The 253771-nt window shown below is 34.2% G+C and overlaps 13 protein-coding genes and 1 long non-coding RNA gene across 23 annotated transcripts; 9 read left to right on the top strand and 5 right to left on the bottom strand.

Annotated features, from left to right (window-relative positions):
- Window positions 1-415: 415 nt before the first annotated feature.
- Window positions 416-34980, bottom strand: LOC106079508 (serine/threonine-protein phosphatase 6 regulatory ankyrin repeat subunit A-like). Of its 2 annotated transcripts, none has more exons than XM_056008693.1 (27): window positions 34720-34980; window positions 28168-28251; window positions 27891-28055; window positions 27222-27422; window positions 26815-26967; window positions 26402-26605; window positions 26227-26313; window positions 23806-23884; window positions 22118-22232; window positions 21782-21934; window positions 21579-21647; window positions 20762-20902; window positions 20538-20649; window positions 20325-20390; window positions 19208-19283; window positions 18518-18643; window positions 18305-18392; window positions 17061-17178; window positions 16790-16930; window positions 16562-16628; window positions 15619-15706; window positions 14174-14403; window positions 12155-12234; window positions 11862-11944; window positions 10636-10727; window positions 10247-10390; window positions 416-7643 (listed from the first exon to the last, which is right to left on the bottom strand). In XM_056008693.1, exons 1-27 carry the CDS (start codon window positions 34762-34764, stop codon window positions 7531-7533), a joined length of 3120 nt encoding a protein of 1039 aa, XP_055864668.1. In that variant the 5' UTR covers window positions 34765-34980; the 3' UTR covers window positions 416-7530. The 2 variants fall into 2 exon arrangements, with proteins under 2 accessions (XP_055864668.1, XP_055864737.1); XM_056008762.1 differs by having other exon boundaries at window positions 27906-28055; window positions 34720-34979.
- A 13198-nt stretch (window positions 34981-48178) lies between these two features.
- LOC106079540 (serine/threonine-protein kinase OSR1-like) lies at window positions 48179-60320 on the top strand. The gene is made up of 18 exons (XM_056008877.1): window positions 48179-48289; window positions 49043-49258; window positions 50980-51092; window positions 51258-51363; window positions 51504-51645; window positions 52099-52154; window positions 52327-52436; window positions 52549-52650; window positions 53091-53224; window positions 53938-53986; window positions 54206-54265; window positions 54434-54556; window positions 54861-54890; window positions 55601-55791; window positions 56047-56099; window positions 56965-57033; window positions 57443-57504; window positions 57616-60320. Exons 2-18 carry the CDS (start codon window positions 49183-49185, stop codon window positions 57694-57696), a joined length of 1557 nt encoding a protein of 518 aa, XP_055864852.1. The 5' UTR covers window positions 48179-48289; window positions 49043-49182; the 3' UTR covers window positions 57697-60320.
- Window positions 60321-64685: 4365 nt separating this feature from the next.
- On the top strand, window positions 64686-79265 carry LOC106079629 (uncharacterized). 3 transcript variants are annotated; one of them, XM_056009042.1, is made up of 7 exons: window positions 64686-65191; window positions 68989-69164; window positions 71345-71452; window positions 72018-72329; window positions 72899-72984; window positions 74354-74519; window positions 75823-79265. In XM_056009042.1, exons 2-7 carry the CDS (start codon window positions 69022-69024, stop codon window positions 75890-75892), a joined length of 885 nt encoding a protein of 294 aa, XP_055865017.1. In that variant the 5' UTR covers window positions 64686-65191; window positions 68989-69021; the 3' UTR covers window positions 75893-79265. The 3 variants fall into 3 exon arrangements, with proteins under 3 accessions (XP_055865017.1, XP_055865084.1, XP_055864953.1); XM_056008978.1 differs by having other exon boundaries at window positions 64687-65191; window positions 68963-69164; XM_056009109.1 differs by lacking the exon at window positions 72018-72329 and having other exon boundaries at window positions 68963-69164.
- A 12930-nt stretch (window positions 79266-92195) lies between these two features.
- Window positions 92196-109591, bottom strand: LOC106062555 (uncharacterized). Its single transcript, XM_056009199.1, has 12 exons — window positions 109468-109591; window positions 104743-104828; window positions 104281-104339; window positions 103929-104098; window positions 103740-103786; window positions 103555-103625; window positions 103296-103450; window positions 102300-102370; window positions 101752-101880; window positions 96059-96135; window positions 95586-95679; window positions 92196-94211 (listed from the first exon to the last, which is right to left on the bottom strand). The coding sequence occupies exons 1-12, from the start codon at window positions 109505-109507 to the stop codon at window positions 94122-94124; spliced, it is 1089 nt and encodes a 362-aa protein (XP_055865174.1). The 5' UTR covers window positions 109508-109591; the 3' UTR covers window positions 92196-94121.
- A 3535-nt stretch (window positions 109592-113126) lies between these two features.
- On the top strand, window positions 113127-154306 carry LOC106079489 (serine/threonine-protein kinase ATR-like). Of its 2 annotated transcripts, none has more exons than XM_056009290.1 (71): window positions 113127-113174; window positions 114773-114889; window positions 115023-115120; window positions 116279-116440; window positions 116635-116805; window positions 116884-117002; window positions 117262-117347; window positions 117440-117554; window positions 117715-117848; window positions 117960-118260; window positions 118510-118613; window positions 119794-119887; window positions 120770-120864; window positions 122668-122831; window positions 122983-123050; window positions 123615-123696; window positions 124709-124803; window positions 125011-125114; window positions 126065-126163; window positions 126316-126383; window positions 126468-126569; window positions 126803-126929; window positions 127447-127608; window positions 128207-128303; window positions 128858-128932; window positions 129032-129148; window positions 129739-129837; window positions 130670-130771; window positions 131585-131680; window positions 131770-131850; window positions 131959-132051; window positions 132166-132251; window positions 132749-132820; window positions 133228-133347; window positions 133860-133964; window positions 134438-134552; window positions 134735-134803; window positions 134897-134985; window positions 136028-136163; window positions 136503-136651; window positions 137185-137302; window positions 137695-137832; window positions 138327-138486; window positions 140143-140309; window positions 140767-140872; window positions 140955-141105; window positions 141643-141733; window positions 141849-141914; window positions 142292-142407; window positions 142518-142659; window positions 142753-142886; window positions 143051-143150; window positions 143651-143770; window positions 144241-144428; window positions 144896-145097; window positions 145221-145331; window positions 146012-146080; window positions 146389-146441; window positions 146567-146600; window positions 146831-146946; window positions 147643-147772; window positions 148155-148244; window positions 148392-148499; window positions 148818-148975; window positions 149661-149756; window positions 150209-150362; window positions 150951-151016; window positions 151474-151559; window positions 151826-151928; window positions 152070-152183; window positions 153455-154306. In XM_056009290.1, the coding sequence occupies exons 2-71, from the start codon at window positions 114825-114827 to the stop codon at window positions 153512-153514; spliced, it is 7863 nt and encodes a 2620-aa protein (XP_055865265.1). In that variant the 5' UTR covers window positions 113127-113174; window positions 114773-114824; the 3' UTR covers window positions 153515-154306. The 2 variants fall into 2 exon arrangements, with proteins under 2 accessions (XP_055865265.1, XP_055865310.1); XM_056009335.1 differs by having other exon boundaries at window positions 126322-126383.
- Window positions 154307-154450: 144 nt separating this feature from the next.
- Window positions 154451-163878, bottom strand: LOC106079580 (tubulin polyglutamylase complex subunit 2-like). Of its 4 annotated transcripts, none has more exons than XM_013240771.2 (10): window positions 163717-163878; window positions 161808-161887; window positions 160846-160933; window positions 158076-158207; window positions 156790-156891; window positions 156539-156589; window positions 155836-155990; window positions 155586-155728; window positions 155020-155094; window positions 154451-154871 (listed from the first exon to the last, which is right to left on the bottom strand). In XM_013240771.2, the coding sequence occupies exons 1-10, from the start codon at window positions 163769-163771 to the stop codon at window positions 154805-154807; spliced, it is 948 nt and encodes a 315-aa protein (XP_013096225.2). In that variant the 5' UTR covers window positions 163772-163878; the 3' UTR covers window positions 154451-154804. The 4 variants fall into 4 exon arrangements, with proteins under 4 accessions (XP_013096225.2, XP_013096215.2, XP_013096233.2 ...); XM_013240761.2 differs by having other exon boundaries at window positions 163708-163878; XM_013240779.2 differs by lacking the exon at window positions 156539-156589 and having other exon boundaries at window positions 163708-163877.
- Window positions 163879-164157: 279 nt separating this feature from the next.
- Window positions 164158-174153, top strand: LOC106079497 (zinc finger protein 267-like). Of its 2 annotated transcripts, none has more exons than XM_056009841.1 (9): window positions 164158-164306; window positions 165813-167077; window positions 167255-168023; window positions 168177-168260; window positions 168877-169156; window positions 169656-169826; window positions 170303-170543; window positions 170908-171111; window positions 172464-174153. In XM_056009841.1, the coding sequence occupies exons 2-9, from the start codon at window positions 165830-165832 to the stop codon at window positions 172770-172772; spliced, it is 3306 nt and encodes a 1101-aa protein (XP_055865816.1). In that variant the 5' UTR covers window positions 164158-164306; window positions 165813-165829; the 3' UTR covers window positions 172773-174153. The 2 variants fall into 2 exon arrangements, with proteins under 2 accessions (XP_055865816.1, XP_013096125.2); XM_013240671.2 differs by having other exon boundaries at window positions 164158-164294.
- Window positions 174154-174644: 491 nt separating this feature from the next.
- Window positions 174645-178330, bottom strand: LOC106079604 (NADH dehydrogenase [ubiquinone] iron-sulfur protein 4, mitochondrial-like). The gene is made up of 5 exons (XM_013240798.2): window positions 178140-178330; window positions 176379-176484; window positions 176101-176276; window positions 175848-175921; window positions 174645-175038 (listed from the first exon to the last, which is right to left on the bottom strand). Exons 1-5 carry the CDS (start codon window positions 178205-178207, stop codon window positions 174935-174937), a joined length of 528 nt encoding a protein of 175 aa, XP_013096252.1. The 5' UTR covers window positions 178208-178330; the 3' UTR covers window positions 174645-174934.
- A 72-nt stretch (window positions 178331-178402) lies between these two features.
- LOC106079556 (dual specificity mitogen-activated protein kinase kinase 5-like) lies at window positions 178403-191650 on the top strand. The gene is made up of 20 exons (XM_013240745.2): window positions 178403-178540; window positions 178897-179055; window positions 180000-180048; window positions 180789-180856; window positions 180944-181013; window positions 181788-181828; window positions 182507-182580; window positions 182749-182856; window positions 183039-183078; window positions 183309-183377; window positions 183518-183599; window positions 183766-183876; window positions 184818-184891; window positions 186604-186654; window positions 187103-187174; window positions 187356-187385; window positions 188169-188234; window positions 188687-188748; window positions 188854-188899; window positions 190210-191650. The coding sequence occupies exons 2-20, from the start codon at window positions 178957-178959 to the stop codon at window positions 190300-190302; spliced, it is 1305 nt and encodes a 434-aa protein (XP_013096199.1). The 5' UTR covers window positions 178403-178540; window positions 178897-178956; the 3' UTR covers window positions 190303-191650.
- A 4905-nt stretch (window positions 191651-196555) lies between these two features.
- Window positions 196556-199464, top strand: LOC106060942 (uncharacterized). The gene is made up of 2 exons (XM_056010186.1): window positions 196556-196782; window positions 196962-199464. Exon 2 carries the CDS (start codon window positions 197898-197900, stop codon window positions 199452-199454), a length of 1557 nt encoding a protein of 518 aa, XP_055866161.1. The 5' UTR covers window positions 196556-196782; window positions 196962-197897; the 3' UTR covers window positions 199455-199464.
- A 7-nt stretch (window positions 199465-199471) lies between these two features.
- LOC129922810 (uncharacterized) lies at window positions 199472-200727 on the top strand. The gene is made up of 2 exons (XR_008774720.1): window positions 199472-200047; window positions 200227-200727. It is a non-coding gene; the product is annotated as an uncharacterized LOC129922810 (long non-coding RNA).
- A 7066-nt stretch (window positions 200728-207793) lies between these two features.
- LOC106079550 (mitochondrial import inner membrane translocase subunit TIM44-like) lies at window positions 207794-216008 on the top strand. The gene is made up of 15 exons (XM_056010370.1): window positions 207794-207872; window positions 208832-208966; window positions 210364-210447; window positions 210561-210638; window positions 210789-210869; window positions 211071-211220; window positions 211364-211433; window positions 212404-212470; window positions 213147-213232; window positions 213517-213609; window positions 213816-213940; window positions 214038-214088; window positions 214172-214261; window positions 214981-215091; window positions 215503-216008. Exons 1-15 carry the CDS (start codon window positions 207816-207818, stop codon window positions 215620-215622), a joined length of 1398 nt encoding a protein of 465 aa, XP_055866345.1. The 5' UTR covers window positions 207794-207815; the 3' UTR covers window positions 215623-216008.
- Window positions 216009-216062: 54 nt separating this feature from the next.
- LOC106079614 (uncharacterized) lies at window positions 216063-218020 on the bottom strand. The gene is made up of 2 exons (XM_013240810.2): window positions 217850-218020; window positions 216063-216689 (listed from the first exon to the last, which is right to left on the bottom strand). Exons 1-2 carry the CDS (start codon window positions 217862-217864, stop codon window positions 216210-216212), a joined length of 495 nt encoding a protein of 164 aa, XP_013096264.2. The 5' UTR covers window positions 217865-218020; the 3' UTR covers window positions 216063-216209.
- A 108-nt stretch (window positions 218021-218128) lies between these two features.
- Window positions 218129-242112, top strand: LOC106079439 (kinesin-like protein KIF28). Of its 2 annotated transcripts, none has more exons than XM_056010596.1 (26): window positions 218129-218283; window positions 219479-219579; window positions 219690-219881; window positions 221794-222009; window positions 222687-222801; window positions 223549-223660; window positions 224335-224442; window positions 225311-225444; window positions 226371-226441; window positions 226871-226931; window positions 227032-227187; window positions 227649-227761; window positions 228688-228802; window positions 229367-229430; window positions 230370-230498; window positions 231392-231555; window positions 232504-232652; window positions 233899-234036; window positions 234971-235106; window positions 236806-236891; window positions 237028-237096; window positions 238142-238264; window positions 239188-239349; window positions 239858-239908; window positions 240413-240469; window positions 241843-242112. In XM_056010596.1, the coding sequence occupies exons 2-26, from the start codon at window positions 219535-219537 to the stop codon at window positions 241942-241944; spliced, it is 2868 nt and encodes a 955-aa protein (XP_055866571.1). In that variant the 5' UTR covers window positions 218129-218283; window positions 219479-219534; the 3' UTR covers window positions 241945-242112. The 2 variants fall into 2 exon arrangements, with proteins under 2 accessions (XP_055866571.1, XP_055866642.1); XM_056010667.1 differs by lacking the exon at window positions 218129-218283 and adding an exon at window positions 219163-219271.
- The last annotated feature ends 11659 nt before the right edge of the window (window positions 242113-253771 follow it).

A 253771-nucleotide genomic window follows, 5' to 3' on the forward strand; every position in this document is an offset into this window, starting at 1 on the left:
GGTTCTAAAACACAAGGTTCCACTGAGCTAGCATTGACTGATAGAAGAAATGTCTGGTTCTAAAATACAAGGTTCTACTGAGCTAGCATTGACTGATAGAAGAAATTTCTGGTTCTAAAATAATCCTCAAGATATTATAAAGAGCTATACAATTTGAATTGTTAGCTTCAACACTTGTCTCATCAATATTTTATAAGCAGTAAATCATGAACACCAGTCAAGGATCAGAAGTGGTCTAACTCTGTAGTCATAAAATATACAAATAGTGAATAAATGCAAATTTGTAAAAAAAAAGAATTATATCAAATAGCAGATAAAACTTGAGCATGACAACACTTGAAAGAAGATATTAGGTTGAAGTTCCTTTAGTAGACTAGAAATGGAATTGAAAACAATTCAAGTCAAGACTAAAGGAAACACTTATATGCTATATTTTTTTTTATTCATTTCAAAAATCACTTTGTAGATAATTTATGGACATTATAAGATACAATTGATATAAATAATTACTATTCCATTAAAGTGGCTAATGAAGACTTTCCTTTCTGGCAAATACATGCATATATCACACACATTGACAAAGGTATCCTGACTCTTCAAAACTGAACTGGTGTAGAACAATTTAAATCTATAGAAAACATGATTATTGGCATTTGCACTTAGTGACAAAAAAAAAAAGGTAAACACAGGAGGAAGTTAAAATGAAAGATAAAATGTTGGCATTGCATAATAAAAAGCCTGATTAAAGTAGTAGTTATTTCTTGTCCATAAAATGCGTTATATTTGAACATATACCATGTCAATGTCTCATGAGACAATTTTATAGATTTATTATTTATAAATTAAAAAAAACAAAAATTTAAACTAATGTAGAGACTTGTTTTTGGATTAGACAAAGATAATGAAGATTAAACCCAGCTAGCAGAGAATCCATCACTTTAAATGGCTGTCCCTTGGAGAAAGTAAAATCCTTCACCTACTTGGGTAGCATCATACATGAGACAGATGTTGATGTCAAGGCAAGAATCGGAAAAGCAAGGGTCGCCTTCATATGGACAGCAAGAGAAATTTCCCTGACAACAAAGATTTGTCTCTTCAACTCAAATGTTAAGGCCATTTTGCTTTATGGAGCTAAGACCTGGAGAACAACTAAAATTGCCATTAGGAAAGTGAAAACTTTCAACAACAGTTGCCTACGAAGAAACCTTCATATTCGTTGGCCAGACACCATCAGCAACAGTGACCTCTTGCAAAGAACCAACCAACCTCCTGTAGAAGAAGAAATCAGAAAGAGAAAATGGGGGGCTGCATTGGGCACACACTTGCACAAATCGCCAACTAGCATCACAAGGATATGGTTGCCACGAAGTCAGAGAGACAGAAAGCACTCGAGACAGACAGTTTGGATACACCTGGAACTAGATGGCCCAGGACTATGTTGGTGGCACGTACTCCCATAGGGCTAACAGGCTGTAAGTAATAGACTTGTTCAGGACTATGTTTGTGGCCCATACTCCAATAGGGCTGACAGGCTGTAAGTAATAGACTTGTTCAGGACTATGTTTGTGGCCCATACTCCAATAGGGCTAACAGGCTGTTAGTAATAGACTTGTTCAGGACTATGTTTGTAACCCATACTCCAATAGGGCTGACAGGCTGTAAGTAATAGACTTGTTTACACTGTATCAGGTTTTGATTTTTGAATTAGAAAGTGAAAAAAAAAAAAAAAAACAAGTTCTAGTTTTATCTTACTGCTGAGAGAGAGGCTTAGTTTCAATTCATGAGCTATGTCCCTTTGCAATAAGTATTTCTTGTGCCTCTGACAATATTAAGCGAATATATTTGCTGTAGTTTAGAATGCAAGAGACAGGTCAATACAAGTTTTCTAATATGCATACACTAATACTTTTGACTAATTTCAATCTCATTCTATTGAACCACGCAGGACCAATGTCCAGATCGTTTCATTCATTTTGTTTCCTAATAACTGAATCTGAACATCTTAAAAAAAAAAAAGGTAGGGATAAGTTCTTATGTCTAAACAAATTTTTTTTTGCTGTTTTTTTTTTTTTTAAATCGTATAAGAATAACTAACATTCTAAAGGTCAGTGCAGAAAGCTGAGACAGCAATCTTCTTATCAGACTACCGAAGAGCTAGGCAGCCACAAGCTACATCATTTTAGGAGAAAGAGAAGTAAAGAAATAGACAAGCCTAAAAGAAAATTACTTTCAGATGGAAGACAGGAACATAACTTCTCTACCAAGATATCTGAAATAAGAGACCCATAAATGAAGAAGTCAAAACATTAAGATTACATTCTAGGTTAGATTTAAAGAACTCAGTCTAAATGCTGACAGATAAATAATAATTTGAAATTATAGATAAATGAAGACTACATTTTACCATTTACATTTTTTCACTTTTCATATTGAATAATCTTTGAAAAATTTAAATTAAGAAACAGAATTAACCAAATGAAAATTCTCAAAAAGTTTATATCAAATGGTGCAGTTAGTTTAAAAAATAAAAGTCGAAAGTATTGAGAATAGAATCATCTGATTGTTGAAAAAATCTTAAAATTAATTTCAACTTGTAAAAATTTTTTAGCTCCTTTCTCAAAAGAAGTTATCATAACATATTTTTTGCAATTGATTCAAGAATATGTTTTTATCTTAGTTTTGTTCATTCAAATATCCTCATAAAAATAGTTTTGAGAGATATGTAATCTGTCAGTTGCTTTCTCATCTAATCAGTTATAAACAATAGATTTTCAGCATCAAATCAACTGACAGCCATCAACTCTACAAATAAAATGCCAGACACACAAGTTAAAAACATACATTTTAAAGCTAAACTAGGACAAATGTGATCAAACGTAAACTTTTCTTTTAGGTCTATAGATGTACAGTAGAACAGTGATAGAACAAAGTCACCAGGAGCCATACTTCGTTGTAACCAATTAGTACAAATATAAGAGGGTAAGTTTATTGTCCTTGTGGTGAAAGATAGATGACCCAGGCATGGTTAAATATTATGTCTGCACAGATTAGTTCCTGCAAGGTTCCATTGTCGCTGTATGCCATGAATCACAGCTGCTCCGATCTCTGTTTGCACCAAAGAAGTGCAATGTTAAGTGATCTATTTTTTGTGGTCGGAAGGTTTACCAGGGGCTGAAATGAAATAAAATACATTCAGAACAGTGTGTTGGCTTGACAGACTTCACTTGTTTGGTCCACTCTGAGAGGCATTAAGGGGCCCTAACTGAAGCAGGGAACGATGCCTTGCATTCCTGGCTCGCAGCTCAACCCAAAACCTTCTTTTATGAGGGCTTTAGAAAGCTTGTGCTATGATCAATAAAGCACATTGGAAAGCAAAGGGACTACCGGTATGTTGAAAAAAAAATGTATGTGTACTATTTTTACTAATACATTTTTAACCACATTGTCGATAATAGATGACTGACATATATATAGATATACAAACTATTATCATTTAAAATAATTGGCTTTTGTATAATATCCAGGTATGGCAAAATGATAAGATAATGACTAGAGTACCAGTATGTTACATTGGAAGCCTGTTAAACTTGCATTTCTGTCTCTTCTAGAATGAGGAGACTGCAAATGAAGATAATGTGATAGGCTCAATCCCAAGAACTAGGTACAAGTTATAAGCTGCTTGATGTTCTAACAGTTTGAACAAATGCCCCCCCCCCAAAAAAAAGGACAAATAATGGCTTCTCAATGACTCAACGTCTAACTGTAAAAGTCAACGCTGTTGATATCACTGTTCTACTGTAAGTAAGATGATAATGCACATGTACTTAAAGGCACAGGGAGTTCTGATACACACACACAAGATCTCAAACAGTCTATGTAAACTCTAGATCAACGTGAGCAAATCATGAGACACGCTTGCATATATATGATTAGTGAGTGCGGCCACTCAAGTGAGCAATGTGGTTGTAGCGTTAGGCAGAAATTGATCAAATAAAAAGATGTACAAGTCAACTTGAGGTCAATACACTCACTACCTGGCACCATAGACGCACATGCAGTTACTAACTTATCAGACCTTTTGCCACATGTCCATATAGTCTACTAAGACTCATTGGGCTTTAAAGCTAGTGGAATTACACGTGACTAAAGCAGTATTCCTTTATCAGTATTAAACATTAATTCTACATCGTAAGAGATGGCACATTGTTATGAAATACTACAAGTAGAAAGGAGACTTAGAGATTAAAAATTGTGCTATATTCAGTTCGAAGGAATATTTATTGTTTTTAATTCAACATAAACTAACTAGCTTGAAGACACTTCCATTTTCTCTTTAAATTTCTTTTGGTGAAAGTAATCATCATCTCTTGGGGAATACACCATCCCATCATCTCTTGGGGAATGCCCCATCTTCTACTAAGTGCATCCCTTGGTGGTAGAGAGGGAATGGCTCCTAGACGAAAGGGCTGTGCGTGTTAAATAAAAACCTGCTGACCAACTGGTTTGTGGTCATCCAGGTTGAGGTATCTAGAAAGTTAAACTAAACAGCTGTCACAAAATAAGAGTGCTTTAACACTATATCTGGCCTGATAAAACGTATAGCAATTCCAAAATGAAGCAACTGCTGCCTAGCAGACAATTTCAGATGATTAAAAGCTACATGCGTAAAGAAAGGCTCAAAGTATTAAATTATCAAAATGCCATTTGATGATGGTAAGTAACATTCTTTGTTTTAGAAAAAAAAAACTCTAACAAATGTTTTATTAATATCAAAGTCGTTGTCTGAGTCATGCCACTGGTTGATTCAAATACAATCGGACAGTGGCAAGTAGAAACCAGAATAAGATCTTTCTATTAACATGACAAGAAAAGCCAGGTGTCGAGACTGGCTAGGTGAATCCCAAGACTAATTATGAACTGAATGTCTATTGTGTATTATGTAACTCCCAGTATTATGGTCATATTAAACAAGTCCTTCGTCAACAAAACTCTAAACCTAATGTTTTTTTATATTGTCGTTCACCTTTCAGATGGCTGAATAACTTCAGTCACACACTCAATGAGAAAAATCAATAAGCAAACAAATTGAAGACCTGATTAAGTAGAGTTCAGGAAGACAAGAAAAGAGCTAGATTAATACAAGCTACAAGTGTAGAAGAAATCTCTAATACATCTAACATTCAAGTGTTTATGTTTGGACTCATTGAAATATGAATATAACAGACTTTAACAATAGGACTAAAAGAATGGTAACAAAAAAAAATATTCTAATAATATAACAACTAAAAAAACAAAATTTTAAATGTGTGAAAAGAACATGAAAGCAAAATGAATTTTGATCTTGTATTCTACTGAATGGGTTTAAAATGTTTTTTTGATTTATTTACATCATACATACATATGAATCGTGTGTGCATCAAATAGATATAAATATATTTTAAAATTGACTTTTGAGGCTGAATCTGGTGTACTTTATTATTCTACACGTTTTGCATTGTAGACAATATCATTGGACAGGCAAACAGTTTGTGCAGGACTAACATGGGAACAAAGGCAGATACTTGTAAAACAAGTCAGGCCAAAACATTTGGTGCCAGTTTGTCAGTTTAAAGAACAGGAATGTGTTAAAAGCTCTCCAAGCTACAATTTTGTACAACTTTCAAGACATAAAAACAAAAATATGCACGAAACACAAACCAAAATTACATAAAACAAAGCCAAAGAAATGAACATTCTTGACGTAGGCTTAATACTGTGTGTCAATAAGTTGGAACTCCCAGTGAAATATTTCACTGACTAAATTGCAAGAATGAAAGACAGTCAAACCATGATATAAAATACCCAGATTTTTTGGTGTTTTTTTTCTTTTATTAGATTTTCTGAAATCTTAGATGATCCTTCAATAGCCTTTTTATCTCTTTTTATCAAACTTATCCTCCTGTGGTGGCTGAGTAGTAAAGCACTTGGCTTCCAAACTGGGGCGTCCAAGGTTCAAACCCTGGGATTTTTAATTTTGGGATCTTTAGAGCGCATCTAGTCCATCTAGCTCTAATGGGTACCTGATGTTAGTTGGGAAAAATAAAGGTGGTTTGTCATTGTGCTGGCCAGGTGACACCCTCGTTAACCGTGGGCCACAGAAACAGATGACCTTTACATCATCTGCCCTATAGATCATAAGGTCGGAAAGGGGGACTATCCTAGCAAATACATATTTTTTTCTTGCCCAATCCCTAAAATTCTTCTCACAATTGGAATCAATTCTTGTGTCAATTTGAAAAATATAAGTTTCTGTTATCTTTATAGTATTTTAAATTAATGACAAGGTTATGCTAAAGATGCATTTGAGTAAACAGCAGTGGGACCTTCTTGTCACTATATTGTATGTGTCTTGAGAATTTGTCTATTGAAGAAAAATTATCTTGATAAGAATAATAAAAAAGAAATTACATACAATTATTAATAAGCCCTATAGCCTAAGCTTAACTGACAAATACCATCTAAATGGGGAAAAACCTCTTTTAGAAGCTGACAATGTGAAAAGCGAGACTATTTGAATGTCATTTCATTTGGTCCATTTTATTTATCTGAAATTACACATTGAATGCCAAGTAACATTATGCATAAGTATTTTTAAAAAATTATTGTTGCTGGGTTTTTTTCCCCGCTGTGTTTTTGTATTGCTTAGATCTAGAAAGAAATATGTGACGCAACCAGGTTTGACTGAACTTTCACACTAACAATAAAAAGTATATTATGAATAGGTTTAGAAGATCCTCTATGGAACTTGGTACAAATTCTATTAATGAACAAAAAAAAAAAAACATGTAACAAAATTGCTTATGATAAACAGGTCTGGCAGAAAACAGGAAACAGAATCATACACACAAGACATAGGGGGAAAAAAATTAGATGACCCCCCTCCAATTCCTAAAACAAGTCGCTGGTCAACACAAACTATTTTGTTCCTCACCTCTACCTCCTGACTATAGCCATTCGGTTTTTCTTTATTAATACATTTTTGTATCATTAATAAGTGACTGTATAAATATTATATATAAATATTTATAAACAATATATAAATAATTTCAGGCTAAAAAAAACAAAAAAAAGTGATAGAAATAGTTAAAAATTTGTTAGACTACTGGCTAGAATGAGAAGCTCTTTAATACAAACAAAAAAACACCAATGTACACTTGTACATTCTTTTTTTTTTTGACCGCTCTTTACCTTCATTGCAAGTCTACTTTATCTCATAGAAAATCTATGTTAATGTTTCTAAAACAGTATTTTACCATCGTTGATCTAACACAAGTTCAACCTATTTTTCTGCAAATACTATCAACTCATCTGGGGCTTTCATCCTCTGCAGACTGCTAAGCCCAGCTCATAAATTCAACTCTTTGACTCGTAGAACCAAGCACATTGAATGGACTCGTCAGTTCAGCGTCTTTCACTGAAGACCATTCAAAGATCTGTTGAATTATGGTCCGCCGGGCATGGTTAGCTGTGATGCTGGAGTCACTAAGAGAGTCAATAGAACTCAGAATCTGAGCTGGGAAGTGATCCTGAATGGTCTTTCATATCCTGGGCTCCCATGATGCTGACTGTCAGAGAATCTGGTCCATCCATCAGTTTGGTGACACCTAGGAATGTATCACAATAAAAGCAATGTCAGAAAAAAAAAAGAATTTTTTACATAATAAAGACTTGTCTTTTATTTTATTAAAGGTGTTCAGTACTTCTCATTTCTACCCAAACTAGTTAATAACAGAAGAGTCCTATGGCATGTACTCAGTTACTACACATGTGAGTTTTTGTAAGTCAAAATAATCTCTTAATAAGTATATATGTTGTGGCCTTATTCGTTTGTAACTAGTCTGGTTTTATCACATAGAAATAAGATGAAAGCCTGGGCAATAGCTACGGTTGAAACAATGTCGTCACACAGCAATTTTCCCCTCTCCATGCAGCTGATAAAAATGTATGTAGTGAGGGAACTAGGGACATTCAACACTTGGAGCAAACTACTACCTTATTTTATGCCTTAGTAACAACCCAGAAAATCTTTATCATATTCTGCCACATAATCTTCTACTCTAATTTCTACTTTGGCCCTATTTCTATTCTGCTTGCCTCAGGCAGATCCCTCTAATTGATTCTCAGATTCTAAGACATCAATTGTGACAGTTGAACATACTTTATGACCATGTTATCACAAAGTGCATCTTTCATGTCAGCTGGCATGAACGTTTGATCAACTGGTGTTTTGAGTTTACAACCTCTTTTGTTTTTCCTTCAAATCAATCATCCCCCGAGGACTTTCAATACTGGAACGTGTAATTTTTCTGAATATTTGTACATGTACAAACTACAGCATAGGATATACAATCACTTATCTTATCTTATATAATACAGACGTTACTTCAAAAAAAGAAGATGATTACGTCCTATGCGTCATGCATTTAGGCATGCATATTAACCAATGACTTAAATTCTGCCAAGTCACTGGTTTTCCTGGCTAGCTCAGGCAACCCATTCCATGCTCTAATAGCACTAGGGAAGAAGGAGTATTTGTACAAATTTGTCCTAGCATATGGGACGAGGAATGTGTAGTTTCATCAATATGTGAATTCCATGACAGTTTTTCATTTATTATAACACCTAGGTATTTTGCGTTTTTAGTCTGTGTTACTGGTTTGCCATGAATAAAATAAGTGGAATTAATTTGTTTTAGTTTTTTTGTTACTCTTAACAACTGACATTTTTCTGGGTGGAAAGACATGCTCCAATTTGATTCCCATTTCTGTAATTCATCTAATTCTCTTTGTAAAATATCTGTGTCTTGTGTTGTTTTTATTGTTCTATATATTATGCAATCGTCTGCAAATAATCTGACTTTTGTTCCTGAACTAATGCAATTTGGTAAATCATTTATGTAAATTAAAAATAGTAGTGGACCCAAGACTGTTCCTTGAGGTACACCTGAGTTTACTGTTATCGGTGTTGATTTAGAGCCATTTATTATTACAGTTTGTTCTCTCCCTATCAGAAAGTCTTTAATCCACTGATGCAGTGGACCATTAATGCCGAAATATTTTAATTTTTTAAGCAAACTATGGTGGTGAACTTTGTCAAAAGCCTTAGAAAAATCTAGTAAGATAGCATCTATTTGTTCACTATTATCTAAACCTTTTGAAAAATCATCAATTAGTCCTATTAGTTGTGTTTCACATGATCTATATTTCCTAAAGCAATGTTGGTATGGTGTGAGGACATTATGTTTGTCTAAGTGGTTTATGATGTTGCTACATATTATGTGTTCTAGGATTTTACATGTGATGCTGGTAAGTGATACTGGTCTGTAGTTTCCTGGGTCAGATTTTTCTCCTTTTTTAAATAGGGGGGTGACATTAGCTTCTTTCCAGTCCTTTGGTACTCTGTCCTGGTTAAGTGAAGCCTGAAAGAGTATTTTGAACACTGGGGCTAGCTCATTACTTAGTTCTTTGAGTAATCTAGCTGGAATACCATCAGGTCCAGAAGCTTTATTTGGTTTGGTGTTGGCTAATAGTTTTTGAATTCCATTTTCTTGTACTACTATATCTTCTATGTTGTCTACTTGGTTCAAATTCAGTAATATGTCTTTGTCTCCTGGGGCTGAGAATGCTGATGCAAAGTATTTGTTTAGAATGTTTGCTTTAGTTTCATTATCATTATGTATTATGTTATGTTCATCTTTTAATGGCGCTACGCCTGTTGTTTCCATTTTCTTAGACTTAATGTATGACCATAGGTTTTTGTTGTTATCTTTAGATATTACATTGTTTATGTATTCACTCTGCAACTGTCTGCTTACTTTTTGGGTTAAGTGTTTAATTTTTATATACTTTTTGTAAACTCTTTCTGCATTAGTTTCTTTAAATTTTCTATATAGGTTTTCCTTCTGTTTACAAAGCTTTTTTAGTCTATTATTAAACCAGCATTTATTTATTTTGTTTGATGTGTATTTAGTTGGTATATGATTTTCTATAATGCTTTTAAGATGGTTTTTAATGAAGTTCCAGAGGTCATCGACTGGTTGGTTAATGTCTTTTTCTAATAAGAATGTTTGTTGAAAGTTTAATGCAGCTTGGTGTAGTTGTGTTAGGTTACATTTATTCCAGAGTAAGATTTTTCTTTTGGGTTTTGTATTGGCTACTGCCTTTATCTGACTGTGTATTTTTATGATCTCATGGTCTGATAGACTTACCAAAAGCGGGAGTTGAAGCCATGAACCTTGTAGATTTAGGCATCACATGGTTAGATGTGGTAGCAAACGGCATATGGGCCAAAATAATAGATAGACAATCAGCAATTTTAGCCGTTGGAGCACATGCTAAGGCAGGAGTGTAGCCTGTTGATTTGAACACAACCATAAATTAATAAAGGATGTCAAATCATTTTTCTTTTAAAACTGCTCAATGAAACTATTTAATTTCATGCCAATTGTGTAAAATATAGAGCTGTTTCTATTTTAACTGCTGCCCATAAAAAAACACTAAATGCCCATAAAAAAACACTAAATGCCCATAAAAAAACACTAAATGCCCATAAAAAACACTTAAGTCAATGAGCAGTCAAAGTGTAAAGTGTTGTTACCATTCTCATCCAGAGCTAAGACACTTCCTCCTTTAGCAATCAAGTCTTGTACCACTGGCACTAACCCATTTCTAGCAGCTATGTGCAGGGGTCTGAAAGTTAACATTCATGAAAACACATATTAGTGGTATAGTACATTTCAATGGTTGAGTGAACAATATCAGAACAATTAGTAACAATATAGATTGGTCTCTCAAACACAGCTTCCTCTCTTAACTGTATGTCAAGAGTAGTTCGGAAATGGTTTTTTTTTTCTACTCGTAATCCTTGTATGAAGGAGAGCGCCTTGTACTTTTTGTTTTGATTTGTTCGCTATGTCATAAAGTCCGGAGGTGTTTATTGGTCATTCTTTGGTAATGTGGCAGTTAACCCTCTATGTTTGGTCTGTAAAAGATTCTTTGTTTAAACTAAGGAACAGCTTTAATTTTATTTTCTTGGACATATTTCTGTAATACTATTTCTAGTATACAAGAGTAGACAGTGAGTTTCGTGTTTATTTTATAGGGCGCCAGTGTTGTGTTACTGGGAGCCAAAGTTGTGGATGACGGCGGATACTGAATAGTCTTACAGTTATAGTGGGTTTGGATTGTTAAACCGCAAGGTGTGAATTGGATGTTACCAACAGTATTTTTTTTATTACTATCATTATCCTCCTCTACAGAAACAGTAAATACCCATTGTATTCAATACTTCATCTGTACATCAAATGAGTTATTCAGTCAATAAATTGATAGTCATATTTATCATGTTTTTTTAGATAATGTCAGGGGTCCGGGCAAACGAGCCATGGCTTGAAAACATACCCTGACACTGTAAAGAAACAGATGACCTTAACATCATCTGCCCCATAGATCGAAACGTCTGAAAGGGGAACTTTGCTAGGGGGTGCAGTGGCTGAGTGGTAGAGGTCCTGTGTTTGAATCTTGGTGAAGACTGGGATTTTGAATTTCAGGATTTTTTAGGGCGCCCCTGAGACCACCCAACTCTAAATGGGTACCTGACTTTAGCTGGGGAAAGTAAAGGCAGTTGGTCGTTGCGCTGGCCACATCACACCCTGCTCATTAACTGTTTGCCAAAGAAACAGACGACTTTAACATCATCTGCCCCATAGATTGAAAGTTCTGAAATCGGAACTTTTACACTGTAATGAAAAGTGAGTAGTAAAGTCTAAAAATATATTTACTTGGAAATGACCAATACACAACTTATGTATAGACTATACTTACGTCTTCAATTCTGTATTAGCCATATTGATGGTGACAGAATCCTCAATCTTATCCAAAAGAAGTAAAGCAATATCTTCGCGACTCTACAGAAAATTAATAGCAAGTATAATTTTTCATTGACTCTATGACATTCCAAAAAGTTCAGTCAGAATAAGCCATAACATAAAGGCACATTTCTTTACGCCATTTTAGTTAAACATTTCTACTCAATAAATGTGCAAAGAATTAATGACTTCTGTATATATGTCTACAGATTTGAACACTTCTTTCTGGACTAGTCTAATAAAACTTACATGAAAGCAAGCATGGTGCAAGGCAGTGTTTCCATCATTATCTGACTTGGTCAAGTCTGCCCCATACTCCAGCAGTAACTCTGCCAGATCAAGAAACATTCTTCTTAATACACAGAAGGGTAAAAAAGTAAAAACATAGCAACATATTGAAACACTAAAAAACCATGTCTGTACAATAAGGCTTAAATACACTGAATGAGTTGGAGGCGTAGTGGTTGAGTGGTAAAGCACTTGGCTTCCAAACCCAGGGTTTCGGATTTGAATCCTGGTGAAGACTGGAATTTTGAATTTTTGGGATTTTGAGTCCATCCAGCTCTAATGGGTACCTGACATTAATTGGGGAAAAGTAAAGGAAGTTGGTCATTGTGCTGGCCACATGACACCCTTGTTAACCATGGGCCACAGAAACAGATGACCTTACATCATCTGCCCCATAGATCGCAAGGTCTGAAAAGGGAACTTTACTTTTTTTTTACACTGAATGAGTTAATATGACACACAAGCAACTGACATAAATCAGATTCATCACATCACAACACAGTGAAAGAACAAAAGAAACAATATCCTATTGGAATGGCTAACTTTAAGTATTTCTACACAAGATCTGCATAGCTCAACAACAACATAAGCAATATCCTATTGGAATAGCTAACTTTAAGTATTTTAATAATAGCTGATACAACATCTCCAGTGATAGGAAATTTTGTAAACCCCCCTAAATCCTTATGTGACTCTTTTTCATGCTAATAGGCCTACATGTTGTTTATAAGAAGTGGATCTCTACCACACTGGGCTTTTAAAGCATCAGTAATGATTAGTGGTGGCTGGAGGCGCGGTGGCTGAGCTGTAAAGCGCTTGGCTTCCGAACCGGAGACCGGGGTTCGAATCCTGGTGAAGACTGGGATTTTTAATTTCGGATCTTCAGGCGCCTCTGAGTCCACCCAGCTCTAATGGGTACCTGACATTAGTTGGGGAAAAGTAAAGGTGGTTGGTCATTGTGCTGGCCACATGACACCCTCGTTAACCGTAGGCCACAGAAACAGATAACCTTTACATCTTCTGCCCTATAGACCACAAGGTCTGAAAGGGGAACTTTACTTTTTAATGATTAGTTATTAGTTAGATATAGATTAATATAGAAAAAAAATATATTTCTCACTGTAGATCTAGATCTATCTATAATCTAGATCTACTTTACTAACTTAGATCTACATCTCTAGATCCAATATATTATTATTAGATTATAATTAGATCTATATTCTATCAGACTTATACTCAGTAACTCACTATAGTTATGTAAAACAGGCCTACATCTATAAAATCTATAATCTAGATGGCCGGTATGTCTACTAGATCTAGATCGTATAATTCTTATAATAGATCTAGATGTCTAAATCTAATCCCATTAGGAAGTCGGCAGGCAGGGTTCAAATAAAAAAATCTAGGGTCCATCGTATTAGCAGAGTAAAAATTAATTATTATTAGGTTAAATAGCGCATAGCGGCCGGGCATCATGATACTTTTCTGAACTTTTCAAAAGCTGGCAAACAAGCATTGAAGTCTAGACGCTCTAGATCTAGAAAATCTAGATCAAAAGTATATAAATTAAAGAAACTAGATATCTTATCTAGAATATATCTAGATATCTATCTCGACTGATTCAAATCAATTTAGTCTAGACCGAGATCTAGACTTAAGTCAAGAGAACAATACGATAACATGAGATTTAAAAAAAAAATAGAACTTATAACTGTGTCAAAAGACCGGATGTGCGCATGTTCAAAACAAATCAAAAATTTTATTTTGCATTCTTCCGAAAATGGAAAAATAATAAAAACATTTTTTTTTTTTAATAAAAAAATTTGAAAAAAAAATCTGATTTTTGTTTTTTAAATGTCAGGAAAATTTATGATTTTTTTTACCAGAAAATTGGATCAGAAGAAATTTTTGGAATTCCAAAAATTTTCGGAAATTCACATCACTGCATCTCTTAAAAAATTAACACTTTATTTGACTCACCCACAGCAGAAACATGACCATTAGCAGCAGCATACATAATTGGCGTTTTCCCTGAGTTGTCGCGAATATTGACATCCGCCTTACGATTTAACAGCAAGTGCATAGAGTCTCCTTGGTCGGAATAGGCAGCGGCATGGAGTGGGGTGCGACCTTTACGATCTTGTAAATTAATGATCCCATCTCCTAGAGTATCCAGCAACAATTCTGTACAAGCGTCATTCCCATTTATCCTGGAAGCAAGGTACATAAGTATTAAGAGTCAAAGCTAACTGTAACAACAAAAAACAAGGAGAAAATAATATTACAAGGGAAATTCTGATGGTTTTGACAATATTTCACATATGTTTTCATTTACTGATAGTTATAGGCAAAAGTTAAAATAGCCATGGGCAAAGGTTAACTAAAAGGTTGCAAACTTTTAAGTTTAACTAAAAACAAATAATAGTTAAGGCCAAAGTTTAATTATAAAATATAAAAGTTCAGCTTAAATCTAGGTTTAATTTTTTTTATTTACGCACTAAAAGGTTCCATTCAAAATTTGCTAACTTTTGAAGATGTGGTTTTCGGATATCAAAAACTTTAATTATCAAATAAATGATGCAATTATCAATTATTTTGTCACATTTTGCATTTGAAGAGGGACTAGCAAAGATGGTGGTGGAAGCTATGGAGCTATATCTGCACTTCAATGTAGCGATTATAGGGATCTAGATCTATTACTTTTATCATATTATTATCACACTTGAAACTATAAAGTTTTCTGTTATACAATACTGGCAATAAAACTAATTATTATAATAATACTAGATAGAGAAATAGATAATAATATATTCATCATAAATAGTAAATAGTGATGGGAACTAAGCTAAATTTAAAAAGCTAAACTTAAACTAAGTTTCAACTTAAATAAAAAAGTTAAAATACAATGGTATCACCAATTTGAAAAGATAGTTAAACCAAAGTAAAAAAAAAAAATTCCAGTAACTAAACTTTGAAAACTTTTCATATTTGTTTTGTTTTTTTATTTTGATTTGTCTGGTCTAGAGCTAATCTATGTAACTGAAGATTTGCAGTTCTATCTAAAAATCTATTTCTTTTATCATTGTAGAAGATGTTTTTTCCCTCTTTAAAGACCAATATTTTACTAAATCATATTATGACCCAATATCTTTCACTCTACCACTAATACCAAGATTTGTGCTCAATATTCTTGATTAAGCAGCAAAGTGTTTTACCCTAAGCCACCAAAGTCCCATGATATATCAATATTCCGATCTGATGAAGACTTTTTCTAATGACCAGGTATTCAAGAAAAATAAAATTGAAAGAAACACAACTGGCTGTACCTTTCTCTTCCTACAAGCTAGCAATGGTACGAATCAAACCTTAAATGTTCTGATAAATAAAGTCTACTCTAGAACTGAAGTATTCACATCAAAACTTACACAGCACAGTGGAGGGGGGAGAAGGGGTTCCCAGTGAACTTTTTCATAGAATCGTAATCTAACAAAATTTCAACACAACTGTCATGGCCTGAGGAGAAACCAAAAAAACTATTGTAAATATAAGGAATGTTTGAAAAGTGATGTATAAATACCAGAGAAAATTTTCTGTTTGGATTTTTTAAAAAATAAGTATGGAGCATATTAAAAAGAAAGAACAAAATAGCGGAACCAAACTATGCAGATAAAACATATCAAACCCTGACTATATTAATAATAAGGCTTGTCTTCGAGTCCGAAGATTAATAAGGAATGCAGTATTTCCCTTGGAAATGCCGCCCCAGCTGTGACCTACATATTTTGCCACATCCAGCACAGCCATAACCTTTTTCCGTTGGAGGTCAATTTAGATTTTCTCTTCGCCATCTACGTCTGTCCTCGGCAGATTTTCTTTTGGTCTCAAATGTGTATCCTGCGGCCTTTGTAAGTGACCTCCAGCTGTCTCATTCTGAAGCCACATGCAACCAGGTGCTCTCTTACATGTCAGTTAAAGCAAGTTGGCGCCTAAGCTGGTCTTTAAAGCCTTTCCGTTGTGCACCTGTTACAGTGACCACCTTTCATCTCACCAAAAAAAGGTGCTTTTGGCATACGTTTGTCCCCCATACAATATATGTGCCCTGCCCAGGGTTAACTGTTGGACTATAAAAGGTTCCTCTTAACTGTCCATACCAGCGTTCGCAAGGACATCACTGTTTGTAGTGTTTCCTTGCACCCTGACAATTACACACACACAAAAAAGCTATAACACAGCATGAAAAGGACACATTATAAAACATGAAGTCAGCCATGAAGGAAACAAAGACTGTTCATTTGTTTACCCTCTCTTCTGTTTGTTTCTAGTACAAAGATTGTAGTTTTAAATATGAAGACTAAACCAACAGCTTACCATTATAACAACTATAGTGAAGAGGTGTATAGCCTCTACGATCATCTAACCTATCTATGGGACCAGCCTGGAAAAAAAAAATGTAACTAATTGAAGTCTTGAAAAGCAGGCATAGGAATAAAATAATTAAGTTAAAATATCTACATATTGCATGAGACTATGAAATATACATTCAAATAGATTTATTTTGGGACTGAATGCAAGAAAAAAAAACAACAGTATACTTACAGCTAAAAGATTTGTTAGCAAGGTCATGTGACCACACAAGGCTGCCATGTGAACTGCAGTGCGACCTTGATTGTCTCGTAAGGTCAAATCAGCTCCAGCTCTAATCAATTCTTCCACACAGTCATCATGACCATTAGCAGCCTAAAAATATAATATTTTTGGTATGAAATTTAGACACTGTTTGTGTCACTGATTGCAGAGAAGGAGTAACCGAAATTGTTGAGTAAGTATCAGAAAACTAACAAGAAAATGCTGGGTAGATAGTACTTACACCTCTGTGGAGAGCTGTCCTACCATCAGAATCTTGAACATTAGCTATTGCATTGTTACGTAAGAGAAAACCTGTAGTCTCCACATGACCAAACTCAACAGCTAACATCAAAGGAGTTCTGAGAAACAGCAACAAACAAAAAATATTAAAAAGAAATCTGCGTAATATTAATAATAACTTGTAGTTATAGACTAGTTGAAGTTCAAGCAATCTGGCGTTCTAAGGTATAATCTCTACATAACAAGATACGAATCTATAATACTAACGTTAAGTCAGTCTTTCTATACCAGGGGTTCTCAACCTGTGGCTCGCGACCCCCTTGGGGGGTCGATTGACTATTTGCCAGAGGTCGCCTAAGACCATCGAAAATAAGAATTGTTTTTGTCTATTCTTCTATTGCTGTATGGAAGGGGGGGGGGTCGCAACAGAGTGGGGGATTCTAAAATGGGGTCACCGAGCTTAAAAGGTTGAGAACCGCTGTTCTATACAGTTCAGAGACATGGAGAGTCACTAAAACAAATATGGAAGAGCTTAAGACCTTTGTCTACGTTGGATATTAGGAATTAGATGGCCAGAAAAGATAACTACTGTCAATTTGTAGGAGAGAACTAGACAAAAGCCCATAGCCCAAGATGTCACAAAGCGAAAGTAGAGATGGATAGGACACACCCTGAGAAAACCAGCTACCAATGTTGCAAGGCAGGCACTTGATTGGAACCCACAAGGAAAGAGGAAAGTGGGCAGACCCAAGCAAACCTGGAAGAGGTCAATCATCAGTGAAGCTGAGGATACTGGAATCACATGGGAGCAGATGAAGAAAGCTGCTCTGAACCAAGTTTGGTGGAGAGGTGTGGTTGCAGTCCCCTGGGAGTGCTCATGATTGTCAAGTAAGTCATAGACTAGTTTTAGCATTCCTTTTTAATTGTTTATCATTGCAGCCTCATGTCATTTCAAAGAACTTTCTAATAATGTTTTTGAGATGAAGTCTACCAGTGGTGCATTTATTTAACAGTCATACACCTTATGTTATCAGCTTGTATCTCTAGATGTGAAGTCAACCAATTTATTTATGTTATCAACCATAGAGTGTACATGATCTCTGAGCTCACAACTGAACTATTTCTCATAAAGCTTTCATTATAACTATACAAAAAATAACCCAATAACATACTACACTGAGAGCCTATATCATTATTATTTTTATTATGACCAAATCATATCTAAAAGATGAGCACATCACTGACCTATCATACATGTCTGTACAATCCACAATATTCCCATCATCAGCAGCATCCAGTAATAAATTCAAACATCTGGCGTGACCTCCGATCGCTGGTAAACAATGGAAAGTCAAGATGAGTTGTACTGTCACACAGAACGCAAGTGAACTAAGTCTTAGAAGAATGCTAATCTTTTAAAATGATTCAATACATTTTTGTTCAGGAAAAATGTCTTACCAGCAGCATGTAAGGGTGTCCTTCGAGTCACATTATCATTGACTAAAATATTTACATTTTGAGCGAGAAGCAATGCCACACAATCAGATTGACCTCTAGCGCATGCCAGATCCAACATTGTACGACCTTTAGAGGTACATCAAGTTCAAGGCATTTATCAAATTTTTGTAAAACGGTAAATAATAAAATCACTCTCAGCTTAACATTAATATCTAATCAATAGTCACACAGCAAAACAAAGTGAATCGCTCTCAACTAACATTAATATCAAATCAATAGTCACACAAGAAATAGTGAATCACTCTCAACTTAACATTCATATCAAATCAATAGTCACACAGCAAAACAAAGTGAATCGCTCTCAACTAACATTAATATCAAATCAATAGTCACACAAGACATAGTGAATCACTCTCAACTTAACATTAATATCAAATCAATAGACACACAAGACATAGTGAATCATTCTCAACTTAACATTAATATCAAATCAATAGTCACACAACAAGACATAGTGAATCACTCTCAACATTCATATCAAATCAATAGTCACACAACAAGACATAGTGAATCACTTTCAACTTACATATCCAATCAATAGTCACACAACAAGACATAGTGAATCACTCTCAACATTCATATCCAATCAATAGTCACACAACAAGACATAGTGAATCACTCTCCACTCACCATTAACATCCTTAATGTCCAAGTTCATCATATATGTCAATAAAACTTTTAAAGCCTCATGATGACCACTGTAAGCCTGAAAGGAAATAAGAACTAAGAAATACTTTCTTTCTTTGTTTCAAATGTTTGATTTTGTTTACTTTTAAAACTATTAGTAACAATGTTTCAAGATTTATTTTATTGGAGTTGTCTAGACACATTTAATGGCATCATCATCATCTTTCCTTTGCGCTCCTCGTGGAACATAGGGCCTCAGTAAAAACATGCCACTCTACCCAGTCTCTATCTTGTTTTTTAATGGCTTTCCAGCATGTTCCAGTCCCTTTGGCTTCATCTAGTACAATGCGTCGTGATGTTCTTTTTGGTCTTCCATCAAGTCTTGTGCCCTGGAGGTTCCGCCCTATCTAGCTCTGTTGTTGTGTTATCTTTTCTAAGGGTGTGACCAATCCTCTCCACTTTCTCTCTAAGATCTGCACCTCTATATTTCTCTGTCCACCCTCCTCCCACAGTTTGGTGTTTTCTACTTTGTCATACCAGTGTATTTTCAAGATATCAGTTGATGAAGGTCTGTACTTTTTTTTGTTGTTGATTCATTAGAGTTAAAGATTCTTATTTTAGTCTTTTCAGAGATGTCGAGAGATTTCCAGGTTGGTTTTAGGTGTGTAAATGTCTGATGCGCTAGATTTAGATGAGGTTTAATGTCTTCATCTATTCCACATGATACACTGACTACACTTCCAAGGTATATAGCTATCTACTTGGTCTATGGTCTGAGAATCCAGTTCTATGTCTCCAATTTGTTTGTTGTTTACTTTTAGTACTTTTGTTTTTTGGTGGTTTATTTTGAGGTCTACTCTTTTTCCTACATTACTTAAAGCTGTGACATTTTCTTGCATATCCTGTAGTCTGTGTGATAATTAGGCTCTATGTCATCAGCGAATTCCATATCTTCCAGCTTTTGTGTGAAAATCTATTGGATTCCTTTCCCTGAATTAGAGTAAGCTTCTTTTTATTGTTATACTATTGGCCAATTAAGCCAATTCTACAAGAGATCTATATTTTGGACATTTTTTTGGGGTAACAGAAGATGTGAATGTGTGAGCAGTGATTAACTTACCGCTAGGTGACCAGGAGAGTATGGAGCTCCACTTCTCAACAAATCTGTGGCTGCCACATCCAGCAACTGAAACGGAACATAACCAATATCAAATGGACATTGTGAACTTCAAGGGAACAGAAAGAAGCTATCCACACAAATAGACAAACAAATAAAACTTGCAGAGATGAAATTAAAAAAGAAATTTTGGACGTATCTCTTGATAGCCCTTACCATTTCAAGTGATAACTTATGTCCCTTTAAAGCTGCATAATGAACAGCATTATAGCCCTCATCATCTCGAAGTCCTGGTCTGGCATCATGCTGCAGCAAAATCTCTACCACCCTGGAGAATGCATCATTCAAGGAACAGTTAATTCTGACAGTACAAAATAAATCAAAATTATATAGCACTACAAAAGCAGCAGTTAACAGGGACACACAAAATAGTTGCTTACTTTGCATCAACGTCATTGGCCGCAGCATAATGTAATGGAGTACATCCTCGGCTGTCGGCAGTGTTGACGTCACTGCCAGCATTCAGCAAAGTCAAGACATTCTGGCTGTGACAATGAGCTGAAGCATAATGCAGAGGAGTCCTGTCAGTTATAAAGAGTGAAAAACATTCATCCTCACAATGAATTGGCAAGGGTTAAAGTTGTAATCTTTTTTTTTTGTTGCATTTAAAAAAAAAAAAAGTTCCCATATTAAACTGTCCTCTGGTTGGCCTGATCTCTCACATTATATTGATTCTAGATCATTATAGTTCATCTATCATGGTTTGATTATGACCACTTTTGGCATCCAGGGGACTGAGAGCTTTGTACTCGGGTTTTGTGCCTTCTCATGTGGCTGGTGAGACCTATGTGAGCCCGGAATGTTCAGCTGCACACTTGGCAGGTTATTCCAGCTGAATCTGGTGCCATTGGCCATGCTTTTTTTCTCTGACGCTTTTCTTCTGCCAGCGCTGTTCTCTTGTCCTCTGCAATTTTTGTCCCAGTTTTCACAGCATGATTCCATGATACTCTATCGTGCGCTTCCCTCTCCTAGGTGGAGAGGTCAAAGCTTTGAGGATGTCCCTGAAGCATTTTCTTTGTCCACTTTGTGAGTGCTTTCCTTTCTTTAATTGACCATAAAGGAGTCGTTTAGATCTAGTGACTTACATATGCATGTGATGCAGGTCAATAAGAGATCATGATTCAAAACAGTAACTTGAATAAACTTGATCAACAATATTAACAAGATAAAATGAGATTCAGAATAAACGTAGCTCACCTGCCGTCAGCATCCTGAAGTGCTAGATTACTTCCTTCATTCAAAAGATATTCAACACACTCCACTTTTCTAAGGAAAATATTTCAGTTTAGGTAACATCAGTACAGAATTTATTTTCAGAAATATGTATCTAACACTTTTAACAGTTAAAGTCAATATTTGTAGGTGAATGACAGTCAATGCTAAAGGCAGATCAAACTAACCCACTGCAAGCAGCACCATGGAGACATGTTCTTCCAGCATCGTCTGGTATGTTGATGTCAAATGCTGGCATGGCCGAGCGTAATTTTTTAACACAGTCAACATATCCATTCAGAGCAGCTATATGTATTGGTAACATCCCCATATGACCTCTTCTGTAAGAGAAAAATGACAAAAAAAATTGGCCAACTAAGAAAAAAAAAAGAAAAAAACATTTTCAGTAGTGCTCATCAAAAATTTGTGTTTTAAAAACTTAATTTATATGCCTTCTGATTATATACATTACAAATTCTAAATGAAATGACATATAAAAAAAACAGTCATGGGAAATGACTTACTGAATTAAATCAGCTGAATCCTCTAGTAAAGTACTGATCAGCAGTTCATGACCATAACGAGCAGCTACATGGAGAGCTGTATTACCAAGTTTATCACAAGCATTCACCAAACATCCTGAAGTACACCAGAGTAGTTTTACACAAACAGTACACAAGACAATCTACTTAGGTAATGTTTTTCATTTTTTCTGACAATATGGTTATTTAGTACACAATGAAATTATTTTTTTTTGTACATAATTCAGACCCTTATAAGTATGAAGAATAATAATGCTGCCTTATAAATAAAGTCTTTTTAACTTAGGTCTTACCATTCTGAAACAATTGTACCAGTTTATGGCACAAAGAGTTAGACTAAATAGACTAATTAAAAAAAGCATTGTAAAACACTCAAACACAGCTACCATCTCTTGAAGAGCTTTTCCATGAAAGATGCCTTTCCAAAACACTCACTATTCTTAAAGATAACCTGCACCCATTAAACCACTGTTACATTAGATCTGAACGAAGTGGTCGTCACCTTTCCATTAAGACTAAAACAGAAAGATTTAAAAACTCCTTCATCCCACTTTCGGTCAGAGTGTTACAAGATCATCTGTCGTCATCGAGAAGTACATAAAAGTTTAATTCATAAAGCGCTGGTTGTGAATGTGTATGTGTTTCGTGTGTGAATTTTGTTTGTGTTTGCATCTAGAATGTTATTGTACAGTAGTTAAGCTGAGGTTGTCAATTGTAGTCAAACTGAATTTCCATTTGATTGGATCAATAAAAATCATCTTACCTTATATTACAATCAAGACTTAAAAGCAATATAGATATGTAATCATATAATTGTAAGCTATCAACTACATAGGTTATACGGGCCTTTACTTAATTAGTATTAACATTTTATTATCAATAGTAGTCAATAATTACTGGCATAAATTTTGAATCAACATAAAAAAAAAAAGATTATCTATGGGAAAGAAAATAGACCATGCATGCTTTTATTTATGTCAGTGACACAAAAGGGTGAAATAGATTAATAGTGTGCATTACCATAGACAACAAGCACAGAGTTCAATAGTTAGAATATCAATAGTTATAACTCAAAATGATACTTTGTGGATAATTTTTTAATTAAAAGAAAACACGATAATATGTTAACTGACTTTGTGGTACACACTAACTTGTAGGCAACCCCCAGGGGTCAACAGTCCTAAAACACTTGGTTACAAACAAAAAAACTACAGCCAGAAAACATGAACTTAGCATCTTAAAATGAAGAGCCTATTCAATATAGTTTTAAACATTGCTTAGATGTGAAAAGAATATGCATGGTTAGTTGGATTTTTTTAAAAGTGCAAGCTTTCAAAGATTATCTAACTTTGATCCCTACATGAAAGTTAATAAGACTTTGTATTCTTTTCTTTTTTTAACATGAAAAAATGTCACAGCTTGAATAGTTAAATAATTTTTTTTTAAAGGTTTCACTTTCAAAAGTCCAAAAGTAGCAGTTGCGCCTATTTTGAGCTGGATAAAGGGTATGGTAAACCATATTTTCAATGGTGCATTGAGTTTTTGAGATCTAAACATGTCAGACAGATAGCACAAAACCAACAACAGCGTTTCCCTGCTAAAAAAAAATCTTTCTAAGTGTTGATTTTAATTTTTAAACAGTAAAAAAAAAAACTGAAGAGTTGTCTCACCATGATCTATTAAACTCTGCGCCCGAGTAAATCTGCCATGCAGTGCAGTCATGTGTAGCGCTGTTCTTCCATCTACACTCTGAAATAGCAGTAGGTTAAACACAGTGCTGAAAAACAAGCTAGCTACTAACACAATATTCTTTCACACATTATCAGTGTCATCAACTTACTTCAACATATACAGAAAAAAAAATTATTGATCAATTTGACTAGAAGATGAGAGATCAAAGCATTTGAACAAGGTTCAAAATGACAGATCATTTGTGTACACCATGTTTGAAGCTGATCCTAAATTCTTTCTGGAATAGATCCACAATTCATTTGTTTCCTACACCTGAAATAGGTCCAGAATTCATTTTTTCCCTACACCTGAAATAGATCCAGAATTCATTTGTTCCCTACACCTGAAATAGGTCCAGAATTCATTTTTTCCCTACACCTGAAATAGGTCCAGAATTCATTTGTTCCCTACACCTAAAATAGGTCCAGAATTCATTTGTTCCCTACACCTGAAATAGGTCCAGAATTCATTTGTTCCCTACACCTGGAATAGATCCACAATTCATTTGTTCCCTACACCTGAAATAGGTCCAGAATTCATTTGTTCCCTACACCTGGAATAGGTCTGAGAATATGGGATGAAGAAATTAAGATACTAAAAAAGGTTTGTCGGAAAACTGTTGTTGCCCTAAGCTCTTGTAAGAGTGCACTCGGGACTTGCCCTAAGCTCATCTAAAAGTGCACACAGGACTAAGTCAACTAAGTCTACAAAGAAATTGTGGGTATTTAATAAGCTCTTTCTTTAGCTGAGTAACATTCCAGGACTTCTTATTTACATCCACCTTAAGGGTGCTCATTTCATCAACTGACAGAACAGGACATCGCACATTACTTTACTGTCCTTTGAGGAGCTTAAAGAAAATTTCAATTTCAGGAGACCCTGGTCACTATAGCAACAGCAAACTGCAAATCCTTTTGCCAAGAAGTGTGTCAAGTAGAAAAGTGGTAATAATGATAGGACCTGGTCAACACATTGTATCAAATAAAACAGCAGTTTTTTTGTGTGAAAAGCTATCAAGAGGAGGGTTTGTAGTATCGACAAACTTTAGATGACACGTTTTACTGAAAACCATTATTGAAATGTTTCAGAATATTAGAATTTCATGACTTGCCTAGTAAAGAAGATTGTTTGTTGTTTTTTTTTTTATCTGAAAATAGTTATATGTATGTGTGTACTTAGGAATACTAAAAAAAAGTTACATGCTATTGTTCACATGTTTACAGATCCATGAAGATGTAATGGTGAAATCAGATTCTCAATGGCTCATTTTGAAGATAGACAATGCAGACACAATAAGGGATAGGGTGTGATAACTTGAAAATAACTATATTTTTAAGACTTCATTCTAGCCAGAGTATTAGTTCAGAAAGTAGTAACGTACCAGCACAAAGGGGTATAATCAGACATTCATCAGGACATTCTAAAAGATATGGAGAATCCATGTCATGAACAAAATTTATAGGAAACATGATTTCAACACGAGCGCGCAGGGAATGGTCATGCCATGTTTTGATTCACTCTGATTTAACACAATGCAAAGAAAGACACTCGACATGCAGAAATAGATGAACAAGATACAGTCAGCCCAAACATTGAATACAGTGAAATTATATATAAAGAGATATAAGTTTGTTAGGTGAAAAAGTTTAGTAACATTTGTTTTCACTGGTTTTGCCTTGGTATGATAATATGGAACTATCTTTTCAATGTCAGGCTTTATGGCATGATCACCTCATGCACAAATCTAAACTCCAAGCAAAAACCTACTCATGGCGACAGGACCAAGCACACCTGATTTGCCAGCACTTGTCACTTCTGTTTCCGCCTCAGTAGCCTGATGTTGATCAGAAGTACATTGTAACCAATGTGAGATCCAATCATTAGACATGACATTGTGACTACAAAGTGAGGACACACACAGACTGGGGTTGGCAAAATAAGGGAACAATGAGCAGCTGGCATAAAGAGCTGCCACGGAGGATGCCACACAAAGTCAAAGCCCCTATTATTGATCCTCTTAACAGTGAGTGTAGAAACGTTTAGAAATAAGACTTAAAACTCGACACTGTCTCTGTTATAAGATGGAGAAGTGACTTTGAGAAATGTTTTTTTTTTAATGTTGGTTTTAGGCTCTTTCACATTCTCTTACAACAAAACAAATTTTGTATAACTTGATTTATTAGCCAAGCAAAAGATTTTTCTAACCTACTGTGACCAAAAACAAAAGAAAAAAAGCAAACTAAGATATCATCTTAATTTAAAACCGGTTTACAGCATATCAAATCACTATGATTTCTTTGCCTAATTTAACCCCGAATGTTTGTTCCAAAGTAAAAATATGAATTTCAACTAATACTTACTTGTGCTTTCGTGTTAGCACCTTCAGAAACTAAAATTTCTAGACAAATACTTCCATGTGTTGAGGCAGCAGCAAAGTGTAGAGGTGTCTGGTAAAAGAAGGAGAAATTGTCACTGACTTCACAAGGCAAGATTCAAATAGATCCCCACCTGTTTTACAATCTAAATCTTACTTACCATCCCCATATTGTTGACAGCATTCACTGAGGCTGAAAATTCAATCAGCTTGCTAACCACAACATCCTGTCCATTCAGGCAAGCAATGTGGAGGGGGGAGTTCCCATGGATATTCACAGAGTCCACTTCCACCCCTAGCTCCAGGAGCAATCTAACCACTGAAATCTGACCACTGGCTGAAGCTGCGTGTAATGGTGTGTACATCTGGCAATAACAAAATTCACAGTTAAAAGAAACAAAACAAAAAAATATCAGCAAGTCACTGTAAGCTACAGTTCAAGGAAAACAGTTTTGAGATATGAAAGTATATTTCTTAAGTTATAAACAACTGTAGTATTACTAGACCATTAATTCCTTTCTATTGGCAATTCTCATCCTCAACAATAATTAATGTATCCATAATGTCTAATTACCATTTTGTCCCTGCAATTGAGCTCTGCTCCGTGGTCCACTAACAACTTGACCACCTCAACATGGCCCATGTAGGCTGCCCAGTGAACAGCTCGGCGGTCTTTTTTGTCATAAGCATTTATTGTTGCCCCTTTCTCCAATAACAAACTGACCATCTGGGACATAAAGAAAAATTCTGTTATAGCTTTGTAATAGTTATAAATATAATAAAACAATAAGTGTTGAAAACCATGTCCATATAGTATAGCTACCCAACACACATTTCTAACAAGTGAACACATTAAGTTACAAACATGTAAACACAAGAAAGGCAACTGACAGGATAAATCACATTCATCACAGGCTTATAGAATTTCGACACAGCCGATACAGAAAAGATTATATTTATATAATTCAACTTTAGTCTGACCTCTTTGTGACCATTGAAAGCTGCGTGGTGTAAACTTGTTCGGCCCGCTCTGTCTGACACATTCACATTGGTCAGTAAAGGGATGATGTACTCAGCACAGCGGACAGCGTTGTTGGCAGCAGCAACATGAAGGGGAGTCTGCCAGTTTTTATCCCTGGCGTTTACATCTGCATCCTGACATAACAGTTTCTCAACAGTCTCCTGTAGGAACATCAATACCATTAAAGCATTCAATACAGTCTATATATCACACCATATTAGATGGGCGGTAGCACAAGTTAAGCGATACTATCAGATTTGTTAAATGTCTTTACACCATTTTTTTTCTCAGTTAACTAAGGTGAGGTGGCTGTGTGGTAAAGCACTTGGCTTTTGAAAGAGAAGTCCTGGGTTCAAATCCTGGTGAAAACTGGGATTTTTATTTCGGGATCTTTGGAGCGCCTTTGAATCAACCAAGTTGGGAAAATAAGTGGGGGTTGTTCTGGGCTCATGATACACTCGTTAACCATGGGCCACAGAAACAGATGATCTATACATCATCTACCATATAGATCGCAAGGTCAGAAAGGGCTACGTTGGTTAATTATTTATTCAACAGACATTATAGTATTTTTCAATCTTTCACTTTTCTTCTTAAAGATATTTTTTTAATTGATAATGTTGATTTACTATATCCAGGCTTACAGCACTTTTGGCACAGCACGCTCTATGTAGTGGTGTCAGCCATTTGTTGTCCTTGGTGTTGACTCTTGCTCCACTCATAATCAAAAGCTCTGCTATCTCCGCTTCACCGCAGTAAGCAGCAGCATGAAGAGGACTTCGCTTTTCAGCATCCTGGCAAATAGAAAAGCAAAGAAATTGTTAGTTGAAACTGAACTTGAAAGGATCGTCTACTAAATCAATGTAAAAAAAAATAATATAAATTAGTTGATAAAACTTCCCTCACCTGGTAATTAACATCTTCCCGTTTGTACAAAAGAGCTCGCACTTCATCGGGATCTCCATGGAAACAAGCTTGAACTAAGGGAGGCTGTTAAGATATATTATATTGTGTATTTTAATGGTTAAATGTTGGATATAAATACAATAATTTTCAGAACTTAAATAAGTGAATCCTGTCTTCATGCCATTCCTAATTTTAATTTAAGGATAGATATTCCTGCCTCTTTCAGTTCTGCCATTAAATACAAAAATAAAATTGATTTAATTTAGTAAAGAAAAAAAAAAAAAAATAATAACCATCTTTACAATGATTGATTATTGATCAAGAAATAACAACCACAGTATATAAAGGAAAAGTGAAAACCCACATAGTCATAATATAACAAACATTTTGATAAATGAAACACACTGCACTATTATAGCTCATATTAAGTAACAATAGACACTATAACAGCTTTACTACTAGAGGATCTTAGTTGACTGCCATTTCTAGTTAATGAGTTTCAAAACGTATGATCTATCAGTAAGAACACAAAAACAGTCTATCTGTATATATATATAATTCTCTACGTCGCCCAACCATGCGGGATATCACACACGCACGCCGCCGACTATCTAACCTTCCTATAAACAGTATAAACACACTATGATTGGACAGGCTGCATGAGGCTCTATATGGGGGATAATAAATATACTAACATACAATAATGAATAAGCTTCTTGAGCCCTTGAATTCACTCTTATAATAGTAGGTCTACATCTATTATAATAGTATCTAGACTCTAGATCTAGATATATGTAGGCCTACAAGCAAATGTATTTATTAAAAAAAATGGACTTAGGTCGGTTAGCTATTTTGATAGCTCCATTCATACTATTTTTACATTTACGCATTCACTTTCTTATAACATTATTATTTCGTTAATTGTTTCCAAAACACTCCCAGTGTCTATATCGACAGTGATACTCAAATTAAGACCAGCGGGTTGCAGGTAAAATATGGCTAGTATATATTTATTCTAGGCACTTAGACCTCTTGGTGTATAGTTCATAACAAGCAAAATATTTTTAAATCTTTTTTTTTTTAAAACAAAGCTTATCTAAAGGGAACAACCAAAAATATTAACTGCCTTGTGTGTCAATGCTGCAGAAATAAGCTCCCTTTTTCTATATGAAACAAAATTAATTAATATACATATACAGCCACATCTCTCAACAAGTAACATTCATTTTCTCTTTTTTTTGGACATCAAAGAAAATAATTAACTACCAATAATTAATTAGCTAATTGGTTAATTTTTTGATTGATTCAGACAGACAGAGTGAGTTGATAAAAGTTTAGTAAAAAAAACAATAAAACTGTTATGGTGGCAATAAGCAGTATAGAAATTCAAGTCTTTAAAAGATTTTTGGTGTCCATAGTCAACACACCAAAACTTGAGCTGTTAAATTCCTTTCTAAGTTTTAAAAAAATCATTTTTAGAGAAAACACAGAATTATGTGAGGAAAAGTCATTAATCATAAAAAGAGTCAGAAGTGACAAGATTCTAAGTCACATTTTCTCCCATAAATTAATAAAGAATTATTCAAGAATAGTTCCTTGGTTTTAAAAAGTTTACTGTATAGCCTTCCAATAAAAATGTGTAATGAAACTGAACACATATAGAAATTATTTGATGTTTTTCTAGAATTAAAAAAAAAAAACAAATTTTTAATTAAAAACTACTTTTTAATTACTTTTTTTTTTTTACAAATATATAAAACAATTATGGCTAAGTATTAAAACTGAACTGAAATGTGTAGAGCAGTCTAAAAGTTACATGCAAGAAACTGATGCATAGGAAAAGTTTGTTTAGTACATGGTTGAGGTAATATAAATTAGCACCGGGGAGCTGCTTCACTGTAGGAATGTTATTCATAACATGTCTCTGAAGGAAAGGGAAACTAAAACAAACATACCTGATAAGCATATCTACAATAACATAAGGAAAGATTTGCTTTAAGCTTTCAAACGTTTTATGAGGATGATAACCGGTCTCAGAAAAAAGAATTGTCTATAACGTGTCGTCACGAGCATAGCATACATACTTGAAGCTATATGTTTTATATATCAAAATTTAATTTAAACCATTTCATGGAGAATGTAGTTTAGTAAAGAAAAATAAAAAATCATTAAAAAAAACTATAAAAAAAAAAAAAAAAAAAAAAAAGCTTATATTAGGTGTAATTATATTAATTAGTTTGGATCAGTCATGTAATTATATGTTTGATTGACATAGACAAATAAATCTAGGCGATAGAAAATACTTTTACCAATTGTTTTTGTTTAGCTTTTAGCTTTCTCAAAGCACTATGATCCTATCACTTGTCAGGACCAGTTTTAAAAGGGAGTATTTTGGTGAATGCTTACATGATCATTTTTAAATGCATACAAAAAAAAATCTTCACTCTGGTCTCAAAATTCTTTAAGGGGACTAATTCAACTTATAACACCACACCAGTCAACTACCCTTTCTTTCCCTTGTTCAAGATACCAAAGAAAATAATTAATTACAAATAGTTATCTGTGTTGTCAGGTAAAAGAAATAATTGTACAAAATTTTAACTTCATCCGAGATTGGGTGTGGGAGAAAGTTGTACATGTACAAAGTTTTTACCAGACAGACAGAGTGAGTTGATATAAGTTTTATAAAAAAGCTAAGATGAGTTTGTTTGCGCTCTCAGCACATAAATAAAAGACATTAAAAATTTTTGTTTACTGTTACATTTTTTATTGCACCCCCCCCCCAACAAAAAAAAAATTATTTTTGGAGACCAAACCAATTAAGTGTTTAACACCTTGGCTCTGAAATTGTTATCCTTTTTGTTCATATCATTTTTAACTGTAACCTATTTTCAAGTAATAATAATAATAATTTATAAAGCAGTGCTGACAAAAGCTAGGCTCAAGGAAGGAAGAAAGCATAGATCTAACAGACATTTTTGTTATAAAGCGTTTAAAGAGCAAACTAATCTAAATGAGTTTTAACCAGAAACTAATCTTTTCACTGGCTAAGTCTTGATGTTCTCCTTGAATAGAGAATAATAGATAAGCATAGCTTGGTGGTTAAATCTATCAATCGTAAAATGATACTTTAGGTAACCATAAAGACATTAAAGATATTTGTTTAATTTTCTATGGTCACTTAGAAAAATAATGATTCATAATAAATAAACCATTATGAACTGCAGTGGAAAAACATTTAAGCTCAATATGAAACTACCCACCAATAGAGATATAAATTGAAAAAGACCTAGAAAAAACTGAAAGTATCTTATCTTATCTTATATAATACAGATGTTACTTCAAAAAAGAAGATGATTACGTCCTACGCATCATGCATTCAGTCATGCATATTAACCAATGACTTAAATTCTGCCAAGTCACTGGTTTTCCTGGCTAGCTCAGGCAACCCATTCCATGCTCTAATAGCACTAGGGAAGAAGGAGTATTTATACAAATTTGTCCTAGCATATGGGACGAGGAATGTGCCTTTATCTCTCTGTGTCTTTCAGAGTATTTTATTAAATTTTGTTTTTGTATTTGAAGATTATGGTTCAGTGTTTTATGTATGATTGCTACTTTACTTTTGAGTCTTCTGTCCTGAAGGCTTTCTAAATTTAGTGATTTTACTAAAGGTGTTACTCTAGTCAAATGTGAATATTCTTTTGTTATGAATCTCACTGCTCTATTTTGTGTCTGTTCCAGTTTCTTAATGTTTTCTTGAGTTGAGGGGTCCCAAATGGAGGATGCATATTCTATTATTGGCCTAACCAAGGTTAAATAACATTTTAGTTTTATGTTCTTATTTGATTTATAGAAATTTCTTTTAATAAATCCTAATGCTTTGTTTGATTTTTTTGTAGTTTCATCAATATGTGGATTCCATGACAATTTTTCATTTATTATAACACCTAGGTATTTTGCGTTTTTAGTCTGTGTTACTGGTTTGCCATGAATAAGATAAGTGGAATTAATTTGTTTTAGTTTTTTTGTTACTCTTAACAACTGACATTTTTCTGGTGGAAAGACATGCTCCAATTTGATTCCCATTTCTGTAATTCATCTAATTCTCTTTGTAAAATATCTGTGTCTTGTGTTGTTTTTATTGTTCTATATATTATGCAATCGTCTGCAAATAATCTGACTTTTGTTCCTGAAGTAATGCAATTTGGTAAATCATTTATGTAAATTAAAAATAGTAGTTGACCCAAGACTGTTCCTTGAGGTACACCTGAGTTTACTGTTATCGGTGTTGATTTAGAGCCATTTATTATTACAGTTTGTTCTCTCCCTATCAGAAAATCTTTAATCCACTGATGCAGTGGACGATTAATGCCGAAATATTTTAATTTTTTAAGCAAACTATGGTGGTGAACTTTGTCAAAAGCCTTAGAAAAATCTAGTAAGATAGCATCTATTTGTTCACTATTATCTAAACCTTTTGAAAAATCATCAATTAGTCCTATTAGTTGTGTTTCACATGATCTATATTTCCTAAAGCCATGTTGGTATGGTGTGAGGACATTATGTTTGTCTAAGTGGTTTATGATGTTGCTACATATTATGTGTTCTAGGATTTTACATGTGATGCTGGTAAGTGATACTGGTCTGTAGTTTCCTGGGTCAGATTTTTCTCCTTTTTTAAATAGGGGGGTGACATTAGCTTCTTTCCAGTCCTTTGGTACTCTGCCCTGGTTAAGTGAAGCCTGAAAGAGTATTTTGAACACTGGGGCTAGCTCATTGCTTAGTTCTTTGAGTAATCTAGCTGGAATATCATCAGGTCCAGACGCTTTATTTGGTTTGGTGTTGGCTAATAGTTTTTGAATCCCATTTTCTTGTACTACTATATCTTAGAAATCCTCATTCATTCATCTATAAAAATAGATTATATATGATATTATAATGTATTCTTGTGTATTGTTAAAAATAAACTTGATGTTAAAGATGGTAGGGTCATTATAGGCAAATACAACTTTGACCATGCAGATATTTTTCCCAGACCATTGGACCACCCAGCATGAAACACTAACCACTCATATCAATAAAAATCATTGTTATTTTGTTTTAATTCATGTCATCTTCTGTTAAATCTTTATATAAACAATAATTTGGACAAGGGTCAGTGATTCATTGCCACAATAACTATCATAGTCATAGTATATATATGATACATGATCATTTGATGGACAGCTGTTCAGTTGGCTGATTGATTTTTTTCGTTTCAGCTAGATCAAGATTTTAGATCGCTTAAATCTCGTAAAGGTTTTAAAAAAAAAAACACAAATAACACTGACACCCTCTTTAAGTCCAAATATGCTACTGGCGGCTAACGATTATTGATCGATGATGTCAGTTGCATGCGCACTGAGCATGCAGGCAGGTGAGAGAGAAGATGGTTAACAATTATTCAATTATTTATCCAAGTCACAATGTATTATCCTGTCAATAATTAATTTTAAGATTTTTTTATGGGTGGCTAGTGTTATAATTTTGCAATCGTAATTTTAATCGCTCACCCCCCACATTAGTGAAATGGGTGTTTCCTATCCATTTTAGAACCCTAATAAGTAGGTTTCTATTGGATGATGCATCTTGGGTCTAGAAAATCCCTTTAATTGGCTTAACCAGAGCCTACTTAAGTTTTTTGAGCTGTGATAAAACTCTTATTAAATCTTGCAGAAGAAAACAACATCAATGTGTTAGAAGTGCAGAAATATGGAACATGCACAATAATCAACACCTATAGGAAGTTTTGCCATTACTATAAAAATAAACAAGCAAGGAGACAAAAATGATGGGTTGTGACAGTGCATGGAAACAGCTGGTCAGTGGAGCATAGAAATGGTTCTTTACTATATTTTATAGGGGCAGATCTATATATATTATATTATATATATTTATAATATAATATATATATATTTCAAAGAGATTATAAAATCTTGATCTAGAATATACTTCTATATAGATTTCAATTCAATTGGACATTTACTTTACATTGCGATGATTGTCATTAATTGATTAATTGTCTTGGTCCCTTGGTAAAGTTGGTCTTCTAAACTTGATAATGATATCTCCTAACTCCTAGGGAGGCTAGGGACCTAGATTTGTCCTAGATCTAGAATATTCTAGAATTCTAGACTACTCTACAGTACTCTTAGTTACTCTACCTTAGTTCTAGAAGTAGAATACTTAAAACTTATAAAATAAATATATAAAAAATAAGTCTAATTAAATAAGTTTAATAACTAAATAAGTAATAAAAGTTATAGATCCAAACTAATCCAAGAAAAAGCAAACACGTGAAATTTTTAATTCTGTTAGTGTTGTCATTAGAATGATTAGATGATTAGAACCATTGAACAAACTTTACCAAGTTTATAAACTAAGTGATAGTAAGTCGTCTAAGTCCTAGCCTAAGTGAAGGCGGCTAAGCAGTAAGTTAAGTAAGTAAAACTAATAACTAAGAAAGTAAGTTTAGTAAGTTACTAAGTAAGTTACGGTACAGTTACCAACCTCATCTTCCAGTTCCAGAACAGAAGGAAAGGAGCCGATAAGCATTGTATAAGTTATTTATTCAAACTAAAATCATTCAATGAAAAAAAAAATCTGCACCGATTATGATAGTTCACAGATCCATGTTTCTTTAGGAACATAGTGTACTATTTTTTAAAAAAGGTTAGATCTCGATCTCTACGATAAAATAGAAAGTTATAACTTTTCCTTAAGACGCCATATTGAAACTTAACTCCGTATTTTGGTTGGGCTGAAGAGTCATGTGATCAAAAGAAGAAGTAAAGTTTAGAAATTGTCTTTAGTTTAAACATCTAGACCTATATATCTATATCTAATATATTCTAATCTAGATCTCTTTTTTACAATAATGCTAATAATAAAAATGTAGATGTAGATCTACTAGAAAAAAATCTCCATAATTTAAATCTTTTTTTTGTGTGTGTACTTTTGATAATGAAGAAAAAACAAACAGATCTAGGCCCCACTCAATATTGATTATAATTATAGTCTGCTATTACTTTTGGCTTACGTAGGGTACAAACCAGTTACTTGTCTGGGCTCGCGATTGCCTAGCGGCCTAACGCAGTAGTCTCTAAATCATTTGGACTTGCATTCAGAAAAACAAAACAAAGGTCTGTTTACACTTACATTGATCTGTGACGTAGCAACATTCGAAAAAAGTCCATTCAGGAATCGGAACACAGCGCATCTCTTGATAAATTATCCTTTTGTGCGAGAAATTTTAGATTTCTCTCAGCAGAAAATTTATGAGGAGATTACTTGGGTAAATGCCCGGCGGGTCGTTAGGGCCATCGAAATGGCCGCATAGACATCTCTTTGACAAGTATTAAATTGTTAAAGGTTTTATAATATTCACTTATAAAAGTGACCATTTGAGCGATGTTTTAAAAAAAATCTCTTACAAATTCTACAGTGTAATACTAATTTAATCTGACACATTTTCCGAACTAATGTAAGCCTAATAATTTACACATGTAGACAAGAGGCGCTTTGGCTGAGTGGAAAAGCTTGGCTTAAGAACCGAGGATACATGGGTTTAAATCCTGGTGAAAACTGCTATTTTAATTTCTGGATCCACCCAGCTCTAATCTGAACCTGAGGAAAAGTGAAGGTGGTTCGTCGTTGTGCTGGCCCCATGACACCCGCGTAAACCGTGGGCCACAAAAACAGGTGACCTGTAAATCGCAGGGTCTGAAAGGGGTTCTTTGTCAAAATTAGCATAATGATTTTGAGGACAGGTAGAATTGTATGCTCATCATACGATATACAAATAATGGGCCGAATGATATAGAAATGCCCGGCCGATTTTGACTCCATTGTCCGCCGGTGGTCGATTAAGATTTCTTTTCGACGTTCGATTAAAATTTCTTTTCGCCGTCTGCGTCTGTCCTCGGAAGCATATTTTCTTTTGGTGGGCCCGCTATAATAACGCGACCATTAAAGTACGGCGTTTTGTTACTAAGGTCGGTCCCGTTTCCGGGGTCGGCCTGTTTCCGTTAGAAGGCCAGAATAATATGAGGGATCTTAATTTTATCATTTGCTGTCTACCGTGCAGGTCCGCCCTGGTCCGCTAGGCTGGGATAGTTCGAGTATGAAACTTTCTTATATGTTTTATTATAGTCACTAGTATGTCTCCGTCAGAGGTTAGTTTTTATATGCCTCTTTGTCCTCATTTTTTTACTTACACATTATCTCTTTAACGTCTTTAAGACTACAACTACCAAACTTTGACGAAGTTTATTTAACTGTGTTTATTAATATAAGTTTACATAATTCGTATTACGGAAATAGTGCAAATACTAAAGCATCTAATGCAGACACAAAGATAAAGTCACATTCCTCGTTCCATATGCTAGAACAAATTTGTATAAATGCTCCTTCTTTCCTAGTGCTATTAGAGCAGAATTTATGTTATGACTAAGTGCATGATGTTTAGGATATATAAGACAAGGTTACAAGGGCAGTTTGTGTGGAAACACAAACTCAAAATCGGCTCCCGAAGTGGCCCACCCAGGCAGGTAAAAAGGCAGGTTTCAATATTATCAGAATGAAATATTCTATCAAAGACAAATGACAGTGAAGGATGAAGAAAAAAGTTTAACAGATCTTGTGTGGTGCCCCAGCGGTCCAGCAGACCAAAGGATAGGTGAAAGTGAATGTGAAGTTAGATGTCAACCTGGCCTAACTGATGTCTTATAATAAATATCTAATTGTTTTGTAAAAGGCCAATCTCTTGTTCCTCAAGAAAAAAAAAACATTTCCGTAACTGTCCAGCACTGCAGTACACGGATCGCAAACAAATGTAAAAAAAAAAAATATTTGGACAAAAAAGCTACAACCGTTTGTATAAATATGCTAAAAATATGGTAAATTCAAATATTCCATAATAAAGTGCCTCCCGTGTTTGTTACTATTAATAGTGAATAGTTAGTTGTAAAAGTGGTGTATTTTTATGAAAAAAAAATGCTTGCATATGTGATTTAAAAAATTAGATTTTTCGCTTTCAGAAAAGAAAAAAGTAGCCTTTGCATCAGAACCTTGAATGGTCTAAAATATTATGATGTCGGATTTTCACTATCTTTTCTAGTTTACGAGATCTAAACGGGACGGACAGACATTCCACACAAAACTAATAGCGTCTTTTCCCCTTTCGGGGGCCACTAATAAGAATCGTGTATTGAATTTTGGCTTCATTTAGTCAATAGGTATAAAATTCTGTAAAGTCTATTTCTGTTTGGCTTTCTATGTCTGCAGGCTTGCGATAGAGACTATTGTGACGATCACACTTGCCGGAGATTATATTATAAAACTTGATAATTCAATGAAGTGAAGAAAGAAACATCTCTCTGTATTTTCTTAAAACTTCTTTAATAATACTTCTTCAACTTTCACATTAAATTAACCTCTCAATTTAACAATAACTTGACTTCATACTTCATAAATAAAACTTAAGATACATGAAACTTCACTTAGTATAACATTCAGCTTCAACTAATAAAACTTTAATTAATGGATCCGCTAATATCACAAAACTTATAACCATATCTAATCGAGGACTAAGCGATAACTATCGCTCTACAAGAACTACTACTAAGCGAGGACCCCGTCAAACTGACTTTCCCCTAATTTATACTTTCTTTGATCGTACGTTCCAGAATCATGGAACCTTCTCAGATAATTATTTTAGTAACTTTGACCTTCTAGAAGCTGACGTGTGCTATTTTTTCCCTTAACCTCTTTCTTTGATTGGATACCTAAAATTAACTTGTTTACGCTGGACACTTGCACTGGTTTGACCTCGAGCTTCTAGAAACTGGTCGAAATAGGTCACAGACTAGACTCGTGACAACTATAGTCATAGACAAGGTTCCTATTTGGGTCTTTAAAAAAAAAGGTTATGATATGTATTAAATTTCTATTCGATCTGTCTCTTGGTTCTGATTTTTATAGCATTCTAGCATCAAAAAAATATTTTAAAAAGAGAAATATTGTTTCTTCACCTTTTGTGACTTTTTTTTTAGGAGCCTGTGACCTTTTGACATTTGGCATCACACATTGCTCCATTCTGTCAGAAACTTTGACCCTGCAAAAGCCAAAATGTATCAGTTGTTTGTCTGTTCTTTGGATCCGACAACTGATTTGAATGAAAGTGCTGTGTGGATAACATTTCGACCATAGTTAATGCCCAGGCGTTTATCTCATCACTAAGAGATGAACCATATATAGTTTTCCTGCAGAAGGCGACCAATATGTGACTTTTTAGTTTAAGAAAGTTTCCAACATTCCAGTACCGGCACATCAAGTCCATTTTCGGGTCAGACATCGTCCTAAATTTTAGACCAATCATATACAAGAGAGCGTAGAAGAGACTTTACATAGAGAAATATTAAGTCCTAACTGTTCTATTGTTTTATTCTTATGTGACCTTTAGGTTCAAGTTCAACCACATTACTGCCTCGTCGGTGCGAGATTGTGGATTTTCTAATAGTTGTAGATACTTTAACCATACTAACCACACTCTTCTTCTTATGAAATACAAACGTTTTTTTTTTTTTAAGATGATTGCTCGTGTTTCTATGTCAACCTAGTTAAGCAAGTTAATCAATAACTAAAATTGGGAATATTTAGACCTAAATAGATGGACATTTGTCAAAACGACTTTCACACAGATAAACTCATATCAAACATATTTACACTTACATATCATCATCTATCCAAGGCAAAAGACAGAGAGGAATGGAGAAAGACGGTTGACAAATCTTGTGTGGTGCCCCAACAGACTAAGGGATAGAGGTGAACGTGATCTTCATCTAAAATAATCTCCGAAGAAAGCGAGACAACTCTCCATGTATTCGTTAAATTAAAACAATTATTTCTCTTTGCAAGTAAAAAAAAAAAAAGCAAACAAAAAAAAAAAACTAGAAGGTTCAGGCAAGCATGTATCTTATTAAATTACAGACGTTTCTTTAAGATAAAATAAATACGTCCTATAATAATTGTAGGACGTAATCATCTTTTTTTTTTGAAGTAACGTCTGTGTCATATAAGATAAGATAAGATATTCGTATCTAGTTATTCCAGACCTAAACTCTGCGAAGTCCTTGGTTTTCCTGGCTGATACATGCAACACTCTTCATGTTATGATGGCACTAGCGAAGAAGGACTCAGGAGCACTTGTAGTAGTCTAGTTGCTTAGCGGGCAGAACTGCCCTGTTGGTGAGGTAAGGCCCATATTTAATGTGGGCGAGGTATATTTTGCCAGACTCTTGTGGCACAGAATGGTGGATATCAAATAATGAAATGGAGGATTGTGGCTGAGTGGCAAAGCGCTTGGCGTCCAAACCGAGAGATTCCGGGTTCAAATCTCGGCGAGATCTGGGATTTGGAATTTCAGTATTTTTAAGACTTCCCTGACGCTAACGGGTATCTGACACTAGCTGGTCGTTGTGATGGCCACAAGACACCCTCGTTAGGTCTCGTTAACCGTCGACCAACAAAACAGATGAGTTTTACATCATGTGTCCTATAGGTCACATTTTTTTAGAAATAATATGTGGAATGCGTTCTCGACTTAATGGTTCCGGCCCTCGTTCGTACCCTGCCGCCGCCATGCCCCCATTGTCCTGAGGGGATTTTGGGCTAGGATGTATTAGTCTTCAATTCTGATGGAGCATTCGAAACATGTAAACAATAAAATATTTTAAAATCCTATTAAAAAAAAAAAAAAACTTATCTAAAGGGGAAGAACTCCCCCTTAAAACTATTTCAATGATTACAAGTTATCTCCCTTAGCCGATATCAAACAAAACAATGAACTACGAATAATTAATTGGCTGCAATTGGGTATTTTTGTTCGATTTGATTCATGTTTTGTTAGATACAATAAATAATTGTTGAAAGTATCAACTTGATCGGAGAATGCGTGAGGGAGAAATAGAATTAACTATTATTTTAGCCATATCTGTGAATACTGAAGGATTAATTACCAGTAATTAATGGACTAATTTGTTACTTTTTCTTTCATTGTGATTCATATCTTGTCTATACCAATGAATGACTGTGCACAGCTTCAACTTGATCCGAGAATGGTTGTGGTGTACACACTTTTTACCAGACAGACAGACAGAGTGAGTTGATATAAGCTTTGTTGCAAATCCAATGCTACAAACTGTAATAAAATGTCATTTGGGTAAATAAGAAAGAAACGAAATTATGTTGGCCTGTGGGATCTTGAATAATAGTGTCGTAGTTTATCTTAGAAGCTATAGTCTATCTGCTTGCACAGATAACCTACCCAAAAGAAAGGCGCGTGCCGAAGACAGGCGCAAACAATGAACACATAACAGACATACGCTTAGTCTGCATTAGATGTGGAAAATAATAATAATAAGGCTTGTCTTCGAGTCCGAAGATTAATAAGGAAATGCAGTATTTCCCGTGGCTACGCAGCCCCAGTTGCGACCTACATATTTTGACGTATCCGACGCAGGCATAACCATTGTGGCAAATATGCAGGTCACAGCTGGGTTTGCGTAGTCGTGTGAAATACTGCACTAATCGTTAACAATCGGAATCGACGACATCGCTTCGAGAGGCTAAGTGCGCTTGAACTTAGCTAGGCTTGGCTACCTATGATGGGGGCTCGACACCCGACTCGGGCAGAGTTATGTTTACTGAGCGCCTAAAGGCAACACGGAAAAAAAACTGCTAGATACCCCCCCCACACACACACACACACTGGTCCACAAATGAGATTGGACCAAAGCGCTCTGAGCATGCTATAAGCATGAAAGTAGCGCTATATAAAAGCCATAATTTATTTATTTATTTAAAAAAAAACTCTAATACTCAGATGACAATTATCTTTAACAACCTTCCGAATTCAGATAGAATACATTAAGACAATGTTAAACTGTTAATTGGTCGGGGGGTGGAAGTTACAGGAGCTCTGTAATCTGCTAATACATCACTCCGCTTTAGTAATAGAGCCTAATGAGTTAAAATCGTGCTTTTATGCAGGAGCCACTGTGACATTGTCATATGAATGACTGCATCGTTTAGCGTTAACGTATGAAATGATACGTTTTCTTTTGTTACCCACCTGCCTACTTAAGTCAAGTCATTGTTTACCTGTCATCGCATCAAGACAGTTTCAGACGGGGGGAGGGGGTATTGTAGCTGAAGGTGTCTTATTATATATCCTTGTCTTATGTCGCTCCTTCTCTCTCTCTCTCTCTCTCTCTCTCTCTCTCTCTCTCTCCACTTTCCCACAACACACACTTTGTTTTCCCTTTCGCTATAAGCATATAATGTTAAGCAATAGCATGTATTTTATGTGACCTAGTGACCTTTTTTTTATTTCTCGGCTTTTTTTTATGCTTACATCACGTGACGCTTAGCATGTACATGACAATAATAATGAATAAGTAATAGCGAACAAATACGTTTTTTCTAGAAATATAAAAGTAAGTGGGAGCCTAAGTGGGAGAAACTGTGCTAGGCGAGTGAGGGCTTTTGGGCTTACAATACAGGTTACAGCAGAGCGTAGGTAAGCCCATCTCTCCTCTCTCTCTTTCTCCCTTTCATGGTATTAAGTAGGCTACATTAACACAGTCTTAACTTGTATTTATGTATCTATAGATCTCACAGGCCAACATAATTTGAACATATAAAATGAGATAATATGGCTGTACCTATTAGTTCTTGTATATCTCTTATAAATGTGTCTTTATGTTATATTCATAGTTCCCCTTTCAGACATTGCGATATGTAGGGCAGATGATGTAAAGGTCATCTGTTTCTGTGGCACACAGCTAAGGAAGGTGTGGTGTGGCCAGCACAACGACCAACCGCCTTTACTTTTCCCCAACTAATGTCAGGTTCCCATTAGAGCTGGGTGGACTCAGGGGCGCCCAAGGATCCCGAAGTTAAAAATCCCAGTCTTCGAACCGAGACCCCCGGTTCGAAAGTCACGCACTTTAGCACCCAGCCATCGCGCCTCCGTAATAACATTTAAAATTTCAATTTTTAAAAGATCACCATTTTTAAGTTATTAAGCCCCCTAAATTTCATTCTGATATTATTTCTGAAACTATTGAAACCTGCCTTTTTATCTGCCTGGGTAGATCACTTTGGGGGCCGATTTTGAGCTTGTTTCCACACAAACTGTCTTTGTAACCTTGTTGTTTTTTTTTTTTTGTGTCATCGCGGGAAGTTGGTGCTATTTCATGACAGTGTGATCAAGTATGTTACATAGACAATATATTATTATAATAGCTAATTCTACCGCAATGGATTCCTGCGCTTTGGAATGTCGTTCGATGGTCACGGTGGTCGGGTTCGAACCCTGCCCGCAGTCATCTTCAAATCTGGAGAAACATCCGAAACATCTAAAACAAACAAACATCGAAATAAATCAAATAACTACGTATTTCAAACGATATTTTACAAAGAGAATTAGATGAATTACAGAAATGGGAATCAAATTGGAGCATGTCTTTCCACCCAGAAAAATGTCAGTTGTTAAGAGTAACAAAAAAACTAAAACAAATTAATTCCACTTATCTTATTCATGGCAAACCAGTAACACAGACTAAAAACGCAAAATACCTAGGTGTTATAATAAATGAAAAACTGTCATGGAATCCACATATTGAACATTAAGAAACTAGAACAGACACAAAATAGAGCAGTGCGATTCATAACAAACGAATATTCACATTTGACTAGAGTAACACCTTTAGTAAAATCACTAAATTTAGAAAGCCTCCAGGACAGAAGGCTCAAAAGTAAAGTAGCAATCATACATAAAACACTGAACCATAATCTTCAAATACAAAAACAAAATTTAATAAAATACTCTGAAAGACACAAAGATAAAGGCACATTCCTCGTCCCATATGCTAGGACAAATTTGTACAAATACTCCTTCTTCCCTAGTGCTATTAGAGCATGGAATGGGTTGCCTGAGCTAGCCAGGAAAACCAGTGACTTGGCAGAATTTAAGTCATTGGTTAATATGCATGACTAAATGCATGACGCGTAGGACGTAATCATCTTCTTTTTTGAAGTAACGTCTGTATTATATAAGATAAGATAAGATATTATGAATGCCTTCTTAGAACTTCTAAATCCACACACACACACACAAATAATGGCCACTGGCATCCAAGCGACATTCTCTCGGATGTCAACTTTCCATACACCATAGTTCAATGAAGGCGTTCTAAATGTATTAAGTGTGCATAGAATGGTGCAAATTATTCAATGTGAAATACGTAGCCTACATAACGTCATAAACTCGATCGACATTTACAACAACTTCCAAAATCTATAAAACCATGACGTTGCTAAATTCCCCACGTCTAACACTACATCAGGGTCTGTTAGACATCGAATGTGTCTGGAGTAGGCCTACTGTAGAGTAGCGTTAAATTTCCCACGTCTAACACTACATCAGGGTCTGTTAGACATCGAATGTGTCTGGAGTAGGCCTACTGTAGAGTAGCGTTAAATTCCCACATCTAACACTACATCAGGGTCTGTTAGACATCGAATGTGTCTGGAGTAGGCCTACTGTAGGGTAGCGTTAAATTCCCCACATCTAACACTACATCAGGGTCTGTTAGACATCGAATGTGTCTGGAGTAGGCCTACTGTAGAGTAGCGTTAAATTCCCCACATCTAACACTACATCAGGGTCTGTTAGACATCGAATGTGTCTGGAGTAGGCCTACTGTAGGGTAGCGTTAAATTCCCCACATCTAACACTACATCAGGGTCTGTTAGACATCGAATGTGTCTGGAGTAGGCCTACTGTAGAGTAGCGTTAAATTCCCCACATCTAACACTACATCAGGGTCTGTTAGACATCGAATGTGTCTGGAGTAGGCCTACTGTAGGGTAGCGTTAAATTCCCCACATCTAACACTACATCAGGGTCTGTTAGACATCGAATGTGTCTGGAGTAGGCCTACTGTAGAGTAGCGTTAAATTCCCCACATCTAACACTACATCGAAGTCTGTTAGACGACGAATGTGCCTGGGGTAGGCCAACTGTACGGTAGCGTTAAATTTCCCACATCTAACACTACATCGAAGTCTGTTAGACGACGAATGTGTCTGGAGTAGGCCTACTGTACGGTAGCGTTACATGGGCTACAGACGCGAAACACGAGCGTGAATTAAATTCATCCAACGTGAGCTGTCTCCGCCTTTACTTGAAGGTTACATGGCAAGACAGTGACCAACACCGAGATACTGGCTGCTCCTACGCGTCTCCTCAATATGCTTACCATCTTGAGACAACGCCCACTGCGAACGAAACTCATGAGTTATCTTTTATGAGCTACTTTTATATAGGAGTGACAGACCCAACCGCCGTTATGTGGATCTTATTAAAAGATATCTAGATCTAGAAGTGGTGGATGATTGTTGAGAATACTTACAGCCCCAGACCGCACTTATATTATAAAATACAGACGTTACTTCAAAAATAAAGATATGTGATATGTGGAAGGGAGTGGTGATAAAGAGACACGCAATACACAGATAGCATTGATCTCATCCAAATAACAAAAACAAGCCCAGCGAAAATGCTGATTCCTCTAGCACCCAGGCAGGCGCTACGTTTACCTGTGATGTAAGTCGCCTAAAATGCTTCACCGGAACAGAATTGTATCGCTGCAAGAAGAAGTGCCCCTCGAGATTTACAATCAACAGCAACGTCAGTGTTAGTGAGAAAGCGTCCATTTGTTTCAAAGTTTCAGCTAAATGGCCACCATTCAGAGAAAAGACACGCTGATGGATGAACCACAAAAGTTTGACCATTAATTAGGACCACAAATTAAGCTTTCAAATTCGTTTTTCTTAATTAGAAAAAAATAATAATTGTAAAATGCGCTAATTGCCGACACAGTTTACTTATTTATTTCAAAAGCATAATGGCTGGCCCAGAGCAACAAAGATAATTCACTGGGAAAAAAAACAAACAAAAAAAGCAGGCGCCCCAAAGACAGACCACGAGTAGGCCTAACGGTAGCTTGATCACGTAGAGACAGATCTACAACAGCTAAAAGTCCTGGCATGGAGACGTAAAGCTCATGATAGATCAGAATGGAGAGATGTGCTAAAGCAGGGCAGGTCCCACCCCCCTTTCATGGACTGTAACGCCACTGTGATGGATGGATAAAGGCTGGTGGGTAGTGTGAGTTGTAGACGTAACTATAATCTTTACGCGTTGGGATGTCTGCCTCTGTCTGGTCGTCATGGGCGTAGCCAGGGGGGGGGGGGTCCCCCCCCCCCGAAATGAAAATTCCCCCCCCCCCCGCAGGAATTAAGTGACTGATTTTTGCTTTCATTTTGTTTATTTTAGGTGAGATTTTAATACTAAATCATCACTTACCACAGCGCAGCCGATGCAGTTTTGAGTTAAAAACCCTCTACCAGGGGGCTTTGAGTTTAAAACCCCCTGCAGGGGGTTGTGTATTTTAAACCCCCTACCAGAGGTTTTTGCAGTTAAATCCCCCTCTTCTATAAAACAAAACAAAAAAAATGCAAACAACAATCCCCAAATTCCAACAGCACAGTTGAGGAAGATTTTGATTTTAAAACCCCCTCCAAAATTTACGATAAACCCCATCTTCAATATCAAAAAAAGAAAATTACACACTCAAAATTCTATGAGTGTAGCCAGTTGGGGTTTGAAGCTAAAAAGTACCTCTTCAATATAAAAGAAAAAGCAAATTACACACTATAAAATCTATGAGCGTAGCCAAAGGGGTTTTTAGTTTAAATCCCCCTCCTCCAGATGGCTTTTTCTTTAAAGTTTAAAACCCCTCCAGATGGATTTGAGTTTAAAATTCCCCTACAGAGCGTTTAGAGTTGAAAACCTCTCTCTTCAATATTATTTTAAAGCAAACTACAGTCACCACATTCTATGATCGTAAATAAATGGGGTTTTGAATAAAAAAAAAAAAAAAAACTCCAGAGATTTCTTAGTTTAAAACCCCTCAACAGATGATTTGACGAAAAAAACTTTCCTTTTCGATATAAAATCTAAAGCGAAATACAGGCATGTAATTCCAAGAGCGTAGTCAAGAACGGTTACAAATTTCTACCAGTGGCTTGGGCTCCATTAATAAAGTGTGAATAGTCTTCTGCCGAAATTGAAAATCATTAAATGTGTCTCAACAAAGATGGCTAAGACAGATTTTAGGAGTCAGTCATAGAGATCGGGTCTAAATCAAAGAAATCATATGCCGAACTGGGAGTCGAATCCTTAGTAAGGTTGTGACAGAGCGTCGCATGAGGTTTTGCGGGACATGTTCTCACACAAAATGAATTACGCAAAATAAGAGTTGCGGAAACAGCTTGCCGGAAAATGCGCCGAACGGCGCGAGAGGGTCTAAGTCAGTAAGAATAGCACATTAGGTTTTTGAAATAAAACTTTTTAATAGCAAGATAATGCACTGTAGATACCTCAGAATATGCATTTTGTTGGCTTTCAATACCAGAAATAGTGCTCGGCGGCGGGGCTTCGCCCCGCGCTGAGGGAGCGCTGCGAACTCCCCCAGACCCCCTTGCAAGCAAGGGTGGGGAGTCTACAATAAACAATAAACGTCTTCCGAAAGGGTCAGAATGTAATAAAGATTAATTATGTACACACACACACATATATATATATATATATATATATATATAATTTTTTTCCGAGGGGGGTGGGGTAAAACCCTCCCCGAAAAAAAATCCTGGCTACGCCCATGCTGGTCGTATATGGTATGTTCTTCCAACTGTCATCATGAATGTCACAAGTGCGAACCCTAGACGTTTTGGGTTAGAACGTAATAATCTTCATTTCTGAATCAGCCAGGAAAACCAATGACATTTCTTATTCCATACGCTAGAACAAATTCATACAAATGCTCCTTCTTCCCTAGTGCCACTAGAGAATGGAAAGGGATGCCTGAATCAACCAGGAAAACCAACGACATTTCTTATTCCATATGCTAGAACAAATTCGTACAAGTGCTCCTTCTTCCCTAGTGCCACTAGAGAATGGAAAGGGATGCCTGAATCAACCAGGAAAACCAACATTTCTTATTCCATATGCTAGAACAAATTCGTACAAGTGCTCCTTCTTCCCTAGTGCCATTAGAGAATGGAATGGGTTGCCTGAATCAGCCAGGAAAACCAACGACTTAGCAGAGTTTAAGTCATTGATTAGCATGTATAACTAGATTGACACATGAAATGGGCAATAGGTAAGACGTAATTATCTTCTTTTTTTAAAGTAACGTCTGTAATATATAAGATAAGATAAGAACGCCCAAAAAAATAATTGTCGACACAATGGTAGGAAGTTCAAAGGTCAGCAACAGGTACGGGCATTGAAAAAAAAAAACTTTCTTGAATGATTCGGTAGGAACGACGTAACTATGGTAACCACTGCTACGTCTGCTATCCTTTCCAGTAGCGTTACAGCCCACTGATGATGATGGAGGGCTCTGGCCTGCTTCATCCCTCCATTCAGATGTATCCTGGGTCTTTCGTCTCCACGCCCTAACTCAAGTAGTTGTAGATCTGCAGACCTTTTGGTTTTTCCCTTTACGTCTGCTACAATGTCTTTATTTTCTACTGCATCTTTATCATTCACTCATACGGATATCGCCTAGGTGGGCATCAATTATTATTGATCGTGATAGGTGGTTATAAGATTTTTATAGTATAATATTTTGGTGCGGGCTTGCAGCATAAATAACATATGTAGGAAAGGATCGGGGTTTTTAACTGAATGGATAAGCCAGCGTTCCAGGAAGGGGGTGTTAGGTATGAGCTAGCTGAAGTTTTTTTTTGTTTTTTTAAATAGGCCTACATTAAAAAAAATTGTTTCGTTTAGCAGGTTAAGTAAAACTTTTTTTTTCTCATAAAAAATACCTACGTTTTACATCTTAACAGTAACAAGATTTACAGACGTTAATTTATTTAAAAAATATAGAGTCTGGACTAGATCTATATGTAGATCTATATATTATGTCTAGAGACTAGACCCGTACGTAAGTCCTACGCGTAGCCTATATTCATCATGTTAACATACATTTTAAATCTTCTAAGTCATTGGTTTTCCTGGCTGATTCAGACAATCCGTTTCCCTCTTTTGGAGAATACTACACATATATATTCTAGATCTATATTCGAGTTGTTAAAATAATGGAATAAAATACTAAACAGATATAGATCTACATATATGATACTCATGGCTGTCAAAAACTAACCCCCCCCCCCCTATTATTTCCGAAGTTGTGACGTCTCTGGTGACCTTTTATGCCAGGAAAGAGACTTTATAAGCTTTTAAAATATAGAATCTGTCTACAACTAATTAACTCGATGTGCAGCCTTATTTCAGCCTATAACAAGATCTAATAAATTTGTCTATTTTAAAAAGATGTAGACTCCAGAACTAGATTATATTTATATTTCTGCCATGTTACATTTCTTTATATAAAAATAGAAGTAAAAGAACAATAAATAGATCTAGATCCAGGGTAGATCTAAAGCTAGATCTGTAGCTTTATAAATAAGACAAGACTTATGTACAGGTTGGCGTGTTTGTTTTCTACAAGTGTAATTGAGCTACGAATGTTTTGTTTTAAACTTCAAATTTACTAATTAGAAGTTTATAAATAAAAAAAAAGATGGACAAGAATTTGAAATTAATGTAGATCTAGATATTTGCGAAATCTAAAACAAGCAGTAATGTGTGCCCAGTTTTCACGAATGCGTCTATTTATCTTTATTTGTCCAGGTTTTCCTGGCCAATCACAAAACAGTGGTATCTAAATCTCCCTACTTTTAGACCTATCTAGAGACCATATCATAAGGCATATGAGAATCTAGATCTATGTCGTATATTCTGGGAAGCTTCTGATAAAATTGTGGTGAATTATGGCAGCAGCATCTAATGAAGTACCAGTGGGGTGGCCTAATCATAAGGATGATTATGAACTATTGGGAGTAATAGGTATGTTAATATTGTTAACTATGTGAGTATGTCGTCTATGTAATGTTTTTGTTACAAATGTAGATCTAGTATGTTACGTTACAGTTACAGTACTGACAGTAGTTTTTACAGTATCAAAAACTATCATAGTGATAGTATCATGAAATCATGATGATTATGACTTATGAGTATGTAAACTATACTACTAGAATCTAGTAGTAGTAGTGACTTAAGTATGTAGAATGTAGTCATAGACATATCTGTAGTCATAGACATCTATATTATATTTATATATAATCAATTATATATGGTCGGGATGGCAGCCTGGTCGTGAGGTTTGCACGCTGGACTGTCGTTCAGATTTATCGATGGTCGAGGGTTCAAATCCTGCCCGCTCCCATCCCCCGTCGTCCTGCGGGAGGTTTGGACTAGGAAGTAAACTATCTATAACTCTGAAGGAACATCCGAAACATGTAAAACATTTAACATTTTTATATGATATAGGTAGTAGTATTAGATCTAGAATCTAGATTGATTCTAGATCTAACATCTATAATACTATATATTGAATTATATTGGCTTTTACTATTTAAATATTAGATATGATCAGTATTAGTAAAATTACTAAATAGTATTAAATTATTAATAGTATTATTTTATACATTTTAGTATTAATTATAGTAAAGTATATAATATATACTGTACATTGTAACATTAGTAGACTTTTTATGTTGTATATTTACTAAGTATGTTATCTCGGTCTAATATAAATATCATGTAAATCTACATACTACATGTAATAGTAATACTCCAGTAATCAGTAATTAATGTAGTTCTAGATTATTGTCTTGATGACTTGAGAAGTTGATCTAATTCTAAATCTAACCTAGCCTATTATTCTATATATATATACTCCTATACTATAGTTATAGTACTATGTTTGTTAAATTGTTTGGTTACTAGATTTAAATTTAACTACTAGTAGTACAGTAGTAAGTAGAGATACTCAGATAAGTAGAGTCTAGAATAAAACATAATCATAGATTATTGATACTTTGATTTTGATAGATCTATAAATAAAGTATAATACTAACAGTATAGCAGTATACTATAGCAAGTCTAGATCTATGTTTAAAAAAAATCCCAACAACTAATACTACTGTAGTACTGTATAGTATTATTAATTATGGTAATAGTAGTAATCTAACAATCAAGTAATTCTTTAAAAAAACTACTTGAGTAGATTTCAGTAGATCTGCTAGAGTAGTTGATATAGATATAGATTATAGATATAGCTACTACCTAGATCTATATAGAAGACTATACTTACTATTCTCATTACAGTATGATTGGTAATTATACTCAGTGCTTTTTTTTTTTTGTGATGGTATGCACCGTTCAATGTGATGGAAATATTATTAATTAATTAGTAGTTAAAAGTTAGGCAATCTATCACTGAGTACTGGCACCAATTTTTTTAAATAAAAAAAAGCACTGATTATACTTGTCACTTTTACATTAGAACTATGTGGACTCAGGTCTTCATTAAAAAAAACAACAACAACTTGTTTGATAACTCAATCTAGATATCTTTTAGTAACTTGACTCTTACTTTAGAAGCCAAGCACTTACCATGGGTGGCATGTTGCTTATAATTTAGTTTTCATAGTATCCATTGCAAATATAAAAATTGTGATGAAAAAATGCATTTATATGTTTTTTTTTTTGTGAATTTTCTATAGGTGCTGGTGCTACAGCAGTTGTCCAGGCTGCCTTGTGTAAACCTCGAAATGAAAAATGTGCCATTAAACGCATTAATTTAGAGAAATGTAATACAACTGTTGAAGAGTTGTTGGTTAGTTCTAATATATAATTAAAATGTAGACCTATTTGTTAGTAAAATTAATAGATCTAATTGATATTTGTTTAGGGTGTTATAAATGTTTATAAAAAAAAAAGGCATTAACTTATTTAAAAAAATAGTGAACTTGTAATTGTACTTAAACATCTTTGTTCTCAGAAAGAAATTAGAGCAATGAGCCAATGTAAGCATGAAAATGTTGTCTGCTACTATACTTCCTTTGTTGTGAAAGAGGAATTGTGGGTAGTTATGAAATTATGTGGAGGTATGTATTTATCACTAATGGCAAAAAAAAAATTAAATAATTTATCACTTAATACATTTTGAAAGTAATTTTAGCACTCATATTGCTTATTGTGAAAATATCTAATGTTTCATTCAATTCTCTGTTTTCACTCTTGACAGGATCAATGCTGGACATTATTAAGTCAAGGCTACGGTCAGGGTATGGAAAAAATGGTGTGCTGGATGAATCTTGCATAGCTACTGTGTTGAAAGAAGTCTTAAAAGGTTTAGAGTACTTTCACGCAAATGGTCAAATTCATAGGTACAACAAAATGCTATAATTATAACATTCAAATTAGTTCTTGAACAAGTTTATCTCTTTTTGAATAAGTTTAACTAAAGATTGTTAGGCCTCCCAAAAATATATGAAAGTAATTTTTCAAGTTGATAGCTGAGTGGTAAAGTGCTTGGCTTTCAAACCGAGGTGTCATAGGTTTGAATCTTTTAAGTTAAAACTGGGATTTGAATTTCTGAATTTTTAGCCAACCCAACTTAAATGGGTACCTGACATTGGTTGGGTAAAGTTAAGGCAGTTGGTCATTGTGTTGGCCATACAGCACCTTTATTAACTGTTGGCTGTAGAAATAGATTACCTTTACATCATCTGCCCTATAGATCCCAAAGTCTTTACTTTATTTTACTTTTTAAAAAAGTTATAATTTGTTGGTACCAAAATTTCTGGTTTTTCTTTTTACTCTAACCTTTTACTTGACAGAGATATCAAAGCTGGTAATATCCTGATTGGGGATGATGGCTCTGTCTTTGTGGCCGGTGAGACTTTGTTTACATTGATTCACTTATAAACTTGTTTATTTGTTTACAAACACGATTTAGTCATTATATTAATGAAACCTTTCTAATATCCTACAGTTGGGTTGTTAAATACTATTACATGTTTTAATTGGTACAAGTAACTAAAGATAGGATCTTATATTTTGTTTAGATTTTGGTGTGAGTGCTTGGCTTGCCACTGGCAAAGATTTGACTAGAGATTCTGTAAGACATACCTTTGTTGGCACACCTTGTTGGATGGCTCCAGAGGTCATGGAACAGGTTTGGAGTTTAATAGTTAGCTGAATATAAACTAGTATTTTCTCAGTTTTTTTGCTTCAGTCAATTCATTCTGTCAATGTTTTACTTAAAAGTCTGTTTTGCATTGTCTTAGGTCACAGGGTATGATTTCAAAGCAGATATATGGAGCTTTGGTATTACTGCTATAGAACTGGCCACAGGGACAGCACCTTATCACAAATATCCTCCTATGAAGGTAAAACTGGATTAATGACTGGTTATATTCTCTGAAAATCAACAAAACAAAGTAGCATACCCGTTTTGAACCGAAAATTTGTGCATTGGCTTTTTGAATCTGCATTGTACATTTTATGGTCATGTATTCCATTCAGAATAATCATGTTTGAATGATGTGTTTAATGTTCACAGTAAAACTCCTTTGAAGTTATGAGTGCTGTCTCTTTAATATGAGCCCTGTTGTGAATGTGATTTTGTTACGAGCTTGTGTCATAATGTTTAAGTTACACCAATTTATTTACTTCCCTGTTGTTAAATCAGTCTGTAAAAAAAACTATGGGAAATCTGTACTTATTCACACTTTAAAAATTGTAATTCTTTAAAAGAAACCTAGATATGCTTTAAACTAAACTCTTTAAAAAGGAAACCTAGATATGCTTTAAATTAAACTCTTCACAGGTTTTAATGTTAACACTCCAAAATGAACCCCCGACACTTGACACAAATGCAGAAGACAAAGATCAATATAAGGGATACAGTAAAATATTCCGAAAGATGATCAGCGATTGTTTGAAAAAAGATCCAGAAAAAAGGTATGCTTGATATTTAATGGTCATTCATCATAAAGGAAATATTAGCTGTCACATTAATAAAAACACTTCATTTTTCTTGAGAAAAAAAAATGTAATAAAATTTGGGCTAACATAGACCTGTGTCACATTGGGTTGAATTAACCCAGTAACTCCTAGGGCATGATTTTTTACTATAATTTTAAAAGGTCTTTTTCCATCTCCTGAAATACCAGTTTCAGAATGGTGGGGAATCTTGAAATCTAAATAACTCTTTTAAATGTGAAAATAACATGGAAGCCAAAACGAGGAAAGCGCAAACAGGGACGTCCTCGTATTACCTGGCGACACACCTTCATGGAGGACCTCAGAACAGTGGACACCAGGTGGGAGGAGGCTTCAGACATTGCCAGTGACAGATCATTATGGAGACAGCTTGCCGCCCAATGCGCCGAACGGCGCGGGAGGACCTAAGTCTAAGTCTAAAGTCTAAGTAAATGTGAAAATCATTGGACCATGTTTTCTAAATGTATTAAACTTAAACATTTTATTTATTATTTTTTAAATGGATAATTTTATTTAAAAAAAAAAAGTTAAAGTGTGTTTAAAAATTGTAGAATTATTTGAGATTAGGATTTCAAGAAACTGGTTTACTCAGCCCTATACACCTATACAGTGAGCTTAATTTGAAATGAAGGGTGAATAGCATTGTAGTTCCAGTTTTCTTTTATTTGCAGGCCAACAGCTAAACAACTGTTGAAGCATGAATTTTTCAAAAAAGCCAAGGTATTATGACTGACTTTAATGCATGATTTAATGTTCATTTATTGAGAGACTAATTTCTCCCATTGACATATCTTATAAAATATAGAAATTACTGAAAGCTTAAACTGTTTAAAAACACTTAGCTTTTACAATGTAATAGCTTCTAGTCTTGTGACTCATTCTTTTACGAGTTAAAAAAAAAATTAAAAATGTTGCATACAATATTTTTTTTAATTTTAGGATAAAGCTTATTTACAGAAAAGTCTGTTGGCTGAAGGTCCTGCCCTTAAAGGTCAAAAGGTACATGAAGAAGCTGCTTATTTTAATACCAGTCTTTACAAATGAAATAAGAAATTGCATTACTTTGTTGTTGTTTTTCTATATGAATGCGTATGAAATGAAAAACTATCTTTATAATCAGGTGATAGGCAATTAGAATTGTAATAATATATGTTTAATTTCTCTCAGGTGAAACGAGTTCCTGGATCTAGTGGTCGCTTGCACAAAACAGAAGATGGTGGCTGGGAATGGTCTGATGATGAAATGGATATGACTTCGGAGGAAGGAAAGGCTGCAATGGCTGAAGGAAGGGTAATGTTTCTTGATGTGTTTTCATGAATGTGGTGCTTCATTAAATTCATTGAAATATCACAGCTTTTACATCATAATGTTTGAATTTTTTTAATGATTAAAGCTTGATTCATGAAGGAAGGGTAACGTTTCTTGATTTGTTTTCATGAACATAGTGCTTCATTAAATTCATTGATATATCACAATTTTTACATTTCATAATGTTTGAATTTTTTTTAATGATTAAATCATGATATTAAAGGGTTGTCAATAGTGCTATTTTATGAATGTATTGTGATGAGAAAATTTTTTTTTTCTTCCACAGTCTCCACGTGTTAAAGTTTCACCTGACCAGGTAGTTTACTTTTTACTTCTTATAAACGAATAAAATTTCAACCTAAGTATGTATTCTATTCTTGCAGACTTCCTGCCAACTGTTTCACGAATGCGTATTAATCTCCAAAATTGCTAGAAGTGGAATCCCCAAGTACACTTATTCTGTTAAGGATTTTTCTAAATTTTTCATGGTTAATTGATGCAGCTTTATGTCTTACTGATGAACTATGAGGGTGTGAAAGACAAAACACAAGACTTGAGTGAGAGTACAGTCCGGTTTGTGTTTGTAACTCACAATTGTGTGACTTGACTCCTAGAGTGATATACTACTTCCATAGTGATATTATTTTGTGCTGCAAATTGAAGAATTTAGAAATTTGATTCTGCAGTGCTGAAAAGTAAAATTATAAAGATTTTGAAATACACGCTTCCTATTTTCTGCACACCAAAAAAGCTAGATACTGGTATTTATTGTTCACAGGATTTGGTAGGAATTTTCAATATAAAATGTTTTACATCCAGTGTTATTATTGTTTATTGTTATTATCCAGTTTTGTACTGTACTAAAATACACTTTTGGTCCAACAGTATTACACATTTGGACTTTCTTAGGCAGGTTAGGAGATGTTAAATGCTGCTGTTATTTGTGTGCTTAATTGGAATAATGATTTGTTTATTTTCCACAAGTTTTTATTATTTACCTATCATGCCATTTTCTAAATTGGCCAGATTCCTGATTTAAACATTCCAATCTCGTCCGACTCTGCTGGGGATGGCAGGGGAGGAGACTCTGAGGAAGAGAGTAATGGAGACTCAAAACCTGATCCTGAAGGGGAGGATGTAGCAGCCAATGGTAAAGTTGAGCTGAAAATTGATGAAAATGCTGAGAAACCACCCAGGAACATGGTTTTGAGATTAAGGTGACTCTCTTATTAAAGTGAAATTTATAATTTAAAACATCTCTTTAGTTTGCAAACTAAGTAGAGTAACTTATAAGGCTAATTTTTGTTTAATTGCTACTGTATTATATACTATAGTCTATAATGCCTAATAATACAGTTCAATAATGTCTTAATCTCTGTGATTGCCAACTTTCCAATCTATTTTTACTATACAGTTTACAAGATATATATATCATTTAATTAATGAATTGACATTTTTTTTTTTTTTTCCAGAAATGATAAGCGAGAGCTTAATGATATTAGATTTGATTTCAAAGTAGGTCAAGGTGAGTATATACATATTAGGCTCTGAATCATTCTGGGCAATTCATCTATTACAAATGAGTTCTGTTCAAAAGGTCTTGTATAAATGTTGAATTTCTTCTTAGAGAAAGAAATGCAAAAGAAAAAGTCATCTGAGCAAATGAAATAATATTTGTGTAGCTGTGTTGTGAGATAAATAATTAGTCAAATCACTCTTTTGTTTAATTAACATGTTTCTGATGTTCCTTCAGATTTGAAGATTATTTCAACCTACCCCATATCCACACAGCCATGCAGCCATCTATTGATAATTTTCCCCCTTTCAGGCCTTAGGATCTTTAGGGCAGAGGATGTAAAGGTCATCTATTTCTGTGGCCCTTGGTTAACAAAGGTGTCATGTGGCCAACCACATTTACTTTTACCCAACTAATGTCAGGTACCCATTAAAGTTGGTTGGACTCAAGGCGCCTTGAAGATCCTGAAAATAAAAATCCCAGTCTTCATTAGGATTTGAACCCAGGTTATCCTTGATCTGTGATATAATTCAATCGCTTGCATAGGCAAGTTAGATGATGCACTTCATTTCTAGCTGTTATTTGTTTAATAGCTTATATTATGAAGTGATGCATTCAGTATAAAGAAGTAATCTTTGAAAGTATAAAGATTATGGAGGTTTCATTCTAACTGTGGAATTTACACTAATTTTTAGTGTTGATCACCTTAAATGTTATATTAGGGTGGGGGTAAAAAATGTGTTTCATTTTCTAACGAAACAATATTTAAGTTAATGCTAGGCTTTGTTTGGACCAGCAACACAGTTAAAGTTTAAATTTTGTGCTATTTTAGTCAAAGATATTTTAAAATAAATTTTTATTTCTGATGTTTCAGACACAGCTGATAGTGTATCTAGAGAACTGGTTGAAGCTGGTCTTGTAGATGGCAGAGACATGATAGTTGGTAAGTGCAACATTAATTTTCTTACTTATGTCTTGAAATAAACTTGTGCTTGGATGTACATATTTTATTTTCGGATCAATGTTTCACAGTTAGTCAGTGTATATTTCAGTTTGTGTAATCCTGTCTTTTAGTGTTTGGCTATCAAATGAGAAGGACTTCATGATAAATATTAATTTGATTTGTCTAAAATATCAAATAAACCGTCTGTGTGTGTGTTTTAAGTAGAAAACAAGACCATCTTTCTAATACAAGAGGCATCTTATAAGACGTTGAAAACCTTTGACTTGTAATATATATATATATATATATATATATTTACCGTGCTGAGTCTGTTCAGTCAAATATCAGTAATCCAAACATAAACACTTAAAAAAAAAAAGTTTAAAATTTCTTCCTTACCCCCCAACAGTGGCTGCTAACCTTCAGAAAATGGTGGACAAGCCAGAACTGACTAGTCTTACATTTGCTTTGGTAAGTATCCAGCTCACTTAGTGTTGTTATTGTTTTAGACAGGGTTCTCTATCCCCATATAGTTTATGTAATCATGATTATCTAGTCATTTATGTGTTGTTTTTTTCACAGAATTCAGGTTGTGGTCCTAATGAAGCACCAGATGACAAGGCTCTAATAGGATTTGCCCAGCTGACAATCAATGACTCCTAGTTCGTTATTGGCCTCCCGTACCAAAGGCACCTACGCTGGTCAGAAGTAAGTAGAAGAAAAAAGAGTGATTCTGGGGGACTAAATGAATCGGAGGATCAGTGAGCTCCATCATCTCTGAACCTGATCACAACCCTCGTGTACCCTAGGAATGTTAGATTTGTTATTGCGATCAAAACAAGGGAAGCAGTTTAAATCCTTTTTTAAAAAAAAAAGTCTTTCTGCGCTTAGCAATTTTAACAAATGTTTCTATTGAATATAATTTTTGACTTTCCATTATGCATTGTAAACAGAATATTGTGAAATCTACAGGTAAAATAACTTGTTTCACTACTTTGGTTTTTAAGATGTATATTTTATGCCTTAGATTTTTTCGTTTATATGTATACAAAATCGTCCACCAATCTCCACCTAAATTATATCCATTGTTGATGTCTTTGTTATTCCTTTAACTGGCTGTCGGTGCTTCCAGGCACTGCCAAAGACATTGTTATTGATATTTCATTTTAAATATGACATTTATTTCTATTGTATTTACATACAAACTATAGTAGTATAAAACTTGACCCTCACATTTTGAGTTCTGCCCCAAATTTTGCCAAAATAAAACATTCTGTGTATACCGGTACATTCAAAAGTCAGATTTTGTTTTTTTTTTATTTCTTCAAAGGTGTGGTTAGCTTTTTCCTACGTTACTTAAGTTATATTTCTGTTAACAATGTAATAACTTATAATCAATTATATTGTGCATTAATTTTGTTTTCTGTTAGTTTTCTTCTAATCTTTTGCAACTTATTTGTAATTAAAAATACATAAAAGTGTATAATGGTCTTGTGTCCTGACGCAAATAGAAAAGTAGCTAAATCAGTTGAAGTACTTTACCATGTGTTCCTATAAAAAAATTTCTTCTAATCCAAACTGGACTTAGTTTTAGACTTGTATAAAATGTCTTGAGATCAACCAGATAAAGTTTAATAACGAGAAACTTTGTTGCTTGTTATTTCTAATTATCTTTTGTTTTTTAATTAGTGAATGTGAATATTTTTTTCCTTGAGAAAGTGACGACGCTTATTTTCAAAAAATATTTTGATTGTTGTATTGAATAACAGTTTCTTTTTATTCAAAGGTTCTTTCTCTAGAAAGCTTTTAAAGAATTTTCTCCCATTAATTATGAAAGATAAATATACCACAATATATGTAGGCTTTTATCTGTATTTGTATATCACTGCTACTCATTATTCAGAGCTAAACAGTTTATATTTGTATAATTATACTTTCTTTTACACGTTAGACATTGTCCATTCTGTCCATAATACTGTGGTCTTGTAAATGTCATCTTTCAAAGCTGATTACCTAAAGCTATCTAATACAGCTGTTCCAAGCTTTTGTCTCATGTCACAACGAACTTGCTAAATCATGATCAATTCATTGACAAATACCTTCCTTTTCTTTCTTTTCATTGGACCCTGTACTGCATATTTTTGTTCTTTGTTTCATTATGAAGCAAACTCCTGGGTACAAACTAACCTAACATTTAGATTCTGAGTATTGCTTCTTTTCTAGAAATATATTATCTTCTATTATATGCACTGGATTTAATGACTATTTCTTAAAATATGTTCACCTTTATTTGAAACCTTTCCTTTTCAAAAATTGTGTCTGCCTCTGAAAGCAATTATTATGGTGTTACTATGATTTGGTAATGTTTTTATGCCACCACGTCACTTTTGGAGGAATTTGGTCTTTTAAAGGTATATGGGGGATCAAGGCTAGTTCTGATAATCAAAATGATATGCTGAAAGGTTGTCAGAGTTCAAGTAGGATGGCTGCCTGGTCATGCGGTTTGCTCGCTGGACTGTCGTTGGGACTTATTGATGGTCCTGGGTTTAATCACTGCCACCCCCATTGTCCTGCAGGAGGTTCAGACCAGGAAGTAAATTATCTACAACTCTGAAGGAACATCCGAAACGTGTCAAACATTTTTTTTTTAAAAGTATTCTTATTGATCTGTACTTCTGGAAGTTATGCAAAGTTTTTTCAGCATCGTTAGTGTAATGTACTTCCTTTTTACCAACAGAAATAAATTTTTTTAAAAGTAAATTTTGCCCTCTACGTTTTTTTCACATTTTCTGCAGCTGACGTAGAGGAATTCAGTTATTTTTGTTTAAAAGTAGGTTAGTATAGCTGTTTAAATGTTGGGTGAACATATGTCAGCAGGGTCTAGCTAATAGCTCAAAGTTGGTCAGTGTAGTTCTTCATTGTCTTGTAGGTGATGTCAACAGGGTCTTGTGTGACATACATTTTGTCTAACCTCTTTGTTTTATCCATGACATTGACATGAGCAAGTTCCAGTTTAAAAAAAAATAAATTATGTTTTCTCTTTTCAAAGTTCTTTAACTCCCCTTTTCTCTTGACGCACTTCTACTGCTATGCGACATTTAATGACCTGATGTATGTTTGTCTAGCACACACACACACACTATGAGCAATACAATGTATTGTGTTTATGTACAGTGTAGCTCTGTATAAGTTTAAAACTTTGAGAATACCTGAAGAATATGTATTCAAATTTCACCAAAATTGTATGATGTTCAGATAGTATCATAATTGGGCTATGGTTCACTTTGTTGTTGTTTTTTTCAAAGTTAAAATTTATTATTTTTATTAAAAAAAAAAAGGTTAGATTTAAATAATGATTTAATGAAAAAGATTTTATAGAATATAAATCAGTATTCTTAGACATATTTTTCGTGTAACAAATTTGTTGTTACAGAATTTTGTTTTGGCTTCAGTATTTTGACCATGTCAGTACTGTCAATTATTGTGCATATTATATTATAGGACTGAACCATTCAAACTCCTCTAATCCAACTGATTTGATTTCAAATCACACTTAGCTGTTTATTCTAAAATACTTGCTTGCTTTCACATTATGACCTTTTTTTTTTTTTTTTGTTGTTGTTGTTGATAGTGATATTGTCATTTTTTTAAATTTAGAGCTTTTGGTTTCTCTACCAACAATTGTAGAATGTAAGTTTGGGTTTGTTACAATTGCCTGTTGTGTTGCTTTTTTTTTTTTTTACTTTACAGTCAACTTTGAATATTTGCTTCTAGTTGTTTTTTTTCACCTCCTCCCCACTGATTTTTTTTTTCCCATAACACCCTGCTCAGGATGTGGCCAGACTTTTGAGTTATCTCCATCCCAAGAGTGTCACAAATAATTTTACTATTTTGATCTAGTACAAGCATATCATTGGACTCTTGTTTTCTATATTCGTGAAGATCGAACACTGTTAATAATGCTGATCTCCCTTGCCTTTCCACTTGAGACATGTTTTTTCTTGACACATTAGCAATTATCAGTTTTGAGTTAATATCTTTTTGTTATTGTCTCCCTTGGTTCGTAATATATATATATATATATATATATATATATATATATATATATATATATATATATATATATATATATATATATATATATATATACTCACCAAACATTTGATACAACAAAAAGTAGTTATAAAACTACTTAAGTGCTGCTGGGAGAGACTAGTTCTCAGTAAATTATCTGAAAGTTTTTCCTTATAAGAAATGGCTAATGTTAATTTTATTTTTTTGAATTGTCTTTTTTTGGCTTGTCACTATCTCTCACCCCCCCCCCCCCCTTGATTTGCCACCTGGAGTCTCCTCCTCAACTATATTGAGCTTCATGTTTTAAGGAAATCTGTATGTTTCAAATATAAAATGAAAGGGGGACAAAGACAGTTGCCAAAGAGTAAAGGAAAGGTCTTGGAATAAAAAAAGATAGCTTCTCAACCAATCTAATATTGCACATACTATCAGATTTATTGATAATGTGTTTCATTGTACAAGATTAATTGGCAATGTATTTTAAATTAAGGGGTTTAAAATTCCTGATTTGGCCAAGTGAACATGTGTATGTATTTTTTTTTGTTTTTCTCACAAGTATGTAGGCTCAAAGCCATAGTCCATGCTAGGTAGTTTACTTTGATGATTGTATACTAATTATTTTTTGCCTACCCAGAGCCTTATATGACTTGTACACAATCATTCCTATTCCTAGTGACACCTGGCTTCCCCCCACTCCCCATGCTTCCCCACCACCTTCTCCCCATAACATTGTCTCTAGAAACAATTTTGCTGTAGCCTTTGGTTTGAGCATGTTGTGACACAATCTATAGACATGTACCTGTGTGTTAAGAGTATCTAGATATAGCCTACTAGAGTGAAAGTGCCAAGCATGAAGTTCAGATATAAACAAAAAAAATCTATAGACATATACTTATGTTTAAGAGTATCTAGATGTAGCCTACTAGAGTGTAAGTACCCAGCATGAAGTTCAGATATAAACAGAGTTGTTTTCTTTTTTTATTATTTAAGTGAACAATAAAAGCGAAAGTTTTCTTGTTACTATGGAAACCCAGGTTGCTATGCTACGAGTACTATTTATGTCCTGATGTATAACACGAACAGAGAACTCAATAAAAAAAATGTGATGACGCTGATATGAGACTACCACATCCTCGTGTTTGTTGTTCTTGATAAACTGTTTTTGTTGTTTTTTTTTGGCAGCGTTTTCTAAACGTTGTGTGATCAAATCTGACAAGAAGCTACCGGTATGGACAATTTTTTTTTAAATTTCAATTCTACTTTTAAATTGAAACTGTCCAAGCATGTCATGTAAAGTATCAAGATACTGGTTCATATAACTCCTAATAAAGAAGACAAGCTGTATGGAGAACTGCCTGATCTGGACACCTTTGTGTACTCATCTCAGATATAGGACTGAACGAACAAGACTGTGAACCCCAGTTTTTATGCCTATAATTATGATAAGCTTATACTAGATAAAATAATGAAATTATACTTGATTCCGTAAGGTTGTAATTTGGTGAAAGCGGTAATGTAAATAAGCACTGACAGAAGAGGCAAAGGCCAGTAATTGGCGCCTAAACTAGTAAGCTTCGGGCCTCGGCTGGCTACCCACCTAGTAGAAGGAAAACTGAATTCAAACCTCTGCTGCCTTGCAGATATACCCAAAATTGGGAAAGACTTTGGGAGTCTACTTTGACGAACAATAAATCAGGCGCCGGTGACCCTTAGCTTGCATCACACCAGCACAGCCTACGATGCTGATGAACCCAAACTGGATCGGCACTTGCCGTTTCTTTGGTCACATCAGCTGCATAGAGAGGGGGAACTGCTGTGTGGGCGACATGGTTCCGGTCATAGCTAATGCCCTGGCACTCGTGTCCATGTGATGATCCATAGTTGCTTTGCGACTGAATGAGGACATAGAATTTGAGAAAAGGTTTGTGCTCTAGGATGTTTGTACAATCACAAAATAAATTCAAAGAAAATACTTCACAATAAAAAGATTATTGTAAACACACAAACACAACAAACACCAATGAATGTATATTTCAACTGCTTTCTTAAACATTTATTTACACAAAGAACGAATCATCACTAAAAACTAAATGAGCTTCAGAATCACTCTTGAAGGTCTGATATGACTTAGGCCTAGTCTCCCACTTGCATGGGAAGATGTCCCATGGTTCTTAGGAACTTGGTGAAGTATCTGTTTTTTTATTTTGGTTTTCACGAAAGCTCTAGTTAATTTTATCATAAGAAAGTAATTAATATTTTAGCTTCTAAATGACAAAAAAATATTGCCTTATCCAGGTACGCAGATCTAGTCGTATTTGTACATTAGAGACTACTCAGTCATATTATTTCCTGTCTGAGAAGAAATACTTTATTAATTTGTCCTAGCACAGGGAAAAAGAAATATGCCTTTATCTTTATGTCTTGAGTATTTCAATGAATTTTTTTTTATACAATATCTACATAGGTAATAATAGATCTACTAAATATTATACCGCCCACGCCCGATGCGGTTATTTCTGTGGTATTACGTAGCCAATGAAAGAACCGGATCTGGCGAGAGCGTTAAAATATCTACTATTGGCTTTTTTTTTTAATTTGCAAGTTATTACTGTTTTATGAATTATTGTTACTTTACTATTTTTTAATCTCCTCTGTAGTGTCTAAATTGAGAGATTTTTAAAATGTAGTTTGATTTGAGTAGGCCTATTTATTTGTAAAAAGTCAACAGTTTGTGACCTTTAACCCAACCAAGTTTTCCTGCATGTAAACTTCATTTCAATGCTTATAATCGTTGACCTGTATATCATCTCTAGGCCTACTCATCCACAAGTCCTATGAGATCTGAAGGAAAATGTCAGCGTCACGAGTATTGTCAGCTCTGGAACTACAGATTTGAACTCTCTTTTATTTCACAATCAGTCACCTCATTCACCAATCGTAAACAAACAACATTTAGCCACGTGGTACTCTATCTCTTCTATATAATTTACGACCTCATTTTTAATTCATGATGGTTGTCACGTGACAGTTTTTTTTTTGTTTTATCAATAAGATCACGTGACTAAATGTTGTATGTTTGTCTACCTAGGAGCTTGATCATGTCTCTGTCCCAGCATCTTTACAGCCCTCCGACAACGCCGCCTGCGCTGGCTCGGACAAGTTCGCCGGATGGAGGACAATCGCATCCCGAAAGTCAGTCTTAACGGGCAACTCGCGTCTGGCTCAAGAAAAACTGGCCGCCCCCACCTCCGTTATGTGGGTGTAAAAAAAACGGGACCTCAAATCGGTGAACATTGATACTGACCGTTGGGAAGACATAGACCTAGACCGCACTAGATGAAGAGAGACAGTGACCAAGAAAGCTATAGACAGCGAAAAAAACAGGGCCTCAGCTCTGGAAGAAAAGCGTTCCATGCGAAAAATGGCCAGCTCCTCTACCACCAATGCGAAAACCACCTTAACCTGCGATATTTGTGGACGGGAGTGTCTCTCCAAAATAGGGCTCCACAGTCACGTGAAAAAGTGTTTGAGATATATCGATAAACAATAGTCACTCTACGACTGAAGGAGGCCAACAACCTGTCTCTGTATACTGTTTTGGTGTTATAATAAATAATAATGATGCGCCAAAAGCACATTATAATCTAATCAAAATGTTAAGACCATTAATTTGGATCAATGAACTATCATTAGCAATACACAATCAGAACATTACAAAGTGGTAAGCCTATTGCAATACAAAGCTAAATCTTGATTAACTCAACGAATTCTTTGTCAACTTTCTATCTGATAGACCTCTTCTTGTCTTCACAACATTTGGTTTTCCTTTTTTTTTTCCCTCCTAAATTCTCCATCTGACCAATCGCGAACGTGCCCTGGAGTAACTAACAGCAGACGTGAAATAGCCTCACTTGCGGGCGACAGATCGTTGGAACCGAATTTCCTTTACTCCTTTACTCACCCCTTCTTCTCCTAGGGCTCGTCTCAAATATTATAAATAGAATTATATCATCAATATTTGGGCCAAATTGAAACGAAATGGATACCTTTTGTATGGTTTTTCATCCTGAAATGGTTTATAAAGGTAAGTGCAATTAAATCGTAGACGCTATAATGTAATGCAATGAAAATGTAATGCAATAATAGGCCTATGCATAGCAAAAATATTATTTTAATCTAGCTGAATAATGATCTCACGATGACGTGATCGTAGTTTGATCATCTATCTAATAGAAATGATCATAGGCCTATTCATGAAATACGAAACATAATTCTCTTTATATGGGCCTAACACTTTTCTATTTCAAATAGATTTTACTCTAATCCAGGGGTTCTCAACCTGGGGGTCGATTGACGATTTGCCAGGGGTCGCCTAAGACCATCGAAACTATGGATTGTTATTGTCTATTCTTCTATTGCTGTATCTGTGTGTGGGATGGGGTCGCGTCAGAGTGGGGGGATTGTAAAAAAGGGGTCGATGAGCTTAAAAGGTTGAGAACCGCTGTAATAATAATGACAGAGTCTAATCCATTCAAGATCTAGCCTACTCTGTCTTTACAATCGAGACTTTTCGAATATTAAAGAAAATATAGATTAGATGTTTGGGAGTTCATTTTTTTTTAAATTCTGTATCACCGTCTAAACAAAAAAATCTAAAGTGAGTCTTTTAAAATAGATTTTTAAAAAGGATACAGCGAGGTAATTCCTTGGGCATCTAAATTGGTCGATATACCAGTGCATTAGTCTAACGAATGGCAACTGAGAATATTAATGTAATAAACCACCAAACATAGAATTGAAAATCATCACACAACCAAACACAATGAAACAAAACAATATGGAGCAGTCAACGTTCAAACAATCTAACAGTAAACCATCACACAGTCAAGCAGTAAACCATCACACAGTCAAGCAGTAAACCACCAGACAGTCAAGCAGTAAACCATCACACAGTCAAGCAGTAAATCATCACTCAGTCAAGCAGTAATAAACCATCACACAGGCAAGCAGTAAACCATCACACAGTCAAGTAGTAAACCATCACTCAGTCAAGTAGTAAACCATCACACAGTCAAGTAGTAAACCATCACACCGTCAAGCAGTAAACCATCACACCGTCAAGCAGTAAACCATCACACAGTCAAGCAGTAAACCATCACACGGTCAAGCATTAAACCGTCACACGGTCAAGCAGTAAACCATCACACAGTCAAGCAGTAAACCATCACACAGTCAAGCAGTAAATCATCACTCAGTCAAGCAGTAATAAACCATCACACAGGCAAGCAGTAAACCATCACACAGTCAAGTAGTAAACCACCACACAGTCTATCAGTAAATCATCACTCAGTCAAGTAGTAAACCATCACTCAGTCAAGTAGTAAACCATCACACAGTCAAGTAGTAAACCATCACACCGTCAAGCAGTAAACCATCACACCGTCAAGCAGTAAACCATCACACAGTCAAGCAGTAAACCATCACACGGTCAAGCATTAAACCGTCACACGGTCAAGCAGTAAACCATCACACAGTCAAGCAGTAAACCATCACACAGTCAAGCAGTAAATCATCACTCAGTCAAGCAGTAATAAACCATCACACAGGCAAGCAGTAAACCATCACACAGTCAAGTAGTAAACCATCACTCAGTCAAGTAGTAAACCATCACACAGTCAAGTAGTAAACCATCACACCGTCAAGCAGTAAACCATCACACCGTCAAGCAGTAAACCATCACACAGTCAAGCAGTAAACCATCACACGGTCAAGCATTAAACCGTCACACGGTCAAGCAGTAAACCATCACACAGTCAAGCAGTAAACCATCACACAGTCAAGCAGTAAACCATCACACGGTCAAGCATTAAACCATCACACCGTCAAGCAGTAAACCATCACACAGTCAAGTAGTAAACCGTCACACAGTCAAGCAGTAAACCATCACACAGTCAAGTAGTAAACCGTCACACAGTCAAGCAGTAAACCATCACACCATCAAGCAGTAAACCACCACACAGTCTATCAGTAAATCATCACTCAGTCAAGTAGTAAACCATCACACAGTCAAGTAGTAAACCGTCACACAGTCAAGCAGTAAACCATCACACAGTCAAGTAGTAAACCGTCACACAGTCAAGCAGTAAACCACCACACAGTCTATCAGTAAATCATCACTCAGTCAAGTAGTAAACCATCACTCAGTCAAGTAGTAAACCATCACACAGTCAAGCAGTAAACCATCACACAGTCAAGCAGTAAACCATCACACGGTCAAGCATTAAACCATCACACCGTCAAGCAGTAAACCATCACACAGTCAAGTAGTAAACCGTCACACAGTCAAGCAGTAAACCATCACACAGTCAAGTAGTAAACCGTCACACAGTCAAGCAGTAAACCATCACACCGTCAAGCAGTAAACCACCACACAGTCTATCAGTAAATCATCACTCAGTCAAGTAGTAAACCATCACTCAGTCAAGTAGTAAACCATCACTCAGTCAAGTAGTAAACCATCACACAGTCAAGCAGTAAACCATCACACCGTCAAGCAGTAAACCGTCACACAGTCAAGCAGTAAACCATCACACGGTCAAGCATTAAACCATCACACCGTCAAGCAGTAAACCATCACACGGTCAAGCAGTAAACCATCACACGTTCAAGCAGTAAACCACCACACAGTTTATCAGTAAATCATCACTCAGTCAAGCAGTAATAAACCATCACACAGTCAAGCAGTATGAAATTATAATCGACAATAATCAAGTTTTCATCATGCCCAATTCGGTAAAAAAAAAAAAATTAAAAAAACAAACCTGACGTTTGCTAAGCTGCCGGGTCTTAGTATTGTCCCCCAGTCCGCCCGCTTATAAAAATAAATGAAATGATGCCACAGAAATAAATCAGAGACAGAGGCGGTTGAAGAATTCACATTAAAATATTTTGTCCTTAAAGTAAGTATATTTATTTATTGGTTCATTTAAAACGTATACGTTATTAGAAATAAGTATAATAGGAATGTAAGATAAACACAGGGGCGTAGCTAGGAATTTTCCATCATTTGCGGGCCCGGGGGGGATTAACTTCTTTGGGGGCCCCTGCATTTTGCATAATCTTTAATATTAAATGTAAAAAACACTCATTTGGGGGGCCCAATTCATGTGGAGGCCGGGGATATTTTCAAATTCTCCCCCCGCCCTAGCTACGCCACTGGATAAACAGGTATCCGTGTGCTATGGTTTCTTTTGATGGTGAATCTCTTTGCTAAGTGGCAACATCAAAGATCATGGATGACAGGATCTGGAGAGCCTTCGCGCAGCCTTGGCGACTTGACTTATTCGGTTGTTCAACTTGAGACTGTTGCTCGCTTCAGCGCCTCCCACGGAGTTGGTGGTAACGCATACGAATAGGAATGCTTGACCTCGATTTTTCACTTGCACTTTTACATTTGGTGTGTTTTGAATATCCGTTTTTCATCAAATCAGACGATTATTCTGATCTGAGATAGGCCTTCTAAGATAAGAGATTCAGAGGCGGGGACCTGGGCGTGTGTCATATCAGGGCCACGGAATATTTTGTACGAAAGCTGAAGTTAATAAAAGATTCTCTTTATCGCGTGACCATCCCTTATGTGCGGTGCATGGGAAGGTCGCCCCACTCGCCATCCCCTAAGGCCGCCCCTGAGAGATTCAGCTGTTTCTTCGAAGAATATAACTCAGTATTTGTGTACGACAAAGAATGCAACAGAAGGAAAGAAAGAGAGGGGGGAGAAAAATCGAAGAATATAAAAAGAGTTATTGGTTAGCATGAATTTCTGTTGTTTTTTTTTTCTTCTCTAAATGTACGACAGGATTACAATGATTCCAAACATCTCAGGATCCTAGACGGAGCCACTTGGCCTGCCTAAACATGTATGAATTTGGGAGATCGATGGACAGCAATAAAATGGAAAGCAGGGATCTGCTAGACGCTGTCCCTGAAAAAAAGTACGACTGCGAACCCAGACAGGGATCTTTATTGCTTAATTCGGGACAACTAAAGCGACCAACAAGGTACATAACCCTGTAAATCGTTCTCCTAAGATTTCTCTTTACTGTTTTTAATAGCTTAACTGAAAGAAAAATGTACTGACTTATATAACAAGATAAAAGTATAACGTAATTATTTATAACAGCAAATGTTTAAATTTGCAGACGTTTAATTACATCATTATTAATGAAATGTACATAATACTATGCAGGGTTGTTGCCATCATACCTACAATAAGAAACATGGGTGATGCCCCTTGAATATGCTTCTCGTCCATATGTGAGACGAATAGCTTTATCAATTCAAATCAATATCAAACGAAATACATTCACCAACATATTCTTTTGATGTAGATCTAGGACATAGGCATGTGTTGTTAAAGGCCTACACTATTTCCTTTAATAGAATCTACCCGGACCTGTAGGGCAATGAAGGCCATACATTTTAAAAAGAAATTCAAATTTTTTATTTCCGTATTAGGGAAGTAATCCCCAATTATAGATTTCTTCCCTTCGTTCTTCTAACCCACAGAGTGACTGCCCCTACTTTACAGCCCTCTTGCAATTGCATGATCAGGGCATCGCATAAGAATTTCGTCCATTACAAGCGCTTCTCTCCCCTTGCCTCTGTCTTTGTACACTCCTAAACAAACCAATCGATACAAAAGTTAAAATCTATAGATCTAGGTCAGATACACTTTAGTTCTCTCTCAATTTCATGATTCCTGTGTAGGATATGGGTAAATTCAGAACATTTTTTTTTCTGAAAGAAAACATCAGGAATTACAAATCTAGACGAAAAGATTTAACATATCTAAATTACATTTCAACACAAATTAAGGGCCATCTTACATATCTATATATATCTATATTCATTTCTTTATCTGGAGGTGTTTTGTTTAAGTGATAAAGCGCTTATTGGCTTCCGAACCGAGGATCCCGGGTTCGAATCCTGGTGAAAACTGGGATTTTTACTTTCGGAATCTTTATGGCGCCTCTGAGTCCACATACCTATTATGGGTATCTGGCATTAGTAAAGGAAAAGATAATGGCGGTTGGTCGTTGTGCTGGCCACATGACACACTCGTTAATCGTGGGACATACAAACGGATGACTTTTATCATCTGACCCATAGATCTCATATGTTTTATATGTTTCGAATGTTCAATCACTAGATAACAATTCTTACTATACCATTATCATTCAACATTTACGTGGAGAAAATAACTAGATTTACATTTAGATATATATAGTATTGGCGGTTTGTTAATTTCTACTCATAGTGTTTACAGTAAGATAGGTTTAAGTTTTCTGTCTATTGCTATATTTAGATCAACGTCTTAAATTTGGTAATGCACGCAAGGAATAGAAAGTGCATCCCGTGATGACATTCATTGTGAAGAAAATAAAATATTACGATGACCTACTTCTTTTGGAATTGAATCGCGAGAGCGTGCTACGATGATACAAACAACGAGAGGTTCTCCACTCCAGGCCAGGGTGTCAAAGACCAACAAGTAATTTCTCTGCCTTTTCACTCTTAACTACCTTGAAGCAAAAGCTAGGTTGAGAACGCTTATAGAACAGTCTGTCCGCCCTACGTTCACTTTTGTCTAATGACAGTAAATGAAAGGTTATCTCAGACTGGGGTTCAAACTACTCGATTCACTGTAGTCGTAAGACAAAGTAAGTACTAAGTTTGCTTTTCTTTGATTCCTACTGACAGTTTATGTAGACCTATTCCGACAGGTACCTACGCTGGCAGGGCACGTATCCCGTATGGGGGGCGAACGTATCCCAAAAGCATGTTTTTTTTTTGTGAGCTAAAAGGTGGTCAACGTAACAGAGGTGCCCCACGGAAACGATTTGAAGACCAGCTTAGGCGCCAACTTGCCTTAGCTAACATAGAAGAGAGCACCTGGTGGCATGCGGCCTCAGAACGAGACAGCTGGAGACCACGCACAAAGGTCGCGGATACACATTTGAGACCAAAAGAAAATCCTCAGCCGAAGACAGACGCAGACGGCGAAAAGAAAATCTTAATCGATTACCGGCGGACAATGGTTATGCTTGCGCTGGATGTGTCAAAATATGTAGGTCACAGCTGGGGCTGCGAAGCCACGGGAAACACTGCATTCCTAATTAATCTAATTTATGTAATAGACCTATACCTGAGTTACATTTGGTTTGATTTCTACTGACAGTTTATGCAGACCTAGTCCTGATTTTGGGATCTCGAGGTACAGCCTAGCGAGTGACATCCCTGAAACTAACTGTATTAAACAACATAATCTCAGCAGTTTCATTCAAAGGTAACTGTAGCATCACATCAATTACATCTACGACTGACCATCTCATAATTTCATCAGTATCTTCAGCCTACACAACCATACCATGCACCTTTCAGGGCCGGCCTTAGGCCGATTTATATTAGGCCCCTCTATTTTCATTTAGCATATCGTTATCAGACATGGTTCTTGTCTCAGGCTTTCAAAGATGTAGGACTTCAAGGGTTAACATATTTAGTGTATCGCACGATTGTCTAACTTTAACTAACCCACTGGCGCATATTGCCTTTGAGTTGCTTCCTATGCATATTGTATAATAAATGTTGATATAGGCCCAATGATCTATTTAATAGCATTAGTTGTTATTGTAAAAAAAATAGCAGAAGGGCGAGCCTCAATCAAATTGGGCCCAGCGATTCGTAAGGCCGGCCCTGGTTACATCAGAAACTCGTGCACACAATCCATAACAAGAATCTTGAGCTTATGTTGATTGTAACACGATTTGAAGTCTTCCCACTTTAAACAAAATAAATAATACATTGTAACAAAAAGTTCATACACTACTTGATGGTTAATTTTTTTTTTGCAGTCTAGGTCTCATTTCGGTGACATCTCTAGTTGTCGCCCTTCTCTCGTTATTCATCTTAAATACCCTCATTGGTGTCAGTCGCCCCTGCTCAGAACTTCAGGTCAACTCTTATTACCTACATGCCACGCAAGTAGCAGGGTTGTCAAACCATAGCAGCCAAACACATCCCGCGGTACAGAATGAAACCCTTTGGATGGCCAGCTTTGCTATCACTTCACTGATCATTGCAGCTTGCTTGTGTTGCCTGTTAGTCTGCTCGATGCAATGCTTTTTGGCTTCCAAAATACTAAAGACATGTGCTGGTGAAGAGAGGCAAGTTATCTTTTAAATGTGTCCAGTGGCGTAGCTAGGGATTTGGGGTTTGGGGGCGGGCTTGAACTTTTTAGGGGCCCCTGCATTTTTAACATTCGAAATCATGACATGAGATAATGGCTTAATGGCGCATCCATAGTCTTCCGAGACAGAAGGAGCCATATATTTAATATAAAAACAAATTTTGGACACTCATTTGCCCCCCCCCTCAAGTGGGGACCCAGGGGGATTTTCCAATTTGGACTCCACCTCCCCCACCCTAGATACGCCACTGAATGTGTGTGAGTGTTTTATAATCATAATGCAATGCAATTAAAAAAAAATAAAAAATAAACACATATCTTGTACCAGAGGCATAGTAACCTTTTGCTTTAGGAGCCGGGAAACTAATTCTAAGAATTTCTCCAATAAACAGAAATTCCTTTTCAAGCAAAAATTTCAGTCTTTAGAAAGCAACAAAAACTAATTAATTGACAAATATTTAATTGTATTAGTTCTATCAACGATAAGAACATGTAAATTAGTACGTTATACTTTGAAAATAAGGCTTTTTCTTTTTTTTTCTTCAGAGCTCACAAGTTTCTTCGCGAATGTTCCAGTAGTCGAATATTGGCAGTTACAGGACTATTCATAAGCATACCAATCTTTATAATAGGTACAATCTTCTTTTTTTTTTTAGAAAGTAAAAATGTACGTTAAATTAAGTTAAAGAAAAGAAATAATTATTAGAATGTCGTCCTGTCTTCTTTTTATATAATCAAAAAGCCTGGGCATGCTACCCTGCCTCATAGTGGCGCCCGGGTAGTAACGATCGTAGGAGGAAACGATTAGGCTAAAGGGTAGCAAAACAAGACTCCTGTGGGGGTGCCTAAGGGGGTGCGAGAGCATCCTCATTGCACGGAGTTGTAAAAAAGCTCCCACAACCTTTTCACAATCCAGGCGCTGTTCCTCAAGGGGCCGTTACATAAATGGCGTGTCCCGCACGGTTAGCCTGGTATAGAAAAGGAAAATGGCGGGGGTCTTAGTGTACGCGGTCTCTTGCCGCGAGTCTGATCCACCCGTCAGACATAGCAGTGTACACTGTTCTCATTCAGGCTGATGAGAGAGCTCTTGTTCACTTTTGCTGGCCTAGAGTTCCAAGAGACGAAGACTCAACTCTACTTGACAGTTTCAAGAAGAAGAAGAAAGAATCAAAAAGAGGCTCGTTTTGTGCCCTCGGTGTATCTGATGTACAGAATACTGAGGTATTCCATTGATAAGCTATGCATTTTAAAAAGCATATCATATATCTACATCACAGTTTTTATACAAATCTTTAGCACCGAAGATTGAAATTTCTAAGCTATTTTTTTTTTGTTGTTGCCTAAAGTAGATATAATTTCGATTATTAAGTTGACATAAGTGATCGTTCAATATGGCGTCGTTGACATAAAAAAAAAATTATTATTTATTCCTCGTAAAATCTTTACCATTCTTTTTTTTTCATTTTTGTTAAATATTTTTCTTTAGGTTCCATATTATTAGGCTATATCGACCCCCTACTCGTCTCCATATCACTTTCTCTTCTTTTTCTATGTTACTATATTTAATTTTCTATTATAAATAATGTTAACCATATCTAAAAATCCAACATATAGCATACAAATAAAGAGTAAATGGTATGAAAATCCCCATTATCAGATCTGCTTTGAAGATGATGTGGGTCGTAGCGTGTTTTTTTTTATTAATACAATATTTTAAATTAAAGGAAACATTTTTTTTAATGACAAATATAGCATTTTCTGTAGGCATAAATCTTAAGAACATTTATAGTCTCTTTCATTTCCATTTATATTGTTTCCGAATTTAGAGGCATAGAGAGAGAGAGAGAGATTATCGCAGCGCCCTGTCTAGATCTTTATAAGATTAATGGAAGATAGATCAGTTCCGTGAAGGCATTTTGTTTATTTTTCTTTGCTGGCGATAATATTTTACGTCAATATGCTTAGAACGCAATTCACATCGTCTAAAAATACCCATTTCAGACGTGGCTCTGTTGCTAGTGCTGCTGATCCCACATAGGCAGGCCATTGTGTCCGGTCTTATCCTAGGAGTCGGGGTTCTTTTCTGCCTTCTAATTTTAATACAGAACTGCTACCACTGGAGGCTGGAGAAGAGCAGGGCTGAGAGTGGTCTCCCCGTCTATGACAGGTAAATAACATTTAACACACAAAAAAAAAATCTTCCATAAGATCATCGAAGGGAATTCCTTAAATTACATTACCGGTACATCGATATTAAGCATTGAAGAAAGAAACTTATACAACTTTCCTATGTTGAACACTTTCATAAAAATGTATGCTAATTCATAAATAGCAAGCTTTTGGTATTTGGTATATATATATATATATATATATATATATATATATATATATATATATATATATATATATGGCTCCTTTTGTCTCGAAAGGCAATGGATGCGCCCAAGTGAGTCACTGGTTTTGGCTTAATCTTGAGACGGGGCAGAATCTGGTGTGGCTAATCAAGCCAATTCTAGAACGGCAGACTTTGCCACAATTCGTACATGTGTATGCCTCTGATTTAGGGCTAGCAGACAGGGCAGCTTTCTTTTTTTCCCTCTTGATTAAAGCCGCTTCAATTCTTTTGTTCTCAGCAAGGGTTGTCCCAGCACGCACAGTCTGTCTCCATGCACTCCGGTCTTTGACTATGTTTTCCCACATACTTTCACTGATGCCTGAGGCTCTCATGTCTCGCTTGCAGACATCTCTATGTTAGTCTTGGGCGGCCCTTGGGTCTGACTCCTATATATATATATATATATATACAGGGATATCCGGTGTATAGCATACAGAAGTATTGATTAACTATAGATCTTTTAAACCATGTAGGTCTATGACAATTTTTGTGCACAATTTTAGCTGGGCAGGGCAAGTATCACTTTCGGGGACGGACGTATGGTCTTTTTGGTCAGCTAAAAGGTTGACGTATCAGAGTTGCCTCCGCGGAAACGCTTTAAAAACCAACTTAGGCGCCAACTTGCCTTAGCTGACACCGAAGAGACCAAAAGAAAATGCTCTGCCGAGGACCCTGTCAAAAAAAAACAACAACCCGCAAGCTAACACTCTACGGCCTTATCATGATATTCTCAGGGCTTACAAAGACTTTACAGGGAACAGTAACATGGAAAAGTGTGTGGGGGGGGGGGGGGGGGAGGAGAGGAAGACATAAGAAGACAACATCAAGAAACGGACGGGCCTGTCAATGAAAGAGACTTAACTCCTGTCAGACTCTTGACTTGTTCATAGTGCTGTGTCTTGCCCCTTCGCCGATGCTCAATCCTCTGCAAGATTCCCCTACGTTAATTATTAACTATATTTAAGTTTTGCTCGGTATTAACATTATACACACTTTTCTTTTTCTAAAACTATTTGCACCAGCCAATCCTTCGACATACTTGATATCAATGTCATCTACTTATTGTCTATTACAGCTACTTTAGTTTTCCGAAAGGGCTGCACAACAGTCCAAGAAAACAACCCGAGCTATGTACCTTGGTGTAGAGTACCAGTGTGCTTAACGTTATAGCCATGTTGGTCAACGGACAGAGTGCTATCGCCGTAGACAAAACAAGAGATGCAGAGAGTCACGAGAATCTAATGTTACACCCAAGGGACTTGCCCACGAGCACTGAATGCGCTGTGGTGATCACAAGGGACATCACTCTCAGCGTTAGAAAGTGTTGAGGAGTAACATTGATTCCTTCCAAGTCCCACGCTCCAACAGGACTCAAACCTGCGACGTCCAGCTGGTCAGAGAACCGTTATCCACAAAGAGGACATTGCTATACATGTCAAATAAATAGCATAGTGTAATGTTCCTTTGTACTTATTAGCTAGCCCGTGGACTATGTAGATAGATATTGAACATGAAAGATAATTAGGATTAGACTGATTAGTACATTATGACCCAGTGTAACAATTGATGTGAAAGCTAATATTCTTTGTTTATGATAGAAACATGGACAATGACTCGTTGAATGCATGACTCTTGGTGGATGTACTCATTAATAGTAAAATAAGTGTCCACAAGATAACATTATAAATACTGAAAGGAATAATAGATCTAGTTACTGTTGATATTAAAAAAACAACACTTTCTTAGGTCTGGTTATGCTGTTGAACTGAAGGAATGCTCAATAAATAAATTGCAAATCCCAGAATTTTTTTTTTTTTCAGAATAAAAAGTTTCGTACCCGTCAGATATTTTTCTCTTTTTTTTTTTTAGGGAGGCCCCAGGGTATAGCCTTGTCTGTCTTCCCTTAAATCCAGCCCTGGTGCCCCAAAACAAAGGTCCAGAATGGGCTAGTAAATGTGATTTTCTTTGTGAAGTACTGATAAAGTACTGGTAAAGTACTAAGTTGCTGACATGTCCAAATGAGTGGTCTGATGATTGGTTAGTTAGTAGACAAAAGGGTGATTATTGAAGTCAACATTTACACAGACATGAAATACAGTGTTTCTTAGTGAATACTTTGCCAACTATTACACAGAGTTGAGAAACTATGAGACATTCTACGAGATTTTGATTTAGCAGAGAATTCTCTTAATTTACACTACAGCCAAGTAGTCATCACGACATATTCTTACTGGACTCTGTGATAATGTTCTGCATATTTAATGGATGCTTTATTTATTAATAGAGTACAATTCTAGCTTATCATTTATCATCCTGCAAGTTCAATTATTGGGTTGCATTGCCATACAATGAGGCTGAGTGGTAAAGCGCTTGGCTACTGTAAATAGGAATCACAAGTTCGAATTTAAAAAAAAAACGACAATAAAAGATTTTAGGACCTCCTTGAGTCCACCCAACTCTAATGGGTACCTGACATATGTTGGAAAAGCAGTAGTTGGTCATTGAGCTAACCTTTTGCCAAACAGATATCACAAGATCTGAAACAGGTAACTTCAGTGTAGTACAATTACTATAGCATAGCTGTAGATCACTTGTACAATTACTAGCAGGAACTAAGAATGCCATAGAGCCTTATAGTTACTTGTACAAAGTACTAACATAAAACCAAACATAAATTTAAAAGTATGTATTTCCCATGAAGCAAAGCAAATTAAATACAGGTGACTGTATACAAAGCCATTGGTTAAATACACATTGAGATTTCATCAATAAAAAGCAAAGTAAAAAGAGAAGAAAAAAAAAACACAAGTTTTGATGGCTCAGTGTTTCCCAAACTGTGTTCCACGAGGCCAGAATAAGTGTTCCATCAACTACTAGAATAATTCACTAGTAGGCCACCATGTGAATTAATCTCTAAACAATAAGGAAAGTGTTCTCCTCAGAATGTGCGAAGATTCCTTTAAGGAAACAGTTTGGGAAACCCTATGTTAGGGAATATCAATTATCTGGAGTCAGTAACGAGACATATTGTACAGAGAATATAGTAATAAACAGAAATAATAAAACATTTTGTAGTTACTTTTTTCTAACAGTTCAAAACTATTCACAAGGCTAATATTTCAAAACGTAAGCAAAAAAAAACAACAAAAAACACAACATTAATTATATATTTCAAACAAAAATCTGTATACATAATTGGTTACATCATATATATAGACATCCAGAAAGTAAATGCCCCAAGTGATATTTACTTCATCAAAAGATCATTAATCTTAAGAAATGATTATTGTTATGAATACTGCTAAGGTAAGAAACAAGTTTCTTTATTCTATAAACAAACAGAAGTAAACTTGAGAGGTTTTAAAAAAATAGAAATGTGTTCTTTTAATCTCTTATATTGTTTAGTTAATATTCTAAATGTCTGCGGTATAGCAGTTTTACAAACAGTACCAATGGCTACAAAAAAAAAAATTTGCTAATCTTAACTTCTAAAGAAGTTAAAAATAAAATGAATGTTTTCAAGAAACATCTAGGATGTACATAACACATTGGATGTTTTCAAGCAACATATAGAATGTACATAACACATTGGATGTTTCTTAATAATAAGAAATAAAGCCAGAAAATATTCCTCTCCACAAGTTTTGTTAAAAATTAGTTTTTACAAAATAAAAAATTAATTAAAAAAAATAAAAAGTAACTTTACTTTTTTTTTAGACCAATACATTTGCACTTGCACCTAGGAAACTTGTTATTGGTAAGTTCAAGGCTATGCTTAGTCAAGGCCATTATAGTCACATATGTACACATTTGACTGTAAATGTAAACACCCCAGTTTCATGTTTTAATATCAGGGTTCAATAAGAATGTAGGAACAAAAGCACCGGAAAAGGTCACTGCATGTGGAAACACAACCACCGGTACTTCAAAAAGACACTGCATGTGGAAACATCACTATTGGATGTTTCAAATACCAAAAACAATATTTAAACTTGTTTCTCAATTTAGCAACAATTTAAAGGACATTCAGAGTTCAGAAAAAATTAGCCCTTGCATTTATATTATATGCCTATAAGAATGGTTCATTTTAAATACTATTTATCTTTAACATACAAATAGATTTAAGCTTCAATTGTACAGTTTGAGAATAAGTTGCAAGAAAAGGAAAAGTTCATTGTAGAACTACCAAAGTTCGGAATTCTAGTTCATTTAATGGACACCAACACAAAGTTAGATTAAACCCCTTTTATTACTAAAGGTAATGAAAAACTTCATAATTAAAACTACAGGAAGTGACATAAACATTAAAAAGGGCATTTGAGGTTTTTATGGCTGGCAGTTATTCAGGCAGTGTATTCATTTTAGGGCTTATACCACAAGTTTACTGTGGAGAATAGTACACTGTTAAGTCTGAAAAGTGGTTGACTTAGGATTTTATTTGATTTGGTTGTAACTAATGTCTTCAGGTTCATGAAATAAAGAAATTAAAGTGTAGACCACAAGATGCCAAATAAACTATTTAAAAAAATCCAGCTATTTTTTCATAATTACCAGCTTGATGAAATTGCTTCAATGATATTGAATGCAGCAACTTAATACAAACGTTTGTATTCAACATTTTCGTCTACAGATACCTAATGTCATTTATTATGTTAACATTTGTACAAATGGAATATTCAATTTAATTTTGTGAACTGAACATTTTAAAGTTAACTTTTATCATTAGTATTTAATTCTGTGCTGCTATGTTGCTGCTATGTTTATATGCATGTGTAATGTTGTGAGAATGTGTTCACAATGAAGTGTGTTGTCACAATAAAGTGTGTTGTCACAATAAAGTGTGTTGTCACAATAAAGTGGGTTATTGGTATTTCTGACTTTTGAGTTTGTCTTAACTTACTATTTTTTATTACAAAATATAATGTAAAAGTCTGTTATTAGTATTTCTATATTTGTGTTAGTCTTATCTTATTTTTATTTTGGAGTCAGTAAACGTCTGGCCTTCTTGTAATTATATTTTTGTTTTTAGATTTTTAAATGTACATTGATATAGTGTTTCAAATTCAACAAACCGAGGATCAACAGTGTAATGACATTCCCAAAGCTTAGAGTGAGCATTTAACTCAGATCTAATAGCTGAGAGACAGAGACCTGTTGCCTACGGAACTGATGCTTTGCACAAGGTCAATGTGTTGACTTGGCCTATGTCAAAAGGACTAATAAAGAGATAGGTGAACACAATGAATGAATGATGTATGGCTTTTGTTTAAATACACAGTTGTTGTTTAAAATGAGACAGACCTAACAAATCTACTTGTATTCATTAGCCTGCAGGAAGTATTGGAAGGAAAAGGAGATGTAATCATTTTAAATGCCCAAAGAATTTGAGGAAAAAGTTGAACTCTCCATCCTTAGTAAAAAAAAAAAAAAAAAAATAACAGTGGTCATGTGGCTAACTTAATTTTTTTCTGACTTGAATAGCACCAGTGCACTGGATACCACAACAACTACGACAGACTTAGGAAATCAAATTTAAACAAAAATTTTCTGCTTGACAACATATTTAGTACAACTACGCCAGCTCACCAATCATTGAAAACATTCCAAACTACAGATCACATGTCCTCTAGTATTGATATAGTAGCAATAAAATGTTTTAGAAAATCTCACGAGGAACAATGGCAAACTTAGGTGATCCTTCCAACATTTCTGAAGAAGCGTCTTAAAATAAAATTTCCTTCCAACATTTCTGAAGAAGCGTCTAAAAATAAAATCTATAGTAAAAAAAAGAATCCAGCATGGAAGAAATGAATATTTGACAAACTAATCATTCCATCTCTTAATGTCCACGAGTTTTTGAAAGATTTGTTCACAACCTAAATCACAGACAGACAATACTTTTGATTTCTAGATTTACATTATTGTTATAAATTTCTCAGAACTATTCAGCCAATCTCGAAATGCCCGCTGGTATAAAAGAGAACATTTCGTTCTGTCTCAGTCTTGAAACATTCAGTTACCTCCCTGTCACAGCATTGTTTGAGAATCGTGACATGCAGTAATCAGTGTTCTCATTCTTCATTGATCCTTTTGTTTGACTTTCTTACAACTTTAAGACAAGTCTTTCAAAAGAGAAGATATTTGTGTCCTTTCCATCTTCCTTCTTTCTGTCTCCTTCTTAGATTAGTCTTGATCTGCCCTCATTCTGAGTGCATGAAACAACCATCTCCATCTCTGGTGCTAAATTACCTCAGTAACTAACAGGATTGACATCCTTTTTCCTTAGGTAGTAGAAATCATGGTGCTGCCCAGCTACTCAATACATGTTGCAGAGAAAGCAGTGCAAGTTCAACCTTTTTACATTGATGGCCCTGTGCTTATGAAAAAGGAGCATGAATGCTGGCTTAACTTGCTAAGACGCATTTCATTTTCAAATATTTGTACATACAAATTCTTTGAGCATATTTGACCTCTCTATAGAAGAGGATTTTATTCAAAAACTGAATAGACAACTCTATAAGGCAAGGTATTACAGGAACATTAAAAGAGGCCTAGCAGAGTGCTATAAAGCAGCTTAGGATACAGCCACTTTCTGCCATTGGCCAGAGTGACTATGTGTGAATATTTCCATAGACACTTGTCTATTATTATCAATTAACAATCCATTTAAATCTATTTCAATTTTGCCTATAATAGGGTTTATAATTTGGGCAAAAGCAAAACCATTCTAAACGAAGAGGTAGACATGCAACCATGATGTAGACATGTAACCTGAACCAACAAAACTGAAAGGAAAAGGACTCACTACTTTTAATTTCCTAGATATAGTTATACTCTTCTTTATAGATGTAACTCCCCAAAACTTACAATTGTTTACAGCACAAGGTCTAAATCTAAGTCTATTTCATTTATTTTTTTGGTCATTTACAAATGAATGAGTTGTTATTACAGTATTTTTGTATTTAGTCCTATTTCAACTTCTGGATGTAGTAACAGCAACGATGTTAGATCAAATGCCATAGTGTCAGAGGCAGGTGCATTAGCACCTGAGGGTAAAATAAGTCTTATGTTTTCTCATTCTACTAACAACTCAAGCCAGTACAATGGTTTTACATGTAATATTATTAAGTGGACTCTCTGTGCACCCCATATTGCTTAAGCAACAATTTTTCATTTTAGTCACAAACAAAAAGTAGTAAAAGTTAAGCTCTGTCCAGTGCCTGACTTGTAGCGCAATTAGTGTGGTCAGACCAGACAACAAAAAGTAGATAAAAGATTTGATATGAAAAAAATTACAGCTATTGCAGCAGTAAAGAAAGTGGATTTGTATTTGCAAATATGAGAAATAGGGATTATAAAACGTTTACACATCAGGGTAACTGAAGAATTTTTTCCCCAGTTTATTGATTTATAAAAAGTATGTAAAGTTATTTCACCTTTGACTTAAAAAATGAAAAAAAAAAAAATTTCATTGAGCAACCTCCTTATAAGTGATTGGTTTCAACTGAAGCTTATCCTTGCATTAAAAACTTTCTGCAGGGAGTCAAGCAATCTCTAGAGTCTTAAAGAGAAAGTTTAGGTTCAAAACAAAAAAATTAACAAGTAAAGAGAAAAAAACACCTTAGGCTGTTTGGACAAAAAAAAGAACCAAGAGGAAACATTTGAAGACAGCGCCTGTTACTTCTAGCAACAAAGTATTGCTCTAGATAAGACAAATCTTGTTCACAACAAGCTCAGACAAATGTTTCAACCCCCAGCACATCAAAGAACTTGTGTGGTCAGCACATTTTAAGGCCAATTTATTCTATGTTTTCCCAATTTTTTGTTAACCCATACAGTTCTGAAACCAGTTTAAACTTCAACAAATACACTAGAGTAGATGATTTTTCTATTTATGTGAAATTGTATTTAGTCAATTAATGAAAATCAATTGCTTGTATCATTTATATCCTTAGATATCCATACATCGGTATACAGAGCCAGTTAACCACAGAAAGCAAGCCAGTTATCCATTGATTGGTCAACAAAGCAAGTTCTCCATTGATTTTTATATAAAGCCAGCTATCCATAGATTGGCATACAAAGCCAGTTATCCATAGTTTGGTATACAAAGTCCGTTATCTATATATAGGTACAAAAAGTCAGTTATCCATAAATTGGTAAGCAAAGCCGGCTATCCATTGATTATAATAATTGGTATACAAAGTCAATACTATAACTGAACTTTGTACAAGCTTCTTGACACATTGCAGCAATACTAGATCTACTTCTTCCAGAATAAAACCTGTCAAGATCAACTATACAACAAATTGCAGCAATACTAGATCTACTTCTTCCAGAATAAAACCTGTCAAGATCAACTATACAACAAATTGCAGCAATACTAGATCTACTTCTTCCAGAATAAAACCTGTCAAGATCAACTATACAACAAATTCTTTTGCTCCATGTTTATTACCAGAAATCAGACATTTATTCAGAGCTAAAAAAAAAGGGCATAAAACCCAGGTAAAAAAAACAAAACCTTCAAATACACAATCATGATCATCAAGATTATTTTTGGAAAGTATTTGGAAATGGCAGTGTATAAAAAGAGAGAAAAAACTGAGAATCTAGGGACAATTAGTAATTATTAATAGTTCTATCTATGAATTTATAGATTAAATTGATTTATATTGTGTTTTTGTGATATTAAAGTATGCAGTTTTCTGAGGTGGATTTGTGTTTTGTGATGAATCCCTGACTAAGCTAGGCTATTATATCACTAGACTTATGTCTACAAATGTTGATTTGTATAAACCAGCATCACACCAACCACTAATAAAACAATGTTTTGCTCTAGAGACAACTGAAATGAAATAATTATATAACACAAAATATTAAAACCCTACAGGATCATGTTCTATAAAATTTCCATGCCAGACACATCTTAGAGCGCTGCAGCAGTCAATGCTGGATCAGCTCTAAACTGTCAAAGGTTAAAGGAATGAACTTAAGACACTAAGAAAAAAAAAGTAATAGATCACTATTCACAATGTCGTCTTGAAAGTTTGAGCCTATAGATGAAACCAATGTCACTATGGAATCAAGAAATGATGAGATCATTTTAGTCGTCTCTTTGGACTGTATTTACTTTCTGTTCATTACAAAAAGTTCTCAATTGTTTTGATGAGCATGCCAATAAAGCAAACTGCTTACAATGAGATATTTGTAAAAGAAGAGATCTTTCAGCCAATAGTTTAGTGCTTCATGAATATTATTGTAACATATTTTTAAAAACACTAAACACAATATATTTTGTACAACACACTTAAAAGGTCGCTAAGGTGAGTGTGTTTAAGGGGAAGAGATACAGAGAGATTGTAGGTATAGAATTAAAGAGCTTTATTTGAAATATAACGCTAGAAAATAACAATTATTAAACAGCCTTTTTTTAAATTGACTTCATTAAGCAATCAAAACTGGTGTGTGACATTCATCATGGCATTGAACATTTGGACACTAATTAAAGAAAAAATATTTTTTTTTTAAATAACCGTTTCTTCAGGCTATCTTTGTTGTTTTTTAAATTTAATTTTATACAGGAAAAAAAACTCTTAAGCAATGTTATTTAATATACTTAATACATATTCATTAGATACATCGTGTTTTGACTGCACCTTCCTCATGAGTTGGATGCCTAAATGATTATTTCGACTTGACTGTCAGTAAACATAAACCAAGGTTACAGGTAAACTTTCAGCTACTAGTGTGGGGTAGCTATGTATTGGACAGAAGCACTCCTGGGTGTCATTTAGACAAAAGAAATGAGAGATAACCCATGTTTGTAAAAGCAGTAAGAGTTAGTAAGAAGTGACTAGTATCATTAAACTCACAAGATATCATCAAATGAATCCATTACATTCAAACAAAAAAGTAAGTCATTAGCCCTTTGGGACTATGTAGCTTCTACAGATGCTTCCTAGCCAACCAGACATCACTTAACTCACAAGTTACAAATAAAACCATATTCTACAGAACCGAATGAGTATCCATAACTCAAGTCTAAAACTACAAGATATAAGAAAAATTACCAAAGAAAATCAAGCAGACAACGCTGAACCTACTCAATGCCTTTAAGTTATTTGAGACACAGACAGAAGCCTCAACGATGAATTAGATAGCAATATAAATGTATGTACTTTGAAAATAGTGTCTGAGAATAAAAAAAAAAAAAAAAAAAAAAAAAAGAGTCAAAAGAATTGAATGCTCTTTTGTTCCCTACACCATACTGGAAGCCATAGATGTTGAATGTCTTCATTTTCAAATACCAGTACTTTGACTGTTTTGGTATAAGAAGCAAGGCGTGACAAGCAAATACAAAAATAAAAAAACAGCTACAGTCTACAGCAACAGCTGAAAGTGAACAATATGCAAACGTTTTATTTAAGTTAGTGGCTTTGGGAAAACAATTAAGGTAATAAAGAAAGTTGACAGTAATAAGAAAGTCGACATAAGTGACCATAACAACTACAGAGGAATTTCCCTTCTTAGTGTTTAGACAAAATCTTCTCGTGGTACTACCTTGGCTACAGAAACTTACAGATTGTGTCTACCCCCAACACCACTGGGTGTAAGGCTTCTCAACAATTACAAAGGTCACCAGCCAAGGCAGAGAAGTCTCAAGAAAGGATTACAAAGGTCACCCAGCGAAGGCAGAGAAGTCTCAAGAAAGGATTACAAAGGTCACCAGCCAAGGCAGAGAAGTCTCAAGAAAGGATTACAAAGGTCACCCAGCCAAGGCAGAGAAGTCTCAAGAAAGGATTACAAAGGTCACCAGCCAAGGCAGAGAAGTCTCAAGAAAGGATTACAACAGCCCATAAATGTGTTCATGACCAAGGCTAAACCCTTAATTGGAGGCATTCAGCTGTGTGAGGCATGGAGAGGGATGGGCGACGCCATGCAGTACCTAGATCTCATTACAGGAGATGATGATCAAATATCAACCGATACTGGCTCGGCCGTCCAACCTGCTCTGACCGGGGCAGAGGTGAAAAGTATGAAACTAATACTGGAGAATTGAAATAGAGAAAAGACAGATAGATCAACAGACTAAGAGACAGGTGAAGAGTCCCAAATGTGGCTCAAGGAGATCCTCAAATGACATGATTTTTTCTCTTTTTCAGCAACAAGAAAAGTACAGAGAACAAATTCATTTACACATTGTTTTCATCGATCTGCATTAAGCCTTTGATCTTATAAACAGGGTTGACCTCTTTAAAATATTGCACAAAATGCTCATCCAGGCTATAAAAAATATTCCATGAAAATTTAATGGGAACAGTGCAATTTTACAGTTTCCTAACCATGGCCACCGTTTCACTTTAATTTTATGGAGTCAACAAGTCTTTAAATGTAGTTGAAATTCCTGCATCAGGTAACTTTATTTCTATCAGTCGCATATTTCTGGGAAAATAACATAGACGAAACTGTTGTTCTTGAACTTTGCAAGATGGCTGTAAGCTTTGTTTGCCAACATTGGGATAACTATGGCAATGTCCTGTTAGTTGTTCTTACTCACAGAAGTTCAGTCATACACTTTGCTCGACAATACGCAGCCTACATGAATACTTCCGGCGTTTGTGGTGGCAAGGCTGAAATTGTGACAATGTCTCAAATACTTCTCGCTACTATGACTGCTCCTTAGAAACCTCATGCCAGCAAGAGGTCTCTGTAACGGCACTAAACTGAATGTTACCAGCATCCACTGCAACGTACTGAAGTGTAAAACTATCGCAGCTGCTACCTCACAAACTGTCCTTATTCCCCAGATATCCCTGACTCCATCACATTCAAATTTGCTATACAACTTTACGTGAAGACAATTCCCTGTTAGATTAGCCTTTGTCATGACAATTAATAAAGCACAAGGGCAAACATTTAAAAAGATATGCCTGTATCTTCCTAAACCTGTTTTCAGTCCTGGACAATTGTATGTTTTTCTCTCCAGAGTTCCTTCTTTTCATTCACTCACAGTCATTTGCCCAAACCCACCCCATTTGGACAACTGTGTCTTTCAGGTAGTGTTTATCCGTCACTAAATAGTGGCATATGCTATGCAGCGGGTCGGCTATATATATTTAAAAATAAAACTGAAATTCGACAAAGACCTAAAAAAAAACAAGGAATGCAAGGGCTAACAGTAATAGTTTAAACAGTTGACATTTAAGACCCAACTTGACACAGTCCTATGTGATCTTAAGAGGCTGAGTTAAGTGCTCAGTGTCACGATATGTTTATTGTCCTTATAGGACAAAGTCATCATAGGAGGCTTTTTTGTTGATTCAGTGTCATCATAGGAGGCTTTTTTGTTGATTCAGTGTCATCATAGGAGGCTTTTTTGTTGATTCAGTGTCACCATAGGAGGCTTTTTTGTTGATTCAGTGTCATCTTGGAGGCTTTTTTGTTGATTCAGTGTCATCATAGGAGGCTTTTTTGTTGATTCAGTGTCATCTTGGAGGCTTTTTTGTTGATTCAGTGTCATCATAGGAGGCTTTTTTGTTGATTAAGTGTCATCTTGGAGGCTTTTTTGTTGATTCAGTGCCATCATAGGAGGCTTTTTTGTTGATTCAGTGTCATCATAGGAGGCTTTTTTGTTGATTCAGTGCCATCATAGGAGGCTTTTTTGTTGATTCAGTGTCATCATAGGAGGCTTTTTGTTGATTTAGTGTCATCATAGGAGGCTTTTTTGTTGATTCAGTCAGTGTCATCATTGGACACGGTTTGGTAAGGGTCAGTGAGATCATAAGAATCTGGTTTGGTTATTCACAAGATGCTGCTTGGGTTAATCAGTGTTAATCGGTAAGATGGGAGAACTATTAACAGTTGACATCAAGAATAGTAGAGACTTTTGAGAACCTGAAGCAATTAAGTCATTGTGGATGGAACAAATCTTATAAGCATTGGATAACCAAGGAATGTGGATGCTGTTATAAGCCTGTCAAGTGGCAGCACTTCCAGGTGAAACTATGTAAAAGGATTACACATTAAGCCAGTCATTAAATCTCACTAGCTGCTGCAACAGTCTCTTGCTTATACTGGGGCTTTTACGTGTGAACTGTTTTTTCTACTTGGTTATGCACATCAATATAGCAAAAAGAGTGTAGAGTTAAAGAATTTGAATGTCACACAAATGAGTATCCAATTGTAATGGTAAAGATAAACTCTCCCAACTTTAACAGAACAGTGAAAGTGACAGTTGTAGAGGAGGGACCTTTAAAACCAACTCATAGGTGTCACAGTTGTATGATTATCTTGTTTGGGTTTTGTTGTTGATCCAAATACTATAGTCCAATCTCTCACGGATCTTTTGCTGGATCTGAAGCAGACTATGACAGTGATGTATAGACAGACACCCAGACAGAGACATTAGTTGACACCAACACTATGAAAACTCGGAAGGAACAATAGAGCTAGAAATACCACGGTCAGTGATACCGGCAGGACATATCGAGGATCTTTAGATTTATGTAGGGAAAATGTAGTACTAGCAGAGTCCGGGTGACAAGACAATAATTAGAGAATAAATTAGACATAGCTTAAGGACTATAAAGTCAGAAACAGTTTGAGATAAGGGGGAGACAACTCAAACAAGGCTAAGTGCTTGACCAGACCGATGTTGTAAGAGTCGATGTCGTATTGTGGAATACGCCATGTGTTGTATGTTGTAGAAGTCGATGTCGTATTGTGATATACGACTTGTGTTGTGGTTGTAAGATTCAAGAACAGTATCAGTGCATTTCTCAAGGACACACGGTAAGACGAAACTTTTAATCTTTTCTTTACTGCACGTTAGAAGTTACGAGTTGATTGGTTGAGTAAGTACTCTGCTATTTGTAAGTGTCTGTCAACTTATATCTAGGCGACGGTCAGAGACAGTAGATTTATACCAGTACATATCACATCAAGACTATACAGACTGAGACATGGGCTCCAGGATCCGTGCTAAGACAAGAAAGAGAGAGAGAGAGAGAGACTGTCCAGTGTGACTTGCTATTTGTACCAAACATCAATCTATATGTAACTATGTTATTTTAGGCTCTATGATTATATAACTCCGAACTGTTCGTAACATTATTCATTTCTTATATGTTTGTATTAATTACATTGTTTTATCTACTTAATTAGCCAACCAAATTAATCACATTATTATTTCAATTATATCCAATGCTGGTGGTTAATATATGAACTATATATATCATCAATAATTAAATACCTATTTTAATGACAGTATTGTGTTCGGAGATCCTAATTTGCTACATTAGTCATTGTTGTGCTCTTTACTTCATCGTCACCTGTTGTATTAATTTCAATCAGTATTACTAGTTGACTAGCAACAGCGAGAATAATCCTAGACATCTTGCCATCAAGAGCTGATATTCAGTTTTGTGACAAGAGGGACAATAAGGGTGGCTACTGTTGTGATTGTTGTGAACTCCTAGCCTATGACTTTGACATGGATACATTACGTATGCAATACTTCAAGAAACACCAGGGATGCATCAGAAATAAGAAATATTTAATAAAGAAATAGGAATAAATTATAACTGTAGATAACGCCAACAAAAGCTGAACTCCTAAATATACATTAGCTATCAGAACTGCCATATAATGGCTCCTACTATGCTATCACAAAAACTCCGGTCCCCTGTCAACAATAACACAACTTCAAGCGCTGTCACTCTGTCCCAACCAATGGACCAATGAAATAATAGTAAAATAATAAATAAACATAGAATTCTTTAAGTCTTACAACCAAGGTTCTATGACGTACCGTTTACAATATTATATACAAAACATAATCACCACACTACCTTTATTTTTTTATTAGAGTTAGTCCCCTTTATTACTTGATTTAAGTCCCTGTTAACTATGTACAATTGCCACTTCCTCTTGAGACTTTGAGCTGACCACTGTACATTATTGTGAACTAAATCTCCATAATGTTTATATAATAGTTTTGTTGTTCTGCTCTGACCGTGTTAATCAAGAGGAGTGTGCCACTTTATGGGAATGTATCTTTCAATAGCGAGCTAAGTAGACTTTATTTATTTGTTGTTAATAAGTTGGTTTATGTGAATATCATGTCTACTTAGTCTCTTATCCCTTCCTGTATGTGTTTTTTTTATAAAGACCAGATTTGGGTCGTATAGTATGTAAAAGACAGTTGTGTGTCTCATGGATGACAGTCATTTGACTGTTAGGACCTGTATTATATTATTGTAATCCATTGTTTGTTTTGAACTGAGACACTACTGTGCCTCTTTGATGGCCATTCTATGATTATGTTGAACTGAACCGGCACTACTATTTTGATTCCTGTATTATATTATTGTAATCCATTGTTTGTTTTGAGCTGAGACACTATTGTGCCTCTGTGATGGCAGTTCTTTGATTATGTTGAACTGAACCGGCACTACTATTTTGATTCCTGTATTATATTATTGTAATCCATTGTTTGTTTTGAGCTGAGACACTATTGTGCCTCTGTGATGGCAGTTCTTTGATTATGTTGAACTGAACCGGCCCTACTATTTTGATTTTTTTTTTCATTATTTGACTTGCCTTTGTTGGCCCTTATGCCCATTTTCTTGTAATGATCTTTTTCTTTTGTTCCTTAATAAACTCTTTATTAGTTGTACTGAAATCTCAAAGTCATTACTTGTATGTCTTAGTAAGTTGTATATCTAGAGGTTATAATTAATAGCCTGGGTAGTATAATTTAGGTCCACAAAATATCACTAAACTAACTTGCCAGTACAGCAGAAGTCACTGATCTTATGACCTATCCTAATTTTAGGTCACAAGTTTCTTGAAAATAGGAAATATTCCAAACAATGATTTCTTTAGGAAAGCTCAAATCAACATTGCAAAAAATTCTACAAATTGCTAGCAGAGACAAGCAGGGGTGCCACTTATTTTCCAGTAAACCCTGAAACTCAACCTTTTCCTTTTTTATAATTTTTATAAACCCTGAAACTGAAATACTCAAACTTCACAAACCCTGAAATAAAGTATATGCCAGCTGAAATCTTTTTAATTTAAATTTTGGCAAGAAAAGAGTGAACAATAACACTAGCATAGTTTAATTTGTAGATGTTAATCCAAATTCTTCTTTGTAGTTCTAATCAAAGGACGATATGCACAAAATTTTTAAAATCCTCATAAATTAAAAAAAAAAAATGAAAAAATAGGGGAAGGGGAGAGAATGTATAATGTTCACTTTTGGTTCAAAATGACATCACTTCACAAAATTAGATTGTATAAAATTTGTATAGATCTATAAACTAATTAATCTAGCAAAGATCTAGGTCTCCAGGTGAAAGCAAACTTATTCAGTTAACTAATTCTTTATTTTAATCATTGATTCTAGTTCTGATATTATAAAAGGTTCTGTCATCTGGCATCTCCACTAAAACAATGTAAATCCGGCTATCTATTGTAGATTTAGATGAGGAACTAATCCATCTTAAATCTAGATCTGGCTCCTACCTCTAGAATACTCTTGATCAATATGGATATAATCTAGATCTAGAATCTATAAAAATATATATTATAAAACACGGAAAGAAAAGAATTGTCTCAGTTTGCAATCGTGAAATTATTTATTTTCCTAGGTACGCGAGTAGACTCAACCGAGTAGACTCAACCTTTGATCTAGATTCTAGACTGTAATATTATTATTATTATTTGTATAAATAGATCTAAGATCTATCTAGATCTAGACCTAAAATTGTAAATCACTTTCCAAATAGAATGTTTACATTCTTAAAAAATAATTAAATAAAGCTTAGTGCGCATGTAAAGTGAAAGTCTTGCGAATCGGGAGATATGAAACCTGTCGATTTTGTCTTAAAATGGCGGTGCGGGCGATCAGAACTAATAAAAAAAAGATTAACGGAAAATGCGAAGAAATTTTGACCTAATTCAAAGTCGACAAAAAACAAGGATTTTAACAAAATTGTAGAGGACAAACCAGGAGGGGGAAAATCGGACTCCTCAAAACCTGGAATTCTGGGTTACCTCTGGAGACAAGAATATAAAAAAACAACAACATATAATTCCTACTATCTTACTTTAAAGTAACTATATATATCACATTAATCACCCCAGTTGTCTCAGCTTTGACTTCTTGTTCTATCTTTTTATTTCATGGTATGTTTCCTTGGCAATACATATACAACTAAGGTTAAAAAAAAGCTACTCAGTGCTGATTAGATGCTCACTAGTAGAGGGAGCATTCCCCAAAGATGAAACTGTTCCAAATAAGAAAAAGTGCTGAGCTTAGGAAAACGTACCTATTTTTTCTTATTCAAAACAATGATGACACACATTTTTTGTGTGAATAGGGCAACAAAAGAGAGAGGAGGAGAGCTTAAAGCCAAGAAAGGAAAAAAAAAATGCAGGCCATTTGTTCGGAGAAAAGTCTTTTCTTTGACTTCAAAACTGTCAAGCAATACACTATTAACTATTTTAGATAAAAATAGTTCCATGTCCAGTCAGTATACTTTTCAAAATTGTTCTAATGTCAAGTCAGTATACTTTTCAAAATTGTTCATCTTGAGTCAGTATACTTTAGTCTTATTCAAAGCCATGCTAATCAATGTTCAAACAGTATTGTTTTATATAACAGTGTCTCTCATTCAGAAAGTGCATTTGGAATAACAAATACTGTTTGTCTGATTTGAAAATAAGAAATGTGATGTTGTAGTTTTCAAACATATTTAAAGGGCAGTTAAACATGGGTTTTAGTCATTGAAGTGTGAAATAACATTAACATTTGATCAAGTACTTCATAAATTGAGGTTTATAAAAACAAAAAAGTAAAGAAAAGTACCCCATTCAGACTTTGCGGTCTATAGGTCAGAAACAAATGACATTTGTAAGAAAAATTTGTCAGAAATCTGTTTTAAAAACTTTCAGACCATGGTACTAATCTCCAGAAAAGACAAATAATCAAGATATACAAAAGAAAAAGGTAGCAACCCAGACAGTTAAGATTTCAATTGAAACATAAACATTGTTCTATGAAATATTAAACTTGAATCATTGTTATTTGGGAGCATCTACTACTACTATTTGAATTGTACATTGTGCTCAAGAGAATTAAAGAAACAAAAAAGATGAGTCATCATCTTACTGTGTTCCAGCATTTTCTTTTTTAGTGGCATTCAAATGGGAGACAATTATTTAATACATCATCCCCTCATCTTTGAGACATGTTACATATTATGTAATAGCTGTGTACTAAATGACCAGTAAAATGTCATATTTAGTGGACAATTTCACCTCCCTTTTCTTGGCAACACCAGTTGACCTTTTAATAAGGTCAATGGGGACACCAGTAACATGAGGGAAGCTTTTATTTATTTGTTTTTTTCTGGATAATGTCTACATTTAGACCATACTTGACTGGGAGATGTAAACAAAGAGGAGAATGTTGAGTAGATGAATTCAAAGGTGATTGTGATTATTTAGGTATGAACAAATTTTGTATCTATGTATTTTTGCAGTTATCATCTGTGTCATTGTTTATTTAGGTATAAACCAATTTTGCATCTATGTATTTTTTTTGCAGTTATCTGTGTCTAATTTGTTTATTGCGTTTATTAAGTTATGAGCAAATTGTGTATCTATGTATTTTTGCAGTTATCATCTGTGTCTTAGTTGTTTATTGCGTTGTAATAATAATACAGTGTACTCAATTTTAATGTCTATAGGATTCCATTGCATAATTTTGGTGTCTAGTCAAGTTTGTTCACGAATAGTTAGCAAATACTATTTAGAATAATTGTCTTTCATTAACTCTTTGTGTAACTACTTCATTTCTTGAAGGTTTTTTCAAATGTTTTAATTTTTTTTTTAGTTTCAGAAAATGAGTCAAAGATACCGGGGTTAAAATGAAAATGGCAACATTTCCTCTAAGGGAATACAGGACCATAAAATGTGTTTTCAAAGAAGATAGACTATAAACTGAAACTTGGAGAAGAATATTGGATGGAGGAATTCTGACAATGGCACTGACTAAAAGCAGTTTATAACAATATCATTGTTGTATGTTCAATCCATCACAAAATGAACAAAAAGAGAGTAGATTATTTTGTTGTCAAGCTCTATGCTCTTAAATACAATGACTTTGACATAAAATAGTTCAACTCTTTAAAACATTAAGGTGCAAATAAAAAAATGTTTCTCAACAACAGAACATTAGAATTTCAATTTGACTTTTTTAAAAAATATACTTTTCACGGTCTATATTACACCTATATTATATAGGTAATGATAAAAACTTAAGTGTTCTGTTATCATGATAACCAAAAATCACCTCTCAGCATCCTAGAATGTTTCTTCTGATGCCTCTTTGCTTTTTTTAAGGATGTCTAGTACCACCTTGCGCTCTCTTGAATAACAGAAGGGCACATCCACCTGAAAAGTATACATGTGCATAAATGTCTGAAAAGTAGACATGTGCATAAATGTCTGAAAAGTATACATGTACATAAATGTTCAAACCATATCAACCCTTGTAGCAGAATTTATTTTCATTTCATTCATGCATTGTCTATTGGGACCTTGTATTATTTTCTTTTTTTTTTTTTTTGCTAGTACCCTGCTTTCATTTTATAACTTTATTCTGTATAAACAATTTAACAAATTTTGGCAATAAGCTTATTATGACATTCTGAACTTTTCTCCCCTTCTTTATTGAGTTTGCAGTTGCAGTTTTTTGTTTCAATGCAATTAGATGATATTAACATGGGTGCTTAATGATACTGACATTTCTTTTCATCTACATAATTGCAATGTTTACTGTTTTCCATGCTATTGTTCTTTTTCTGCATTCTCATTATGTTGGAAAGTTCAGATAATTAGGCCCATAAATGCGTCATCATTTTCAGATAAAGCAGATCTCCATGTAGCTTTTCTTCAAGGGCAGTGTCTTGTTTGGGCTCTAGAAAGAGAAGGACATTGTGGCCATTCTCTGATGACACCCCACAGGTGCGAATTTTCCTAGTCCCACTTTTCAACTTCAAAAGATATGTCTCATTCTTTTATGCCCTGATCTGAGGAAAACAAAGATATGTTGGTCTTGTTGGGATGGCTTATACAGGTGTCATCTTTCTTGAAATCTGGATGAGAGATTTTCCATTGTCAGTTTTATTCTACTCACTATTTCATTTCTTCTGAATAAAGTGGAATTTTCTATTGCTTATTCATTCTCTCACACTAGGCAACTGTGTCAGTCTTCTCATTTCCTTCTATTCTAATGTTGGTTGGTATCCATTGGAGAACAACTTTATTTCTATGTTCTTCAGCTTTACAATGGCTGTCCTGTTTCACATAACAGACATCAGAAGTTTTTCGCGCTTTGAAGGACTGTTCTTGGAATCAGTCAGATGTACTTGATTGGTTTAATAGCTTGATAGATCTATTCTTTTTTTTCTGCTCTGTAGCTGTCAGAGAGAACACCAGTTACAATGGACTTTTCCATGTCTAACTAATCAATAATTACTTTTGCCATTTTTTAATGCACATTGAGCAGTTTTCAGCAGTTTTAGAATCAATACAAATATACAAGTACTTCTATTGAGACAAAAAAAACATGTTTGATACAAATATTAAAACAAAATTAGAGATGCTATGTAACTTTGTTGTGAATCTTTAACCAAGTGGACATTTTGCAGAGTATCTACCAAGATTTTTCCCCCTGATTATTTAAAAATGTATACCAAGCTCTTTAGAGAGGAAAGTAAAGGCTGTAGACATTTGGATCAGAGAAACATTATTTCAAGCACCTACCTTTAAAGGAAATCCATCTAAGTGGGAGCCATCCATCTCTTTGATAGCATCAAGGACATTGTACAGAGTGGCCAAGTAAAGAGTTGCTTTTGTGCTAAAAAAGTACAAAGTTGATAAAGATCAATAGTTGGTAGCTCTAAATTTGTATCTAGTTATATCTCTACCCGAACATCTAACAAATGATACCAATGTATAATGTGATTTTACCATCACAAAAGAGATACAAGACACCGATAGCAAAGACAAACAGACACAAACACTCTTTTGTTCCCCTGGCAATCAAATCATTAAATAAGAACAATCTGGTATAAACTTTGTCACATGTAAATTATGAGTGAGTCTGGTGTGAATGTACACTTTGGTTTCTTATAGTTATAATGTTTTTTGTTTGGTGTAATGCACAAATTGTAAGACAAATTTCCTTACGGATAATAAAGATTATTATTATTATTATTATTCATGTGAATACTTACAGCCCATGATTATGGTTGTTATTCTCAATACAGATGTCTAAAATGTTGTATTTAGAAAAGGCATTTCTCAAGGTGCTCTGTGAATGGTGAGAACATCTTTAAGTCAACAAAAGAGAGAGAGAGAGGCGGGGAAAACAAAAAGGGATCAGTGAATAATGCTCATTTCTTTTTTTGTGATGAGTAGAGGGGCGGGGAGCACCAAGAAATGGTCACCCAAAGAAAAGCTGGATGAACAACATAAAAAGGATGGACCAGCCTCTCTCTGGATATCTCTCTGGATATCCTGCTAAGAACAGTTGCTGACATGTGAACATGGTTTATTAATATCTTTCCAATGTCAACCTGCAGTTTCACATTCCAATAAGAAGTCTATTATGATATAACAAAGCCGTCTATTATGGTGTAACAATTGATTTTGATTTTGATTTGAGGAACATTGGCACAATTTAGGCCATTTCGTGCCTGCAGTCCCTCAAGGACCACTCTCTCTCTAAACAACAAGGGCCAGATTCTATACAGTCATATAATTAAAATCAGGGTCTATTCACAGTTAAAATAGTAAAGGTAGTAAAAATTTAAATATTTGGTAAAAATCTAATGTAAATAGTGCATGTTCACAAATTCAGAAATCAGATCTTCGTAGATAGCCCCACTTCCCGAATAAAGCCCAGTACCTTCCCAGGGTCGACATTATTAAATAGTGTTTTTAGATTAGTGGGTCTAAAATATTTCGCCCTAACATCCTGGCAATCAACGAGGATATGTTCCACGATGAGGCGAGAGTCACAGTACTTGCAAAGTGGGGGCTCCTCTCTCTTCAGTACAAAAGAGTGCGTGATGTAGGTGTGGCCAATCCTAAGTCTGGACATGGTTGTGCTACCACGCCTTGTCAGACCCTTAGATGTGGGCCGCCACCTGACATCCGCCACAATCTGCCTGAGTTTACTGTGAGTCTCAGCCTCCCATCGGTTCTGCCACTCTCGATAGGTGGCAGAGGCAATACTTTGTCTCCGGTCCGAGTAGGGAATTTGGGTTCCTGACACCGCATGATTTAGGGCTCTCTTTGCTTCTCTGTCTGCGGCTTCTTTTCCCTCAATGCCAACATGGGAGGGGACCCAGATGAAGGTGACATCCCTACGGTCGGCTGTTATTTGGTCCAACAGCTTCAGGCTCTTATGTACCAATGGGATGTCAGTCTTCATCCGCCCCAAAGCTTGCAATGCAGATTTGGAGTCGGAGCAGATTATAAATTTACTCCTTTCTGATGCTTTTACGGCCATAAGTGCAAGCAACATTGCGTGCAATTGGCCGTAAAGATGGAGCAGCCATCGGGGAGTCTACGGGAGATTGTTTTGTTCCGAAAGGAGCAGGCACACGCGACCTTTCCCTCCATTTTGGATCCGTCTGTGTAGATGGTGCCACAATCTCCGTAGCTCTCCTGCAGTTCCCTAAAGTGGACTTGTAGTATGCTTGGGTCTGTATTTTCTTTTTTGAAATTAAGGAGGGATAAATTTAATTTGGGTTTATTCATTAGCCAAGGAGGATTCTGAAAGGTTTCTATTTTAGAGATTTGGTCAATGGGTGGGGTTAAATTTTGGATGGGTTCTCTCATTCGAAGGCCTAACGGCTGTATGACGTTAGGCCTTCGATTGTATAATTCTACCTCTGAGGGGTTAAATATGGAGTCAAAAGCAGGGTTCGTGGGGATGGATTTTAGCTTGACTATATACTACATTGCAAGCTTTTTCATTCTTATATCCATGGGGAGTTCTCCAGCCTCCACATGAAGACTTGGGATAGGTGATGTACGAAACGCGCCGAGACAGAGACGCAGGGCAGCATTTTGTATTGGTTCCAGTATTTTTAGGTACGACTTCCTTGCTGCTCCATATATTATGGATCCGTAGTCTAGCTTGGATCGAATTAGACTCCGATAGAGCAGCAGCAAGGTATCTCTGTCAGCTCCCCAGTCCGTATGGCTGAGTACTCTTAGTATGTTTAATGACTTTTGGCATTTCTTCTTAAGTTCCTTAATGTGGGGGGAAATTAAATTTGGAATCTAAGGTGAGGCCTAAAAATTTTGTAGTTTTCACGACAGGGATCTTCTTTTTGTGTATAAATAGTTCAGGGTCTGGGTGGAGTCCCCTTAGATTACAAAAATGCATACTAACTGTTTTGGAGTCTGAGAATTTGAAACCATTATAGTTTGCCCAACCCTGAATTTTGTTTAAACATAACTGTAATTTCCTTTCTAAGGTGTTCATGTTTTTCCCATAAGTAAGAATGACAAAGTCATCAACATACAAAGAGCACTCTATGCCAGGGGACAGCGCATTTATGATGCTATTTATTTTAATGTTGAACAGGGTGACTGACAGAATGCTGCCCTGGGGTACACCCATTTCCTGGTCATGAGTGTCAGAAGCGGAGTTGCCCACTCGGACCTGAAATTTTCGATCTTTCAGGAATTCCTCCACAAAACGGGGGAGGTGTCCCTTAAGCCCCATAAGCGCCAGGTCACGTAGAATGCCATGTTTCCAGGTTGTGTCATAGGCTTTTTCTATATCGAAGAATACAGCTACTAGATGTTCTCTTCTGAGTAATGCATTTCTAATATAAGCTTCCAGCCTTACCAGGTGGTCAGTTGTTGTCCGCCCCTGCCGGAATCCGCACTGGTAGTTTGAGATCACTTTATTCCTTTCCAGGTACCAGACCAGCCTACTGTTAATCATTCTTTCCATGGTTTTGCAGATGCAGCTTGTTAGTGCTATTGGTCGATAGTTAGCTGGGTCAGAGCCGTCTCTTCCCGGTTTAGGTATCGGTATAACTGTGGCTTTCCTCCAGCTGTTTGGGAAAGCGCCTGTTTGCCACACACAGTTATAGACCCCTAGTAGGACTGCCAATGAGGGTTCGGGAAGGTGCTTGAGGAACTGGTAATGGATTTCGTCTTCTCCAGGCGCTGTGTCATGTGACTTGTCCAGCGATTCCCTCAGTTCCTCAAGCGAGAACGGTTTGTTGTAGTCTTCATTGTTCTCTGACCTGAAATCAATGGGGTGTCTTTCCTCCCTGGTTTTGACTTTTTGGAACTCTGGCGTGTAGTGTGCAGTGGATGATTTTTCTGCTATTGAGGATGCAAGGCAGTCAGCTATTTCTCTGGGGGACGTGACAGTTCGTCCTTGGTTTTTCAAATGCCCTATTGCATTTGATTCTTTCCCTTTGATTCGCCTTACTGCCTTCCAAACCGCTCTAGCAGAAGTTTTGGCATCCAGACTGCCGACAAAACTTCTCCAGGAATTCCTTTTGGCTGACCGTATGGTTTGTCTAGCCTTTGCTCTAGCTATCCTGAATAGCTTTAGGTTTTCCTGGGAAGGATTCTTTATAAATGCAGCCAGTCGTTTTTTCCTATCACCAATAGCACTTTTGCAAGCTGTATCAAACCATGGTTTGCTAGGCCGTTTTGGATTTGCAGAGGTTAGGGGTACAACTTTCCTGGCTATACTTAGTAGCTTGCTAGCAAAGGTATCAGCTGGGTTCTGTTCATGGAGGATATTTTCTGTGATATCCTCAGAGCATCTTTTTTGGAATTGTTCCCAATCGGCCTTATTCAGTTTCCACCGCTGAGGTCGTCCCAATGAAGGGAGATTGTTAGTAATGATGATTGGGAAGTGATCACTTCCCCGTAGATCATTGCTAACTGACCATTTAAAATCGTCCAGAAGTCCGGGGACGCATACGGTGAGGTCAATGCATGTGAATGATCCAGTTCCTGGGTGCAAGTAGGTCGGTGATGCATCATTAAGTATGCATAAATCATGTTGGAGGAAGATATCCTCCAGCATACGACCTCTTGTGTCGGTATTGTTGGATCCCCACATGGTGTTATGGGCATTGAAATCCCCAAGGATTAAATAAGGCCGGGGGAGTTGTTTCAATAGGTCCTCCATGTCTGTTCGGTTTAATGGAGCGCCTGGTGGTAGATACAGGCTGCAGCAAGTGATAACCTTGTGAAGGGTTATCCTAGCTGCTACGGCCTCTAGTGTGGTCTGTAGTTCTACCCTCTCATGGGGGATGCTATCCTTCACAAGGATACAGACTCCACCTGATGTTCTCTCTGCATCCTCAACATTCTTGGTGTAAGCACGGTAGCTTCGGAAGCTGATGCAATCTTTCAGAAATGTTTCCTGTAAGCAGACAGCTACAGGAGTTGGTGTAACAAAGAAGTCTATTATGATATAACAAAGAAGTCTATAATGATATAACAAAAAAGTCTATTATGATGTAACAAAGAAGTCTATTATGATGTAACAAAGAAGTCTATTATGATATATTATCTATTATGATTGCTTAACTTTCTTGCTTAGAAATGGGTGGTAGAGGAACATACAGGTTAAATGTCAGTGTGCCTCACTAGTGGAAGGCTTGAAATTCATTCATCTCAATAACAATGAATGATACACAGCCTGAAAGTACTGTACTACTTTTGTTAGACTGTCTATATGCAATATAACTAAACCACTTCTACACTCCAAAAATCCAAATGAAAAGGCAAAAAAATTTTTGATCTTTTCGCAATGATGCCATGGCTTGAATCAGGTTAGCAAAGAGCAAATACAATATTTAACAAGGTTACAAAGACAGTTTGTGTGGAAACACAAACTTAAAATCGGCCCCCTAAGTGGTCCTCCCAGGCAGGCTTCAATATTTTCAGAAAGAACATCCGAATGAAATTAGATCAAAGACAAATGAGAGATAAGAATGGAGAAAGAAGGTTGACAGATCTTGTGTAGTGCCCCAACGGAGCAGCAGATCAAAGGATAGGTGCAAGTGAATGCAAAGTTAGATGTGAACCTGGCCTAACTAGTTCCCCTTTCAGACCTTGGGGTCTATAGGGCAGATGATGTAAAGTTCATCTGTTTTTGTGGCCTACGGTTAACGAGGGTGTCATGTAGCCAGCACAACGACCAACCGCCTTTGCTTTTCCCCAACTAATGTCAGGTACCCATTAGAGCTGGGTAGACTCAGAGGCGCCCAAGGATTCCGAAGTTGAATATCCCAGTCTTCACCAGGATTTGAACCCGCGACCCTCGGTTCTGAAGACAAGTGCTTTACCACTCAGCTGCCGCGCCTCTCCAGGCCTAACTGAAGTCTTATAAATAAATTAATTGTTTTGAAAAGGCTAAATCTCTTATTCGAATCCTCAAAAAAAAAAAAAAAAAAAAAAAAAAAATTACGCAAAAAAAAAAAATGTTCAAGAAAATAAAGTTTATAAGATTACTATTCATTTTAAGTTAGGTCTAACTTATAATGCATACTAATTAGCTTTTTCTCTTTAAAAAACTGCTTGCATAACTGATTTTAAAAATTAGATTTTTCGCTTTCAGGAAAAAAAAAAGTAGCCGTTGCATCAGAACCTTGAATGGTCTAAAATATTGTGATGTCGGATTTTCAATATCTTTTCTAGTTTATGAGATCTAAACGGGACGGACAGACATTTCACACAAAACTAATAGCGTCTTTTCTTAGGGGGCCGCTAAAAACCAAGCCATTATAGTAGCCCAAGTATGGAATCTGGCATCAGAAATTTAAGTGCAATACCTATTTTGTTAAATTCCATTTTATAATATTGATTTACAAAATGTTCTACAGGCTTTTCACAGTTTTTCAGAGCAAATTAATTTGGCTGTAAAATTTACCTCTAAGGAACGTGACTTGAAACCTGATATATATATACACCATTCCATCCTGTTGTTCTCTAAGTCAGCCACTTTTGATTCATGAATGAGTTCCGGCATGTCCTCCAATCTACTAAGACATGGAGGTGTCTTAGAAAAAAAAAGTGTAACCATTGTTTAACTGAGTACTGAACACAACACGACTTTATCTCGCGTGTAATGCTCTCACTAAGCTGTGCATTAAAAGTTAAACACATGCATATATTTTCTTTTTCAATACTTAAAACATATACCATAATGTAAATAAAGTACAGTTCCTTGTCAGACACTGTGTGCAATGGGGCAGATGATGTTAAGTTCATCTATGGCTAATCATTAACAAAGTGATATGTGGCTAACACAACCCCTAACAATCTTTATTTTCCCCAACTAATGTTTGGTACTGGTACCAATTGGTGGACTAACCCTAGCCTTGACACACCAAGTTCAAAGGCAAAGCGCTTTACCAATCTGGTAACAATTCTTATAAACACAAAGCACTTTCTTATCTATTTTAAAATAAAACTCACAGAAGGAAGACCATTTTTAGTCTTTGAAGTTATTGATTTAGAATTGGTTCTTGTGCATGAGTTTTCTGAAGCTGTAGAAGACAAAATTGGTGATGTAGTTTTACATCTCAAAAACTTGTGTGGATTTTATTCAACACAAAGAAATACCTCCATTTAAAACAAACACATTACAAAATTTATTGTTATTTAACTAATATTGTGTTTCCTAGGCAGACTTCAATTTCCACCTGGTGATCAGACTAGAAGTGTTCATATAGTCTCATGTTTTCAATATCCATATCCATATAGTCTAAATCAAGTAACAACTTTCTTAACACTACTATTAGGATGGCATGTTAGTTGTGCTAACTCTTATATACCCATTAAATTTCAAAACATAAAGAGTGTGTCTTCTTTAGCAGCAATTTTATATTTAAATTTATATATGAGTTTCAACATCACTGTGTTTGAAATTGTGCAAATTCTGCATCTAGAGCATCAGCTTCAAATTTGTATATGTTAAATGCTGGATGCATTGGTAGTTATAGCACTCAGGCGAAGAAAAAAAGAAAATGTCCACTTCTATGAGGCTAAACTGCAAAATGCAAAGATAAAAACAAGAATTCAGGGGTCCCTGCTGAAGAAAAGTCAGGAGCTGGTGACCCCTCGGGCAGCTTTTCATACTAGCAGAACCAGCATTGCTGCTGATTCCAAACTGTTATTTTTGTATCTTTTTTTCCTTACGAAGGAGAGAGGGGTGAACTGCTGTGTATGCTACAAACTTCCAACCCTAGCTAACACCAAGGCTTTCATCTAATGCCAAACATAAACTATGGTCATTTTTATGACTGAAGACATCCAACTCAATAAAACATTTACCCCTAAGTTCTTCAAAGTTTAAATGTCATATTACCAAAGAACAAATCTTATGGACATCAATGCTGTCCCACCTATTTTGTGGTAATTTAGCCTATGTTGTAAGTTAAATGACAATGGCTGCAATTGGTTAAAACCCACCAATCGAGTGCACATCATCATCTCCAGTTGTTTCTTGTTTGTGTACCCTTGTGTTGTAAGTTACAAATAACTTCCTGGACGTCTGCACTTTGTTGTTCAGTTCTTCTATCATTTTGGTAGCGTCCTCTTCACTGTTCATTGTGAGGAAAGCAAATCTGAAGATGGAAAAAGATGCTTCACATTAACACCAACCTTCCTTCACACATTAGTTTGCAAAGTTCACAAAAAAAATAACTTGATCTATGATGCCCAGGCTTACGTTTTGATTTCCTTTTGAATGACTGTCACAGATACAGGATTATAGGGCTTAATAAGTTCTTGAAAACTTTCCTAAAAAATAAAAAAAAAATAAAAATTAAAACAAACTTGTACGTAAAATCCTTTTTTTTTCAAACTGAATATACAAAAAAAAAATTAATTTTGTAGAAATTTTGAATCATTTACCTCACACTCAATATTGGCAACAAACAATTTCTTGCTTTTAGTTATACCTGTAAATTAAATACGAAACTCTTGGGTGAAAACAAGTACATTTTTTGGTTATCAAAAAAAGTAAATAAATAGTAAAATGACTTTGATTCTTTCAGATAACATTTTTTTAAAACTAACCATGTACAAAACCATTCTCATTACCATTTACAGGAGAATCAGTTGGGGACATTTCCATGTCCTTTGTGTTGTCACGCTCATTTTGTGTGCAGTTCCTTTTTTTGGACATTGCTGGTTTCACTTTGTATTCTGCTGCAAACAATTTTATAGCTTTCATGGCTTCTGCAGCAGTAAGAAATCTCAGAAAAGTGCAGCTAGTAAAAAAAACAAAAAAAAAACTATATCAAGCATGATAGATTTCAAACACTTTCTTTTTCATTGAGTAACCTTTAAATACGTTTCCTGATTGTTTGCTGTTCAACGGCTTATTTAATATTGTTTGTTGTAAAAATCTCCCAATAAATAGTAAAGCAAACCATACTAAATGCTAACTTACTTATCTCCGAAATTTATATCTCTTACTACGCCAGCCTGACCGAAAAGACACTCCAGTTCCTGGGGAAAGAAAGAACACAGATTAAAAAAAAAAAAATACAAGAAATCATAGTTTTAATTTTTTTTTTTCAAATCTATCACAATATATATATTTTAAAATAACAGTGCAAGTTTAATTAGGGAAAAAAATGTCCATTAATGTTCATGACTAAAACATTCAATTAAAAAAAAAAAATTCAGACAAATAACACATTTTGTTTTCAGCTAGGGTTACATGACATTGTTAAGAATATAAGAGTACAAACATTGTTTTACAACAGCATTATGTCACTCAGAACTAACAAAATTGTCCTTATCACCCTTAGATCACAATGACATGGCATTGATAATGATGTGAAATTAAAAGCTTGTGTCAGACAATACATAGTCTATGTAGATCTAGATCTTCTTAATTTCTACTTACAACAGGATCTGTTGAAGGACAATTTTTATTAGGCATCATGATTGTATAATAACCTCTTCTGTCTGGCTCCACAGTCTGAAGCAGACCTGCATAGAAAAATTCATGCATCATTGTAAATGGTAAAATATGTATAAATTATTTTAAAAGAACTATCTTTTAAGTAATGAAACAAGTTTTGAATGAAATTCTGTAATGTATAAGATAAGATAAGGTATCGAAAAGTCCCATTCAACCCAAAAGCTTTTTTAAACCCCCAGATTGTTAGCAAAGTAGGAAACAACATCAAGAGAATGTTAACTGTACTATGAAGTCTATAGGAATGTAGGTATTTTGCTAATTCTTTTTTCTTCTTCTAGCCAGCTTTATTCCTTTCAAACCGTTTCAAGCGCCACCATTCAAGCTCTACTTTTAGTTCCTTGAACTCCAGCTGGTCTATCTGTTTCATAGATGACATTATGACATAAAATCCTACCTACATTGAGTCGCCCAATCCCACTTCCTGACACCAATTGTTGTAAATCTAAGGCAGGCAACTCAACGAAGTTCTACGGTAAATAAATGAGTGTGTTTATTTACCAAGACAAACACATAACAGCCTTCTGCACTCAAAGAGTCTAGTTACTAATTATACCAGTCCTTTCACCAGCAACCTGAATACGGACCAACGACAGCCTTCCTGGTTTGCTCCAGGTCCCCACTAGTCTTCAGGAAGCACCAAAGACGGCTCCTTAATTTCCAACAATTCAGACTCTTCACAATCACTTGATACACTGTTCTTTTCAATATCCTAGAGAATAGACCTTCCTGTTTTGGTTCAATAGTGCGCTCGCATGCACCACAAGCACTGGTGCAAGGCAGGGTTACAACATTATTATTATTGGATAGAATCCAAAGAGTCTCTCAGGTGGAGTTTTGTTCGTCATGTGCACAGAAGTGACCAAATTGAGTGCAACGCGTCTTGTAATATTAGTTCCCATTGAGATGTACTCAAGTCCTGGGAGTGTAAAGCTAAGGTTATAGCTTTTCAGAGACTACTAAAAGAAGAAGTAATAGAACCTTCAAAGTCCCCCTGGCGGGCACAGGTTCTAATAACAGCCAATGAGAGGCACAAAAGACGAACAAAACCCCACACGAGAGACTCTTTGGATTCTATCACAGAAGTAGTTCTGGAGCATCCCTACCAATGTGGTTAACATCTCATGGTCCCGTGTTGTTAACAAGAAATAATAGATCCTCTAAGTATGACCCATTAACAGAAGAAGTAGAGCTTGTGAACAGCAACCCTCAATACGCTGCTATCAGAACACCTACAGGCCGAGAAGAAATAGTTTCTTTAAGATTGTTGGCGCCCTAAGAAAAAGACTTTCACAGAAAATGTGAGACCCCTTGTGCTGAGAGACGGTTCTTATGGGAATGCGACATCCTCACTTCAAAGCCGAAGAGAAAATAACACAGAGAACTCTACTCTGAATCCTCCTGCTAACCAAACAACCAAGTCATTCTTATCGGGGGAAGTGGACCGACCATTGAATCACCAAGTAACGTTGTAGGTACTGATAGTACCAATCCAACCTGCCGATACAACTCAAGAGAAAGAAAATCAAAACCCAACTACAGGGCATAACAGATTAATAATATATGTTTGATAAACAGTTTGCTGTATAACAGACTAATGTGTTTGATAAACAGTTTGCTATTAACCAGTATTGCAGATTCTATGTGTTTAGATGTTTATGTTTTATTCATCTTTGTATTTTGTTTTGACTACCTGTGGTTGTGTTATATGTATAAAATTTAAACGTTGGGTGAATGTCGTGAATTTGTTTATTTGATTGTCGCCCCTAGTGTTTGTTTACATTTGTTAGACTGTGTACTGACCTTATTTCATGATGTGATCTCTACTATGTGTGTAGTTGTTTGTCATTCAGTGTAATAAAGCTTTGAATGTAACATGGTTTTGTTATTGTTGAAGTATGACACACAGGATGTTGCGGATGTTACAATGGTCACCAATTTGAAATATATATAGCTTTTTTTAAATAAATGCTGAAATACAACTTAAGTCAGTAAATACATTATATCAATTATTCTTTTATAGTTCATTACTTATTCTAGATCTATTCTACGACTACATCATAAGTCATACTAGTAGACTAGATCTAGATGATACTTTTGATACTAATCATAAACTAATCTCATATCAGATAGATGATTAGAATAGAAGATCATTTCTACTAGATCTAGATGATACTTTTGATACTAATCATAAACTAATCTCATATCAGATAGATGATTAGAATAGAAGATCATTTCTACTAGAGTACTAGAGTCTAGACTATAGTTCTATGTATATATTATAATAATTATATAGATCTAGAACTGTTCTCACTAACAGGAGAAGGGGCAAAGGCCAGTAAATGGTGCCTTAACCAGTAAACTTCGGGCAGGATTGCTGTTAGCCATGGCTGGCTACCCATCTAGGACAGGAAAACTCTGAATTCAAATCTCTGTTGCCTTGCAGCTATACCCAATCATCTAATCATGAGAAAGGCATTGGGAGTCAATCCTGAGGAAAAATCAGGAGCTGGCGGACCCTAAGGCAGTTTGCAGCACCCAGTGCTACACCCTGGCAGAACCTGTGATGCCGCTGACCCCAAACTGTATCGGCACTGCCGTTCCTTAGGATACATCTCTGCGTGGAGAGGGGGAACTGATGTGTGGGCGACATCGTTACGACCACAGCTAATGCCCAGGCATTCAATGTCATTCATCTCATTTCCATGAGATTGTCCATAGATCTAAAGTAGTTTATGCTATTCGAACACCTATACCTATAGACCAAAATTTCAAAGTTTGACTTTGACAGCGCATTATTGAACAATGGTTTGACATAGAAAAGAAAATGAAGTATCAAAATGTTCTTTAGTTTAAGGAGAATATTATTTTATACTTTTATTTGTACCCCTAACCTATATTTGTTATTATATTTAAGGTCTTTGAGGCCATGTGTTTTCATTTAATTCAAACAAATTTGACACATATATTATTTGATTCCAGACACCATAATTTATTTCAATGAATACAGTCTCTATATTTTGGCATCAATAAACTCAGATTTTAATTCTATATTAATATTAACTAAATTTTAAGATCCTCAGGCCCAGGCATAGCCCCTCACATGAAATCATAAAGATGCTTTCAAATTATGCATAAATATGAACATAAAAAATATAAATACGAACTCACTTATTCTACCAAAATTAGGTCACTGGGATAGTGACTTCTACACAAACTTATAGACTTATTTTATGATTGCATGATTTGTGTTGAATGTTTGTGTTTTTTGTTTATTCATTTAATAAATGTCTCATACAGATGATCTTTTGTAGTATAGTACAGGCCAGGATGGCCATTCTTGCCTAAATAGCTGAATCCTCTGATATTCTTGCTATATAAATCTAGATTCTAGTTACAATCTAGTAGGTCTAGATCTAGCATTTAATTTCATTAAAAAAAAAAACAATGTATCATCAAGCTCACTCCAAACATTTATCTTATCTTATATAATACAGACGTTACTTCAAAAAAGAAGATGACATGATTACGTCCTATGCGTCATGCATTTAGTCATGCATATTAACCAATGACTTAAATTGGTCCATTTATTCTCTATAAGAAAACAACAAACAAACAAATATAATATAATGATTATAAGATCATTAACATTGATGACTGATGTCCATAACTGGCTGTTTGAAATAAATTTTGGTAAGAAAATCATAATTTAATACAAACACCCTATTTAGATTAATTTTCTTTGTATGGAATCAACTTGGCTTATGAATCAAACAAATCAGCTCCAAAAACAGAATAAATATTGCAGGGCTCATTAGCATAGACTTAGCCAACCAAAAAATATAGACTTTATAGTCTTAACCCTAGGAAGAGGTAAAGTCATCTAGGTAACTTAGGAAAAAACAACAACCTGACTTACACACTTACACTTTTGAAATTCTTTTCTTACCTAAATGATAAAATGACACTAGAGTCTCTAGACAGCTAAAAATGGAAGGAAATTGGGTCAGAATCATTGGAAAATGGACAAGCACATGATTATACAGCACGCTAGTTTCATATTAAATATCAAAATAAAGATTTAATGACCACAAAAAGAGCGAGTGTTCGAATTCATCGTCATGATGTAATGTTAATTTTTTGTTATGTTCGGATTAAATAAACTAGGAGGCCATGGCCATAGGCTAGGGCAGGGGCATAATCAACAGTGATAATGCATATGATTTATGATATCAGCAGTGAGTTATAGATCTAGAAGTAGTACTATATTAGTATATATAGATCTATACTATATTATATACATATACTATACACTATAACTATACTAGATCTAGTTAATATACTTATATTAGTTATTATTATACTTATAATTATACTATAATACTACTAAAGTACTATTCTACTTCTAGTAAGTTCTACATCAACAAATCTTAATCTACACTAACTTGACTAAGAATAGTAAGATTAAAGATAGTTAAGATACTAACTAGATCTATCATCTAGTCAATCTAGTCTAGATTCTAATTCTAGATCTAGATCTATTCTAGATTAGAATAGATAGTAAGATAGTAAGATTTAGATAGGTCTAAGTCTAGTAGTTTATTTATATACTAGTCTATCTAAATTTAAGGTTTACAAAATTTAAAATACCATTGGATTTATTTGTTTTTTCATGCCCCAAAGAGTACATGCTAGAATATCAAGACTTAAAAAGTAATCAAGGTAGAAAAAGATTCTATCCGACACGCTCGCTTGATTTTCGTTTAGGAGTCGCACTTAACAGTTGGAAAAAAGAAATTAGATTTGGTCCCGCAATTCTGGGGCACCGAGCGATTTAAAAATTAGGATTTTGGCTATGCCTAGACGATCTATAATAGAATCTGTGTATTTTTCACTCTATCTAGATTCTATAGATCTACTAATAAAAATGTCTTGTGTAAGTGTAAGGGTTAGAAAATAAATAATAAAGGCATACAGATTAGTCAGATCTTTACAGAAACATAAATAATGTTAACACACCATACATTACACAACAACGTAGGTATATTTACAGGCTACTGTAAAGGGCATGAATCAGAAGGCAAAGTCAATATAGCACAACCATGGCACAACCATATGACTATATATATACCTCTCTTATAGTCTATAGCACAACTTTCTAAATCCCTAGATCTATATAGATCTATAAACAGCTAGGCGTTAAATAGAGCCGCGACAAACGAATAATCACAGTTGGATAAAGCGACATCATTAAGCTAGTAAAATTACTAAACTTAGAGGCATGCAGTAGGCATGCCTACTTAATTATTTTAGGACAGAAAATTAAAAAGTAAAGCAGCAATTATTTTAATGCATAAAACCACTGCACCATAACTTACAAATAAAATAATAATAATACTGAGATAGGATTAATTAATAGTTGCACACACATATCTCTCGCCATTAAAACATGGAATGGGTTAGTCAGCCACGAAATCAAATGACTATAGTTTATATATTACATCAGTGCTTTTTTTTGTAAAAAAAAAATTGGTGCCAGTACTCGTGAGAATATGGATTGCCTAACTTTAAACTACTAATAAATTAATGATAAACGTTAAAATACAAGAAAAGGTATAATTTCCCCACATTGAAAAAGGTGCAGGTACACCTTCCAACAAAAAAAGCACTGCTTAACATAGACGATTAATACATAGATCTATATGGATACGCGCATATCTTTTCTCTTGAAGGAACGTTTGCTATAAGATAAGAAGAGCATGGCAACATCTCTGTTGGTATCTCTTCTGTGCCATTTCTGTCTTCAAAGCGTATTCGGGGGGAGGCGGGGTATAGTATAACTTAGTATAATACCTGGTTACGTATTCCATTTTTTAGCTAAAAAAATTGCTTTCGGCATGCAGTATCAGCGTAGCTGACGAACAATAAGCAGTCCATCTAGAGCGGCGGTTCTCAAGCTATTTAGCTCGACGACCCCTTTTACCATTCTATGCGGCGACCCCCAACAGTAAAATTATTTTCGTTCATAAGCCTAATATATATAGTAACTGTGCTTTTGCTAATGGTATAAAAAACGTAATACAAATATGAATGTATTGTCAAGATTGTATGATTAATAATAAAACAATATGTAATTGCTGTATATTCTTGAAATATATTTCTCCATAAAATTAAATTCCAAATATGTGACATTTTATTGCGTGCATTTATTAACAATTTCTATTCGTATCCACTGTATTCATGTTCCATACGTATGTGACAATTTGAAAAGTATGGAGGAGAACGGATAGTAGGTCTAATCTGGTACGTAATAGTAAACCCGGAGGATTCCAGCTACCCGTCGCCTCAGAGTGGCTCCTCCGGTGGAAACGTCTAGTTATGGAACTAGATAGGCGAAGTGCGAGTAGCGAACCAGGCCCTTGCGGGACTCCCTGGGTGAACTTTTTTTTTTTAATCTTACTCGGGGTAGGGATGGAACAAGCAGCCTCCACCCCAGTCCAAAAAGTCCGCCACGCCGTTCCACAAAGGGGGCCGTCATCAGTGACCGGATTAGCTGGAATGGCGGTTCCAGCACGGAACAGTGGCGGTTACAGTATAGGAATATGAGGCAATCTCCCCATAGTTAGCGCTGTTCTCGGCCATTTATAGCGAGTGGGGCCCAGGAACGCGGACGGTGCGCTGTGTACGTGGTACGGCCCCTCATGGCCAGTCATTATGGCCGTCACTGCTGGGAGCCCTCAGACAGGCCTAGTTGTTGGATAAAAGCCTTTCTAACAATCAACGGGATATGGCGCCAATTCCCTACTTTGCATATGGAACGAGGAATGTGCCTTTTTCTTTAAATTGTGTCTCTCTGAGTATTTTATTAAATTTTGTATTTGAAGATTATGGTTCAGTGTTTTATGTATAATTGCTACTTTACTTTTGAGTCAGCCCCAAGGATCACCGTAAACGGACAGCCCCTTAATGTGGTAGACCACTTCACGTATCTAGGTAGTATAGTGTCAAATGACGCCTTACTTTCAAGGGAAGTTGATAACCGTCTGGCCAGGGCCAGAATAGCGCTTTGGACGCCTTCAGGCGAAAGTTTGACGGAACAGATCGCTCCGCCTGCCTACAAAAATCAGTGTCTACCAGGCGGTGGTTCTCTCAACCCTTCTGTATGGCTCTGAGACATGGACACTATACAGGAGACATCTAAGACTTCCTGAGCGCTTCCAGCAAAGATGCTTGCGCTCCATCATGGACATACGGTGGCAAGACCGCACTACAAACAGCGATGTCCTTGCGAACGCCGGTATGGACAGTATAAAGGGACTTCTTTTGGTCCGATAGGCAGGGCACGTATCCCGTATGGGAGACGAGCGTATGCCAAAGGCAGTCTTTTTTGGTGAGCTAAAAGGTGGTCGACGTAACAGAGGCGCCCCACGGAAACTCTTCAAAGACCAGCTTAGGCGCCAACTTGCCTTAGCTGACATAGAAGAGAGCATCTGGTTGCATGCGGCCTCAGAACGAGACAGCTGGAGGTCACTCACGAAGGCCGCGGATACACATTGAGACCAAAAGAAAATCTGCTGCCGAGGACAAACGCAGACGGCGAAAAGAAAATCTAAATCGACCGCCTGCGGACGATGGTTATGCTTGCCCTGGGTGTGGCAAAATATATAAGTCACAGCTGGGACTGCGCAGCCACGGAAATACTGCATTCCTCACTAATTTTCGGACTCGAAGACTAGCCTTATTATTATTATTTGAGTCTTCTATCCTGAAGGCTTTCTAAATTTAGTGATTTTACTAAAGGTGTTCCGTGTTACTCTATTATAGTCAAATGTGAATTTGAGCGAAATATAGTAAAAAAAAATAGTGATTTAAATCTCTGATGCATATGAGGTTCATTGATAGATCAGAGCGTTCCCCAGATAGGAATCCATTATTCCTTAGATTCAAGGTGAGACAGAAAACACCCTTATCGCGACAGACTTCATAAAATACGGCCACCTAAATTTACTACGTACAACTTGAAGCTCAACTTTTATAGTAGATGAACACTTGAGCTAATCAAAGTCCGTTACTTTATGATACAGCATCCGCCACTGAAACATTAGGCCTACAACCTGGAGTAGAAATTATTGGACGCCTACATGATCTATTATATAGCTATATGGCGTAGTTTGGGTTTTTGGGTTTTATAAACAGTTCATTCTGGGTAGATTTAGAGATAAAAACTTTGGTTGCAGTACTTAAAAAAATAAAGATCTAGTCTAGTGAGTCTGCTAGATAAACTTCTATAGTGATAGACCAATAGTCAGTACTATTAGTATTAGTAGACTGTATCTGAGTTAGCTCTACCTCTAGAGGCTAGAGGGTATATAAATATAGATTTTATGTATAGATCTATAGTTGTAGTCTATAACTTACTGACTAGGCTTATTAGATCTAGATATATACATGATAGTTACAATAACATTGAATAACATAGACATAGAGTGATAGACCTTCATTTCATCCCTACTCAGAGTCAATACTGTGAATACTCACTCATACAATACTATTAGTACTATTACAATACAATAGTAACAATACTCATAGGTCATAGTCATAGTCACACTCATAATATCTAATGTCTAATATGATACACTGATAGTGATACACTACAATACAGTACAGTACACTGATAATTCTATTAATTGATAACACATACACTTACACTGATTTAGACATGTCACATTCGTAGAATCTATACTACTATAGTCATAGGCTACTCTACTCATACTTAATCATACAGTTACAGTGACACTAGTCAGGGCCTAGTCAGCTTAGTGCCATTCCGATGATATCAGCAAAAAAAACAAATAAAAAATCCGAAAACCAATGACTTGGCAGAGTGTTTAACATCATCATCATAGACATGCGTGACTAGATTGATACATGATGATGAACAATTTAAATTTAAACACTGTACTTGTTACAATTATTATTAAATATTATAATCAATTAATTTATAATCATTATTTTCACAACTTTTAAAATATTAATATAGAATAATATTAAAAACACAAATCAACCTAGTACTCAGACAAATAGTTGAATTTGAATAGTTCATCATTCATGCTATTATATAATTTATAGATCTAGTCTATTTATACTTTATAGATAATTCCATAAAAGTACATTTTTATCCCATTATCATTTATGATGTATAATAATCTTGGATGAATTCATATATAATAATATATAGATCTACATATATAGGATCTATATACAACAAGATCTAAATAATGTAATACTCATTATAAATATGTTGGTGGTTACCAGACGTAGGGCAAAAGTAGAACATTATGTCCTCCTCCAGCGGCACTAGCCTACTAAAGTATGAAAATGTCTGGCTTTCACTCTACTATTTACTACAATTGCATATTATATTATCATGCATATTATCAATTGATCTATTTTAGCCTAATTATCAAGTGGTTAAAATACATATATATACGACAAAAAGTTGACTTTTTTTTTTATTAACTCCTTCATGAACATTTGTTCAAAACACAATTTTTTACTTAAAGTTCATGAAGATCTGTGGCCTAATTCTGTAGTCTGGAGCGCTGTTTGGTTTTTGTCATAAGACTGATGAGGCACTGTGGCTGAGTGGTAAAGTGATTGGCTTCCGAACTGGGGTTGCAGGTTCAATTCCTGGTAAAGACTGGGATTTTTTAATTTTAGGATCTTTAGGGCACTTCTTATTCCACCCAACTCTAATGGGTACTTGACATTAATTGTGTAAATGTGGTTGGAGGTTAACCACGGGCCACAGAAACAGATAATGTTTACATCATCTGCCATATAGATCGCAAGATCTTAAAGGGGAATTCTTAAATCTGTCATAATACTGACCCCAAGTGTGACCACTGTTACCCTCTTAGATTTGTTTCTTTTTATTATCAATTTTTCTAATTAGAACACAAGCTGACACATATTTCTGATACAGCTGAATTAAAGTAATTGAAAACATGTCTCATGAAACTAAAAGTAAAGTCAGTAAAGTGGAGCAGCCAACAATAGAGTTTATAGAAAGGTATTTGTTTATTGATTGTACAAATAGCATTGACTTGACTTGTAGTTTCAGAATTGAAGATTATTACATTTGATTTATTTCTTTTGTTTTCAAATATGGTTAGTAGTAATAAGTGTTTTAATGCTACATTAAGGTGGAAAACGGCTGACGGGGTGAAAGATTACAGCACACAGAGCTACAGACGTACCATTGCAGATTTAGTAGATAATTATCTCACAGATTTAGATGAAGGTAATTAACAAATTTTTTCACAAGTTTACTTTTTGTTGTTTAGCTGTTTGGTAAATAAGTAAAGTGCTTAGCAATTCTATTTATCTATGGTATATAATTTAAGATACTTTGCTTTACAGGTTGGAGAGATTTAAATAAAAGAGGTCTGAAAAAAGCAGCTGATTAAGTTATCAGGGTGAAATATCACCTTCATCTTCACTTATCCCTTAGTCTGGTGAACCGTTGGGTCGCCACAAATGATCAATCAACTTTCTTTATTCCTCTCTTGAATCTCTTTCAATGACAGTTCTGTCCATTCTTTTGTGTTGTCTTCCCATCACTTTCTCTGCCTCTTCTTCTTTTTCTTGGTATTGTTCTTGATAAAAGGTCCTTGCCATCCTTGAGAACCTTGTGATATGGCCATTACATTTTAGTTAGTGTTTTTTGACAGTGGTTATCAGGTCATCATGGGCCCAGCACACTCTTTTCTTTCTTCAGCTTAATGTTTACTTTCTCCAGAACATTCTTTTCTTCCATCAGCTCAATGTTTACTTCTACCACATTTTTTTTCCTCCATTGCTACACCATAACTTTTAATAAATACATTTTGTTTACTATTAGACTATTGGCCTTTCACTTTAAATGTGCATTGTATTAATTATGATAATCTATCTCACTGAGAGAAACCTTTTTGTCTGTTGACTCCTAAATGGTGAAGGGACTATGATTCATCTCATTGAAATGAGATGAATATCTGGGCATTAACTAAGGTTGGAATGATGTTGCCCACATAGCAGTTCTTCCCTTCACACAGCTGATCTATCGAAACGCATGGCAGTGCAGACACAGTTTGGGGTCAACAATGTTCTGCCATGGTTTAGCACTTTTTGCTGCAAACTACTAAAGGGTCACTGGCTCCTGATTTTTGCTCAGAGTTGACTTCCTAAAGCCTTTCCCAAGAATGAGTATAGCTGCATGGCAGCAGAGGTTTGAATTAGAGTTTTCCTTCTCCTATGTGGGAAGCCAGTTATGGCTTACGAGCTCCTCTGTCTGAAGCTTATCAGACCTTTTTTGTAAGCAAATACCATTAATATAAAATTGGTTAAAACAAAATTAAATCATTCTGAAATTTTTACTGTTGTTAAAACCCTGTTGTTAACAAAAATATTTTGTATTTAGTGGCAGAAACACTTTTAGCCAGTGATGAAGCTAGTGGCAGTTTGAGGTTTCTCACAATGTGCTGTGAGTTTTTGTCCGAAAATGTAAATATATTCATACAGACCAGCCCAGAATCTACTCACAAGTCAAATCAACCTTTAGAGGAGGAAATTCAGTCTTATGGTAAAATATTTATAGGACAATTCTATTTCCAATATAGCCATATGTTTTCTGTGTATTCACATATTATATTACTTTAAAAAATGCTAATTATAGCACACATTTTACTGTAATAGTGAGAAAGTGAACCTTATCTTATATTTGTACAAATTTTGGTTTTAAAACTGATCCTCATTAAATGAATTTTATTTCAACAGCTTTTTGCTTTTGGTTCTTTCGCTGTTTGCTACGTCTGCTCAGCCGGCCTGATTGCAGAAAGGCTCATTCGGTCCTGATCAAGCTTATTATTCTGATTCTCCATCACACTCGACTGAGAAGCAAGCACTTATTCAAGCAGCATCTGTTAGAATTCATAAGGATGCCAGCAGGTAGATCTAAATAGTCGTCAGTTTTGTCATGAACTAAAAAGAAAAAAATAAATTCCTAACATTTTGTAATTATTACAGTATTGATTGATGTCAGTGATCAGTTAAACTCTGGAGTAAATCAAGTTCCTGTTTCATGTTTTGAATATGATCTTTTGCTGGCTAGAAAAAGCTTGAAGGACACTGATTGTGAATTTCAGGTACTTGTGAGTCAAAGCAGCTCTTTGCATGAATTATTTCCCTTTAGACACAAATTTTGAAAATAAACAATAAATAGAACTTGTTTTTTTTTTAGTCAGTTGTAATAAAATTTAATTGATCAGTCATTTTAACTTAAAAGTATGTTAAATGAAATACTTATTCACTTTTCATTTTGTTCTTTATAATTCCATTAGTTAACATATCATTTAATAGTGTTTATGAAATATATGTGAACATTTGACTTCAAATTCAATCAAGGATGAAAATTTGTGTGAGAAAGTAGGCCAAATAGATCTGCTGCTGTGTCAAGCTGACCACTGTGAAATGCTTCAAACTAATCTTGTGTAAGTACTAATATGAACAAATAACGATAGAATAGCCTGTATTGTAGATTTTGTTCAATGGTAAATGTATTGACAGCTCAATGCCTTTTCAGATTAATTCATCAGCAACTGCTGCATGACTTGTGTTTACTGGAAATGCCTTACTGTGATCTGTTGTGGAAGTGTTTATGTTGGAACTTGCATAATGGAGATGTTGAGCTGAAGATTGTAAATGGAATATGCTGCTTTTTAAAAAAAGAAATATTACATTATGATAAACATTTTGTTTATTTTTAAGAGTATTTTATTAACCATGAAATCATTAAGATAAAGTTTTGTTTGAAGTGTAACTCCTTAGGCTATAATAATTTATTTTTCTTTATTTCAGGTGTCACTAAATCTTGTGTCTGCTTTGATAGGTCACAGGAGTTTCCCCCCTTTGTTGCACACTGATTACTTGGTGGCATGCCTAGTTCACATGTGGGAGTTACTGGCTCTAAAAGATGTGCCACTTAACCAAAGGTTTTATTATGTTCTTGTTTAAGCATACATTTTTATTTTGCTAACATTTATATAAAATAGGTACCCCATTGTTTTACATTGGTTGCCAATTTTTTTTTTTTTTAAAAACAGCATGAAACAAGAACTTGAAACATCTAGTATTCATCTGACATTGACATTAATAGCTCAAGAAAGGGCTTGCGATTATCCAATACTGCCACCAACACTCTACCGCCAACTGTGTAATATAACCCCTGTCAAAAGCTTACCTAATTTAATCCTGCTGGAATCCAAGAAGACCCTTATTAGCCTGTATATCTACGCCCTTAGGGATCTGTCCAGTTCTGACTTGACTTCACTGCTGGTAAAACCAGTGCTGGAACAATTGGTAATGGACACAGTGAACTTGGTTGGATGTGATGGCAGTGTTGATGTAAGGAAGTTTTCATTTGAATAGTTGAATACACTATGGAACTTAACCTCTGACTATCTACTTAGGAAGATTCTACTTTACTTAGAAAAGCAATATCAGCACAGTATCCATGTCTTTTTTTTTTTCATTTTCCATGTAATTTAATTAGAGCATCTTATAAAATGTTTGAAAACAATTATTGTTTTTCACAAGACATTAATCTGACTAGTTATGTCATTTTTCTCTTATGATTTCATGTTATGTTTTCAGTATGTTGTACCACTGCTGGTGCACATCACTATTGTAGACTGTCAGGCCACTTTTAGTTTTCTTTCTGCTGTTGACACAGTTTCAGAATACAACCCCAAGAAAAGGTAATTGTGTAGCAACTTCCTAAAATTTACTTTTGAATTTTAATCTTATATTGCTGAAGATTTATTGAAACTTTTAACTGTACTTATAATTATACTTTATGGACATTAATTATCAGTTTTTCTTTGGTACTTACAATGATTGATTATATCCTTTTAAAGATCCATATTTTTGAGAAACAGCTTTTTTTTTTTAACTTACAAAGAAAGACAATTTTTTACTGATATTACTAGGTATTTGTTTTCTATAATATTAACTATATAGGTTTATAAGAGCAAAATACACAATAAAATGTCTAGCTTTGGGTCTGCTTTTACAATTTCTCCATTTACTATTTTATTTTCATGTTGTTGACCATCAACTTCTTATCTTATCTTATATAATACAGACGTTACTTCAAAAAAGAATGCATATTAACCAATGACTTAAATTCTGCCAAGTCACTGGTTTTCCTGGCTAGCTCAGGCAACCCATTCCATGCTCTAATAGCACTAGGGAAGAAGGAGTATTTGTACAAATTTGTCCTAGCATATGGGACGAGGAATGTGCCTTTATCTTTGTGTCTTTCAGAGTATTTTATTAAACTAGTCCTATGGAAGTAACCCAATATACAAATTTAAGTTTGTAAATGTTCTTTATTATAAGAACCACCCACATATATGAAGATTCCAGAGATTTGTAGTAATGGGTTTGAATATCAAGTGTTCCTAGCCATTTACAATGAGTTTTGTTTTCTTCAAACTTCACTGTGTCTATTTCTCTTCATCAGGTTTTAAGTTTTTTTCTTTTTTTTTTTTTAATTTGTTGTTGAAGAAGTAGATAAACCATAGACTATATTAAAATCTGTACTTTGTTTATTGTTTATTGCAGTTCTTTAAAGTAATTTGAAGCGTTTCTAAAATCATTCATTTGGTTTCATCTTATCTTGTTTAACATAGAGCTGAAGTCTTCATGTTATTTGAGTCTTGAATACATGAATGCTATCTTTTTAAATTAGTTTGTGAATGTGATATATTGATAATTGTTATAATTTGATATGGTAGTTCTGTGACATAATTAAAAGTAACAACAGAATGTTAGTTAATCAGTCAGTCTGTTTTGCACTATACTTTGATTCTCCTAATTTTTCAGTCTCATCCTATCCTGCTAAATAATTATTTTGTTGCCATTTGAACATTCTAGAAGATATTCTCATCAAATTCTCTCAAAATCACCATCATTAAGACCTTTAAGTTTTCTACTGAGTAGACAGAAGGATGTTTCTACTTGTCAAGAGGTATTGCTTAGTTTCTTCATCTCTGTAGTTTCAATATTAGAAGTGACATCATACAAATCTATAATTAACTTTTTAAGATTCTCAAAATAAAAGCTTATATTTTATTGCTTTGAGAGTCAACCCTGAGAAAAAATCAGGAGTTAGTGACCCTTAGGCAGCCCGTAGTACAAAGTGCGACGCTCAAACAAACTCTGCAATGCTCCTTATCCGAAACTATTGAGGTGAGCAGCCAATCATTTCAAGCTCCTATAGGCCTCGCAATTCAGATGAGGAGGCACAAAAAAATACTGAACAAAGCCCTCATCTCCTTTAAATGATGGAAGTGGTTGTTAATTGAATTATGGTGGATGAACCCAGAGCATCATAGATAGGATTTGAATGTGCTAGAGTTGTGGGGCATTTTGTGCACTCTTTGTTTACTGACATTTACTTAAAGCAGAGACATGTGGTAAGTATTGGGGGTTTAGTTTACCATTTAAAAAATCTTAAGGTTTTCAGGTATCCAAAGTTCTCATTGCCTACCCGTTTCATTATTATTGAAAAAAAGTACAGCAACTTGAATTTGTATATTCACAAGTTTATCTAGTTCCTGGAGCTAATAAAATGAATACACCACAGTAAACCTACTATACAAATTGTGAAGTGATTGATAGATTTTAAGATAGGAGTACAAGCTCTAACTAAACTCCACTTTAACATACATGAACAATGACCTAAGTGATAACAATCTGTTCTGAAAATGTTTTGGTTAAGAAAACTTTTAGTAAAAGTATAAAAGAAGTCAGCATATACTTTTGAGAATCTTTTAAAGTTTATTTCAGTTGTTGCTCATCTTGAAAATGTCAGTGCCCCAGTTGATAGAATTTGTTGTTTTTGTCACAGTCACCGTCATGTGAAGAGCTGGAGTGTCTCCATGTCATTATTGAAGTGGCGGCCACAAGTTTAGCTCATTACAAAAGAAAGAAGATCAAGGACAGGTCAGAGGAGCTGCTTGCTTTTAACAAAATAAATCTCATTTAATAATTAACCCAATAGCTCCTATTTCTGGTTCAAAAAACCCCCTTCAAAGTCCTAAGCAAGGAGGGATAACTCCGTATTTTAAAAATCCTAAAAAATATGTATTTTGAAAAAATAATCAAATTGAAGATCTAATACATATAAACAAACAAATAACTTTAAAAAATAGAACTATATGTCTAGTTTAAAAAAATATATAAGTTTAATACCTCTAGAATATAAAAAACTTCAAAAATATACTCATTTTCCCACGTGGGGGCTTATACACTGGGCCTGTTCGTTTGAAAAATTATTTAAAAAATAAAAACCTTCCTGATTTTATTAAAAATAGAATCGGTAATCTCCAAAATTATTTGTTATCACGCTTGCAACGAGACTAGAAGAAATCTTCTTTTTAAAAAGTTTAAAGCAAGTATATTGAATAGGGGGTTTTAGAAACGTTCTACAACGGTTTAGGACAAAAACGGGAAAACATTTCCAACCGCAGAAGGAGCTAATGGGTTAATTCTGACATTTAATTACTAGATCATAGTTCCTTAGTGTAAAAATAATAAATAGAATAGACATTTGTGTTTGAACATTAAAGATGAGCTGTGCTGTATTATACACAAATAAGTGAACCATTCAGTGACCACATACTTCGACACATCAGACAGTACCAATTACTCAGGGGAATTTTCATTTCCTTTTTTTATGGTAGTTTTTTTTGGTCTCAAATGTATGCATCTTTGTGATAGTTGTCTGTCTCTTGTGCAAACCATTTGCTGCCAGTTCTTCACTATGCCAGTAAGAGTAAACTAACACTTGAGCTGGTCTTTAAAGTGGAGCCCAGAAAGAACTTGGAGCACTGTGTACATTTAAACTCATGAAAAAAGATTGCCTATGTCAGACAGTCATCTCCCTTAAGTGATTACATGAACAATAAGCTTAGCTTCTAGACTTTCCACATTGGTTTTTGACAGAACATCACTATTTATTGTTTAATCTTGGCATCCTATGTTCATACTAGAGACACGTCATGTTTGTTGGAATAATTGTAGTAGTTTTAAATGCTAGACATATAAAATCAAAGCGTCTGAGCTAAATGATCATAAAGATAACCGTCTGGTAGACATCATTATGTTGTAACCCCGCTCCCGCGTTACACTAATGGTGCGCATCTGAGCACTACTGAACATGACTAGTGAAAGACAGATTGAGACAGGAAGAAGGAATGTTGTGAGCCGGCTAAAAGTCATGGGAGTCTAAACAGTCTGGTGCTGAGTGCTGTCCTGTGTGATACTAGGAAACTGTGTGGGAGACCTGGAGCGACACTGGGAAGTGTGTCGGTGGTCTGTTCTGTGTTCTGGTATGAAGTAGGACTCTTAGAACTTAGACATATTACTCCCTGTGACTTTATAGCAGAAGTCCAAGTCTAACTAGTAACTATTACTATTTGATGATTCTTATACTAGTTATACTAAATAAATACATCATTTACTCTTGTCAACCTGTCTTTTGTTGAGTGCCTGCCTTAGAGAGTTACAACAATTATATACAATCTGCATGTAAATAAGATGATGTTGAAGAATCGAACTGTCTAAAAAAAAAACACATTTCTGGACAAATATTTTACACATACTACTCACACCTATGTTAATCCTTGTGTCTAAATCATTAAATTTCTTTCTATGGTGTATCTATCTACACATATATAGTGTTAGGAACATTTTGATTACTCTGTAAGGAAATTTAACCATCTACTCAAAATGTTTTTCTGACAGATTTCTTAGTCAGTATATATTCCCTGAAAATGTTCTCACTATTTCTCTGGACACTTGGTCTCGTTTTTTGCATTCTGTTGGCATGCTACAAAGTGATCTGACGTCATTCTCCAAGACTTACATAAGAATACTGGAATCCATAGGATCTATACTTCTGATTCATGGTAAGTTAAAACATCTTAACTAATTAATATTTGAACAAATTCATTAGACAAGCAACTAAAAAAAAATTGATTGTTGCAATATTGTCATGCTGCATGTATGTCATAGATTTATTTATTTCTCCTCTTGCTTACCATAATTTTCTAATTTCAGATACCATCCAGATCTCTGTTCAGCAGCTTCATCATCTTGCTTGGATTGTCTCCCTTCCATGGATGGCTGTAAAACTTTTTTACTCCAATACCAATTGTCATTATTTAGTACTAACAGAATAACTTTCACTTTAATTTTCAGTGTTATTTTCTTTTTTTTTTCTCTCGTTTTTTTTTTTGTTTTTTTTTTTAATGAAAAGAAAAAAAAAATAAAGTAAATTTAACTTGGGGTTTGGTGGCTGAAAGGTAAAGCCCTTATCTTCTAAACTGAGGCGGTCAGAAGTTTTAATCCTGGTGAAGACTGGGATTATAAACTTTGAATTTTTTAGGGTGGCCCTGACTCCACCAAATTGTAATGGGTACCTGACGTAAGTTGGAAAAAGTAAAGGCAGTTGGTCATTGTGATGGCCATATAATACCCTCATTAACTATTGACTTAAAAACAGCTGAACTGACATCACCCTAAGGACTGCAAGTGGAAACTTTTTTCTTAGTTCTTTTTTTTTTTTAAATGCTTCTTTTATTAAGTGCTTATAATTATTTGAAAGTTTCAATTTTTAGTTTAATTATTAATTGCATTTTTGTATCTTATTTTGTTCTCTTTATGGATGTTTTTGTTTGCTTTTACTCAAGAATGAAGTTTCCTGGAAAGACTTGAAACCAAACAATCCGAAAGATGTGGCCAAAATTGCAGGAACTTTGGTGGATGCATTAGGTTTGTTCTAGTTTATCATAATTTTTTGTGTGAATAGGTTGTGAAAATTGCTATTTAGGTTTATGTACTACAGATCAACCTGACTTTTTTTTAGTAAAGCAGATATAGTATATAAATACTTGAAAAATGCATTAAAAAAATGTTATGGAGTGTCTGTGTGTGTTTTTGTAGTGAGTTAGATTTTGTTTAAAATATTATAAATTATTATTATTAGGTTTTTATCTTATGTTGAATCTGTGAATATTGTAAAAAAAAAGTTATATTGAGTTTTCGGTTCACAAGAGAAGTTTGTTCAAGTTATTTAAAGTTTATTTATTTGAAAATATGTCTTCATTGGTTTAGTTGTACTATGTTAAAGCTTCTGCACGGTGTTGATTCTTGACAATATGTCTAGTGTAGATCTGACTGGAAGTAACGCTGAACTCAACTACTTCAGTAACACCGGCGAAAGGCCGAAACAATCAAATATGTAGTCGACGCTGATGTTGTTCTATAACGATATTTAATAATCATGAAGGGAATCGTCCGATGTCAGCTATGTCCGTAAATCTGTATCTATTCTATTGTACTCAAGTCTACTACTCTACAAGAAGCGTCTTCCTTTTAGCGTCGCTTAGAGCGTTCTTGTTTTTTAACCAACTTTACGTCATCGTCGCTAAGTAAAACTTTACCCTATTCCCCAAAACAAATAACTAATTCCTAATCATGTCATAACAACTAGCAGTTAGGAGCTATAAACCTACGACCGTCATACAACAGCCAAAATTATTTAAAAAATAGTAATTAAACTTTTAAAAAAAATACCTATTAGAATTATAATAAACAGTATATACAAATTTTTGAGATTTTTATAGTCAGGTTTATCCAGTTCTTTATCCTAATTACATAGAATTATATTTTGATCTAACAAGTTGAGTTTAGAGTTATTTCATAAAACAATAAAACCATTTAAAAGTTTGAATGTTAGTTTAAAAATTGTTAATTATTGTTATTTATTTGTTTTTACTTTCAGATCTTGAATGTGTATGTCAGTGTTTGAAAACATTGTCTCTGCTGCCTAAAGATATTTGTGTAGCTTGGAGAGCCCATGTCCTGACTCAAGCAATGGTAAGTTACACATTTATGGTAGGAGACTTAAACACGCCTTGATCTGTTTACTTTTATCTACTAGCTTTTCATCATCTCAAAGTCTGTAAGGGGAACTATAAGATGCTTAGTCTAATTTTTTTGTCTATTTCTATTAAATTTCTATTTTTCTTATTAAGGCTTTTTCCTTCGAAAGCTTTGTTTTCAATAGCATTTTATGATTTACAGACAGATCAAAGGGAAGAAGTTACAAGAAGTGTTATCCACTTTTTTCCTCATATCTTGCATAACATGGGACAAAAGAGTAACCATTTAGTTAGAGATCTGCTCATGTAAGTATTCTCTAAAACTGATTTCAATAAAAACTTGCTTCTTAAAAAAAATCCTTTATATATAATCTTAGCTTTCAAAGGAAAGTCTTTCTCTTCAGTTAGTGTTGTTTGGACTTAATATTCATCTTGGTTCTTTGATGCTGAATGTAACACATTCTCAAACTACTTTGGATTTTATTGGAAAGATATAGGACTAAAACTAATGTCATCTGTTTTAGAGACAAACGTTTTTACCTTCTTATTTAATCAACACTTGTCCGTTAAGAGTATTACCATAAAAGGGAATACATAAATATTTTTCATAATAATTACAATAATCGTTTTTATGCATGTGGAAATTGGTCTTACAGTTGTACATTACATTTAACAAAACATTATAAGAGCAAACAAATTCTATGATAGAACACAAAATACATTTTCCCTACTACAGTTTATCTTAAACATTAATATGTACATTACATATAACAAAACATTATAAGAGCCAACAAATTCTATGATAGAACACAGAATACATTTTCATACTACAGTTTATCTTAAACATTACATGAGATATTTTATTAGAAAGTTGGGTTTTATTCACTGATTTCATTGCCAAGGAAACAAAAGAGTTCCTATGTCTGTTTTTTGTGATCTGTGTCTTGCATCTCCTTGTGATGGTAAAATGTTCAAATTCTGACCCAGATTGTGTTTTTTTAAGGTTAAAAATCTGATCCAGATTGGGTTTTTTTAAGGTTAAAAATCTTTTCAGCTTTCTTAACAATGTTTTTCTGAAAAATGGGTGTCTAAGTGTGGTTTATTTGTTAACAATGATCAATCATAATCAGTCATAACCATTATGACCTCATAATCAAAGTGTGTTTTGTACTTATCAACATTTACTTATTAAAAACGTATTTTGGTTTTAGGTTTTATTTATTCACTTTAATAAATGTTGCTTTTTCTTTTCTTAGCCCAATACTAGAGCAGCCCAAGCCAAAACTTCATCTGGAAATTTCACAAATATTTGGTTCTTTAATTTTAACAATGTTGGAGGCTTCAAAATTAATTCAGTTAGTATTTCTAATAAAATAAAACCAAAAAAAACAAGCCATTAAATGTTAACTATGCTGATTAATTACTTTAACATTTCAATTTGTAGTTGATAATGTCATAGAATGTCATTCTTTTATTGTACCTGTGATAAACTCTTTGTAAATTTCAGTGCTAGGCAGGACTCACTTAACTATTCACTACAGTTGGACGACCTTAAGATTACAGCTAATGATGAATGTAAGGATCATTTCTTTCACTATAACACTTACCTATAAAGCGTCTGTCTTGGTTGATGATGGTTCATTTTGTTCTGTTTTCTAGTGACTAGGAGTCAGCTGAGAGACAAAGGGCAATATCTGGACCCCAGTCTTATAACACCTTTCATGGTGCTTTTGAAATCTCCCGTGCCAGACACCAGAAGATGTATGTAATCCACAAATAGCTTTTTAATTTCAACATTTTAATTTGAATTTATCATATCATAAAATATAATGTATTATAGTACAGTAGTCCTAACATCATTTTGCTATGATTATAGTTATATGTGTCTGGATGTACACTTGCAGTATAATGTATTATAGTCCAGTTTGCTTTTATCTAATTATTTAGTGGGGAAACTAATGAGCTGGATCTTATGTTTTTCTTTGATTTTTCAGATGCTGTCCGCAACATTAGTCATGTTCTAGATGTTCTTGACTTACAAAGCTCCAATGCCTTGGCTATTATAAACTCCTGCCTAGACCTGCTTACTGATGAAATAGAGGCAGTTAGAAAAGAATGCTGGTAAAAACATTCTAGTTTTTTTTCCATTTCTCTATTAATCTTTTAGATTCTTTGAGTTGTAATTGATTCATTAAATTTGGATAACATTTTTAATACTACCAGTTTATAGTATCAAATTACCTCAAATTCTTAAACTACTTGATTGAAATAAAAGAAAATATTAGAGTTTGGTCATATTAGAAGCCAACTTTCATTTAAAAAACAATTGCCTTACATTTTCTACAATATATATAATTATAAACATTAGTAGATAGTAAACTTTGTTCTACAACTTAATAAAATTTTCTATGACGCCAATACATTACTACAGTTGAATCTTGGGACAAGGTCATTTCGGTTCTAATTACTCCATTTGACTGTATAATATTTGTTTTTGGTTTAGGTTTCAATCTGAATAAGCTGCTGGTCTGATTAACTGGATTTATCTGTATTTCCAAATAACTCTTCAAAACCCTTTATGACATTTGGCCAAGTAGGACTCACAATCACTTTTCTACACTATTTAATTTATTCTTAGTGGTTTGATTCATCACATGGTCATCCCAGAGGACAGACAGCATCCAGGTTCTGCCTCCAAACTGATCTGGAAAAAACTTGAGTCCGCCATTGTTGCTGCTCATGGCCAGAACAACAGAGCCCTGGTAGAGACTGTACTTAAAACTATTGGACAGTTTGGAAAGTATGAACATTGTAATTAGGTTATACTAAACACTTTCAACCATAGGATTAGTGAACACTTAGGAAGTAGAGTAACTCTGGTGTTGAATCCTCAACTATTCCATAATATCAAAGTGACCTAGGCTCAACTTATTGATGCTCCAAATGTAATCAGCTTTTCAAATCAAATAATTTTCTTCAAAGCCATATTTAAACTAAAATATACACTTACAACCATAGGACTAGTGAACACTTAGGAAGTAGAGTAAGTCTGGTGTTGAATCCTCAACTATTCCATAATATCAAAGTGACCTAGGCTCAACTTATTGATAATTAAACTACAATATACACTTACAACCATAGGACTAGTGAACAGTTTGGAACAATTCAATAATATCAGTTTATTAAAGTATCATAGGCTCAACTTATTGTTATAACCAAATGTAATCAGCGTTTCAAATCAAAAGAGTTTTCTTCAAAGCCATAATTATAAATGATATTTTGATATCTTCACCTGTGAAAGAGGGGGCTTCACACGTCACATTGTACCCTTTATTATTACACATTTTCTATACAATTTAAACATCTATAACTTTCAAAAATTATTTGTTTTTTGTTAGACTTGAAGAAGGTCCTTTTCTTGAGGCTGTGATTATTTGTCTACTGGAGAATAGACTGAATCCTCATTTACCTACAGGAGCTCTAGCTTTTGAACAGGTGACTTAAGTTTAATAAAAAGAGTAAGTTTCCAGTGTTTGCTTATAAGTGACTAAATAAGTGTCAGTCTGGTCATATGGTATGTCCTTCAGACTGTCATTACAATGGTTTCGATTTTAACCTGACCAGTGCCATCCTCTGCCTTCTGGCAGGAGGCTTGGCAAGGCTGAAAAAACGGTTCATTTCTAAAGAAACATTTGAAACTTTTTCAGTATTTTAATAAAATTGAATTGAAAACAATTAGAACAAGGTTATATGAACTGGAAAATAAATCAAAATGTTACAAATTGAGCATCACAAATCAATCAAATCAGACTTTCATTCTTCCTTTGTCAATTAATTTTTTAATCTCTTGAGTATATTGGATTCAACACTGTATTTCAATGCCTCACTCAATAGTTTCATAGATTAGATCTGATCCTACTGTATTTGTCTTAACTGAGAAACTTACTTTGGTTTTTTGTATTTTGTAGTTAGACTTACCTGTATCCTTATACTGCAAATTGTATTCATGACAACAAATCTTTGATCAAAATAATGTACATTGCTTTCAGCTCCACCAGATAACAAGCTTTAAAAAAGAAACTATTCAACACATTTACACCCGTTTCAAACCTGCCATTTATAAGGTAGTAGCTAATCAAAATAGAAGTAGTATATTTTATCAGTAGCCAGAGTATCAGCAATTGAATATAATTTCATTTACATTGTCTTCTTGTTTATTTCAGTTTGCTGCTGAAGCTTTGTACGCTGATGAACTCCAAACCAATGGAGCCAACAGCAAAATGATACTAATCACTCTGGCCAGCACTTTGGAAGCAGATGACTTGCGGTCTTTCTTACAGGTTAAAGAATTAATATGTTATTACTTAAACTTTTCACTGCTGGCGTCTTTAGCTTTCTTAATATCTCTCTGGTGACCATACTGAGGAAGACTTAACATTTTAAATACATTTTTGAGTTTACTGTTACAACCTTGAAGGTTTGCAGTTGTAAACATCTTTGATGATGACAGTCTGTCATTCATTCACTAGACTCTACTATTCAAGAATAGTTTATAAGACTGGAGCAGGTACTAGTGATATTATGAGAGCAAAAACAAAAAGAAAGTAAAATTTGTTGAAGTTAAAAATTATATTTATATATATATAAAAAATTAACATTAATATTTACTTGTCATACTATCACAACATTTAAGCTTGGTCACTGGTGTATTTAATGGTCTTTCTAAATATATTATTGTCAGTCAATTTTGTTGTATTTTTTTGGTGTGGTGGGGGGGATTATTAGTATAAAGTATTCAATAGTATTGTTTTCTTTCTTGTCTATGTATAGCTCTATGTTTTGTAGACATGTTTATTCATGTATTTATGTCTGTATTCATGTTTTTGTGTTGGTGTATATCCATGTCATTGTGTTTTCATCATGACCCCAGAATGGAGAAAAATACATGCTGCCTCTTTTGTTGGGTCGTGCTTCTCCTCATGTCAGCAAGATTGTCAAACTGATTGCTAGTCTGTTGTCCAATGGAAATGTAAGTTGATGTTTTCATTGTAAACTGTTCAAGACAATGTCCTCAATTCTCTTCTTCTTGATGAAAGTACACAAAATTACTTTTTTTTTTTAATAATAATAGTAATCTTTAGTATCCATCAGGAAATTTGTCTTACAATTTGTGCATTAAAAAAAACAAACATTATAACTATAGGAACAAAATATACATTCAGACTAGTTTCATTCAAATGTGAAATGTTTACTCAGACAGATCAATTCTATTCAATGATTTGATTGCCAGGGGAATAAAGGACACTTTTGTCTGCTTTTGCAGATGATATGTTGTATCTTGTTTGTGATGGTAAAATTTAAGCTATCTATTACATCTATCTGTTATATCTATCTGTTACTATTGCATTTATTATATCTATCCATAGCATCTATCTATTACATCCATCTATCACATTTACTTATATTTTAAGATTTAAGTTCTTAATCAGTAGTATAAAGGTTAAAAAATATACTTTTAGTACTTGCAAAGATTCTTGTTCTATTTATTGTGAATGTGAATTCTGCATAAGTGTTTGTGGCATTATGTATGAGTTTAACCTCTAAGTAACATCCCTAGATGCACATCTCCTTTGGCCTAATGGTACAGCACTTTGTGCATGAACTTGGGGATGTCATGGAAGGGTGTTGTCACAGTTATTATTATAAGTCGGGATGAAGGCAGTCCAATGTTATAAGAAACAAAGTTTTTATTTAGCTAAGAAAAATGTTTTATTCAGAGATAGCTTGTAAGATTTAAGTGTATCTACATTATGTTCCATTAGACTAGTTTTTTTCTTCTGTTTGTTGATTGTTTTTTTTAGAAGAGACGCTCCTTGTTGATAGACAACATGAAATACATATTCTCCTACTTGGTACGTAGTTGTCAGAAAGAAGAAATGGAGACTGCTCTTATCTACCTACAGGTGAGACTTAGTTTCTAAACACTAACACAGTGTTAAAGTTTGACATACTCAATTCAAACATGATAGCCTTAAACATCTTTTTTTTTTTTTTTTAAATATAAGAATTTTTTTATTCTAAAAGGTCATCCCTGTTTCACACAAAATCTGATGTTTCTTAGATGCTTTTTATTAGCTTGTATTTGAATTTAGGGGTGCCTACTGGCTCTGAAAACATTGACTCTCAACTTTAGGATATTTACTCTCAGTATGAAACTTAACTACTTTATTTTATTTCAATGTTGATTTCTCTCTGGAATTTTTTTTCACATTCTGACCCAATCATTCACAGAATTATTCACTTTGCCCATTCAAAATGGGCTACTCTGTTAATGATTTAACTTTAATACTTTTTTTGTTGGTTATCAGAATGTTATGTTTAGTGTAGAATTAATTAAGAAATACATTTCCTTTTTATATATTATAAATAAAATTACTATAAAACCAAAAAAATTCTTTCAACTTTGGATTATGAACATCAGAAATGAAAAAAAAAAATTATTTGGAAATCTTGATCATATTGTCTGATGTCATCACTATTGAAAATTTCCAGCTTAAAAAAAAACAAAATTTAAGCACACCATTTAATACACATCACATTTGAAAAAAAATATAGATGGCTTACAAAGAAATTAAATTAAGAGTTTTTAAGGATAGACAGACAAATTAATCCAATGGACAAGTTGATTTCATTTTGACATGGTTAAAACTTTTTATCAACACTGTCAATAACATGAATCAATTGGCTGATCTTTTTTTTTTTTTTTTGTCTTCTAGAAAGAAACTAATTTTAGTCTTGGCAGTTTGCTTCGTCTTGACTTCCAGCGAGTGCACAATGAGTTATTATTACATTTGTCAACACACTATCAACAGGTCAGAGGTCAGGATGGATTTTTTAGTGTAGTGTGCATCACAATGAACATAAGAGAAACTTTTACATTTTCTCATTCGATACTCTGCAGGTTTTCAATGGACTCAGGACTTTAGCAGCACATGACGAGCAATATAAAGGCCCAAAGAACATTGAGACTTCAGAACAAATGGTAAGAGAGAGTGCCATTTAGTTTTTAACTATAGTAAAGTTTTATAGTAGTTACATCAGAAATGTATGTAAATATTTTTAACACTGTCTGTACTGTGTTTTTTTTCAGGCCCAGTATTTAGAACCAAGGCTTCTTGGAGTTTTGGCATTTTTTGACTCACAGCTAATGAACTCTAATACTCTAAAAGAGGACAAAATTTTGGTTGGTTCATTAATTAGTAATAGGAGTTATGGAAACCCAACCCAAACTTTTTAATTTTTTGTCTATATTATACAATGATTATCTTAGTTTTTGTTTTACATGTTTATTTCACAGGCTCTAAAGAGTGTTATATCTATCATTGGGTTAATGGGATCCAAACACATTAGTTCTATCAGGCACAAAGTGATGAATACACTCAAGTAAGTCTAGAGACTTCTTTTTTTTACTTGTGACCTAAGTAAGTCTAGAGACTTCTTTTTTTTACTTGTGACCTAAGTAAGTCTAGAGACAACTTGCTTATGTTTGTGACTTAAGTCTAGAGACAACTTTCTTTTGTTTGTGACCCAATAAGTCTTTAGACAACTTTCTTTTGTTTGTGACCTAATAAGTCTTTAGACAACTTTCTTTTGTTTGTGACCCAATAAGTCTTTAGACAACTTTCTTTTGTTTGTGACCTAAGCATGTCTAGAGACAACTTAAGTTTGTGACCTAGGTCTAGAGACAACTTCCTTGAGTTTGTGACCTAAATAAGTCTTGAGACAACTTCTTTTTGTTTGTGACCTAAGTAAGTTCAGAGACAACTTAGGGTTTTGTTTATGCCTGACTGCTATGTCTGTAGTTTAATTTACTTTTTGTTAGTTACATAAAAAAGGCAAGGAAGGTTATTAACTCTTATGATTTTGTCATCTGACTGTAGACTAGGTTTGCAGTTTACAGAGAAACCTTTTGTGGAAATTTCCTGTAAAGCTTGGAACTGTTTTGTCAGAAGGTAAACACTCAGTAGTGTTGAATTTTTAAAATATATTTTAAGCATACATTAAATGTTTCACCAAATGTTGGTTTAGTTATTTTACTATGTTTGATAAATGCAATTAACATTTTTAGAAATATGAGAAATATGTTTTTATATAGAAGCGTGGTCGAGAAACTGTTGACAATCTACTTCTGAAATGGAAAAACCAGCTGAGTTACATCTAGTCCTGGTTTTTCCATTTCAGAAGTAGATTGTCAACAGTTAAATATTTTCAAAGTATTATTTTTTTTTTTATAAATGAAAACTTCAAAAATAGTGTAACATTATTTCCATTTTTTAAATCTTATATTTGCCTTGTATTTATTTCATAGATTTAAGGTAATGTTTATATATTTTGAAAGCATTTTTTTTTACAACTTTAGCCTTGACCTTCCCCTGCTGGGTGTCATGATGTCCCAGATAATAGCTATCCTGTTACCCTTGTTACAAGCCTTACCCGAACAAGTGTCAGAAATCTTTAATTACATAATTGTAGAGAACAAGTGAGTGACCTTGTTAGTTCCAACTCTTATTGCCTTGTCATATAGGTTGAACTTTTCTGTATAGCTTGCTAATGTTTCATATTCACATTGGTATGATCCTCTACCTTAATACAATTCTCATTTCACTTACTCTTGTGACCCTGAATCTACTACTTACAACTTTCTCAGATAAAACATAAACTTTCGGAATTCCAAATTTACAATTTCTCACTGACTCGTTTAATTGTTATATTGTTCTCTATGACAAATTAAACTGTTTTGAAGCTTTTTTTGGCTAATTTGACTTCTCTGTGGGATAATGGTTGTCATGTTCTATAATGACGCTACACATATATAAAAAAGTATCAACGATTTCACCACACTATCAATCACAGCTACTGGCTTTTTTTGTTTACAACACTTCACTGACTTAAGTTGATTTAATGTAGAAATGTTTTTTTATTGAAATTAAAATGGTTTTTCTGTTTCTGAAATGGTTTAACATTTGAAATAATATTTTTTTCTTTTCCCAGAGCTGCTCTTGCTGAGCATTTTCATGAAATCTACTTCCTGCCAGACATTCCAGAACTGACAGACTCTAATACGGTTTTGAGAGAATTGGGTGAAAGTTCTGCATGGTAATGGTTGATTGATTTTAATTTATGGTACCTTATGTTTGCAGAAAAAAAACATCAATTTTAAAAAGTAAAATAGTCTATGGAACATCTGAAACCTATATTTTGTAGCCAGCTCAGTAGAAACAAAAACAGTTGAATCCAATGTGTTTCAATTAAAGTGGTCAAAGAAATGGTCAAACCCCTTTTATTACTTGTAAAATAAATTTGTCTGGGGATGAGGCTTAAAGTATTTATTTATTATTTGTTATATCTCAAGTCTACATCATTTCTTCTCAAATTTAGTAGTTTGGTAACATCAGTTTAAAAAAAATTGTTTACATTTCCTTGTGTGATAACCAAAGAGTCAATTGTTAATTGAGTTGGAGATAATCATAATGACTAAGTGATAATCATAATGACTAAGTGATGACTAAGTGATAATCATGATAACTAAGTGATAATCATTATGACTAAGTGATGACCATTATCTGCAGTAAGAAAGATCTGAAGAGCATTCTTGCTCACTCCATTAAAGGAATTCACCATGAGAGTTTTGATGTCAGAGTTCATGCATTGACCAAACTCAGGAAACTTTTGAAAGACAAACAGGTCAGATTCTTTGAATTTATATTTACCATTAAGAGTTGGATGGATGAGTTGAACTTTGATGAAATATTGTAGGTCTATACTATTACACACTAGGCGATAACAATAAAATGCTCATGCAGCTAAAGTTTGATGTAGCTGTTATAATTTGGTTCTAATTGATTGAATATTTTTCTCTTTTTCAGTTGCAACTTAGCAGTTATATACTAAACAGTGAATCAGCTGATAAAATTGTTTCAGATCTTGTTTCAGCTGTGAGTTCTTATTTTGTAGTTTTATTGTCATCTAAATTTTAGATACAGTAATCATATTTAGCTGAATATTTCATGACTTTGTTTTGTCATTAGCTTTTATTAGGATGTCGTGAGGCTGATCCCAACACCCAATGTTTGTATGGCCAATGTTTAGGTGAATTAGGAGCTATTGATCCAGGAAGGTAAAGTGTATTTCGGTTATTGATAAAATTATGTTTTTACTTTTTATTATTACTTTGGACTATGTTTATGAGCTGATCATGTTAAATAAAAAGTAACCTCTGAAAGTTTTTTGCCTGGATTTGATGCTTTTATTCTTGAAAATTTTAATTAAGCTGCATACTGGTTTCTGGAAGCTAGTGATTTTTAAATTTCTGTTCAACTAGAAAATGCCTGATTTCTCTTGTTTTTGTTATGCCATTTAAATTCATGTTCCTTTTTTGTTTTTAAATGAAAAAATAGTTTATTTAATATCTAAATAATAATTTTTAAGAAAATGTTTTAGAACATTCAATTAGCTTTTTATGGCCCCACCAGGAGATCTGCACTTTTTACTGTCTGTTTACCATGATAACATCTTAAAAACTAAATGTTGCGATCTTTAGTGAAGTATCATTCTTGTAATTAAAGAGTTTTCGAAAGAAAGATTTTTTTTGTTATTTGATAAATTATGTGCATAACTACTAATTTCTTAAGAGAAGGAATTTATAAAGTTAAGATGTTAAATACAACTATTAAGACTTTCCAAATGTGTGCACTGAGGATGACTGAGATTGTGAAAGCATTTTTTTTTTTTTAATTTTAATTTGTCAGCAAAAACAAAAATATATTTGGTGATTTTTTTTTTGTTAGGAAGGCGAGTTCTATACAGTAATTAGTAGTAGTAGTAGGAAAAAAGAGCATGGTATATTGTAATTGTCTCATATGGACAGCCAACCCTTCATGCCACTGCAACTTCCAATATGAAGTTGCAAAATAATCTTATTAAAGAAGCTTATGGATCAAATGGGCTCATGACGTTTATCCAGAAATTTTAATAGTGATTTGACTCAAGCTGGATTATGTTTGTGAGCACTTATAGTCAGCACAGAAATCTTTTCCCAGATACCCCCTCCCTCCTCCCACCTGTCTACTTAAGAGATTGGACTAGAGCTTTCTAAATATGCAATAGCATTGGGGCTTTGATATACTAGTAATAATAGTAAATGTGTAATGTATCTACAGGCTGGAACTCATCACAAAAAGTAAAGAAGACAAACTCAATGGTTTCTATGCCAACATTGATGACGACAATTTTGCATTTGATTTGATCAATGTTGTTGTTAAAGCCTTCCTGGCAGCTCCAGAAGCAAGAATTCAAGTAATTATATTTGCTTATTTTCTAAAACAATTCAGGGATTCAGTTGGATTTCTTTTAACTATGTTATATGGAATAATACAGTAGTCAACTCAGTTCCTCTCTACATCTAAACAAAATAAATGTAAAAAGTAGCTTTTGATACTTGTGTATTTAAATTGAATAATAATTACATCCATAAAACTTGTATAACTCATGTTTCCACTTTCATTATCAGGCTGAAGACATTCAGCATTTAATTATTTCTTAAATTAAAAAACAACTTTGACTTTAAATTGATAATTCATTATTCTTCTACTTTTTGTTTGTTTGTTGCATTGACTTGGCCATGACTGTGTCCAGGATTGTGCCGCCTTTGCCCTTCAGGAGCTTCTCCAAATTTACAAGATCAGTTCCCAAGGAGAAACACAGTCGCCAAATTTGAACAGTAAACTTTGGAAGAGGTTTCCAGAAGACATTCAAGAAATATTGATACCACTTCTTACTTCCAAGTAATTTCATAGAATTATTACTTAATGCACAACTTAATCATAAGTTAGTTTTTGTCCTTGTGAAACATTTAAAGACATTCAAATCTAAAAATGTCAGCTCAAGCAAAAGTAAAAGTTTCAGAATTTTTTTCACTGTTATAATATAATAATGATGATGATAAATCTTTATTCTCTTTGAGAAATCTCTTACATTTTGTGCATTATATATAACAAAATTACACTTCATGGTTTTTCATTACATGTAAAGTTTACATCAGAAATCATAATCAATGATTTAAAGGAAACAAAGGAGTTATTTTTTGCCCTCTGGGTTTTTTTTTTTTTGAGTGATGTTTTGTAGCTTTTCTGTGTTGGTAAAATGTTAAAATTGATACCCAGATTTTTTGTTTGTAATGTTTAAAATCGATTATCCATTAATATTTTTGTATATGTTATCTTTAGTATATAGTTTTATGTTAATTAGTCAAATTTTTTGTCAAGTCACCTTCATCATCATGTGCTTCTGAGAGTTAAAGTTGTTACACATGTTACAGATATAAACTTACAGTGGACAAAAAATGTGCCAGTTTCCCAAGACCACTCTATGAAAGTGAGAAGGGGAAAAACTTTAAAGACTGGGTCTCCAATTGGACAAGCTATCTTATTACTCAGGTACAGTGGTTCTCTATTAGAAAATGTTATATAACTTCTTATTGGTAATTTGTTAACTAATAAAGCATAAATTACAGTAAATAAACAAATAAAAGAATCTCTATAAAATTCAATAAACCTTTTGCCACCACCCTTTTACCACATGATTCATAGTATAGAAAACATGTAGCGTAATTTTTATGCTGGCTAAATCCGTGCAAGCCATTAATATAGGGCAAAAATTTAGATTAAATAATAATTGATAAGCACATAATATATTTATAACAGTGTTGTTGTTTTTTACTTTAGTCAGTTGCTTATCTGAGAGTCAGTTCCCATAAATGTTTTGTTGACTGCTGTCAACAGTTTGATTATATATTGATATTATATTTTATATTGATTCTATCTGTCAGGTGAAGCCAGGTCGAGCCAGTCAGGTGTTTATGGCCTGCAGTGCAGCCAAGCGTCATTCTAAACAGGTGGCATTGTACATCCTGCCCCATGTTGTTTTACATGTGCTAATGGAGGGGAATCCTGAGAGCATGGATGAGGTAGCTTATCTAGATATTTATTTCAGAATAGAAACACTTTTATAGAATAGATTCAATTTATACAAATAAGCTAATTAAGCATGTCATCAGAGTTGAATAATAAAATATAATTGCATAAAATATGGAGATTTTACAATTAAAATAAAAAAAATAGTTTATTACGACTAATAAGAAATATATCTGATGATTGAGTGTTTAAGTGTCTGTGGTTTTAAGTTTAAATTCTCCTGAAATTCTGGACTTTTTTATACCATGCTTGGGGTCCACCCATCTGAGAAGTAATAAAAACACTTTTAAATAATTCAGTACCACCTAAAATGTATCACCCTTTCAAACCACAATGACCCCTACACCATGTTTAAGACAATTAAACATTTTTAATTTTTTTTTTTACTTTCAAAATAATAATTAGCATCAGATTTCATTGCTGTACATACATAGTCTAAGAGTGTCAAATGTGTCAGCATCTATTTATGCATTTGTATTTCTATTAGATTCTAAAAGAAATTGACACTGTGCTACACCATGTCCAAGGCTCAGCAGGAGGTCAAGAGAGTGCTACAAATTTTCATCACCTCAGTGCACAAACAGTGTTTTCAGTCTTGGACTACTTGACCATGTGGTGCAACCATATCACTGCCTCTGGTCACTCAGGTGAGAGTTGTTTTTTAATCTTCCAATAGTTGAACATGCAAGGTCACCCTTTCACCTGCACTAGTGACAAACTAAAACTAATATATTTGGTTGCTTTAGAAGAAGTTATAAATCAAATGTGTATATGAAAAGATATAAATATGAGAGATGAATTGTTAACCAGTGAGTGTCAATACCATCTCCTTTTCCTCCCACAGACTGATAAGTTACATCACAATAAGGCAATAAATGACCATAGACTGCTGTTAAGTTACATTGGTACAACAAGGCAATAAATGACCATAGACTGCTGTTAAGTTACATTGGTACATAGCAATATAAGACCATAGACTGCTGTTAAGTTACATTGGTACATAGCAATATAAGACCATAGACTGATGTTAAGTTACATTGGTACATAGCAATATAAGACCATAGACTGATGTTAAGTTACATTGGTACATAGCAATAAATGACCATAGACTGATGTTAAGTTACATTGGTACATAGCAATAAATGACCATAGACTGATGTTAAGTTACATTGGTACATAGCAATAAATGACCATAGACTGATGTTAAGTTACATTGGTACATAGCAATAAATGACCATAGACTGATGTTAAGTTACATTGGTACATAACAATAAATGACGATAGACTGATGTTAAGTTACATTGGTACATAGCAATAAATGACCATAGACTGATGTTAAGTTACATTGGTACATAGCAATAAATGACCATAGACTGATGTTAAGTTACATTGGTACATAGCAATAAATGACCATAGACTTATGTTAAGTTACATTGATACATAGCAATAAATGACCATAGACTGATGTTAAGTTACATTGGTACATAGCAATATAAGACCATAGACTGATGTTAAGTTACATTGGTACATAGCAATAAATGACCATAGACTGATGTTAAGTTACATTGGTACATAGCAATAAATGACCATAGACTGATGTTAAGTTACATTGGTACATAGCAATAAATGACCATAGACTGATGTTAAGTTACATTGGTACATAACAATAAATGACCATAGACTGATGTTAAGTTACATTGGTACATCACAACATGGCAATATAAGACCATAGACTGATGTTAAGTTACATTGGTACATAGCAATAAATGACCATAGACTGATGTTAAGTTACATTGGTACATAGCAATAAATGACCATAAACTGATGTTAAGTTACATTGGTACATAGCAATAAATGACCATAGACTGATGTTAAGTTACATTGGTACATAACAATAAATGACCATAGACTGATGTTAAGTTACATTGGTACATAACAATAAATGACCATAGACTGATGTTAAGTTACATTGGTACACCACAACAAGGCAATAAATGACAATAGACTGATGTTAAGTTACATTGGTACATCACAACATGGCAATAAATGACCATTGATGTTAAGTTACATTGGTACATCACAACAAGGCAATAAATGACCACATATATATATATATATATATATATATATATATAGATAACATCCTCCTAGTCAGAGTTTGAAATTATGGAACTTTGTTAGATTACCTTCTGATGCCACCTTTGCCCAAGTCCTTAGTTTAAGTAAATACAGCTAGTTGATTTGAATTAGTGTCAACGTAATTTTTCCTTAATAGCATTTTTATTATGCTGTCTTGTCTGTAGGTAAAGAAGCTGGCTATGATGCTGTCTCTACTTTCCTTAAGAGAATACTGCAGTATACGCTGGCTCTCGCCTGTATCAACTGTAAAGCTTATGCAAGAAGTCTTCGGCACTTTGAAAGTTTTTTGACTCCTAACATTGACATACAGCTGCATCTGGATTTTATGCAAGTCTGTAATCCTGGTCATTTAGTTATTATCAAAACAATAGTGTCAGAGTTAAACAAATAAAACTTAAATAGCATATATGTGACAATATTCTAATGATCCTTAAATACAATTAATTGAGTGTTTTTGATGTGATGTGATGAAAAATGGTCACCTGGGTGCTTATACTTGATCTTAGCTTTCAACAGCTTTATAAAACATTTATTTACTTGTTTTTGAACATTTCACAATTAAAACATTTTTTAAAAAGCTTTTTGAAATTATTGAATCCCTTTTAATACATCCTAAAAAAAAACAAAAATAAAAAAAAGACTAAGTATGCAAGCATCCTTTAATTGTAAAATGCTTTAAATTATAATGTATAAGTTTTAATATGTGTAAAACATCTTTTTTTAAAGTTATCATCAGTGTATAGAATCTTGATTTCCAAGTTAATAAGGTTTATGAATGTACTTCATAGAGACTGTTTGTGCTGATGGATGAGCCAGATGGAGTTCTTGGTGTAGCTGCTAAAAGAAGTTCACAGCCGACTCTGATGCAGGAAATTCTTAGATTTGAAACATTAGGTAAATACCAAGATCTCATTAAAGTATCAATGTTTAAATTTTCTTCCCTGACCTAAAAAAGTTCTTTGATTTTCACACAAAGGCCAGCAATTTGATTCTCAAGCCTGTTATGAAAGAGCCATAGAGTTGGAGCCCAATGAAATCTCTCACCATCATGGCCTCTTAAAGAGTTTGATGGACTTTGCACAGCCCTATAAAGTGTTGATACATTCTTCTGGTGTTCTGGCTAGCAGGTAATAGGCTATGTCATTGAGGATTCATATCTAAGTCTTGCAAGCTACACACTTTCCTTCAAAACAAATGTTTAATTCAGCGCTCATTAAATTGTAATAGAGTCATACATCTAAATTTTAAAATAATTCCATGATTAAGATACACTTCAAAAAGAGTTCTTATTTTATTTGTCCAAGCTAGTCATTTAAGAACTGCATTTTTATCTTTTTGTCATTTTGAATGAAGTTTTGATGTTATATTTGTTCAGAATTTAGTAATTCTTTATTAAAAATGTTCTTCTTGTAATCTTTAAATATCCATTTTGTTTTTGGTTTTTTATTGTCTTTTCTCTCTAATTTAAGTACCTGAGATCTATAAATGCATATTTTCATAATGGTTTAGTTAATGTTTAATTTGTACAAAATGTATGCTTAACTTAGTAGGTTCAAAGCCTCTATTACACCTTTAATGTTAGTTCCACATCTTTGTGCATCATCTCCATGACAACCAGGACTATGACTGTTACTTTTGTTGCTGACATCTTTTGTTTTTATCAGACCAAGATGGACTTCAGAGTTAAACTCCTACTGTATTGAAGCTGCTTGGAAACTTGGGAGTTGGGACAAGCTGGAGGAAGCATTGAAAGTTGTGAGTGGATAGTTTTCTGAGTTAATTTCTCACTTGATTCAAGTTTTCTTTTATCAACATGCTAAGTTTTTTTTTTACAAATTTGTGTCTAAATGGGTTTTTTTGCTTGTCGCAGGAGAGTGGTTTAAATACAAACTGGCCAGTAATGATTGGTAGAATATTGATGGCATCCAGGCAAAAGGTATCTATTCATGTTATCACTGTATTATTCCAATCATTTTGCTTTTATAAAAAATATTTGTGTAAAAGAGAAAAAAATTTTATAGAGTTAGATTTATTAAAGAAAAAGTAAACAAATGCTAAATAGGTAAACAAGAACAATGTGATCCAGTCAAAAGTTCTTGTTAATAACAAAAGAAAATGAGCTTATTATTAAAACTAACAAAAAATGTCAACAATTTTATCAAATTATATTTTAAAATTGTATCTTAATTTTCTGAGGGTCAATAGCTTTTGATCTTTTCTTCATTCCTCTGCCATGTATAACATTGGCTAATATTGTTTTACATTATGTATAATATTGGTTATTAATGTTTTTTTAACTTTTGATTCACTCAGCATGAGTCCGAGTTTGTAGAACTGTTAGATGTGGCCAGGAAAGAGCAGATGGGGCTTTTGTCAGCTGCCAGTATGGAAGTTGGTTCTTACTTGAGAGGTTATGAAAACATTGTCAGGTAAAAGTGGCTATGACCTTAATTCAATAAAAAGATCTAGAATATATAATGTTACTTCTAAACTTTTTCACTTTAGAAGTATTGTATGGCTCTCAATATCACCACCTCAGATTGCACATGCTCAATGAAATTGAGGAATTTCTCCATGTCATGGAGGATTTCCCTGCAGAAAGTGATGCCAAGGATGTTATCATTATTCCATCTTCTGCACAGCTTTTGTCACAGTGGCAGAACAGGCTTCAAATGGCACAGGTAACTTAGCTACATTTACATTTTTCTTTTTAGCAATTTTCGAGATGCAATGATTTTACTATCTCATTAACTATGATGTTTTTTTGTCTACAGTCAACATTCCGAACCCAAGAACCAATTTTGACTCTCAGGAGAACATTGACATCATTAACTCAAAAGGAAAACCACCCTGGCTTAGATATTCAAATTGGCAAGTGGTGGCTGCAAAGTGCAAAAGTGGCCAGAAAGTAAGTTCCTAAACTTTTACACTGTCAACTTCTAAGATAAATTTCTTTGTTGTTTCATTCTTCACTTTCACATCGAAGAAAGTTATTCTCATTTACATTTGTATAAAATTACAATAATTATCATTTCTATCCATTTCTACGAAGTATTTTTTTTTTCTTTTCAGAGCAGGATATCTCCAGACAGCTCAGAGTTTTTTACTTCAAGCAAGATCCTACAATTTACCAGAGTTCTACCTGGAGGAAGCAAAGTGGTTACATGAAAAGGTAAAATTGATTGAACTGCTTTGTTTTTTTAATGAAATATTCTGGTCAAATACTTTGTGTTTTATATCAGTTGTAAATTAGCTTCAGTTGTAAATTTATGTCTGTTTATTTTCAGTCATGATTTGTTCATGTCTTTAAAAAATACATTAGGAAAAAAAATATTTTTTTTATTGCAAAACTTTCTTTTGTACAAGTATAGTGTGTCATTATTTAGCTAGTCATTACACTGATGGTTTTTTTATTTAGAGAGAATATCTAAATCATTTTCTTGAATGTTAATCTAAAGAAGCAAATACATTTTCTTAGTTTCATGATAGGAATATTTGAATGAAAGGGACCCAGACTTTTTCAATCCTTGCTGCCTATTATCTCCAGGTCTTTTGAGACTTAAGACTCTTTACTACTAAAGTTCATATTTGTTCTTTTCCTTTTTTAGTTTAAATTTTGTTTGATGTCTAACTTATTCCAATTAATTGTTAATTACTAAATGCTGCTTCCAGGGAGAGTCGGTGGCAGCCATCGCATGTCTGGATAAAGGTATCCAAAGGCATTTTGGTGATATCAACGAGGCTCATAAAGGAAAACAGCTCAGCCTATCACTCAGACAAGTTTATGCTCAGGTATAAAAATCTCCACCTGTTCTCAAGAAAGTATGATTTAGTTAGTGCCAGACCTCATTTGTTTCTGATGGAATATTTTCTTGTGGAACAATTTCATTTAGAACATTTATTTTTAACATTTCATAGAATTTTTGTTTTATTCAAAGAGGCATTTTATCATTAAATTTGATTTCTCAGTTTTATATATTTCTCACATGCAACAAACCTTCCTTTATTATTTTTAAAGTTTAAAAAGTTAATGTCATTCTAGCTAGCAATCACAAAAATAAAAGCTATGTGGATTTTAAATATGTATTCAAGAAAGTCTGAAGATTGACTAATTCTTTTTCTTCCTAGAACTAACTATTCATTTTAAAAAATAATGTTGAAAATGTGATATTACTAATGTTTAAATGACATTTGCAATTCTCTGGTGAAGCTGCAATGACATGTTTATACAATTAGTTGAAACTCTGACCCTACTTCTGCAGTCTTTGCTGTTACTGGGATCTTACAGCGAGGAAACCTCCAACCTGGAAACCAATCATATTGTCAAGCACTACAAGGATGTCATTGAGATTTGTCCAGACTGGGAGAAAGGTCACTTCCGACTAGCCAAATACTATGATCGGGTCATGAACACTATGATAGATGACAAAGACAAGGCTGGCAATCAAGGGTACAGACAATAGTTTTCAAATACAATTGACTTTCTTTTATCTATATTTAATAATGTTCTATGAAACAATAATGTAAACTTTTCATTCCGTTTTTTTTTTAAATATTTTTTCCACTTACCTTTGAATAGTTATAGTTAGTTAGTTTGTAAAAATAAAAACATTTTCTAGCTGTTGTTAAATACATTGGAATCTGTCTACATCTGTCTACATCTGTGCATGATCTATTAGAACCAGTTGATCCAATTAACTGGATTCAACTGCATGATAGAATTAGTCTCAGAACTTTAGGATTTGGTCCAGACGAACAGGTCATCCAAAAACCACATTTACATGTCCTTTTTTTAAAAAAGCTTTTACATATTTTGTTTTAGTAAAATATATGTACGTATTTTCAAAAGCCGTATAAGTGGTGCTATTTGGCAAGGTCGTTCTATCATTTGCAGTGTTCTTGTGTCTTTATCGGCAGAGATTTTATAATCCATGTGGTGAAGAACTTTGGCATGTCATTGAAATATGGGAATCAACACATTTACCAGTCCCTTCCCAGACTACTCAGTTTGTGGTTGGATTATGGGACAGCGGTTGTTGAGAATGAAACAAAGGACAAGCTTGGAAAGATGGCTGCAAAAATTCAAATTCAAAAAACAGTCTTGAAAAGAATAAATGAAGTAATTTTTTTTCCTTTTATTTTTTTTTTATGCTAGTAGCCAGTATTTGTTCAGTTTATGATTGCTCAATAGACAAAAAGCTTATGATGTCAGTATTCTATCATTACTTTATGACTTTTTCAGATAATCCTTCAGTTAAATCAACAACTTTGTCCCTACCAGATGTTCACTGCCTTCTCTCAGCTGATTTCTCGTATCTGTCACACTCAGCCGGATGTCTTTCAAACACTTGAGGTAAAAAAAAACAACAAAAACCCAATTACAACATAATTTCAACACTAATAATCTGGTCTTCATTAACTTATATCATTTTCATACATTGAGAATATTTTTTGAAAGCTTCTGTTAGATCTTGCATAGAATATCCACTTTAACAGGTGGCTGCATAGCCTTTTTGTATTGGCTTTGTCTTGTAAAACTGTGAAAACTTAGCTTATTGTCACCTCCTGCTAGGAGGTTTTGGACATAATAATCTTTTTAAGAATGAATCTCAAAAATATGCATAGGAGCTTTACTTCTCTTTACAAATTTATGTATGGCTCCTTCTGTCTTGAAAGACAATGGATGTGCTCAGATGAATCGCTTGTTTTGGTTTCTTTTAGAGTTCAATCAGAATCTGATGTGACAAAACAAACCGATTCTGGTGTGGCAAAGTTTGCCACAGTTTATACATGTGAATGCACCTGTTTTGGGGCTATCTGTTTAGGCAGTTTTCTTTCTTATCTTCTTATCTAAGGCTGCTTCCTTCCTTTTTCTTTTGGCAAACATCTCCAATAACTCGCCATTGCAATCTTAAGAAGAAAGATTATTTCTATAGACATGATTGACTTCATTTATTGCTCAGTTTGTCTATGTGCACAACAAATGTGTGTGTATTGATGGTGCTAGTAAACAGTCTGATCTTTACATTGCAGGAAATCATTTCACACTTACTGGTGGTGTATCCACATCAAGCCATGTGGTTAATGATGTCTGTCTCAAAGGTAAGGACAACATAGTTTCTGTCTAAAACTGAAATATTTTAAATATCTTCTCACTCACCTTTGACAAAACTTTAATTGGAAATAGCAAAATTTCTTTGGTTCTTGTTTCAGTACTGGAAATATCATTGTATACATTGTTACAGGTATTAAAACAAAATTGAATGCTATGAATTGCAAACAAAAAGTTGAAACAATTTTACACTATTTTTGTCAATGTGCCTTGTGAATAAATTTTGTAAGAAATTAATATTTAGAAATTAGAAATAAAAAAAAGAATAACTTAGAAGTAATTTTCTTTTATTCTTAAGTCATCATATCCTATTAGAGTGAAGAGATGTCAAGATATTTTTGCTACTGCCATGTAAGTTTCTTTTTGTCAAATATTTAAATCAGTCTCAAAATATAGTGGTGATGTTTATAAACAGTTAAATCAAAGAGAATGTTGCAGAAATGTTTGTTATATACATTTTTTTTTTAACTTTTCAGACAAAAAGATGGAAGTTTGTCCAAGCTGATTCAAGTAATAAAGATTAATTTTTGATTTTCTTTGAATTTGATATTTGCAAACACATATAACTCTTATTAACTTAACAAGCTATTAACACAATGACATTTGTTGCCTACAAAGCTTTTGTACCATCTTCTTAGCTCTTATATTTTATTAACAAATCAGATAGTCTGTGTAGAAATATTAAGTATGTCTACTACTTTTATTAGAGAGATTATAGCATTATTTTATTTCAACTCTAGGATTGTAGAAAACTAACAGACCGTATGCTAGAACTCTGTGAAAAAGATTTTGGAAATTGTGCAACAGTAAATTTAAATCAGTTATGCAAACCTCTGAAAAGACTTTTTGACAACAGGTAAATTCTTTGGTAATTTTAGAACATTTTTCTATATCTCACATCTTACATCTCAATGCTATTCATTACATGGGTTTATTGAGATATTCTATTTTGCATTTGATGTGATGAAATCAATATCGCTTTAATTGGTTCAAAACATTGTTTACCACTACTCATAAGTAAATATTTCGATGCAATCTAAATTCAATCTAAATACATTATAAAATTTTAAAAATATAGCATACAGCACCAAAAAAAAAATGAAAATGGGGGGGGGGGGCACAAAGGAAGGCACTAAGAAGGCAATAAACATTTTCTACTGAAAAATATATCTTTCCAGCTCATCTTGTCCTTTTTAGATGAAAAAAAAAATAATAAAAGCATTATTATCACTCTTCTCTCCTCTATTTCTTTGACCTGGTCTCTATATATTTATTATTTTGTTATGGATTCGGTGGCAGTATCTTTTGAAATGATGTCATACACACTCCTCCCTACAAGTATAGATTCAAATGCAGGTTACTTAACAATTTAAGTTTCTACTGTTGATCTAAGGTAGATAGCTACTATTATTTTGAGTCACACAAATAAAAACAAGTTTTTTTTTTTTTTTTTGGTTCTTGTTAAGTAAGATACTTCTGTGAATGAGATCAAAATGTACTTCTGAATGAGACCTTCAGCTCTTATCAGAAGCAAAATTTTTTTTTTTTACAGCAGCTTCAGTCAAATTTTGTTGCCCTTGCAGTCATCTGTCACAGTTAATTTGCCTGCAGCCATCAACAGAGATGCTCATCATAATCCATTTCCAGAAAACTTAATCTACATCCGTGGCTTTGAAGATACAGTAACCTAAGTTTTTTATTTTGGTCTTATACTATATACATTCCTGTTTCTTTAACTAGTCCGCAATAGTTTCTTCCCGCACAGTAACAGCTTTGAAAAAGAAAGTGGCAGAAAGAAATAATTTAAAGCAATATAAAAAAAAAAAAAGTTTTAGTTTGAAAAAAGATATGTGTTCTTCAATGAACTATGTGTAAATAATTTGGATTTGTTTCATTTTTAAATTCTTCCATTGATTTGTCTAGGAAAATCTTTTTATGGTATATGCCTTAAGTCAACCCTTGTTCTTCAACTTGAATGAACAATTTGTCTTGTTACATCTTAAGCTCATGGTTGCCTAGTCTTGAAAAAGGCTTTATTTCATTATTTCAATGCTTTCTGTGTAGATAGAAATCCTGCCATCTCTTCAGAAGCCCAAAAAAATTACCTTACGAGGAAGTGATGGAAACAATTATGTTATGATGTGCAAGCCAAAGGTCAGTGCGAACATGTGACTTATAGCACATATCTATATAAATTATTTTTTAAATCCTATATGCTTTTTTAGGTACTTAACATTTTTTGTTATAAAATTTTATTTTAAAGTTTCATTTAAAATTTTTTTTTTTTTTTTTTCTTTTCAGGATGATCTCCGAAAAGATTGTCGTTTGATGGAATTTAATATGGTTATTAACAGATTTTTACGAAGGAATGCTGAATCTCGAAGAAGACGCCTGATGATACGAACATATGTAAGTATAGAAGCCTACGTAATCAATGTTAAACCACTTTGCATGAGATTTGTATGAGATTTTTCTGTTACTTCTTTCTATAGCATATAAACCCATAACCTACTACCTGTGTTTCATTTTATTTGATTAGCTTCTATTTCTTTTTAGGTACATCTTTTCTTAGCTCATTAAGCCATTAGCTCTAACTTTTGCTTTCTTTTTGAGGAACATATAGTTCATTAAACTAAATATTCTTTAAAGTGTATGTGTATGCAGTGAAGAGTTAAATTTAACATAAAGCCTCAACGGCATAGTTTCACTTGGACTATCTTCCTACAGGCTGTGACTCCACTGAATGAAGAGTGTGGTTTGATTGAGTGGGTGAACAACACCACTGGCCTGCGTAATATATTGGTCAAGCTTTACAAGGAAAAAGGAACGTTCATGGCGGGCAAAGAATTAAGAGCTGTCATGCCTGCACGCAACTCTAGCCTGGAGTCAGTACACCCCTCTATTTTTTTTTTAGTGTGTAAAACAATAAGGAACTACAAACTAGTTATTCTAATTATGAATAAAAATGACATGTAACATATAATAGTAGCTGGGGACCTGGATGGTCTAGGTAGATGTTAAGCTGGTTGGTACCAGGTCATTGCTAGGTGATAAGGCCAATTTGGAGCTCTGTGGTTCAAGTTCTCCTCTGGGCTTATCTATCTTACATATTTTATTCACAGCTGGGGCTGCGTAGCCATGGGAGATACTGCATTCCTCATAAATCTTCGGAAGACAAGCCTTATTATTTTATTCACCTTCTCTTAACAATCTTGTTACCTTAGTGCGGCTATCGACCGCCTTCACCTATCCCTTAGTGTGTTAAACCATTGGGACACTACACAAGATCTGTTGTCCAATTTCCTATGTCTTTGACTTAGGTAGAATCTTTTCCATTGACAGGCCTGTCCTCTCTTTGATGTCTTCCCATTGCTGACTTTCTCTGCCTATCTTTTTTTTCCTGGTACTCATATTATATTATATTATGTTATATTATATTATATTATATTTATTATATTATATTATATTATATGCTACCTGTCATGTTTATTCAGAATTTGTTTCAGCACCAATAGCTTCTAACCCCATTTATGTTTAATTATTCTAATCTTTGATATCATTTTATTTTAGGGTCAAGATGAAAATTTATAAAGAGACTCTACTACCTCGACATCCTCAAGTATTTCCTGAATGGTTTGTTAGGACATTTCCAGATCCAATATTTTGGTAAGCTGATAGTAAAATCATCATGTTACATCACCAGTTACAATCTCCAAAATCTCATTTTCTTTCAAGTTTAGAGATTCTTGAGACAAACAGAAAAACTTAATCCACAATTATTTTTTTTTAGCTTTTGGAGGTAGACTTAATGGGTTTGTGAAATAATTGTGTTGTAATTCTTATTACATCATATTTTCTACTTAGAAACAATGTTGTACAAAAAAATCGATAACTTAAACATTTAAACTTGTCAACATTGTTTTCTTAAAACAAAAACAAAAGAAAAATTTATATTTTTATAAATCATTTTCAGACTTCTAATTGATTCATTTCTAACCCATAGTATTTCTCTTTATTGTAAATGTATTGGTTACTTTGCCCCCTGGATGACAAAGTGGTCATCATCGAACCATGATGGACGAACTATATATATATATATTGGTTACTTTCATTGACAGGTATAATGCCAGACAATCATATGCCAGAACAGCAGCAGTCATGAGCATTGTGGGATACATTTTAGGACTTGGAGATCGTCATGGTGAAAACATTCTACTGGACTCCAAAACTGGAGACTGTGTTCACGTTGACTTTAACTGTCTCTTCAACAAGGTCTTGCCAGTTGATATATAATTGGCTACGTTTTTTTTAAGTTGTAGAGTAATCCAGAGTACAAAAAGTCTAAACCATAATCATAGGATATATTTTTATTAACCAGACTGATGTTGTCTTAAATAGAGACTTTAAGCTTTGAAAAAAAAAAAGGTTCTGATTTTGTATTTAAAAGAACTTTTTTGTTTTAAGATTATTGCTTTTAGGAAGTTGTACATCTAAACATTTATTAATTCCATATTTGTTGTATGTTAACTGACTTGCTATGATTAGTACCTAAACATCAGAATATAACAAAGCAATAATATAATCATAACATAATAGAACAGTTATCCTTTCGGTACTTCAATTATGACAGGAATTTAACTGGACATGGAGATTTAACTGAAGTGGTCAATCTACATATAGTACTTCTTAAAAAATTTTTGAAGTTTAAAATAAAATTCTTTTAGATGAATATTTATTATGTTAGATTTCTATCATTTCAAATTTTGTGCTAAAAAGTTTTATGAATTTTTAAAGACAGACATCTAGGTATTTCAATTCACTTATTATAATTGCCCTTTTTTTAAAAAAAAATCTTTTTAGGGTGAAACATTTGATTGGCCAGAGATAGTCCCTTTTAGACTGACACCAAATATGAATGCAGCTTTGGTGGGTATTGAGTTTATATGATATTATGTCTGTATATATTACTCAAGTGCTAAAATAAAGTTTCAGTTTTTCTTCAATTTCTTTCTCATTGGGCTTGAGTTTCTGTGAGCTCATCTGTTTTTGTGTGTGTTAGTACTTTGAATCATAGGCATGGCTTCTTGTAAAAGTGTTCAGATCTTCTACATTTCAATAATTTTGCAGTAGTATTTTAGTTCTGTTGTTTGGCATGATATAAACATCAGGTATTTTCAAAATTACAAGAGTGACAAGAACTAATTTTCTAATAAGAACATTGATTGAGAATAGCAGTATTTTGAGTGGCTTATAGTTTCAAATAATGAACCTTGCTGCTTGGTAATTTGTTGTTGTTTAATCTTGTGTTAAAAAAAAAAAAGGAATCATTTTCACTTGTGTGTTTTCCAGCTATTAAAATGGAATTTGTTATTTTCAACTTCAGGGTCCGTTGGGCTATGAAGGCCTGTTCCGTGTTGCCTGTGAGATTACATTGAAAGTGATACGAGATCAGATGGAGCCACTCATGTGGTAAATATATAATGACAAGTTTAGATTTAGAGTTGTATAAACATCTTTTCTTAGTAGACCTAAATTATTATAGTATTTTATTAAAGGACCTACATTTGACTGAATTGAAATATATTAACATATTTTATAAGTGTGCCTACTTGTGAGTAAATTAGAATTCTAAACATGATTTATTAGTAGACCTGCTTTTTATTTTTTTTTATACCAAGCCTACTTTAGACTGTATTTAAATTATTAACATATTTATTTCTGTTTGTTTGTTTCAGTGTTTTAAAACCATTTATCTATGATCCTCTTGTTGAGTGGAGCAAATCAATAAAAGGTCAGAGGTCAAGTGCATCTGACTCTGGAGAAATAAACAATGAACTGGTAAGCATTTAACATGGTAACATGTTTTTTTGGGGGACTCTAATGCTAGCTGAACTACTTTTGCTATTTTCAACTTTTGCAAGATTACATTATATGGACTTTTGATTCACTCTTTTTACTAGCTAATACTTTCTCTTTCAGGCACTGAATCATGTCCAGAATATTGAAGACAGAATGAGAGGGTTTCTGAAGACAAATGCCAGGAAGAGATGTCTTCCCTTGTCCATTGAGGGTCATGTGGATACACTGATAAGAGTCAGTTCCTAATCTTTAGTCCCTTTATATTATTATTAATCAATCATAGTGTAATGTACTATTAATGAACTTTGTTGATTAGTTAGAAATGTAGATTATTCCTATAATCAGGGTTCCCCCACCATTCTGAGATTAGGATTTCAGGAGTTTTCCAGGAGAAAATATTCGATTTCAGGAGCGGAAAAACGCGAACTATATATATATATTTAGTAATAAATATAAGAATTACCATATACATTTATACAATTTTTTTTTTCTTTTCAAATTAGCAAATTCAAAAGTAACTGATTAAAGAGTAAAAAAGTACTTGTAAACCAATAAGCCTATTTGCACTACTCTCTCTATATATATTGCTTATATATATATTAGGAATTAATTAAAATCTCTAAAAACAAATTGCAAATCGCAGCAATGTATAACACATTATCAATATCAGTTTCCTATTTCAGTGGAAATCTCTTGCATTGATTGTTTTTATTAACAATAGGTGTCTTTAAATCTATAAAATCTAGCTCTGAATCATAAAGCTAGAAGTGAATTTGATAGTAAAACCATGAATAGTTATAATTTTATATAGCAGCTTAAATACTATATAGACCATATTACACTATACTCTAAGCCCCATCTACTTCTAGATTTATAAAACTAAAACTAAGAGAGAGATTCCAGAATCTAAGTAGATCTCTATTAGATCTAGAATTCTAGAAATATAATCTATACCATTAATCATATATACTCTAAGTCTAAGGCCTCCTCCCTAAAAAGTACAGTAAAAGTAGAATAGTAGGCCCTATATTTAGTATATTGGCTATAACTATTATACATACTGTCTGTAACTATATCACTATATCTGTCTCTATCTATCTTTAACAAATATGAATACTGTGGCTAACTTTGTATAATGACATGTATACAGTACTACACATTTACATTTAATTTTTTTACACTTTCAATTGAGTTATCACAAGAGTTAGCAGTTTCTAAAACTAATTTTACAATATTTGATTGAATTTTGTTATTTCCATTGTGCAGTTGTACCTAATGTAAAGTATTGAACTATTTACAATCGCGTAAAATTTATTAGGAACTTTTGAACTAGCTTAGTAGATGATATCCAACTATGGCGGGCCACGTGTGGCCCGTTGTTCGTAATTTGCCCACCCCTGTACTAAAGTGTTTAGTTCAAGCTTTATCTAAGGATAGCTTATAGCCATAAGTCGATATTGAACTTTTTTACTTACATTTAGTTTTGTATCAATTTTATATTTCAGGAAGCTACTGATGAAAAGAATTTATGCCAAATGTACATTGGATGGGCTGCATTCTTATAGTCAACGCTTATGGTTGGAGCTATTTTAAATTTAAAATCAAAATTTCTATAGACCTTGTAGACCTTGCATTTTACCTTCAACAACTTTTAAGATTTACATTCTTTTGTTTAAGGTCTAGGCAAGAACCTATGTCAGCTTTAACTGGTTTTTAGATTATTTTCTTATGAAGCTTTTTTTTTTTTGTTACTATATTCCTTTGAGGTCTAGGCAAGAACCTACATCAGCATCTCAATCAGAAAATTAATTCAGTGATTTTAATGTGTTCTGAACCAACCTTCCTGTGGTTCTTAGAATTACACTACTTTCTATTTATGTTAAGTTTCATTTTAAAATATTTTTTTAAAGCTGTAGCTGTAAAAAAAAAATTTTTATGTCATGAAAATAAATGAATAGGCTAGTTAAATTCATTTTAATTCATGTAGATTAGTCATGTCTGAAATAGGTCATCCCAGTATAAGAAATATATCAAAACATGAAGACATTAATTTTCCATGCTAAATAGTCCCCACTCTATGGAATGTCCAAAACACAGCTGACAAAAGAGCTATTGCTTCAAATTATAAAACTGTCATAAAACACAAAGCTGCCTTCATGACACAAAATACAATTTATTTTACATGTTCATTTTTGTAGCTCCAGCGAGTTTCTAAGATTCTGTGACCTTATAAGCAATATGCATATTACAAACATTGTTAATAAATGTTGTTTATGGATGTTGAGATTTGTAAATGTTTGATTGTTGAAAACTGTATATATATTGATATGTACTGTAATAAAGAAAAGCAATTCTGATTTTCTTTTAACATATGTTTGTCCATGTTCCCAGTGTCAAAGACACACTGTTTGTATTATTCATGTCAAGAAACACTTTTTACTTCCAGGTTTAATTGCTGATCGAAACAAAATTAACAGTAAAAAATTAAAGACTCAGAAAAATAGGTCAAAACGTATTTAATATAACATTTGATTCCAACAAATAAATACAGTCTCTTGCACCTTCTCAGTAATTGAAGAAAAAATGAAAGCAATCTTATTTACATTGGGATAAGAAAAAGAAAGAACAATGAAATGCAAACAAAACTTAACACAGACTTAAGTATATGCTGAATAAATATATCCACATGGATCAATAAAGCAGTCTTAGTCTTAGAAGTTTCTTAGATTTATGTCTAAGCTCTGATGATGACAAAATCTTTATTGATATTTTAGTTCAGTTCAGGTTTTTAACATTTAATATGAAACTGACACAAACAAAAACAAAAAATAAGCAAAGGTAGATAATAAGATTCTTTACTTGGATTTAACATTGGGCTGAGAGACTGAGGCAGTGACATGTTTCCCTGCTACTGCTGCTGACCTGTCCACAAATAGATGATTCATTTTTAAGCACTGACATGTCAAGAAGCGCAATTCATTTTTATGGAACATTGCACATACTGAAAAATTACTTGCAAAATGAAATTAGACTGACTTAATTGACATGTAAATTATTTCTAATCACTAACCTGGCAGAACTAATGGGCTGTCTTTTCTTCGACACATTTGTCCCAGAAGCCATATTTTGAGCAGCTCCTGGTTTCCTACAAAGATTGTAAGGAATAATTTTTTTTTATTATAGAATTGTTCTTTTGAAAAGTTTGAAGTCCATGACATGTCAAAGGAACAGGAAAGTCAAGGAGATGAAACATTAGCAATGGTTGTAAATGATTACATTTATATGATTTATTATCCTGCAGATATATTGTTTTTACAAGTGTGTTAGTATACATAAAACAATTTGAAATCATACAGACAAACATTTTTTTTTTAAAAGGTAAAAAAAAATTTATCATAACAAAGATATAACACTTTGACACCAACACTTACAGTACAGAATACAAAAGTTAAGACTAAATTTTTAAAATATTGATAATGTACCTTGTTTTTAATTTATCTATTGTATCATGTTGATTTATATCTTTTGATAAAGTAATAGACTGTAAATATAGAAAATTGTTAATTAATCTAAGAACAATGCAATGGAGCTAATGACAAATGATTTTATGCGTCCACAAAAAATAATTCTACTTACTTGCGATCACTTTTTCCTTTGAACACTTTATTTAGATCTAGAGGTGAAGAGGCCATGCCTTTTCCTGCGGTATGAGAGCTTTTTGTGACGTCTCCCATCAAATCAATTTCTAGTCGAACTGGTGCATACAAGTTGAACCATTGCTGAGAACAAATGAGTTCAAATGCTTTATTCAAAGTCTTAGTAAAATGTGACTTTCAAAATAAAAAAAAAATGAAAAAGTAAAAAAAAAACTTCATAAATGGCTTACCAGTGATGTTGGTGGCAGACCAATATCCGTAAATGCTAATTGCCAATGAGGCAAACCAAGATGCATAAGCATCAGTCTATAATAAGCTTGGAAAGTGGGACATATGAAGTGCCAGCGCAGAGAACGATCCAGAAACCAAATCTCTGTTGTGTAATCTTCAGAAAAAAAAAGCACCAGAAATTATGAATCTTAAAATTTATAGTTATCAGTACCACAGATCAAATCATTATCAACATTCGAATATTGTTTTTTTATTATATACTTCAATCAAATTAATTTAAATATTTGAGGATTTATTCAGTTGAAGACCTATACTAAAGAACCAGAAAAGCTGCAGATGAAGAGAACAGAATCACTTGTAATGTTTTGTAAAGTATTAGACAAAGTAAGAGACATTTTCAGATTCATTTTAAAGTTGACACGACAAAACACTACAAGACAAAACACTACAATTGTGCACTTAAATAAACTGCATGATTATCACACAATATAATTCTTTGAATATTCATATAAAATTAGGCTAGAAAAGTATTTTACAAAGATAAAATCTAAAACGTTAGTCAACTAATGATACAGATAAAAAAAATTATATGGATGTATTTTAAATGTTATAATAATTTAAACCAATAAATGTGTTAGAAATGAACATGAAAAAGGCCTACATCTAAAAGGCATAAGTAGCTATGTATTTATATAATCATACCACTTGGAAACTTAAAGTCATTTTCATTATCAGGATCAACGTCATCGTCTCCTAATGGTATTATAATAAACATGCTTATATATTCTGTATTACAACCATGCAAATATATTGTATTATTCTATACATGACTGAAAATCTTAATTTTTTTTTTCATTTTGGTTTTTAAATTAATTTATGATGTAAAAAATATTGTTACTGATAGCAATCACTAGAGTGGTAAAAATAACTTGATACAGCTTCACGGTACAAACCTTTTGGAGTGACTTCATCGTAAACCAGACAAACTTTACCATAACCTTGACATTGATCTAATTGAAAAATTTTGCTAGTGACAAAGCTTGGCAATTTTCTGCCTAGAAGAACAGTAATAAACAAATTGCAAAAATTAAATGAATATTTTGGTACTAACAAAAAATGCTTACTAACTCTACAGCACTAAGTATTATTTGGACAATTCTATATTCATACTCTGCTTTTTTTATATTTCCAAAGAACTGAATTCTTCAGCTAATCTAAGTGTCATATATAGTAAAATCCTGTGGGCACAGGTTCTAGTTACATTGATGATAACAGCTTTAGGATTTGAGTTCTATAAGGGATGAAAAAACTGATAGTCTCACTTAAATCAATAATATACTCATTTAAAGATACTTTTTTTTTTTCAGATAAATTGTATTTAACAAGATATAAGACCAAGCTTTTACAAGATATCTTTATTGATCCTAAGTGGAAATTTATTGTGCTTACAAGGACTCTTTTTTTTTTCACTTGTAACAACAATCCACATAATTAGAACAGACAAAACATACAGAGAAGTTCATTGAGTGACTAAACACAAATGTCTTGATTTTTTTCCCCGATCCCTAGTCAATGAGTTGCGCTGATACAGTCTGACAAAATGAGAGAGACAAATGAGTTTTTGTACCCTTTGGTTCTAGCCTTGATGGACAGAAGTTGCCCACCTTGGGATGACTTTATATAGATCTAATAGAGTGGATGGCAGTTGTCCTCTTAAGATTTTTCCAACCTTGCTGAGGCATTTTTGTTCGCAAAGTTCATTTAAGTGTGGTAGGGTGGTCTGTGTGGTTTTTGATGATCTATACGACTGTCCAAGTGGTGCAACAGTTTGGATGCCATGTTGCTTTGCCAACAAGTTATTACATATGTTAGCAGATTTTGAATAGTAGCTCTGTACAAATTTACTAAGATGCTAATTTGTGGCTTGAAGCTGTTAAGTTTGTTTAACAAAAATAGCCGCTGTATGACTTTTTTTCTCCCCCACATTGTCAAGATGGTCTTTCCATGAAAGTTTGTTATTTTTTCTTTCTGAACTCTATTATGAGTTAATATTATTCTATTATGAGAGGGTAATACTAATGTTATTTAGAGATTTATAAGCTATGAATGGGGCAATGTATACAGACAAGCATAGCATTGGACTTTATATGGCCTAATAAAACTTAAAGGTGCCCTTACATGGAAATAGGACTTGAACTTCTGCACATCTTTAAAAAAAACAAAAAAACTAAAATATCACCATTTTTGTCTTTGTCTCCATCAAGGTCCCACAAAGAAGGTGTGAGATGAGAGCCATCATCCACTGCAGCATCCAGTAAAACCAGCTGGCTAATTGAGCAGAGTTCCATGTTGCCGACTGGAACAGTGTTATCTAAATGTGAAATGAGAATATCCTAACAACTTTGTGTTAAATGTATACCTCAGAATAAAAATCCTAGAAACAAATCACTAAATGAACATCTCTTTTCCTCTCTTCTAGGTTCTACTGTCTTAATCTCAAGAACAATGGCAGTTTAACTGATAAAAAAACTTCTCTTGAGCCATAATTGATTATTTTCGTTGAAATTTAAGTCTGCTAGATAAAAGATTATGCTTGTTATTTAAAGGTCATGACCTTGAATTTTAGATCTTTGTGGACGTTCCCTGCAGCATCATGACATCTTAGCCCAAACATCATGCAGATTGGCATGGCGATAGGGAAGGTTTGAGTCTGGGACCATGGGGATTCTTCTATAAAGAGGGTTTGTGCCTGGGGCCATGGGGATTCTTCCATAACGAGGGTTTGTGCCTGGGGACATGGGGATTCTTCCATAAAGAGGGTTTGTGCCTGGGGCCATGGGGATTCTTCAATAGGGAAGGTTGAGTCTGGGACCATGGGGATTCTTCCATAAAGAGGGTTTATGCCTGGGGCCATGGGGATTCTTCCATAAAGAGGGTTTGTGCCTGGGGCCATGGGGATTCTTCCATAAAGAGGGTTTGTGCCTGGGGCCATGGGGATTCTTCCATAAAGAGGGTTTGTGCCTGGGGACATGGGGATTCTTCAATAGGGAAGGTTTGAGCTTGGGGCCATGGGGTATTCTTTGATAGGGAGGGTTTGTGGCTGGGGTCATGGGGATTCTTCGATAGGGAAGGTTTGAGCCTGGGGCCATGGGGATTCTTCCATAGGGAAGGTTTGTGCCTGGGGCCATGGGGATTCCTAGATAGGGAAGGTTTGTGCCTGGGGCCATGGGGATTCTTCCATAGGGAAGGTTTGTGCCTGGGGCCATGGGGATTCTTCCATAGGGAAGGTTTGAGCCTGGGGCCATGAGGATTCTTCCATAAAGAGGGATTGTGCCTGGGGCCATGAGGATTCTTCCATAAAGAGGGTTTGTGCCTGGGGCCATGGGGATTCTTCGATAGGGAAGGTTTGTGTCTGGGGCCATGGGGATTCTTCGATAGGGAAGGTTTGAGCCTGGGGTCATGGGGATTCTTCGATAGGGAGGGTTTGAGCCTGGGGCCATGGGGATTCTTCGATAGGGAGGGTTTGTGGCTGGGGTCATGGGGATTCTTCGATAGGGAAGGTTTGAGCCTGGGGCCATGGGGATTCTTCCATAGGGAAGGTTTGTGCCTGGGGCCATGGGGATTCCTAGATAGGGAAGGTTTGTGCCTGGGGCCATGGAGATTCTTCCATAGGGAAGGTTTGTGCCTGGGGCCATGGGGATTCTTCCATAGGGAAGGTTTGAGCCTGGGGCCATGAGGATTCTTCCATAAAGAGGGTTTGTGCCTGGGGCCATGAGGATTCTTCCATAAAGAGGGTTTGTGCCTGGGGCCATGGGGATTCTTCGATAGGGAAGGTTTGTGCCTGGGGCCATGGGGATTCTTCGATAGGGAAGGTTTGAGCCTGGGGTCATGGGGATTCTTCGATAGGGAGGGTTTGAGCCTGGGGCCATGGGGATTCTTCGATGGGGAGGGTTTGTGGCTGGGGTCATGGGGATTCTTCGACAGGGAAGGTTTGAGCCTTGGGCCATGGGGATTCTTCGATAGGGAGGGTTTGTGGCTGGGGTCATGGGGATTCTTCGGTAGGGAAGGTTTGAGCCTGGGGCCATGGGGATTCTTCCATAGGGAAGGTTTGTGCCTGGGGCCATGGGGATTCCTAGATAGGGAAGGTTTGAGCCTGGGGCCATGGGGATTCTTTGATAGGGAGGGTTTGTGGCTGGGGTCATGGGGATTCTTCGATAGGGAAGGTTTGTGCCTGGGGCCATGGGGATTCTTCGATAGGGAAGGTTTGAGCCTGGGGTCATGGGGATTCTTCGATAGGGAGGGTTTGTGCCTGGGGTCATGGGGATTCTTCGATAGGGAGGGTTTGTGCCTGGGGCCATGGGGATTCTTCGATATGGAAGGTTTGAGCCTGGGGCCATGGGGATTCTTCGATACGGAAGGTTTGAGCCTGGGGCCATGGGGATTCTTCTTCTTCTTCTTATGCGTTGGTCATGTCGAGATAGCTTATAATAGGCATCCTTTTTCTTGTAATCGGGATGTGAGCTGGTCCAATTCTCATTTATTCTACACTCTATTATTTTCATCATTTCTTCTGGATAGAGAGGGATTTTCATTTGTTTGTTAATTCTTCCATCTTTGGCCAGTATGTCTGCTTTTTCATTGCCTTCTAATTCAATATGTGCTGGAATCCATTGAAAAGCAGTTTCCCTGCTGTTTTTAAGGTTTACAAGAACTGTCCTGAGTTGTTTTATAAAGGAAGTATCCAAGTTTGCTTTGAAGGACTGCTTTGGCATCGGTCAGTAAGACGATTTGGCTCTTTGGTGATGACAGTCGACAGTGCATATCAAGAATCAACCCTGGTTAATTGTAATCCAAAAATACTGGCTATCTTTACCAAATCAATGTAGTCCTGAATTATTATTTTTTCATGTTTCACTGAAAATTATGAATTTTAGTGAAATTTTAATTGAAATCTGATTATCATATTGATCGGGATCAACAGAACTAAAGATAACAAATGTAAATCTTACTTTCCATTGTAACACACCAAGTAAGATGAAATCCATTGCATGTAAGAAAGAAATTCTTCAAGTCCTCAGGAAGTAGAAGACAATGCTTCTAAAATGAATATGAAAAATAAAACTGTATATATCCCTAATCAGAAAATAAAAAAAATAAAAAAAAAAAAAGTAAAGTTCCCCCATTCAGACCTTGCAATCTTCAGGGCAGATGATGTAAAAGTCATCTGTTTCTGTGACCAATGGTTAACGAGGGTGTCATGTGGCCAGCACAATGACCAACAGTCTTTACTTTTCCACAAATTAAGTCAGGTACCCATTACAGCTAGGTGGACTCAGAGGCGTCCAAAGATTCCGAAATTAAGAATCTTAGTCTTCACCAGCATTTGAACCCAGGACCCTCGGTTCAGAAGCCAAGCCCTTTACCACTCAGCTACTGCACCTCTCTAGTCAGAAGAATAGAGCAATCAATTGTATTTCTTGATACTACTGTCCATACTATTCTTTGAAAAAAAAAATAAAAAAAATATGAACACTTGATAGTTCCTTAGTTTGGTATCTTTCTATGTACAATGTACACTAATTGAAGATATTGGAATTTTCTTGAAATTATAAAACTAATGTTTATATCTGTAAAGAATGACTCTCTTCCGGCTAAAACTTTGCTTTCATATAAAGATGGTGGTTCTCATCCTTTACTGAATTATGCCCCCATTTTACTAAGGTAAAGAAATATGTGATAGCAAGAGAATGTAAACAAGTTTAAATAGCCAATCATTGTATAAATCATTGTATAAATCTAACCTGTTCCCACATAAGAACTGCTGGACGTTCAGCTAAAACTTTACATTCATATAAAGATGGTGGTTCTCAACCTTTACTGAATTATGCCCCCATTTTACAAAGGTAAAAAAATATGGGATAGCAAGAGAATGTAAACAAGTTTAAATAGCCAATCATTGTATAAATCTAACCTGTTCCCACATAAGAACTGCTGGACGTTCAGCTGGTGGTTTGATGTCATTTTTCACTTGACAAATACCAGGCTTTTTTTCTTTAAAAAAATAATAGGTGAAAAACAAAATAAAAACTTTTAAAGTCCTATTGAAATAGACATGCGGGAAATTAGAAAATAATTAAAAAGTTGTTTTGAAAATATGAAGGTCTTTATTTTGATGCCAAAAAATATGCAGGTCACAACTAGGCTTGCATAGTCATGTGAAACACTGCACTCACCCTTAATCTTCAGAATCAAAAACATTGCCATTACTATTATTATATAGTACATTATAGATCTAACTAAATCTTAATCTTCTTCTTCTTATATAATACAGACGTTACTTCAAAAAAGAAGATGATTACGTCCTACGTGTCATGCATTTAGTCATGCATATTAACCAATGACTTAAATTCTGCCAAGTCACTGGTTTTCCTGGCTAGCTCAGGCAACCCATTCCATGCTCTAATAGCACTAGGAAAGAAGGAGTATTTGTACAAATTTGTCCTAGCATATGGGACAAGGAATGTGCCTTTATCTTTGTGTCTTTCATAGTATTTTATTAAATTTTGTTTTTGTATTTGAAGATTATGGTTCAGTGTTTTATGTATAATTGCTACATTACTTTTGAGTCTTCTGCCCTGAAGGCTTTCTAAATTTAGTGATTTTACTAAAGGTGTTACTCTAGTCAAATGTGAGTATTCGTTTGTTATGAATCTCACTGCTCTATTTTGTGTCTGTTCCAGTTTCTTAATGTTTTCTTGAGTTGAGGGGTCCCAAACGGAGGATGCATATTCTATTATTGGCCTAACCAAGGTTAAATAACATTTTAATTGAGATCTATAATAATTTAATAATAATCAGATTATATTTATGCAAAATATTTTTTTTTGTTTTGTAAAATGAATGAAGTTTTACACACAAAAAAATTCCACCATTACTATGTGGATCTATATGCTGGTATTGAAAATAAGGAAAAATAAAAGGTATTATTAGGAGCTGTCAGTACACAAATAAGACATTAAAGTATCAAATCAAAAATAAATCATTCTTATTAATCATATCAATTCAATATATTATATATAGAAAGGCCTATAATTATGAGGAATATAATACATATGGTTCCCAGGTCACTTCATCCCCAGTCATTTCATCCCCTGGTCATTTCATCCCCCGGTCATTTCTTTACCTGATCATTTCATCCCCTGTTATTTTCATCATCTGATCATTTTATCTAACAAATAGTAATTGTAAAAATCATGAAATGAACAATATTTAATATTATATAATATAATATAAAATTAAATGCCATTAAAAACAATAAAAAATTAACATGTATAAATAAAGAGGTAATATAAAAAAAGGGTTATCCTGATATTATTACCAAACCTTGGCCTTTAATCATTACGTCATGCGCAGGATAATATTATAATATTACATCCCCCACATCCAATAGAAGCGCTATAGCTAAGTACACACCTAGATTTACAATATATTATAAGATTTCTCATCAAGAATGCAAAGTGGAAGAGGAAACACTATAAACGCAAAAGAAACATGTCAAAATATAAAAAAAGCATTATACATAATCATATTTATTATAATATATTATTAGTATTATTAGATGAAATGAGGGCTTAAAGTCAAAGCCTTAACAGCACAATTAAACAATGAAAAAAGAAAAAAAAATTAATTGGGGATGAAATTACCAGGGGCTGAAATGACCGGTCACCATGCCATATAATTATTATATAAATAATATAATTAAATAATTATTATTATATTTATATTCATTAATTATGATATGACTAAAAGATTTTTTGACTAGAATAAATTTGAAGGTAAACTAAAAGTTAAACTTAATGAGTTAGAAATACCCAAGTAACTTTTAATATAGATTGTAATTTGGTCAAGATAATTTTTATGGTTTATCTCATCCATTCTTTAAACTAAAGAGTTGTTTAAAACCACTGCCAATGAATGGTCAATGGGCGAATGGCTCTTCTTCCCAAGGATCCATTTTGTATCGAAGGAAGCAAGCACAGACCTATATAATAATGAGTATATAGATCTAGATCTATTATTTCTATTGTTACAATTTTGTATTCTAGATTCTCTAGATCTTTTGTCTAGTCTAACCACAATTTAAACATGTTTTTGTTTTTCCCTATGATATCTATATCTAGATTTAATAACACTAAAATATACTAAAGCGCTAGATCTTGTCTGTGTTAATGAGGACCATAATATTAATGATCTAAATAAACTTTTTACCGGAAATCAAAAGCTTGTTTATGATTCGCTCAATTACTCCAGATCAAGCCCATCGTCCGAATCAACATTAGATTACTTATCATTAATCATTATTAGTGACTGATTAGTGACTATTTACTATTATAGTCATTGGTGACATTTAGATCTACACTTAAGTCTACACTAGTCTAGCTCTGGACTAGATAGATCGGTAGTCCTACCTGTACTTCTAGATTACTTTATCAGTGAGTTTATGATCATGAAAGTTTTTGATTCGGACCCTTTCGTTCTTCATCTCTCACTGACACTACTGACAACTGACAGTGTGACACTACTCACTCTTATTTATGACTCTTTATACTATCACATAAGTGGTCATAAGAATAATAAGACGATAAGCCAAGTCATGTCATATAGACATAAGTCATAGATCTAAAGTCTAAGTCTAAATGATAAGTAGTCTTAGTTTAAGTTACTTAGTAGAATAGTAGATCTATCGATCTATCTCTAGTAGTGACTCTCTAGCTAGGTACTCTTCAGAAGAGTAGTCTTCATCTCTATTTTACTCTATTTCTCTGTCCATTAATTTGATTAGATTTAGATCTAGACTCTATTATACATTTATTATTATTATGTCTATGATACTATCAATCAGTAGTAGATCTAGTCTAGATTCTAAGTATCATATAAGAACTAAGTCACTATTCATTGCCAAGTGCAGCCAAGTATTTTTAGTATAAATGCACTATGACCTATGACTACTAGTAGCTATCTAGTAGTAGTAGTGCCAGTAGTGGTCATTCAAGTAAAACCTCGTCTAATGAATATAATGAAATTCATGATAATTGTAAATGAAAATGATATCTCATAGACTCTTAGAATGATAATAATAACATTATTAAAATTAAAATGATATAGATCTAGTAATACAATTATATATAATATTAAATATAATGTCCCAAGTCAACTGACTTATTATACTAAGTGACTAGTCTACACTGCTACAGTCTTACAGTAGGTGCAGTAGCAGTAAATTTACCCCAATTCTAGCCTAAGCAGTCTTGTTGGCTTAGAACTTGAAGTTCTTACCATTTTTTACCATACATGACTGTATTTCAGTACTTGACATAATTGATAATAATAATAAATAATTAAAATAATCTTTATTGTCTGTAAGGAAATTTGTCTTACAATTTCTGCATTATAAACAAAACATTTATAACTATGAAAAAAAACAAAATTTACATTCACACCAGACTCCCTCATAATTTACTTGTGAAAAGTTTATATCAGATTGTTCCTATTTAATGATTTGATTGCCAGGGAGAACAAAAGAGTGTTTGTGTCTGTATGATGTAGGATGTAGATTTAGAATTTAGATATATAGAACTATTGTAGATAATCATACTAAGACTGATTATACACTGACTCTAGAACTCTGTTAAACAGAGAAACAGAGTCTGTTTCTAAATTATAGATCTAGACTCGATCTAGATCTTGTGAATTCTAGTGCTTCTACTTATAGATTTGCCCTTGATGAAGGAACCATTTCATTATAATATTATACACATTTTAAGGCATCTTGATCTATATCCACATAAATGATAATGATTATTATAAATCTAATATAAATATCATAAAAATCATCTAGAATGTTTGTATAATTAGGTCTAATTAAAAATCAAATTTCAACAATAGTCAGTACTGTTTGTCTTTCATTCCCAACTAGGATCACATGATCAAATCATGTCTGAATGTGCTGTGGAAGATGTAAAAACTGTTGAAGATGTCCTAGATCAAGCTAGCACAACCAGAGCTAGTGCAGACTGTATAGGTAATCTTGCTGTATTTGGGGGACACCCTGAGATGGAAATATCAGAGGACTTAACTGTTTCTGACTCATCACTCAGTAGCCTTGTGGAAACAAGCTCACACCTGCAAGGATTAGAACATGAGAAAACATGTGTGAGCAGCTTTCCTTCCTCTGAGGAAAACAACCAAGAAATGCAAATTGTTCTTGCTGGTGAAGGTGTCGATCTCTCAGAAATGGCAAGCAATAATATGATTATTCACAATGCAGTACCAGTTCAAGGGGAAGACATGGATACACAAATTGTCTACCTTAATCCTGATGGTACAATTAGTTTTGATCCAACGGGGTTCTTAACCACAACTACTACAGATAATGCGTCCAGTATTTCAGAGCCAAGTGACCGGTATATGCTATCCACTGCACTACAAGGTAATATCATCCTTAACTCAAGTAATATCCAGTCTAGTGAAATTACTCTTGGGCCACATTCTCAGTTGGCTTTTAAAAATGAGGATATGGTAAATGTATCAAAGTTTGGTTCGTTAAGTGAGTATGCACAGCAAACACTTACCATGGTGATTGACAATTCATCATCTCTTGGGTCAGATTACATCCTCGTTGAACCTAGTTCTTTAGTGGTTGGACAGACTCCAGAAGGCGACAGTGCCAAAAATTCTCTTGGAAGTTATCACTCTATGAAATCTGCTTTAATAGATATCCCTAGCATGGCTAGTTGCAGTATACCTGTCAATGCTACAGTTGACCACAAACCAACATTTGAACTTGCTACGTATTCAGTAAAGTTAGAGGAATTACCAATTCAATGTAGTGCTGAAGGAAACGTTATTGGAGTTAATGAACAAGGTGTGGCACAGGGTGCTGGTGATATAATAAGCCCTGATTATGGATCACTGGCAAACATGCCCAGACAAGGCGAAATATTAAAGGATGATGGGCAAAGCATCCAAGAAAAATCTTTAACAGAAAAACACAAATCTGAGCTGCGCCATCTAGAACAATCACACCTTGAACATCATTTGAAACTAACTAAAAGAAAACAAATTGAATCTAAGTGCCACAGCTCTGACATGGTGAGGACTCCAGATCATAGTGACTGTGACAGTCAAGATCAGGAACTAATTGAAGCTTTGGAAAAGAATGGAATTAATGACAAAACTCCTGTGAGTGCTTCTTATTTCTCTCTCTCTGTATATAGATATAAATATGTATGTTTTATTAATTGTAATTGGACATAAAATATTCTGTTTAGAAGGTCTTATTTAAATTCTTAAAAGAAAAAAAAATGTGTATTTATTTCCTGAGTGACAAAATGTTTTGTATTTTATTTGGCTTTCCAGATATTTTCAAGCATTTCTGCCAAAGTAAATGCCTCAATTTTGAATGTTGTGCCAGGATGTCAACATTTCTTACTACAGCAAGCACACAAATTCAAAGATGAATCCACTAGTATCATATTTAATTCAAACTCAGATTGCACGTTTAGTGGGGATATAAATTCTTTTATAAAATTTCACAATGAAATAAAACAAATTTTAAAAATGCAACAAACAACTTTTCTAGACACGAGGTTGGAAACTAGTGGCAAACAGCTCAAGGAAGAGAAAGGCATCCATTGTGAGCTATTGCGGCCATATATATCAGCCCGGGGGCGGAAGCCCAAGTGTTCGGTTAAAGCTTTACAAATGGGTTTCGTAACATCCTTGGAAAACTATTTAAGTAACGATGGACTGTGGTCACTTGATGAAGACAATAAATCTTATAGTAGAGGGAGCAGGCATCTTTATTCCCATAGAAGAAAACGAGGTCGCCCCAGAAAATATTTACAGAATACTGAAAAGAAGATTAAGGTGACAGAAAGAAATGAGGTAAAACAAGGATGTCAAGAGAAAGATGATCCAGGCTCATCTAACATTTCTAAAGAAGGCCATCTTGAGGAGGGCAAATCTGAAACTCAGAAAGATAGCCTGCAGGCTTCAGAATCCATTCAAGCTTGTATCTCTGAGGAACAGAGCAACACTCAAAATGAAGGGTTGAAAGCAGACAAGAGCGTTAATGATGAAGAAGAGCATTCTGAAATGAATCAGAGCTTGGAAAATAGGATACAAGGTATGTAATATTAATAATTACTTTTTAGCTTCTTTTGTTTATATTTGTTAGGTCTATTGTTTTGGCTTGTATGTTTTGTGTGAGTGTATGGTTGTCACATTTTCCCTTCACGACATCAATATTTTTTCTCTTCTTTCTTTTGGTATTGTCTAGAATCAGATGTCAAAGAAGGACAAGAGAACCCCTTACCTACAGAAGTGATGGTTACCAAGAGACGTGGCAGACCTTGCAAGAAATGTAACTAAAATAAAACAATTTTTGTGTACATAAATTACAAAAAAATAATTGTGTGAAGGTTTGGCTGTAGAAGCTGGTTTTATTTATCCTTTATAAAAGTTTAGCTTGGATATCAGTAAATGTTTAATTCATTTATTACTAAACTAAAATTTCATATTGCTAAATATAGGGTATAATTTTTACATAATAAAATAAAACATTTATTAAATATTATTTCATTGCTATTAAAATCATGGTCAATATAAGTGTGTCTGATGTTCATTTACCTCTCTTGTCACGTTTTATCGGATTATTTTAATGTACCTTATGTTTTCATTGGTTTAAAATTTAAATGATGAAGTAGAAATAAAGAAAAAATATAATCCCATTAAACCAGACTTTGCCAAAAATACAAAAGAAAGACAAAAAAATTAAAAGAATAAGTTTCTCTATTTTTCTTTAAAAGTTTTAATGACTGAAACAAAATTTGCTGAGAAATGTTAATGTAAAAATGAAATATTACTTTTCTATTTTTTTGGTTTGGTTTTGCCCATCTTTATATTATGTATTTTTTTTTTTTAAATGTGTGCTTTTATCGTTATCTTCTAATTATTAATAACGTTTGCCTGTCTTTCAGATGATACATATTTAACTGTGGAGAAAGCTCTTCCTAGAAATCCACTGACAGAGTCACTGGCTACAAAACAGCAGAGGAACTATGAGGAACATCTGGCGTTCAAATTCTTCTGTTCCCAGTGTTCCTTCAAGACAAAAAGGCAGAGCCATTTTCACCTGCACATGAAGTGCCACAGAGATGGAACAGAGAGAAAATATTCTTGTGGTCACTGTGAATTTGTTAGCATAAGTCTTCCTATGCTGAAACGGCATGAGCTGAAACATAAACAAAATTTATTTAGGTCAGTCATAAATTTATTCATATTGCGTATTGAGATTTGTTTTTCTCTTGAAAATTGAGTGACATTGTGGGTTGTTTTTTTTAACGAAATAATGTTACTTAAGGTATCTGTAGTATGAATCACATACAAGTGTAATAATACTCACCCCCCCCCCTCCCCCAAAAAAATAGGATGGCTCCCTGGTTGTCTTATAGGCACTTTGGACTTGAGTTCGAATGCTGCCTGTGCCATCCCCTGCAGTCCTGCATAAGGAGGTTTAAATTAGGTTGCTATAATCTTCATTCCTGAAGAAACGTCCAAATGCATAAAAGAAACTTAATTAATTATTAAATACAAATAAATATTAACCAGCCTAATGATGTAGGGAAAACTAACACTCAATTAAATTTTTACTTCAATAGAAATTCACATCATCATTATTTCTACACTTTTTTGTGTTTTTTGTTTGTTTTGTTCAATTAAAACCAGAAAAATTTAAGTTACCATTATTCATGAACAGGTGTGAAATATGTGGAGTTTACACAACAGATTCTCAGAAACTGCTTCATCGTCACATGAGATTGAAGCACAGCACTGATCAAACATTGGAGGAAAAGTTGGCCTGCCAACAATGTACATTTACCTGTTTGCGTCCAGAAGAAATGGCCCAACACCAAGCAGGACATGATAGGTTAGCTTATTTTTAAAATCAAGACATCTGGGTTCTATTCTGTGTCAAATTATTACATTTCTTTTTTCTTTTCTATGAATAATTAAGACAAATTTACTTTTTTTTTCTTCAGTCCCAAGTAAATATTAAAAATTGAAAAATGTTCTTATAAAAAAAAATGGGTTGTTGAAAAGTATTAGGTATAAGTTAAAACAACAACTACTTGACATGTTCAACTACTTGACATGTTTAGACCAAGTGTCATGCTACCAAGACAACCATTTAACTAAAATATGAAAACTTAATGATTAAAAGCTCCTTAAAAAAAAAGATAATTAGGTCCTACAGCTACACATATCCATGTGTTAATCTAGTCATGCATGTTAATTAAATGGGTCTGTGACTAGTCTAATTTGAATTTATCTTGTCATGAATAAATGTTCTATTGTATTCTAAAATGAAATGTCTTTGTCCAATGGAATATTGTTTGTCATCAGGCTGTCTCAAGCCACGAATAGCTGTTCCATGTGTGAGAAAAACTTCAGAAGCAGAATGCACCTCCAGCGTCACATAAGAGATGTGCATGGTCCTGAAATACGACCTCATCTGTGTGACACCTGCGGCAAAGCCTTCAAGAGGACAGATGCACTCCAACAACACAAGCTTGTGCACATCTCTAAATCCGCTCGAAGTTTGCCTTATAAATGCAGCATTTGTGATAAAGGGTTTCGATCACAGGTCAGCAGAACTAATGTACAGCAAAATTACAATCTTGAAAAGGGAATGGGATGTGGAGCCAAAATTAATTTCTCTGAGTTGAAGAGTCTTTTATTTAGCTCGTTGGGTAGAATGGGGGCTTTCCCTTTGATGTCTTTGTGGTTGCTTTTGAAAAACTATTATTATAATAACTGCTATTATTATTTCCTACAATTTTATCATGGTGGAGGTATTTTACTAAGGAGCCATAAAGTAAATAACCAGTGAAGAAAATAATCAAAGTGAATAAAATGACTGTATAGGTGGAAGTTCGCCATCTTGTTCCATTGCCATGTATTTTTATTTAACAGTATGAAAAAGTCTGTATCCCATCATTCATTGCCAGGCTCACCTGAAGGAACACTCCAGCATGCACAGTTCAGAACGTCCATATCTCTGTCAATATTGTGGAGCAGCATTTAAAACTCAACCAGTACAGAGGAAGCACATAATGACCTTACATCTCCAGCCCAAAAATCATGTCTGCAGCGTCTGCTGCAGACAGTTCAAAACCAAGTATGCTCTTCATCGTCATGAGAGTTCCCACAAGGTAAATCAAAAAACTTCTTCCTCTATTTCCTCAGTAGTGTAACCTTGACATTCTTGATATAATATTACATAAAGAATTGAAGTGGTCCCTTTTTTTTCAGTTATTGAAATCCTTCTGTGACATTAAACAATGTTACTTAGGGTTCACTTAGGAGATATTAGAATGTAATTTGAGGACTATTTAGCATATGATGAGGTAGTTGGGCTCTAAAAGTAAATTGTCTTTGATTCCAAACATTAAGCAAAAAAAACAAAACAGAATTCTTTTTGTCATTAGAGATCCTGCTGTAACCGACATATCTACCACATTGTCTGCTTTTGGTTAGTTATCTTTCACTCATTTTTTGGGATTCTTACACATTAACTTTACTTAGGTTCTCAAGTTATTTACTGAAGTCTTAATAAAAGTTCTCCTTCTATAAGACAGTTGCTGTCATTTATTTTCTTCTTGCCTGTAAAAGTAACTTTAAAAAAAATGATAATAAGGCTTGTCTTCGTGTCCGAAGATTAATGAGGAATACAGCATTTCCCGTGGCTGCGCAGCCCCAGCTGTGACCTGCATATTTTGCCACATCCACGGCAAGCATAACTATTATCGGCAGGTGGTCGGTTTAGATATCCTTTTATCGACTCGTTTGGGACTAGTCATTTGTGTGCTAATTACTGTATTGCCTCCAGCCTGCGCAGAGTATTTTTATAGTGATAATTGGCTCGCGCAGACCAATACCACTATTTAAGCCAAAATGCAGTTCACAGTGGCACAGAAGTCTGAGACGGCTGTGAACCACAGATAGCCGTAGGTGTTATTTCGGAGTTTCTGTCTCCTAGACTGGCTGCCGACCAAAGCTATAGAGCCCAGTCTGCCCAATGGCCGACTTGTTTCTACATCACGTATACTCTATAGATCTAACTAAATCTACATCTAGTCCTAGAAATGGTGAATGCTAGTAAAGCTAGTAATAAAATAATAGATAGCCCGGGCTAAAAAAAAATGATAACGACTAGGTAAAAACTTTTATAGCTTTAGTACACCTTTAAATAAGAGTTGACAGTAAAAAAAAAAAACCTGTGTCTGTTGAGCAATAGTGCTAACATATCTTGTTGATGGAATTTTTTTTATAAAGATGCATTCTCTTTTCAAGTTTTCTTTATAAGCATCTTTAGAAATAAAATTTGAATTTATAATTATTGCTTGCATTGTCACATGAAGTGCTTCACTCATCCTTAATTGGAATTGAAGACAATGCCTTATTATTATGGATTAAAACTGTATCTTTGTAAAAAAAAATATAAAAAAATAATCTGACAGATTTTTTTAGAAGAATTCTCACCATTATTATGAACTTGTTTCAGGCTGAAACTGAGCCAGCAACAGCGGCAGCCGCCATTTTGATTATTGATAGTGACAACTGTAAGACAGAAATTGATGCTGAAAAAAATACCCTGTCCAGTTTAGATGTGTACCCTGTATCTCTCAAAGGTGCCACAATCTCAATGGATGACCAGGTGTCTACATGTTTAGTTCAGGACATAAGAGGGTCAGCAGCCACAGTTATTGAAGCCCCCTTGGAACAGTCAGCTCAATGTTTGGAACAAGCCTTTATTCAAGCACATTCAGATGGAACGTTGTATTATTTTACTGGAGAGCTTCCAACACTGTAATAGTTTTTCTATAGAGTTAAGCAAAACATAGAACTCTACACTCTGCAGTTTCTTTGATATTGGAAGCTTTATTTACCTTGAAAAGAACGTTGGAAGCTTCACATAATATTGTAGGCTAGCATTGAAAACTATTCAATGGATACAATATTACAGGTCAACTATGAAAACTTAGAACATGACAATTTTCTGACTTTTGCATTTAATTCTTTTATTTTTTTTCCCCCAGTTTTGTTGAGAATCCCAACTAATTAAAGACTAGTCATAAACGACTAATTTATTTAATTTTTAATGATTTTCATTATGTTAATGCTAAATGTCTGTTTCTATTATAGATGTCAATATCACATTTGAAAAGTAATGCCATATTTTTATTTATGTTCGTGTTACACATTCTAATTAGAATTATTTTTTTAATTAATAGAATATTCTGGTTAGGCTAAAATGGTAGTACATTCCATGCCTCATCCTGGCACCACCATGGAAATGTCTGTTAAGGGAGAGAGATGACCACCATGGAAATGTCTGTTAAGGGAGAGAGATGACCACCATGGAAGTGTCTGTTAAGGGAGAGAGATGACCACCATGGAAATGTCTGTTAAGATGTGATTAAATGATCATCTAATCAACGGGGCTACGGATAGAGGGATCAGTAAAGACCCATCTCTCATATATGGCCTTTGGATAATAAGGGTCATAATAGGGCACAAGTTCGACCCTTGACACTTAGGTTATACTAAAGATAATTTGTTTTATGTTTAGTTTTTCAAGTTACTAATTCTATGCTTCCATCTTCACAATCACTAACATTGTTTTTCTTTTCCTTCAGAAGACAATTATAAGATCTTAAATCTGTTTTTTGTTACATGTGCCTTTGATAAAATTGTAAGATTTTTATTTTACAGTATTTTTGTACTCTTGGTGTTACTAAGATTCTCTCCATACTTTTGTTATAATTTTGCCAAATTAAACAATTGGGGTTGGCAATCATAATTATTTTCTTTGTCATCTTAACTCTTTCTCTCCTAACTGACGATACCAACGTTGATTCCACCAGAATGTAGTAAATAATTATGGAGAGAAAGAGTTAAACAAATTCTTTCTTTAGTTATTTTTTAAATTAAAAATAAAATAAATGGATTGACCATTACACACTTTTCAGGATATAGTAACATTTCTACATTTGTTAAACATTTCAAGGGTTCTCATGTACTCAGTATTTAACCGGCAGGTAAATACTAGTAAATTATAAAGCAATCTAAAACTACATAAGAACCTTATTTTAAGAATTGATCACAGTTAATTGTAAACATATTTAATAAATTTGATATGAACACTCCAAATTCTTTATTCATGCAATAAATCTCAGTTTGTCTCACTAAAACACATTCTAGAAAATGAGTAGTTTTGTTTCTTTGCAAGCTTGTTAACTCTTTCTCTCCTAATTAATGATGGTATCGTTGATTTGGCCCCATTAAATACATTTTTGGCGTTATAAACTTTAATTTGTGTTCTATAAAAAAGAGCATGCACTTTCCTATAATTCTATACCAAAACTAACGTTTTCAAATTACAAACAAAAATGTTATTGAAGTTTAATCATTACAGGGTAGAATGCACAAATGTCAAAAATGAACAATTATGTAAGAAAATAATTACGGAGTTAAAAATGTCCAAATCCTTTGCCAAATAATTTTTTTTTTTCTTTTTAATTCTAATGTTGAGTTTGAATTTGCACTTGTTTATCTTAAATAAGGTGTTGGAGGAATTAAAGTAGAACGAATCTCCTGGATAATGTTTTAAATTTGTTCATTGTCTAAAACCTAAGTGATGCCATGACTTTAGTAAGTTATCATATCAAAAGGCAAACACAACTTTGTTACAAGTTCATATTTATTTATCTCACACAATTCATGCTGCACAGAAATACAACACTGTTATTTTCATTCTACACCTTGGACTCTGTGTACATTTTCAACTATGAAACACATTTAGAAATCAATAAAATAAGCTTAAACATATCTGAAAACATCTTTGCCATTCAAACAGAGCAACGATATTTTTTTCTATTCCATTTAAATTTTTAGTGCAGTAACAATGACATTCTTTAGTTAATTACATTACATGTATTGTCTCCTAAAGCTTGACTGGACTAAAGAATACGACTACTTGGTAGAAACTCTGGTTCTTTTATTCCAAGCAAAGTTGGCACCATACGATTTCTTGACCATTTTTGGTTTCTTCTCTTCCTCGACAAACCAATCCCAGCCTGGTCAAAAGAAAAAAAGAGACATAGGTCAGTGTTTAAACAACATAATGGAAGACTTGCAAGTTTCTAGTGTTAGAACTTAAAATGATTACGACATTAAACAATATTTACTTATACTAAACCATATACTAAAACTTGGGAGTTTTTCTATCTGAGAAACAATGGATTGAGACACAGAAGAGTTCTTTGGGCCATAAGTTCTACTTATGCTTTTTTTTTTCTTTTTTTTAATATAACAGATCAAGAGGAAAACACTTTTCCAAAACATTTTTCCATTGATCACACAATGGATTGATGATGTCGAAGCAGATCTGCAACAGCTTGGGGTTAGGGTGTGGAGACGAAAGACCCAGGAAAGATCTGAATGGAAGGATGTGTTGAAGCAGGCCAGAGCCCTCCATGGGCTGTAGCGCCACTGGGATGGATAGATGGATTGATCTTTTGGGATCTGAGTCCACCCACATTTAATGGGTACCTGACATTAGTTGGGGAAAAGTAAAGGCGGTTGGTTGTTGTGCTGGCCACAAGACACCCTTGTAAACCGTAGGCCACAAAAACAAATGACCTTTACATCATCTGCCCCATAGACCACAAGGTCTGAAAGGGAACTAACATAATGACCAAAGCCGTACTGATACATGTGCTAGCTATTTTATGGCTACCAGCTCTGGTTGCAAATGAATACTACACAGATCCTCTTGTCTAAACTAAACTGCTTTGTAGTTAAAGTAAATGAATAATTAAGAAAAACAATTGTGAATAAAATTCTTGCATGTTAAAAATCTCCCTCATCAAAACCATGTATTTACCATTTTTCTCACAAAATGAAATGGCATCTTCCTTACTGTTGAAGTTGACTTCAAGATTAGACAAAGGATCACCACTGGAGGAAAGAAGGCAATATAAAAAGAAATTAATTAAAGTGACATTATATTTATTGCTTATTAAATGCTGAAAGCTAGATTGAAACAAGGAATAAACTATTAGATGCCATAAAGCAATGATATTTGACAGCATTCTGCTCATGGCTTTTCAAATTTAAGCTAAAAACCAAATTCTTACGTTGAAATCCAGCCCATTAATGGGTTTTCCCATCTTTCTCGTGAATCAAACTCCATTCTCCACCTGCGTGTGTTATAGGTTCCTGACTGCATTGTATTACGAGCAGGAACAAATATTCTGACAGTTCTGGTCTTTATGTGCTCTTCCGGCACTCCACTTATAGCCGAAATGTCCATCTACAGAAAAGAAAACAAAAAACATTACATCATTAAAAAAAAAGGATTTTTTTTTTTACTACAATTATGAATCCAGTGAAAAGTACAACAAACTGAACTTACTTTCTCATTCACAATTATTGAGACATCTTTCTTGTCTCTCTGTTTTTCATATTCAGTGAAAGTATGTCCAGTGGCCGCAGTTAAATCTGATTTTGACCTGCAAAAACTAAATAGAAAACAACAGTTATTCATCTTAACTTACACTGTATACTTTAGATTTATCACACAAATTACTGCTGTTCACTAGCAAGTCAACGGGAGATGCAGAGGCCATAGATGTAAACTATATAGATAACAGCGTGATGACATTATATTTATGATTGTGTTTACATACAATACTTATTTTTCCTTTGTGCAGGCAGGCAGACAGACAGACAGACAGACAGACAGATAGATAGATAGATAGATAGATATAATGACAAACAGAATCCCTTGCCAGGGGAAATATAAAAGGACTAAAATATTCCAAAGAAACTTCTATGCTTCTTTTTTTTTTCTTTCTTTTAATGAACTCCTTCAAAACATTAATCCAATAATTCACAATACAGCACTACTTGACATATAAATATATGTATATTCTTACAAAACCACTGAAATAATAAAGCCACAAAGTAATAGCACTTGAATATATTAATACAACTAAACAACAGAGCTTTTCTATATTCTGAACTTAAACATTACTTTTACTAATATTTAACTTGGTCAGCAAGTAGTATACTCTGGGAACATGGTGGCTGGGTGGTAAAGCTATTTAATTTACTTGTTATTAACACAAAAATATTCACTAACCTATATTTAGATTCAGTTTCAGTGCAAATTGAAAAATAAAAAAAAAAAGAAACTTTAGTGGAAAGGTAATTAAAAACCACAGCTAAACTCCATTATCTTATCTTATAATCTTACAAATTGCAGATGTTCCTTCATAAGAGAAGACTATTATTAGATCTACGTCTTAAGTGTTCCATGATGATTCCATGTTATTATTCTAGTCATGCTGCTAAGTCATTGGTTTTCCTATCTGATCTTATTTTATATAATTCAGATGTTACTTCAAAAAAAAAGAAGAGGGTTATGTCCTACGCGTCATGCATCTAGTCATGCATGTTAACTAATGACAACTAGATCTAGCGAAGTAACGTGTATTATGTTCAATGTTACGTATATTGACTATATTACTATATAACTGAGTATAATAATAATATATATGTATATATATTAAATATTGTATATCTACATACACTATTATGACTATAATACACTAACACTATTACAGTAATTATACTTTATAGACTAGATCTAGTAACTATTTTTGCTATATTTACTATAGTATAGTGTCTATAAGTATAGTATATAATTTCACTATATAGATCTAATATAGAGATAGAGTCTAGTCAATAGTCTATACATTATTTACAAAAAAATAATTATTACACAAAATACACGAGACAAATACTGAATTGACGAACTATAGAATAGATATCTATCTTAGTATCTAGTCCTAGAATAATCTAGATAATCATAATAAAATAGATAATTATAGGGTAATTAATAATAGATATATAATTATATTTATTATATTTTTTATATTTATAATATGATATTACCTTATTTTTAATTAAATTAATTAAATTAAATTTATTAATAGATTAGAATAATTAGATCTAATCTATAATACTATATAATGACAATTTTAATCTATGATCTAGACTCTCAGTGACTGTCATAAATTAAAATTCATATGATTTCTCAGAATTTCTGATCATGTCTGATGTGTACATCAAACATCATAATGAATGATAAACCTAAGGATGGTCAACTAACCTGGCACTTATCAATTGCTTTGACAGTCGAAGAGGTCCCAGAATCTTAGTTGACATTGCCGACGCCATGTCCTAGCATTGCCTATCGAAGTAGGCTTATTTATAAACGAGATCTAAGACTTAATAACAAGCTACTGTACTACAGTATTAGATCTAAATATATATCAAGTATCTACGACCTTGAGGAGATTACTCTAAATTATCATCCTTTCTAAATTCCTTTTTCGGGTTATGGCCCATGTATTGGGATAAACAGTCATGGTGACAATTTCTAGTTCAGAGTCATGCACTGACATATATCTACATTTTTAAGAATCAAATGTTTTTTTTCCGGGTTCAAAATTGTTTTAGAAAAAAAAAATGTTTCGTCTACCGATACTAGACTAGCTAGAACTAATACTTGTAATAGTTAAATAGTAGCTAATAGCTCTATCCTATCTAACTTAGATTCTAGATCTAGATACTAGTCTACACATAACACCTAGATCTATAAACTTTATATATAGATCTATATTTAGAAAGCAGAACAGATTATCCTTTCGTATTTTTACCCTCCCCCCCCTGTTAAAATAAGTATTATAAGTAATATAAGTCTGTTTCAATGTTTGGTGTTCTGTCAACTTCAGATTTCTTCTGTATTAGTACTTTTAATTTTAGTGTATAGTGAAGTAACGCCTGTAATATATGAGATCTAGATCTACACAGTAATATTAGGCCTACTCATCATACCAGTACTATAGAATATATCTTTTTTATAGACTCTCAGCCTGAGACTCAGGTCTCTTCATCTTCCCTCTTATTTATTATAAAATAAAATCATGTCTGAACCCCCATTTACCATTCGTATACGTTCTGAAAATAATCAAGACATGGATTGGTTTGTTAATCCAGATGAAGTAACATTCCGACAAACATTGGTAATTTTAAAAAATTGTGTGTGAACATGTTACATATTGTTAGTTAGTAGGCCTATACACCATACACAATACATGCATGTTACCTAAAGGCTAGGTAGCACTATGACAAAAATGTGAAATTGACATGACTGCTTTGAATAAAATCTACAAAGATTTCTGACACTAAATTTATCTTTGTACATCAACTCCAATAAGTAGAAGTAGGATGGCTGCCAGTTGTGTGGTATGTGGTATAAAAGCGCTGGACTGCCATTCAATGGTTGTGAGGGTCCCAGGTTCAAACCCTACCTATGCCATCCTGCAGGAGGTTTTGGTCATCTCTGGAGCCATATATATACTGGGTAGCTGCATTTCAAGTTTGCTGTGCCACAATTGCATAAGGCAAAACTGATTTTAAAGTCTGTAAAATGTTTGTAAAATGTTTTACATGTTTCGGATGTTCCTTCAGAGTTGAAGATAGTTTACTTCCTAGTCCAAACTTCCCGCAATATGATGGGGGATGGGAGCGGGCAGGTTTTGAACCCGGGACCATAGATAAATCCAAACGACAGTCCAGCGCGTAAACCGCATGACCAGGCAGCCATCCAGTCTCAATGGTCTCCCTTTAATTTTTTTTTTCTGTTAGACTTTGGAAAATGTCATATAAAAAGTTTTGTCTGTAAAATGTATTTTTAGAAGAAAAGCTTTAGAATTTGAGAAATGGGATCCCGTTTCACATCTTAAAAATAGTTTTCCCCCTGTGAAAGGAGAACAAGAGAGGCCATACTTTAATTTGTCTTGTGCAGACACTGTTTACATTCTTACAGCTCAGTTGCCATAAATAGTTAAATAAAGAAGAAGATGGTGACTAATCCTGGCCATGATACATATTGCTAGTTATATGTTGTTTAAAAAAAACTAGAATTATTACTTTGTAAATTGTACATATTTCTGTTTATTTTCAGGAAGTTTTCTCACAGATTATTCCAGACTCATCACCAACAGCTTTTGAATGTAAGATTTAAAACAACAAAATTTCTATGACCAAAGAAAGTTTGTTACACTTAAACTCATAAGTTACTCCTGCAGGTCAGGTCATTCATGCTCACTCATTATGGTACAAACAAAACTCCTAGATTACATTCACATCACAGGCTTTGAATTAACCAATGTGAAACCATTTTCATCATTAACATACTTTGTAGGAGCTGCTATAGTTTAGATCCCAATCAGCTTTTAAAAACTCAAACTGCATCTTAATATTTTTTAAAAATGGTTTATTCATTTGTACTTACAATAAACATAAAAATTGACCATTGCACCTATGAAACTATTTTAAACAAGATGAAACAAGAGAGTGAGCCTTCTATCTATCCACTTTTTCCAGAAAGAATCTTTTCTAGTGTATATGAAACACTAAAAAATTATCTACGAAACACTATTTCCAAAAAAAAAAAAAAAGAAAAAAACAATAAAAAGAAACTAAATAACTAGCTTTAATCAACATTTATTCCTTAAAGTTGGATTTTAAAGAAATTGTAAATGCAAAATAAAACTGGAAACTTTTGTCTTTTAAGTTTCTTCTCTTTTTCATTCTTAAAACCCAGCTGGTTGAGGAAGACAAGAACACATTCTTTTTGTTTAGTTGGGAACCATTGGTAAAAGTCTGAGAAACATTGCATAAGATTTTCTTTTTCTATTACAAAGTTAACACAACAATAATTATCAATGTAAGTTTTCAAATTGTATTTCAGATGAGGATGAAGATGGTGACAGAATTACAGTCCGCAGTGATGAGGAAATGAGAGATATGTTTAGCTATGTAAGATTTTCCATTTGTCAGTACCTACCAAGCAGACTACATTGTTTAGAAATTAAAATACAATCAAATAATGTTCTCTTCTGATAGTATTTCAGGGAACTCAGCGATGAAGACAGAGACAGAGGATTGTTTCCACCTTTGATTATTTTTCCAAAACGTGGGTTTTTATTACATCTATGTTTTCTTTAATACCTAGGTCTTGAATGTAAAAAGTGTAAAAATAATGATTTAAAAAAATGCCCTCACTAGGATTCATTTTTACTTTGCATGCAGTTGTAAACTCAGAGGTGTAGAATACACTATTTTTTATAGCAAACAATATATACAAGGGAAAAGGAACTATTAAAGTTGGTGGATAATTTTGGCAGAAGCACTTAATGTATTGGGGCTGAGTGGTTAAACTGTTGGCTTCCAAAACTGGGTTTGAATCTCGATAAAGACTGGGATTTTGAACTTTGGGGTATTTTGGGGCACCCCTGAGTCCTTCCAACTCTAATGGGTACCTGACTTTAGTTGGGGGAAAGTAAAGGCGGTTGGTCATTGTGATACCCTGCTCATTAACCGTTGGCGAAAGAAACAGATAACCTTAACATCATCTACCCTTTGGACCGCATGGTCTGAAAGAATAACTTTTTACTTAATATATTTGTCCTTTATTGCCAGTGGTTGCTAACCAATGTCTCGGATAAAATTTGATCACTAAGTACTTATTCTCCTGCTCTTCCTGCATTCTTGTCTGAAGTTATATCTTCACCTTGTCACTCATGTTATTTGTTTGTTAAAATTACTTATTCCTTTGAGGAAGAAGACATAACTCTTTCAGACATCTTACTTAGATAATTTAAGTAATAATTCATATTTCTTATATGTTATTCATGCATCTTTGTTATTGTTGAACAATTTTTGTTCTTTTTTTTTTTTTAATCCATAGAACCTAAAACGCCACAAATTAGAAATATCCATGGGTTAAAGGTAAGTACCGATATTTTAAAAACTTGTTGTAATACCAGTCAACTAAGAGCTTTTAAAAATGTTTTAGATGAGAGGCTTGTATACAGTATACAAAAAAGTTTTTTTACAATTTAGAGGAAGCCCAGCTATGCATTCTTGGAATTAATACAGCTCTAATACAGAAATAATATTTGTTTACAATAATCATTGGATTTTTAAAAAGTAAACTCAATTTCTCAATAACAGTAGTTAGTAATTAATTTTTTAATTTTCTGTTACAATGTTTTCTCAGAGCAAACTTTTGTGCATGTTGCAAAGGTGTTCTAAAATATGAATGTAATCAGATTTTTTAAAAATCTAATTCTAGAAGCAATTCATTTAATTAAAATGTTTTAAAAAGAACATAAAAGTTTTAGAAACCATCAATTCTTTTGAAAAGTTTATTGTGACGTTTGAATAATTTAGGGCTAAATCCTAAATCCTTTAGCCATTTTACTTTTTTTTTTGTAATCTTTAAAAAACAAAAACGATTTTCCTTTCACATTAACTCAGACATAGTTCATCTGTTAATTCTTTTGACTCATTGTGTCAACTTTTAAAGCATTTAACAAAAATGTCTTTCATAAAACTTAAGAATTGTGTTTTAGTTGAATTGTTGGGCCTCTAATAATTGGTAATGTTCTTGTATTCATTCAATAGGTTAGAACTGGTAGTCAGGCAGAGGAAAAAACAGTTTCAATGGGGCGTCAACAGATGAATATTTTGAATAAGAAGTATGTTATTGGATCTCAGCTCAAGATATTTTTTTAAAGTGTATATTTTTATTCTTAGATAATCGTAGTTTGTTTTAGCTTAATAGACCAGTTTTAATGTTTGTTTTTTTTTGTAAACAAAATTATTATTTTGATTATGTACAATATTTTCTTTTATTTATTAATCAGCCCAGCAGGAGTTGGGTTTGAGAGTATATTGAGCTGTGGTGAAATTACCAAAGAATCGTTACACTATGAACGAATGATTGGTGCTGGAAATGGTGGACAGGTTTACAAGTGAGTTGATATTCAAGGAACTAATGTAACACTACTATTCTTAAAAACATTCTTCTTTCCAAAATTATGAAACTGTCCAAAGTTTATTTTTATGTTGTTTTTTTTTATTGTTCTGTGTTCACCTTTCTAGTTTTATTTATTTGTCAACACAAGTCAGTGTTCTTATTTTGTTTTTTTTATAGAGCTATACATAAACCTACTGGAAAGATTATGGCTGTTAAGGTAGGCCTTTTGCCATTGTGGTTATTGTGAACATTTGTTTTCCATATTTTTGTCTGTGACATTACGAAGAGTTTTATCACTAAGTTGTATCCTTTGTTACCGTATGTTTCCTTTGTTTAAATTATGAAGTGCGAATATATATATATATATATATATATATATATACACTTAGAACTATGTTGAATGAAGTAAGAAGTTCCTTCTAATTCTCTGTATTTTACCTTTCTTAGGAAATAGAAGTTCATATTGCAGTGCCTGAACAAAGACAGATCATTTTGGAATTAGAAATTCTTTACAAGGTTAGCAACTGTTTTTTTTATAGAGCCTGTCAACTTTTGTTAATCATTATTAGTTTTAAATCACATTTCTAAGATATTATTATATTGATTTGAATGAAGTTACAATTCACATGCATGTTTTTGTAAATGCTATTTTTCAGTGTAATTGTCGCATGATCATATCATTCTACGGGGCTTTCTTTTTTGAAAACAGAATCTCAATCTGTACTGAGTTTATGGATGGTAATTTTTAAAATTATTTTATCATACGTTTTAATTTTAACTAATTATATTTTTAGATTGAAGAATTGGCCCATTTTACTTCAGACATATTATTTTTGGATTTTCTTTTTTTTTAATGTGACATTTAAATTTTTTTCACATTAACTTCTATTGTTTTTTTTTCAAGGTGGGTCTCTGGATCTTTATATGCCAGTGAATGAGTTAGTTTTGGGCCAGATAAGCTTGTCTGTTATTGAAGGGATGCTGTACATGTGGAACCTTAAAATATTACATCGAGGTAAGACTCATTTATATTTTCTTTTTCAAATGTGAATCTTGATTAGACCTTTTTTATCTTTCTTAGGAACATCATTGCTTTCCAATTGTATCAACTTTTCATTGGCTTAGTTCTATTTTCTTCTTCTTCTAGCCAGCTTTATTGCTGCTGAGCTGTGAGCTCTTTTGCAGACTGTGCCAAGGAAAAAAAGTGTGCTGTTTTCTTCAGTTGTTCAGCACTGCCGTACAGGCTGTTGGTTATGTTGGGCTGTAGTGGAAGTAGGGTCTGCCTAAGCTGGATTAGGGAGGGGCATTCAAAGAGGATATGATTTACGGTTTCAAAGGGGTGGGCGCAGTGTCTGCAAAGGGGGAGTTGTGTGGAGTTTATTTTGTTCAGGTGGTAATTTAATAGTGGTGTGTGTCCTGTTCTTAGTTGGAAAATTGTAGATTGTTCTTTGCGTGGGAGGAAGTTAATACTGTCCAGTTTGTTAGGCGTAGTCATTTCTTTGTACATGGCTCTGCCTGTGTTTCCTTATGCCCATTGATTGTTGACTAACATTGACCTTAGGGTGAGGTAGTTAACAGGTCTATCTGGTTGTTCCATAGATGAACCTTCCTTTGATAACTTATCTGCCTTTTCATTTCCCATGATGCCAATGTGTCCAGGGATCCACTTTTTAATTTTGATATCATCTGATGGATTATCACAATGAGTGTTGTCAACTCTTCTGGGCTGTTTGAGGTGCTGCTGTTAAGGGCTTTGTTCTATAAATTAAACAGTCAGACTACATGGTATTACATGGTATTTTGTTGTTTAGCATGAATTATATGCCTTCATCTTTCTTAGAAACATCATTCCTTTCCAATTTTTCATTGGCTTAGTTCTATAAATTAAATAGTCAGACTTCATGGTATTTTGTTGTTTTTGCCTTCATTTCAGCATGCTGTTTCTTTATGTTTCAGATATTAAACCCTACAATATACTTGTCAATACAGCTGGCCAGGTCAAACTTTGCGACTTTGGAGTCAGTACACAGGTGAGGCACAATGCCATAACTCAACATTCAACATCCACTAGTCGTCACTTTACATTATCTCATCATGTCAAATATTTCCCTGGCTAGCACCAATATTAGCCTAGAAATGTATTTATTGTTAATAACTTGTTTCTGTGCATTCATTATATGGATATGTGACATGTTAGTAAAGTACAAGAAGCTGCAAAGGGAAAAGATCTTCTCTTGAGACGTAAAATGCCACAGAGACAGAGTAAAGAACATAAGGCTCAAGCTCTTCAAGCTTATTCAACTTGACTCATTCCTGAAATCTGGGTTGGAAAAAAGTTTTCTATATGGCTGGCAGAAGAAGCTGATTGAGTAGAAGAGAATATATTTTGCTTATAAACTATTCAGATCTATGAAAGACAATAAGGATTTCATCATGGTATACTTTCTGATAAGTTTTCATTTCGCTTATTTTCTAAGCACACACATGAAATATACATGTTAGACATTTAAACTCTGCTAAGTCATTGATTTTTCTGGCTATTCAGGTGACCCCTTCCACGCATTAATGGCGCTTGTAAAGAAAAAATTATTCATTGAAATCTGTTCTAGTGTGTGAAATATGCTTTGTGTCTTTCTAAGTACGGTATTTTATAATTTTATTGTTAGTATTTTTATGTTATGGCTTAATGTTTTATTTCATTATTTTTATGTATTATTGCTTTTTTCTTTTTAATCTTCTATTTCTTGAGTGTCTCTAAATTTTGTGACTTTTTATTGGTTGTTGCTTTTTTTTTTTTACTTTTTATTTTAATGGCATATTGGTCTGATAGTCCAGAGATAATGCTATTGTCTACCACTAGACAAGAGATTTTTTCATTTGAGAATAGGTTTATTGTATTTGTTTTTTTTTTAACTTTTTGCTATAAACTTAGATTTTGTTATGTGCCTATAAATCGTTCATTTATTTTTAAGAAGTTCTCCTAGACGTTAGTTCCACAAAGTTTGTTATCACCGGAACTGGTATTGGTTTTAAGTGCACCATTACCTATAAAATGCTTCCAATGGATAGCATTTCAAATAGCCTGTGATAACCAGTCCAACTCTTGACTTTCACGTGTGGTTCAGATATTTAAACTGGTAGAACTGTTACCATTGACAGGAAAAGGGACAAAGGCAACCAACTGGCAGTAAGCTTTGGGTAAGAGGGGCTCCTTAGCCTTGGTTGGCCACCCACCTATGAGAAGGTAAACTCTAAATCCAAACCTCTAGTGCCTTGCTGATGTACCCAAACACAGGAACGCCTTTTTTGAGACACCCCTGAGGAAAAATAAGGAGCATACAGTTCCACTACCTGGCAGAACCTGCGATGCTACTGATCCCAAACTGGATCAGATATTTGCTATTCCATTGGACCCATCAGCTGTATGAAGAGGGGGAAACTGCTGTGTGGGTGACATCATTAGAACCATAAATAATGCCCAAGCTTTTATCCAAAGAATCTGCATTATGTGGACGGGAATGCCTTTCTTGAATAGGGCTCCACAGTCACATGAAAAAGTGTTCTACAGGATAAACCATAGTCGCTTTATGAATGAAGGAATTAATTGACTTCATTTGTATATTTGTTTAGAGTAAAAAAAATACATTTAAAAAGTTACTTTTAAGTTAGATTTTAAAAAGCTTTTGTTTGTCAAATTGCTGTTTGTCAATATTTAACTTTCCATTTTATGTTTTCCTTTCAGCTTGTCAAATCTATTGCCACAACATTCCTTGGTACTAACGTTTACATGGCTGTAAGTAACATTTTAAAAATAAAATGAATATAATCTTATAATTTATAATCCTAGAATTGCGACCTACATATTTTACCACATCCAGCGCAGACATGACCGTTGTCTGCTGGTGGTCAATTTAGGTTCTCTTTTCAACCTCTATGTCTGTTATCAGCAGTGGATTTTCTTTTGGTATTAAATGTGTAAAAAAAAACTCCAACTGTCTCATTCAGAAGTCAATTGCTCTCTTTGATGTCAGTTAAGGCAAATGGGAATCCTAGCTGGTCTTTAAAGTATTTCTGGAGGCATCTGTGACTAGAGTATAACACATGATGCCCTGATCATTAACCGTTGGCCAAAGAAACAGATGACCTTAACATCATCTGCCCTATAGATCGCAAGGTCTGAATGGGAAACTTTACTTAACTACTAGTATAACTACTATAACTACTACTGTTCTTTCTTTTAGCCGGAAAGACTACAAGGACATGATTATGGTATACCTGCTGAAGTGTGGAGCTTAGGGGTAACATTATTTGAGGTCAGTCACCATTGTGGTTCATTTAAACTGTAGTATTTCTTGAATTTATTTTAATTTATAATACTCAGCAGCATAAAGAACACTCATCTTTTATGATATTCAGTCTTTATTTAAAGAATTTAATTGTTTAATTTTTGGACTTATGTTCTCAAATAATTTACAGTTCACATTTTTTTTTCAGTTGGCGACTGGAAAATTGCCTTTTGCTACTGTAAGTTTTATCATTTAATATTTAGGCAAATTAAAAAATAAATATATTTTAAAAAATGTATTAGAAGCTAATAGTTATGCCTGTCACAAATGAGACACCTTTTAATTTTAAAAAATGTGGTTTCATGTTACTTTAATGCTAATTATACATTTTTTCTTGTGTATTGTTATGAATATGATTTATTATATTGGTTGTCGTTCTTATGTTAACATGTGCTTGTAACTCGTCTGAAAGAATGTGTTCACAAAATGTTAGAGTTGTGTGTTTTATAGTCATTCAGTGTATATACGACCATACTACATGAACATGGTTTTCGACTCTATGGCTGACGATGTTTATAACATGTATCTATACCGGTATTTAAAGAATCAATAGTTTTTTAAGATAAAAACTTCCTATTTCTACCCAGTGCATTGAATTTTAAAAGAAAAATAATTAATTTAAAATTACTTTTAAACTGAACATCACAAAATTCCCTTATTTACATTTTTAATTAGTAATGTAGTTAGTTAGCTGTTTAATTAAGTTCTTTTTCTTAGAAGTCCAATAGGAAGTCAGTGGTTAATGAGTGTGTCTTGGATAAATGCTCATTCACTAATCAAGACAAAGCAAATTATGATCTATGGAGCAAATTATAATATTTTTCTCATTGCAATAATGATATGCTAATAAAAGATACCTGAATTAAAACAAATAATTTTGTGAAAAAGGGTACGTTCTTTGCTCTCGATATTTTGTAACTATTGATATCAATGAGATCTTTTGTTTCCCATTTATTTTCAGTTAAATACAAATGAACGGAATTCTGTGTTACAGCCAATAGAAATAATGAAAGTCATTATTGAAGAGGTAAGTTGAATACAAGGTTTCTCAATGTTGTGTGGTAAGTCCCAAGTTCTAAAGTTGAAATAAAGTCATTTCATGACAACAAAAGCTTTTAAACAATTCATTCAATAAACACAGCTGCTATCATTGCTACTCTACCTACAGTTTAGGTAACAAGGGAAGTAATAAATGATTAAGTTTATTTCACTACATTAAATCTGCCCGTAATTATTTTGACTATTTCAGATGATATATACATTTTAAAATAACAAAAAGTCTTTATGCAATTCTGTTGAACCCTTTAAATGTATAGCTTTCTTGTAAAAGAGCTTATGCAATTACTGGGCTATGCAAAAAGAGAATCAAAAGTATGCTTTAAACAGAATTGAAAGTTATATGTTATCAACTTCGTTACTTTATAATTATAGTTTCATACATTTTGGTTGATTCCATTAAAATTTCATTTTGCTTTACAGCCTCAAATCAAGCTTCCTATGGGCCAGTTTTCTCAAAATCTAATTGACTTTGTTAATAGATGGTAAGCACAAATAAGTTGATCATGTTGAATTATCTTTGGCTAAAAATAAGAGAAAAATTTGAATCTTGCTAATATATTTAATACAAAACTTAATATATTTTTCAGCCTTCACAAAATGCCAGCGTTACGACTCTCAGGGCAGGATTTGTTAGTAAGTGGGCTTGGACTTAATTCAGTTTGTTATTTGGACCAAGTTTTCTGTAATTCTTTGATCATGGCAAACCTATAGTAACAAAAAAAGTAAAATACCAAGGTGTCCCAAAAAATGTATACCCATAAATAATTGTAAACTCAAACCTCACACCTCTAGATTTTTTTTCTTATGTGGATACCTAAATGACAAAGCATACAGTTTGAAATATTTAACAGTTATTGAATGTAGAGATGTCATTGAACATGTATGGTCCAAAATAACAAGGGCATTGTTTCATGATGTGTGCTATTCCATTGAATTGTGTTTTCAGCAGTGTCCAGATCAAAACAAACATCAGTTTTAGAACAAGCAATGAAACAAATAAAATGCTTGTAAATATTTTTTTTTACAAATTTGAAATAATGAAATGACAATAAATACCCAAGTTTTGCAATTATTTAAAATTTATATAGACCTACATTTTTTGTATAACATTTAAACTAGCCTTTGCATTGTCACTTCTAAACTAGCCTGTACATTGTCAGTGCTAATCTAATCTATACGTATCAATACTAAATAGTCAAGGTTAAGTTATCTTGTACATCGTCAGTGCTAAATTGCCTATATGAACATTCTCAATGTTAAATACGTCTACATATGGTCAAAGCTGAACAAGCTAATGCAAGCAAGTCAAGTTTGAGCGAGGCTGATTATATAAAAGTCATCTTAGTCTGTGGTTTATGCAGTCAGGATTGAACACAGTAATCTTTGAGCTCATAAGAGATGAGATTGTTTTTTACCTTTGACTATGAAGCATTTTTATAACGTAGCCAGTGCAATAATCTCCCCAGTAAATGCCCTATTAGCGCTGCTTGAACTCGGAGACATCCGAAATTCAAAATTTAAGCCTTCATTAATATTTAAACTTGAGATCCCATAGTTTCAAAACCTAGAGCTATATCACTTGACCAACATTATGTTGGTTAAGAGAAAGAAATGCAAAAAAAATATTTTTCTTAATAAGTCTATAAGTGTATGATGTGTATGTCAGTATTCAAACTTTTTTTGAAAATTAATGTATTTATAAAATACCTTCTGTCTAAATTAATACATTCTTTGACCTATTAGTGGATCACAAACCGTCAGTTACTATGAAACTTAGCAGTATTTATTTATATCAAACTATGCTACTTAATGTGATCACACTTTAAAAAATAATCAATGACTTTTACAAAAAAAATAATACTTTTCTTATTTAAAATTTACAATGTATAGTTTATAATTGCAAATTGTTCCTTTAATCAACCTAACCATTTTTTTGTTTTCAGAGTCATCCATTTATGCGCAGTCAACAAAGTTTAATACCTTCTGTCATCTCTCAACTTGTTTCCACCAAAAAACAATTTTTAAATAACTCCTAGTAGTCACATCAAATTAACAAGTGGAAGAGAAGCATGCAAGATGAACCAGTGTCTAGGAAAATATATACAGTTTTATTCTTTGAGTCATGGCTTACAAAAGACACGAGTCTCTTGGACTACTTATAAACATTTCTGCTCTAAACACATCCACATGAAGACGTATATGTGGCGGGGAAACATATATTTTGGCTCTTGGGACATAAACAGCCTAGCAGACTTTAGTACAACTTATATGCCGCTACAGGCATCAAGAAAAATCAGTCCTAGCAGGATGTATGATAATATACAGATTTCTTCTACAAGCACACACCACTTTGTTAATTGTTAAACCGAATATTGGCAAGGTGGAACAACTCTGTTACACATAAATAGTAATACCTGGGGAAATATGTATGTTTCTGTTGTAAGCACAAAGGATTAAATGACTTCAAACAACTCGGATAATGATCATGGACAAAAGAGAATAAGGAATTAAGATAAAGGATAGAGAAGATGTTAGATAAAGGATAAAGAAGATGTTAGATAAAGGATAGAGAAGATGTTAGATAAAGGATAGAGAAGATGTTAGATAAAGGATAGAGTAGATGTTAGATAAAGGATAGAGAAGATGTTAGATAAAGAATAGAGAAGATGTTAGATACAGGATAGAGAAGATGTTAGATAAAGGATAGAGAAGATGTTAGATAAAGAATAGAGAAGATGTTAGATACAGGATAGAGAAGATGTTAGATAAAGGATAGAGAAGATGTTAGATAAAGGATAGAGTAGATGTTAGATAAAGGATAGAGAAGATGTTAGATAAAGGATAGAGAAGATGTTAGATACAGCATAGAGAAGATGCTAGATAAAGGATAGAGTAGATGTTAGATAATGAAGTTCAAACTCATGAACTCTCTAGCTTGAACTTCGGGCATCACCTCAAGCAAAATAGCACATTTTAATTTATATATAAGCAGAATCTGATAGCCTTCAGCATATGCCATTGTGCTAGAAAGAAATGTTACGAAATAGACTGATGATCTACAGTGCAAGAGAAAGTTAAACAATTACACAATGTAGTGTAACTATGTTGTTTATTTTCCATGTGTTTCTAGCGTGTCTGAAAGAAATGTCCATTGTGTGTCCATAGAACTTGAATAATCAATCATGTGAGACATATATGTGCTCGTTTATTGTTTACTGTGATCTTGTTGATAAAGGCCAAAAAATATGTAATTCTAGTAGAGTTATTTTATTACACATATTTTGTGTGATAAATCTACTTTGTATCAGTTACTACCTGTACATATATATATATGATTACAAGTGCCATTATGCTTCTATACAATAAATAATAGCATTCTCTTTCTTATTGTCTTTCATGATAATTTTGATTCGTTCCTATTGGTTAAATATTCTAATTACTGGTCAACTTAAAAATTAAGGGTCTGTCCTCATAAACATTTATATTATTTGATCCAGTTTGAAGTATTGGAAACTTTATTTGATCAAATAAAATTACTTATAGAGTAGCTGTATGATTGATCACAAAACTCACAGCTAAGAATGACCCAATATTCAGAAACATATCCAAACAGAAATTAAAACGAAAACAGCAATAAGGTTTCAAGTGTTCAAATAATTATTTTCCAAAATTTTTTGATCCTATAATATGTCAAAATGTGTATTAAAGAGTCTTATTAATCTAAAGAGTTAATAATAATTAAACAAGAAAAATATTTTAAATAACTTTTTTACAAACAAAGCTTGTTTCAATTAGTTTGGATCAGTCATGTAATTAAATTTGTAATAGATCTAGACTAACAGTAAAAAAGCATTTATAAAAATAAATTAAAAAAAAAAAAAGGAGGAGAAAATGATGTGAATTCGAACTCATGATTCAAGCCTTCTCAAACCAACACTATAACCACTCTGCTAGTGCTTATGAACCGGGAAGATTGTACAGTTATCTTATCACAATGCTTCTAGTGATGCCATGTTTCTCCCTCAAAAGTTACAGTTTGCAGGCTTTTTCAGTGCAGGGATCAAAGGCTGGGAACTTACTCCCTATTGACCTCAAACAGAAAACATGCTTCATTACATTCATCTGTTCAAAACTTTTTTTCAGATTAGTTTGTCATTATAGCTCTCATCTTAATGTTTCTTATTCAAAATAGAGCAATGAGATTCATAACAAATGAATATTCACTAGAGTAACACCTTTAGTAAAATCACTAAATTTAGAAAGCCTTCAGGACAGAAGACTCAAAAGTAAAGTAGCAATTATACATAAAACACTGAACCATAAACATCAAATACAAAAACAAAATTTAATAAAATACTATGAAAGATAAAGGCACATTCCTCATCCCATATGCTCGGACAAATTTATACTAATGCCCCTTCTTCCCTAGTGCTATTAGAGCATGGAATGGGTTGCCTGAGCTAGCCAGGAAAACCAGTGACTTGGCAGAATTTAAGTCATTGGTTAATATGCATGACTAAATGCATGACGCGTAGGACGTACTCATCTTCTTTTTTGAAGTAACGTCTGTATTATATAAGATAAGAAGATAATTTTATCACAGCGCCTTGAGTGTACATTATGTTTGTTAACATGCGCAGCGCTCTATAAATTAAATGATGATGATTATTATTGTCCTTTTATTGAAGTTCTTGTTAATATAAAGATGTAATCTTACCTATGGTTAACTAAAATTAACAGGAAAACGTCATGTCATGTTAGCAAAAAACTATGAATACAAACTATCAATAACAATTATTCTTTCTGAAGTCAGAGCCAATGCAGAATCCATGAAAAATAATGCCTACAGTCTGGACACTGCACAAGGTTCAGCTTGACACCTGCTAAACATGAGCAGTGTGGATTTTGTAGCTGATAAGTACACTGCAGGCAACCTAAAAGCAACCATTGAATAACACAAAATGTCTATTAAATCTAGTATTAAATTGTAAAAATGTATGTGCCTAAACTGTCCAGACTCAGTGTTTTAAAACAAAAATTATTCTTTTTGGAAGACCATAAGTAGCTGTTGCCTCTAGGAATACATGCTTAAATAAGTTTTTAAAATTTTATTTACTTTCATTGACAAATAACAAAACAATATATAAGTGTTATGAAAGATTGATTAGTTCCTTTTTTTTTTTACACTATGTTTACTATAGTTTACTTGTACTGGGGTATGTTATATGTTTTACACTGCAAAGAACTTGAAGACTCAACTTTCAGCTTCATATAACTTTATTGACTATTAACTCTAACAATTCGTCACTGTAACATGTAGCGTAGAAGACTGTACAATATCTGTCAGTTTACAGTTAGCTATACTTCGTTGCAATTCATCTCTTCACTTCGTTGCAATTCATCTCTTCTCAACTTGCCGTATTCCACAGAACAGACCACCGACACACTTCCCAGTGTCGCTCCAGGTCTCCCAAAGCTGAACCAAGGCGTACTCAAGTCTACCGAATCGGAGCCGTACACGTCTTACATCGACTGTATCTGGTCACTGGTCATTTGTAACAATATATATATATATATATATATATACATATATATATATATATATATATATATATGGCTCCTTTTGTCTCGAAAGGCAATGGATGCGCCCAAATGAGTCACTGGTTTTAGTTTAATCTTGAGACGGGGCAGAATCTGGTTTGGCTAATCAAGCCAATTCTAGAATGGCAGACTTTGCCACAATTCGTACATGTGTATGCCTCTGATTTAGGGCTAGCAGACAGGGCAGCTTTCTTTTTTTCCCCTCTTGATTAAAGCCGCTTCAATTCTTTTGTTCTCAGCAAGGGTTGTCCCAGCACGCACACTCTGTCTCCATTCACTCCGGTCTTTGGCTATGTTTTCCCACATACTTTCACTGATGCCTGTAGCTCTCGTGTCTCGCTTGCAGACATCTCTATATGTTAGTCTTGGGCGGCCCTTGGGTCTGACTCCTTCCACAAGCTCAGCATATAAGATATCTTTCGGGATTCTACCATCTGGCATGCGGGTGACATGTCCGAGCCAGCGTAATCTTCTTTGTGTCAGGAGAGCATAAATGCTGTTCATATTGGCCAATCTCAAAACTTCCTGATTGGAAACATGGTCCCTCCAAGAGATGCCCATTATGCGTCTCAGGCAGCGCAAGTGGAAACTATTCAATCTGTGCTCTTGGTACATGTATGTTGACCAGCTTTCACTGCCATAAAGGAGAGTGCTCACAACACAAGCGTTGTAGACTAGGATTTTGGTCGCTGTGGTCAATTTACCATTTTCCCAGACGCGCTTGGAGAGTTTTGCCAATGCTGTGGTAGCTTTTCCTATCCTTTTTGTCAGCTCGATGTCTAAATCTAGGTTACTGACAATTGTTGAACCCAAGTAGGTAAATTCCTGCACCACTGAAAGGGTGTGGTTCCCAATATGTATTGTAGGTATTATCTGCCATGCCCAGAAATAATATTAATTATATACTAGAAAAGATTTTGAAATCTTGTTTTAATAGTAGCAGCCAAAAGATGATATATAAACATGCAGACATTGGTTTCAAAGTATTTCTCTTCATTGGGGATTGTTACATATGTTGGTCACAGGGTCTTTGTATGCAGCCACAAGAAATATCACACTCTAAAGACTAAAAGAAAGCTTTACTATTATTTTGCCTTGAGAATTAACTTACTGGTATTTAAATATGAGTAACCCAAGTTAAACATTCCGGCTACATCTATTTTGAGATGATATAGTCTTGTAGATTCTATAATTATCTACATGGGCGCCCGCAGGATTGTTTGCAGGGGGGTGCAAGTTACCATCTATGGCTCAAAGTTGTAGCTTCCAACTTTTTTTTTATTACTAAGAATATTAAAGAAAAGAATTGTTGCACCTTGCCACCCATAACTATGTGATATTAAGTTCACTGTAAATGCTTGTTACATGAAATTTTCATACTGCTGCTGCTCTTAGGCCTATATATATATATATATATATATATTGTTGCTGCCAGTACGTGCTTCGTCGATACAAATCAATGTTTTGACTTAGATGGCATGTGAATAACTAGTTTTATATCTTTTATTTTAAACCTATCTTATCGAGCGCTAACACTAACCGCAACTCCACGAGACGTAAATGCATGCACCAGGACAACTGCACTCTTCGATCTTATTCAAAGAAACCTTCACCTATATCAAATCAAAAAACATCTTGCTAGGAGTTTTCATCCAAGAAAAAAAAATGCAACAAAACCAATAACCAATCAAAAACTTTTAACATATTCTAGGCCTCTTTACTAAAATAATGATAACTATTAATTATGTGGAAATGAAAACCAATCTTCACGATTATAACGTGCTATAGCCAGGAAAACCAGTGACTTGGCAGAATTTAAGTCCTTGGTTAATATGCATGACTGAATGCATGACGCGTAGGACGTAATCATCTTCTTTTTTGAAGTAACGGCTATATTATATAAGATATAGAATATTGAATTGTAATACTATAATTGTGTTAATATTAGAAGATATTACGTCATTGTTTGTTGTTTATGTTTTATGCGAAAGCAAAGAATCGGACGGAAATAAAAGTTAGTTATATATGTCTACCTTGATCAAGACAGTCTCGTTATTAGGCCTATCATTATTAATTAGTAACGTCTACAGTAATTTATTATTAATCTGTGACTACAGAACATGGTGTCAGATTTGTTTTCAGATCTTGTGTCAGATCTGGTGTTAGATTAGGTGTCAAATCTAGTGTCACATTGCTTTAAAGTGCTGGTAACAGGTAGATTTAGATCTAGTGGTTTCTAAATTGCTAAAAGTAGGCTACATTTTAAGTTCATGTTGTTAGATCTAGATCTAAACATAGAATCTAGAATCTGTACGAATAATGGAATTATTCGATCCTCCTAAGCCGTTGTCACTATACGGTAATCTATCTGAAAGATGGAAAACATGGAGACAAAGTTTTGAACTGTTTATGGTCGCCACTGAAAAAAATACGAAGCCCGAGCCAGTGAAGAAAGCTTTATTGTTACACCTGATCGGTGAACCCGCTCGCGACATGTACAATACTTTTCAAGTATGTGAAGATGAGACTGTAGACAAACTCATTGAAAGGTTTCAGAATCATTTTTTGCCTAAGTCCAACACTGTGTATGACAGATTTAAATTCTTTTCAAGAAAGCAGAAAGACGGAGAAACGTTTGAACAGTATTATACTGAGTTAAAGAATTTGGCAAAAGAATGCAAGTGTGAGCTTGCGCTCCCAGAGCTATATTTTTATATATTTTATTTTTATAGGCTAGTGCCAAACTTATTATTAGTACTTCCGCTTTTTGTGTATAAAAAGTGATGCCACGCTGTTTTAAAACAGTTCAGTGTACAGTTGACCAGTGGTCAGTACCATATCTGTCTGTGCGACAGCTAAAGATCGTTGTGGTCTGTCATCTAATTATATTTTTATTCCTGTACCTGGGACGGCCTGTAAGTGTAGAAATATTTTATATTTTTTACTAGATCTATCCTATGTGTAAAGTAATTATTTTATTTTCTACTTGGACTATTTGTCATAGTAGTTGGCAACATGCTGTACGGAAGATGGCGGCGTCCATCAGTCCTAATAGAATATAGATCTAATATAGTTTTGCATTTATGTATTGCAGGCTATTATTACTGCTGTGTAACTGCTGTGTAACTGCTGTGTTGCTGCTTTTAACTGCTGCTTTGAGCTGCTGTTTATAACTACTGTTGTTAGATCTATTCTAATTCTAGGGAAGCTAGAATCTAGTGTTATTTTGTTTCTGTAGTGTGGCCTTATTAGTGGCTTAGTTATAGTCTGTTTCTTGCTTTAGCTAGTTAGTAATTAGTTTAGTCTAGTTAGTAAGGTACTAAGACTTAAAGTGTTCTGGTTTTAGTGTTAGTGTTATGAGTGAAATAGTAGGATATTGTAGATCTAGACTAGTTTATTGTAGTGTGTTTATTGTAGATCTAGGTCTAGTGTAGTAGTTTTAGTGATTTAGTTAGATAGTTGTTTTGATCAGTTTGTGTCAGATAGTTGGTTTGGTTAGTTTGGTAGTGTTTGTAGTGGTGTAGATTTAGAGGGTAGTTTATAGTGGTTAGTGTATATATTATATTTTATTATTATTTGATTCCATGTAAATAAAGTTTCTTTTTGTTTTATTTATCGTAAACTAAAGTTTGTTATTGCTTTCTTTTAGTTATCTTGTTTCCATTTAGTTTAGTTTAGTATGTCTGGTTACTTAGGTGACTCTAGCCCCTTGGTCGTAGACTGAGGTGTCACAGATGAGCCCACCCAGTAGCGCAAACATCTGCCTACTGTTGGTAAATTTTAATGTTGAGCAGCAGAGAATAGGTCATCTCTCTACCGCACTCGCGCCTGCCTGACCTGCTCACATTTTTGGTGTCAGAAGTGGGATCTGTGCTTGAGTGACCAGACTTGTATTTTTTATTGGGATAGATTAGGTTTGCGTAGGAGTTTAGGCATTGATAGGCGGTATAGATAGTGTTAGTTTAGTTGTTTTTTTTGGGTATTGTTATTGAGAGTTTAGTAGGCTTTATTTTGTTGAGTAGTTACGTAGATGAACAGCGAGGCAGCAGCAGCAGCAAGAATGCAGCCGTCTCAGACAGTGATCTTGGTGCCCAGGACAGAGATGAGTATCCGGCGCTTCCATGGTGATGGTCCTGCCAGGGAAATTGAAGAGTTCCTTCAAAATGTTGAGAGAGCTTGGAAGTCTCAACACATGGTGCATCCAGAGGAAAAATGTGACTTCCTCTTTGCACATCTAGGTGAGGCAGTGAAGGCCGAACTTAGGTGTCACCCTCAGACGACAAGGGCATGTCCAGATGCCCTGGTACAAATTCTACGCTCCACTTATGGAGAAAGACGGAGCATCAACTGCCTCATTGGGGAGCTGTTCCGAATAAGCCAGCACCAGTATGAGTCTGTCCGGGCATACTCACACCGTCTCCTTCAAGCATTTGAAGCACTCACAGACAGGCAGAGAGCTCTATCTGAAACTCCCTTCAGCAAGTCTATCCTGAGGGACCAGTTTGTAGAAAACCTCAGTGACAGGATCCTAAGGAGAGATCTGCGAGAGAGACTACTTGACAGGCCAGAAACTGAATTCCTGGCATTAAGAGACATGGCCATTAGGTGGGCACAGGATGAGGATGTCGCACCGCAAGTCAACGTCACATGCAGAGAGATAAAGATTGAAGGCCAGCTAGCTGCGCTCTCCAAGCAAGTGGAGGAGCTTGCAGCCCAGATTGTGCGCCTACAATTTTCAGGGCCACAGAACTATAGCTGTCCCCACTGCAACAACCATCAGCCTGATCACATTAGCAGCAATGTGAGACAGATATCCTCACAACCGGGTAGGCAACCAAATCGCACTCTTCACCATAAGAGGCCAACGACGAAGAACAGGAAATGCTACACTTGTGGCAAACCTGGCCATCTTGCAAGAAATTGCAGGCTGCAGAACAGGTTCCAAGGTCAGCGAAAGAAGCCAGGGAACCGGGCTCACCAGCAACACCCTTCTAGAAGCAACTGCTCGAATTGTGGAAGCCGGGACCATTTCACCCGAGCTTGCCCTGATGTCGCTGCAGCAGTGAATCACGTTCAGGTTGCCTCAGTTGAACAACCACAGGCAGTACAACTGCAACCTGCCCCCAAGCCAACAGAATTGTCGGTTGAGGTGCCACAGAATCCTAGGCGCTCCAACACTGTGCCTGATTCGTTGGTTCGCAGAAACCAACCCGCAGTGGCAGAAATGATGTCGATTCATTCAGAAGTTGCCTCACCTGACACTTCCAGTAATCATGCAGAAGGAGGTAGGGAAACAAATCCTTTCCTACAGTTTCATCCGGTCCAACCAGAATCCACCTTGCTTTCCCATGAGGTTCCTGAGTTGCAGAAGAAAAGGAACGACCTTCTGAACATTGGGTGCAGAGTTCTTGTCGAACAGAGAGTCAGAGGCCAGGGAAGAATGTTCATGCAGTATGAGCCCTCGTGTTTTATAATTACTGCAGTACCCAAGTATGCTTCTGGCTGGTACATGGTAGAAGCAGAAGACGGCAGTACTTACCGATATGTACGAGAGGAGGAAATGAAGTTCGTTTCCTCACCATACTAGCATAATTCTTCATTTGTCATTTTTATTTAATATGTTGGTTGCATTCCAATGTATCAAGATGTATTAGTTTGTAATAACTCTATGAGTATGTGCTATCTACATGTGTATTTAAAAGCTTTTTTTAAAGCTTAGTAGTTGCTGTACCTATTTGAGAATGTACAGAATCAAGAGTATTTTCTTGTGTTTTTAGCTGATGAAGTGTATTTTTTTGCTTTTGTCCTTGTAAAGCAATGTAATCTAAGTCATGTCATGGAGATGTATATTTTTGTGTGAAATAGATTTTAGTGTGTATGTAATGCATTTTAAGTAGTTTGTTAGTATTTTGTTTTGCGAGGACGCAAAAATTTAAGGCGGGATGAATGTGAGCTTGCGCTCCCAGAGCTATATTTTTATATATTTTATTTTTATAGGCTAGTGCCAAACTTATTATTAGTACTTCCGCTTTTTGTGTATAAAAAGTGATGCCACGCTGTTTTAAAACAGTTCAGTGTACAGTTGACCAGTGGTCAGTACCATATCTGTCTGTGCGACAGCTAAAGATCGTTGTGGTCTGTCATCTAATTATATTTTTATTCCTGTACCTGGGACGGCCTGTAAGTGTAGAAATATTTTATATTTTTTACTAGATCTATCCTATGTGTAAAGTAATTATTTTATTTTCTACTTGGACTATTTGTCATAGTAGTTGGCAACATGCTGTACGGAAGATGGCGGCGTCCATCAGTCCTAATAGAATATAGATCTAATATAGTTTTGCATTTATGTATTGCAGGCTATTATTACTGCTGTGTAACTGCTGTGTAACTGCTGTGTTGCTGCTTTTAACTGCTGCTTTGAGCTGCTGTTTATAACTACTGTTGTTAGATCTATTCTAATTCTAGGGAAGCTAGAATCTAGTGTTATTTTGTTTCTGTAGTGTGGCCTTATTAGTGGCTTAGTTATAGTCTGTTTCTTGCTTTAGCTAGTTAGTAATTAGTTTAGTCTAGTTAGTAAGGTACTAAGACTTAAAGTGTTCTGGTTTTAGTGTTAGTGTTATGAGTGAAATAGTAGGATATTGTAGATCTAGACTAGTTTATTGTAGTGTGTTTATTGTAGATCTAGGTCTAGTGTAGTAGTTTTAGTGATTTAGTTAGATAGTTGTTTTGATCAGTTTGTGTCAGATAGTTGGTTTGGTTAGTTTGGTAGTGTTTGTAGTGGTGTAGATTTAGAGGGTAGTTTATAGTGGTTAGTGTATATATTATATTTTATTATTATTTGATTCCATGTAAATAAAGTTTCTTTTTGTTTTATTTATCGTAAACTAAAGTTTGTTATTGCTTTCTTTTAGTTATCTTGTTTCCATTTAGTTTAGTTTAGTATGTCTGGTTACTTAGGTGACTCTAGCCCCTTGGTCGTAGACTGAGGTGTCACAGATGAGCCCACCCAGTAGCGCAAACATCTGCCTACTGTTGGTAAATTTTAATGTTGAGCAGCAGAGAATAGGTCATCTCTCTACCGCACTCGCGCCTGCCTGACCTGCTCACACAAGTTTGACAACCTTCGAGATGAACTCATCAGAGATCGATTGGTATGTGGCATACAGTCGGATCGAGTGAGAGAGAGACTTCTGAGAGATGTAGACTTAACTTTAGAGAAGGCAGCAAGCATAATTCGTGCTGACGAGCATACCCAGAACCAAATGATAGATATGAAAGGACTACATGTGGATGCTGCTAATAAATTAAAGAAGACAGAAGATAGAAAGCCAGTCAAAACCTCACAGGAAAATATGACAAAGAATCATGTCACAAGTTTCATTAGAGATTGCAGATCTTGTGGTGGATCTCATGGAAAATACAATTGCCCAGCATTCGGACAGACCTGCCGAAAATGTAAAAAAAGAAATCATTTCGCTGTAAAATGTCGTTCGAAACACTTCAAGGCTGTTGATTCACTGGAAGATGAAAGTCAAGCAAGCCAAGTAAATGAGTTGTGGTTTGAGGCAATTGGTACTGACAACAATGTCAAAGTTTGGATGGTTGATGTCAATATTATGGGAAAAATAGTCAAAATGAAGATTGACACAGGAGCACAAGCTAATGTGATATCAGAGTCAACGTGGAACAATTTAGAAACTGATACTCAGTTAAAGAATTCAAATACTACCCTACGAGCATTGGGGGATGAAGCATTAGAACTGAAAGGAGTTGCATCGGTCACATTTAAAGTCGGCGATGTAGAAGTTAAAGATGATCTGTACGTGATCAAGAAAAGTATAAATCCTATACTAGGTCTGAAGACATCTATTGCTTTAAAACTAATTGAGGCAAAGAGAAATGTCGAAGTACACGATGTCAAGCAACAAAATGAAGTTCCACAAGTGTTGATGAAAAAATATAATCAAGTATTTGAAGGACTCGGTACATACAAAATGAAGTATCACATTAAACTGACGTCAGATGCAAAACCAGTTATCCAATGTACGCGCAGAGTTGCACCATCACTCTATGAAGAATTAAAAAAAAAACTCACACAAATGCAACAAGATGGAGTGATCTCAGAAGTTGATGAACCAACAGAATGGGTTCATAACTTGGTTATAGCAAAGAAGAAAGATAATTCTTTGAGGTTGTGTTTAGATCCCCAAGAACTTAACAAATATATAATGAGAGAACATTTCACTATACCAACATTTGATCAAATCAATAGTTCACTGGGAGCAGCAAAAGTGTTTAGTATACTTGATCAAAAGGATGCATATTGGCAAGTTGAGTTGGATGAACCAAGCTCTTATTTATGTACATTCAATACTCCGTTTGGAAGATACAGATTCTCGAGAATGCCTTTTGGTATATCCTCAGCTAGTGAAGTATTACAGAAACGTGCTTATCAAGTATTCGGAGACATCCCAGGTGTACATGTCAGATGACATGCTGATTGCAGCAAAAGATGAAAAAGAACATGATCAAATATTTGAAAATGTTCTGGAGAGAGCTAGAAAGAACAATGTAAAGTTCAACAAGAACAAGATACAATATAAACTTTCTGGTGTTAATTATCTCGGAAGACAAATTGGAGCAGATGGTATTCGTCCAGATCCAGCTAAAATCAAAGCAATAATGGAGATGCCAGCACCAACAGATCGAACAGGAATTCAAAGACTGCTAGGGATGTTGAACTTTCTGTCAAGTTTCATTCCAAAAATGTCAACAATTACCAGTCCATTGCGTGAATTGCTAAAGAAAGATGTATTGTGGCAGTGGAATGCAGAGCAAGAAAATGCTTTCCAACTAATAAAGAAAACACTTAGTGAAGCTCCAGTTCTGCAATTGTTTAACCCTGAAAAACCAGTTACTATTCAGTGTGACGCTTCTTCTAAAGGGTTGGGAGCATGTTTAATGCAAGAAGACAAACCAGTTGCGTATACGTCAAGATCATTGACAGAAACATAGTGCAGATATGCACAAATAGAAAAGGAAATGTTAGCTATAGTGTTTGCAGCTGAACATTTTCACCATTATATTTTTGGAAGAACTGTGACTGTACAATCAGATCACAAACCTTTGCAAACTATTGTGACTAAGCCTTTACATAAGATTTCACCAAGACTTCAGTTGATGATGTTAAGACTGTTGAGATATCAATTAAAAGTAACTTACACTCCAGGTTCAAAAGTTCAAATAGCTGATACGTTATCGCGTGCGTACATCAATGGTCAAGAACAATCAAATTCAAATGATGACATGGTTATGAGAATTCATAGTGCAACAGCACAGTTTCCGAGAAGTGATCAGAAGATTATTGAAATTAGAAGGAAAACTGAATCTGATGCTAAATTAAAACTTGTAATTAATTATGTCAGAGAAGGTTGGCCAAAGATAAAAACTCAAGTTCATGAAACAGTGAAAGTGTATTGGTCATTTAAAGACAGTATTCATGAAGAGAATGGAATATTGTTTTATGAGAACAGAATTATAATTCCTTCAAGTATGAGAAATGAAATTCTCGACAAGTTGCACATAGGTTATTTTGGTCTTGAGAAAATCAGATCGAAGGCAAAACAGAGTGTGTTTTGGCCAGGATTGTCCAAAGATATTTTTTCGACAATAATGAAATGCGCAACATGTGCAACGTTCAAAAGAAATAATGTGAAGGAAAAATTGCTACCTCATGCTGTACCAGACAGACCATGGAAAAAGGTTGCGACAGATTTGTTTGAATGGCGAAACAATGACTATTTGCTAGTTGTGGACTATTTCTCCAAATATCCTGAAATAAAACGACTGGAGAACAAAACAGCAGAATGTGTTATCAGGGCAATGAAAGGTATTTTTGCTAGACATGGCATATCAGAAGAAATAGTGAGCGACAATATGCCATTCAATAGCTATCAATATAGAGAATTTGCTTCTGAATGGGGTTTCAAGATAACAACATCAAGTCCCAGATACCCTCAATCAAATGGACAAAGTGAGGTGTATGTTGGTATCGTAAAGCAGATATTCAACAAAGCATACAAAAGTGGGAAAGATCCATATCTCGCTATGCTCGAGTATAGAAATACTCCGATAAGCGGACTGCTTTATTCGCCATCACAACTGCTGATGAGTAGAAGACTCAGGGACATCATTCCAACTGATCCCAAACTATTGAAACCATTGGTAGCTGAAAATGCAGAGACATTACTCAACGAACGACAGAGGAAAAGCAAAGTGAGGTACGATGCAAAAGCAAGGTTACCTAAAGACTACTCTGTCGGGGAGAAGGTGAGAGTTCGTCTAGGACAAACATGGCAGAAAGCAGTCGTCATTAAGAAACATCCATCACCCAGATCTTACATCATAAAGACAAATGATGGGAAAACATACAGACGAAATCAACGGTTTTTAAACAAGAGCTACGAAGAAGACATCTCTGGGTACTATGACACCGACGAAGACAATGAACAGCAAACGGTTAGAACAAAAGAAACAGACAATAATAAACCAACATCTAGAGAACTTGCTGTGCCGGTCAAGACAACCAGAAGTGGTCGAGTTGTCAAAATTCCTTGTAAATATAAATATTAAGAACTTTAAAAGGAAGGATGTGATGATAGCTTCAAAAGGAAGGATGTGTTAATATTAGAAGATATTACGTCATTGTTTGTTGTTTATGTTTTATGCGAAAGCAAAGAATCGGACGGAAATAAAAGTTAGTTATATATGTCTACCTTGATAAAGACAGTCTCGTTATTATCATTATTAATTAGTAACGTCTACAGTAATTTACACACAGAACAATAATAAAGTGCACATGGACAGACATGAACTTCAGATTAGCCTAATCTAGTTTATTACAATAATAGCTTATCTTTATTAACTATATCTCGGTGGAAGCACTACATGTTAAGTTGCTTCCTAGCAGAAGTTAATTGATTTGAAGTTGTAAAAAAAAAACTGGCTAAAATTTGGCTACTCAGAATTCAGATGGTTGAACCTACATAGTTAATTAAGTAAAGTTTCCCCTTTCTGACCTTGTGATCTATGGGGCACATGATGTTAAGGTCATATGTTTCTTTGGCCAACGGTTAACGAGCAGGGTGTTATGTGGCCAGCATAACGAACAAGCGCCTTTACTTTCCCCAACTAAAGTCAGGTATCATATTAGAGTTGAGTAGACTCATGGGCAACCTAAAAATCCTGAAATTCAAAATCTCAGTCTTCACCGGGATTTGAACTGAGGACCTCAGGTTCGGAAGCCAAGCGCTTAAACATTCGACAACCGCGCCCCCGCACCTACATGGTCGGCCATTACTGATAAGCCTGGCTAGTCTGATACAACTTTATTTCAATCACCAGTGAAAGCACTACTTGTTCAGTTGCCACTTAGATTTTACTTGTTCAGTTGCCACTTTAGCATCTTTTAATTTATCTAATGGTGAAAAAAAAAGTGGCTAGAATTTGGCTACTGAGAATCCAGGAGGGTGCATGCAAGTGCACCCTCTACCCCCTGCGGGCGCCCATGATTATCTATAGGGGAGAGTGGGAAGAAATGGACCACCATTTTTACCTTTTTACTAAAAGTTATATAAAAACAAACTCAGATACCCGGTATGTTTTTATAGTTCTGAATAAAGCAGTCATTTATTTCAGAATATAGTCTATAAAAAAAAATTGTCATACATTAGAAAAAAATAATAATTAAAAATACCACCCTAATATGGGAAGAAATGGACCACCTGTGGGGAGAAATGGACCACTTGCAGACGACACAAAAAGCTTAAAGAAATTAATAATTTTTTTATCATTTTTCAAAAATACATCAAATGAGATATATCTTTCTGTACCTTTGCAGTTTACTGGTGGTGGCAAAATTGTTTTAATTTGTCCTATTCAGACTGTCCCAACGTCTTCTGTCAACCATTTTCCCACTCTTTCGCAAATAAGAAACTTCTATATCACCATCCTCATCTTTCATAACCTTACCAACTAAATATTTTGTTTTCTTTCCCACCTCAAAACTCACACAAGACATTGGATGGCTACCTGGTCATGCGGTTTGCGCGCTGAGCTGTCATTCTGACATCAGGAGGTTTGGACTAGAAAGTAAATTATCTTCAACTCGTGAAGGAACATCTGAAACATGTCAAACATATTATAAACAAACATTTTACAACATAGTCGTTAACTTTCACACTTTCGACACCATCCATTCTGACATCAATATTTTCATCACTAGATTTATCCTCCATCATTGGTGATGATGTTGCGATCATACATTTTCCACGTTTTTTCCCTAAGTTGGTTTGCTAGCGAGGAGCAGCTTTAGACTTTAGGATGGCCTGCAAATATCTCTGGTGAAGCAGTTATAGCATCCCTCATAACTGACTCTGGCACTTTGCCTTTGTCAGTTTTCCTTTTATAAACTTGAGGCATTATTATCTGGAAAAAGAAAGAAAAAATCTATTTGTCATTATATATAACTATGTTTTGACTTTTAAAAATCTAGATCTACTTAAAATATAACCAGCATTAATTAAATTAATAATTAACAGCTTTATAACAGTTACAGTAAAGATAGACCTATATCTATATAGATTTTAAATGCTATCTATAACTTACTATAAGCATATAATCATGCCTATAGACTATGATAGAAATTTACTGCCAATCATTGTGAATCATGAATCAAATGAATGATATTATAATTATGAATGGGAAGAAACGGACCTATTGTGATAATTGTCGCCCATTTCTCCCCACTGGCACCTGAATTAGGTAAAACACTTACACAGTATGAAATTTTTATTTATTGAACTTGTAAGGCAAAATATATATAGTTCGTCCTTCGTGGTTCGATGATGACCACTTTGTCATCCAGGAGGCTGAGGGCTTTGCACTGGGGTTTTATGCCTCCTCATGTGGCTAATGAGACCTATGTGAGCCCGCGGAATGTTCGGCCGCACACTGGGCAGGTTATTCCAGCTGGAGATAGTGTCGTTTGCCTTGTTTTTCTTCTCTGGCGTTTTTCTTCTGCCAGCGTTGTTCTTTTTTACTCAGCAACCTGTGCACCAATTTTCACAGCGCAACGCCATGATGCTCTGTCATGTGCCTCTGTCTCCCAGGTGCTTGGGTCTATGCTGAACGCCTTCATAGAAGCTTTGAGGGTGTCCCTGAAGCGCTTTCTTTGACCACCTTGCGAGCGCTTTCCTTCACTTAGTTGACCATACAAGAGTCGTTTAGGGATGCGGTGGTCTTCCATACTGTAGACGTGACCTGCCCATCGCAGCTGCGACTGCATCAGGATTGTGAGGATGCTTTGCAGACACGCTCTTCGAAGGACTTCAGTATCTGGTATTTTGTCCTGCTATTTGACATTTAGTATTTTTCTCAGACATGTCATGTGGAAGTGGTTCAGTTTCTTTGCATGTTTACTGTACACTGTCCATGTTTCTGAGGCATAGAGCAATGTAGGGAGGATGACGGCTCTATAGACCCCTAACTTTGTGGGAACATGAAATGAAATATTGAAAGGAAGTGTTTTTTTTTTAAAATATCTCATGTTATTGAAGTTGTTTTTTTTCCAAAATAATATGGTCCACTAGTTTTTAAGATAGCAGGGATGGTCCATTTCTCCCCAAATAGATAAATCATAAAGCAATAGTGAAATAGGATTTCCATTAGCACTTATAGTTTTTTTCAGATCTAGTAGAAATAGAATGAAATAGAATAACTCAATCTAAGAATTTGATAAACGTGACAGGAGGTCTGACAAGCAGCAAGATTGCACGAAGGTATTTAATATAAATATATAGGTCTGTGTTAGCACAATATTGCGTACATGCGAGTTAGCGTTATTTACACAATTATTATAAAATACACTATTTAGACAATTTACAACATGGCGACTTTCAATCGACTTTTCTGCACGCTCGGGCGTAAAGTCGGTTCCTATGAGGTAGTCTTAATAAACAATAGTATTTTGTTTTCGGGAAATTCGCTATATAAAATTAATACCCCATATTTTTTTATATTTTTAAATCATTTAAGATCTATCTAGATTAATTTTTCTGCTGTCTTATAAAGTTATAACCCCTATTTTAGTATTTAGTTAATTTTATTAATTTAGTATTACTATTTAGAATTTAGTATTTAGTTATTTAAAAATATTTAGCCTTCATTCACTCAGTTTCACTGTGTTCAGACTTCAGTTACAGTTTCTAACGGCTAACCTTAGCCTTTAACTTAAATCCTTAAAACATTTTTCGACCAGTGCCAGACGTGTGCTGAACTTGAGCTTAAAAATCAGATATATAGATCTAGAATCTACATTAATTTTTCTACTGTCTTCTAGGTCTAAGTCTAAGTCCTTCATTAAACTTAGTTAAAATTAACTTTATAAGTTGATGCAATCATTCATTGCAATGTCTGCTAGTACGTTCAGTTTCAGTGACTTTCACTTTGATGACTTTGACTGTCACTAGAACCCCTACTTACTTTGGCTTATTTGACCCAAATTTTATGTCATTTAGATCTCTACTAGTAACAACTAGTCTATAATTGACATAGATCTAGAGAGCTAACAGTAAATTATCATCTGATTTTAATTTTAAAGTAAAAAAAAATATTTAAAAGCTGCTGTACATTAATTTAAAATCCAAATCAATGAGTCCTTTGTCGACCTTACATTACAAGGGCCATCACTTAGTTTAGAAAATTAGATCACGAATTAACTCTAGAGACTGATTATAATCCTAAAGTAGGCTAAAGCACTTGTATAATGTCACATAATACTAATATAATGTTATGTAAAATATGTATGGCAATTATCTGGCAATAGTATATTTATCATTATGCATAATATTACTCATTCATACATTAATAACTAATGCATATATTATGCCATCTTCTTTTAAGTTTTCCTCCATTGGTAAAACAACACTCCTGCGTACTTATAAAACAGAAAGCAACATATCAAAGCCATCATACCCTGCTAACTCAAATGGAAAGCCAGTATTTCACCATGATCACATGTGTTTTAATGTTGCTCAAGTAAGTATACTGAGTATACATCAGAAACAATTCTTTTTTGCATTCATTTTTATATAACAAGATTGGGTTAATACATAGTTACATGAGATTGATGGCTGGGAAAAAAAATTAAATACTCTGTCCTCTGTTTTAAACAGTTAATGTTTTTACCAGTTTCCTATTTACTAATGGCTTGTAGTTCCATTTGTATATTATATTTCTATTTAACTCATTAGCTACTAAGCCCATACCTAAGCAGCATCTCTCTAAATACTAAGCAAAGGGAGGTAACTCCAAAAGAGAAATAGACTGACTTTACAAAATATATTTTAAAAAACATAAAACAACATCTATCAATAACAAAAAATACTTCTAAATAAAGAGAAATGGATGACCTTTAAAATGATGTGTATAATTTGAATAGGTTTTACAAGATTAAAACAATAAAAACAACAGGTAAAGACGAAAATTTGTTCCAGTGCCTGATTTTTTGAAAACTGGTGGACCCCCACACCCCAATCAGATCTATAATTTTTGGTAACCTTTAACATTTACCCAAAGACCAGTAATGTTTATAAGTAGCAATTTAGTAGGCCTATACAATAAACATTATGCTTATATATAAAATCTGTATATGTCTTGAATATTTACTGACTTTCACTGGGTGCGCGTGAGGCCCTTAGTTGCCTGAACATCATGTTGATGTGGTTCTGCATGTGTCTCAGATTTCATTACTTCTAGCATAACAAAGTAAAAGTATCAAACCATTGTCCAAACCAACGTTGTGAACACCCCCAACTAGATCTATTTCATCAAAAGTTTTCATGTGGTAAATAAAAACTGTTCAAAATATCAGTCAAAGATGTTGAAGATTCATTGACGCTAGATCCAGAATGTTCTAGATCTAGATGATAGATCTAATGCTTACTTCACTCTCTCTCTGAATCGGATGATCTAAGTCTAAATGTAGCGCTAAATTCTAATGATCAATGCCTTGGTCAATATCAAGTTCATTATTAGCTCTATTTAGTGTATTATTTGCGATAATGGGTCTAAAAATTGAGAGGTCACTGCGCAGCTAAGGAAAATCGAAAAAAAAATAAATCACAGAACTTTGAAGGCCCATAGAAACTGAAGCGAAAGACATAAAAACACCCTTTTTTTAACGAAATGATCTATATTTCTACTTTTTAAAAAACCCGGCAAGCTCAAAATAACACCACGCGTCGCGCAGGAAATCGAGAGCTACGCAAATCATGCTGTGTGTGTGCTGTGGCGGGCGCATTTAGTAGTGAGGGGGGAAGGGCGCGTTAGGTCGCATTAGTAGCTAATGAGTTAATATAAGAGTTACTAACAAAGAGCTTAGTATATATATAATATGTGTAACGCTGTTTATTTAAGTATCTTTCTTTTGATAGGTTCGTCACATGTCAAATAAAAACTTCTTTCAAACAGTCATTGATAATATTAAACAAGAGATGAAGAAAAACAAAGATATCAAGGTAATGTAGGCTTAAAAAATATTTCAATGCGTAATGATTCCGAAATTGTTATCTTTAACATATTTAATGAAATATATCAAGCTCTCCTCAAGCTAAGATATTATCTCTTGCAGGAAAATATAGCAAAGTTTAAAGAAGAAACGCAGAAGTTGGAGGAATCTGAAGCACTTAAGCAAGCTAGAAAAAAATTTGTAAGGAGTGTAACATTACAATAAGTTAGGTTGATGTATATCTCAATGAATTGAAACAGTATTTTGATCATTTTAATTTCACTCATTACATTTTCATATTTATTAGTATTAATTTTGCCGACCTAAGAATGCTAAGCAATTTTTTTTTAGGAAAGTATAGAGGAAGAAACTCTCAAAAGCTCAACAGCTATTAGAAAGACTCTAGGAGACATAAAAGAGAAAGTATCTGAGGTAATCAAGAGATATCTTTTAACTAAAAAAAAAAATTGGATAATGTTCAATTTAAATTTTTTAATTTAAGATTTACATGATTTTCTGTATGCTGTGTGTCATTTATAGTTTTTTAAAGTAAAATTTTCATTTGTTATTTTGAGTCTTACGAGACCAACTGTACATTTATATTTTCCTTTGTATTGGGTTGAAATGCTTTAGACTGTTGAGGAAGCCCAGAAAAAGGAGTTTGTTAAAAAAGGAATAGATACCGCTAGAAAAGGTCTGGACACAGCGTCAAAAGCTGCTGAAAGTATTCAGAAATCTGGTATTGCTTTGGGTCAGACAGAAGCTTTCAAGCAGATCTCTCAGGTAAATAATTAGGGTTACATATTAAACAAAGAATTTTGGTGATTGTAACTTAATATTTTATTTTGGCCATTTACTGAACAGCTTTTAACTTAATTGTGTTGTTTGTAAGTAATCTTAATGATTTCCAATGTGTCTGTCCCCAGGGTGTGAAGACAGCCAAACAAGAGTTTGATGAGATCACGCTAAGCAGAGCCAAACATTATAGAACACCAGGTAACATGTCTGAATAATTAGTGCATTGACTTGCGTAATGTTTTTAAATTAATAAACTGTTGTTTTCAACTCTGTCTTAACAAGACTTTAAATGTACATAAGGTGATTAAAATCAACAGTCGTGAATTATTTTGATCTGGGATTTTTCGAAACATTATCTCACTAACAGGAAATGGCTTTATTTCATATATTTTGCCCATTCTAATTAAAATCTGAGAAAATGGTATTGCATGATTTCTAAACTTTGAAAACTAAAGATCATTACTTTTCTAAGACAGAAAAGATCGATTTTCCTAGATTTGGGGCTACTTCACCTTACAGCTTGAAAAGAGCTATGCACATAACTGTATATATTGTTATAACTCTGCCATGCGCACTGCCATGTAAGCTAGAAGGTGCGCACTGTGATAAACTAGACTGAGAAGGATGTCAACATTAGGAAGAGAAGAGAGAACGATTTCCGCCCAAGTTGAGAGCCGAAGTGAAAAGACTGTGTCTAAGAAAGATGTTGTTTTGTGTACCTGTGATGTCATGTAAATAAACATATATGTGCCTCGTTGAGTTGCCTCCCTTCAGTTATTACAATATATATTATTTATAGGTCTGGGAATTGATCAATAGCTGATAAGTATTTGTTTCCGTTTTCCAGTCTAGATATAATAATATATATATAGGTCTGTGTCTTTAGGTTAATATGTGTTGCCTTTTCCTTGATTCATTGATGTTTTTTTCTGCACTTCTTCTATTGCTTTTTATTTGTTAAAATATGCACATGTTCTAAATATGATAAAATTAAAGTCTTTTTAGAAAAAATAAAATATTTAAAAGAAGTTTGTTATAGATTGTTTTATGTTTTGTTATTTTATAATAATCAGAAAGAGTAAACAATGAAAGTAAAAAAAAACAAAACAAGAATACATTGTATTTGTTTGATAGATCCTGTTCAAATGTTATTTCTATACTTTTTCAGAAGTTCTAATGAAGAGATCAGAATTGTCTATGAAACCCCGTGATGATAAAGATGTAGCTGCAGATGAGTATGTCATAGTTTAAATTTTAAGATGTTTTTGTAAATTTTTTTTTACAATGCCTTCATTCAGTTTGCAAATTTGTGGGAGGGTGGGTGGGCGGTCATGGTTCTTTAAAAGGATATTCATAGATGTGATACTTGATGATGTATATCTTTGGGGAAAGAATTATTAGCTACTTGGCCACACTGGGAAATTTCTAGTTTGACCATTATAATTTTTTGAAATATTATCTTCTAAAACTAATTTTGGTCATGAAAATATTTTCTTTCTTGAATATTTCTACACATTGGCCCCCATTCGTTAAAGAACAGTGTTTGTAACGCATTTAAAATGAAAAGTCTCCTGAAATCCTAAAATTTGATTAGATTCTGCAAACATTTTTACACAATATTTAAAAAAATATAATTTTGCTTATTTCTTGCTAAAAAATGTGGAAAAAACTAAGCAATTGGTCTATGAATTATGATCTTTCTTAGCACTACCACTATGATTGGATGATTGGCTGGTATTCTTAATGAGCTGACCAGATTTGTGTACCTGATCCAGCATTTCACTTGTTTCCTCTCATTGTTTCAACCGAAGGTGTGCTAGATCTAGTTTATAATCTATGCATTTTGATATATTTATTTATATTTTGAAATATAAATATCCAACAATTTTTTTTTTTTTAAATGTCTTTTAGGTATTCAACTGGTATGGTGCTTCACAAAGATTCAAAGTTTTTTCAGAGTTGGCAGAATTTCAAAGATAACAATCCTTATGTTAACAGTAAGTTGGTTAGTTTGTCAAACTTATATTGTTGAAGCTTGAAAGCCTTGTCTTTTCAGTTGATGTTTCAAAAACCTGTTAATAATGGAGTTTATTCTCATGGTCTTAGATTTAGAGAAGAAGTAATGACGCTATAAGTAACACATTCTGCGAAACAAATACAAAGTAATAACCCCCATATGTGCTCCTTCATTTCCCAATTTATTATTATTGTCATTATCAAGGAACTCAATACAGGCTCGGACTTGTTGTTTCTGTCATTCTGTTACTTTTTAACTCTGCAGAATTATTTGATCTTAAAGCTAAATATGATGAAAGTGATCATGTTATGGTTAGAGCCACACGATTCTTTGCAGACAAAGTAGGACAAGTATTTGGTGAGAGCCTAATTTCTTTTTTTTCTTTGTAATTGTAAGCAAATCCTATTCATTTTGTGTTTTTGATGTTGGGAAAAAAAAATTAACTTCTGTGTTTTTAATGTAATCAAACCTAGTCAATAGTCTAACATTATTAAAAAAAAAATTACCTAAAATGTTTTTAATGTATTCAGTAAGATGTTTTACAACTTTGTTTTTCTTAATAGGTGGAGTCTTTACCAAAACAGAAATGTCAGAGGTTTTAACAGAAATTTGCAAAATAGATCCCAATTTTAATAAAGAGCAATTTTTAAGGCTGTGTGAAAAAGAAATTATACCAAACATTTTGGAGGTAAATAAAATAATATTATCATTTATGGTCATATGACATAAATATGATTAGTGACAAAATGTAAATATCTTCAAATACTTTTTATTATGCTTTATAGGCAATGGTTAGAGGTGACTTGGAGATATTAAAGGATTGGTGCTTTGAAGCAGTAAGTATATATCTGACAAAACTAGTCAATAGTCAAGCAATGTATATATGGTTAATTGATTTTCATTTTTATTGACATTTCAGCCTTATAATACATTAGCGCATCCAATTGAACAAGCCAAGAAAGCTGGATACGTGTTTGACTCCAAAGTTTTGGATGTTAGTCAAGCCGATGTAAGTTGTTGATGAAGAGTCATTTTATTATCTTGTTACTTGGGGATACATTCCAAACAAATATTGTTACTTTATTTATTTTTTATTTATATTTTTATGAAAAGTACATTTACCTAATGTAAAACATGTTTAAATTAGGGGTGAACAGGATAGTCACTCCGGCTTCTGCCGAATATCCGGCATTTTTTCACTATCTGGCGATATTTGGCTCCGGCCGGATATCACTACCGGATAGTAAAAAGTACACCTATTTAATATGTATAAAGTGGACCTCGTTCCATTAATGTCTGTTGAAGAATGTATTAATGTTTATATTAAAACTAAATAATGTGCTTAAAAATAGAGCCACTATGAATATGCACCAAACATTGTTTATTATAAAGACAAGGCGTGTTAATATAACTAGAAATGAAACTTTACATCATAAATGCGCAGAGCAGCAATGGCTGGCACATTTTTTCAATTTGTTTGACCTTTGAGTAGGTTAGTTAACATGTTAAAATGCTACATTCCTTGACTACGTCATGCTGACCAACAATATAGGTATGTTATTTAACAGTTTCGTAAAATGTTCAGCAACACAAGCTATTTACAAGACACTTAGGTATCCGGCTCCGGCCGAATATCAAATTGTACTATCCGGTCATATCCGGCTCCGGCCGGATATCAAAAAGTACTATCCGGTGCACCCCTAGTTTAAATGTGATTGTTGTATGCAGGTTATAGCTGGTAAAATCATGGAACAAGGTCCAGTGCTGGTAATCAATTTTAATGCACAACAAATCATGGTGGTGAGAGATAGTAAAGGCAAAGTCATTGAAGGAGATCCAGTGAGTCATTTTCTTTTATTATAAATTCTATTTTATCACTTTTTAATCTAAGAAATTGGTAGAGTAAAAAAATATATATTTAAGGATAAATATAATTATCCTCTCATATGATTTCAAAGATAAATTTCAACCGCTGGCTTATTAGTCTGTTGACAAAAAATACCAGTACTTACTTTTCTGGCCATCTATTTTATAGCAATCACAAAGACCAATAGCTGCTAAAAAATTGCAATTTTTTGAATTGAAGTTTTAGCTATAAGCTAGTTAATAGAAGTTTTTATTTTATTTATAGTTTCATCTCCACAACTGTTATAGACATTATTTTATGATAGCTAATAATATTTTGTTGTCATAACAAGTGCAACAATAACAATGGTAAGATATTTAAAAAATAAATGTTTTTATTTTCAGGATAAAATTTTAAGGATACTGTATGTTTGGGCATTGTGTAGAGACCAAGAAGAATTGAACCCCAGAGCAGCCTGGAAACTATTGGACATATCTGCTAGTTCCTCAGAACAATGGTTGTAGTTGGTTCATGTGTTAGGTGTAAATACTTAAGTTTATCAACATTTGCTTAGGTGTAAATACTTAAGTTTATCAACATTTGCATACATTCAATTTTGTGTAGTATTTCACTTGCAAGACCTACAGACTTGTTGGATACCATTAATGTGACTGATATGTTGAAATAAGATTAAATATTAGTAGTCTTTGCTAGTAGAACATATTGTGTGAGAGAAATTCAACTTAAAAGTGTGTGTGTATAAGCGCAGTCAAATGCAATGATTTGTTGAATATAAATCTTCCACAATGTTTTGTACATTAACAGATGGAAATTGTGTTTGTAATATAATAAGTTTATACGCTTTTAAATTATCACAATGTGGTGAACCTCTTTAAAAAAACAAAGAAAATAAATTCAGTATAAATTAAACAATAGTTTTATGTCATATTTTAATTTATTTTGTTTTATCACTTTATTTATGAACAATGACAAATGCAATCAAAGTGTACTACATAAACAAATATTGGTAGTGGTAACAAAGAAATAATCTAGAATGCGATTTACATAGCATACTAATGAACTTCACTAAACCTATTACAGTTATGTTATGCTAAGGTTTAGACTTCAAGGCATCTGTAATCATTTCGAGTCTTTTGCAGATCATTTCTTTTTGAGCTGTTCTGTTTTGCAGAAGTACTTCAGTGTGGTGCGCAAGTTCTTTAAGATATTTTAGACAATCCTCTTCATAATTCTCCATATCATTGAAAGACTGAACACATTGTGAAATAACCTCTTGCCAACCTTGACTAATTTCCTGCAATACTTCATTTAAATCCATCTGTTTTTGGGTGTCTTTGTTCAGCAACAGAGGCTGAGATTCATGGACATGGTTTACAATGGAGTTGCCACTAGTGTTGATTTTAGGCTGAAGAGCATGCACCCCTTTCTTGGCACATTGATCCATTTTTACATTGTCAGAAACCCTATTTTCTCCAAATTTCGTTCTTTTGCTTGGCATCACCTCTTGAATGTTAGAATCAGTTTGAAAGTTGGTATCATTCAGGTCAAAGTAACTGCTGACTGATTTAGTCTGCAAAAAAAAAATGAGATTCTTAAATTTCTGTCAAATTTTAATTCAAGAATTACCGGTATTTTTAAAGTGTTTTAGTGCTTTAAATACTGATAATTTGGGTTTTTATTGAATACTGTATTAAAGAAAAAAAAAGGTGGATGGTATCTTCATTCAAGAACAGTACTTCAGTGATTGCCCACCCAATATTGTGAACTTATTTAAGGTGTGAAATGGTTAATTTATTAATATCTAGAGACAAACATACTGATTTGGTTGATTTCTAATTTTTTAAGCTTTTAGCTACTTTTCTGATGAGCTGTTGGGGCTATAATTATGTCAATTATTAGTCTGGATCTTTTATTTTTCTGATCTTAAAAAAATGTAATTTGCAAAGAAAATAATGCTACAACTCAAATATTGCAGAATGAGGAAGATAAGACTAGATATCTAGATCTATTTAGGTCTAGAATCTAGACCGATATTCTAGGTCTATGACTATATCTAGTTAAATCCAGATCTAGAAAAAAAAAAAAAAAAAAAAAGACCATTTTTCGGATTAGCACTACTAAGCATTGGTTAAACTAGATCTAGAATATCTCTAGATTCCAGATCTAAATCTATAGACAGTATAGATCTACATTCAATACATTACAATTCATTACATGATCATGATGATCTATACATAGAAGTAGATGATATCTTATCTAGATTCTAGCTCTACAGCTGTAGTAATCTTATCTTATATAATACAGACTATACTTCAAAAAAGAAGATGATTACGTCTTACGCGTCATGCATTTAAAAATTTAGTCATGCATATTTAATTAACCAATGACTTAAATTCTGCCAAGTCACTGGTTTTCCTGGCTAGCTCAGGCAACCCATTCCATGCTCTAATATAGCACTAGGCTGACTAGAGATCTATAAGACAGTATTAAGTATAGATCAATATTAGTATAAATTAATTATTAGATCTAGATCTATAGTAATTAGTATCCCCCTATAGATTCTATAATTTAAGTATAATTTAACTACTAAGTTAACTAAGTAAGTAGACCTATGCCAGAGGCTATGGTATGGCTATGTTAATTGATACTATGTAAGTATGTTCATATTCTATTCTATAAAATAAATATTTTTTAAAAAATTGAATTTATGCTTAGCGATGAGATTCCTACCAGGTCCAGGTCCATTGTCCAATGAAGATAGCAGGTCTGGTTAAAAATTCACTTTCGTCGTCTGCGTTTTAAATTTAGATTTATCTAGAATAATTCTTTTAAAAGTAGATCTATGTCTGGATCATTGGGATATTTTAATTTTTCAACACACGAGATAGGTAAAGGGAGCTAACAATGACAAATATATATTTTTTTCTTTTACAAAGTAGTGGCATTAAAAGCGGAAGTCGATGTTGTCAATAGTTACGCATTATTCAAGCTAGACTAGTCACTGACTAGTGATTGCATTTGTCCAAAAATTAAATCTAAGGGGGGTTGGGAATCGAGGGAGTGGGTGTAAAAAAAAAAAAGACTAAAAGAATTATTGATTTACACCGGAAATGTGAAATTATCCATTTCATAATTTCGCAATACATTTCGTTTAGATTTTAAAAGTCATAGGCTTCATTTACTAGATCTAGAATCTAGATTAGATTGTAACTAGAGTAGATAAAAAAAGTACAGTAGATATCTATTATCTAGATTTTACTAGATCTAGATCTAGATGACTAGACTAGTAGATCAATTCTAGAATCTAGATCTAGTATTCCAGTTCTAACCATTCAATTTCATTGATTCAAATACTAACTGGCTACTCTATTTTTTAGTATTTTTAGTATTAGTAATCATTTTAGATCTATTCTAGATCTAGATTGATTAAATTTAAAGATTTATATCATTATCTAGTCTAGATCCAGATAATCATAATAGTAGATTATTCAAATGCTAACTGGCTACTCTATTTTAGTATTTAGATTTTAGATCTATTCTAGATCTAGATTAAATTTAAAGATTTATATCATTATCTGATTATCTAGTCTAGATCCAGATAATCATAATAGTAGATTATAATTATAGAATATAGATTCTAGATCTAGATCCTAGATGATACTGATAGATCAAGTAGATCATTTAATTTACATTTACTTCAGAATATATCATAATTAAATATCTATTTAGTCTAGATCTATATATATTATTAATATATATAATTATTATTTAGATTATTTTATCATTTAGATCTAGATCTACTAGGCATGATATTTTAATTTAATTCATAAAGCTCTGAAACAGACTGTTAAATGAAATGTTTAAGACATCCCAAGACATAATCTAGGTCTACTAGATCTAATCTAGGCCCAGACAGACACTCACACACACAGCTAGATTCTAGATCTAAAATCTAGATGATTCTGATGTCAGTGATGATCTAGATCTAGATTTCTAGATCTAAAATCTAGATCTAGGCTACGCTACGTCATTTAGAATTGAATAGAATTCTAGATCTATTAATTAATAGACTATATTATAGATCTAGAATCTATATAATAGACTATTGTTGATGTTGGTATACACTATATAGATTAGATCTACAGTCTACAGGTACTTGAATCTAGTTCATATTATTACATCATATATAATCTAAAATCTAGAAAGATTTAGATCTATATGCCATATATTAGAACTATATTATAATAATAAAATACATTCATGAACAATGTAGATGTGTATTGAGTGTATAGACTGTACATCAAAACATCTATTTGTCCTGTGCAGATAATTTAAATAAAGCTTTTTATAAAAATCTAGTTCTGTCTTGCAAGATAATATAAGAGTCTGAACAATAAGACAAAGAGTTATCAAAAATGGCAGAGGAAAATGTCAAAGTTGCTGTGAGAGTCAGGCCTTTCGTATCCTTTGGCTTTTTAATAAGCCTATTGTAAGCTACATTAAAGCAATAATTTTAAGTGATTTAGCTTTTTTAGGTTTAACCTATTTGAAATCCTTAACAAAGTATTAGAATGCTCGAGAAAAGGCTCGTAGTGCTCAACTCATTATCAGCATGGTTGGTAACCAAACAATCATTAAAGATCCTGCAAATATGAGTGCGGAACCTAAAAATTTTGCATTCGACTATTCCTATTGGTCTCATGATGGCTATACTGAAAAAGATGGATACTTTGCACCAAATGACAACAGATATGCAGATCAGGTATATATATTTATAGGAAAATTTAAAAGTCTTTCAAGCACTAGGTTTTATAATTTTTTTTTTAAACAAATCTTATGGAAATACAGAAGAAAATGTGAATATAATTTAAGCTATTTAGGATCCCTGAACTTAAGAAAACATCAAGAGAATTGATGCAGTAAATATTATTTATTATATCACTAATGCTCTTGTTAACTGTCTGCCATAGAATCAGAAGACCTTTAAATTATCTGCTAAATAGGTTTGAAAGGGGAATACTTATTATTCATACTTTGTAACTTGTCATGAAAATGTGTCAAGATGTTTGGTATACATATTGTGTTAGGCAAAGCTTTTTTTGATATGCTGCTTATAATAGTTATACATACAGGTAACTGATATAATAAATCACATTCATCACACTAGAATGGTCCATTGCATCAGTGGATTTAGGATTTTCTGGTAGGGAGAGAACTAACTGTAATAATAAATGGCTCTAAATCAACACCAATAACAGAAAACTCAGGTGTACCTCAAGGAACAGTCTAAGGTCCACTACTATTTTTAATTTATATAAATGATTTACCAAATTGCATTACTTCAGGAACAAAAGTCAGATTATTTGCAGATGATTGCATAATATATAGAACAATAAAAACAACACAAGATATAGAAATTTTACAAAGAGAATTAGATGAATTACAGAAATGGGAATCAAATTGGAGCATGTCTTTCCACCCAAAATAATGTCAGTTATTAAGAGTAACAAAAAAACTAAAACAAATAAATTCAACTTATCTTATTCATGGTAAACCAGTAACACAGACTAAAAATGCAAAATACCTAGGTGTTATAATAAATGAAAAACTGTCATGGAATCCCCATATTGATGAAACTATCAAAAAATCAAACAAAGCATTAGGGTTTATTAAAAAAAAAATCTTTAAACCAAATAAGAACATAAAACTAAAATGTTATTTAACCTTGGTTAGGTCAATAATAGAATATGCATCCTCTGTTTGGGACCCCCTCAACTCAAGAAAACATTAAGAAATTGGAACAGACACAAAATAGAACAGTGAGATTCATAACAAATGAATATTCACATTTGACTAGAGTAACACCTTTAGTAAAAACACTAAGTTTATATACAAACCCTGCCCGCTCCAATCCCCCGTCATCCTGCGGGAGGTTTGGATTAGGAAGTAATTATCTTCAATTCTGAAGGGACATCTGAAACATGTAACCAACAACCATAATCTTCAAATACAAAAACAAAATCTAAAATACTCAGAAAGATAAAGGTACATTCTTCATTCCCTACGCTAGGACAAATTTGTACAAATGCTCCTTCTTCCCTAGTGCTATTAGAGCATGGAAACCATTGACTTGGCAGAATTTAAGTCTTTGGTTAACATGTCTGACTAGATGTATGACGCGTAGGATGTAATCATCTCTTTTTTGAAGTAAAGTCTGTATTATATAAGATAAGAAGATAAGATAAGGTAAAGCTAAAATTTTATTTTTCACAGATCTTCTGTAAAATGTATATTAAGAGAATTTATGAAAAGAAAAAAATAATTATGAGCATACACTAATTTACTTTAAGCATATTATAAGGACATAATGAAGGCCTATAAAAAAAAAGTTTGTGTAGGACTAGTGCATAGGGCCTAGAATTTTGCAGTGAAGGATTAAAATTTTATTAAGTCTAAATAAAAAAAAAGATACTCATAAGCGAAAGACTTTGACTTAATAATTTTAAAACAATACTGTTGGCCTATGTTAAATTATTAATTAATGATTAATTGCTAGACTCTATTTTGTTACCATTTCTATGATGAAAACTTTAAAAAAGAGTTAAATATTATTATTATATTATGAAATAATAATATAATATAATTAAATTTTTATTCTTTTTTTTTTCTACTAGAAAAAAGTATTTAATGAATTGGGGAAAGGCGTTTTGGACAATGCTTGGAAAGGCTACAACTGTTCACTGTTTGCCTATGGCCAAACAGGAAGTGGAAAATCTTACAGTATTGTAGGATTTGGAAACAACAAAGGCATTGTTCCTCTAGCATGTGAAGAGCTCTTTAAAAGTATTGAAGAGAAGCGTAAAGTAGCAGATAAAGATGCAGAGTTTCAGGTGATGTTTGTTTGTTTAATATGTTTTTGATGTTCCTGGGAAATTGAAGATTACTACATTCTAACCCAAAAACCGAACCCAGGACCACCGAGATGACAGTCCAGAGCACATACCAAAATGGCCAGGCTTATATAATATTTATTATTCATGTATAAAGCAACAAGAATGGCACAACTTAACCTTTGGTTGTATACACATTAACAATATTTGAATAATTTTTAAGCGATAGAAGGCATTATCAAATTTTACAATAATGTGTATGCTTTTGCCCACTCAGTTTTTCACTTTGAGGGTGAGATCCTAAAGCAAAGTATGCTCATGTAGTGAGTTTCCACTGTAGTATATGATAGTTGGATGAAATATGTTATATAGTGGGTTATTGATCACAAGTACACAATCCACTGCTTATTAAGGCCTCATTTGCTCTTTACTATTAGTTCATCACTTTTGCTACAATAAATGTCTATTTTTTCACATGTTCTCATTTAGTAATAATTGACCATTAATAGCTAACTATGATAGTTACTTCATAACATGACTTGTTTTTTTAATAACTTGTTCATTTCGCCCAAAAAGTTTCATTTAATTGCTAATAATTTGTTTAGATATTCGTCCTACCCCCTTTTTTTATTTTTGTACTCTTTTGTATTTTATGAATAGCTGTCATCTCTCTTCAGGTGACACTGAGTATGCTAGAAATTTATAATGAACAGATTCGTGATCTACTCACTTCTAAAACAGCTGTAAAAGGTGGACTCAAAGTTCGACAGCATGCTTCTAAAGGTTTTATTGGTATGTCACACTAAAATATTGAAACAAAAAAATATTTGCTTGCATGAAAAAAGAGATCAAAATTGCTAATCATAAAATTAATATTTTACTGCTCCCAATATGAACATTGATAGCATATAATTCTTATCAATCCCTTTATTAGTACAATTTCTCTTGCCACCTTGCAAGAGGTCATCATCATCATTCCTTTGGGTTCCTCTTGGAACATAGGGCCTCGACAAAAACACGCCACTCTCCACAGTCTCTTGCTAGTTTTTTGATGGTTTCCCCAGTTCTTCCCGGTCCTCTCGGCTTCTTCTAGTACACTGCGTGGCCATGTTCTTTTTGTCTTCCCCTGCGTCTTGTTCCCAGGGGGTTTCAACTCTAAGGCCTGCCTAGCTCTGTTGCTGGTATCTTTTCTAAGGGTGTGACCAATCCATCTCCACTTCCTCTCTAAGATCTGCACTTCCTATATTTTTCTGTCCACTCATCTCCCACAGTTTGGTGTTTTCTACTTTGTTGCAAGAGGTCTTACCTTGGATTTAACAATCTTAATATCTAAAGACACATTGGAAACTTATAAAACAAAACAATACAATAACCTGGGTGCATTATTGGTTGCATTCATCATAGAAATTATTTTTTTTAAAGCTAAATTGATTTTGAGTTATACATTTTCTTAAACCATCTATAATTTAGCCATTAAAAAACTTACAATAATAACAAAAAATGAGCAAAAGTTCTGCTATTTGCATTTCTAAATTTCAGTTGAAGCTTTAACTATTGTTCCCATGAACAGCTATGCTCAAATAGAAAGCAAAATTAATGAAGGCACAAGAAACCGAACTGTTGCTTCAACCAACATGAATGCAACAAGCAGGTAGCTCAATTTTTACTACTGTTGATTGACTAGGGGTTCTTTTGATATAATCCAACTGCCACTGGGTTATAAATAATTCTCTTGGCTCACAAGAAGTCATACAATTTAATCCTCTGTGTTTAGTACATCTTGAATAGCTTATATGGATTAGCCATTATCTATCTGGATTTATTTTCATGTGCTGCATTATTCAGAAAATACAATAAACATGCATATAAATGTGACCCTGCCAGACCAAAGAAAAAAAAAATATATCATTCACCCCTGCGGCATATAAACATGCATATAAATGTGACCCTGCCAGACCAAAGAAAAAAAATATATATATCATTCACCCCTGCGGCATATAAACATGCATATAAATGTGACCCTGCCAGACCAAAGAAAAAAAATATATATCATTCACCCCTGCGGCAGTATACCTTTGCATTATTCAGGAAAATGTTTTTTTAATGAGTGACAATGAAACAAAATGTTTGGTTAAAAATCTCCCTAATCTTCAGACTAACCTTTATCTTCAAAGCTTTTTAGTCTACATCATAATTGAGCTAACAAAAATTTACTTTGTGTTCTTTCTATCAGTGATATTTCACTAATTCACCAATACTTCTGAAGTTTAAGCTATATAATTTTTTTTTTTAACTTAATAATTTTATCCAGCTTATTATTAACAGCCGTGCTCACACAATCGTAGCTCTAACCTTTGTACAAAAACAAAAGAATGAGGCTGGACAGAATATGACCAAAACAGCTGTTATAAACTTGGTGGATCTAGCTGGCAGGTAAGCTTTTGGAATGAACTTGTTTCTAATAAGTTGGCAAGTTAACTGTTATAATCTTGGTGTACTTAGTTGGCAGCTATAATCAGTTACAATAAACTTGATGGGTCTCTTCACCATTTTACCACAACTTGAAAAAAAAATGTTTAAAACTTTATACCTTGAACCGGTTGACTTTCTATTGTCCTATATAGATTTTAGCCAAGGCCAGACACATATTCTGGCACAATAAATTTCAATAGTATTTATAAAAAAACACACTCTTTCTTATTCTTAAATATCATATGTATTGTTACGATTCTCTCCTAATCAGGCCTTCTGTAAACACTGCTAAACACAACATAACACATCAACACATCAAGAACCAGACAACAAGAGCTCCACAATAATCTGGTACTTTAATAATGAGTGAATAAGTAGAAGACAATACGACACAATTGGGAACACATCAACAACTAAAATGTTACATTGTACATCACCGTACACAACTCTACTGTCTCTATTTCTTCCTGGACTCGTACATAGCACTTGAGGACTCGACCAGGACCGACTTCATGGCCGACTAACAGTCCTGGTCTCAACGCTCTCCAGTCTTGAACTCCGCTTTCTTACACACTGTGTCACTCGTACCGCAGGCTTTCGATCACATGACCATAACATTGGTCATATTTTGCATGTAATCGTCTAATCGTAGTACTGTCCCTTGTCCATGGCCCCGCTGACCTGAGTGATTCACGTGTGTGTCAGCTGAGCCTATAGTTAACCCTTTTGCGCTGCCAATAGGGTCGTAACAGTATTTTATTTATATAAATTCTACTAGCCTACATATTTTTTCACTATTCATGAATAGTAAATGATTTTCATCTAACAGTGAACGAGCTGAAACATCTGGAGCAACAGGTGACAGGTTAAAAGAAGGTTCATCCATTAATCTTTCTTTGAGCACTCTGGGGAATTGTATTAATGCTTTAGCTAATCAGTCATCAGGCAAAAAGAAAATTATAGGTTTGTATATGAATGCAAGATTTATGCATTTTATACCACTGTAAATAATTATGTTAGTCTTGTCTTACCTTATAATTACAGACTTTTCTTCAAAGAAAAAGATAATTATGTCCTTCTTGTATCTTATTCGTAATGATAAATGTATGTCTGCCATAATATTGTTCTTATGCTCAGTAGATATTGTTGATATTTTTGTGGGAGAGTTTTTCGTGAGAAGTTTCACAGCCATCTGTTAGATTGACAAGAATTATTATTTGCTACTACTTAAACCATTAATGTTCTTCAAATTTACTAATTAAGTTCTGTAAAATCTCTGTCGATAGTTTGAACACATACCATAAATATATTTACATTAAGAAACAGTGTTTAAAGCTTTATAACAGAATAATTATACTTTAATTTGTTCATTTAGTATGTCCTATGTGATTGGTTCTAAAAGACATTGCTAGTACGTATGTTTGACGAGTCCCTTCAGAAATAAAAGATTTCATATCCTTGCCCAAACTCCCTGCAGGGGGGTATGGAAGGAGAGCAGACAAGATTTGACCATCATCATGACGGTTTGAAGTACATACCACAGGACCATTCTGGATAGGTGGTTATCTTATCTTACAGATGACAGACGTTACTTCATAAAAGAAGATAATTATGTCCTACGCATTTCATGTGTCAATCTAGTCATGCATGTCAATCAGTGACTTAATCTCAGCTAAGTAGCTTGTTTTCTTGGCTGATTCAGGATACATACTCTTTGCATTTTTGTTTGTTTGTTTCTTTGCTGTAAAGTGAGAGGATCATTAGCTTTTGGTTGATTCCATTTTCAATATCTAGTTTCCATTTATCGTTTATTTATTGAAATACATTATATTGATTCTATTTGGTACTTAATACATACATATCAATGGATTTCTTATTGTGCCATATAGTGCCTTACAGAGACTCAGTGTTAACAAAACTTCTTCAAAATGCCTTAGGTGGCAACAGCAAAACCATTATGGTGAGCATTCTATTTTATTCTAAAGCTTTTTTTTTAAATAGACGATGACCTATAAGATTTAAAATCTTAAAGGCCATTTTTTGTATTAAAGTAAACATTTTATTTGTCATAAAAATCTTTGTGTAAGCAAATAAGCCATTCCTTTTTGAGGCATTGATTAACACTGACAAAATTGGAATTCAAAAATCAAGCTTCATATTAATTTAAATTTAAAGAGAAAAGAAATTTTAAAAGTTCTCACAAATATTTCTTTTAAATGTCACAAGCTGGAGAACAAAAGAAGAAGCTGTGCTCATGTACAGATTTATTTCAGATTAACTAACATCTTCTGGATAAATATATTGTTAGTCTGCTTTATGTTTTTGTCCTTGACAAGCTTACTTTTTGATTATAATGTAAAATCTTGAATTTTTTTTCTCCCCCTCATAGATTGCAGCATTAAGTCCAGCTGATATAAATTATCAGGAAACACTTTCAACTTTACGATTTGGTAAGTGTCTTTTTTTTCATTTAGAAAACTTAATGATGTTTGGTTTTTCAAAATAGTCAAATATGTTCGAATTTAATTTGATCTTTTGCTTACTTTTCAGCCGATAGAGCTAAAATGATTAAGACTCAGGCTGTGGTCAATGAAAATCCGACTGACAAACTCATTAGGGAATTACGAGAAGAAAACTTGAGATTAATGGAGTTACTAAAAGCTGGTGGTGCAGGGGCAGCAACTGGAGCTGTAGCTAGCAGTCAAGGTAGTTCCTTCTTAATTCAGTCAATCATTCAGTTCTAAAACATGGACAAAAATTAGTTGGTGGAGTATGCATAGCTTTCAAGCTAAAATGACAGAAAATGCAAACCTATTTAAAAGTCTGACAGTCTCATTAGGCAAAATGTTTTTTTTTATTCAACCAAACCTTTATGGCATCATGCCTTTCACAGATACTATGTTTCATTGAGTGATATTGTCAGTTTGTCTGCTGCAGCTAATTCTAAGGCAGTTTATATCTCATGAACTCAAAAGACGTAAAAACAAGATTGATGGTCATTAAGCAATGCTAAGGTGTCAACATTTTTTTGGGAGCAAAAGTAGACCATCTGGTTACCTTAAGTCTATGTAAAACCTGTCTCAAACTGAAACCAAGTAGATTGGAAATTAACATTTTCACTACAATGCTAAATCTTATCCACCTTTTTTTTTTTTTTTAAACAATAGAAGTTGAAGAGATGAAGAGACAATATCAAGAACAAATGGAAGCCAATCAGAGAGAGCTAGAGATGATGAAGAAATCTTGGACAGAGAGTAAAGAATCTCAAGCTGAGTCGTTGGTGAGTTCATCAAATGTGGACCTAATGCATTCATAGATTTGTAACACTCGTTCCTAGTCTTATCTATTATCCACCCAGAACATAATAAATGCAAATGGAGAGTTTGGCATGTAACTGATCGAGGTAGCCATAAGTCGCAAATATTTTTTTGTGCAAGTCCTAACACTGAATTGCAATTTAGACATTAAAATAAGCATGTAGTTTCAAATGAGTTTTTTTTTTCATTTGTAAAAAGAATCTTAACTTGTATTACAGTTTCATCAATTTAAATTATCAGAATTTCAAACAGTGTTACATGTAGATAATCATACTATTTATCCTTTAAATCAAATACATTTAAACTGAACAATAAACTATATTCCTTTTGTCTTTATTTAAAACAGCAAAAACAACAATCATCTTATATAATTTTTAAAATGTAGCTGTATTTTTTTTCTGTGCTTGTATTAAAGTTTTAAACTCATTGATTCAGTTCCTGCTGAAGTGTATTAGTGCTGGGCTGGTCACATAGCACAGAATAAAATATTTCATATATTGAACTAGATTGTTGTATGAAGACCCACCAATAGTTTACGAAATAAAAAAGAACAGACTACGTTGGGCAGGTCACCTTGAAAGAATGTCAGACAACAGAGGGGCGAAAGTCATATACAGGCAAAAACCAAAAGGCAGGCGACCCAAAGGCAGACCCCGAATGCGATGGATAGATGATGTAGAAGCAGATCTGAAGCAGCTTGGGGTTAGGGCGTGGAGACGAAAGGCCCAGGAGAGATCTGAATGGAAGGATGTGTTAAAGAAGGCCAGAGCCCTCCATGGGCTGTAGCGCCACTGGGATGGATGGATGGATGAACTAGATTGTATTTAAAATAGTAGGTTAGGCTGTATTCCTTCCAGCTTAAAATCTTTTTGTTAATTATCTTTTCAAGGCAAAACTTGAAGCTGAAAAAAAAAGAAATGAAGAAAGAAAAGTGACTCCACATTTTTGGAATCTTAGCGAAGACCCTGCTTTAACTGCTGTATTAATTCATTTCTGCAGAGAAGGTTTGAATATTTTCTTTTTAAGAACATCATTTCAATTCACAATCTTCTAAGTTCTTTGTCAGATTCTTTACTTGGCTTAAGGGGGTACTTATAAACACTGACTTCCAACCTAAATAAATTGCACACTGCAAAACACACTTGTTCCATTCCTCTTTTATAAACAACTAACTCCAACTACTCAGTAATTTCCTCCTGTTATAAAAAAAAAGTTCAAATCATTCAGTTCACATCACCTGCAGACTTTTCACATCACATGCAGACTGTTCACATCACATGCAAACTGTTCACATCACATGCAGACTGTTCACATCACCTGCAGACTGTTCACATTCATACCCTGGATATATATAAACCAAGGAATACTCTTTCATACTTAAATAACAATAAAGAAACAATGCATTCAATCTCTCTTTAATTTTTTTTTAGAATCTCAGACTTTTTTTATTTAGTATTTAATTCTCTAACTCTATAAACATTTAATCTAGCTTGTTGCTCTCTTTAGTTTAATATGACAAAAGCATGTTTACTTTGTTGTTGATAATCAAAAGTTTTAAAACACTTTAGGTGCTGCAAAGATTGGAAATAAACAAGCGTCACCAGCCCCTGAAATATTGATGAATGGATTGGGGTAAACTGTTAAATAAATTACTTCATTATTAATTCACAAATATAGAAGTGAAGCTAGGTGCTGAAACAAATGATAATACATACATATTAATATTATTAATTCACAGTCTGACAATTAAGATACTTGTATTGATATTCTTCAAATCTGTTTTAAATCATTTGCATAAGTCAAGCACATTGTATTGTAGCATTCATTCTATAATTAAAAGCTTTGTAAAGAGATTTTTTTTTTTATGATTGAGTGTGGCTTCTGAACAAAGGGGTGTTTGAACCTTGGTGGAGACAAGTATTTTGAACATTGGGATTTTTAGGATGCTCCTTTAGTCTACCCAACTATATTACAATAAAAGAAAAGTGTCCCCCTTTTAGTCCTTACAATCTATAGTAGCGGTTCTCAATGTTTTAAGCTTGGCGACCCCTTTTTACAATCACCCCCCTCCCACACACAAACACACACACACACAGCAATAGAATAGACAAAAACAATCCATATTTTCAATGGTCTTAGGCGACCCCTAGCAAATGGTCAATCGACCCCCAAGGGGGTCGTGATCCACAGGTTGGGAACCCCTGATCTATAGGGTGATGATGTTAAGGTCACAGATGACCTTAACCCAACTCTAATGGGTACCTGATATTAGTTGGGGAAAGTAAAGGCAGTTGGTCACTGTGCTAACCTCATGGCATCCTCCCTAATGATCAGCCATAGAAACACATGATTTTTACATTATTTGCCCCACAGATTGCAAGGTCTGAAAGGGGAACTTTAAAAAAATTGATTTTTGATGATTTTCAATCAAGAAAGTTTGTTCTAAAACAAAATCTGTACCCCACCCTGTACTAAAAATCAGAACAAAATATTACATTATGTCCAATTTAATTTATGAAGTTATATTATTTGTGATAGATTTTTTACTATTATTGCATTATTTGTGATTAGCATTCAAAAAGAGCATGCTACTTTGACCAACAAGAAAGGCACTGTGACCTTAAAACCTTTGACTGGAGCCAAGATAACTATCAATGGTAAACCTGTGACAGCTGAGGTAGAGCTCCATCACAATGACAGGTACGTGAAACACAGTGTGATCAATAAAAGTTAAATTAATTAATTTAAAAAAAAAAATTCATTCAAAGTTAGTTCTAGTTTTGGTGCTAAGCATAAATAATCAGTGGTGTCCATAGAATTTATAATTCCATAAACTTTTAGAAGCATTTATTTCTTGAATTGTGTTTCCTATAAAAAATTCTGTATCCACATTGAGGCTAAAGCCCTAAAAATATCTGATGATTTAATTAATTTCAGCCACTTACTGCAAACAAAGTCTTTTTCAAAATGTTTTTCACACACATAATAAGGATGATGAAACTGCAAACTGGAAAATTCAGGAGCAAGCAGAAATATCACTCCATGCTGCAGAAATTGAGAAATTCATTTAGAGGTCTCTCATCCAATGAACATAAAATGTGCATATAATCAGCCATCCCACTAAGTTGGCTTAGTAATATTCCTCTTGCAAACCAGATTCTATAGAATCATTTTTCAAATGATGAATGTCCTGATCACAAAAACAAATGGCCCCATTACGATCACCTTCTTAAAGGTTAACTCAATAAAAAATAACTTGATCATCACAGATCTATGAATAATTATAATTGTGTGAATAACACTTTCTGATGCTGTTTAGCTCTTTATAAATATTTTGAAACTCTAATAGATTTACCACATTGAAATGGGTACAATAAAAGAATAGAAAATGGCTTTCTTCTTTGTGAAAAAAAAATATTGTAAAATATTTTGTTTGTTTAATGCTTTCTTAACTATGTATTTACTCTGCCAAACAAAATCGGATGTAGAAATGTAATGTAATGTCAAAAAGTTAATAGGATGGAGAAATGAAATGTAATGTCAAAAAGTTAAAGCTTTGACGTCTGCTTTCAATTCTTTGTTGCTGTTCCCAGGGTTCTGTTTGGACCAAGTCATCTTTATGTATTCCACCATCCTCAAGATGAAGCCAAACAAATAAAAGCTGGCAAAGTGATAGAAAAACCAACCTATGACAGTGCTCAGGAAGAAATTGCCAAGGAATCTGGCTTAGTTGACAACAAAGCCAATAAATCCAAAGGTCAGTATCTATTCATTTGAAGTTAACACACATTGCAATCACACTTCAATATCTGCCTTTTTTTAAAACACTTCTTCAGATACCAATTATTTAGTGGTTAAAGCAAACCTAAATGAAAAATATTTTAAAGTCTAAGACTAAGACTGTTTTATTGTTCCTTATTGAGAAATTATGTAATTACAAAGATTCTTTTTTCAATTAAAAACCACAATAAAATTCTATAAAAGAGAACAGACACAACAATGAGTGACTATACACAGACTTCTTGATATTTTACACATTCCCTAGTGAACAAGTAGCACTGATAAAGTGTGACAGAGTAAGGAATAAATGAGTTTTTGTACTGTTTGGTTCTAGCCTTAATGGACATAAGTCGGCCTCTTTTCAATGACTTGATATAGTTTTGATGGACCAAGTGGTGGTTATCTTCTAAGTGCTGAAAATAGTTGGTGAATTACAGTAATTTTTCTGCTAGTAAATTGCTTATTAAAAAAAAAAAAGGATGATTCCATGATGCAGGTATAAAATGTAGATACAACTGTGAAGGTAAGAGCTGAAACATTAAAGGATTGTATAAATATTTCATTTATATAGGCAGCACTGGGTACAATATTTATATTATAGAAAATTGTGAATTAAATATAGCAAAATAATGGCCAGTTCTGATAAGGGAAGCAACTCGACAACTTTACCTATTGTAACTACTACCTAATGTAACCAAGGAATCAAAATTATTATTGACATTCAACCATCATTAACTTTTTGTAGGCCTCTTAGACTTTATCTATATATGTGTATATGTGTCTAAGATCTTTCAGTTTTCTCCTACATCTTAAAAGCTTCCAATAATGCACTTAGGCTTCTCATTCTTTTCTGAAGTACTTATGTGTTAAACTATACATGCTATTCATATTTTTGTTTAATCTAAAACTTCTGATCCATTAACAGAGGAGCTCTTGCTAAATGAAGATCTGATTCAAGTACTTCCTATGGTATATGAAGCAAATGCTATGTCTGAAGAGCTGGACAAAAAAGTGAAATTTGAAATTTGTCTTGTGTCGCCCAAGACACGAGGATTAAAGGAGGGTATGTCAGAGGTATGAAACTGTTACTTCAATAATTAAGTCTAACTCTGAGATAATTTATTGGGGTACGTTAGCTGAATGGTAAGGCACTTAAATTCTGAAACAATGAATCCCGGTGAGGACTGGGATTTTTTAATTTCAGGATTTTTAGGACTTTGATGGGTACAGATATTAGTTGGGGTAAGTTGGTCATTGTAGTGGCTGAATGATATCCTTATTAACTGTCAGCAAAATAGAAACAGATAACCTTTTCATCATCTGCTCCATGAGTTGCAAGGTCTGAAAGGGAGGTAATAGATAATTGGCCCTTATGTTTTCCTAAACATACTTTAGTTATGCTTTACCTTTAAATTTAACAAGCCTAGATTGGTTTGGAACCATTTCAGTGTTATATATTCCCCCTCAAGATGTAGTGATTTATGGGGCAGCATATTCTGTCAAGGTTTTCTAATTCTGTAGACAAGTTTGATGAGGCTATCACTTTACTTTTCTCATTCTGGTAGATACAGGAATATTCCAAAACAAATGAGAATATGAGTCATTACCAGGATTTGAAGTCATCACCCCTTGATTGATTGGGACCTAATTGCTACCATACCTTTGATTTTATTTTAGGTTTATCAAAATATTTTCAAAGATAATTATTAATCAATTAGTTTATCTTGGGGGGGGGGAGATGAATGGCTAATCACTTAGTTTTCAAATCTGGAGTTCTGGGTTCAAATCTTGGAGAAGACTTTACTTTGCCCCTGAGTCCACCCAACGCTAATGGGGAAAGTAAAGGCGGTTAGTCATTGTGCTGACCACATGAAACCCTGCTTGTTTACCTTTTGGCCAAAAAAACAGATGACCTTAACATCATGTGCCTTATAGATTGCAAGGTCTGAAAGGGGAACTAATTTAATTAATTTTTCTTTAGGCAACAAAAATGGTAATACCTGAAAAGGATTTTCACATTCAAAATAGATAACTTTCAAAATCTCAATTATATTTACTATCATAATGATATGTAATACATTTCATTTTGCCCACTATCACCTTATTGCTTATCATACGGACATATAGACAAAATGGGGAAGACAGTTTCTGTATTTCTAAAAAAAAAAGTTATTTGTTGACCAATTCAATAGCAAGAGTGGAGCAAATCAGTATTTTTTGTTTTTGAGAAAACTTATTGAGACAATCTAAGTTTTACAAGTATAACATAAAAATAAATTAAAACTGAAATTGAAACTCTTAAGTTTGAAATTGATTTCAGGTGATGGTTCAGCTGAGAAACCTTGAGAATGGAAACAGTTGGCTGTTGTCACGCAACAACTTCATCAACAGGAAGTACCTGATGCAGGAAATGTTTCAAAACTACACTGAAGGGGATCCTGACTGGAATGTTCCAAAAGTTTGTATTTTGTTTGCTGCTAGCTTAATAACTGACCATTCCAATAATCAAACAAGTATATTTTTACAAATCTTATATCAACTCACTCTGTCTGTGTATCTGTCTGTCTGGGCAAAAGTTTGTACACGTTATTTCTCCAACACCCAATCTTGGATGAAGCTAAAATTTTGCACAATTGTTTCTTTTATCTGACAACTCGGGAATCAATTCAAAACCTTAATTAATTACTTAATTAACTATGGTAATACATTACTTTGTTTGGTTTCTCAAATAGTGCGGTTTCTCAAATAGTGCTTGACTGAAGTGGTGGTATAAGATGAATTAGTCCCCTAGGCAGATATCTCAGACTTAGAGTGAACACAAACATGAAATAGAAACAATAGAAAACTATACAATCTTACATGTTCATTGGTATGGTTACTGCATTGTCTTGAGAAGGCTTTAGCCCACAAGCAAGAATTCAGTTCGTTCCCTTTTTAAAAAAAAATATGTTTAAAAAGAGATCACCCAGATACCCCATTCTTTCTCCCCCTTTCCAATGGACAAGACAAGTGATAGGATCATAGCTCATTGAGATCGCTAAAAGCATGAAATTTTGCTATAGAAAAACAATTGGTAACAAAAAAATTTCTAATCGCACAGATTTATTATCATTAGTTTAGATCTATTACAAATTTAATTACATGAATGATCCAAACGTAATCATCTTCTTTTTTGAAGTAACGTCTGTATTATATAAGATAAGATAATTGATACACATTAATTTAAATTTTGTTTTTCAAAAAAAGTCTTTGTTTTTATTTTGCTTGGTTATTGATAAGGATTGTTTAGATCATTGATACATTGTTTCCTTTATTCATCACTAACTGGTGTAATAAAATAAACTGTTATATCCATGTGATGTATTTAGTGGTTTTTTTTTCCATCCCTCTAGGAAAAAGATCCTTTCTGGGAACCTGTCTCAACTCCAGTTCTTATTGGAACATCTTTAGTTTATCTTCAGCCACTGGCCTATCTTATTGACATGGATGAAAGTTTAGCCGTGATAGACTGGAAGGGCAAGGAAATAGGTCTGATCTTTTACATAACATTAGGCTAACCAGTGGTGTAGCTAAGGTGGTGGGAAGAGGGGGAAGATTTTTAAAATGCCTCCGGCCCTGTTATGGAATGATTAGGAATTAGTTATTTGTTTCGGAAATGGGGAAAGTTTTTACTTAGTAACGATGATGTGATAGTTTTAAAAAAGTAAGAACTATATAGGAGTCGACATAAACAAGACGCTTTCTTAACACCGTAGCAATAAGAAGCATTTTATAAACGGTTAGAAGTAAATGACATTCGACAGTTCCCTTCATGATTATTAAATGTATTTGATGTTCAACACTAGAGTCGGCTACTTCTATTGATTTTTTGGCCTCTCCCCTGTGTTATCAGTTTCTGCATTCAGTGTTACCTCCAGTTGGGTTTGTTTTCATTCAACACAGCTTAATAGCCCCCACTTGAGGGGGGCCTCAAAATGAGCGTTTTTTTACATTAAATATTAATATACTTCATTGATACTCTTGCAAGTAGATACATTTAATACTTATATCTCAGTGAGACTACTCAAGTAAAAACAAAATTAATACTTGAATGTAGAATTCACCAAAGTTGTTTTACTACGAAGACAACAAATGAACATTTTAGTTTCTCAGTTAAGAGACATGTTCAAGTTGTTTTAAGCTCTAAAAGTATTCAGTCCCAGTTCCCAGTTTTATAAAACTTTTTTTTATATAAAACTTATCTTTTATAAAACTTTTTTTAATATAAAACTTATCTTTTATAAAACTTTTTTTTATATAAAACTTATCTTTTATAAAACTTTTTAAAAATATAAAACTTATTTTATATAAACTTATTTTATATAAAACTTATCTTATAAAACTGCCTTTATATAAAACTTAATTTATATTAACTTTTTTTTATATAAAACTTATGTTATATAAAACTTATTTTATATAAAACTAATCTTATAAAACTTACTTTAATTTATATGAAACTTATTTTATGTAAAATTTATTTTACTTAAAACTAATTTTATAAAACTTTCTTTATAATAAACTCATATTATATAAAATATTTATCTTACAAAACTTGATTTATATAACTTACTTTATATAAAACATATCTTGTACAACTTATTTTATATAAAACTGCTTTTGTCATAATAAATGTGGTATGTGTGGTTGATATGCAACAACCTCTTGTCTGCTTACCAAGAGAGTTTAAGTTCAAAACAGACTTTAGCTTAGGTGTATTTGTTAAGCACTTCAAGGGAGTATTTTTTTATTAAAGAAATGTGAAAGCCTTTGACACTACATATTATAAGAATGATGGTGGACAGATCATATGTGGTTTCCCAATGGTTCAACAGATCAAAGGATAGTTTAAAGGTGGAAGGTGATCATAATGGTTGCTATACAATGAATTGAGAAATTAGAACTGATAGTAACATTTTTAAACCCACATGAAAGGTTTCAAGGCTTGTACAACCATTTATTTTATGTTTACAAGCTATTACCTGAACTTAAATTTCCTTTACTTTATATTAGCAAAATGTCATGCATATTTAAAGAATAAAAAATGGCTTGTTTCATTGTTATTATGAAGTATTTGTTATAGTATCAAAGATCATGATGACAATTACAACTTAGATTTGATGTCTAACAGTAGCACCTATAAAACTACATTTAAATACTTGCATAATGTAGATGCTTTTTATGTAAACAGGCCAGTTGCTGGTGTCTCTTGTACCATGTGACAGTAAGTGGGAACCTCTCAGTGATAGTTCTTATGTTGAGGATCCCAAAGAGTTGGTGAGCTTTTTTTAAAACATTATTCTAAAATTTTATTAGAGAGTGAAGGTAATTGACTTGAAGTTTTCCTTAAAGCCAGCTTATTTTTTATTTTGAAGGTTGACATAGAATTGTATTTACTTTTAATTTTTTTCAGCTAGGAAAGCCATATTATTTCAAGTTTAAAATAAAAGGTGCAAGAGGTATACCTGGCAATTTTGAAAAAGTAAGTCTTGAGCATTAGAAACTTTAATTGAAAAAAATATGAATAAGAATTTTAAATCACTATTAGCATAGTATTACCGAAGCATCCATAAAAATTAATTTTTTAAAAATTTATGAGCATTACATGATAAGTTAAAGAAAAAAATAAAAAGGCATATGTTAATCACATCATGATGGTCACTGAAAGCTTTATCTGACTGGTAGAAAAATGCCTGACTGACACTTGTGGTCTATAGGGCAGATGATGTAAAGGTCATCTGTTTCTGTTTCTGAGTATCACATCAAGGCTTTATCTTATATTGTAATTTTAAAGAGATTTTATTTAGATCTCTTTAAACCAGAAGATATCCATGTGTTAATCTATATTTAATTCAAGCTAATCAATGTTTCTTATTACCCTGTGAGTGCCATCATTAAGCTCCATGTCAGTGAAGGCTTGAGAGAACCATTTAAAATATCTCTTGCAAAAGCCATAGAAAAAACAACAACATATGCACATATCTCCATACCAATCAAGAGCTTGTGGCTTCCCAGATGAAATGAAGATTATCAAGTCTGAGACAACGTGGATATATAATGTAGTCTGAATGTGCAAAGTATGAACCTACAACTGTCAGTAAAATATGACACAGATACCTATTCAAGTGTAGACCAGAGTGCATGAACCACAATAGAATGAAATGAGCGATACATAATAATAAAAATCATTATCCTTACAAATTCACTTCAGACACTTGGATACCTGCCTGGTTGTGTGGTATGTGCGCTGGACTGTGGTTCGGTCATCTCGATGGTCCAGGTTATGATGGAGATTTAGACTAGGAAATACATAGTATCTTCAACTCTGAAGGAACATTTGAAAAACTGCAAAACAGCACAAGACACAATAGGCACACATTGTAAAGGGCTATAATTCATGTAATTCAAGAAAATCCGTGAGCCACAAAATATTTTTGGCTTATTTGTTTCTTATTTATACAAAGAGTGCTTGCATATAAAAGTAATAGTAAATAAAATGAAACATAAACATTTTTATTTGTTAACAGAGTAGTTGTTCCTACAAGTTTTATTTAGAAGATAAACCCACATTAACCCAAGAAGTGAAAGGTACAATGAATCCTGACTACCAGCATGAGAGACAGATCAGTTTCAAGACTGTGACAGATCAGGTAGAGTTTTTCTTTGACTTTTTAACTTAGCAGTTAACCCACTCTCTGATTTTATCTCTTTAACAGTAAGCTTACTGATGACATAAAAAAAACAAGACTTTTCTTGTAAAATCTATGTAAAAGATTCTTTTATTGTACTCATCTTCTTAATAAAGTAATGTAATAAAGTTCCCCTTTTAGACCTTGCAATATACTGGTTATCTGTTTCTATTGCCCATGGTTAACAAGGGTGTTATGTGGCCAGCACAATGACCAACTGCCTTTCCTTACCACCAACTAATGTCAGGTACTCTTTAAAGCTGGGTGAGCTCTTAGGTGCCCTAAAGATCCCGAAATTAATAATCCCAGTCTTCACCAGGATTTGAACCCACAACCCCCAGTTAAGAAAAAAATTGCTTTAACACTCAACCATAATGCCTCCCATCTTCTTAACATATTGTTATAACCATGTCATGCGCACCACTATCTAAGCTAGCGCAGAAGTTGCGCACTGTTATAGACTAGACTGAAAAGGACGTCAACAATAGGAAGGAGAAGAACAAGTTCTGCCTAAGTCTAGAGCCGATATGAAGAGACTGTGCTAAAGACAAATGTTGTTTTATGTACTTGTGATGTCCCATGAATAAACATAGTTGCCTCCTTGAGTTGCCTCCCTTAAGTTATTACAATTTACTATAAAATGCTGATTCACTCACACAAAAAATATTCAACATAAAATAAAAATATTAAAAAAAGATGTTTATAGAGCATTGGTAGAGTAGTTATAAAATATATATGTCAGCAATGTCTTGTAATCAAGTTACTTTAGTTGGATTTAATGTAGGTTGTAATTATGAATATTAAAATACAATCAAATGAAATAAAAAAAAACTCATTGAGATTGATATTAATAAAAAAATTTTTTTGTTTAAAATTATGTGTAGCTGATCACCTACTTGACTAATGAAGCCATTCTGGTTGAAGTTTGGGGTCAGCAAAAAGAAGAGGGAATGAGATCTGGCTCCACAAACAGTAACACTAAAGAGCTGATGATGAAAGAGAAGACAAATGCAACACCAACACCACCAGGAGCAGCAGTCAGCAAAGTTTGTTTCATTTTTATTTCTAATACACATTTTTATTTTGTCTCTCTATGCTATCCCAGTGTTCTCTGTTCTGCATTTCAGTCATGAATATTCATAAAAGGACACCTTTATTGAGAGTTTTTCATGCTGCCTTTAAGTGCGCATGAAACACAGTTCAAAATAAGGAAAAAAATGGCCCTCTGGTTGTGTGGTATGTGTCCTGGACTGACATCTTGACAGTTTCTGGTTCAAAACCCGCTTACTGCCATCCCCTCATTCTGAAGGAGAATCCGAAACATATAAAAACAACAGCAAAGTGTAGCATTCAACAGGATTAGAACTTTGGACTTCAGTTTAACAACAAAACTTTTATACCATGTAGCCTCCAGGCCACACATTGTGATGATTGTTAAATTGATATATATGTCACCTTACTGCATACATTAAAAAAACAACTTATTTAATCTTATAGTTACAATTAAAACAAATAACGAAAGGCTTCTAACTTTTCCATTTTTTTTATTTTTAGCCTACAACTTCTGCTCAGAACAATGGAGGAAAATCTGCAGCTCAGCTGGCTGTGAGTTCCAAATTTTTATAAATTCAAATTACAATAATACAAAACTGGTAATATTTATTATACTGTTTGACATCAACATTTTCACTTGATGTAATATATTAAATTAGAGCTTTTCCTGGAGTACTTGAGAAAGCAATCAAAATGAACTATCCATTACAAAAAGAAAAAACAGATTTTTTTTTTTGAATTGTCATATGAATCAAAGGTTTTTGTGCCTTTAAAAAAAAATGGTGACTTTGAATAAATAATAAGTAATTAAGAATAGTGAATGCATAATAAATAATAATAATAATGGCTATGAATACAAGTATAGAATAGAATATATAAGTAGACTGCCAGCATACTCAATGAATTCTTTGTTTAGTTCTAATTTAGTATCTATTCTATTAAAAGCTAGTTTTGTTAGACAGCATTTAACTTGCAATCAACAAATTGCAAAGAAAAATGCTTTGGTCTGCTGTTTTAGCATCCTAAAATCTGTATCTTTTTTTTTCTCCCCAACAGTCTGAAATCCAAGATCGCATCAAGAAAGCAAAAGAAAAGGGAATAAAGACGGTCCCTGTAAGTACATTTTTATTTAATGCATTCCACTTTACTAATGTCAATAGTGAACAACATTTCTGGTTAGTAAACTTTTACATAGTTATATCGCAGGCTAAGAATCCCATCATATTTTATCACCCATTTCACTTTTGATTCATTTAATGCATTTCAATTAAAAAGGATAAATTTTAAAAATTGTTTATAACCCAATAAAAGTAAAAAAGAATGTTAGATAGTATTAACTACTCTTAGGGGAGGACAGACACTAAATAGAACAGTGAGCTGCATGACAAACAAATATCCACATTTTATAGATAGATTAACACCTTTTGTCAAATAACTAAATTTAGAAAGCCTTCAGGATAGAAGACTTAAAAGTAAAGTAGCAATTATACCTAAAACACTGAACCATAATCTTCAAATAGAAAAACAAAGCCTAATAAAATATTCAGAAAGACACAAAGACAAAGGCACATTCCTTGTTCCATATGCTAGGACTAATTTGTACATATGCTCCTTCTTTCCTAGTGCTATTTGAGCATGGAATGGGTTGCTTGAGTCAGCCAGGAAAACCAATGACTTGGCAGAATTTAAGTCATTGATTAACATGCATGACTAGATTCACCTAGGAACATGCGTAGGACGTAATCATCTTCTTTTCTGAAGTAATGTCTGTCATTGAAAAGATAAGATAAGAAGTAACATGTATTTTAAAAGATAAGATAGGGGTGACCCAGATTCTTCTTCTTCTTCTTCTAGCCAGCTTTATTACTGCTGAGCTGTGAGCTCTTTTGCAGACTGTGCCAAGGAAAAAAAGTGTGCTGTTTTCTTCAGTTGTTCAGCACTGCTGTACAGGGTGTTGGTTATGTTGGGCTGTAGTGGAAGTAGGGTCTGCCTAACGTGGATTAGGGAGGGGCATTCAAAGAGGATATGGTTTAAGGTTTCAAAGGGGTGGGCGCAGTGTCTGCAAAGGGGGAGTTGTGTGGAGTTTATTTTGTTCAGGTGGTAATTTAATAGTGGTGTGTATCCTGTTCTTAGTTGGAAAATTGTAGATTGTTCTTTGCGGGGGAGGAAGTTAATACTGTCCAGTTTGTTAGGCGTAGTCATTTCTTTGTACATGGCTCAGCCCATGTTTCCTGATGCCCATTGGTTGAGCCACTCCTCTTTGTGATTGTTGACTAACATTGACCTTAGGGTGAGGTAGTTAACAGGTCTATCTGGTTGTTCCAGATAAAAGGATCACATTATTGGCAGCATTGCGTGCCAATATGTAAGTGTTAGGTTCACCTTCACCTATCCCTTAGTCTGTTGAACTGTTGGGACTCCATTCCTCTCTATCTTAGGTTAGTGTTTTTTATAAATCTGAGCTTTATTTTAAAACTTGATCACAGATTGAAGACATTGAAAGTGCACTTGCCCAAATAACAGGAGCAGGCAGTGGTGCCAACTCGAAGTCAACAAAAGGAACATCCAGAGCTTGCTTATTACAGTAACTCCAGTAGCACATATGTTTAGGAATAGCAGCAACTCTCTTAGTTCAGTGTGAATAACTTTCATTTAAAGCATTGACAGATTGCAACAAATGCAGGAAATAAAAAAACACCAATATCTAAAATGAGAATTTTACAAAAAGACAAATAGATTTTTCAGAAGCAAAATAATTTTAATATTTAAAATTTTGTTAAAATATAATGAGTTAATGTTATCTTTGTTAATAATGTAATATGACGTTTTTTTTAACAAATGAATTTATTAAAAACAATTCTATTAAGTGTACTTCAGTGATAATAATGATGTATTGTTTTTATTAATGTTTTAAACACATATTGCCTTAAGTGTATATTCTAAGACTGAATGTATATGTAATATAATTTTGCTTTCAATTCCTTTAGGGCTATCATTGTAGGTTGAAATGTATTTTATTGACTCCTTCAATGAACCAGTTTTGTTCTTTAGTCTAACCCTATTTAAGCCAGGATTTGTATTGTATGTACTTGGTTCATGTGGTACCTAAATTGCTAGCTGATGAAAGTTTCAAGTCAAAGCAGTCTAATGCAGTAATGTAATATACATTTGCCTGTTAATTTATTAACTTTATTTTAAAACTTAAATTGATCTGTTAAGTATTTAACAACTGCTGTTCAGAGATCTTCATTTTCCACTTTTCTTGATTTGGTTATTATTTAAATCATTATACTGTTGTTGTTTTTTATGCTTTTATATTGACTTCTCTACATCAACAAAGAACATTGTATTCTTGAAATTATCTTTTAACTTCCTTAAAGTATAATTTGACTTAGACTTAGGTCCTCCATGACATATCGACACTTAGGATGGTAAGCTCTCTCACAGAGATATATTATAGGTGACTTACACAGCCTCCTCCCAGCTGTTGCCCTCAGATTTTAGGGCTTGTAAGAAGGTGGGACAGTATTTGAGAGTTGACAGCCTTGTTTTCACTCTCCTCCTTTTGGCTTCCATGCCATGGCTGACTTTGGTAAACGTATCGTCTTGTTTAAGGATAGGTCCTTAAAATTGCATATGATGTTCAGTCACCATTTCACTTAGGGGTTGAGTGACAGTGTGGAAAAGGACTTCTTGACATGACGTCAGTATGTTATTCCTAGGATCCTTCTGAGCCATCGCTTTAAGAGTCACAAATAGCCCCTTGAAATAAATATATAGTTACAGAAATTATTTAGGTATTTATATAACCCATACAACATTAGGCATGAAACTTTGTGTTAGATGAGTACAGAATCAAACTAGACATTGTTTATGAAGCCTTTTAAGTTTCAAAAGAACTTTCTTTTTGAAACTTTTTTTTAACTTTGGATGATAAAATTATTTTATAATGCCTAACATTGGAATCTGTTTTCTTTCATGTTTGAAATATTCTAAGGATTTTATTTAGATTTCGGTCCTTCCATGATGTTTGGCGCATAGGGCGGCAAGCTCTCTGCATAGAGATTGATCATAGGATCGGACATTGGACATGCTATACCACTTTTGTGCAGAGTTCTTATGTTCTTGCCATATTTGATTTAGTCCAACGCTGACATCTGTGATTTTAGTACTATCATATCTGGATGTAAGCAGTTTTGTGGAAGATAACTCTCATCGTTCCAGAGCTATAGTTTACAGTTCATTAACAATATTCATTTGTGTCAAGTTCTGTGTAATATTTGATTTTGCCTTTCATTTTAACAAACAAAATATTGTATATTTGTATAATTTCATGTGAAAAACAGCAAAGTGCACTCTTGGACTTAATCTTTACATTTATCTCCTTCGTTGTCTTTCTTTCCGATATAAGCCTAACATATGATCACATTTGTTGTAACAATCTCCTGGTGTTGTTCTGCTGGGCATCGATGTGTAAATCACATCTAGGCCAATATGTCACTTTGTTTTTTTTTTTTTGTGACAAAAACTTTCGGTGGTGTTTTACAATTTTTGACGTTATGAATTTCATTTTTAACTGACCAAAGCTGTAATAATTGATGTATTTGTAGTGTATGTAAACATTTTAACACTTTTTTTGTATCAGTGTTTTCGGAAATAAAACTTTTTATACATCTAGATACAGACAATATAATTTAATTTTTAAGATTGTTATTGTAAGTTGATTGAGACTACCTATTATTCTGCATATCTATTTCATAAAATATAAACACTTTTTGATTCTGGATTTACAACAAGGGTACTTTGCTGGACAAAGCTTCCTGATATCTGACATACTTTGGTATGTGACCTTTGGTATGTGTTACTACTATTAATTGGATCAGTTCTACACAAAAGCCTTTTTAATAACATAACCCTTTTCATCATAATGTGAAGGATAAAGTTTATTTCTCCCTACAAATTCAATGACCATTGCTTGCTCAGTGAAATCCAGTTCAATTCAAGAGTAGGAGATATATAAAAAGTTTATTTTTTTTTAAGGTTGGAATACAAAAAATGATTAACAGCCTCTTTCCCTTATTTCAATAATTATTCTTTTTAGATTTGTACATTTTTATTTTTCAAATTTAATTTAACTTTATAATAAAACAAAATATTTGTGTTACTGTAAACTATCCACTTCAAAATTTTTTATTTACATTTTTTTTGCTATTCTATGAAGAATTTTAGACACACTATTTATTATTTTTATACTAAAAGACAATGATATTTTAGTAAAATCCTAGTTTGATTCTTTCAGCATTGTTTCATTTAATTTTTACATTTTGCTCAATTTTTACCTTTGTTATATATATTTTTTATACATCCGTCCACAGTGATTAAAAATAAATAATTCGCACAACCTTTTTAAAATAAAAACAAATTTGGCTCATGTTTTTTTTAAATTTCAATTTGATTGGCTGGCTGCCTGATCATGTTGTATGCACACTGGACTGTCATTCAGTCGTCTCAATGGTCACTAGGACTAGGAAGGGACATTCAAAGAGAATATGGTTCATGGTTTTATAAGGGTGGGCGCAGTGCTCTTTGCGGGGGTGGGGGGGGGAGGAAATTGTACATGCCTCTGCCTGTCTTCCTGATGCCGATTGTCATTGCTGGCTAATATTGACTTGAGACTCTAACACAGCTCAATTAGCAATCAATTTTTGATCCAAAACCACCAAAATGAGCAATCTTTGATTTGTAGTTCTAACCCAACTAAATGAGCAATATTTTAGTCAGTGGCGTAGCTAGGGTGGGGAAAGGAGGGTGGAGAATTTGAAAATCCCACAGGGCCCACTTAAGGGGGGCCCAAAATGAGTGTTTTTTTACATTAAATATTACTCAACATGCAGGGGCCTCCAAAGAGTTCAAGCCCCCAGGCCCCAATTGATGGAAAATTTCTAGCCTAGCCCATGATTTTAGTTCTAACACAACTAAATGAGCAATCTTTGACTTCTTACTCAGCTAAATGAGCAATCTTTGACTTCTAACTCAGCTAAATGAGCAATCTTTGACTTCTAACTCAACTAAATGAGCAATCTTTGACTTCTAACTCAGCTAAATGAGCAATCTTTGACTTCTAACTCAACTCAATGAGCAATCTTTGACTTCTAACTCAACTAAATGAGCAATCTTCGACTTCTAACTCAACTAAATGAGCAATCTTTGACTTCTAACTCAACTAAATGAGCAATCTTTGACTTCTAACTCAGCTAAATGAGCAATCTTTGACTTCTAACTCAACTAAATGAGCAATCTTTGACTTCTAACTCAGCTAAATGAGCAATCTTCGACTTCTAACTCAACTAAATGAGCAATCTTTGACTTCCTAACACAACTAAATGAGCAGCCTTAGAGCTCACGCTCTGCACTCTGCAGCTAGAAACAGGAAGGTGTTAATCTCTAATAAGGTAAAGAGTGACAAAGTCCACAACAACTGACACGTCTGTATACACTTTTACACAGTGTCAAACCTTTGAGAAAAAAAAACAAACAACCGCCCAGTCTAAACGCGGGAACACCAATGTCAATACACTTTCATCAGCGCGAGATTCTCTATCGCGTGACGCTGCCTCTCTCGGGCCTTCGCGGGGAAACAGAAGACATACGTACGTGCCGTTTGATAAGACAGAAGACAAGGGGAGACCAATCTGACCTTTTATTATTATTTTGGCGGGAAAATGTATCTTAGAAGCACGGAATGCTTGAGTGCAGGGCAGACATATTATTATCGATTGTAAACCCTCTAAGGATACATGGGTCTCTTCTAAAAGGTGAAAACATGTAATTTGTCGCTAGAATGCGGCGTAAGCCTAAATACATACAATTAAGCCACAGGAGTAGCGAGCGTTACGGGCGTCCATAGAATGATACCACATCACCGCCCTCGCTACGCCACTGTATTAAACTCACTGCGTATTTGTCCATGATTTGTAGACAAAAGCAAGGGGGGCGCTATTTCGCGTGACCTGCACATTTGCGCGTTGTTGACAAGGTTCTGTATAATCAAGATGGTGGAATTAATTTCTGCTGCATCTAGAAACAATATTTAACATAACAGTTGGTAGCGAACATAAATCGGCGAATTGTTGACTTGGGCCGGTAGCTACAAGAAGGCGAAGTTAAAATTTGTTTGACCAGAAGAAATATTTGAATCAATTTTTTTTACAGCAAGCATTTTTTGTCGATGGTGTGTAAAAAAAAAAGTCGTACTTAAAAGCTGCATTTTCTATAAAAAAACAATGACCTCCAAACCACCATTGTAGAAAAACTATCTGGGGATTTGGCTGGTTGTAGAAAAACTATCTGGGGATTTGGCTGAAATTGAAACTTGTTGGCATCTTTTCTTAGGCTGAAACCAATCCATCATCCACTTTCTTCCTAAGTTCTGCACCTCAAGTTTGTTTGTTTTAACTCTTTCTCTCCTAACTGACGATACCAGCGTTGATTCCACCAGAATGTGGTAAATAATTACGGAGAGAAAGAGTTAATATATATTTATATATCTAAACAGCAACCATCTGTAGTCTGATTATGTTTGCCATCTCCTGCTGTTATGGTAATACTTCACTGACACAAAGACTTAGACTAAATAAACTAATGAACAAGAAAAACAAAACAATACTTAAAAAAAAAACAATAACAAAGCTTATACGAAGTGTAATTGTATCAGCTAGTTTGGATCAGTCATATCATTAAATTTGTATCAGATCTAGACTACCAACAATAACTCTGTGCGATTAATACTATTTTTTAGCATTTGTTTTGATCAGCGTTGTTTCATGCTTTTAGCTGTTTCAATACGCTATGATCCTGTCACTTATCTGGACCAAATGGGAAAATTGGGGGTGAGTGGGGGAGGAAGAAAGAAAGGGAGATCTGGGTGGATGTTTACCGTAAGGAACGACGTGCTAACCACTCTGCTAGCGAGGTACGTAAGACTGAAGAAGATTGCAACATATTGTTTCTTTCAATTTAGAGCGGTGACCTATACAGGGGACTAATTAAGCGTATACCACAATTCAGTCAAGTACTATTTATTTTCCTTGTTTGAGATACCAAACAAAATAGTTATAACCAATAGTTAATTAAGTAATCGGTTAGTTTTTTAAATTGATTCTTGTGTTGTCAGGTACAAGAAATAGTTGTGCAACATTTCAGCTCCGTCCGAGATTGGGTGTCGGAGAAATAACATGAACAAACTTGTTACCAGACAGACAGACAGACAGAGTGACTTGATATTAGCTTTGTAAAAACATGTCGTATACCATTCGTATACAGCTGCCCTATCTTGAAGAACTTTTTCATGAAAGATGTTTCCAAAACAAACTTCTTAAAGACAATGTGCACCCATTAGTGAGTCGACATCAGCTCTGGACGAAGTGGTCGTCTCCTCTCCATTAAGACTGGGACAGAATTGACGGAAAGATTTTAAAATTCTTTTATTCCACTTTCAGTCAGGGTGTTTCGAGGTCACTCGTCGTCACCGAGAAGTACACAGAAATCTATTGCGTAAAGCGCTGGTCGTGTGTGTGTGTGTGTGTGTACGCTTTGTGTGTGAATGTTGTTCGTGTTTGCACCTATGTTGTTATTGTTAGTGTTATTGTTACAGTGGTAAGGCTGAGGTAAACAATTGTAGTCGAACTAAATTACCATTTATTTCTACTTATAAAATATTTAACTTCACCTATCCCTTAGCCTGTTAGACCGTCAGGGCACCACACAAGATCTGTTGACCGTCTTTCTCCATTCCTCTGTCCTTCGCCTTGGCTAGAATTTCATTCACTGATTGGCCTGTCCATTCTTCGATGTTGTCTTCCCGACTGAAGGACGTCCTATAGTAGGACATGTGTTGAAGGTAAGCGTGGTTGAGGACTTCAATTCTAATTTATGAGTGATGATACATAGAATGGGATGCAGTGAACATTAGTGTTCTTGTTTTGTTTTTTTAAATTCAGAAGTTATGATTTACATTGTCAAAAACTAAGAAAACAAATTTCATGGTCTCACAACAAGTAATATCATACTACCCCAGAAATTGTTCATAGTTCATTTGATTGTCCTATTTTCCGGCTGTAGACACGGTACATCCTCATACATCCCACATGTGCTTACATCCCACATGTGTTTACACCCCACATGTCCTTACACCCCACGGGTGCATACACCCCACGTCCTTGCATCCCACATGTGCTTACATTCCACATATGCTTACATCCCACACGTGCTTATACCCCACATGTGCTTCCATCCCATATGTGCTTACATCCCACACGTGCTTACACCCCACATGTGCTTCCATCCCATATGTGCTTACATCTCCCACATGTGCTTACATCCCTCTTGTGCTTACATCCCACATGTGCTTACATCTTACAAGTGCTTACATCCCACATGTGCTTACATCTTACAAGTGCTTACATCCCACATGTGCTTACATCCCACAAGTGCTTACATCCCACATGTGCTTACATCCCACATGTGCTTACATCCCACAAGTGCTTACATCCCACATGTGCTTACATCCCACAAGTGCTTACATCCCACACGTGCTTACATCCCACATGTGCTTACATCCCACAAGTGCTTACATCCCACATGTGCTTACATCCCACAAGTGCTTACATCCCACATGTGCTTACATCCCACAAGTGCTTACATCCCACACGTGCTTACATCCCACACGTGCTTACATCTTACAAGTGCTTACATCCCACAAGTGCTTACATCCCACACGTGCTTACATCCCACATGTGCTTACATCTTACAAGTGCTTACATCCCACAAGTGCTTACATCTTACAAGTGCTTACATCCCACAAGTACTTACATCCCACAAGTGCTTACATCCCACAAGTGCTTACATCCCACACGTGCTTACATCCCACACGTGCTTACATCCCACAAGTGCTTACATCCCACAAGTGCTTACATCCCACATGTGCTTACATCCCACATGTGCTTACATCCCACACGTGCTTACATCCCACAAGTGCTTACATCCCACACGTGCTTACATCCCACACGTGCTTACATCCCACAAGTGCTTACATCCCACAAGTGCTTACATCCCACAAGTGCTTACATCCCACAAGTGCTTACATCCCACATGTGCTTACATCCCACACGTGCTTACATCTCACAAGTGCTTACATCCCACACGTGCTTACATCCCACACGTGCTTACATCCCACAAGTGCTTACATCCCACAAGTGCTTACATCCCACACGTGCTTACATCCCACAAGTGCTTACATCCCACAAGTGCTTACATCCCACAAGTGCTTACATCCCACAAGTGCTTACATCCCACACGTGCTTACATCCCACAAGTGCTTACATCCCACAAGTGCTTACATCCCACACGAAGCTTGGGATTTCTGCAGTTCGTTGTCTCTAGTTCCTTCGTTTGTGCGAGACATAAAAGCGAAAAAGGTTTTCGGAGATGGTGTTTCTACTAGACTTGCAGCTAGACCAGCGGTTCTCAAACCTTTTATGCTCGCCGACCCCTTTTTACACTCCCCCACTCTGCCGCGACCCCCCCCACCCCCACCCATAACATACACAGCAATAGAAGAATACACTAAATACAATCCATATTTTCGATGGTCTTAGGCGACCCCTGACAAATCGTCAATCGACCCGTCAAGGGGTCGCGACCCACAGGCTGAGAACCCCTGAGCTAGATGATGTTTTTTTTTTTAAGTTGAAGATTACATTGCCAACAACACACAAGACAAAACCGTAGATACATGTATTCACAACAGTTAAGGTGAACATTGTTCAGAAATTGTTCAAACTTGATGCTCATTAGGTTAGGTCTTTTGTTCCCTGTTGTAGACACAGGAACGTACACATGTGTCATACTTGTCAAACGAACGAAGTCCTTGACATTGCGATTCTTTTAGTTTTTCTTGGAAGCCCAAAATTCCGAGAAACATACTGCCAAATGTTTTTAATAATAATAATAATAATAATAATCTTTATTATCCGTAAGGAAATTTGTCTTACAATTTGTGCATTACACCAAACAAAAAACATTATAACTATAAGAAACCAAAGTGTACATTCACACCAGACTCACTCATAATTTACATGTGACAAAGTTTATACCAGATTGTTCTTATTTAATGATTTGATTGCCAGGGGAACAAAAGAGTGTTTGTGTCTGTTTGTCTTTGCTATCGGTGTCTTGTATCTCTTTTGTGATGGTAAAATCACAAAATCCTGACACAAAGGGTGATTCTTTATTTCGAGGATCTTGTTAGCTTTTTTTTTATAGATGTTTGTCTCAAACAACTGCCCAAATGGGTTTTGTTTTTTGCCAATGATTTTGCCAGCAGCATTTAGGATTCTATTAAGTTTATTTTTATTTTTAATGCTCAGATTGCCATTCCAGGCAGTGATATTGAAACTTAAAATATTGCAGATGTGAGCGTGATAAAACATAGCCAAGGCCTTTTCGCTAACATTAAACGAGGACAGTTTTCTTAGTAGTCGTAATCTTTGCTGCTCTTTTTTGCTGCTATAATCAGTATTTGCAGTAAAATTTAGTTTATTGTCTAGGATAGTACCAAGGTATTTAAAGGTTTGCACAATTTCAATAGTCTCTCCAGCTACAGAAACAATATCATTTCCCTTCTTGTCCCTACGAAAATCGATTATCATTTCTTTGGTTTTTTTTACATTTAATAATAAAAAATTATCTTTACAGTATTCCTCAATGTGTTCTAGTTCTTTGAAATACTCATTTACGTCTGAGCTCTCTGAGAGTAGGGCAAGAAGAGCCGCATCATCAGCGAATTTTGTGAAGGAGCAACAAGAACTATCGGATTGAAAATCATTGGTGTACAAAATGAACCACAATGGCGATGTTAAAGCCCCCTGGGGCGCCCCTGTGTTAACTATGCGTTCATTAGATATAACATTGTTTACCCTAACCCTCTTTGTTGGTGCGTTTACTCGCTGACAAGCATGAATTTGTAGTGTATTCTTGCCTTTACTTTATTCAATAGTCCAAAAGACTTTACATCAGGGGTTCTCAACCTGTGTGTCGCGACCCCCTTAGGGGTCGATTGACGATTTGCCAGGGGTCGCCTAAGACCATCGAAAATAAATGTGAATTGTTATTGTCTACTCTTCTATTGCTGTATGTGTGTGTGGGGGAAGGGGGGTCGCGGCAGAGTGGGGGAGTTAAAAAGGGGTCGGCGAGCATAAAAGGTTTGAGAACCGCTGCTTTACATCGTCAATAACAAGGACAACAAATTCTTGTTCAATTATTAAAGAAAAAAAAAACAATTATAATTGTATCTATTATTATATCTATTATATTTTTATCTATCTTTATATTATTTATTTATAATTCAAATTCAAAAAACAGAAATGGAAAAGTGGTTTGAGTGCTGGGACAAGTTCCAAAAAGCCCGTGGAGTCTGGGAGCGCATGAGGCGCCCTGACCGCTTTTCCCCGTGGTGGAGGCTGCCCAGGCCTGAGCAAGCTATTATAGCACAGTGCAGGACAGGCCATTGTCCTGTTGGCTCACATTTCTTACGGCTATGGCCAAATTTCGATTCACGGTGTCCCCGCTGCGGGGAGGAAGAGGAAACCGTGCCTCATATTCTGTTTGACTGCCCCAGACTTGCTGATCTCCGTCTCGACAGTTCTGGGAAACCAAAAATTCTCGACCTGTATGGCGACATTTATGCACTACGCAAGACAGCAGGGTTTCTGTCCAGGGCTTTTGCAAGAGAGGATTTGAGCCTCTCAAGCCCTCACTCTAATGGAGTTTGATGATGATGATGATGATGATTTATTTATTAATTGTTATTATTGTTATTTATTATTATAAAAAATTGTAAAATGTTAGAATTAAAAGACACGAGGTACTGACTATTGAAGAGTTACCTTCCTTCAACAGAATTCATACTATGGGCATCTTTCAGTGGTGATGGGACTATGGATCATCTCATAGAAAGCTAGGGTCGGAACGATGTCGCCCACGCAGCAGCTACCCTCTCTCCACGCAGCTGATGTTTCCAAAGAGACGGCAAAGCTTGGAATCAGGGGCGTCGCAGGCTCTGCCAGGGTGTAGCACTATGTGCTGCAAGCTGCTAAAGGTTCGCCAGCTCCTGATCTTTCCACAGGCTTGATTGAACTTGATTCCCCGAAACCTTTCTCGTGTTTGGGTGTAGTTGCAAGCAGCAGATGTTTTAATTCAGTTTTCCTTCGCCTAGGTGGGTAGGCAGCAAATGCTAACGGGCCCCTCCTGCTCAAAGCTTACTGGTTTAGGCACCAGTTATTGGCCTTTGCCTCATCTGTCAGTGATGACAGTTCCTTTCTATACTTCAGTAATAAGCTTCACGTCCATCTTAACTTATCTTATATAATACAGACGTTACTCCAAAAAAGAAGATGATTTCTTCCTACGCGTCATGCATTTAGTCATGTATATTAACTAATGACCTAAATTCTGCCAAGTCACTGGTTTTCCTGGCTAGCTCAAGCAACTCATTCCATGCTCTAATAGCGCTAGGGAAGAAGGAGTATTTGTACAAATTTGTCCTAGCATATGGAACGAGGAATGTGCTTTTATCTTTATCATTGGTTGTTTATCTCTTTAAAAAAAAAACATACCTGTAATTAAAGAACGATCAATATAAAATGATTTTAAGTCAAATTAAGAAATAATTTGGAATATTTAAATTCTTACAGCCAACACAACGTTTCAAATAATTCCCTTACAAGAGCCCGTTTGGGCCCCTATTGGTCGTATCCTTTCGCACCATCGTTGCCACGCCACTGATAGTAAATTTAGTAATTTAATTGGATTTTCTTTATTGCCGAGGGAATTTAATGTTTTTAAAACATATAGTATGTTACAGTTTTTAAGATTTTTCTATTAGTGTTTTCCTTGGTTTGACCTTTGTGCACTAAATTCTTTATAGAAATTAAAACTATTTATTTGAATGTACGTAGTTGCTCTCATACTGAATATGATTATAAACAGATCTTGCAATAGGAACTAGGGCTTCGATATAATTGTAGAATGAATAGGAGAAATTGTGTCCACATACAGCAGAGAGAGAGAGAGAGAGAGAGAGAGAGAGAGAGAGAGATGGACAAAGACAGAGTAAAAAGAAAAGATGAGAAGAAAAAAAAAAGATATTTAAAAAAGAGCAAAGGAGATAGATAGATAGATAGATAGATAGATAGATAGATAGATAGATAGATAGAGAGAGAGAGAGAGAGAGAGAGAAAGTGTGTTTATGAGAGATAGAGAGAGAGAGAGAAAGTGTGTGTATGAGAGAGAGAGAGAGAGAGAAAGTGTGTGTATGAGAGAGAGAGAGAGAATGTATGTATAAGAGAGAGAGAGAGA

The sequence above is a fragment of the Biomphalaria glabrata genome, chromosome 1, assembly GCF_947242115.1.
Source record: "Biomphalaria glabrata chromosome 1, xgBioGlab47.1, whole genome shotgun sequence".
In the NCBI taxonomy this organism is placed as follows: Eukaryota; Metazoa; Mollusca; class Gastropoda; family Planorbidae; genus Biomphalaria; species Biomphalaria glabrata.

Bases quoted from the DNA above. Each gene is read 5' to 3' on its own strand.
- LOC106079508 (XM_056008693.1), bottom strand. From the start codon at position 34,764: ATGCTTATCGGCTCCTTTCCTTCTGTTCTGGAACTGGAAGATGAG. The intron at 26,606-26,814 runs GTAATTAGACAT...TGTTATTGCCAG, and splicing joins TCAATTGCAGGGACAAAATG to ATGTACACACCATTACACGC. The intron at 16,931-17,060 runs GTAAGTACTATC...TTATATTTTTAG, and splicing joins GGACAGCTCTCCACAGAGGT to GCTGCTAATGGTCATGATGA.
- LOC106079540 (XM_056008877.1), top strand. From the start codon at position 49,183: ATGGCAGCAGCATCTAATGAAGTACCAGTGGGGTGGCCTAATCATAAG. The intron at 54,557-54,860 runs GTAATGTTTCTT...TTTCTTCCACAG, and splicing joins CTGCAATGGCTGAAGGAAGG to TCTCCACGTGTTAAAGTTTC. The intron at 56,100-56,964 runs GTGAGTATATAC...CTGATGTTTCAG, and splicing joins TGATTTCAAAGTAGGTCAAG to ACACAGCTGATAGTGTATCT.
- LOC106079629 (XM_056009042.1), top strand. From the start codon at position 69,022: ATGTATGAATTTGGGAGATCGATGGACAGCAATAAAATGGAAAGCAGG. The intron at 71,453-72,017 runs GTAACTGTAGCA...TTTTTTTTGCAG, and splicing joins CTCAGCAGTTTCATTCAAAG to TCTAGGTCTCATTTCGGTGA. The intron at 74,520-75,822 runs GTAAATAACATT...TGTCTATTACAG, and splicing joins GGTCTCCCCGTCTATGACAG to CTACTTTAGTTTTCCGAAAG.
- LOC106062555 (XM_056009199.1), bottom strand. From the start codon at position 109,507: ATGTACTCTTTGGGGCATGAAAAAACAAATAAATCCAATG. The intron at 104,340-104,742 runs GTAAGTAGAAAT...TTCTTTCCCCAG, and splicing joins GTCCTTCAACAGATCCTGTT to GAACTGGAGTGTCTTTTCGG. The intron at 103,626-103,739 runs GTAAATGATTCA...TTTATTTTTTAG, and splicing joins TTGCCAATATTGAGTGTGAG to GAAAGTTTTCAAGAACTTAT.
- LOC106079489 (XM_056009290.1), top strand. From the start codon at position 114,825: ATGTCTCATGAAACTAAAAGTAAAGTCAGTAAAGTGGAGCAGCCAACA. The intron at 114,890-115,022 runs GTATTTGTTTAT...TGCTACATTAAG, and splicing joins ACAATAGAGTTTATAGAAAG to GTGGAAAACGGCTGACGGGG. The intron at 151,017-151,473 runs GTGGGTATTGAG...TTTCAACTTCAG, and splicing joins CAAATATGAATGCAGCTTTG to GGTCCGTTGGGCTATGAAGG.
- LOC106079580 (XM_013240761.2), bottom strand. From the start codon at position 163,771: ATGGATGAGATAAACCATAAAAATTATCTTGACCAAATTACAATCTAT. The intron at 161,888-163,707 runs GTATTTCTAACT...ATTTTTTTAAAG, and splicing joins CTATATTAAAAGTTACTTGG to AAAAAAAGCCTGGTATTTGT. The intron at 160,934-161,807 runs GTTAGATTTATA...TATTCATTTTAG, and splicing joins CAGTTCTTATGTGGGAACAG to AAGCATTGTCTTCTACTTCC.
- LOC106079497 (XM_056009841.1), top strand. From the start codon at position 165,830: ATGTCTGAATGTGCTGTGGAAGATGTAAAAACTGTTGAAGATGTCCTA. The intron at 169,827-170,302 runs GTTAGCTTATTT...GTTTGTCATCAG, and splicing joins CACCAAGCAGGACATGATAG to GCTGTCTCAAGCCACGAATA. The intron at 171,112-172,463 runs GTAAATCAAAAA...AACTTGTTTCAG, and splicing joins GTCATGAGAGTTCCCACAAG to GCTGAAACTGAGCCAGCAAC.
- LOC106079604 (XM_013240798.2), bottom strand. From the start codon at position 178,207: ATGGCGTCGGCAATGTCAACTAAGATTCTGGGACCTCTTCGACTGTCA. The intron at 176,485-178,139 runs GTTAGTTGACCA...TTTTCTATTTAG, and splicing joins AAGCAATTGATAAGTGCCAG to TTTTTGCAGGTCAAAATCAG. The intron at 175,922-176,100 runs GTAAGAATTTGG...TCTTTCCTCCAG, and splicing joins TTAATGGGCTGGATTTCAAC to TGGTGATCCTTTGTCTAATC.
- LOC106079556 (XM_013240745.2), top strand. From the start codon at position 178,957: ATGTCTGAACCCCCATTTACCATTCGTATACGTTCTGAAAATAATCAA. The intron at 181,014-181,787 runs GTGGGTTTTTAT...TTTAATCCATAG, and splicing joins TTTGATTATTTTTCCAAAAC to AACCTAAAACGCCACAAATT. The intron at 188,235-188,686 runs GTAAGTTGAATA...TTTGCTTTACAG, and splicing joins TGAAAGTCATTATTGAAGAG to CCTCAAATCAAGCTTCCTAT.
- LOC106060942 (XM_056010186.1), top strand. From the start codon at position 197,898: ATGAACAGCGAGGCAGCAGCAGCAGCAAGAATGCAGCCGTCTCAGACA.
- LOC106079550 (XM_056010370.1), top strand. From the start codon at position 207,816: ATGGCGACTTTCAATCGACTTTTCTGCACGCTCGGGCGTAAAGTCGGT. The intron at 211,434-212,403 runs GTAACATGTCTG...ATACTTTTTCAG, and splicing joins CAAACATTATAGAACACCAG to AAGTTCTAATGAAGAGATCA. The intron at 215,092-215,502 runs GTGAGTCATTTT...TTTTATTTTCAG, and splicing joins AAGTCATTGAAGGAGATCCA to GATAAAATTTTAAGGATACT.
- LOC106079439 (XM_056010596.1), top strand. From the start codon at position 219,535: ATGGCAGAGGAAAATGTCAAAGTTGCTGTGAGAGTCAGGCCTTTC. The intron at 224,443-225,310 runs GTAAGCTTTTGG...TTCATCTAACAG, and splicing joins TTGGTGGATCTAGCTGGCAG to TGAACGAGCTGAAACATCTG. The intron at 236,892-237,027 runs GTGAGCTTTTTT...AATTTTTTTCAG, and splicing joins TTGAGGATCCCAAAGAGTTG to CTAGGAAAGCCATATTATTT.